Source organism: Macaca mulatta, chromosome 9 (genome assembly GCF_049350105.2).
Source record: "Macaca mulatta isolate MMU2019108-1 chromosome 9, T2T-MMU8v2.0, whole genome shotgun sequence".
In the NCBI taxonomy this organism is placed as follows: domain Eukaryota; kingdom Metazoa; phylum Chordata; class Mammalia; order Primates; family Cercopithecidae; genus Macaca; species Macaca mulatta.
In genome coordinates this window covers 80,103,733-80,347,525 of record NC_133414.1, presented here as the reverse complement: position 1 = coordinate 80,347,525, position 243,793 = coordinate 80,103,733, and the positions used below count along the sequence as shown (strand labels likewise).

The 243,793-nt window shown below is 48.5% G+C and overlaps 3 protein-coding genes, 1 long non-coding RNA gene, 1 other non-coding gene and 3 pseudogenes across 6 annotated transcripts; 4 read left to right on the top strand and 4 right to left on the bottom strand.

Moving 5' to 3' along the window:
- Window positions 1-4,524: 4,524 nt before the first annotated feature.
- LOC144331441 (small ribosomal subunit protein uS8 pseudogene) lies at window positions 4,525-20,684 on the bottom strand (annotated as a pseudogene).
- A 310-nt stretch (window positions 20,685-20,994) lies between these two features.
- Window positions 20,995-106,556, top strand: HK1 (hexokinase 1). Its single transcript, XM_015147490.3, has 18 exons — window positions 20,995-21,133; window positions 47,481-47,643; window positions 62,934-63,082; window positions 67,837-67,956; window positions 71,931-72,026; window positions 72,632-72,731; window positions 72,835-73,018; window positions 80,923-81,078; window positions 83,589-83,822; window positions 87,413-87,717; window positions 89,259-89,407; window positions 89,724-89,843; window positions 91,286-91,381; window positions 94,123-94,222; window positions 96,793-96,976; window positions 99,313-99,468; window positions 103,269-103,502; window positions 105,666-106,556. Exons 1-18 carry the CDS (start codon window positions 21,071-21,073, stop codon window positions 105,808-105,810), a joined length of 2,754 nt encoding a protein of 917 aa, XP_015002976.2. The 5' UTR covers window positions 20,995-21,070; the 3' UTR covers window positions 105,811-106,556.
- A 2,611-nt stretch (window positions 106,557-109,167) lies between these two features.
- TACR2 (tachykinin receptor 2) lies at window positions 109,168-121,202 on the bottom strand. Its single transcript, XM_001110044.5, has 5 exons — window positions 120,211-121,202; window positions 119,250-119,444; window positions 113,309-113,462; window positions 111,762-111,958; window positions 109,168-109,769 (listed from the first exon to the last, which is right to left on the bottom strand). The coding sequence occupies exons 1-5, from the start codon at window positions 120,600-120,602 to the stop codon at window positions 109,511-109,513; spliced, it is 1,197 nt and encodes a 398-aa protein (XP_001110044.1). The 5' UTR covers window positions 120,603-121,202; the 3' UTR covers window positions 109,168-109,510.
- Window positions 121,203-122,935: 1,733 nt separating this feature from the next.
- On the top strand, window positions 122,936-129,549 carry LOC144331156 (uncharacterized). The gene is made up of 2 exons (XR_013398100.1): window positions 122,936-123,070; window positions 129,428-129,549. It is a non-coding gene; the product is annotated as an uncharacterized LOC144331156 (long non-coding RNA).
- A 7,483-nt stretch (window positions 129,550-137,032) lies between these two features.
- On the bottom strand, window positions 137,033-137,737 carry LOC717312 (ATP synthase F(0) complex subunit C1, mitochondrial pseudogene; annotated as a pseudogene).
- Window positions 137,738-155,890: 18,153 nt separating this feature from the next.
- On the top strand, window positions 155,891-210,976 carry TSPAN15 (tetraspanin 15). Of its 2 annotated transcripts, NM_001266979.1 has the most exon segments (8): window positions 155,891-156,110; window positions 188,402-188,587; window positions 189,850-189,924; window positions 199,043-199,138; window positions 201,691-201,807; window positions 207,724-207,771; window positions 209,421-209,537; window positions 210,119-210,976. In NM_001266979.1, coding segments are annotated over 8 exon segments (885 nt in total). In that variant the 5' UTR covers window positions 155,891-156,014; the 3' UTR covers window positions 210,269-210,976.
- On the top strand, window positions 163,386-163,452 carry MIR7200 (microRNA mir-7200). Its single transcript, NR_128389.1, has one exon. It is a non-coding gene; the product is annotated as a microRNA mir-7200 (primary transcript).
- A 16,668-nt stretch (window positions 210,977-227,644) lies between the features above and the next one.
- On the bottom strand, window positions 227,645-228,103 carry LOC100425984 (transmembrane protein 256 pseudogene; annotated as a pseudogene).
- Window positions 228,104-243,793: the final 15,690 nt, after the last annotated feature.

Genomic DNA, 243,793 nt, shown 5'->3' with positions numbered 1-243,793 from the left:
CATTCCCCAAGCGCACACCTTACTGTCTCTTTAAAGTGGCAACAGAGTGGATCTGAGATGGGTTGCTTCATGTGAAGGCGGTGAGGTATAGAATTTATGAATCAATTTGGGAGCAAAGCACAGAAACTCTCAATTTCCCCTGTGTCTGGGGCCATTACCTAGTCCCAGGTGAGGCCCAAAGCTGGGTATGGATTCACCTGGAGCCCCGGAGCTCTGCCCTGCTCCTCATTCCACTGATTGAATGTAGCTATATTCTTGTACTTTTGCAAATAAATAAGACTCGGTCTGCAGCCTCAAAAGACTTAACGACTGAGAAGTGAAGCTCAATATTTTTTACAAAGAGAAAGTTACAACATAGGTGACACATGCTTTAAGAGCCAGGTGAGGGAGTGGTCAACCCCGTCTTCAGTCCAGATAACAAAGGCTGGATAGAGTGATGACATTTGCAGAGAGTCCTGAAGAAGAGGAAAGCACGTGCCAGGCGAGGAAGGGCATTGCAAGCAGAGAGAGCAGCACGTGCCAAAACAGAGCCTGCAAAGAACGGGAAAAAGCTGGGGAGACTGAGAAGGTTGGATGGGGCTGGGATTGGTTGTGCAGTTGAGAAACTCTGACAATGCGGTCTGAAGGATCCTCTAGGCTGAGGAGTCATGTGATTACATTGTTTTCTGTCTGGCAATACCAAGGAGCTTGAGCTGGAGGAAGCCTTGGGCACCCAGGAAACCAGAGAGAGGGTAGGGGGCATAAGTGTAGTGAGACCTCCAGGGTGTGTGCTGTGCAAGATGATCTGCTTCCCAGTGGGAAGAAAGTACAGTTGACCCTGAAGCAATGAAGGGGTTATGAACACTGACCGCCCCCACACCATGCAGTAGAAAATCCGTATATAACTTTTGACTCCCCCAAAACTAAACTACCAAAACTACTGTTGACCAAAAGCCTTATCGATAACATAAAGTCAATGAATAAATATTATGTACATTTTATATACTATATTCTGTATTCTTACAATAAAGTAAGCTAGAGAAAAGAAAATGTTACTAAGAAAATCATAAGGAAGAGAAATAGATTTACAATTCATTAAGTGGGAGTGGATCACCATGAAGGTCTTCATCCTTGTAGTCTTCACTTTGAGCAGGCTGAGGAGGAGGTAGGTAGAGGAGGGGTTGGTCTTGCTGTCTCAGGGGTGGCAGAGGTGGAAGAAGATCCAGGTGGAAGCAAACTCGTGCAGTGCAAACCCTTGGTGTTTGAGGGTCAACTGGATTACAATTCCATTGTTACCAACTTTTTAAAGACAAATCAATGTTGGTGGCCTTGCAGGTACCCAGGCCTCTCACAATGAGGAAGGGTTGATAGTGGCCCCCTCCTTTATTTCCTGGACCATCTTTAGCATATTCTCAAGCATGGCAGCTTTAGAATTGCTTGGTTGAGGCCGGGTGTGGAGGCTCAATCCTGTAATTCCAGCACTTTGGGAGGCCAGGGTGGGCGTATCACCTGAGGTCGGGTGTTTGAGATAAGCCTGGACAACACGGTAAAGCCCCATCTCTACTAAAAATACAAAAAATTAGCCAGATGTGGTGGTGTGCACCTGTAATCCCAACTACTTGGGAGGCTGAGGCACGGGAATCACTTGAACCTGGGAGGTGGAGGTTGCAGTGAGCTGAGATCGTGCCACTGCACTCCAGCTTGGGCCACAGAGTGAGACTCTGTCTAAAAAAAAAAAAAAAAAAAAGGAATTTCTTGGTTGGGTCAGGCACGGTGGCTCACGCCTGTAATCCCAGCACTTTGGGAGGCCGAGGTGGGTGGATCACCTGTGGTCAGGAGTTCCACACCAGCCTGGCCAACACATTGAAACCCCGTCTCTACTAAAAATACAAAAATTACCCAGGTGTGGTGGCGGGCACCTGTAAACCCAGTTACTCAGGAGGCTGAGGCAGGAGAAATGCTTGAACCCAGGACGCAGAGTTTACAGTGAGCTGAGATCACGCCATTGCACTCCAGCCTGGGCAAGAAGAGAGAAACTCCATCTCAAGGAAAAAAAAAAAAGAATTGCTTGGTTGAAGTAGTCTTAATGTATCATGTTATTTGGCTTTAATTAGACTGATCCTCACAAAATAGGCAAGTGGTTTTAAAAGACTTCTGCATAAAAAATGTGGGTTGAGACAGGTGTGGTGACTCACACCTGTAATACCAGTGCTTTAGAAGACCAAGTAGAGAGGATCACTTGAGGCTAGGGGCTTGAGACATCCTCGGCAACATAGCAAGACCTCACCTCCAATAAAATTTTAGGCCGGGTGCGATGGCTCATGTCTGTAATCCAGCACTTTGGGAGGCCGAGAAGGGTGGATCACGAGGTCAGGAGATCGAAACCATCCTGGCTAACACGGTGAAACCCCATCTCTACTAAAAAATACCAAAAAATTAGCCGGGCGTGGTATGGGCACCTGTAGTCCCAGTTACTCGGGAGGCTGAGGCAGGAGAATGGCATGAACCCGGGAGGCGGAGCTTGCAGTGAGTCGAGATTGTGCCACTGCGTTCCAGCCTGGGCAACAGAGTGAGACTCCGTCTCATTAAAAAAAAAAAAAATTTAAAAATTTAGTTGAGCATGCTGATGTGTGCCTGCAATCCCAGCTACCTGAGACGCTGAGGCAGGAGAATTGCTTGAGCCCAAGAGTTTGAGGCTGCAATGAGCTATGATTGCGTCCCTGCACTCCAGCGTGGGTGACAGAGTGAGACCCTGTCTCTTAAAAAGAAAAAAACAGTAAAAGAAACTGGGTTGAAGCTAACACAAATGAACAATGAGAAAATAAGACCGCTGATAATTTTCCTACCCCTGGTACAGACTATTCAGCTACATCATGGGGTTGAAAGAAGACAAAGATCTTACTAGATATAATGACAAATCAGTCAAAACATTAAAAATTAGCAAGGCTATTTAAATTCTGGTTTTACATATGATATTGTTAATGATGAGCTAATCACTATGTGTACAGAGTGCCTTGAGAGAACTAGCTAATGACACTACTAGGCCACCACATTTTAAAATAGTTCATCTTTATATCTCTTTATTTATTTGTGTATTATTATATTTTGGAAACAGAGTCTCACCCTGTTGCCCAGGCTGGAGTGCAGTGACGTGATCTCGGCTCACTGCAACCTCCACCTCCTGGGTTCAAGTGATTCTCCTGCCTCAGCCTCCCGAGTACCTGGGATTACAGGCGTGTACCACCATGCCCGACCTATGTTTTTATTTTATTTTTTAATGAAAGTATAATTTACTACCAGTCAAACACACAAATTCTGTCAGCTTAATAAGTGTGTTGTTGTTGAGACAGGATCTTGCTCTGTCACCCAGACTGGAGTGCAGTGGTGCGATCTTGGCTCACTGCAGCCTACACCCTGTAGGCTCAAGTGACCCTCCCACCTCAGTCTCCCAAGTAGCTGGGACTACAGCCATGTGCCAGCCTGCCCATTTTGTTTGTGTTTTTTTTTTTTGTTTTTTTGTTTTTTTTTGAGACGGAGTCTCACTCTGTTGTCCAGGCTGGAGTGCAATGGCACGATCTCAGCTCCTGCAACCTCTGCCTCCCGGGTTCAAGCGATTCTCCTGACTCAGCCTCCAGAATAGCTGGGATTACAGGCGCACGCCACCAGGCCTGGCTAATTTTTGTATTTTTAGTAGAGACGGGGTTTCACCATGTTGGTCAGGCTGGTCTCGAACTCCTGACCTTGTGATCCCCTGGTCTCAGCCTCCCAAACTGCTGGGATGACAGGTGTGAGCCACCACGCCTGGCTTTGTTTGTGTGTTTTTGAGGTGGAGTCTCATTCTGTTGCCTGGGCTGGAGTACAGTGGCGGCTCACTGCAACCTCCAGCTCCCAGATTCAAGCAATTCTCCTGCCTCACCCTCCCGAGTAGCTGGGATTACAGGTGCCTGCCACTATGCCCAGTAATTTTTTGTATTTTTGGTAGCGATGGGGTTTTACCATGTTGGCTAGACTGGTCTCAAACTCCTGACCTCGTGATTCGCCTGCCTTGACCTCCCAAAGTGCTGGGATTACAGGCCTCAGCCACTGCACCCGGCCTATTTTTAAATTTTTTTTAGTAGAGACAGAGTCTTGCTATGTTGTCCAGGCTAGTCTTGGACTCCTGAGCTCTAGCAATCCACCTGCCTCAGCCTCCCAAAGTGCTTGGATTACAGATGTGAGCCACCATGCCTGGTTGTTTAAGAAGTTTTAACACATGTATACACCTATGTAACCATTGCCCAGTTCAAGATATAGAGCATTTCCATCACCCCCAAAATCCCTTCATGCTCTTTTCCAGTCAATACTTCCCATTTCCTGTCCTGAGAGTATCACTATTCTGACTTCTATCACCAGAGCTTTTCTGTTCTTGAACCTCATGTAAATATAATCATACATATGTACTCTCTTGTGCTTGGTTTTAATATTTTTATGTTGCTTCATATATCAAAAGGTTATTCCTATGTAATTTTTTATGAGGCATTTTATTTGTAAATATGTATAACATCTCTAGAAAAAAAATCCCAGGATTTTCCTTGCTGTGTGTTTTTGTCTTGCTTCTTCACGGTTTATGATGCCAGCTGAAATTGTCAGTACAATGAAACCAAACTGGCCGATGGAAGCAGATTATTCTGCCATTTCTCTAGATCTTTGAGTTGCACATCAAATCTGGGGCTGATCATGCCATACTTGTTTAGACTGCCTGTGAGGTTCACAACGATTTTCCCAGCTCTGTGATCATCAATGATTTCAAATTCGCCCATAAAATCATGCTTCATCATCACAGTGAGAAACCAGACGATGACTTTGGAGCATGGCCTAAGAACCTGGTGTTTGTCTCTCTTTTGGGCATTGTTGATGCTCTTGAGAGCATCAGCCAGGACATTCACATGTACCACTGTGGTGGCATGGAAAGATGGCAAAAACAGCCCTATGTGATTTTGTAGGTAGAAAATCCTAGAATACCCATAAAAACCTATTAGAACTAATGAACAAGTTCAGCAAGGTTGTAGGATACAAGATTAATACACAAAAATCAATTGTAGCCAGGCAATTGAATAAGAGGAAAGAGAACTCACATTTCCTGATTTCAAAACTTATAAAGCAGGCTGGGCGTGGTGGCTCACACTTGTAATCCTAGCACTTTGGGAGGCCGAGGCAGGTGATCACCTGAGGTCAGGAGTTCGTGACCAGCCTTGTCAACATGGTGAAATCCCATCTCTACTAAAAATACAAAAAATTAGCCAGGCGTGGTGGTGGGTGCCTGTAATCCCAGTTACTTGGGGGACTGAGGCAGGAGAATCACTTGAACCTGGGAGGCAGAGGTTGCAGTGAGCTGAGATCACACCACTGCACTCCAGCCTGGGCAACGAGAGCAAAACTCCATCTCAAAACAAAACAAAACAACAACAACAACAACAAAAAACTTATAAAGCTACAGTAATCAAGACAGTGTGATACTAGCATTAGGATAATTATATAGCTGCATGGACTGATATTGAGAGTTCAGAAATAAACCCTTACATTTATGGTATAATAATTTTTGACAAAGATGTGAAAACAATTCAATGGGGAAAGAAAAGCCTTTTCAACAGATGGTGTTAAGACTCTGTCTCTACAAAAAGTAATTTTAAAATTTGCTGAGAGGCCGGGCGCGGTGGCTCACGCCTGTAATCCCAGCACTTTGGAAGGCCGAGGCGGGCGGATCACAAGGTCAGGAGATCGAGACCACGGTGAAACCCCGTCTCTACTAAAAATACAAAAAATTAGCCGGGCGCGGTTGTGGGCGCCTGTAGTCCCAGCTACTCGGGAGGCTGAGGCAGGAGAATGGCGTGAACCCGGGAGGCGGAGCTTGCAGTGAGCCGAGATCGCGCCACTGCACTCCAGCCTGGGCGACAGAGCGAGACTCCGTCTCAAAAAAAAAAAAAAAAAAAAAAAAAAAAAAAAATTTGCTGAGAGTGGTGGCATGCATCTGTGGTCCCAGATACTTGGGAGGCTGAGGTGGGAGGATGACTTGGGCCCTGGAAGGTCAAGGCTGCAGTGAGCTGTAACTGATCCACTCCAGCCTGGGCAAAATGATGGGACCCTGTCTCAAAAAAAAAAAACAACAAAAAAAAACGGTTTGTAGGTTTGATTTGTTTGCTTTGTTTGTTTGTTCTGAGATACTTTTACAGGTAGAATTCTTAGGGTTTGGTAACAGGTTAGATGTGGAGCCCATGGGAGTGGAAGGAGGTCAAGGATGATGACAGATTTTCAGCAGAGGTGATGAGGGGATAGTTCTACCTGAAACACTCTTTTCCTAGATGCTGGCATAGTGTCCCTCATCTTATTCTTGTTTCTGCTCAAATGCCACATCTTCAGAGGGCCTTCCCTGTCCATTCTGTCTAAAATGAAATCCCTACCCTTTATTTGTTCAACCTCTGTATCAGTTAGGATTAGATTTGGCTGGCAGTAACAGAAAACTCCAAAACAGCATTTGGATAAATACATTGGAATTTTGTTTTTCTCTCAAATTTTAGAAATATGGAGGTAATTGTGGGGGGGTGTGCTGATATGGGGCAGCTTGGTGACAAGGATGCTGGTTCTATTCTATTTTGTTGCTTTGTTTTGTATGGGCATCATTCCCAAATTTATCTCTTTTTTTTATTATTAGAATAACACACATGTATCATCTATAATTTCTATGACCACCCAGCCGGTGCACTTTGCCCACTGCCTAGACAGAGCTGATTTATCAAGACAGAGAATTGCAATAGAGAAAGAGTAACTCATGCAGAGCTGGCTGTGTGGGAGACCAGAGTTTTATTATTACTCAAATCAGTTTCCCCAGGACTATTTCTCTATTGCAATTAAATCCATGCACCGTGGGTCAGCAGTGCCCGGCCTGTAGAGACAGTAGCAGAGTCAACCTCCAGTCCAAGAGAAGTAGGCCGCCGCTTGGACTGGCCTCTGGATCTGTCACCAGAGGGAGGTTACTGAACCAGGATTACCCTTATGGCAGGTAGTCATAAGGACAAGCTCCCAAACTTGTAACCACCCAACAGGTTCAGCTTGCCCACTGCCTAGACAGAGCAGATTTATCAACAGGGGAATTGCAATAAAGAAGGAGTAATTCACTCAGCGTCACCTTTGCGGGAGACCGGGGTTTTACTATTACTCAAATCAGTCTCCTCAAGCATTTGGGGATGGGAGTTTTAAGGATAATTTGGTGGGTCGGAAGCAGCTAGCGAGTCAGGAGTGCTGATTGGTTGGGTCAGAGATGAAATCATAGGGAGTTGAAGCTGTCTTGCACTGAGTCAGTTTCTGGCTGGGGGCCACAAGATCAGATGATCCAGTTTATCAATCTGGGGGGTGCCAGCTGATCCATCAAGTGCAGGGTCTGCAAAATATCTCAAGCACTATCTTAGGCTTTACAATAGTGATGTACTCCCCAAGAGCAATTTGGGAGGGTCAGAATCTTGTAGCCTCCAGCTGCATGACTCCTAAACCATAATTTCTAATCTTTTGGCTAATTTGTTAGTCCTTCAAAGGCAGTCTGGTCTCCAGATAAGAAGAGGGTTTGTTTTGGAAAAGGGCTGTTATCATCTTTGTTTTATTTTTATTATTTATTTATTTATTTTCGGGACAGAGTCTTGCTGTATTGCCCAGAATGGAGAGCAGTGGCCCGATCTCGGCTCACTGCAACCTCTGCCTCTGGGATTCAAGCAATTCTCCTGCCTCAGCCTCCCAAGTAGCTGGGATTACAGGTGCCCGCCACCATGCCCAGCTAATTTTTGTATTTTTAGTAGAAACGAGGTTTCACCATGTTGGCCAAGCTGGTCTCGAACTCCTGACCTCAAGTGATCTGCCCGCCTTGGCCTCCCAAAGTGCTAGGATTACAGGTGTGAGTCACGGCACTCAGCCTCATCTTTGTTTTAAACTATAAACTAAGTTCCTCCCAAAGTTAGTTCAGCCTATGCCCAGGAATGATCAAGGACAGCTTGGAGGGTAAAAGCAAGATGGAGTCAGTTGGGTTAGATCTTTCACTGTCTCAGTAATATTTTGCAATGGGGGTTTCATGTTTGTGGGTCAGGAGCTGGGACAAGCTGAGCTAGGTGTCCTGCCTTGGGTCACGTTTTCCTGCTCATGTGGTTGTTTGCGGCGTTGGGTTCCTTGTAGCTGTAGGATTCACATCTTTCTTCTAAGAGGCCTGGAGGCTAGAAGTCCAAAGTCAAGGTGTTGGCAGGCTCATGCTCCCTCTGAATCTTAGAGAAGACCCTCTCTTGCTGGACGCGGTGGCTCACGCCTGTAATCCCAGCAGTTTGGGAGGCCAAGGCGGGCGGATCATGAGGTCAGGAGATTGAGACCATTCTGCTAACATGGTGAAACCCTGTCTCTACTAAAAAATAGAAAACATTAGCCGAGCGTGTGGCAGGCGCCTATAGTCCCAGCTACTCGGGAGGCTGAGGCAGGAGAATGGCGTGAACCTGGGAGGCAGAGCTTGCAGTGAGCCAAGATCGTGCCACTGCACTCCAGCCTGGGCAACAGAGCGAGACTCCATCTAAAAAAAAACAACAAAAAAACAACAAAAAACACCCTCCCTTGCCTCTTCCAGCTTCCAGTGGCTCCAAGCGTTCCTTGGCTTGTGGCAGCATCACTCCCATCCCTGCCTGCATCTTCGTGTGGTCATCTTCTCTGTGTGTGTGTCCCTTCACATGGCGTCCTCCCTGTGTGTCCCAAGGTTACCTCATAATCCAAGATGATTGCGGGATCTCCAGCCATCCAGCCACTCTGCCTGTCCTCCAGTCAGCAGGAAGGAGGAATGGCAAAGAAGCAGGAAAGCCACAGAATAGCCCTGTCTCTTAAGGGAGGCTCCCAGAAGCTACTGAGACACTCTCACTTTCATCTCGACCAGAGCTTGGTCACATGCCTGCATCTGACTGTAGGGGAGGCTGGAAATGGAATCTTTATTCTGGGGGGCCCGAATCACCTAAAAATTGGAGCATGGGTTAGTTTATTAGGACAAAGGGGAAATGGATATTGTGGGATATAGCTGTGTCAGCTGCGCCTGCTTTTTCTCCTAGTGCCTGGCCTAATGTATATTTAATTAGCCATGTTTACCATCTGTCTCTCCCAATCAGAATGTGGGCTGTGTAAAACCAAAGAAGAAAACTGAGGGACAAGTTGAAAAAAAAGAAAAAGAAGCCTGGGTGCGGTGGCTCACGCCTGTAATCCCCACACTTTGGAAGTCTGAGGCGGGCGGATCACCTTAAGTCAGGAGTTTGAGACCAGCCTGGCCAACATGGTGAAACCTTGTCTCTATTAAAAATACAAAAAACTAGCCAGGTGTGGTGGCACACACTGTAATCCCAGCCCCTCGGGAGGTTGAGGGAGGAGAATCGTTTGAACCCGGGAGGCAGAGGTTGCAGTGAGCCGAGATGATGCCACTGCACTTCAGCCTAGATGACAGAGTGAGACTCTGTCTCAAAAAAAAAAAAAAAAAAAAAAAAAAGAAAAAGAAAAGAAAAAAGAAAAAGAAAATGACTGAGGCGAGTCTCAATCAATTTAGAGTTAGTTTTGCCAAGGATGATAATATGCCCAGAAAAAAAAGACATAAGCCGCAGTAGGATCTATGACCCACACTTTTTCCGAAGAGGGTTTGATGACTTCAATATTTAAAGAGGAAAGGGTGAACAGTGCGGGAAAGAGGAAAGGGTAAAAAGGGAAGGGTAGATAAAAGAGGCAAGGGGTTGCATTCCTTTGAGACTTTGATTAGCTTAGTGTTCCCTGAACCCACAGTTTACATGTGAAATGAGGAGGGTGGAGGAACAGTCAGCTATGCATTCATACTCAGTGAATGTGCATTTTTACATAAGTAAAGTAAGCATAGAATAAAGGAAGCAGTCAAATATGCATTTGTCTCAGGTGAGGGAAGGGATGACTTCTAGTCCAGTCCTTGTCCTGTACCTGTAATGATAAGCTGTCAATGTACATTGTTTGGGTGAAATTCAACAGAATTCTTTTTTAGGGTAAAGGAATTTCCTTGTGAGCAAATTGTGAGGGAAGCTCCCTGGGAAGGTATGTGGCCTACCTTTGCAGCTGCCTATGTAGGGCCAAAATGGGAGGTGTTTTGGGTGACTCCGTTCCCAAGCTAAACCCTTCCCTTTGGCATAGGGAGTTTGTTGGATTTTTGTCTTGTTCACCACATTTCCAGTGACTAGGAAAGTGCAGAGCAGATTAGGTGTTTCACAAATATGTGTTGAGCGAATAAATGACAAGGAGGGGAACTGAGAAGAGTAAGTTTAAGGAGAACATGATTGCATTGGAAGATACTGAGTTTTAGGTGCCCGTGGGACATATAAGACTTGATTCTCATAGGCAGCTGGAAATATAATCACGAGCTTGGGAGGGAGATGTGGCTGAAGCCCTTGACAAGAGTGATTCTTTGGGAAGGGCACCGCGAGACAGACCTACAGAAAACAGCGAGAGAGGAGACATACTCAGCCTGCTCAGTGGAATCAACCCAAGCCAGAAGTCTCCACCTCTCCCCCTGGGGGAGGGCAACTTCTTCCATAACCCACTAATAGCCCCTCTGGCCTTGCAGATCTGCCTCTCTGTTTGGTTTGAGAATTCCCCTTATAGAGGGACTCTGCAGAGCCCAGGCCCACTTGCCATGCTTTAGGAATCTAACCACTTGCCATGCTTTAGGAATCTAACCAAGCCATGACTCAGTTTCCTTGGTGCAGGTTCTTGGACCCCTTCACTGGACCTGAGTGAAATAAGAGAAATAGGGACAATATGGTAAAATAAATATTGCATTTTGTCGGAATGACAAGGTGGGCTGGAGACACACTGCCTTGGCTTGGATTCCAGCTTTTCCATTCAGTTGCTGTATGACCTTGGGAAAGTCACTTCATCACCCCGTGATTGAGTTTCCTCATCTATAAAATGGGGATATTACTAGTATCCACCTCATTGGGTTGTTTTAAGGGTCAATCAGTCAACAAATAAGTAAATAATTTAGAACAATTGCGTATAGTAAGTTCTACCTAAGTGCTAGCTAATATTATAAAGCCAAATGTATTTAGCTTACAAAGCAACCATTATTTTTATTTCTCTGTTTTAAGATATCTTTTCTTTTAGGAAAGCGGTCCCCAATCTTTATGGCACTAGGCACTGGTTTCATGGAAGACAATTTTTCCACAGACCCATGTGTGCTGGGGAATGATTTTGGGGTGAAACTGTTCCACCTCAGATCATTAGGCACTAGATTCTCATAAAAAGGGCACAATCTAGATCCTTTGCATGCGCATTTCACAATAGGGTTTGTACTCCTACAAGAATCTAATGGCGCTGCTGATCTGACAGGAGACAGCTGAGGCGGTAATGTTTGCTCACCTGCTGCTCACCTCCTGCTGTGCAGCCCAGTTCCTAACAGGCCACAGACCAGTTGGGGACCCTACTTTAGGAAATTATGATTACGGGAGATGAAAATCATACACCTAAAAAACGTCCTGGTCTAGCATGGTGGCTCATGACTGCTAATTTTAGTACTTTGGAAGGCCAAGTCAGGAGGATTGCTTGAGCCCAGGAGTTTGAGATTGCAGTGAGCTATGATCATACCACTGCACTCTAGCCTAGGTGACAGCAAGACTCTGCCTCTTTTTTTTTTTTTTCTTTTTTTGAGACGGAGTGTCACTCTGTCGCCCAGGCTGGAACACAGTGGTGCGATCTCAGCTCACTGCAAGCTCTGCCTCCCAAGTTCATATCATTCTTCTGCCTCAGCCTCCCGAGTGGCTGGGACTATAGGCGCCTGCCACCACGCCCAGCTAATTTTTTGTAATTTTAGTAGAGACGGTGTCTCACTGTGTTAGCCAGGATGGTCTCCATCTCCTGACTTCGTGATCTGCCTGCCTCGGCCTCCCAAAATGCAGGGATTACAGGAATGAGTCACCGCGCCCAGCCGACTCTGTCTCTTTAAAAAAAAAAAAAAAAAAGGCTGGGCATGGTGGCTCACGCCTGTAATCCCAACACTTTGGGAGGCCAAGGTGGGTGGATCATGAGGTCAGGAGATCAAGACCATCTTGGCTAACATGGTGAGACCCTGTCTCTATTAAAAATACAAAAAATTAGCCAGGAGTGGTGGTACACACCTGTAGTCCCACCTACTTGGGAGGCTGAGGCAGGAGAATTGCTTGAACCCAGGAGGTGGAGGTTGCAGTGAGCTGAGATTGCACCACTGAACTCCAGCCTGGGTCACAGAGCGAGACTCCATCTCAAGAAAAAAAAAAAAAAAAAAAAAACTGGCCAGGCATGGTGGCTCACACCTGTAATCCCAGCACTTTGGGAGGCGAAGGCAGGCAGATCATTTGAGGTCAGGAGTTCGAGAACAGCCTGGCCAACATGGCGAAACTCCCTCTCTACTAAAAACATGAAAATTAGCTGGGTGTGGTGATGGACGCCTCTAATCCCAGCTGCTTGGGAGGCTGAGGCATGAGAATCACTTCATCCCATCAGGCGGAGGTTGCAGTGAGCCGAGATCGTGCCACTGAACTCCAACCTGGGTGACAGAGCCAGACTTTGTCTCAAAAAAAAAAAAAAAAAAAAAAAAATCCTTTCTAAGCAACGTAAAAACTCAGAACCTAATTTTTGTTTATATATTTAATTTGCTGACCCATGTCATCTCAGAGCCTAGGAACCCTGGCTCGATGTCGACATGGACTCTGTGTGAGCATTTTCCAGTATATCTTGGTGCTGTTGATAAAGAGTCAGTCTGTAAAATATTTGAAGAGATTATTCTGAGCTAAATATGAGCAGCCAGTGGCCCATGACACAACCCTCAGGAGATCCTGAGAACATGTGCCCCAAGCGGTCAAGCTACAACTTTGTACATTTTAGAGAGACAATAAAACATCAATCAATACATGTAAGAGGTACATTGGTTGGTTGGGCATGGTGGCTCACGTCTGTAACGCCAGCACTTTGGGAGGCCGCAGCGGGCAGATCACCTGAGGTCAGGAGTTCAAGACCAGCCTGGCCAACATGGAGAAACCCTGTCTCTACTAAAAATACAAAAATTAGCTGGGCATGGTGGCAGACGCCTGTAATCCCAGCTACTTGGGGGGCTGAGGCAGGAGAATCACTTGAACCTGGGAGGCAGAGGTTGCAGTGAGCTGAGATCGTACCACTGCCCTCCAGCCTGGGCGAGAGAGTAAGACTCTGTCTCAAAACAAAAAGTGATAAGGGGTTGTGGAGACCCAGGTTTTATACAGATGAAGCCTCCAGATAGCAAGCTTCAGAGAAAAGATTGTAAATGTTTCTTATTAGACTTAGAGAGTCTGTTCTAGTCTATCAGTCTGAATGTCTGTGTTGATGTTAATGTTGGTCAGATGGGACTGAATTCCAAAAGGGAGGAAGGTATAATGAAGCATGTCTGACTCCCCCATTCCATCACGGCCTGAGCTAGTTTTTCAGGTTAACTTTGGAATGCCCTGGCTGAGAGGAGAGGTTGATTCAGATGATAAGGAGGAGGATGGGTTAGAATTTTATTTGTGGTTTACAATGCTAACTCTAAGGAGAGGATCGAGGACCTTTTCCTGGCCCTGTGAAGGTGGTTGTGTGTGAGTGCTGGGAGAACTATCCCAGGAAACTCAGGGTAACTGTAAGGTGATTTGAGATTGCTCTGGTCCAAAAGATAACGGTTGCCTTCGGGGAAACCATTTGGAGAGCTGGCTGAGATAAGGAGCTAGTCTGAAGCCTGGGAAGGCCTCAACGTTCTGGTTAACCATTCCTCCTCCAGGCTACAATTCTTTTTTTTTTTTTTTTTTTTGAGACAGAGTCTTGCTCTGTTGCCCAGGCTGGAGTGTAGTAGTGCAATCTCAGCTTACTGCAACCTCCACCTCCCGGGTTCAAGCAATTCTCCTGTCTCAGCCTCCCGAGTAGCTGGGACTACAGGCGCAAGCCACCACGCCCAGCTAATTTTTGTTAGTAGAGATGAGGTTTCACCATATTGGCCAGGCTGGTCTTTAACTCCTGACCTCGTGATCCACCTGCCTCGGCCTCCCAAAGTGCTGGGATTACAGGCATGAGCCACCACGCTCAGCCCAGCCTACAGTTCTTTTTGCCTATGACTCTTGTCAGGGTCAGAGGTAATTCAATGAGGATGGGATGTCTAGAAAGGGACAGGGTGGGACTCAGATTTTCTTGGCGCTTCTGAGGAACTTTTACCTTCAAAGGAGAGTAGAAGCCTCTGTAGGGTGAAAGGAAAACTTCCCCTTCCCCCTCTCTGAATTTGCTGAAAAGTCAACAAAAGACAGATTAAGAGAAAAGGCATACACATTTTCTAATATGCATAGAAGAAAACACAGTGATTACCCTAACCCTTCAATGGGGTACAGTAGCTTATATAGCCTTTTATTTTTGAGACAGAGGCTCACTCTGTTGCCCAGGCTGGAGGGCAGTGGCATGAGCTGCAGCCCAGGTTCAAGTGATTCTCCTGTCTCAGCCTCCTGAGTAGCTGGGATTACAGGCTTGCGCCACCACCTAGCTAATGTTTGTATTTTTAGTAGAGAGATGGAGTTTCACCATGTTGGCCAGCCTGGTCTGGAACTCCTGACTTCAAGTGATCCACCCACCTCGGCCTCCCAAAGTGCTGGAATTACAGGCGTGAGCCACCATGCCTGGCCATATGGCCTTTTTTTTTTTTCTTTTTGAAGCTGCTAAGGAGATGGGGAATATGGTAATTCTGTAATTCTACAAGATTTTTCTGGAGAAAGAAGGGATCAGAGAATTGAGATTAACTTGTAAATGGCTCTTTTTGGAAACTGAATCAGCCAGACAGGCATCTAACAGGCATCTTATCCCTCTAGGGGTGGTGACATTCTTCAGTCTTCTTTTCTGCAATAGAGAATCAGATAACGGGAAGGGGAAGGGAAAAAATTGTTCCCCTGGGGCATCCTTCTGGTCTTTTGGTCTTTCCCCTTTGGAGGTGGGGCAGTCTCTTCCAGTGTCGGTTGATCTTTAAGGGTCTTTCACTCAAAATACTCATTACAGAAAGGAGCCATATTTTGGAGTGAATTATGTTGGTTTCCTTCACCTCCTTGGCACAGAAGGTGGGAAATGTGTCCCTGAAGGGTCAGGGCCTCTCTGACTGGAGATGAAAAGGTCAGGGTTGAGTAAGGAGGAACCTGGCAGGGGCCTTTATGATACCTGAGAGGACTAGGGCTTGGATGGAGCAAGAGAGGCACCGTTGGAGCAATATTCAGGTATACGATTTAAGTCTTGCATCCTAGGCATGGCTCTTGCCTCATCCTAATCCTGGCCCTAATAAGGGGAGGCTTTTTGCTGGTAAATTCCAATTATTAGGAGCCAAAAATGTCAATGCCTTACAGTGGCCAGTCAGCAGTGTCAAGCAGTGGGCTGGGTGGGGCCTGGGCTGGCTGGTGCTCCCCTACCCTGTCTAAAGAGGGCAGTGGCTGCTCAGCTCCAGTGTATGCCGGGAAGGAGCTGGCTGAGATAAGGAGCTAGTGCCATGATGATCATGTTGCCACAGGATCAAGTGGGTCCTGTGTGACATCACCTTTAGGTGCCTGAAATCTAGATTTTATTTTATTTATTTATTTTGTAACTTTTTTTTTTTTTTTTTGAGACGGAATTTCGCTCTTGTTGTCCAGGCTGGAGGCCAATGGCACAATCTCAGCTCACTGCAACCTCCCAGGTTCAAGCGATTCTCCTGCCTCAGCCTCCCAAGTAGCTGGGATTACAGGCGCGCACCACCATGCTGAGTAGCTGGGATTACAGGCATGCGCCACCATGCCCGGCTAATTTTATATTTTTAGTAGAGATGGGGTTTCTCCATGTTGGTCAGGCTGGTCTTGAACTCCCGACCTCAGGTGATCTGTCCACCTCAGCCTCCCAAAGTGCTGGGATTACAGGTGTGAGGCCCCGGCCTGAAATCTAGATTTTAAAGTGAGATTTCTTAATTTTTTGTAAAGGGCAGTCACAAATCTATAAAACATCAAGTGGGCCAAATAAGATGTTATTATAGGCCATAGTTTTAGCTTGGCGGTTGCTGATTTACTGACCCTGTTATAATGTTGGAGGTCAGGACTTTGGGCAAATGAAAGAGAAAAGGAGATAGACTGAGAATGTGATTTTACAACTCCAGCCTCTCCAGGGGCTCGGTGGCCAGTGTTTCTGCAGCAGCCTTCTCTCGCAGGAAGTAGAACTGTCTGCAATGCTGATGGAGTCACAGTAACCTTCACCCCACTGAACTTAGGATCTGCAGAGCCACTAAAACCTGGAGCAACCGCCTTCAGCATCCAAGAGAAGCTGCTAAAAGGATTATGGGTCAATTCATTTTAGACATTTCTTCCAGATGTCCCCGTGGAAAGTTAAGGTCTAAATCAGTGGTCCTCATTCCTGGCAGCACCTGAGTTTCACCTAGGGAGCTTTTAGAAAGTGAAACTTGGACTGCAGTTCACATCAGTTCAGTCTCTGGGTGGGGCTTGGACATCAGCATTTGTAGAAGCTCCCTAGGTGGCTTTGGTGCAGTCAGACTGGAAACCACTGATCCAACTAATAGAAATGCTAGGTTGGGATCTCTTCCGGGGCATCTCTTTAGGACAGGCTGTGCATAATAGTCCCATAGTGTCAGGGTTCCAAGATGGTCTAACGGTTTAGGTACTGGTCTTAATTTTTATTTTTTTGCTCTCTTTGAGACCTTAACAAACTCTACAAGGCTGAGCGCAATGGCTCACGCCTATAATCCCAGCACTTTCTTTCTTTCTTTTCTTTTTTTTCTGAGACAGAGTCTCGCTCTGTTGCCCAGGTTGGAGTGCAGTGGCACAATCTTGGCTTACCACAACCTCCACCTCCTGGGTTCAAGCGATTATCTTGCCTAAGCCTCCCGAGTAGCTGGGATTACAGGCTCTCGCCCAGCTAATTTTTGTATTTTTAGTAGAGAATTTAGTAGAGGGGTTTCACTATGTTGGCCAGGCTGGTCTCGAACCCCTGACCTCATGATCCGCCCGCCTCGGTCTCCCAAAGTGCTAGGATTATAGGCGTGAGCCACTGCGCCTGGCCAATTTCAGCACTTTCAGAGGTCAAGGCAAGAGAATGGCTTGAGTCCAGGAGTTCGAGACCAGCCTGGGCAACATGGCAAGACCTCATTTCAATTTAAGAAAAAAACCAAAACACCCAAGCTCTACAACCTTCATATCCTCATTGACTGATTAAGTGCAGATAATGATATTTGTCCTTCTAACCTCACCAGGCTGTTATCAGGAGAAACGAAGCAATAAATGAGAAATTGCTCTGCAAACTGTCGATGTTATGCAAACACTGCTATTCAGCGTGTGCTCCCAGGTGCGGGAGGTACAGCTGTTATCTGTTGGAGATCATTTCTGAAGTAACATTCCTAGTGCCATGGGTCAGATGGGAATTGCTACAGGCATTCCAACTTAGAAAGCAGCCTTTATTGTCTTATAGGCAGGTGCGTTTCCTGGGGTGGCAGTCTGGCACTGGTCCCTCCAACCCCAACTTGTGTAGGAGGTACCACAGTAAATGAGTAGAGAGAGTTCAGGGGACTTGAAGGGAAGTGGAGGGCCATCTGGAGAGGGAGGGAACTAAGGACTCCCTGTGGATTGGGGTCTTCCTGAGGATCCAGGGCGTAACTGTCAAGGAGCCTTAGCAGGGATTTAAGAGCTATGGAACAGCAAAAAGAGGCAAATTATTAAGGAAATTAGTGAAGTCATCGCTGGAACAACAGAGAGGGAACACAGCAGTGCAGCATGGGCCCTGGCCTCAGGAAGCTGTCTGATTGGGGCAGATAGGACCAGCCCCCTAGAAGACAGTCACCCATATCAGTTAGGCAGTCATGACTCAGTGTTACTTATCTGAGGCCCAGGTTGCATGAGGGGTTGGGGGTGGGATGGACAGAGCACTGGCTGGGCATCAGGACTGGGCTGGAGTCCTGGCTCCAAACTGTACCGCAACCTGACACTGGGCAAGATGGCCCACCTGTGGCATCCCAGGTTCCTGCCCTGTAAAGAAGAGTCTGGATGTATATCCAGATGGACTGTGAGCACAGCCTGAGTTTGCCCTGTCGAGGTGCTGAGGCCTGGGAGATTGGGGTGAGTAGCTGTGGTCCAGGGAAGGTGGGCAAGCTGGGCCTTAGATGAGAGGGGATGCTTGGTCAGGCAGAGGTGAGTGGAGAAGGCAGGGCAAGGAAGGGAATATGAGCAGGGAACAAATGGAGTGGACTTGGTGAGGGCAGAGGTGGGTAAGTTGCCTTGTTGTGGCCAGAGTGGGGGAAGAGATAAGTGGGAAAGAGTGGAGTTGATTACAGAAGGCTTCGGAAACCAGGCAGAGATGTTTAAGTTGGCTTTCTCAGGAAGGAGGGGGCCATGAAGGGATTTAGGGAAGGGTCATGACATGATTATGCTGCATTTTAGCAGGATTAATGTGACCTGGTGCCCAGAATGACTTGGATGGCATGAGGTCAGGAGCCGAGGAGGACAGCTAGAAGACTCTTGTAATATTTCTGGCACAGGGAGATGGACTGGGAGTTGGGAGGTGGCAGTAGGTCAGGCCTAGAGACATTTCTCAGGAAATACTGACAGGCCTTGGGGCCTGGTTGCATTCACGGAGTGGGGAGGAATGAGTCACCTTGAGAAGCAGTTTCCCTCTCAAAAGGCCAGGAAAGAGAAAGCAGAGGTAGCTTTTCTGCCTGCAAACAGGACATTTCAGGGTAACTTGGCTCTTCCAAGCATCAGCTTCTCCCCAGCTCCAGCTCAGATAGGAGTTGTAACAAGGGGTTGGGCATGGGTGATGGCACTGGCTGGTGGCTGGGTTAAGGGCCATGTTTTTGATTTTGCATTAAGCTTTAGGCTTATTCAGCCTGCCAAGTGCCAGGCCCTGGGCTTGCGTGGAAGACAAAGCAATTAACAAAACCCAGTCCTCCATCCTCAAGGAGTTTCCAGCCCTATGAGCTTGGCAGATCTGTGGAATTCAAATGAAATGGCAGTTGAGAACAACCATCTTGTTCTCATTTACTCCATTTTGCTTAATGGTCATGTAGGTAGCTCCAAATGTTTGATGTGTGCCAGAAAATCTCTCTCTTCCTGGTTTGTAATTATGATACAGGGCAAATCCAGGTTTTGTCGGGCTTGAAGATTAAATAAATTGGTGCTCTCTATGGAAAATAATTCAAATATAAATATACAAATATCACATTGCTAGGCCCTCCCAGGGCCTAGAAGGGTAGGAATCAAGTGAGAGCCCCTGAAGCTTTAACCGCATTAACTTCTCAGTCAGTTCTATAATACCTACCATTCCTTAAGTGTATATTATGTGCAGGTATTTTGCATACAGTATTACACCACAATCAAGGGGAGGGGAGGTGGGCATTAGAGTCTTCATCTTATGGATGAAGACACAGTTTCAGAGGTGATTCGAGATGCCCCTCTGCATAGGCCCTAAGGCAGGGGGTGGGGACTGTGACCTGGACAGGAAGCTCTGGCCTCAAGACTACATCTAAGCTCCCCCTTTTCTGTGGGTGATGGTGGCTGTCAGGCCCCTGGGATTCCTGAACCTAAGTCATCCTTCCCTTAGATTTGACTGTACCTTTGCTAGGTCTGGTCAAGGGCTAGGTACTCCTGAAGTCAAGAGCTAGGGTAGAGGTTGGGGGTTGGATCTCAGGGCACCATATGGTGCAGACTTGGTTGCAGGAAAGTGACCTATTTAGGCAGAGGGGGCTCTATACTGCTGGGACCGCAGCAAACCTTAGAGGTGAGCACCTGCTTCAAAGACTCACAGATCCAAGCTGTAATCCTAGATCTACAACTTCCTGGCTGTATAAAGTCCAGCAAGACTGAGGCCTCACTGAGCCTCAATTTCCTTACCTGTCCAATCAGAATAGCAACAACTTGTTTGTACATTTGAGCTCATTACATGTCATCTTGTAAGGCAGTAAAGCTCCTGGAGGCTTCCGGAACACAGAAACAATGAAGAATCCTAAAATTGCTGTCCTGGTAGCACCTCTAGGGATTCCTCCCATCCTACCCAACTTCCTTTGGGAAAGTAGAAGACACGGCACCTGGGAGAGGTGGCTGAACCGTGCCCCAAGTTCCAGTGGGCCTGGATGCCCAAGAGCAAGAGGAGGCCCGGAGGATGGGGACAGGACGCGACCTGTGGCTCAAGTCCCGCCCAGAGGGAGTGCGCCCTGAGGGAGAGCCACTGGAGCCGGTGACTCGGGGGCGGGTGCTCTGGGGTGTCGCTTTGGGGTCAGCAATACAAATCTGCCAGTTGGAGATTAGGCCAGGCAGGCCGGGGAGGGGTGATGGACTGTCGCTGAAGACCCAGGTGGGCTGGCACGCTCGGTCTGTGCGAGGCAGGCGCAGGACCCGGGTGCGAGGACTGCGTAACGTCCCGGGCTCCCGCTTCCGCCTGCTTTCCACGCCCACTTCTGCAAGTCCCTTTCGGCACCTACGCGTCCACCGGACGCCTAGGGGCAAGCCCTCATTTCCGAGGAATGGGACCGCCTTCCTGCCCCCGGGGCTGCCAGTCCCTAGACTAGCCCTAGGGGCTTCTCGTCCCGGCCGAGCCGGGCGGTGCCTCCTGCCTGCGCCTCGCACCTCCCCGCCTGGCCCGGCCTACTCGGGCACGGCGCCGCCACGCGTGAAGGCCCGCATCGGCTCCCTACGTGGGGGACGTGAAGAGTGATGTGGAGCATGGGGGGATTTCGCTGCGTCGCCCGCCCCCTTTCCGGCGCGGGAGGGAGCGGCCGCCGCGTCCCAGCTCCCCGGCCCGGACGCCACCGCCCGGCGCTGCAGAGGCGTGCGGCAGCCAATGGGCGTGGAGGAGGTGGGCCGGCTGGCGGCTGTCACCCTCCAGGGGACGGGAGCGCGGAGACCGGGAGCGCGCGAGCTGTCGCCGCGCCCCGGGCCGAGGGGGAGGAGCCGGGGGAGGAGGAGGAGGAGGAGGAGCCGCCGAGCAGCCGCCGGAGGACCACAGCTCGCCAAGGCTGCGGAGGACCGAACGGCCCCACGCCTGCCGCCCCGCGCCCCCGACCGCCAGCATGATCGCCGCGCAGCTCCTGGCCTATTACTTCACGGAGCTGAAGGATGACCAAGTCAAAAAGGTGAGCCCCCGCCCGTGCCGCCGCCGGTCCTGGCCGCAGCCTTGTGTTCCGGCATCCGCTCGCCGCCTCCGCCGCCTCCATCCTCCCTCGCCGGGCCTCCTCTGGGCCAGCATCGAGTTGGACTGCAGGGCGCGAGAAAAGGCTTCGCCTTCGATTCTCCCGGCATTGTCAGTGTCTCTGTGTGTGTGCGTTTTTGGGAGGGGAGTAGACGGGCGGAAGACCCCCGAGACTGGGCTGCCTGCTGCAGTGTCCTTGAAACGGGCCCTGGATGTCAGATAGGCCCCCGGGCTGTGCGGGGAGGTGGCCGGTGGGCCCTTCCGCAGGGCCTGTTTGGGAGGGTCCGAGCGCCGTGGGAGGAGGTGTAATCACGGAGATGCTGGGAAGGTGATCGAGCAGCAGGCGAGGGTGCTGGCCGGAGGCCAGGCCTCCCATATTTGGGGTTCTTGGCGGAGGGTGTCGGGTGCCCCGGAGAAGCTGTCACCAGACTCTCCCAGTTGTTTGAGCTGCTCGTTAATCTGAGGACGAGGTGACCCGCCCGGCTTCCTGGAACGGGGAGGGGCGGCTAGGCCACCGGAAACTTTGCTCATAGGCCTCGTGTCTGGAGCGGCACGTCTGAATGGAATTTTTTATTCTTCTTAAGCTGTAATTTCTAGCCAGCACAGGAGCTTAAATAAGAGACTGGTCATTCGAGTTGGGTGGACGCCTGACGCATATGCTTGTGGCATGCTTGTTCTAGCACTTGGACGCATGCATCCTCCTGTCTTGAGGTGTTGTTGCCTTTGACATCTTAGTGTAAAATACTGTCCGCTGGCAGGTCTTAAAGGTGTATCTGTCCCTTCTGTCAGCTTTGCTACTATATTTTTAAGAAACAGCCTAAGCTGTAGGGAAAGACGCCCATTTTATCAGTGCCAGGTCTGGTCCAGGCTCCAGACCCACTCACCCTGAACGTGGTGACGTTATTGCTGGGGTTAGCTGGGATGGACTCACAAAGTCATCTTGATTTTGGAGTTCAGACAGGTGGAGATCTACAGGTGAAAGGCAGGAGCGACAGGCCTGGATTTTCTGCCGGGCAAGCCATAGGGTGTTCCATCCCCTTCCTGTGCATCTAAGGCGACTCCCTCATCTGGCACCATAGGAAACAGGCCTACTAAGCACAGCAACCATATCAAGGTCACCCCGTGAGTTAGAAGCAGAGCCAGTCGGGGGGATCCAGGTCTCCCAGTTCCTCCACCCAGGAACTTCACCTGGGTCCTCCTGGAGGTCAGCTTCCAGGAGGGAGTGGGTACTGAGAGACGAAGCCCCTGGGGACCCTGCTGTGATCTTGGATCCCATGGTGGGTGGGGACCGGGAGTGAGGTAGGTAGGAGATAGGCTTGGGAATGTCATCTGCCATTGTTCTTTATGGCTTTAAGCAATGACTCTGGGGTTGTCAAACCATAGCATTCAAAACACTTGCTCCTATGGAGCACCCTGGAGCTTCCTTCTGGCCACTGACCAGGGAGCCATGCTTACCGTTGTGTGCGTTTCATGAGTTTTCTCCAGTGGTGTTGTGCATCACTGATGTTCTTCCCATTGAACCAGGGAGACAGTTCTCCCGGCATGGCAAGAAGTGCCCAGAACAGGCCTCCTGAAGCCAAGAGGAGTTCACTATCCTCCTGCACGTGGTGTCCTTTATAGCTCAAGACAGTGGGCTGCTGGACCGGGGGTGTGCCTGGGTGACCTTGTAAACCTCCAACATTCACACCCACCACCACCCACAACAGACTGCTGGCTGTTGGCTGCCGGTGGCCTCCAGCAGCTGAGCTGGGCTGAGGTTTGGACTCCATTCAGTGGGACATGTTTCTCAGACATACAGTGTCTAGGGTGGGCCCAGAGCTCTCCACTCCCGCGGGTGGCTCAATTCACATCTATGGATGCACAGTCTATCTCCTAGGCCCCTTTAGGATTCTCATATTCTTCCCTTCTCTCCCCCTAGAACCTTGCTGGAGGACTGTCTTAAGGCCAAGGTTTCCACCAGATATTATTTGTCAAGGAGATTCTTAAAAACAAGATGTTTGCCTGTCTCTCACCACGGACTTCCTATACTGCTTTCTATAGGGGAGTATGTGGATTCCTGCCAGGGGTCCCCTCATTTTGCATAGTGGACTATGTAGCACAGCCATCTGTGGGTGTGGTTGTGGGTATGATTGCACCACTGCACTCCAGCCTGGGGCTTCTACAGACAGTGATGTAGTGGGTACTTGCTCCAGTGACCTACTCAGCTTTGCCCAAGTGTGCAGATGCTGGGGGACCACATCTGCTCTTCTGGGGCCCAGGACTTCTTAGAGACCAGCTCTTTCCACCTACCACTCACCACAGGAAAGGCTAGGTGAAGGTGTAGGACCCCCTGTTCTTCCTGTGGTGCTGGACTCTGCCTGCCTCCCAGCGGGGACCTGCTGAGGATAGTTTCCCCCAGCGTGGGCAGCCATGATGATTCAGCCCTCCAGCTGTAGGCAGCCTCCGGCACTCTGGAGACAGACCTGGCATCCCTCAGTAACCCTCATCTATCTTCTTGCCCTCAGAACCAGAGGTAGGAGAAGGGAAGGTGGGGACCATGCTAGGGAAGTTTTTGGAATTGCTTAGAATCCAAACATGATCATGAAAAGGGTGTCATTTCTCTCCTCATTGCCTATGAGGCACATCAGTAATTCAACTCCATAAAATTACGTCCTGGGTTGAAACAGTTCAGGTATCTGACTTCCCAGCTCGGAATCCCCTTATCCAGACAGCATCTGCATAAATTGGTTAATGGGTGCTGTTGAAGAGGGTGTCCTGGAATTAGGCTGAGCTAAGCGCAAAACACATATATTCCTTTCACTCTTCTAGTGCCTTTAGGAGGAAAGGGAGGCATATGTGTGCTTGCGAAGGATTCTATTCACCAGAATCCCAGACGTCTGCTAGTTCTGCAGCTAGAGGCTGGGTTCTTTGACCTCTAAGTAACTTTATTTTTTATTTTTTTATTTTAATTTCTTTTTTTGAGATGGAGTCTCGCTCTGTTGCCCAGGCTGAGTGCAGTGGCGCGATCTCGGCTAGCTGCAAGCTCCGCCTCCCGGGTTCATGCCATTCTCCTGCCTCAGCCTCCCGAGTAGCTGGGACTACAGGCGCCCGCCACCACGCCCGGCTAATTTTTTGTATTTTTAGTAGAGACAGGGTTTCACCGTGTTAGCCAGGATGGTCTCCATCTCCTGACCTCGTGATCCGCCCGTCTCAGCCTCCCAAAGTGCTGGGATTATAGGCGTGAGCCACCGCGCCCGGCCCTAAGTAACTTTAAACACGCGTCTCATCTCGCCAGCTTCTTCCATTCGGTTTAGCCATTAGGAGCTTGGAGCAGGGTGAAGGATTGCATAGTGCTCTGTTTGTTTAGAAAGGGAAGATGGGTCCAGGAAGGTCAGAACTTGGCTTCTAAAGAAAGATTAGACTTCCTTTACTCCACGCTTGTCAGAATGGTGAGCAAATGCCAGTGGATTTTCTCTGGGTGAGATCCCCATAACGCTAAGTGATTTCCACTAGTAGGTGAGCAGACAGGTGTGTTTTGTCCAATGGCTGAACTCAGGAGTCCTTGAGTACTTGGCCCAGGAAGACAGGGGAGAGTAGGCTGAGCAATTAAAAGACTGCCCAAGGTACATTCCTTAGAGCCCATGTGTTCCGGCTGCAAAAGCAAGCATTAAAAAAAAAAAAAAAGGACTGATGCGGTGGCTCATATCCTGTAATCTCAGCACTTTCGGAGGCCAAGGCGGGTGGATCACCTGAGGTTGGGAGTTCGAGACCAGCCTGACCAACATGGAGAAACCCCGTCTCCACAAAACTACAAAATTAGCTGGGTGTGGTGGTGCATGCCTGTAATCCCAGCTACTTGGGAGGCCAAGGCAGGAGAATCACTTGAACCTGGGAGGCAGAGGTTGCAGTGAGCTGAGATCAAGATCACGCCATTGCACTCCAGCCTGGGCAACAAGAGCGAAACTCCATCTCAAAAAAAAAAAAAAAAAAGTTCCCATTCATTATTGCTCAGGGGTGAGAGAGGTGAGAGTTAGAAAATTACGAAAAACCTGGCTGGGCGCGGTGACTCATGCCTGTAATCCCAGCACTTTGGGAGGCCGAGGCAGGCAAATCACAAGGTCAGGAGTTCGAGACCAGCCTAATATGGTGAAACGCCATCTTTACTAAAAATACAAAAATTAGCCGGGCGTGGTAGCGTGCGCCTGAAGTCCTAGCTACTCGGGAGGCTGAGGCAGGAGAATCGCTTGAATCCAGGAGGTGGAGCTTGCAGTGAGCCAGGATCATGCCACTGCACTCCAGCCTGGGCAACAGAGCGAGACTCTGTCTCAAAAAAAAAAAAAAAAGAAAAAAGAAAATTATGAAAAATCTGTGGGTTCTTGCAGTGGCAAAGAAAAAAAAGAGAAAATTATGAAAAGTCAGCCTGGGCAACAAAATGAAACCTCATCTTAAAAAAAATTTTTTTTTAGCCTGCTTTGGTGGCATGCACATACCTGTAGTCACAGCTACTCAGGAGGCTGATTGAGCCCAAAAGACTGATCCCAAAACAGTGAGCTGTGATGCTATGATTGTGTCACCGCACTCCAGGCTGGATGATAGAGTGAGACTCTGTCTCAAAAAAAAGAAAAAAAATTATGAGACGTGTCTCATAACCTCTCAATTCTGATGTTGTACAAATATTCAGTGAGAGCTTCTTGGTGAATCTTGACTTTACAATCCCTGCCTCTTCTGCCTTAGATACTCCTAGAGTTTCTCCCAAGAGAAGCCCCATCACTTTATCTGGTTGGATAGTTTGGGAATGTCGTGAAGGAATAAACTGGCAGGCAGGGTGGCTGTGAGGTGCTTTCACATCTGGCCAAGCTGTTCCGTGCCCCCATGCTCCTACTGTTCTCCGGAGAAGACATAGGCAGCTTTCCCTTTACAAGACTGATTTGGCGTGTCTGGGACTGTCTCTGTGTGTGTCTGCAGTCAGGGATTCCTGGCAGACAGATTTAGCCACTGGAATCAGCTCTGAGCATGCCTGAGAAGGTTCAGAGAAGACATGGATAAAGACAGGGAGCTGTATACCTCCGCATCCAGGAATCAGTTGTGGCCAGACTGATGGCACCTGCTTATTGATTTATTTTTATTTTTTTAAAGAGACAGGGTCTTACCATGTTGCCCAGGCTGGTCTTGAACTCCTGGGCTCAGGCAGTCCTCCTGCCTCGGCCTCCGTAAGTGTGCTTATTGAGTTGAAAACCCTGAAGATCAAATCTGATCACAGGAGCTCAATCATTTCTTTAAAAAATGTTTGATTTTTAAATTATGTGCAGAGGACTGTGCAAGGCTGGGGTGACAACTATAAATAAGGCAGAAATGGTCCCTGTTCTCATGGAGCATAAAATATTTGCTGGCTGGGCGTGGTGGCTCATGCCTATAATCCCAGCACTTTGGGAGGCCAAGGCAGGCTGATCATTTGAGGTCAGGAGTTTGAGACCAGCCTGACCAACATGGTGGAACCCCATCTCTACTAAAAATACAAAAAAGGTAGCCAGACGTGGTGGCTCATGCCTGTAGTCCTAGCTTCTCGGGAGGCTGAGGCAGAAGAATCGCTTGAACGTGGGAGGCGGAGGTTGTAGTGAGATGACACTCCAGCCTGGGTGACAAAACGAGACTCCATCTAAAATAATAATAATAATAATAAAACGTATTTGCTGTGTTATATGTGCAAAGCATATGGGCTATGAGGGCCCACAGCGTGGCGTGGTTATACCTTGGGTGGGAAATCCCTAGCCTAGGAACTGCTTACAGCTAGGCTGCGGATGTTAGCTCCTTAAGTGCTTCAGGAAACTGCTCCCATCCCCAGTTCTGGGGCTGTGTTAGTCTGTTTGGAGTAGCAGGACAGGTGCCCACTGCCTTCTGACCTAATAAACCTTAACAACGGGATCTTATGAAACCACTTAATACACACTGGGTTGTGTTCATTTTATTTGCTCTTAAAGAAAAATAGGAAAAAATTTTACAGTTTGATAGGTCTTGATTTCTGGAAATAACACTGACTTCTGGTAAACAGTACACATCAGGGATATTATACTTAGAAACTTTGTAAGGTGGAGTCAAATTAATTGTCACAAAAATGTGTATTTTCTTTCTCTCTTTTTTTTTTCTTTTTAAGACGGAGTCTCGCTCTGTCGCCCAGGCTGGAGTGCAGTGGCTCAATCTCGGCTCACTGCAAGCTCTGCCTCCTGGGTTCATGCCATTCTCCTGCCTCAGCCTCCTGAGTAGCTGTGACTACAGGCGCCCGCCACCGCGCCCGGCTAATTTTTTGTATTTTTAGTAGAGACGGGAGTCTCACCGTGTTTAGCCAGGATGGTCTCGATCTCCTGACCTTGTGATCCGCCCGCCTCAGCCTCCTAAAGTACTGAGATTACAGGCGTGAGCCACCACGTTCGGCCATGTATTTTTTTATTCTTTTTTTTTTTTTTTTTTTTTTGAGATGGAGTTCTGCTGTGTCGCCCAGGCTGGAGTGCAGTGGCACGATCTCGGCTCACCGCAACCTCTGTCTCCTGGGTTTGAGCGATTCTCATGCCGGAGTAGCTGGGGTTACAGGCGCCAGCCACTGCCCCGGCCTGCTTTTTTTTTTTTGTTTTTGTTTTTTGAGATGGAGTCTCACTCTGTAGCCCATGCTGGAGTGCAATGGCATGATCTCAGCACACTGCAACCTCTGCCTCCCGGGTTCAAGTGATTCTCCTGCCTCAGCGCCCTCCACCCTCAAGTAACTGGGATTACAGATGCCTGCCACCATGCCCGGCTAAGTGTTGTATTTTTAGTAGAGACTGGCTTTCACCATGTTGGCCAGGCTGGTTTCGAACTCCTGACCTCAAGTGATCTGCCTGCCTCAGCCTCCCAGAGTGCTGGAATTACAGGCGCCAGCCACTACCCCTGGCCTGCATTTTTTTTTTTTTTTTTTTGAGACGGAGTCTCATTCTGTCGCCCAGGTTGTAGTGCAGTGGCACGATCTCAGCTCACTGCAACCTCTGCCTGCTGAGTTCAAGCAATTCTTCTGCCTCAGCTTCCCTAGTAGCTGGGATTACAGGTGCCGCCACTACGCCCAGCTAATTTTTTGTATTTTTAGTGGAGATGGGGTTTCACCATGTTGGCCAGGCTGGTCTTGAATTCCTGACCTCATGATTCTCCTGCCTCGGCCTCCTGAAGTGTTGGGATTACAGGCGTGAACCACTGTGTCTGGCCACTTTTTTTTTTTTAATGGCTTGTCGTCTCTGGGCATCCTGGAACACTTAGTGAGTGTCATGTCCGGTATGAATTATATATATATATAATTGAGATTACACTATAAATGTTTCTGCACACAACTATACTAACATATGTGTAGGTGTGTGTATGCTTTCATATGCTCTTTCAAAAGCCTCAGCGAGGTTGACGGTACAAGAAGTATTATTCCTGGGCTTCCCAGCAGGGCTCCCTCCCCAGGGCATCCTCCCCATCCTGCTGCCTGCCTTGTGTGTTGCAGACAGAAGGCAAGCAATTTATTCCCCGTTTAGAAACAGAGACTGAAGACCCATCCAGAGGAGATAAAACATTTTTCTAAGGTGGAAAGAAAATCAGGAATAGGATTCAGAGGGCTCTTCTTGCTTCCTCTGTTTCCTTCTTTTAGAAGAAAAACCTGTCCTAGTTGGTTTTAATGCTTTACCTTGGAACCTGTATTTTAATACTGTCACGTTACAAATCAATACATTTGAGTTAATTTTTTATTATGAAATATTTGAGGCACATAAAAGAAGATTGAGGTTTACCTAAACACCTCTGTGTCTGCTACTCAGCTTGAGAAGTTATAGACACAATTACAATTACGTTACAGACATAGTTGAAGCCCTGTCTGCGCCATCTCTGAGACAGTTAGCTGCTTCTTCCTTTGGAGGTGACCTCTGTCCTGAATTTGGTGTTTATCTTTTCATGTATGTTTTTATGCTTTTATTACATATGCATGTGTCTATAAACAGTATATAGTATTGCTTTATAGATACATGGTTTTACCTTTTGTAAATGGTGCTATACTGACCATTTACAAAATGTTTAAGTGTTTAAGCAATATATGGTATTGCTTTGTGTGGTTTTTTTTTTTTTTTTTTTTTGAGACGGAGTCTTGCTCTGTTGCCCAGGCTGGACTGCAGTGGCCGTATCTCAGCTCACTGCAAGCTCCGCCTCCCGGGTTTACGCCATTCTCCTGCCTCAGCCTCCCGAGCAGCTGGGACTACAGGCGCCCGCCACCTCGCCCGGCTAGATTTTTGTATTTTTTAGTAGAGATGGGGTTTCACCGTGTTAGCCAGGATGGTCTCGATCTCCTGACCTCGTGATCCGCCCGTCTCGGCCTCCCAAAGTGCTGGGATTACAGGCTTGAGCCACCGCGCCCGGCCTGCTTTGTGTGGTTTTAAACTCTTTTTTTTTTTTGAGATGGAATGTCATTCTGTTGCCTAGGCTGGAGTGCAGTGGTGTGGTCTCAGCTCACTGCAGCCTCTGCCTCCTGGGTTCAAGCGATCCTCCTGCCTCAGCCTCCTGAGTAGCTGAGATCATACCCGGCTAATTTTTTTGTATTTTTAGTAGAGACGGGGTTTCACCATGTTGGTCAGGCTGGTCTCAAACTTCTGATCTCAAGTGATCTGCCCACCTAGGCCTCTTTCCAAAGTTCTGGGATTATAGGCGTGAGCCACCATACCCAGCCAGTTTTAAACTCTTATAAATGGTGCTATACTGTATGTATCCTTCCACCATTTATTTTCTTTTAGCTCAACATTATATTTTTGAGATTTTACAAATGTTGATCTACGTAACTGTTTCATTAAACTGCTCTGGTTTCTTACAGAGTATAAAAGCTCCACAGTTAATTCATCTATTCTGCTTTTGATGGGCATTTGTGTTTCTAATGTTTCAAGTGACAAACAATGCCTTGGTGAACTTTCTCTAGAACAACTCATTCAGCGCATGCACAAGTTTCTCTAGGCTCTAAACTGTGTACCTAGGGCTGGGATTACCAGGTGGAGAGATGTGTGCATCTTCCCATATACGAGATTCTGCCAAGTTGCCATCTGTGGTCATGCCAGTTCACACTCCCATGGGAAGTATGTGCAGGTTGCCTTTGTTCCACACCAACCCTTGTTATGGTCAAACCTTTGCAAATTTGTAATAGATGAGTTTTAGTCTATTTCCTTCCTCAGTCATTTCCATTCACATCTCAGTATTCGAGCTGTGTTTAAAATTAGCCCATTTCCTGAGTTAACCTTATCAGAGTCCTTGCTTCAGAGTCCCATGGAGTGAAGTTGACAGCTCCACGGACTGCTGCTGCTGAGATATCTGTACTGGGGAGGGAAAGGCTTAGGATGGCTCTCCATCGCCCCTGGTGCTGTCGGGCGACTCCGTTAAACTTTTCTGGGAATTGAAACACACATTTGTGAGCTTTCACTTGCACACACTTCCTCTCTTCTGGGTGGATCCGACCTGGGTAGGGCAGGCTTATCTGTCGCCTAAACATGCCCAGCTCTGCTCAGAGAAAACTCAAGCCAGCGGCCTCTCAGACCGTCTTCCGTAAAAGGAGAGGGTGGCTGTACCCACGTGGCAGGGAAAACTGAACCGTGAAGTCCGCGGCTCAGCCGTTTGCACACAGAAGCTGAGCTGTCCCTGTGCGAGGCAGAAAATGTCGGCTCATGTTCATCTTGAGTCTGTGCCTGATTACAGGCTGCAGACTTGGAGACCTCAAGCGTGCCTTACAGGGAAGGGGACATTCGGTGCCTACTAGGCGCCCAGCTTTTCTTTTTCTTAACAGGGGTCTTATTGAATCATTTCTAGAACTCATATGAAACAAAGCCAACATTCATTGTTGTATTCATTGCCATGTACTATGCTAAAGGCATCGTGAGCCTTTGCTTGGTTCATCCCCACAACGCCTTTGTGAGGTGGATGTGATTTCAGACCGTAAGGCCCTGATAGTGAACGATAGAGCCAGCATTCAGCCTCATCAAGGCTGATGGCAGAGCTCCTGCTTTAATTATTTTCTCAATTGAGTTATAATTCACCTACCATGAAACGCACCATTGTACAGTGTACAATTCAGTGGTTTCTAATACCTTTACAAGGTTGTCCAAGCATCACCACCGTCTAATTCCAGAATATTTTACCACCCTCCGAAAAAACTACCTGTTAGCAGTCACTTCCCATTTCTGCCTCCACCTAGCTTCTGGCAACCACTAATCTACCTTTTTTTTTTTTTTTTTTTTTAATGGATTTGTCTCTTATGGACATTTCATATAAATGGAATAATATAAAATGTGGCCTTTTGTGTCTAGCCTCTTTTACTTAGCATAATGTCTTCAAGGTTCATCCATGTAGTAGCATGTGTCAGCACTTCATTCCTTTTTATTGCTGAATACTATTCCATTGTATTTTTCTACTACATTTTGTTTGTCCATTTGTCAGTTGACAGGCATTTGGACTGCTTCCACTCTTTTTGGCTATTATGAATAATGCTGCTCTGAACATTTGTGTGTGAATATTTTGTATAGACATGCTTGCTTGCTTTCTTCTTCTTTTTTTTTTTTTCAGACGGAGTTTTGCTCTCTCGCCAGGCTGGAGTGCAGTGGCGCAATCTTGGCTCACTGCAACCTCTGCCTCCCGGGTTCAAGTGATTCTCCTGCCTCAGCCTCCCAAGTAGCTGGGACTATAGGCACATGCCACCATGCCCAGCTAATTTTTGTATTTTTAGTAGAGATGGAGTTTCACCATGTTGGCCAGGATGGTCTTGATCTCTTGACCTTATGATCCGCCCGTCTCAGCCTCCCAAAATGCTGGGATTACAGGCGTGAGCCACCGCGCCTGGCCAGACATGCTTTCGTGTCTCTTGGGTGTATATGTAGGAATGGAATTCCTTGGAGAGCCCCTGCTTTTAATCGATTTGAGGAGGAAGGCATTATCTCCATTCAGAAATGAGCAAATGAAGGCCCCCCAGGTGGTGAATTGACTTGCTGATGACCACACAACTCATGAATGACAGGCACAGGAACCCAGTACTGCTGGTCCCCTGAGTCAGAAATCCATGTTCTTTCCACCATTATACCCAACTCTCATTGTGCAGTTTAGGGAAACAGATCAAGGAGGGAAAGACTGGAGTGGGAGAGGGGTGGAATTGGCTTGGGATCCAGGTTCCCTGTCCCCTATTTCCTGCCCCTCCCCAGCACCAGCACGGTCTCTCCTGCCTGTGCCTGCTGCCCCACCCCCAGCCCCATTTGCTTAGTGTTGATGAGCCTCTTCCACTTGGGAAGGAAATGGATCCAGTAAGGTCATTAACAGTGAAATGTTAGGGATTTGCCCTGTTTTTCAAATCTCCCTTTTCATTTGTCTCCTTCCTCCCATTCTTGTTTGCATTTAAAACAGGACCCCCAGGAGGGCAATGCTTAACCTGCATGAAAACTCCCTCAGTGCTCCTTGTGATGCCCACTCTTAGCCTCTGCCTGGGGGTACTGTAAGCAGCTGTCGATTCCATCAGTTGATTGACACATAGGGCTTGTCTTCAGCATGTTATTCACCCAGACCTCATGTCCCTGATATCTCCTGGTGCCTTCTAGGACCCTGTCTGGGTGGGTGTGGTGAGTGAAGTAGGAGACCCAGGCTACTGCTGTGATAAAGACACTGCCTCACATTTACGAAGTTCAGTGTCCTTTATAAAATACTTGATTTAATCAGATGCTTGCTTTAGCTGAATCCTTCCATCAAGCTTGGATGTAGGAATTTCTTCCTGCATCTTACATATGGGGCAGGTGAGGCCCAGGAAGTGGAATTCATGTGATCCTGGTGGCCAGAAAGCAGTACAGCTAGGATGGGGACACAGACCTCCCCAACGCCAGTGGGCAGTTGTTGCTGTGCCTGCAGACCCAGAACTGTGGTCCAGGGCTCCAGACTCCAAAGCCATTGATGGGGTTCAGGGCATACAATCCCCAAATAGTAATATGGCATTTGAGAAAACAGCAGAAGCAGGAAGGTCTTTCACCTTTCCCCTCCCTTCTTCCCTGATGCAGACTCATTCAAGAAGGTGTCTACCCTATACCCAGAAGAAAGGGACATTCTTATCTCTGGAGATACAGAGACACAGAGAAGAATCTGAACAAACAGGGCCTACTAACTTCTCTTCAGTTTATCACTATTAGATCACATCCCCTTTCTCCAGTCACACTTCTTCATGACCATCCACTTCTTCATCAGACCTGACATAGAGAAATATGCAGACTTACCTGTTTTTTTTTTTTTCTTTCTTTCTTTCTTTCTTTTTTTTTTTGAGACAGTTCTCGCTATGTTGCCCAGGCCGGAGTGCAGTGGCGCAATCTCGGCTCACTGCAGCCTCCACCTTCCTGGTTCAAGCATTTCTCCCACCTCGGTCTCCCGAGTAGCTGGGATTACAGGCATGTGTCACCACACCTGGCTAATTTTTGTATTTTTGGTAGAGATGGGGTTTCACTATGTTGACTAGACTGGTCTCAAACTCCTGTCCTCAAGTGATCTGCCCACCTTGGCCTTCCAAAGTGCTGGGATCACAGGCATGAGCCACAACGCCTGGCGAGAGTTACCTGTTTCTTTGTACCTTCATTTCCTTTTGAAGGCTTCTGTGTCACCTAAAAACTTAGATTAATTTGTGTGCCTTGTTCTTGTTACTCTGTCTTTTGTTATAGGGGCCTCAGCCATAAACCTAAAATGGGAAGGAAGGATATTTCTTTTCGGCTACCACGTGTTCTACATTGCAGCGGCCTTCCTCATAGAAACCATCACCCAAGGCTCTGATAATGGAGATGTGTCAGAAATACTAGGGCTGTGTGTCCAGAATAGTAGGCACCAGCCATAGGTGGCTGTTGAGCTCTTAAAATGTGGCAAGTCTGATTTGAGATGTGCTGTGGCATATAAACTCCATACAGGTTTTCAAACATTTCATGTGACACAAAGAATATGAAATAGCCTGGTAATCGTTTTCAATTTTTTTTTTTTTTTTTTTTTTTTGAGACAGAGTCTTGCTCTGTCACCAGGCTGGAGTGCAGTGGCATGATCTTGGCTCACTGCAACCTCCACCTCCCAGGTTCAAGTGATTCTCCTGCCTCAGCCTCCCAAGTAGCTGGGATTACAGGTGTGCACCACCACGCTGAGCTAATTTTTTGTATTTTTGGTAGAGTCGGGGTTTCACCATGTTGGCCAGGCTGGTCTCGAACTCCTGACCTCAAGTGATCCACCTGCCTCGGTCTCCCAAAGTGCTGGGATTACAGGCGTGAGCCACTGCACCTGGCCAATAGTTTTCTAGTATTGGCTGGGCATGGTGGCTCACACCTGTAATCTTGGCACTTTAGGAGGCTGAGGCCAGAGGATCACTTGAGCCCAGGAGCTTGAGATCAGCCTGGGCAATATAGCAGACCTCATCTCTACAAATAATTAACAACATTAGCTGGGCGTGGTGGCACACATCTGTGGTCCCAGCCACTTGGGAGTCTGAGGTGAGAGGATTGCTTGAGCCCAGGAGGTCAAGGCTGCAGTGAGCCCTGATTGACCCACTGCACTCCAGCCTAGGTGATGGAGCAAGACCCTGTCTCAAAAAAAAATTTTTTTTTTTTCTGATATTGATTAGATGTAGAAACAACATTTTGGATATACTGGGTTAAATAAAATACAGTATTTCACTTGGGAGGCTGAGGCAGAAGGACTGCTTTGATTGTTTGAGGCTGCAGTGAGCCCTGATTGCTCCACTGTACTCCATTCTGGGTGACAGAATGAGATTATAAAAAGAAAAAAATTAATTTCATCTGTTCTTTTTAAATGTGGCTACTAGAAAAGTTAACATTGTATATTTGGCTCATATTATCTTCCTGTTGGACAGTGCTCTGCTAGGTGGTGAATTCCATGGCTTAGGAGTTTGCACTCTGCATTTAAAGCAGTGGGTTCCTGTGGATCCTTGGACCTTGGTTTCCTCCTCTGTAAGCTGCAGTTTCCTTATCTGGAATCCATGATCTTGAAACTACCCATCCAGCTTGAGTAGTATTGTGAGGTGACCATCAAGCTCTCTAGACCTCATTTTCTTTCTTTCTTTCTTTCTTTCTTTCTTTCTTTCTTTCTTTCTTTCTTTCTTTCTTTCTTTCTGTCTTTCTGTCTTTCTGTCTTTCTGTCTTTCTTTCTTTCTTTCTTTCTTTCTTTCTTTCTTTCTTTCTTTCTTTCTTTCTTTCTTTCTGTCTTTCTGTCTTTCTGTCTTTCTGTCTTTCTGTCTTTCTTTCTGTCTTTCTTTCTTTCCAGTCTTGCTCTGTCACACAGGCTGAAGTGCACTGGCACAATCTTGACTCACCGCAACCTCTGCTTCCCTGGTTCAGGCGATTCTCATGCCTCAGCCTCTCTAGTAGCTAGGATTACAGGAGCGCTGCACCACACCCAGCTAATTTTTTTTATAGTTTTAGTAGAGATACGGTTTTGCCATGTTGGCCAGACTGATCTTGAACTGGCCAAGTGATCCACCCACCTCAGCCTCTCAAAGTGCTGGGATTACAGGTGTGAGCCACTGTACCCGGCCTCGCCTCTGTTTCATCTGTCAGATGAGGTAAATGATACCTGCCCTGTTCTCTGCCCCCACTTTTCAAATTAGAGAATGGACAAGGAAATACTTGGAAAGTGTACAGAACTGTACAAATGTCAGGTGTTATCATTGTTACTCACCCAGCTTACAGCTGTAGACACCTTGAGTAGCCAGGTGGAGGATGGCCGCTTCCTGGCTAACAGGGTAGGCAGACAACAGGGCCCTGAGCCTGGGCAGGGGTCCCGAGTGCCATTCTGCCTTTGCCTTGGATTGTGTGGGAGCTCCTGGGCCATCTGCATGTCTATGTGCCCTGGCCAAATGGACAGATTAAAATGACACCATGGGTTGCTGAAACGCCATGTTCTGAGGACTCTAAAGTGTCACGGAGCTCCTGTGTATAGTATGTGAGGCCAGAAGGCAGTTTTCATGATTGCTGTTTTACTGATGGAAATACACAAGAGATCGAAGTGACTTGCTCAAGGTCATAGAGGGAGGCAGTGCCCTTGGCCGAGGCCTGAGGTCTTTCGATTTCTAGCTCAGTCCAGTCCCACCACTGCAGTATCTCCAAGCCACGGCGTTGGGGTTTGGTTGTCTGGCAGTGAAAGTAAACCTGTCTGCACTCAGATCCTTTTCTCCCTGTTGTCGGGAGGTGCTGGGACAGTGGGAATTGTGAGACTGGAGGTCCAGAAGCTGGCTGTTTGCTAAGCCATCCACCAGGAGGCTGAGAAGTAAGCCTGTTGTGCCTGCCCTGCCACATTCCAGGGCCGTTCTGTTCCCCCCCGGAGGGAATGGGGGCCTGCTTTATTTTTAGCTAGTTTAGTGTGACAGCCTTATTGTCTTTCTGGGCGAGGACTTGGCCACTTTCACCAGTCAGGAAGCTCCTTTTAGAACCTCCAGGCCCTACTCAGGTTCTCCTAGGAAGAGGAGGCCAAGGGAAGGGGTGCTGAAGTTGGAGTGCTGCTCTGCTTGCTGAGTGGCCTGGGGCATTTGGCTAACTTCACAGCCCTAGGTTCCACCTACCTCATGTGGGGTTCATAATAGCTTCCTTACACATTGTGCAGATTTGGATAGAGGAGGTTAAAGCACCCAGCATGGACCCTGTCCACATTCATTTTGCTAGAACCTCAGTTTCTTCATCAAGAATGGGGATCCCAGCTGGGCGCAGTGGCTAACGCCTGTTATCCCAACACTTAGGGAGGCTGAGGCGGGCGGATCACAAGGTCAAGAGATCAAGATCATCCTGGCCAACATAGTGACACCCTGTCTCTACTTAAAATACAAAAATTAGCTGGGTGTGGTGGCGTGCGCCTGTAGTCCCAGCTACTCAGGAGGTTGAGGCAGGAGAATCGCTTGAACCCAGGAGGCGGAGCTTGCAGTGAGCTGAGATTGGGCCACTGCACTCCAGCCTGGTGACGGAGCGAGACTCTGTCTCAAAAAAGAAAAAATGGGGATCCCATTTTCCTCATGATTTGTTGTACGTAAACAGAGTTCATTGAAACAGAACCAACAGTTTACACATGCTGAGAGACACTATGAACCTGAGAGAAGAGACCGGGCAAGGCTGTGTCCCCAGGATGAGGTTTTTGAGTGCCTGAGGGATGGTTTTGGCTTTGGTGATGATCTCACACAGACCTGTCACTGAGGAGCCCTGCAGTGGAATTGATTATCCCAGACACAGTTCCTCTGGTAGCTTGCAGGTGACTCAGCTTGAATAAGGGAGTGGGAATTCTGATTATCTTTAGGCCCCTCTGTTCCTCTGGGCCCCAGCCATGCAGTGGTGAAGTGGTGAGGGGAAGGCAGGGGTTAGAAGTGCTTGGAACTCTACCTTAGAGGAAAGCCTGAAGTGAGAGGCCGCTGCCGGGGAAGAAGGGCTGGGCCATTCGGGGAAGTCTCGGGGCCTTATCTGAGCCAGCAAACCCTCTGAGACCTCCCTAGGCTAGTGTCACTGGAGGCCTCCCGCCCAGCACAGGAGCCACCCAGCCTGGCCCAGGAGCCACCACGCGGTGCCTCCTAGAGCTCCTGGGCACACAAAGAGCCCAGAGGGCATGGCTCCTGTACCTCTGGCACTCACGGTCTAGCTGGTGGCGTGGACCATGCATGTGTCCCTGCAACGCCCAGGAAAGATACACAACACGAAGTGTCTCCCGGGCAGGTCGACTCCTACATAGTGAACACCTAAGGCCGAGGGGATGCTGAGGAGAGGAGTGGACGGTGTGGGATGGGGTAGATCATGGCATGTGCTCCTGACAAGGTGAGTTGGGAGGTGAGCTTTGGGAGGAAGAAAGAACTGGGGTTGGAGAGGCCCAGGAGGCAGACTGGACAGGGCTCTGCAAGGAAGGACCTTTGAGGTGATGAGCCACTGTCAGGGTGCTGGGTGTTAGTGGTTGCTTTAGGGACCCCACTAGATCAGGGCTGCCTCCCCTCGTGGCCAACTCCCTCCCTGCTCAGAGACCGGCTGCCAAGCACAGAACAGAAACTAGGTTCCCGGCCGCCACCCGCAGTACTGAGGTGGGGCTGGGCCGCCGCAGAAACCATGTGCGGGCAGGAAGAGGAGTCCGGGGCTGCTGGGTGGGCACAGACCATGGTGTGGGCCCAGGGTCTCAGCTTGCTATGGCTGTTGAACTTCCTTCCCAGACTGTGTGAAAGGGGAAGGAGCAGATCGGACAGCTTGTTGTGGCTCTGATCCCAGCTGGAGGGGAGAAGTGGCCTCCTGGAGGTCACACTGGAGTGGCGTGCTTTCTGTAAGGCCGGATAGCCATGCTGTTCTGGAGTGGCTGGAGCTGTGGTGGTGATACCCCCTGTAGTATCGCATCTCCCTCTCCAGGAAGCTCCTGACCCTGGCTCTCCCTGGACTGAGAGGATAGAGCACAGGACCAGGAATCAGGGAGCTTGCGGTCCACACGAGTCTCTGCAAGTATGTCACTCTGGCCAGTTGAGGAACCTCCTGGCCCCTCATTCTTGCCCAGGGCATTGGAAGTGATGGTACCTGTTCTGCTTCTGCAGACAGGATGCTGTAAGGACCAACAGGTAAAAGCACTGTGCAAAGTAGAGAGGCCTTTATAGGTCAAAGTCATAGGAACACACCCACGTGACAGATGGGAAGACTGAGGTGCCCATAGGATGGCAGAGCCAGAAGTCAAATGCAGGTGTCTACATGGCCCCGACTGTGCCCTGTCATTGGACCGGGAGGGGTCCTGAGGAAGTCTTTAGTACCGCTCTGCTAGTTTGAGTCTTAGAGAGTGTCTGCAGGCAATAGGAAGCGGGAAGTTGGTTTTTAAAGAAAAAAGTGTTTATAATATAATTCCATTTTTGTAAAACAAAAAGAACCATCCATCTCTGTATGTATGAGTGTTTGTTTAGGGAGGAAGACAGTCCTAGTACATAAAACTCCATTAGCAGGGATATCTCTGGGGACACTGGGGAAAGAATTAATAATTTTTACTTTTATGCATTTATATGATGTTGGAATATATTTTACAATAAGTATATATTACTGTTACTGCCTTTTTTTTTTTTGAGATGGAGTTTTGCTCTTGTTGCCTAGGTGCAGTGGCGCGATCTTGGCTCACTGCAACCTCCACCTCCTGGGTTCAAGCGATTCTCTTGCCTCAGCCTCCCAAGTAGCTGGGGTTCCAGGCGCCCGCCACCATGCCCGGCTAATTTTGTATTTTTAGTAGAGACGGGGTTTCTCCATGTTGATCAGGCTGGTCTTGAACTTCTGATCTCAGGTGATCCACCTGCCTTGGTCTCCCAAAGTGCGGGGATTACAGGCATGAGCCACTGCGCCTGGCCTGTTATTGTTTCTTTAAAAAAAAAAATGAAACAGTGCAAATGTTTCAGAGCAGTTTTGTCAGAGTTTTTCATTTGCCATTTTTTCAGGCATATTGCCTCCCAGCTTTAGTTTTCTACTAATGGGTCAATAGCATTTGTGGTAGATGCATTTTTTTTTTTTTTTTTGGAGACGAAGTCTCGCCTTGTTGCCCAGGCTGAAGTGCAGTGGCTCAATCTCAGCTCACTGCAACCTTTGCCTCTGGAGTTCAAGTGATTCTCCTGCCTCAGCTTCCGGAGTAGCTGGGATTACAGGCATCTGCCACCACGCTCGGCTAATTTTTTTTGTATTTTTAGTAGAGTTGGGTTTCACCATGTTGGCCAGGCTGGTCTTGAACTCCTGACCTCTCAGGTGATCCACCCGCCTCAGCCTCCCAAAGTGCTGGGATTACGAGCGTGAGCCACCGTGCCCGGCCAGTAGATGCATTTTTCAGGCATTGAGATGAAAGGAGTTAGGGGTACAGGAAATGACACTTGATGCTTACTTTGTTTCTGGCACATTAAAATCCTCCCCATAACCCTCTGAAGTGGAGGATTTATTATCTCCATCTTAAAAGTGAGACTCAGAATGCTGGGCGCGGTGGCTCACACCTGTAATCCCAGCACTTTGGGAGGCCGAGGCGAGCAGATCATGAAGTCAGGGATCAAGACCATCCTGGCTAACATGGTGAAACCCCGTCTCTATTAAAAATACAAAAAATATTAGCCAAGCGTGGTGGCAGGCGCCTGTAGTCCCAGCTACTCGGGAGGCTGAGGCAGGAGAATGGTGTGAACCCGGGAGGTGGAGCTTGCAGTGAGCCGAGAGAGCACCACCGCACTCCAGCCTGGGCGACTGAGCCAGACTCCGTCACAAAAAAAAAAAAAAAAAAAAAGTGAGACTAAGTGAGACTCAGAGAGATTAAGTAACTTGTCCAAAGTAACACAGCTAATAAATAGGATTTGAACCCAGCTGTCTGTCCACAGCCCTGTGTTCTTTCTACCACGTGAGGAAAATGGAAATGCTTAAGGTGAAGCCCCAAGTGGGAGGTTGTGAGCCCTGGAATCTAGACCCAGCTGCCATTTATAAACTCCTCAACTTAGCTTGAATCATGGGTCTGTTTCCTCTCCTAGATAATGGAGATAATGATGTCTTTCCTGCCTACTTCACTGGGCTGTAGTGACAGGAGAAAGGGAACTAGCATTAAAGCACCTGCTTCCTGCCTGGCACTTAGCATCCACAAGCTCATTTCACTTCTTTCTACACAGTTTAAATGGGATAATGTATGTGAAGGTTCTGTGTCTGAAGGGCCAGTGCACATGTGAGCCATTGCTAATCATGATGTTAACAAGCACCCAGGGCTCATTCTCTCTGAGTCAGTGTCCTTAGCAAAGGGAAGTGAATTCTGATGTTGAAATCTCTGTCCTCCCCTAAGCTAACATCTTTCTTAACCCTTCAGGGTGCATGCCATGATTTCTTTTTGTAAGTGGAGCGCCTCTCTTGGAAAGTTCATTTTTTTTTTTTTTTTTTGAGACGGAGTCTCGCTCTGTCGCCCAAGCTGGAGTGCAGTGGCACGATCCTGGCTCACTGCAAGCTCCGCCTCCTGGGTTCACGCCATTCTCCTGCCTCAGCCTCCCGAGTAGCTGGAACTACAGGCGCCCGCCACCGCGCCCGGCTCATTTTTTGTATTTTTTTAGTAGAGACGGGGTTTCACCATGGTCTCGATCTCCTGACCTTGTGATCCGCCCGCCTCGGCCTCCCAAAGTGCTGGGATTACAGGCGTGAGCCACCGCGCCCGGCCGGAAAGTTCATTTTAAAGGCCCGTGTCAGCAGCTTCAGTCACGCCTGCTGTTCTGCATCATTCTCGATCCTCGCAGGAGGGTGGATGAGAGAGGGAGTGAAATTTTCCATGGCTTTGCCCCCTTCCACGGAGTGGGGTGAAAATGGCTGGGATGGTTACCAGTGGTTACTGGTGCCCCCTGCCACGACTGGCCTGTTCACTTGGGCATGCCCAGTCTTGAGTTTGTTTTTTGTGCATGTTCTGTTGGGAGCAGGAGCTGGGGCTGGGGTCGGGCACAGAAATGTGTGTGAGTTGACTGCAGTGCCAGGCCATTGAGTTCTTTCCTTGGCTGGAGGGCTTTGAGCCAGGGAAGCTTGGCGAGGCTGTGTGCTCTCTGCTGATGACATGTCCTCCTGCTCTGCGGGGGTCCAACTTTGGGAGCCGCTGAGAGCTTCAAGGCCCGCTGGGTCCACAAGAAGGAGAATCCAGGACCAGTGTCTGGACAGTGTTTGAGCAGGAGCGCCCGCCCTGTGCAGCCAGCCTGGCTACCCTCATAGGAAGGGCTCTTCCCTCTGGGCAGTGGTGGAGAGGCCCTGGAGGCTGGATGCGGGTTCTCGGCAGCCTCAGGCAAGAGTCTGAGGGACCCCACTGGGTGTCTGATGTCTGGTCTCTGGGACCAGGTGCCTTCCCATTTCCATCCCAGCCTGACCAGAGTCCCACGCACTCATGTCAGGCACCATGTTTGGGAGTGAGCATTTGAGGGCCTGGGTTCCTGTCATGACTCCTGGGAACCTCTGTCTTCTGACAGACATCCGTAGACCCAGGCTTGTAGTGGAAGCAGCTGGAAGAGGTGCTGTGCGGTGTCCTCCCCATCCCCCAAATGGAGGGTGGGTGTTCTTCTGGCACTGACGTTTGACCGGAGCAGTAAAGCAGTGGTGATTTGGAGGCAGCACCTAAGAGAAGGGGACAGGATTATAGAGATGTGTGTGTGTGTGTGTGTGTGTATGTGTGTGTGAGTATGCGTATGAGTACGTGTGTGTATGTGAGTGTGTGTGAGAGTGTGTGTGTGAGAGTGTGTGTGTAGAGAGAGGGAAGAGGGGAAAAGGAAGGAGGAGAGAAAAGATCTGGAGATGCTGTGGAGAGGAGGACAGAAATAGAAAAGTTGAAAGGCCACAGACTTTGGCCAAATCCCCAAAGAGCAAGAGTCAGCCTTTCTTCCTGGGTTTCTGGCAGAGATCTGGAGCAAATGGGCAGGAGTGATTTCTCCGATGCCCATTCTTCCTCCCTCTCTCCTTCTACCCACTGCCCATTCCCAGACTCTTTCTGACGGAGACAGGAGTGGTCCAGTGGAGTGCCAGGAGGGGCTAGTCTGAACGAGGAAGATACGTTTTGCTCAGTGAGGTGCTGGGTTCTCTGGGCCCCTGGAAGTTTTCTGCAGGTGTCTCTTGACATGTGCTTTTCTCCAGTGCCTCCAGGCCACCTAAAGGCCCACAGTCCAGAGGGGCATGTCTGCTGAGTCCTGCACCAGGTGCCTGCCTGACTGGGCAGTGTGCCAGGTACCAGGGAGCTGACTTCTCCCTTGGCAGCCCAGCCCCAGGCCTAGGGTCTTTGCTGGTTCAGTGGCCCCTTCTGATCTCCTGAGGACCAGTGGAAAGAAAGGGCTTCCCTTCACTGTCCTCATTCATGTAAGATCCAGGAGGCCCCGGTTTCAGTTCCAGCCTTGCCTCAACTGTACCCCCCTTTTGGCCCCAGTATTCATGTCTCTTCTGAGAGGGGTTGTACCCCATGATGACTCATGAACCTGAACGAAAGGAGGAAAACCCTCCCTCCATAGCAGCTTGAGGACGAGGCCGTCCTCTGTGTCTGCAGCCTGCTTTTTGATTTGAGCTTCTAAGCTTTGTTTGGGTTCAGCTTGATTGTCCTGAAACGTTGGGGTTTTTGGATCAGTGTCTGTGTGCTGAGCTGCACCTGGAGTTAGAAGGCAGGATAGCTGTGGAGTTATGGAGAGCTGCCTTTTCAAGAAGCTTCTGCTTGTCCAGCTGGAAAACCCCAACAGCTCTACTAGGATCTGCCTTCTGCAGAGCAGGGGACCAGCCTTCCTTAAGGGGCAGGGATGATTGTATGGAGGAGCCTTAGACTTGCAGGTATAAAACCTCACTCCCCCAGCTGTGTGCTTTGAACTAATCACTTAGCTTCTTGGACCCTCAGTTTCTGTGTCTGTAAAATGGGGATTAAGAACATCTCCCTGACAGTTTTGAAGGTTAAATGACATACTGGATCTTGATACACTGATATACTGTAAACCACAAGAGAATTATATAGTATTATTCCAGGACCCAGCATTTTTTGAATTCCTTCTTTGTGTCGAGCAACTGGGTGAGTTCCAAGGTCTATTTAATATGTTTTCTTTCCCTGGGGAACTCACACAGTATCATAGGAGATGGACAACTCCTATGTGGATAATCATGATGTGTGGGGAGTGTGGTCGTTGGGGCATGTCCAAAATGCTGGAGTAGCAATGTGCCTTTTTAAAAATTAAAATTAAAAAAATTTTTTTGAGATGGAGTCTTGCTGCATTGCCCAGGCTGGAGTGCAATGGCGCGATCTTGTCTCACTGCAATCTCCTCCACCTCCTGGGTTCGAGCTATTCTCCTATCTCAGTCTCCTGAGTAGCTGGGATTACAGGCCTGCCCCACCATGCCCAGCTAATTTTTGTATTTTTGGTAGAGACCGGGTTTTACCATGTTGGCCAGGCTGGTCTTGAACTCCTGACCTCAAGTAATCCACTCTCCTCGGCCTCTCAAAGTTCTGGGGTTACAGGCGTTAGCCACTGCTCCCGGCCTAAAATTAAAATTAAAAAATATTTTAGAGGTGCGATCTCACTATGTTGCTCAGGCTGGTCTTGATCTTTTGGATCTAAGCAATCCTCCTGCCTCGGCCTCCCAAAGTGCCAGGATACAGGCGTGAGCCACTGTGCCAGCTAGAAATGTGGCTTTTATTGTATGATCTTGCACTTGCTCCCCCATTCTCCACACAGCAGACACACAACTCTCATCATAGTTGTAATCAGTAAAGCTGTCCCAAGGCTCACTGTGCTGTGGGATCCCGCTTGTATTTGTTTATGTGGCTCATCAGGCCCTGTGTGGTTGAGCTCTGGCCAGTCTTCCCAGGCACACCGTCTGCTCGTTCATCACAAAACCACCCTCCCTCCCCTTTGGCCTTCACACATGCCCTTGCTTGTGCCTGGGAATGCTCTCCAACTTCGCCTCTCCAGGAAGCCATCTCTTCCATGCTTGCACCATGGCTGTCTCTCCCCGCAGACCCAGGGCACTATGATGGCAAGGACTGCTGATGAGTGCCGCCAACCAGAGTAGGGCATGGCTTGTCTCTCCTCCCAAGGGCCATGTTTCTGGCCATTTTCTTTTTCCTTTAAAATATATATATATATGTTTTTTATATATATAAAGAGCCTTTTGTGTGCAAGGCTCCATATATATATGTGTGTGTGTGTATATATATATATATTTTTTTTTGATACTGGATCTCACTTTGTCACCCAAGCTGGGGTGCAGTGGCACGATCATAGCGCCCTGCAACCTCTGCTTCCCCAGCTCAAGCAATCCTCCTGCCTCAGTCTCCTGAGTGGCTGGGACTACAGGGGCGTATCACCACACCTGGCTAATTTTTGTATTTTGTTAGTGATGAGATTTCGCCGTGTTGCCCAGGCTAGTCTCGAACTCCTGGCCTCAAGCAATCTGCCTGCCTTAGCCTCCCAAAGTGTTGGGATTACAGGCGTGAGCCACTGCTCCTGGCCAATTGTTAATTTTTTTTTTTTTTAGAGACAGTCTCACTCTGTCACTTAGGCTGGAGTGCAGTGGTGCAATCATGGCTCAGTGCAGCCTCAACCTCTTGGGCCCAAGTGATCCTCTTGCCTCAGCCTGTAGCTGAGACTACAGGTGTGCATCACCACGCTGGGCTAATTTTTATTTTTTGTAGAGACGGGGTTGTTGCCCAGGCTAGTCTCAAACTCCTGGGCTCAAATGATCCTCCTGCCTTGGCCCTGCAAAATTCTGGGATTACAGGTGTCAGCCTCCATGTCCGGCCTCTTCTGGCAATTTCTATTCTGGCTCTTGGTGGTTTCTGATTGCCCGTCTTTGAGCTGCTTTATTGTAAAGGGAAAAAGGTGGTAGGGCTAGTGGTTAGGAGTTGGGGCAAGGATCATCCTTGGGCGCAGAGAGTGTTGGCAGACACTTTGGGAGGCCTAGATGGGTGGATCACTTCAGGTCAGGAGTTTGAGACCAGCCTGACCAACATGGTGAAACCCTGTCTCTACTAAAAATACAAAAATTAGCACGCCTGTAATCCCAGCCACTCAGGAGGCTGAAGCAGGAGAATCACTTGAACCCGGGAGGTGGAGGTTACAGTGAGCCAAGATTGCGCCACTGCATTCCAGCCTGGGTGACAGAGAGAGACTATGTCAAAAAAAAAAAAAAAACAAAAAAAACCCCGAAAAACAAACAAACAAAAAAAACACCACTGTTAAGGTATTTTCAGCCTTGTGGGGCTGTAAATCTGTCTCCCTATCCACTGGGAGCCTTCTGTGTGCAAGGCTCCATGTGAGGCACTGGGGAGGTCAAGGTGACACGCATGGAAAGCAGAGATCCAGGCCAGACCCTGCCTCCGGGTCAGTGCTGAAAGAGGGGTGATATCCAGCGTGAGGGACTTGGACATCTTCAGGAGGAAGTGACAGTTGATTCGAACTTTGAAGGTTAGGTGAGCTGGGAAGAAAAGGAAGGGCATTTCAGGTAGAGGTGACAGCAGAAGGAGGAGAGCCTGGAGCACCTACCAGGAATGGTAGAGGTGGTTTGGCCGGAGTTCAGAGAGCACAGAGCCACACCTGCAGAGGGTAGGTGCCTTGGCATTGAGGAGGCATTGCCAGGCTTTGGGCAGAGGCATGACTTGATTAGACTGCACTTTAAGAGGCTAATGCTACAGTGTGTAGAAGATGGGTTGGAAGGGAGAGACTGAAGACAAACTGTTACAGTGGATGATCATCAGCAATCCAGGCACACAGAGCAGCAGAAAGAGTGGATGGTGAAACACAAGGACCTTCCTCGGTGAACTCCACAGGGACAGTGCCATCAGGACAGGTGTCTAGCCCAATGCTAGGCACCTAGCTGGTGCCCAGTGAATACTTTTTGGGAGAATAAATGCGAAGATACCATGAAGGATGAACAACTAGTGATAGCCAGTGACAACCCAGGGTGCCTGAGGTTAGGAGCTGGGCAGCTTGAGGAGAACGGGGAACCCAGGAAGAGGAACAGGTTGGGTCAGGCCTGGTGAAGGATGGGAGTAGCCTGACTCGGAGGTACAGGGCCCATGGCCTGGCTCACAGGCCTAGCACATGTGTATGGGAGCCCAGGGCTGTCTCGATACATTGAGGTTGGACTTAAGGTTTCTGCACTCTGGGCCTGCCACCATGTGTTCTCAGAAGAGTCCTAGCCCTTTGGCCGCCATTTCTACCTTTCTAGAAGTCTTGCCCATGGATACCTACCAGTACTACTGTCTCATATTAATAATAATAACTGATGTTTATTGAGCACTTACGGTGTTCCAAGTTCTTCTTACTCATTTGAACTTATCCTATATGTTAGGTCCTATCTATCATCTCAGTTTTTCAGTTGAGGAAACTGAAATTCACACAGCTATTAAGCTGTGGGGCTCGCATTGAACCTAGTTGGCTGGCTCCAGAGCCCTTGTTCGTAGCCTCTCTGTCATTCCCATCCCAGCGAGAGTGAGCCAGCCAGTTCTCATTGAGGGAAGGAGGCTTGAGGTGTTCCTGATACTGGAGGAAACCTGCCTCCATCAAGTACTTGGGGGTTGAAGAGCAGCTTCCATGTCATATTTGAGGTTTGGAAAGGATCTTAGAGATATTGGGTTCATTTTACAGGCCAGGAACTAGGGCTCAGAGCATTTGCAAACCTGCTCTAGGTGACATGGTTGATGGCAGTTGAATGACCTTCCACCATGCAATGTGCCAGCGTGCGTGTTCTGTGCCTGTGGGAGCTGGCCGTCTCAGTGGGTGGGTGCCTCACCCTGCCCTGTCCTCCCCCTCGACCTCACTCTCCTTCCTTCTCATTCTCCTCCAGATTGACAAGTATCTCTATGCCATGCGGCTGTCCGATGAAACTCTCATAGATATCATGACTCGCTTCAAGAAGGAAATGAAGAATGGCCTCTCCCGGGATTTTAATCCAACAGCCACAGTCAAGATGTTGCCAACATTCGTAAGATCCATTCCCGATGGCTCTGGTAAGTCTCTCACCCAGAGATTGAACCCTGAGGGCTAAATGTTCTGTGAAATCTTCCTTCGAACTTCATTTGTTCATACATTTGCTCATTCATTCATTCACCATTCCATCAGTCTGCTCTCCCATCCATCCATCCACCCATCCATCCATCCATCCACCCATCCATCCATCCATCCAATATGTGTCTACTGAGTATCTACCATATGCCAGGCACTGGGGATACCATGGTTGGACAAGGCTGACCTGCTCTCATTGACTTTACTGTCTAGTGGCTTGTGATACTTTAGAAAGTGTAGTGTTTATGGGTCTTGCAGATGCTCTGTGGGTTGCTCTTATGTCTTCAGAACATGAAGAACTCCAGAACAAATGAAGGGTTCATTTTAGGGAAATCTCTCCATCAGGGAATCAAAGCTTTCCTCTCTTCTTACCCCAGATAATAGCAATGGACAGGTGGGTCTCAGACTTAGAGGCAGGGATTCCAGTCCCTCTTTGGACAGATTTCACAGATACAGAATTGAGGCAGCCCCCAAAACAAAGAAATACAAAGGGGAGGTAGAATTGAAAGAAAAATTTTATCCTTTCATTCTGCATCCTGTGGCTCATAGCCTGCAGTGGGGTGCTGGGGTAGGGCTCCGTGAAGATTGTCCGTTTCTCCTCCCCAGAGGAGTGGCATCAGCCACTGCACCTGGCTGAGTGGAGACTGGGAGGCTGCAGTCTGGCCTATTCAGTGGAAGCTGTTCTCCCTGGTGGACCTGCAGTTACTAGTTTGTGGAGGTGAATGCTGTGCTTGCTCCAGCGTGGCGCCCTCACAGGAATCCCCTGTTAGCTGTGTTCTGTGCTCTAGGGTGGGGCTTACCTGCTCTAGGCAGCAGAGGGAGGGAGAGCAGGAGGAAGTCAGGTTGTGAGTACACGCCCAATGAGTACAGCCTTCACACACCCCAGAGATTTCTTCCCCGCCCTGGAGGCTCTTATTTAAACAAGTGATTTGGGGCCTCTTGTATGCAGCCTGCAAAATGGACGCCAGGAAGCTGCAGCTGCTGCAGCTGACGTTCTTGAAAGATGGGCAAGTGGGAGTAGACTGGTTGCAGCAGGAAAAGACCTCTGCTGTCTGCCTGCAGTCATCCTGAATGAGATTTGGGCACTGATAAAGAGGCCGTGTGCTGTTCACTGTGGCCGTGGGTGGGGTCTACTTCATGCTCACATATTAGCATGTGTATCTCTGATGTAAGCCTACTCCACCTCCACCCTTTTGTTTAGATGTTGATTACTAGCACCTACTTTTAGCTTTTTAAGAACTACTGAAGAGATTCTGGTCATCAGAATAAATAGACTGTGGTCTACCCTGGGTGTATTCTCTTGTCTCTGGCCGGAGAAGAAAGAACTTTATATATAGTTCACTCTTGCTTTTTCTCAGACATGGATGTCACCTATAGCCAGGAGCATTGGAACCTTTCCAGGATGAGGAGAGCTCTGTGGCAGAGGCATGACTCCAACTGCTTCCAGCTGAGAGAAGAGGAAAATGGGGGGGGAGGGGAGGGGGTATGGGCAGCGCCCAGGAGAGCACCTGCTTTGGCTTTGCTTGGGAGAGCTCAGAAGGATATCTGATCCCTGGGAGGCACCTGGCCCTGCATGACTGGCTCAGAGCAGACACAGGGGAGGAGACGCTTCGCCTCCTTCCCATTGAGCCCTGCTCTCAAGCCAGGTGACCTATGTCAGCAGGGGTGCTCTCCCTCTCTCCTTCGCAAACTGTTTCCAGGATTGAGGGTCTCAAAGTGTGATCCAAGTGCAATAGAAATCCAGCCGTTTGCCATATTGGCTACTCCTCCAAATAAGGCTCAGAACTCATACTCATTTGTGAAATTTATTTTTCACCCCCTTTTAGAGATTCATGTAAATGGCACCCTCCATTCCAAATATTTATGGGTGGATTCAGTTCATGTGCCCCAGAGCCCACACTTCGCTTGGAATGGTTCCTACAGCCCCGCAAAGACATAGCTGTTGATGCTAAGGACTTGGATCCTCGACCCCCAGTCCACTCCCTGCCCCTTCGTGTCCTGCCGGGCTTCCGGGCTTCCGGGCTTCCGGGCGTCCGTCTTCACCTCCCCCTCCCTCTGGGCTCCTTTATCATCCAAGAATCAGGAGATCCCTGGAGTAATCAGAATTTGGGCCCTCCTAATAGTAAATCCATAGTGCTGTTCCCTTTTCGAAATGTTAATCACTGCTTCAACTGTAGTAATTAGTGACAGAATTAGTGGCAATCCCAAACCTCAGAGGGATAAATTGGTGCTCACCGTGGTGGAGAAATGCCTAAGTGCTGATGTGATTTCCAAGGCAGAGGGAGGAAACAAGCTTTCCTTTCTCACTGACCTCGACCCTGGTCGACTAGACACAGAGTTTCGGAACTCAGCTGACTTTCCAGAAGCATTTCTGAAGACATATCTGATACATACATTCTGAGACCTATCAGCCCATTTTTAATTAGTTTTTTTCTCTTTTGGACATTTTTTTATGGCCAGGTGAGTTTTTTTGTTTTTGATATTTTGTAGAGATAGGGTTTTGCCATGTTGCCCAGACTGGTCTCGAACTCCTAGGCTCAGGCGATCCTCCCACCTCCCAAAGTGCTGGGATTACAGGCATGAACCACTACACCTGGCTTGTTTTTATTTTTATTTTTCAGTTGCTCTTCAGTTATCTGTACATCATTAAAAATCCCCAGAAACCTAAAGTGGCTTTTCGCTGCTGCATATCATTTCTGAGGTAGTGGATGAATGAATAATAAAGAAGGAAACTGTTGAAGCCTTTTAACACTGGTGATTTGGCTAAATAGAATTCCCTCTTCAAAGCTACTGTAGGGAGCAAGGGAAAACATCCCCTTTGCCCTCTGAATGTTGGCTGAAAAATCAGCTCACAAAAGGCAGATTAATAGGAGAAAGGGCATGCACATTTGTTAACATGCATGTGGGAGAATCACAGACTGATTACCCAAGTATCCTGGTGGGGCCCAGATACTTACATTTCCTCTTTCTTGCTGTGTTGCCCAGGCTGGAGTGCAGTGGCACGATCTCGGCTCACTACAAGCTCTGCCTCCCAGGTTCAAGTGATCCTCCTGCCTCAGTCCTCCTAAGTAGCTGGGATTATAGGCACCTGCCACCATGCCCGGCTCATTTTTGTATTTTTAGTAGAGATGGGGTTTTGCCATGTTGGCCAGGCTGGTCTCGAACTCCTGACCTCAGGTGATCCACCTGCCTCAGCCTCCCAAAATACTGGGATTACAAGTGTGAGCCACCGTGACCAGTCACGTTTTCTCTTTTCAGAGGGGAGGCAGGAGACAGGGAACAGTAAATGATTACTAGGGAGAATAAAGGCATCAGGGAACAGAGATTAACCAGTACCGGTTCTCTTTGGAATTGAATAAGAGACAGATTTTTTTTTCTTTTTTTGAGACGGAGTCTTGCTCTGTCGCCCAGGCTGCAGTGTAGTGGCATGATCTCGGCTCACTGCACCCTCCGCCTCCTGGGTTCAAACAATTCTCCTGCTTCAACTTCCTAAGTAGCTGGGATTACAGGCACGCACCACCACGCCAGGCTAATTTTTGTATTTTTAGTAGAGACGAGGTTTCACCATATTGGTCAGGCTGGTCTCAAACTCCTGACCTTGTGATCTGCCCGTCTTGGCCCCTTAAAGTGCTGGGATTACAGGCGTGAGCCACCACGCCTGGTTTAGGAACAGACATCTTTAAAAACGTCCATTCAGGTGTGGTCAGATACTTCAGTTTTCTTTTCTGCAATAGATAATGAGATAACAGGGAGGATAAGGATAAAGTTCTCCCTGGAGGGTCTGTGTGGTCTTTATGTAGATAGGAGACAAGCATTTTCCAGCATCTGTTGATCTTTAAGGGCCTTTAGTTCAAAATATTTATTATACGAGGGAGCCATATTTTGGGGTGAAATATTGGTTTCCCTCACTACCCAGTCTCTTGGGAATTGCTTTCCCTCTGTGCCCAGCCTCCCGCATTCGCGAAGTGTCCTGTTTTTCTCCTTTTCTCATTTATACCTAAGGATATTGTAAGCACTAATTAGAAAGCTTTTGGAGGCTAAATAGGAATCGATATTTCTTGGTTTTGGCTTCATTGTTCCTAGCACAGTCTTTACCCAAAAGAGAAGTTTTTATCCAAAGGAGAAGTAAAAAAAAATATTTTCTGGAAGCTTGGATGTGCCATTATCTTTTTTCACGCAAAACAGAGCCATTTACCGTGTAGTCACGGTTATTTTGGGACCCTAAATATTCATCCTACTGTTTTCCAGTCAACGGAAGGAAAATATTTACCTTCTCTTCTTGCAGCATTTGGGTGGTCTCAGTTTTCTTATATGGAAAGATTGCTGGGTTATCTCAAATGTTCTCTCCATCTGTGAAACCTCCTGAGTGTCTCGTGTTCTCGTCAGGTTTTTGAAGAAGATGTGGAGTTCCCATCATGCAGCTGGATTGTAGATGGGCAGGAATGCCTGTGTATCTCATGTACAGAATTAATTCATTGAGGCTGGGCACGGTGGCTCATGCCTGTAATCCCAGCACTTCGGGAGGCTGAGGCAGGCGGATCACCTGAGGTCAGGAGTTTGAGACTGGCCTGGCCAATATGGCAAAGCCCTGTCTCTACTAAAAATACAAAAATTAGCTGGGCGTGGTGGCCAGTGCCTGTAATCCCAGCTACCAGGGAGGCTGAGGCACGTGAATCACTTGAACCTGGGAGGCGGAGTTGCAGTGAGCCAGAGCCGAGATCATGCCACTGCACTCCAGCCTGGGCAACAGAGACTCTGTCTCAAAAAAAAAAAAAAAAAAAAAAAAAAAAAAAAAGATCAATTCATTGAGCTGGACTCAGGCAGGCATTTCCTGCAGGCAGAGTTTTTGCTTGCCCTGTATTCCAGCATAGGCTGGTACTTGAGACACATCTGTCCTGTGTTTGTTTTCCATTATTTGCTGGTAATAATGGCTGTCATTAGAAAGTGGAGAATTGCCAGTAGCCCTTCGGATGTTTTGTTTAATGACCGTTCTCTGGAGCGGTTCTCCAGGCTTCAGTGGAAATGGGAAATGTGAGGAAAGGTCACAAGTAGGAGGCCCCAGTAGCAGGAAGGAAGGTTTGAGACCAAAGATTGAAAGAGGAAGTTGGGAGAACACCTATTACTGCAGAAAGAGGCTGAGCTTATAGCCAAAGAGAAAGGGAAATAAAAACCTAGAACACTGAATCAGTCTCTGGGTGTGCCACTCCCAAACTGTGTGAACTTGGAGAAGCCATTTAACTTCCGAGCCTCCATTTCCTCATGTGTAAAATGGCCACGGTAATCCCTGCCCCGCCTGCCTCACCAGGCTATCATCAGGATCAAATGAGAGTCTTTGGAAACTGCAAACCACCATGAGTTACGGTGGGTCATCATCATCCTCATCCGTCTTATGATATAATAACTGGCTTTGTAAGAATTCCTTGGAAAAATCTTTCCCAACCAATGGAGCCAGTCCAAGGACCCCACCCAGCAGGCCTGAATGTGTAAGCCGAGCCCCTGCAGGAAGGATGCAGAGTTTTTCAGGATTCGCTGGCATCTCTGTGATGTTACAGGGGAAGGAGGCAGAGAAAAGGGGCAAGCCAAGGTAGGCTGTCTCACCCCCACCCCTGAGCTAGCCACACAAAATGTGGGGGAGACGACGGCAGGCTGCAGCTCCAGTCCCTCAGCAAGGTGGTGACTGGACACGACAGCTCTGAATCAGGGAGCCAACCCGAGGAAAAAGGGACTGATAGGGCCCTTTTGTTATGGAGGGCACGTGGGTATTTGGGGGATTCATTTCCTGACAAAGAATATTGAACTTGGAAACCTTCTGGTTGTAGCTGAAAGAAATCTAACTCAAATTTGTTTAAGAAAAAAAGAGAATTCTAGTTTCCTCTAACTGGGAAGTCTCACTGTGAGTTGACTTCTGTATCTAGGGATTCATCTGTCTCTTACTAGTTCAGTCAGCTCCTTTCCTGTGTGTTGGCTTCCTTCATAGGCCATCTCTCCTCTTACAGGGGTGGGGCCGACCCCTGCAGCCCTAGGCTGAGCCCTCCCCTTATAGCCAGCAATCTCTGTGCAAAGAGCAGGCCTTGCTCCCTGTGGGACCTGGGATGGTCTTGGAGAGGGCTGTGATTGACTGACTTGGGTTATGTGCCCATGCTGAACCAATCATGATGGACAAGATGGGTGACTTGGGACACCCCTGGAGCCCATGCCTGGATCACACATTGGTACCCCTGGAGCTAGAGTGGGGATTCAGCCCTACTTCCAACCTCATAGGCGAAAAATGGAAGAGTAGTTTTCTAAAGAGATGCTAGACATCCAGAAAAGTTTATCAGTTATCCATCATTCCTCAGTGTCTTTTGCCCAACAGGGTATAGGACCAGCACTTTGGGAGGCCAAGGTTGGCGGATCACGAGGTCAAGAGATCGAGACCATCCTGGCCAAAATGGTGAAACCCCGTCTCTACTAAAAATTACAAAAATTAGCTGGGCGTGGTGGCACACGCCTGTAGACCCAGTTACTCGGGAGGCTGAGGCAGGAGAATGGCTTGAACCCGGGAGGTGGAGGTCGCAGTGAACCAAGATTGCATAACTACATTCCAGCCCGGGCAACAGTGTGAGACTCCGTCTCAAAAAAGCAAACAAATAAAAACATGAAATAAATAAATGTTTAGGTGAATATTAAAACAGCAAATTAAGTAAAATATTAAAATAAAAAGTACCGATCATTTCATCTCAGTGTAGTATTTGCTTTTGTGCCCCTTTTTCCTCTATGCACAAGTAGTTTATAGTTGTTTATCAGACTGAGTTTTCACTGTCTTCATTAAAGAATGAAGCAAAATAAAACCAAAGCGGGCCAGGCGCAGTGGCTCACGCCTGTAATCCCAGCACTTTGGGAGGCCAAGGTGGGCAGATCACGAGGTCAGGAGATCTAGACTATCATGGCTAACATGGTGAAACCCCATCTCTACTAGAGACAACAACAACAACAACAACAACAAAAAACCCCAAAAAATTAGCCGGGCATGGTGGCTGGCACCTGTAGTCCCAGCTACTCGGGAGGCCGAGGCAGGAGAATGGCGTGAACCCAGGAGGCGGAGCTTGCAGTGAGCCGAGATTATGGCCACTGCACTCCAGCCTGGGCGACAGAGCGAGACTTCGTCTCAAAATAAATAAATAAATATAAATAAATAAATAAATAAAAGAAACCAAAGCTAGGCCAGGCACAGTGGTTCACACCTGTAATCCCAGCACTTTGGGGGGCCAAGGCGGGTGGATCACCTGAGGTCAGGAGTTCGAGACCAGCCTGGCCAACGTGGCGAAACCTCGTCTCTACTAAAAATACAAAAATGAGCTGGACGTGGTGATGGGCCCCTGTAATCCCAGCTTCTCGGGAGGCTGAGGCAGGAGAATCGCTTGAACCCGGGAGGCGGAGGTTGCGGTGAGCTGAGATCGCGCCACTGCACTCCAGCCTGGGCAACAAGAGTGAGACTCCGTGTCAAAAACAAAAACAAAAAAACCCAAAGCTATAAGGAATCGTGGAAGTTGAAGAACCCCAGAAAAGAAGTGTAGCCATTCCTGATGTGCTGAAGTCTCTCTCTCGCCCCCTCTTTCCCTGGGGATCCTTGTCCCTGAGTTCTGTCCAGGAGGCAGTTTTCATGGTTATACATTATGGTTTCGGATTCAAATGCTGACTCTGCCACTTACTGGTTGTGTGTTTGGACAAGGTATCTAACCCCTCTTTACCTTTACTTGCTCATCTGTAGAGTGGGCGTCATGACAGTACTGACTTCATAGGGTTGCGAGGATTGAAAGTAAAAGGATACGTGTAAGCACTTAGTGATTGGTACAGAAAGACTCAGTGAATGTTAGCTGATGGACGGTCAAATAAAATGTTTCTGATATTCTAGTGACTCACTCACCTGTGAGGAGCCACTTCATACTGAATTCAATTTTTTCAATTTTTTTTGAGACAAAATCTTGCTCTGTTACCCAGGCTGGAGTGCAGTGGCACGATCTCGGCTCACTACAACCTCCGCTTCCTGGGTTCAAGTGATTCTCCTGCCTCAGCCTCCTGAGTAGGTGGGATTACAGGCGCCTGCCACTACGTGTATTTTTAGTAGAGACAGGGTTTCTCCATGTTAGCCAGGCTGGTCTCAAACTCCTGACCTCAAGCGATCCATCCGCCTCAGCCTCCCAAAGTGCTAGGATTACGGGCATGATCCACCGCGCCCGGCCGAATTCAATTTTTTAACCTAGTGGTGGTGTAAATTACTATTGGAGTTAGGACTCCAATGGAAACCCAAAGAAAATTCTGTATTGATTTGAACAATGCCACAAAGTCAGGGTCAGAATTTCCACCAAATCTATGATACCTGCTTCCCAGCATTCTCCCTTGTTCTCTCTCTTTCCTTTGGACCACAAATAATTTAAAACCAGTGGCTTCATGTGATATAGACATATAATGGAATATAATCGGTTCATAAAAAGGAATGAGGTACTGATCCACGCTACAGCATGGATGAGCCTCGAAAACCTTATGCCGGGTGGAAGAAGCCAGACACCAAGGACCTAATATTGTGTGATTCCATTTATATGAAACGTCTGGAATAGGAGCATCTGTAGATCAGAAAGTACATTAGTGGTTGCTGGGAGATAGAGAGGTTGGGAGGAAATGGTGAATGGTTGTTAATGGGTGTGGAATTTCTTTTGGGGTGATGAAAATTTTCTAAAATTAGATAGTGGTGATGGTTGCACAACTCTGTAAATATGCTGAAAACCACTGAATTTTTCACTTTAAAATGGGTAAAAATTGCATGCTGTGTTAATTATATCTCAGTAAAACTGTTATTAAAAAAAACAACCAACTGATATGTGAAATAGTAAGAAGTATACATGTTGGTCTCTGCCCCTAGTCTCTAGCATTTAGCTTCTAAAACCCTTGTAATTTCCTGAGTGATAGAGGTGCTAGGAGAATCTTTGATCCTGGTCCTGACGCAGAGCTCCTAAATCCCTTGGAATTTCCTGGGTGATAGGAGAGTGTCTTTTGTCCCTTGGTGGGCCCCTGGATAGCCTCAGGATGGGGGTGGTTGCCAGGGAAACCAACCATGTGATCAGAGGGTTGCTGTCAACCCCAACCCCCATGCCGCCTCTAGGGAGGGAGAGAGCCTGAAAATAGAGCGAATAAACCAATGGTCGATGATTTAATCAATCACAACTCTGTAATGGTGCTTCTACAGAAACCTGAAACAGGCCAGGTATGATGGCTCACGCCTGTAATCCCAGCATTTTGGGAGGCCCAGGCGGGTGGATCGCTTGAGCCTAAGAGTTTGAGACTAGCTTGGGCAACATGGTGAAACCCTGTCACTACACAAAATACAAAAAAGTTAGCCAGGTGTGGTGGCACATGCTGGTAGTTCCAGCTACTCGGGAGGTTGAGGTGGGAGGATCGCTTGAGCTCTGGAGGTTGAGGCTGCAGTAAGCTGTGATCATGCAACTGCACTGCACTCCAGCCTGGGTGAAAGAGTGAGACCCTGTCTCAAAGAACAAACAAACAAACAAACAAAACCAAAAAAAAAAAAAAAAAGCAAAAAGAAAAAAACCTAAAATGACTGAGTTCTGGTAGCTTCTGGCTAGCTTTGAACACATGGAGGTTCCTGGGTGCCACATCTGGAGAGGGCATGGAAGCTCCTGCTCTTTCTCCCATGCCCCTCCCTGTGCATCTCTTCCATCCAGTTCTTCATCTGTATTTATTGTAATATCCTTTATAGTAAATATGTAAATGTAAGTGGAGTGTTTTTCTGGGTCTGTGAGCTGCTCTAGCAAACTAATGGAACCCAAGAAGGGGGTTGTAGGAACCCCGATTTATAGTGGTGAGCCAGAAGCACAGGCCACAACCTGTGCTTGTGACTGGTGTCTGAATTTGCGGGGGAGGGCAGCCTCGTGTGAACGAGCCCTCAACCTGTGGGATATGATGCTGTCTCCAGGTAGCTAGTGAAAGAATTGAATTGAATTAGAGAGCATGGAGCTGGTGTTCACTGGAGAATTCACTGCAGAATTACTTGCTTGGTGTGTGTGGAAAAACCCACATGCATCCAGGGTCTCAGGTGTGTTCTGTGTTGTGGTGAGTAGAGAAAAGGAAAAACATACTCTGGTTTTTCCTCTGTGTGTATCTCACATGATGGCATAACTGCTTTGTGCTTAATAAACAGCAAGCAGGGGTGCTGTGTTAGTCCGTTTTCATACTGTTACAAAGAACTGCCTAAGACTGGGTAATTTATAAAGGAAAGAAGTTTAGTTGACTCACAGTTCAGCATGGTTGGGGAGGCCTCAGGAAACTTACAATCATGGTGGAAGGAGAAAATGCATCTTCCTCACAGGTGACAGGAAGGAGAAGTGCTGAGCGAAGGGGGAAGAGCTCTTTGTAAAACCATAAGATCTCGTGACAACCCACTCATTATCACAAGAACAGCATGGGGAAACCACCTCCATGATTCAGTTACCTTCACCTGGTCTCTTTCTTGATATGTGGGCATTATGGGGGTTACAACTCAAGATGAGATTTGGGTGGGGACACAAAGCCTAACCATTCAAGGTGCCTTGAATGAATGAATGGACCATCAGTCCCTGTGGCCAGGCAGCTACCAAGCATTTGCTGAGCTGTCCTGGGTGCCAAGGACAGAGAATCCCAAACTGTGGTCTTTCCCTCAAGGAACTTGAGAAAGAAGTTAGGAACAGGCCGGGCGCAGTGGCTCACGCCTGTAATCCCAGCACTTTGGGAGGCCAAGGCAGGTGGATCACCTGAGGTCAGGAGTTTGAGACCAGCCTGACTAACATGGCAAAACCCCATCTCTACTACAGAATACAAAAATTAGCCAGGCACGGTGGTGGGCACCTATAATCCTAGATACGCGAGAGGCTGAGGCAGGAGAATCGCTTGAACCCGGGAGGTAGAGGTTGCAGTGAGCCGAGATCACGCCATCGCACTCCAGCCTGGGCAACAGAGCAAGACTCCCTCTCAAAAAAAAAAAAAAAAAAAAAAAAAGGAACAGTGACATTCAATGTGAGAATTCCTTGGTTTGTTATTTATTTCTTTATACCTTCATTAATTCCACAAGTATTTGCTCAGTTTTTACGTACATTCCAAACACCATTGTAAGTTCCAGAAATGTAGCATTGTCAGGGCTTATAAAGCTGGTTAGAATCAAATACAAAATAAGTCAGCTTTATAAAAGAGAACTCTCTCTGTTAAAAACAGAAAGCAAACCTTATTTTGTGTTAAAAATCAAAAGCTCAGGGGACCCAGAATAGCCAAAGCAATCATGAAAAGAAGAACAAAGTTGAAGGAATTTCACTGCCAATTTCAAATTTTTCAGCAAAGCAACAGTAATCAAGACATGGTGGTACTGTCATGAAGGTGGACATGTAGACTAATGGAACAGAATAGAGAGTTCAGAAATAAATGCATACAGGCTGAGTATGGTGGCTCACGCTTGTAATCCTAGCGCTTTGGGAGGCCGAGGCTGGTGGATCACCTGAGGTCAGGAGTTTGAGACCATCCTGGCCAACATGGTGAAACCCCGTCTCTACTAAAAATACAAAAAAATTAGCCAGATGTGGTGGTACATCCCTGTAATCCTAGCTGCTTGGGAGGCTAAGGCATGAGAATCGCTTGAACCCGGGAGGTGGAGGTTGCAGTGAGCCGAGATCACGCCAGTGCATTCCAGCCTGGGTAACAGAGTGAGACTTCATCTCAAAAAAAAAAAATAAATAAATGCATATATTACGGTCAGTTGATTTTTGACAAGAGTGCTAGGACTATTCAATGAGGGAAAGAATAGTCCTTTCAGCAAATGGTGCTGGGACACTGGATATCCACATGCAAAAGAATGAAGTTTGACCTACACCTCATACCATGTACAAAATTAACTTGAAGTGGATCAAATACCTAAATGTGGGAGCTAAAACTAATAAAACTCTTAGAACAAAATACAGGTGTGAATCTTTGTGACCTTGGATTTGGCAATAGAGTCTTAGCTACAACTCCAAAAGCGCAAACAATAAAAGAAAAAACACATAAAATTGGACTTCGTCAAAATTTAAAACTTGGCCAGGCGTGGTGGCTTATGCGTGTAATCCCAGCACTTTGGGAGGCCAAGCAAGAGGATCACTTGAGCCAGTTTGAGACCAGCCTGGGCAACACAGTGAGACCTTGTCTCCACAAAAAATAAAAAATTAGCCAGGTGTGGTCATATGCCTGTAGTCCCAGCTACTTGGGAGGCTGAGGTTGGAGGATTTCTTGAGTCCAGGAGGTCAAGGGTGCAGTGAGCCATGATTGCACCATTGTACTCCAGCTTGGGCAACAGAGCAAGACCCTGTCTCAAACACAACAACAACAAAAATGAAAATATTTGTCTTCAAAGGATACCATGAAAAAAAGAAAAGACAATCCACAGAATGGGAGAAAATATTTGCCGGTCGTATGTCTGATAAAGGATTTATATCTAGGACATAAAAAAAAAACTTTTACAACTCAACACATAATAAAAGACAAATGAGGCCGGGTGCGGTGGCTCACGCCTGTAATCCTAACACTTTGGGAGGCCAAGGCGGGCGGATCACGAGGTCAGGAGTTCGAATAAATGAACAATAAAATGTATTATATCCATAGAGTGTAACAGTCAGCCATTAAAAGGGATAAAGTCTCATATGCACTATAACATGATGAACCTTAAAAACATTTTGCTGAGTGAAATGAGCCAGTCATACAAGGTCATATACTGTATAATTTCTTTCTTCTTTGTGTTTTTGAGACAGGGTCTCACTCTGTCACCCAGGCTGGCGTGCAGTGGTGTGATCTCAGCCCACTGCAACCTCTGTCTCTTGGGCTCAAGCGATTCTCCTACTTCAGTCTCTGAGTAGCTGGGATTATAGGCACACACCATCATGCCCATCTAATCTTTCTTTGTATTTTTGGTAGAGACAGGGACTCACCATATTACCCAGGTTGGTCTCAAACTCCTGAGCTCAAGTGATCCACCCGCCTCAGCCTCCCAAAGTGCTAGGATTACAGGCATGAGCCACCACGCCTGGCCACTGTATGATTTCATTGATATGAAATGTCCAGAAGAGGTAAATCTATAATAACAGAAAATAGATTAGTGGTTGCCTAGGGATGGAGAAGGATGAGGGGCTTGGGAGGTGATAGTTAAAGGGTACAGAGTTTCTTTTTGAAATAATGAAAATGTTATAAAACGGGCTGTGCAGTTGGTTGCATAAATCCGAATATGCTGAAAACTATTGAATGGTATACTTTAAATGGATGAATTTTATGGTATGTGATTTAAATTTCAATAATACTGTTACATAAGATATAATAATAAAGATATTTGCCTACCTAGGAAGATGAGATACCCCAAAGCAGTCTAGTATTTACTGCCATAGGATTAAGGGCTTGGTGGATCATGGGCTCTGGAAGGCAGGGGTGGCTGTCACCTCTGGCAAGATAGATATTAGGACAGTGGGGATGTCACCTTAGCATCACGAGTGAAACAGATCTGAACTGATTTTTCTGGGAGCATCGTGAGGGTAGCTAATGAGATGAAGGGTACAGAATGTTTGGTTGTGGCTTAATGGTTGGAACTTTGCCCATGGCCACCTGCCTTTGCTGTCTGGTGGTCTCGGTGTACAGTCTTGCTCTCTCCCTGTGAAGCCCACCCCTGTGCTGTACATGTTGCTCCCGAGGGAGGTAACTATAGCAGGCCAGTACTTTGGCCACTGGTACTTTTATGTGACCAAGAGGGAATTCTGTTAAAAGCACCCTCTGGGTGGAAACGACCCAAGAGTCCATCGACAGATGAAAGGAGGATAAACAAAATGTAGTGGATCCATACAATGGAATATTATTCAGTCTTAACAAGGAATGAGGCCGGGCGTGGTGGCTCACGTCTGTAATTCCAGCACTTTGGGAGGCCAAGACGGGTAGATCACCTGAGGTCAGGAGTTAGAGTGGCCAGGCCAACATAGTGAAGCTCTGTCTCTACTAAAAATAAAAAATTTAGCTAGGCATGCTTGCGGATGCCTGTAATCCCAGCTACTTGGGAAGCTGAGGCAGGAGAATCACTTGAACCTGGGAGGCGGAGGTTGCAGTGAGCTGAGATTGCACCTGTGCACTCCAGCCTGGGTAACAAGAGTGAAGCTCTGCCTCAAAAAAAAAAAAAAAAAAAAAAAAAAGAAAAGAAAAAAGGAATGAAATTCTGTTGGGGGCAGGGTGGCTCATACCTGCCTATAGTCCCTGTTACTTGAGAGGCTGAAGTGGGAGGATCTTGGGAGCCCAGGAGCTTGAGACTGCAGTACGCTTTGATCACACCACTATACTCTAGCCCAGGTGACAGAGCGAGACCCTGTCTCTATTAATTTTTTAAAAAAGGGTAAAATTCTTAAAATATGGATGAACCTTGAAAACATTACGCTAAGAGGAATAAGCCGGTCACAAAAAGACAAATAACTGTGATTCTTCTTGTATGAAATATCCAGAATAGGCAAGTTCATAGAGACAGAGAGTAGAATCATGGATGCTGGGGACTGACAGTGAGGGCAAATGGAAGTTATTGCTTAATGGTTATAGAGTTTGTGTTGGGGTGATGAAAAAGTTTTGAAAATAGTGGTGATGGTTGCACAACATTGTGAATGTACTTAATGCTACTGAATTGTGCACCTGAAAATGGTTGCAGTGGTAAATTTTATGCTATGTGTATTTTACCACAATGATAAAACACAACCCTGTGGAGTGAGTGGAGGCCTGGAGTAATTGATGTCAGAGCTGACACGCAGAGACCCAAGGCACTGGGTGGACCTCACATGTAGGGCTTTGTCTCAGTTGAAATGCTGTATGATTTTTTATTTCTGCATAGCAGTGCTGTTTTTGAAATAGGTTAAGAAACTAGAGAAACATGGGGTGGGAATTTGTACTTAATTCAGTACTTCCATTCCCCTATAGTCAGCAGGAAGAGACTGGGATTGCTTGAAGCTATTTCTGTCTAAGGACTCCATGGTAGGATAGGGTTTCTCTTGCCTACTCTGCGTATATGGCAGTGGTTGGATGAAGTTTGCATGATTGCTGCTTTCTGGCTGATAACAGCATGTGGCAGGGGGAGGCAGGCAGGGCCTATGCCCTGCCAGGAAGCGGGCATGGTATGTGGCTTCCCCTTAACATTTGAATCTGATGTGATACCTGTTGTCGCCCTAAACAGAAAAGGGAGATTTCATTGCCCTGGATCTTGGTGGGTCTTCCTTTCGAATTCTGCGGGTGCAAGTGAATCATGAGAAAAACCAGAATGTTCACATGGAGTCCGAGGTTTATGACACCCCAGAGAACATCGTGCACGGCAGTGGAAGCCAGGTGGGTCCCTGCTCCCTCCGGGTCACCCCATTGCACCAGCATCCTCTCGGTTACCTACAGGAACCAGGCCTCAAAGCACTGGCATCCCCAGCCCCTGGAAGAGGCTTGCTGGAAAGAGTCTGTCATAGATGCATATGTAAAAGGACTCCTGGGCAGAGGATGTGACAGCCTGCGTGGGGGCTCTGCTTAAACAGAGGCCCTCTGTCTGGGTAAACTGATGTAGTAGAAGTGGGCTGCTTGGACTTGCAGAGTCTGGGTTTGAGGAGGGAGGTCCCGCAGCTCTGTTGGGTAAATGCACTCATTCCCTATGGATCCTGGGGTCAGTTCCCCAGTGCAGTTTTAGCAGAGCCCCAGGTGAAAATGTCCCTTTTTCCTGGTCATTGGCCTCACCCACTTACTGGAGGCCCAGGCCTTGTAGGGTATAACTATGGCCTTGTCAGGCAGGATTGAGGGCTCACGGCTCTGGGCTTCTTGATACTTGATTTAGAATAGCATTGTTCAAGCCCTTGACACAGAAAGCAGAGGAAGCAGGGAAATCCCAGTCTCCTCCTTTCACACTCCTGTTGGTGCTCCCCACACTGGGCCCCCAGGAAGGGCTGCCCCTCCTCACTGCCCTTCCTCCCTCCCCAAGGGGCTGTGGGCATGCCTATGAAGAGCCTGTTCACTTGCTCCCTCCTGTCTGGGTAGGGGGAGTGGTGGGTCTGTAGCTCGCTGAGGACCCTGTGATCAGGGCTCAGGCAGCCCACTGCAGGTTTTCAGTCATTTCTGGGTCCCTAAGCCCATTGTGGGACAGGGGTGCACTCCTCTTCTCTCCTGTAGGTGTTCTGGCTCCTCCAGTCTGGCTCGTCTCCTGAGTTGTGGCTGCTGTCCAGCATATGTACTCAGAGCTGGCCAAATGTTTGCTTTAAGGAGGGTGTGCTCACCGCAAGGTTCATGACTAGGATCTCCAGGGTACTCTTTTGTTCTGGGGTGGACTTTGAGACGAGACCCAGGAGCCTTCTCCTCTTGACTCTGCTTTGCTCTTAAGTTCCTGTGGGTGGAACCTGGAGCAATCCACCAAGCCTTTTCTTTGTCCAAGAGACAAGGGCTAATCCTGGCTAACCTGCTCCCTGGGGTTTTGGTTCAGAGCCCTTCAGATTATGTCACAGTGAGTGTCACAGTTGACACTGTCACTAGAGCAGGTGAGCCACTTTATAGAAGGCCACCAAAGCTGGGTGCATCACTACTGGATGGCCCTGCCCAAGGGCTCCCCTGCTGCTCCTCTGTTACTGGGCTGCAGAGACTGGCCCATCCATCTGGCGCCTACACAAAGGCTGCCAGCTGGTAGGTCTCTTGACCATGTCCAGTTGGCTGCTGTGTTGCTCCTCCTTGCAGGTGGCTGGCAGCCCAGGGTTTGGCATCCTGCACTTTCTGTTTGGAACCCACACTGGCCTATCACTCTCTGTTTCCCATGGTCCTTGGGTTTAGCTACCTAAGCCTGGCGCATTCACCACTGAGACTCACCCTGTGCTGCAAACATTTCCTGTGTGTTTTGCAAACATTCCCTGTGTGTTTTGGCTTGACCTTTAGGAGCTAGGTTTGTTAATTAAGGGAGTACCCTCACCTTCTTACCACTGCCCCCTTCATCTCTCCCAGCCTCTGTCCCTATCGTCCTCTTTTCTCAGTCCTAGAATCACTTTATTTCCTACTGTCTCTGTTTCTTCCTCTGCTCCTTTTAAGCAGCCTGGAAAGAGGATGATGACAATAATGATGACAATGTAGTACCATTATAGCAAATTCTTTTTTATTTTTATTTTTTAGTTTTTGAGACAGTTTCACTCTTGTTGCCCAGGCTGGAGTGTAGTGGCGAAATCTCGGCTCACCAACTTCCGCCTCCTGGGTTTAAGTGATTCTCCTGCCTCAGCCTCCCGAGTAGCTGGAGTTAGCGTGCACCACCACACCTGGCTAATTTTGTATTTTTAGTAGAGATGGGGTTTCTCCATGTTGGTCACGCTGATCTCAAACTGCCTGCTCAGGTGTGAGCCACCGCACCCAGCCCAGAGCACTTTTAAGCTTTAATAAATTCAGAAGCACAAATGAAACATTCTTAAAATATCACTTACTTAGTTTTGGGACTTTTGAATAATAAATGTTTAAGTTTTTGTATTAGCCATCGTTTGCCGTATTTAATAAGAGTGACTAAGTATTTTTATTTTAAATTATTAAAAGAAAATTTTTTTAAAGATGGGGACTTGCCAGGTTGCCCAGGCAGATCTCAAACTCCTGGACTCAAGCGATCCTCCCACTTCAGCCTCCCAAAGTGCTGGATTGTAGACGTGAGCCACTGCGCCTGACCATAGTCTGTGTATTTTTCAAATAAAGAGTATGTTGTCAGGAAAGAAGAGAAAATAATGTTTTTTTAAGACACTAAAGCTTTGAGTTCAGAGCGGTTAGGTAACTTTTTTTCCTAGTTGATTGCAGACATAGCTTAGCCTAGGGTGGGTCGCTTCCTGCCTCTTTGGGCAGGCTTGTCACCCTGGATCACCAGCATTCCAGAAACAGCCTTTCTTTCTCAATGGAGCACTCTGGGGAGTTGTGTTTGGCGTAGATCCAGGAACTGGTGACAGGTCCCATTCAGGGGAATCCATTTCTGCAGGCTGAGTTCTCCCAGGCGCCTCCCTGCTTCTTCCAGAGGCAGCCTTCCCTCCACCCGGCCTTCTCTTCTGAGTCTGCAGAAGAGTCTGGAGCCTCCGAATGCAGATGGCCTGGGGCGTGAGGAGTAACTTAGTAATGAGTTTATATCAGTCTGCAATGTAGGTCGCAGGAAGCTTAGCCGGCTTCTCTGGGGAGGGTCATGTGTCAACTCAGCCTAAGATGCCAGCTGCTCTGAAGCCTGAGTAGTAGTGACTCAGGGATTGAAGGTCCTACATTAAAATTGACCAGGTTTTCTTTTACTCTGGCAACAAAGTCCGACTTTAGAGCTGGCTTGTGGGGGAATCTGGGGAAAGATGGGAACAGCAGCAGTGACTTCTGGCCCCCTCACGAGGCCCTGCAAGTAAAGGCTTCAGGCAGATGACCTTGCCTGGGAGTTCGGGCTGGGGCCACTTCGTGTGACTATGGTTTGGCTCTTCCAAGACAGCCTTCTTCTGGGGTCCAAAAAGCTCTATGGCTGTGTCACTGCCATGTGTAAGGGAGGTCTAGTGTCATGAGAGTCATGCGAAAGAGACAAGGGGCTAGCTAGGTTGTGGCATGGCTGCCAAAAGTGTGTGTGTGTGTGTGTGTGTGTGTGTGTGTGTGTGTGTGTGTGTATGTGTGTGTATATATATATGCTCAGGTTGGATTACTAGAGGCAGAGAGATAAAGAAGGGAGGTTCTTAGTTCTACTAACCACTCCTCTGGTTAGAACACACAGAGTATTATCTTCTGTTCTGGTTATATTTTGAGACAGGGTCTCACTCTGCTGCCCAGGCTGGAGTGCAGTGGTGTGATCATGGCTCACTGCATCCTTGACCTCCTGGGCTCAGGGGATCCTCTCACCTCAGCCTCCCAAGTAGTTAGGACTACAGGCAAGTGCCACCATGCCTGGCTAATTTTTAAGCTTTTTGTAGAGAGGAGGTCTCACTATGTTGCCCAGGCTGGTGTCAAACTCCTGGGCTCAAGTGATCTTCCTGCCTTGGCCTCCTGAAGTGTTGGGATTACAGACATAAGCCACCATGCCTGGCCCCGGTTATATTTTAGAGATCCAAAAAGATTACCTTAGAGGTGGTGAGCCTCTCCTCATGGGCAGTATTCATGTAGAAGCTAAGGAACCAGTGTTCCAGGCTCTTTCTAGCTAATTCCTAAGATATGTATGCACCTAATAAGTCATAGATAATGTTATAGTGCAGGCAAGCTTAGGTTACAATGCAGGAGATAAGTTGTGATATATTCATACCAAGGAATACTGTGTGGTAATGAGAATGAACAGTTGGCAAAGACACTCAACTCCGTGGATGACTGTCATCCACCTAGTGTTGAGTGAAAGAACACAGATGTCAAAGAGCACACACGGTCTCATTTCCCTTTAGACACACCAGACAAACAGGCAGATGTAATTGAGGGTGATAGACGTCGGGGCAGCTGGCAGTTGCCCTTGGACTGGGTGGTAGCAGTAGTGGGGCATCTTACAGGTGTTTCTCCATCTTGTGTTTCTCCGTCTGGGTGCTGGTTACATGGATGGCTACAGCGAACTCCACACTTAGGATGTGTGTACTTTTTGGGGTATGCATAAGACACTTCGGTAAAAAGTAACATTATGATAGTCTGGATTGTTAAGTCACTCCAGTGGGCTAGAGGCTGTGGAATTGCCCTTGGAGTTTCTGAAATTTTCAGAGAGCATGGCTTCAGGTGGGGCGGGAAGGCCACTCCACCTGGGTGACTGAAGAGACCCGTGACCTGTGCATTATGAAGGCATAGCTGGTTTTCTGTTATTTTTCCATTTTTCTCAGTGCCCAGATGTTGCATATTAGTGACCACTGAAAGGCCAGTTCTGTTTGAAGGCTTTGAATTGCTTCCTAAGAGCTGTACTTGCCCACAAGGCAGCTTTTGAAAAGTGACTCTTCTCTGCATTCACACACAGCATGGCTTTTCAGACAGGGCCACCAGGTCCCATGAGTACAAGCACTTTGGGTAGATGTATTCCTTTCTGTGTGTGTGGGAGGGAATGGTTTATATTTTTCTGTGAAATGCTAAGCCTGCTTTGGGGCCCCCTGACTGCTCTCTCATGTTTCCTTCAGCTTTTTGATCATGTTGCTGAGTGCCTGGGAGATTTCATGGAGAAAAGGAAGATCAAGGACAAAAAGTTACCTGTGGGATTCACATTTTCTTTTCCTTGCCGACAATCCAAAATAGATGAGGTAAGGATGTTCTGGGATTATTGGGCTCTGCAGATGCCCTGGGTTGAAAAAGCTAACAAGCCCTTTTCTCCACAACTTTTCTCTGTTGCTGGCAGAATGGTTTGCATGTCTGGTATTTTTAAAGAAATATTTGCAGAAGTTAGTGTGGTATCATGATATAGTGTTTACTTTTTCACTTACTTTAGTTATTTATGTATTTTTGGAGACAAATCATGGTATTTTTGGCCACCAGGTACACAGAAGCATTTATTAATCTTAAGCAAGCAAAGGAAAATAAAGTAGGTTTAATGGTGGTGGAGAGAGGCGGGAAAGCTCTTTGCCAGAATTGCATGGCATGATGTTTACCTGGAAACTGCCCTGGTTATTGCAAATATGCTCAGAGCCCTGTCCCTCAGGTGCCAGGGCTGCCTCTCCATAGTGGAACTGGTCAGTGGCTCCAGCCCCAGAGATGACCTTGGTGACCTCCGAGGTGACTTGTACCCACCTTCCTGTTTGTCATCTATTTGTTTTTTCATTCATTCATTCATTCATTCATTCATTCATTCATTCAGCAAGGATGGACCCTGACCTACCATATGATAACACTGAACCTCAGCCCTGCAGGAATACAAAATAAATACATGCAGCCTTGTTCTTTTTTTTACATGGAGAGATAGAAACACACACATACCACAAACACAAACCACCCATGATTAAACTTCTAATAATACGAATTCTGGGGTTGAGTGCAGTGGTTCATGCCTGTAATCACAGCACTTTGGGAGGCTGAAGCAGAAGGATCACTTAAGCCCAGGAGTTCAACACCAGCCTGGGCAATCTGTACAAAAAGTTAGCTGTGTGTGTTGGCGTGTGCCTGTAGTCCCAGTGATGTGGGAGAAGCTTGGGAGATTGAGGCTGCTGTGAGCCATGGTTGTGCCACTGCACTCCAGCCTGGGGGACAGAGTGAGACCTTGTCTTTTTTTTTTTTTTGAGACAGTCTCCCTGTCTTGCTCAGGCTGGAGTGCAATGGCACGATCTCGGCTCACTGCAACCTCCACCTCCCACGTTCAAGCCATTCTACTGCCTCAGCCTCCTGAGTAGCTGGGATTACAGGTGTGCACCACCACGCCTGGCTAATTTTGGTATTTTTAATAGAGATGGGGGTTTCACCATGTTGGTCAGGCTGGTCTTGAACTCCTAACCTCATGATCCTCCCACCTCAGCCTCCCAAAGTGCTGTGATTACAGACGTGAACCACCGTGCCCGGCCTGAGACCGTGTCTTAAAAACAAGAAAAAAAAAAAAAAGAATTCTGATATTTAACTATTCAGGGCCCCTCTTTTTGCCCAGGCTGGGGTGCAATGGTGCAATCTCGGTTCACTGCAACCTCCGCCTCCTGGGTTCAAGCGATTTTCCTGCCTTAGCCCCCGTAGTAGCAGGGATTACAGGCGCCCACCACCATGCCTGACTAATTTTTGTATTTTTGGTAGATATGGGGTTTTGCCGTCTTGGCCAGGCTGGTCTCAAACTCCTGACCTTAGGTGATCCGCCCGCCTTGGCCCCTCAAAGTGCTGGGATTACAGGCGTGAGCTGCTGCGCCCGGCCAGGCTCTGTTTTAATACTTCACCGGTAGCGCACATAATCTTCAAGCATCTCTATGAGTTAAGTGCTTATGATTCCTGCTTTACAAATGAGGAAACTGAGTCTCAGAGGGGCTAAGAACCTGTCCAAGGTCACCTAGCCAGGAAGATTCCGTGCTCGTAACTGGTCTACTTTGCTGCAAGATAGTAGCATTTGGGCTCAGGGCACCTTCCACACTTGCAGGGAGCACTCCTGGGTCCCTTTATGCCTTTAGGGTAAGCGCCCTTTCCTGGGCACTGCTTCCTGTGGCTGGAACCCTTACATCTGTATAATTTGTGGAATCAGCAAGAAGGGGCTTGAGAGCCCAGCAGACCAAGATGAGCACAGAGGTTTCCCCAGGGTCAGAGGGCTTATTAATGGCAGGTCTTGGACCAGGGTCCCAGGCCCCACCTCCTATCCAGTGCTCCGCCCACCTCCAACATGTCTAAATGCCTCTGAGATGTTCTGTCTGACCTGTTATGCTTTCAGGAAGCTGTGGCCATGTGTAGAGACTCTTGCTCTGGTTCTGGTACCTGAGAACACCCCTCCAAGGAGTTCAGAGCAGTTTGGCCTCCACCGTGTCCTTCCAAACCCTTTGGCAAGGCCTGTTGTCAGTACAAGCTTCCCTTGGCTTTTGAGAACTGAGACATGAGTCACTCCGCTTCCCCTGTGAGAGGTGGGCCTGGGATGAAGAGACTTTGGTGGACTGTGTTTCACCGTTGTTCACATGTGCTCTCTGCAGCTATTAACTGAGGGCCATCCCTGTGCTGGGCATGAGCTAGGCCCTGGGAGAGAATGGCCAGAGTGTGTTTATTTTGTATTTCTGCAGTGCTGAGGTTAAATGTTACCGTACAGTAGGTCTTATAACAGCAGGTGCAGCTTGTTCCCCATGAAGGCATAGCCTTCCAGGGACAGAAGTGCTGCAGGAGGTGGGAGGCAATGACCTCATGGGCACGAGGGCCTGCAGGGTGGAGCAGACATGCCCGGGAGGGGGCGTTGTGAACAGAGAAGGAGCCAAAGGTTGGGGGCATCCCACCTGCCAACCTTCACCCCCTCCAGAAAATGCTTCTTAGGCTGGGCCAGGGTATTTGCGGTGGTGCCAGTGGAGCACAGTCCCTAAATTTCCCATCCAGAGGCCTGTGCATATTACCCTTTAGGGCTGGCTGAGACCTTCAAGATCGTCCACTTCTAGATCAGCTCCCTGATTCTAGAGGAGCAGAGTGAACCTCAGAAGAGTGAAGGGAACTGCCCAGCAGGAAATGGGCAGAGAGTATGAAATAGGACCAGGTCTCCAGATTGGCCGCCCCACTTTTGTCCCATAACACCTGGTTCTCTGAGGCTTTAGAGGAAGAGGGCTGGTGGAGAGGAGGCAGACAGTGTCCAGGGCTTTTGCAGTTCCTGACTTAGTTGCTACTGAGCAAAGAGCCACTAGTTCTCATCAAGGGCTGCCCTCCCCGGTGCATGCTCCAGTCTGTGTGGCTCCCACCATGAGCTGGGGCAGGGCCCATGTGCTCAGAATCCTATCCCTGAGCTGCTTCTGCAGGCCTGCAGGGCCTGGACCGCGAATCTTCCAAGCCTGCTGCATTTATAGTCACTTGTCCCATTCAGAGTAAAACAGCAAGTATAACAATTATTTTTCTGTTCTCATATCTTTTTAGTTTTTTTTTTTTTTAAAGAAAACAAAAGCAATATGTAAAACTATCAAAGTAAGATAAAATTATGGAATGTTTATCATTGGATGTCTATCCTTGATGTTTCTCCGCTAATAGGCGAAGTGAAATAGGATCATACTGTGTAAATAGGGGAGTCACCACTTACAAATGGAGGTTAAGTCCCAAAGCTGGTGAAGAGGCACAAATCATGTATAGTCCACATCATTCCCTAAGTGTATGGGACCTGGCTCTTAAAAGCTCAGCAGCCAAGACTCATCTTAGCATTTTGTTTCTCTTTCCAGTTTGGCTCTGGCTTTCTTTTCCCAGGGCTGTGGAAGCCAGGGTCTGGTTGGGAAGTGGGGAAGGGGGCCAGGGATTTCTCTTGCTCCTTTTTAAAATAGATCTGGCTGCGCAGTTGGCATCCAGTTAGATTGGCAAGCCATGTGGCATTACTGTCCCCACATCTTCTGGAGTGAGCTGGATATTGTGAGCAGGTTTCTCCCCACCCTATCTTCACCCCCAGAGAAGCACATTGTGTGGATGATCCAGAGATAGAAAGGAGTCTGGGCTCCTCTGGGCCCTTCCCCCAGCCCAGTGTGATCTGGGGGGAGCCACTTGGCCCCTATGGGCCTCTGCTTTATCCCTGACCTGGAGCAATGCCCAGGGCCTTGGGGTACTGGAGGTCTCCCAGCCCTCATCCAGCCCCATCTGTTCTTCTTTGCAGGCCATCCTGATCACCTGGACAAAGCGATTTAAAGCAAGTGGAGTGGAAGGAGCGGATGTGGTCAAGCTGCTTAACAAAGCCATCAAAAAGCGAGGGGTAATTTCTCCTGGGCCCTCTGCCTCAGCCATGCAGGGGTGTGGGGAGCAGGGCTGCATTCTAAAACAGACCAGTGCCCTTCCTGGGGGGCAGTAGTGTCAAAGCCTGAAGACCCAGGCAGGGGAGAGTTGAGGATCCCCAGTGTGGAATGGTGGGGATGGGGATGGTGCAAAGCCCAGCTCTTGGAGGTGCTACCTGAAGGACCCAGGCCTGGAACAGGGGGTTGCCTCCTGACAGGAGTGCTGGGCTATTCAGGGAGTGGGTGTCACAGATGCAGCCTGTTGTACTCAGAACAAGGGCAGAGGAGCCCGCCTTATCCGGGACGTGGACCTCCTGCGGAGGTTTGCAGAGGAATGTAGCTCCAAGAGTAAAATCCTCACTACCCAAAGACTCTTAAGCCGGGTAATTAAGGGAACTATGAGGTTTTCATAACTTAATCACCATGCTGTGATCTAGTTAATTTGAGCACCAGCTGTAATGAAACCAGCACCACTCACAAAAGCAGGGGTTCTGAAAACAGGAGCACTCCTGCCAAGCACTGTTAAGGTGTATGATCTCTGCTTCCATGTGTGAGTGGACAGTGACACCCCATTATCTGTCCCCAGGACTATGATGCCAACATCGTAGCTGTGGTGAATGACACAGTGGGCACCATGATGACCTGTGGCTATGACGACCAGCAGTGTGAAGTTGGCCTGATCATCGGTAACGTATCCCCTTTGTCCATCCATTTGTTCAGCCCATCTTTCCAGGTGGCTCTGCACCCTCCTCGTTGTGTGGTCATAGCTTCTGATCTTGTCCTGCCCAGGTACTGGCACCAATGCTTGCTACATGGAGGAACTGAGGCACATTGATCTGGTGGAAGGAGACGAGGGGAGGATGTGTATCAACACAGAATGGGGAGCCTTTGGAGATGATGGATCATTAGAAGACATCCGGACAGAGTTTGACCGGGAGATTGACCGGGGATCCCTCAACCCTGGAAAACAGCTGTGAGTCCTTAACTTTTGCTTCTAACCACATATGTGACTTAGGGGACATTTAATGAAAGATTTGGGATGGGAGATAAAAAGGGCATAAAGCCAAGTAAGTGATCACAAACAGAAAAGCCTGTCACATTTTTTTTTTTTTTTTTGAGGCGGAGTCTTGCTCTGCCTTGCAATCTCAGCTCACTGCAACCTCCACCTCCCGGGTTCAAGCGATTCTCCTGCTTTAGCCTCTAAGTAGCTGGGATTATAGGCATGCACCACCATGCCTAGCTAATTTTTTGTATTTTTAGTAGAGACGAGTTTCACCATGTTGGCCAGGCTGGCCTCAAACTCCTGACGTCAAGTGATAAACCTGCCTCAGCCTCCCAAAGTGCTGAGATTACAGGCGTGAGCCACCGTGCCCAGCCTAAAGCCCATCAAAATTTGCATTATTTGTTGCTCCTTGTTTGGTGAGATGCACAGCTGTAGAGTCTGTAACTGAAAAGCACTTTTAAAATAATCTTCTCTTTGTTTAATTACACTGTGATTGTGTCCTTGTAAAACATCATGACAATGAAAAGCACAGAAATGAACCCATCCAATGGGGAATGGGGCCAGAGTTGAGCAGGTGCTGGTGGTCGGGGAGGAGATCAAGAGGTGAATGGGAGCCCAGGAGCTCAGTAGCCCCTGAAAAAAAAAAGTCCTCAAATTATCCCCTGTTGCACAAAAATTAGTAATTATGAATGGTTCAAAAATGCTCCCCCAACAAAGCACAGAAACATTAGTGTAAATGTAAGGCTTAAAAAATTTCTCTGTGCTGTAGTCACGAGTGTTGCTGTTTATGGTAAGAGAGGCCACATGGTGTGTGGGGCACCTAAGGGAGATGAGTGTCTGTTCATTCATCACATATTTATTGAGCACTTACTATGTGCTGAGCTCTGTGCTAGGCTCTGAGAATCCAAAACAGCACCTTCCCTCTCAAGTTTTACAATCTAGATGGGGAGGTAGGCCAGACATGCAAATATCTGTTGTGCAGAGGAGTCAGGGTAAGAAGAGTATAAGTAGAAGAGTATAAGTCATATAGACGTTAGGGGGAACGGAGAAGCAACCTTCTTCAATGTGAAGCATGAGTAGACACATCAGAGTTGATAAAGAACATCAGACTTACAGGCAGGTTGTTTTTGGCTGTGGAAAGCTCCTGGCTACAGAGGTAAGAGTGATATTATTCAGGTTAGAGCGGGTATTGCTTTCTCTGAGCCACATATTTCCTGAAGTGCCTGCCCACATTTCTCTGTGATGCTGCCATGCTACTAGCTCTCTCTGATCTACCCAGCTTCCTAGCAGCTTTATCCCAGAGTTGGATGCTGTCAGCCTACAGGGAGATGTTCACTGACTCTGTAGACCTAATAGCCCTTATCCTGATGCTAGAGGGAAGCAGGAGTTTACTACCCATGTTGAAACGCATCACCCAAAAGATCTCAATACTGCAAGCTGGACAGTTGGCCTTTCCACCTGAATTAATGGATTTTCATCAATGGCAAGCTCCCTGCCACTGGAGGTGGCAGCAGCGAATAAACTAGGTTTCTCAGTGAGGGAATTCCCAAGTTCTTACACCCAGAGTTGAGCATCTCCGTTGCAGGCTGAGACTGTGGCACCAGCTTGGTGACAAGGGACCCCAGTTCCAAAGCTCTGACAAAGGTTTTTTTAACCACACACACCCACCCCCATCCTGCCCAGTCCATTGACCTGACCCTACTGCCATCAAGTTATTACTGTGCCTATTTGTATGTTTCACTGAAAAGCCCTGAATATGCTTGATGGCAGTGCTGCCTGTGACACATGGCACGTATACCCTATTGCATCTCTAAAGTTCTCAAATCTCCACATTCCCAAGCGCATGTGACCCCAAAGGGTTTCAGATAAGAGGTTATGTACTTGTAGTTACTATCAGTCACTTAATGAGAAGTCTCTTTTCTTAGAAGTGCAGGTGGGGCATGCCACTTGTGGTAACTGAACAGGTAATGCCCAGGCCCTTTTTCTTGGCCTGAGTTTGGGAACCCTGCATGGCTTGGGTGTAAACTTGGATCTCTCTGCTGTTCATTGATGCATTTCTGAATTTTTCAAAGAGATGAACTGTATCCCAAGGCTAAACTATAAACTGTGTTTATGGTTGGCTTGCAATAAATGTTTTTGGGATGGATGGATGGATGGATGGGTGGTTGATGATGGATGAGAGATGAGTGGGTGGCTAAATGGGGGTACAGATGAGAAAGTGAAAGTCTGGGGCAAAGTCTCTTTTCTAGAATATGTTTCTCAGTTGTATTAGTCCGTTTTCACACTGCCGATAAAGACATACCTGTGACTGGGTAATTTACAAAAGAAGGAGGTTCAATGAACTTACAGTTCCACGTAGCTGGGGAAGCCTCACAATTGTGGAGCCAGTCATGTCTTACATGGATGACAGCAGGCATAGAGAACTTGTGCAGGGGAACTCCTCTTTTAAAACCATCCGATCTCGTGAGACTTTTTCACTATCACTAGAACAGCATGGGAAAGACTTGCTTCCATGTTCAGTTATCTCCCACCGGGTCCCTCCCACTACAACGTGGGAATTCAAGGTGAGATTTGGGTGGGGACACAGCCATACCATGTCACCAGTTTACTGCGTACTGTAGGTCAGGTCTCATTGAGAACAATTCCAAGGAAATGACAAATTCCCAAGTTGCGTCACATATTCCTGGAAATAGGCTGTAAGTTAAAGAGTTTTTTGCCTGAGCAAATTTTTGCTGTGCCCCCAGGCTTCTATCTGAATCTCTCGATCTTCCCTATGTCTTTTTTACATAGAATGCCTAGTTCTTGAAAGTCATTTTATCCTCTTTGTGGCAGGGAATGATGTTTCCTCCATTTGACTGATGGGAAAATTACGACCCTAGAATAGGACAGAGATGGCCCAAGACTTATTGTTGAGGTGTGGTCTGGTGTAGGTTTGGAGATTTTTGCCCTGTTTGACAGTTGGAGGTTTTCAGAGTGAGCTTCCAGAATCTCTTCTCATTGGTAATAAGAGATTTGTTATAAAGAGGCATTTTTTTATCATTTATGGAGAAAAACCATCAGGGAGGATTTAGGGAAGTGATTTTTCATCTCTGAGTACACATTAGAGGTACATAGGGGCCTTTAAAAAAAATACTGATGTCCAGGCATCCTCTCACCAGAGACTCAGTTGGCCTGGGTTGCCCAGTCCTCAGTATTGTAAAAGCTCCTTGGGCGACTCCAATTTTTAACCAGGATTTTTTTTTTTTTTTTTTTTGAGACAGATTCTTGCTCTGTCACCCAGACTGGAGTGCAATGATGCAATCTCAGCTCACTGCAACCTTTGCCTCTCGGGTTCCAAGTGATTCTCCTGCCTCAGCCTACCGAGTAGCTGGGATTACAGGCATGCACCACCACATCCAGCTAATTTTGTATTTTTATAGAGATGGGGTTTCACCATGTTAACCAAACTGGTCTCGAACTCCTGACCTCAGGTGATCCACCCGTCTCGGCCTCCCAAAGTTCTGGGATTACAGACGTGAGCCACCGCGCCCGGCCATTAACCAGGTTTTAAAACCTCAGTGTGTTAGATTTGTGCAAAGGCTCTCAGTGCCCAAGTGGGCTCTAGGCTACCAATAGCTGCTCATTCCATTTGCTTTGATTGAAGTTAGCATTTAACTGAGTACCTGCTGTATACAGTGGACAGGGAGGACATTGTCATCATAGCTCTGTGGCTCCTGCCTTCATTGGTGGTTACTGCATTTGGGAGGCAGCGGAGGAACCTGCTTTGAGTATTCAGGCCCCACCTTGCCCCAGAGTCAGAAGGTCTGTTTCTAAAAGGGATCAGTCTTTTGGCTTCCTTCCTCTCGCCCTTATATTCCAGGCCTTTGATATTCTTGCCACATGCTTGTCTTATACTATGGAGTTAGCCCCACCTTTTATTTCACTTTTAATTCTCCTTCCCCTTTTGTTTCCTTGAGCTTTTTTTTTTTTTTCCTGAGGGTATCGCTCTGTTTCCCAGGCTGGAGTGCAGTGGTGTGATCTTGGCTTACTGTAGCCTTGAACTCCCAGGCTTAGGTGATCCTCCTGCCTCAGCCTCCTGACTAGCTGGGACCACAGGCAGCAGTACCATGCCTGGCTAATTTAACATTTTTTTTTTCTTTTTTTGAGATGGAGTCTCTCTCTGTCGCCCAGGCTGGAGTGCAGTGGCCCAATCTCAGCTCACTGCAAGTTCCACCTCCCAGGTTTACACCATTCTGCTGCCTCAGCCTCCCGAGTAGCTGGAACTACAGGCACCCGCCACCTTGCCCGGCTAGTTTTTTGTATTTTTTAGTAGAGACAGGGTTTCACCGTGTTAGCCAGGATGGTCTCGATCTCCTGACCTCGTGATCTGCCCGTCTCGGCTTCCCAAAATGTTGGGATTACAGGCTTGAGCCACTGCACCCGGCTTAAATTTAAAATTTTTTGTAGAGACTGAATCTCCCTATGTTGCCCAGCTGGTCTCGAACTTCTGGGCTCAGGCAATCCTCCTGCCTCAGCCTCCCAAAGTGCTGGCATTACAGGTGTGAGCTACTGCACCTGGCCTGCTTGGACTTCTTGCTCTTCTGCTCTTGCTCTGTGCTGTGTCTGGAGTCTGGGATCTTGAATCCTTTTCCCCTGTGATTCCTTATCACATCCTTCAAACTGCAGAGCACCCACCCCACACAGCAACACAGCAACAGCAGTGACTGCAACAGCAAACGCTGGTGGTCGGTGGTTGGGAGAGCTCTTTGGCCTGGATGGTGGTTGAGTAACTGCGCGCCTTCAAGTCAGCACCCAGATGCCTTTTCTTTTTGTGGTTCTGCTGCTCCATGGAATCTCTCGGCAGCTCCAATCCTGGTTTGCTTGGCCATGGGCCTCTGTCTCTTTTCTTTCCTTGGGCTTCTAGTTGAAGCAGACCCAGGGTGCTGAGGGCTCCTCATTGGTGTGCAGGTCCTTGCCCATGACTCCTCGTGGTTGATGATGCTTCCCTCCCCCATCTCAGCCCTGCCTGGGCCCGCCGGCAGGCAGAGTGGTTGGAACCCTGCTGCGCTGCCTTTCACTGCCTATCTGTGGTCGTAGGTGTCTGACTGCCGAGATATCTGGGCATTACCTGTTCAGTTATCACAGGTGGCATGCCCTGAGAGGCAGATCATGACTTGCTGGATTTCATTAATTTCACTTGAGCAGATGGGAAGCAGCCTGTTGGAACAGGAGCCGGTCTCCATGAACCTTGGTTTGAACAGAGAGAAGCTCGTGAGAGGTGCTATTTGCTTGTTCTGCTGCTCTAACAGGGCCTTTAGGGACTGGGAAAGGACAGACCGTGGCCATGGGCCTCCCTCTGGAAAAGGGGGTATCACTATCCATGTATGTAATAGGCCGTGTAAAAAAGGGAGCAGATAGTTCTGGGCATCTTCAGAAGGCAGAGTGAAAAGCAGCAGGTAGAGGGTGCCCGGAGGCTGATGTTAGCCCATCCTAAGGGGAATGCCCTTTCTCTCGTCACACTGCCAAACAGGGAAGGCTGCCTAGGGAGGAGAACAGGCAGACAGGCTGGGGTAGGGGTGGTCCTAGGTGGCTGCTAGCATGATAGTGACAGCTAACATTGAATGACACTGTCCATGAGACAGGCAGAAATGCACAGTGGTTAGGAGTACAACCTCTGGTGTTAGATCTAACTGGATTCAAAATGTGGATTTGCCACTTGTTAGCCCTGTCCATGGGTAAGTTATATAACCTTTCTGTGCCTCTGTTTCCTCATCTGTGAAATGGGGATAATTCTTATGTCTCCCTCCTAGGGTTGTAACGAAGATGAAATAAGTTAATACAGATAAAGTGCTGGGAAAAGTGTCAGACACATAGGAAGGGCCACAGGCACTCATTATTTAGCCAGATATTGTCAGATAGTGACCTATATTAACCCATATCCTCCGTATCCTCCATATAACCTTACAGGAAGGCAGTCAGTATCTCCATTGCACAGGTAGGGAGGCCAAGGTGAGTAGCTCAGTAGTGGCTCTGCCAGGGCTCCGCCAGCGCTGTTCCACCCCTGTTCAGGGCTACACAGAGGCTGTTCCCACAGGAGCCTGGGGCGGCACCAGACTCAGAAGGGCACTCTCCTGCCAGGGATCCTCTGCCTGGCCGCAGCCAGGTGGTCCTGTCTGGTTCTGTCAGGAGAAGGAACAATGAGGACTGTGTTTTTAAGGAGGCTCTGTGCCCTGTGCTGATGGTTGAGGGCCGGGTGCTCAGGTCTCGGCAGCATCCTTGGCTCCTGGGTGGCTCTGGTTGGAACAGATTGTTTTGCTGTGTCACAGCCAGCTGTGGGTGTGCCAGCTGGGCTCCCGCAGAGGAGCGGCGGGCTGCTCTGATGTGCGCCCACCTCTTCAATCTGCCCTGCTCAGGGGTTCCTTCTGGCCCCTGGCCAGCCAGGATGCGGGGGCTGAATCTGGCTCACGTATGGCATCGAGCCCTAGTTCTTGCCAGCTCTTGGCTGGGCCTTCAGCAATGCGTGTTGGCTTCTGTCTGTACACCTGGCCGCCTCTCCCCTGCAGCTTTGGGCTCATTCTGTGATTGGCTGGTGCTTGAACGGGGCTGGAGCAGTGGGGTGAGCCGATTGGCTGTCAGTACTCAGAGACCAGCCCTGGAGTTTAGGGTAACATCAGTGGGGGAGGAGTGAGTTCCTCAAAGCAAATTCTTGATCCTTTTGGCCGGAGAAGGAGAAAATCATGCCAGGGAGGTGCCTAACAAATGTCCTGACAGCGGCCCCAAGGGGAGTGGCTGCCTTTCCCTCAGAGAAGCTGTTTACCCTTTCTGAGCTGGGAAATGGGGACAATACTTCCTCGTCACCTCCTATCCACAGGGCTTGGGGTCTCCCATAGGAGTAGAGGTGAAAGGTCTTTGAAAAGTATAGCATACAAGCCGGGTGCTGTAGCTTGCGTCTGGTAGAGTCACTTGAGCCTGTGAGTTCGAAACCAGCCTAGGCAGCATAAGGAGACTCCCCCTCTACAAAAAATTTTAAAAATTATCTGGGCGTGGTGGTCTAGCTACTCAGGAGGCTGAGGTGGGAGGATGGCTTGAGCCTAGCAGGTTGAGGCTGCAAAGTCAAGATTATGCCACCTGCACTCTAGCCTGGGCACAGAGTGAGACCCTGTCTCAAAAAATAAATAAGTAGCCGGGCGCGGTGGCTCACGCCTGTAATCCCAGCACTTTGGGAGGCCGAGGCGGGCGGATCACAAGGTCAGGAGATCGAGACCATGGTGAAACCCCGTCTCTACTAAAAATACAAAAAATTAGCCGGGCGCGGTTGTGGGCGCCTGTAGTCCCAGCTACTCGGGAGGCTGAGGCAGGAGAATGGCGTGAACCCGGGAGGCGGAGCTTGCAGTGAGCCGAGATCGCGCCACTGCACTCCAGCCTGGGCGACAGAGCGAGACTCCGTCTCAAAAAAAAAAAAAAAAAAAAAAAAAAAATAAGTAAATACACACATACATACATACATAAAGATAAAAAATAAAAAGTATAGCATACAGTTTAGGAGGAAATTAAAATATTTTGCACATTTCTATCTGGGGCCTTCTTGACATCTGCAATCTAAATCCGAACGCTCCCCGTGCCTTCAGGCAGCCTTCCCTGCCCGCTCCTGCCTATGGTGTTCTCCTAGTCACAGGCATGGGGTCTGGATACTCCTGCCTTCTCTAGAGTCGTCTTGGCTTCCGATCCCTCTCCCTCTGCTGTTCAGTCACGCAAGAGCATGGTCTTGCCTGCCGCGAGGCTGGGGCCTGGTGAGGGGTGAGTCGGGGCTTCCCATTCCTTTTGTGTCTGTCCCAGCCCTCGTGTGTGGGGCGCAGAGGAAGGCTGACAAGTGCCGGTTTGCCTTTCTCCCGCAGGTTTGAGAAGATGGTCAGTGGCATGTACTTGGGAGAGCTGGTTCGACTGATCCTGGTCAAGATGGCCAAGGAGGGCCTCTTATTTGAAGGGCGGATCACCCCGGAGCTGCTCACCAGAGGGAAGTTTAACACCAGTGATGTGTCAGCCATTGAAAAGTAGGTACCGTCCCCTCAAGGCTTTCTTGGGGTGTTGGGGCAGAGAAGAGCAATTGGTCCCCTGTTACTTCTTGAGTCCAAGTTTGGTGGCTTTTCCTTCAAGAGTGTCATGGCTTTCTGGGTCCTTGTCCCCTCAGTCTTATCTGACCCGTCCTGGGCCAGACTCCCTGCAGGCACTTGTCACGGTTCATTAAAGAATGACATAGTTAGCCTCAAGTGTACAGGTGATTTTCCTGTCTAGCTACAAGAGCAGCTTCCTCTCCTACCCCCATCAGCCTGTCACCCCCACCCTCCACGCACACTCAGGGTAAGATTAGCGTCCGGAAAGCAGACGATTCAAGCAAGGAGCAAGGAGCTGGTGAAGCCTGGAGCCTGGGTTTTTGCAATTGCACCTTTTGGAATTGGACCTTCTCCAGACCTTCTCCAGACTGTGTTGAGGGCACTAAGGGCACCTTAGTAACCTCAAGGTGTTAATTAGGTGCTTCCTGAAAAAAGACTTCCTTGACCAATAGGATTGGGAATATGGCACATTTATCTTCCATTTTACAATGTTATGGTAAAATAAATACAGACTTACAGTAAAACAGAATGAGAAGTATAAAGTATAAAAAGAATACAGATTTATAGTATCATCAACACATTAAAGAAAACCCAGTTTGCTTTGACTGACTTGTCATTTCCCAGACTTCTTTTGTGCTTGAAACCACCCCTTCCCTGCCACTCACAAATTCTTTCAGGGGAAACCTGTTAACAGCCAGAAATGTGCCCTGGCATGCAATTTGAGAAACACTGGTTAACACATGAGACAGGACAGTTAGAAGGAAAGACAGAGCCAGCCAGCAACTAACTGCAGCCCCTTGACATCACACAAGAAACCCGGGATTCTTTGTCTTAACTGTAACTCACAGGCCTTCACGCAGAGAGGGAAGCAGGTGACCCCGATCCCGCTGGCAGTCTGATGTAGTCTGGTGCCTCCAAGTCTAAAGCACTCTTGTCTTGTTGCTGGCCTCCGTGTGCAGAAGGCTGTACTCCTGGTTAAGGAGACTCCTTGTAGCCATGTGAGGCCACCTGGATAAAGATAAGGCTAGCTTTGCTGCCATCTTTGGTGCAAGGAATGCTATTTTATCTCTGCGCAAAGTGGTCATTCCCATTGCTCCCTGTGTGGTCCTAGAAATTTGGATGGAGCCAGTGCTTCATAGCTCTGGCTCCTGGGAGAAGATTTGCATTAGCTCTCTTCGAGGTTAGAGAAGGCAGCTGCTGGAATAGGAAAGGGGTTTATCTGGACCAACTCTTCTGCCATACCCATGTGCTGGAGTTTGTTTGATGATTACTCTCCTTCAGGAACAGTAGGTGCAAAGCCCCGATAATCAGGGAGCCTTGCTCCTGAGTTTCTAGCCGTCTCTTTTCATGAGTCTCCTGGTCAGTGGCTGGGAAGAAAGGGGAGCAGGAGACTCGTGGATTGTCTTGAAAGTCACTGGCCAAGTCAGGAAATGCATTCCTTCCTCTTGGCCTGTTTCTGATATTGACCCAGCTAGCTCAAGGAAGCATGTATATTATAATAAAGGCTATCTCAAACAAACAAACAAAAACTATATAAAACATCCTGCAAGAGCAGATGTTAGAGGCATTCTCTAAAATCAGGAGCAAGACAGTATCGCCAGTTTCTATTTTGGCATTATACTGGAGTCTTAGCCAGTGGGGTTTTTCTTTTTTTTTTTTTTTAAAGAAAAGGTGAGAGATAAAGGTGTGAGAATCAAAAAAGAAGTAAAACTGCCATTATTTGCAAATGGTAAAAGTCTATATGGAATACCCCCAAAATACCTACAGACAAATGAGTAGAATGATGGAAGAGGTTAAAAAGATGTCTGGAGATAAGATACAGAAATCAGTTATATTTCTATCAGCAATAATAAAAATATGTACATACTTTAAAATACTTTTTAAAGAATAATTTTAGATTTACAGGAAAGCTGCAAAGATAGAGTGTATATGTGTTTGTGTGTGTGTGTGTATATATACATGTATGTATACATATATATTTTAAAGACACCATTTACAGTAATAACAAAACTATAAAGTACTTCGGAATGAATCCAACAAAAGATACACAAAACACATATACAGAAAATTACAATTTGGCTGAGAGACATCAAGGAAGGATGTGTAAGCATCCAGGGCAACTCACAGACCTGGAGAGTGGGAGGTTCTCCCGAGCCTCCTGAGCCCTGGGTGGTGGCAGCCATTTCTCCACTTGTTCAGAGGCCACATCGTTTTGCCTCTCCACTTCTCTTCATGGTTCTGGCTTGGCGTAATGCAGGCTGGTACAGTTTTTCCGATTACTACCTGGCATTTCTTATGGAGGAGAACCCTTCCTGGGGCTTTCTCAGGCATTTGACTGTCTTCATCCCATACCACGCACAGGCTTTCCCTTTCTAGCACCTTCGCACCTCAGTGCTTTGCACTGCCTCGTGTGGTCCTCAGTGCATCAGTATTGGCCTCTAACTTCACAGGAATAAGGAAGGCCTCCACAATGCCAAAGAAATCCTGACCCGCCTGGGAGTGGAGCCGTCCGATGATGACTGTGTCTCGGTCCAGCACGTTTGCACCATTGTCTCGTTTCGCTCAGCCAACCTGGTGGCTGCTACACTGGGCGCCATCTTGAACCGCCTGCGTGATAACAAGGGCACACCCAGGCTGCGGACCACGGTTGGTGTCGACGGATCTCTTTACAAGACGCACCCACAGTGAGTCTGCCCTTTGCTCTCATTGGCACTCTGTACCCATTGTGGGTGGGGACCTTCTCCAGAAATCAGACTTTTGTACCCAGTGAACATTTTTCGGCAGACAAGACAATGGTGGTCAGGGGCTGTGGCTCATGCCTGTAATCTCAGCACTTTGAGAGGCCGAGGCAGGAGGAAGGAGTTTGAGAACAGCCTGGGCAACATAGTAAGACCTCATCTCTACAAAAAATAAAAAATAAATAAATAAATAACATGCCTAGTTCTGGGCAGTAAGGTCAGTGTTGCCCATTTGGGAAGGATCGCCCTTAGCCGATCCTTGCTGGTATTGTTTCTGCACTCCGTTGTTACCTTGCCCTGTCAAAAGTCGAGATGGAGATTTCTGTAGCTGTCGGTCCCGCTGGGTGGAGTGTGTCTGTCTCTCGTCCGCATTTCGTCAGGAGGACCTTGGGTCAGAGGTGTGGTACCCACATTCTTGTTTCAGAAGCTGCTGTTAAAACCCCCCAAACCCTCAGACTTTACTTTTTTAAATGGGCAGCTTGTCTGTGGTTGGCCTCTGAGAGCTGGAGCTGTAGGAGCTGTAAGGTGACCCCACTGGCGAGGGGGTGCTTTGTTCCCCACGCAGCCTTCTGGTCTGTCAGTAGCCCCAGCCAGTCCTCATACCGTCTCACCTTAGTTTCAGAAGCCACGTTGTCCTGTGAGAACATGGCTTGTACTTTTTTAAAAGGCTAAAGGTAAATTCTAAGTCATTATCTAACAAGTTTTAATGATAGCCTGTGACATTATTTTTTTGCACAGGACCTCAGAATTGTTTCCCACTGTACATATAAATATAATGTGCATGTGAAGTACTCATGTCAATACTGCACCTTCACACCCAGCTCTGGTGATGGCTCAAAGAATGTCGACTTAAATTGAAATAGTCCTGGCCTGGCATGGCAACTCACACCTGTAATCCCAGCACTTTGGGAGGCTAAGGCAGGTGGATTGCTTGAGCCCAGGAGTTCGAGACCAGCCTGGGCAATGTGGTGAAACCCTGTCTCTACAAAAAAATCATACAAATTATTAGCTGGGTGTCGTGGTGTGCCTATAATCCCAGTTACTTGGAAGGCTGAAGTGGTAGGATCACTTGAGCATGGGGGTGTGGAGGTTGCAGTGACCTGAGATTGTGCCTCTGCACTCCAGCCTGGGGGACAGAGCAAGATCCTGTCTCAAAAGAAAAAAAAAAAAAGAGAGAGAGAGAGAAATAGTTTTGTGTTGCTGAGGCGAAAGGGTTTGAGCCAAGTTAGAGGATGTTATTTGCCAAGGATGTAATTGTATTTTTAAAATATTTTTAAAGTATTTGCAAAATTCTTGATAATGAAACTTTTATTAGCCATTGCTTTCTTTCTTTTTTCTTTGTAATTTCTTGGCTAATTTTTTGGACAAGAAAGCCTAGGGATTTGCAGCATCACATTAGAATTTTTTTAGATTGTAGTAAAATATACATAACATGAAATATATCATCTTAACTTTTTTTTTTTTTGGAGGCAGGGTCTTGCCCTATTGCCCAGGCTGGACTGGAGTGGAGTGGTGTGCTCTCAGCTCACTGCAACCTTAGCCTCCCAGGTTCAAGCAATTCTCCTGCCTCAGCCATGCCACTGCACCAGACTAATTTTTTGTATGTGTTTTTTTAGTAGTGATGAAGTTTCGTCATGCTGGCCAGGCTGGTCTTGAACTCCTGACCTCAAGTGATCCTCGGCCTCCCAAAGTGCTGTCTTAGACATAAGCCATTGTGCCCGGCCCACCTTAACCATGAAGGGTACAGTTCAGTGGTATTAAGTACATTCATACTCTTGTGCAGTAATCCCTATGAGCCAGAACTCTTCTCATCACAGTTTAAAAAATAGCTTTGATTAAATGTTTCTCATTTCAGAAGTAATATTTACTCAGTATAGAAACTTTAACTAGTTCAAAAAGTTATGAAGAAAATAGAAATCATCCTTAATCCCACCCCTTGGAGTTGACTGCTGTTAATATTTTGGGGGAACTGTTTTGCCAGCCTTCTCTATTGACTGCAGACCGCAGACAGAGATAGAACTGAGGAAGTTCTATCTCACTGCTGTCCCAAAGCTGTCTTCTAGACACTGAGAAATCTCCAGACTTTTATGTGGTGAGGGAAAGAGCCAAGTGAAAAAAAGAGTGATTATTTATTGAACCCTTCCTCAGCAGCAGTTACTAATCTGAGCTTTTTAACGAGCTCAGTTAGTTCCCTGCACATCACTGACACCCAGATACTGAGACCCTCATTACTTCAGGGTCAGCTGCTCAAGGTCACCTGAGGTGGAGTGGGTGGAGTTCGCCCTTGTTTTCCCATCTGACTTTTTTTCTTTTTCTTTTTTTTTTTTTTTTGAGACAGAGTCTCGCTCTGCCGCCCAGGCTGGAGTGCAGTGGCGTGATCTTGGCTCACTGCAAGCTCCGCCTCCCGGGTTCATGCCATTCTCCTGCCTCAGCCTCCCGAGTAACTGGGACTACAGGCGCCCGCCACCTCACCCGGCTAGTTTTTTTTGTATTTTTTTAGTAGAGACGGGGTTTCACCGTGTCAGCCAGGATGGTCTCGATCTCCTGACCTCGTGATCCGCCCGTCTCGACCTCCCAAAGTGCTGGGATTACAGGCTTGAGCCACCGCGCCCGGCCTCTTTTTTTTTTTTTTTGAGACAGAGTCTCGCTCTGTTGCCCAGGCTGAAGTGTAGTGGTGTGCTCTCGGCTCACTGCAACCTCCGCCTCCCAGGGTCAAGCAATTCTCTTGCCTCAGACTCCTGAGTAGCTGGAATTACAGGCATCTGTCACCATGCCCAGCTAATTTTTATATTTTTAGTAGAGACAGGGTTTCACCATGTTGGCCAGGCTGGTCTTGAAGTCCTGACCTCAGGTGATCCACCTGCCTTGGCCTCCCAAAGTGCTGGGATTACAGGCATGAGCCATTGCATCTGACTTTTGAACACCGTGCTCTTGACCACTGTGCTGTATTATCTTCTTCATGGTGGAGGGCAAAATGTTTTTAGACCTGGAATTTTTGTGTGTGATACTCATGTAATAATGAGAATCTTCTCTTTTTATGTGTGATTATGAACGATTTCATTTTTCCTTTTTACCTCTCTGCATTTGCTAACTTTTCTACAGTGGATATATATGATTTGTGTGATGAAACAAGCAGGTGCAGAAAATGGAATTAGGCTGGGCACAGTGGCCCATGCCTGTAATCCCAGCACTTGGGAAGCTGAGGCAGGTGAATAGCTTGAACCCAGAAGTTTGAGACCAGCCTGGGCAACATGGTGAAATCCTGTTTCTACTAAAAATACAAAAAAATTAGCCAGGCGTGGCTCCAGCTACTAGGGAGGCTGAGGTGGGAGGATCACCTGAACCTGGGAAGTCGAGGCAGCAGTGAGCTGTGATTGTGCCACTGCATTCCAGCCTGGGCGACAGAGCAAGACCCTGTCTCAAAAAAAGAGGGGGGTGGAAAAAAGAGTTAAAGAGTGGAGAAAGAAAGGGTGGCCAGAGGTCCCCAGTGGATGCTCAGTCCAGCTGTTGTGGCATGTCCCCCCCGCCCCTACAAGGTATTCCCGGCGTTTCCACAAGACTCTGAGGCGCTTGGTGCCGGACTCCGATGTGCGTTTCCTCCTCTCGGAGAGTGGCAGCGGCAAGGGGGCTGCCATGGTGACAGCGGTGGCCTACCGCTTGGCCGAGCAGCACCGGCAAATAGAGGAGACCCTGGCTCATTTCCACCTCACCAAGGACATGCTGCTGGAGGTGAAGAAGAGGATGCGGGCCGAGATGGAGCTGGGGCTGAGGAAGCAGACGCACAACAATGCCGTGGTTAAGATGCTGCCCTCCTTCGTCCGGAGTACCCCTGACGGGACCGGTGAGGGCCTGCTGGGGGCTGACATGCCTGTCCTGCTCCTGCCAGGGACTGAGCCACAGTGGGGGAGGTTGAATTCACCAGTGGATGCCTTTGCACTGGTGATGCATGATTTTGCCAGAGCTAGAAACTTCCTCACACCTGTTTTCCATTTTTATTAACTGATTTGTCATATGTGTGAGTTGCGGCAGTTAAATTTTCCTGGTCAGACCTCCCAGGCAAGTGCTATCTACCTCTAAAACTACAGCCCTGCTCAGAGTAGTGCTCTGAGCTGGGCAAGGTGGCACACGCCTGTCATCCAGCTACTCAAGAGGCTGAGGTGGGAGGACTGCTTGAACCCAGGAATTCAAGACCAGTCCGGGCAACACAGCAAGACCCTGTCTCAAAAAGTATTAAATGAATAAAAAAGAAGTGTTCTTAAAAGCTGGGCAAATCCCACAGCACTGATTAGGTTTTCCCAAAGCCAAGGTAAGCCAGCAGAAGGATAAACACTCAGTGTACCGTTCTTAAATCTCGATAGAGTATGCATGAGACATTCAGGGCCTGGGGAGTTTTGCATTCAGGCAAATGGTAGCACGGAATCCAACCCTTTATGCTAACCTTGGTAGTTTTCACTGAAGCCGATCATTATGGGGAATCTGAAGAGCTTTTCAGGTGGGTCCTTGGAGTAATGAATGTTTGTGACAGGAATGAGTCCTATGTGTAAGTTACCTAATACCACATTATAAGTCATCCTTATACTTAGTGGCTTAAAACAACCACCCTTTATTATTGTTCATGCATCTGTGGGTCAGTTGGACAGTTCTGCTCATCAGGGCCAGGTGCGGCTGACCTCTGCCGGCCTCATTCCTGGATCTGCAGTCAGCTGTTGGGTCAGCTGAGACAGATCTCAGATGCCCTTCCACACATGTCCAGCGGTTGGTTGCTGGCTGGGGTGCGGGGGTCCCTGGCCCTGTGTCTCATCCTTCAGTGGGCCACCTGTCTGTTCAAGTGGTGGCAGTAAGGGCTGCAAGGGAGAGGGGAAGACTTCAAAGCCTCCTGGAAGCCCAGACTGGGGATAGGCTCAGCTTTGCCTCTGCCACACTCTGTTGGCCTGAACAATCCTAGGGCTGGGCTAGATCCCAGGGGAGGAGAAATTGACTCCATCTTTCAGTGGGAAGAACTGCAGTCACATTGCAAAGAAGGATTTTGCACATGCAGGGAAGGGAATGATGTGGCTGTTTTCGCAAATACCCCACACCCTGACATAAATTATTAATTTTTGTAGGAGATTTTCGTTGTTGCAGCCCTGGTGAAGTCTGTGTATTGTGACAGGTGGTTTACTCACATGCTCCCCTCCCAGTGTGGCTCCAAGTCTGTGGTGGTCAGGGATGTAGTGCCCACTCTTCCTCTGAGTCTGTGCTGTGTCCTAAAGGGAGGAGTTGCAGCTTCTCCTCTGTGTTGGCTATGGGATTCTCCCCTTGAAAGTCTGGAGTCTTGGGGTTACTGGCTGCCAAAAGGCACTTAGCTGTTTTTGACATTGTTTATGTTTTTGACTGCAACAGAGAATGGTGACTTCTTGGCCCTGGATCTTGGAGGAACCAATTTCCGTGTGCTGCTGGTGAAAATCCGTAGTGGGAAAAAGAGAACGGTGGAAATGCACAACAAGATCTACGCCATTCCTATTGAAATCATGCAGGGCACTGGGGAAGAGGTGAGATTACAAAACCATAGTGCATATGCACTGCACACACGGCCAGTGGCACCGGCAGTCACGTGATGACCAAAATCCTCCATGGGATGCCCACATGGATTTGTGTCCTTGTGGCCCAGAAGCACCAGATGCTTTTTGCCATGCCTGGCTTGTGACACTCTGGTGACTGACAAGGCTCTGGAAAAGGATGCTCACTCTGCATGTGTGGGGGGTGTGTTTGCATACGTGTGTGTGTGTGTATACACACTTTGGTCCATGTGCACTGATAAAATTAAAACCACAGAGAGCATGGGAGATCCTTTCTTTTCTCCTGCAGCTGTTTGATCACATTGTCTCCTGCATCTCTGACTTCCTGGACTACATGGGGATCAAAGGCCCTAGGATGCCTCTGGGCTTCACGTTCTCATTTCCCTGCCAGCAGACGAGTCTGGACGCGGTGAGTCTCTGTCCTTAGGCCTCAGTGATCAGGCAGCACTGAGTCCCCTGTGGCCCGGGTGGGCTGGCCCTTGAGGCCTTCTCCAGCCTCAGTGTCATTCCTAGGTGACAGTCACAGTCACAGTGGGTTGAGCCAGGCTTTATTTCACAGCCTGCAGGACATACTGGGACTCTTCTCTCTTCTTTTCTCTTTGAAAGCAGTCACCTTTTCTGGGAAACCTTCTGGTCCTCCAGGCAAAAATAGAACCTTGTCCTCTTCTGTGTCCCCTGTTCATTTGATTGTTGCCTTGCTTATAGCACTTCTTACACAGTTAGTTCTTAGTGACAGCGTCTTTTGTTTCTGCTAGTGGTATACTCCGTGAGCAAGGACCTGTATCCCCACACGCCCTAGCACAGTGTCCAATCAGAGGAGATAATAAATGTTTGTTCAATACACGGGATGAATCAGGGTCCAGGATCAGAGCTTGAGCACCTGCTGACTACTGAGTACTGGGCTCAGAGCTGAAGGTTACAGCTCCTGTCCTCTGGAAGGCCACAGTCTAGTGGGGGAGCCGAGTCCCTAACACCAGCGGCTCCAGCTCCATGCAGTCAGGGTTGGGGAGGTGGATTCTGGGCAGAAAGAACCAATGGTGCAGAGTCACGGAGGCAAGACCCAGCCTGTCACGTTGGAAGAGCTGTAGGTAGCTCTGGGTGTCACAGGTAGAGACATAATCAGGCAGGAGTTCTGGAGGTGGGTCTTAGGCCAGGGTTTAAGGCTTAATGAGCAGCCCTAGGAGAGCTAGGTATGGTCACCTGCCTCTGTAAACCAGTTAATCCAGTCACGTCGCTGACTTGGGACTTTTTTCTTCTGAAACTCTTTTAGAGCTCAGGAGTTAGATCTATGAAAACTTGAGGGTTTTTTGTTTGTTTGTTTGTTTGTTTTTAAAGCACTTCACTTAATACCTTCACCTTGGATTCATCACAGTCAACACACACCCAGGGTACTTTTTTCCCCAGGAAGTGTTTTAACTTCAATCCAGTGAAACCTAAAATGTATTTTAGGTAGTCACAGCATTACTAAACTCTTAGGATCCTTTAGTTATAGTGTCAGTAGACTCTTCTGTACAGCTGGTTATGCCAGTGGCAGTACCAGGCTAAGAATCGGGTGGTCTGGGCTCTCCATTATTGAGTGCCGTCTTTGCTGTCTGCTGGGTGAACTTAGACATCACTATTTACCTAATGTACCTCATTTTCTCCATCTGTGAAGTGGGATTATTTCAGACCCCTATGAGGATGGTGAGGAGGGTCTGTCATATTTTATTGGTTTGTCCTCAGATGTTTGAACTCTGTCTCCGATGTTGTGAGCCCTCAGCAGTTGTTGACTCAGGAGGGAGGGTTGGAATTTTGTATTCTCCCCTTCTGGGTTAATTACATAGGACTCTCCTGGTGCTTTTTATGTTTTAGGGAATCTTGATCACGTGGACAAAGGGTTTTAAGGCAACAGACTGCGTGGGCCATGATGTAGCCACCTTACTAAGGGATGCGATAAAAAGGAGAGAGGTAACTATTAAAATAATGTTTTTAAAAATCTTTACTGTTTTAGGGGTTTCTAAAATGTGTGTTTGCCTGTTGTAAAGAATTCAGGCTGGGTGTGGTGGCTCACACCTGTAATCCCAGCACTTTGGGAGGCCGAGGCGGGTGGATCATGAGGTCAGGAGTTTGAGACCAACCTGGCCAATATGGTGAAACCCCGTCTCTACTAAAATTACAAAAATTTGCCAGGTGTGGTGGTGCCACCCGTAGTCCCAGCTACTCGGGAGGCTGAGGCAGAAGAATCGCTTGAACCCAGGAGGAGGTGCAGTGAGCTGAGGTCGTGCCACTGCACTCCAGCCTGGGTGACAGAGCAAGGCTCCATCTCAAAAAAAAAAAAAAAAGAATTCAAACAATACAGAAGCATGTGACCTGGCCAAGAAAAGCTCCCTATTTCCTGACTCCACTGCCCGCAATGAAACAAGGGCTCATAGGTTTATGTTGTTAAAGGATTATTATTATTATTATTTTTAGAAAGGTAAATCATGACTCTCATACAAATTGAAAAAGAGAGAAGCAGCCCCTGACAGGTGGGCACAGCCTGACACTCTCAATTATGCCTTGGTGTTCTCCTGCGGAACACAAACAATTTCACAGAGTCCACAAACAATTACAGAGCGGAAACATCAGACACAGCCGCTCCGTCCGGGACCATGATGGATTTAGACAAGAAAAAGACCAGTCTGTAACCGTAGAATTGCCCCTGGTTCCTGACAATATCCAATCCAGGGCAAAGCCCCAATTCTTTAAACCTTCCCCCAAACCACAACACAGACACAGATCCAAATTACATTTTTTTTTTTTTTTTTAGAACTTTAAAGTTTCCTTTTTTGAGACAGGGTCTTACTCTGTCACCCAGGCTGGAGTGCAGTGGTGCAATCTTGGCTCACTGCAACCTCGGCCTCCCAGGCTCAAGAGATCCTTCCGCTTCAGCCTCCCTAGTAGCTGGGACTACAGGTGGGCATCTACACCCGGCTAATTTTTGTATTTTTGGTAGAGATGGTGTTTTATCATATTGCCCAGGCTGGTCTCCAACTCCTGGGCTCAAGCGATCTGCTCACCTTGGCCTCCCAAAGGGTTGAGGTTTTTAAATAGAGGTGGAGTCTTGCTGTGTTACCCAGGCTGGTTTTGAACTCCTGGGCTCAAGTGATCCTCCTGTCTTACCCTCTCAAAGCGTTGGGATTCCAAGCATGGGCCACCACACCAAGCCACTTTCCGAGATGCCCCCTGGGGTGTGTTCTCCAGTGTTGCAGTGAGTCAGTAAAGCCCGACTTTGTTAGATTACAGGTGTGTTTCTGGTGGTCTTTGGTTGGAGGATGTTGAAAAAATATAAAATGAAAAATTTCCAATATTTAACTCATTAATTAATTAGGGAGTCAGTAAGAGACTGTTTCACATTTTTTTTCTTTTGCCTTTTTTCAAACCCCATTACACTGAGCAAAGTAAGAAATTTAAAAAACAAAACAAAACAAAAACACTTCAAATGACAGTCTAAAGAGCAGACAGATACCTAGGCACTAGGCAGTCAGGGAAGCTGACATGAGTGTCGGAAAGAGGGCTGATTTGTCTGCTGTCTTTTGCAGATAAATAGGAAAAAAAGAAAGAGGGCTGAGTTGCATCTGGAAGGGTATGCTACACAACTTAAAATATTTCATTGAAAATATAGCTGCAGGTTGGGTGCAGTGGCTCACACCTGTAGCCAAGGCAGGAGGAACTTTGGGAGGCCAAGGCAGGAGGAACGCTTGAGCCCAGGAGTTGGAGACCAGCCTGGGTAACGTAGTAAGACCCAGTCTCTACAAGAAATTAAAAAATAAAAAATTAGCCAGTCCATAGTGGTGCACACCTGTGGTCCCACCTACTTGGGAGGCTGAGGTGGGAGGATTACTTGAGCTTAGGAGGTTGAGTCTGCAGTGAGCCATGATTGGGGTAGTGCACTCCAGCCTGGGTGACAGAGCAAGACTCTGTCTCTTAAATTAGAAAGGATACCTGGTGATCTATTTTTGCCTGTTTCACAACTGTTAGTGTTAATTCTTCTATCTTGCTTTTCACGCATATGCCAATACACACACACACACTCTTAAAAAATAGGAATTATACCATTTATATAACATGACAACTTGTTTTTTTGATTTAATATGAAACAGGTATCCTTCCTCATCATTGCATTTAGACCAACCTCTTTCTTTTTCCTGGCTGTGTAGGATTCCAGCATATGTCTGGATTGCGGTTTACATAGCCCATTTGATCTACACTTGGATTGTTTCCTTTTTCTGACTTGCACGTCATGCAGTAAATATCCTTGTATGTGTGCCTTTGTGCACCTGCATGACTATTTCTCAAGGACATATTCTGAGCAATGAGTTTGATATTTTCCGTTTTGCTCTCTGAAAGGCCATAATGCTTTAAACTCCAAAGGGAAGAAGCTATTTGATCATTGCTGCTTGTCTCCCCTATTCTATGATTCACTCTAATAGTATCTGTAAAATGGGTAGAATACTTTCCCTTCCTTAGATCTCATGTTTCAGATATATCCTTAATAGCAGAGGTTTAGTCTGTGAAGGAACATTCATTATGTTTTTGTAGGCTGGTAAGAAAACCATCTAACATGATAACCAGGGGCTCTCTGACTGCAGTGCAGCAGACAGAACCAGCAGCATTCAAGCCAGGCATAATGATCCTGTTCCTAAAGCTGTGTCCCTTTCTTTGCAAAGGAATTTGACCTGGACGTGGTGGCTGTGGTCAACGACACAGTGGGCACCATGATGACCTGTGCTTATGAGGAGCCCACCTGTGAGGTCGGACTCATTGTTGGTGAGTTTCCTGGAAGGTCTCTCCCTGGGGAAGGGAAGGCTGGGCTTTCCCTGTTTTGTGGAGCCTTGGCCCGGCAGCTTGGTCCTCTGTATGGGGTAGTCTTATCTGTCAGTATCGTTTCCTGACCACCTCCAGAGTTCAGGGCTGGATGAAGGCTGCAGAGTCTCCAACGGGGGCCGGGGGTCAGGGTCTCTTTCCTAAGACACCCATAATGCTACACATTGCTTATGATCAGACTGTCATGAACTGAACTCTTGAGGAATGAGGCCCCAAAAGGCTCACGTGGCTTGAGTGGAGACAGGTACCTGGAGCGGGACTGGCAAACATGGCAGCTCTATGGGCCTTGTATGGAGGGGCTCTGGGCAGGTATTGCAGAGGGATGGGGTAGGGAGGGAGTCTGAGGCTGGAAAGGAAGTAGAGAGCACTTCCCATGCTGACCATGCTTAGAGCATGGAAAGGGGCACGATGGTCTTGGGCACCATTTTGCCTTTAGCAGCCACTGTTTGTGCTTGGTCCCAGCCACTGAAGGGGGTTGCAGAGAGGTGGTCACTGCAGCTCGTTGCCTTGTAATCCAAACACATTAGGGGTCTGGGCCTCGAGCACATCGTTCCTGAAGCATATTGATTTGGGCTATGAGGAAACCATTTGTCCTGCTGGTCCTGCTCCTCATGTCAGGGGATGCTGGGAAAGACCCCAGAGAGTTTCTTAGCCAACATCTGCAGACTCTGCCTGGCCAGTGAGCTGTGGCACCCCTGCTACTGGATCAGTTGCTGAGCATCTAGAGCTTGGGAAGAGGCCCCAGCAGGCTGCCTTCCAGGTGCCAGGAAGAATTTTTCATTCATTGTTAAGCCACTTTTCGCTTCTGTTGAAATTAAAAAAAACTAGGGAGCAGCTCTTGGTGAAAGGTTGTTTGGGGCCTGGCTTTCTCCACCCAGCCCCTCCCTTTCTTTCTATGAATGGGCTTAAGTATGAAATGCAAAGCTAGGGGCCCCACCTTCCCTCCTGGGAGGTAGACCCACCTGTTTCCTGGCACCAGGCTCCAGCTACATTTCATAACTACTTCTTTCCTCCATCAGTTGATCTCTTTGCTCAGGACTCACATAGGCAAGATGTATAGTTTCCATGTTTTGACTTTCTTTGCATCTCCCACTCCCATCATCTTCCATTTTTGGAGCTCCTCTTCTCTCAGTTTTAACCTTGGGTGAAAAGGGGGCTGAGAAAACAAAGAACAAATGTCATCCAGCTGTACAGTCTTTGAACTCTACTTAAGTTTCTTCAAAGGGGATGAAAACTACCAAAGCCCTTTTGGTCTGGTCAGGGGGTGTGTCTTGTGTCCTCCTGATGAAGGTTCACCTACATCCCACCCTGGATGGGTGGATGGTGCTCCTGGGTGCATCATTAGCATCATCCTGGGAGCTTGTTAGAGACGCAGGCTCTCAGGTCCCGGCCCAAGCCTCTTGAATCTGGATCTGCTTCTTAGGGTCCCCAGGTGATCCAGGTGCATATTAAAGTATGTGTGTGAAGCACTCTTCCTGGGTTAGTTGATTGGTTTTTAAATGTCCAGTCTATTCAGTGAGACAAGTTCAGTGACCACAAGCTTGGATATCATGGCAATTAAAATTGCTGTGAAAGTTGCAGGATGCTTGCCTTCAGTTTCTTAGCTCCTCTTGGGCTGGAACAGCAGTCTGTGGTCCTTCTATTTTAAGTGACTCTTCTCTAGGGAGTTCAGGAATGGAAGTCAGAGATTCCTGAGCCCCTGGCAAGCATATGCCAGGTTACATGTGTGCGGTGTGTGGGTCCACCCAGAGAAAGGTGTCTTTTTCATAGAAGAATCATCTGATCTTCAGAGGTCTGATACAAAAAGGATGAAAAACCATTGCTTTTGAAAGCCCCCCTTGAAATGCTGAAGACACTGTCCTGCCCTGAACTGTGGGCTTCATCCCAAGATATGTAGGAAAGCTTATTGAGCAGGCATAGTCCATGACCAACCATCCTTGTCAAGAAAAGATAAGTGGGCCTGGGCATGGTGCCTCACGCCTGTAATCACTTTGTGAGGCTGAGGCGAGAGGGTAGCTTGAGCCCTGGAATTTGAGATGAACCTAGGCAACATGGCAAAATCCTATCTCTGCTAAAAATTTAAAAAAGCCAGGCATGGTGGTGGTGCCTGTAGTTCCAGCCACTTGGAAGACTGAGGTGGGAAAATCACTTGAGCCCTGGACTTGGAGGTTGCAGTGAGCCAAGATTGCGCCACTGCACTCCAGCCTGGGTGACAGAGCCAGACACTGTCTTGAAGAAAAGAAAAAGAAAATAAGTGAATATCCATAGTATAATAGAAGATAACCCCCTAATATTTTATACACATACATATAGGCATGTATGTATTGTATAGGCATGTATGTATTGTAGAGGCATGTATGCATATTGTTGTGTGTCTATGTATATATTTTTTCTTCTGGTCTGAATGTTGCCTAAATCTCTACCATTAACGCTCCATCTCTTTGCTATAAAGCACTTGCAAGACCCCCCAAATGCAAGGCCACCACTCCTCACTGCCCCTTTGTGTGTTCCAGGGACTGGCAGCAATGCCTGCTACATGGAGGAGATGAAGAATGTGGAGATGGTGGAGGGAGACCAGGGGCTGATGTGCATCAACATGGAGTGGGGGGCCTTTGGGGACAATGGGCGTCTGGATGATATCAGGACACAGTACGACAGACTGGTGGATGAATATTCCCTAAATGCCGGGAAACAAAGGTAACCCCACCTGGCGGAGAGGGCACCCACAGTTGGGATGGGGGCAGCACTTGGCTGCATTCTGCCACTTGCAGTGGAAGAAGTTTCTAGGAGGAGAGGTGTGAACAGAGGCTTCAAGACTGGACCCCCTGGCTCACTCCTGACCTTGAACTTTTGGACAGCAGAGAACCAGGGAGGACAGACCCCCAACATGGTACAAGATGGCCCGGGGTTGATGCCTGTCTAGGGGCCACCTGTGACTGTTTTTTAGCCTGGAGGATTCTGGCCTTCCGATCCTCTTGCTGTGTTCCTTCCCCATCAGAATAACAAGGGCGTGGGGTGAGGGTGGCTGGGTGGCAGGTTGGGGTGAAGCAGAGGCCCTGTGGCAATTGTACTTCCCTCTGCGAGCCTCCTGCACCACCTAGTGGCCGTGTGGAGCTCTGCAGCTCAGGTCTCAGGGACCATGTCCAAAATGGCAGTGTCTGCCATACTCTGAAATGAGACAAGTGACCCTTTGTCCCAAGCCCCCAGGAATCAGGCCATCCTCTGCCACGGCCAGGATGAGTTGGTCCAAGTTGTCTCCCAGGAGCAGAAAGAAGGGCTGGAGTAGCACCCAACACGAGTCATTCCCTAGCCCCCTCAAGGTTTTTGCTGTTTCTGAATACCACCTATGCTGTTATTTACTTAGTGTTTTTCTTTAAATCAGCTTATACTCCTTTTTTTTTTTTTTTTTTTGAGACGGAGTTTCGCTCTTATTGCCCAGGCTGGAGTGCAGTGGCGTGATCTCGGCTCACCACAACCTCCATCTCCTGGGTTCAAGTGATTCTCCTGCCTCAGCTTCCCCCAGTAGCTGGGATTACAGGCATGCGCCATCACACCCGGCTAATTTTATATTTTTAGTAGAGATGGGGTTTCTCCATGTTGGTCAGGCTGGTCTTGAACTCCCAACCTCAGGTGATCTGCCTGTCTAGGCTTCCCAGAGTGCTGGGATTACAGGCATGAGCCACCGCGCCCGGCACTTATAGTCTTTACTGACATTTAATGAAGGAGGAAAAAGAGGGAGAAACAGTATTACCATAAACAGATGGTAACTATAAAATGAGTATAGTGAAGAACTGTGTTATTCAAGTCCAGCTAGATGCTGTCGCCTACCAAAGGCCCTGAGCTAAAACCCCCTTTGGCCCGGGTGCAGTGGATCATCAAAGTAATCCTAGCACTTTGGGAGGCCAAGGCGGGCGGATTGCTTGAGCTCAGGAGGTTGAGACCACCCTGGGCAGCATAGCGAGACCCCATCTCTACTAAAAATTAGTAACAATAATAACAACAATAATAGTAAGACCCTCTTGGTTAAAAAGGGGGGAATCAGCAAGTGTTGGAAGGGGTTAAAGACATGTCAGCCCCAAACTGGGGTGGTCTTTGTGGTGGAATGAGAAGGACTGGATGGGACTTGGTAGTGGTGTCCACCCCTCTGTGATTCCATTGTGTTTCATGTTCTTCCATGTACCACATGAAATAGGAGGAATCCTGGAGTATCCGAATTCCAGGGGACTCTTCTCAGCTTTGGGACACTGGGCTTGGGCATATGCCATGGAAATTAATCAATCCTTTGTTATTCCTTGAGACCCTTGAGCATGGAGAGGGCAGGAAATTCAAAGTTCCAAGAACAGGTTGACCTCCAGTATGTTGTGGCCACTGAATTCTCCCTTCTGTGTGGCTTTGTCACTCTGCTGTGGGCTTGACCAGTACTCTGGGTATTTGCAAAACCTTTAGAAAAATCTAGGAACTTTCCTCTTTTTTTTGTCTTCTTGTTCCTTTAAGACTTAGCCCAGTCATTTGCTTATTCTGCAGATATTTTTTGGGCACTTTACTGAGGGCCCAGTGCTATGCTATGCTGTGCTGTGCCCTGGGGACTCAGAGCTGAAAAAGGCACACATGCCCTGTCCTCTTGGGGCTGTCACTGCAGCAGTGGTGGTGGGAGGCAGTGAGCTCATGTGTGTTATGAAGGAGGAGAATGGTGAGGTGTGTGGGAACCTGAAACAGGCAGGTAGAACCCAGGATGGAGGAGGAGGACAGGCTCTCAGGGAAGTGCCCTTGGGGCCGAGAGCTAGAAGGTAGCTGAGGAGGGAGACCAGTCTAGCGGGTAGACATGAATGCTGGTGGTGGTGTTTCTGATGTGAGAGAGTGGAGGACTCCCTGGTCCTCCCATGCTGCCTCTGCAGCAGAGCACAGGGATGGGCACTGGCTGTTGGTGATGCGCTTGAGGGGCAGTAAGAGACGCGGAGTGACCTTGAGACCAAGGGCTGACAGTCCTCCTGGCCACTTCCCATAGACACCCCAGGCCCCTCCTCCTGTCTCAGGTATGAGAAGATGATCAGTGGTATGTACCTGGGTGAAATCGTCCGCAACATCTTAATTGACTTCACCAAGAAGGGATTCCTCTTCCGAGGGCAGATCTCAGAGCCGCTGAAGACCCGGGGCATCTTTGAGACCAAGTTTCTCTCTCAGATCGAAAGGTGAGTGGGCAGTGCCTTCCCTGCCAGCACCCACCCTTCAGAGGTCTCCTGGCCAGTGGATTGTGATGGGGGTGGTAGGGACCCTAGGGGACATTGGCCATTTTTTAGGATGTTTTTTCTCCTCTGGAATAGCAGACCCTGGGCATTTGCATAGTGAAATCTTACAATTTTATTATAAATTAATTTCCTTGGCCTGGCGCGGTGGCTCACGCCTGTAATCCCAGCACTTTGGGAGGCTGAGGCAGGTGAATCGCGAGGTCAGGAGATTGAGACCATCCCGGCTAACATGATGAAACCCTGTCTCCACTAAAAATACAAAAAATTAGCCGGGTGTGGTGGCATATCCCTGTAATCCCAGCTACTTGGGAGGCTGAGGCAGGAGACTCGCTTGAACCCAGGAGGTGGAGGTTGCAGTGAACTGAGATCGCGCCACTGCACTCCAGCCTGGCCTGGCAACAGAAGGAGACTCTATCTCAATAAATAAATAAATTACTTACTTTCCTTTTATCCATCCTTTATGTTGGGGCATTATATTGATTTATTTGAAATTATGTGTGTAAGAAGGTTATATGGATTCCATTTCAGATGGTAAAGGTGCACTACACATACTTGAATTGGGGGTGCATAGGGCCCACCCTGGATTTATCTGAAAGGCAGCCTGGGGTTCAGTGCCAGGCCACCTAGGAGCTGATGCCCCTCGGCAAGTTGTTCTACCTTCTTTCTACTTTTCTCCTGTCCAGGGAACGTTTCTTCCTTGCCTTTGCTGTCTTCCAAGGCACACTGTGTGAGAAGGAGGAAAAATGGTCAGAAAAAACAAAAGCAATTGTGCAAATATTGTGTTCTTTTTAGAATGGTCATAATAACCTAATGTAGGCTCTGTGTAGGCTGGGCATGGTGGCTCAAGCCTGTAATCCCAGCCCTTTAGGAGGCTGAGGCGGGTGAATCACTTGAGCTCAGGTGTTCGAGACCAGCCCGGGTAACATGGCAAGACCCTGTTTCTACAAAAAGCACAAAAACTAACTGGGTGTGGTGGCACATTCCTGTCGTCCCAGCTATTTGGGAGGCTGAGGTGGGAGGACGGCTTGAGCCCAGGAGGTGGAGATTGCAGTTAGCTGAGGTTGCACCACTGCACTCCAGCCTGGGCAACAGAGACAGACCCTGTCTCAACAACAACAACAACAAAAAAAAAAAAAAAAAAAAAGAAAAAGAAAAAAAAAGAAAGAAAAGAAAGATATTAAACCTTAAACAAAAAAAACCTAACAAGCCTATACATTGCTCTTACCCAGGCAAAATGGTTTTTAAGTATACAGTTCGGTGGCATTAAGTACATTCACATAGTCGCACAGCTATCACCACCATCCATTTCCGGAACACTTTTCATCTCCTCGGCTGAAGCTCTGTACTCAGCAAACACTAACTCCCCATTCCTCCCTTCCCCCACCCCAGCAACCACCATTCTACTCTCTGTCTTTTTGGATTTGACAACTCTGGATACTTCATATAAATAGAATCATATAGCATTTGTCCTTTGTGACTGGCTTAATTCACTTAGCATAATGTCTTAAGGTTCATCTGTATTGTGGCATGTATTAGAATTTCCTTATTTTTTAATTTTTTTTTTTTTTGAGACGGAGTTTGCTCTTGTTGCCCAGGCTGGAGTGCAATGGCGCAACCTCAGCTCACCATAACCTCTGCCTCCCAGGTTCAAGTGATTCTCCTGCCTCAGCCTCCTGAGTAGCTGGGATTACAGGGGCGTACCACCATGCACATCCGGCACGCCCCACTAGAAATAATTTTGTATTTTTAGTAGAGATGGGGTTTCCTCATGTTGGTCAAGCTGGTCCCAAACTCCCAACCTCAGGTGATCCGTCCGCCTTGGCCTCCCAAAGTGCTGGGATTACAGGCGTGAACCACAGCGCTCGGCCATCATTTCCTTATTTTTAAGGCTGAGTGATATTCCGTCACACACACACTGCATTTTGTTTATTTATTCATCCATCCATGGACACTTGGCTTGCTTCCACCTTTCGGATATTGTGACAAATGTTACTATGAACATGGGTGACCAGTATCTCCTTTAGTCCCTGATTTCAGTTTTTGTGTGTGTGTATGCACCCTAAGTGGAACTGCGGGATCATACGGTAATTCCCCATTGAATTGTTTGAGGAACCACCATGTTGTTTTCCACAGTGGCCATAACATTTTACATTCCCACCGGCAGCCCGTGAAAGTTCTAGTTTCTCCACATCCTCGCCAACACTTGTAATTTTCTGGGTTTTTTGAGAATAGCCATCCTAAGGGGTGTGAAGTGGTGTGGAAAGTCTTTTCAAGCATAATAGCAAAGAAAGAAATCATAAAGAAAAATAGCCAAATATAGCTACATAGCATCTATAAGTAAAAAAAAAAAAAAAAAAAGTAATCAAACTTAAAAGGCAACAGTAAACTGAGGAAGACATTTGTACTGTGTATGACAAGACGCCTAGCAGGGCATGGTGGGCTTTGGCAGGTCTGGTCTACACCTACTCTTCTCCACCGGCTGTGTGCTTTGCGATACTCAATTTCTCCCAGCCTCAGTTGCCTTATCTTTAAAATGGGAATAATCATACATGCATTGGTTGGTTGAGGAGTAAGTAAGGTAATGTATGTAAAATATATGTTACATGATAAGTCCTCCAGGAAACCTGACTGGTCTTCAGTGTACCATCCCAGTCATCATCATCTCTTTCAATTTAATATAAACAAGACAAACATACCAGGAGAAAAGTCTTGAGACATAAGAAGTAGTTTATATGGCCAAAAAACAAACGGGGAAAAAAAAAAGTCATCCTCACTAATAGAGAAGAACATAAATTAAACTATAGTCTTGTGATTATGATGCCACCTTATAAAACTGTCTAAAGTTGTAAAAAATGGTATTTTCCAGTGAGAATAAGTGTGGCCAAATACTCTGCTGAAGAGAGAGTAAATGGATAAAATTTTCTGTAAGGCATCTGGCAATGTGTAGCAAAAGAAATTTAAGATTTATAAACAAACTTTATCAAATTTGTGAGACTGAGCTGCCCAGGCTGGAGTGCAGTGGCACAATCTCAGGTCACTGCAACCTCCGCCTCCTGGGTTCAAGCAATTCTTCTGCCTCAGCCTCCTGAGTAGCTGGGACTACAGGCACACGCCACCATGCCTGGCTAATTTTTTATATTTTAGTAGAGACAGGGTTTCACTGTATTGCCCAGGCTGGTCTCGAACTCCTGAGTTTAGGCAATCTGCCTGCCTCGGCCTCCCAAAGTGCTGGGATTACAGGCGTGAGCCACCGCTCCCAGCCTAAAATGTTTCTTTATAATAGCAGAAAATTGCAATTAACTTGAATTTCTCCGAATGGGCTAAAGAAATCATGGTGCATCCCTAGAAGGAATATTGTGGCAGCTGTTTCCAATCCTGTTCTCAGATAAGGCTGTGGGAAATTGCTTAAGGCATGAAACAGGAAAGAGAAAGAAAATCACGTATCAAGGATAATCCCATTTCGCATATCATGAGAAAGCATACCAGCTAGGAAAAATCAACTGGAAGGAAATATATTAGAATGTTAATAGCATTTTCCTAGATGTTGAGACAGTGGTTTAAATTTTCCAATTTTTATTTTGCTAGATTTGCCAAATTCTCCACAATTTAACATGTAACACTTGCCCTTGACTCTGTTTGTGGATGAGTACAGTGACTGGGGGGGGGCCATCCTTCGGAGGCGGTCCCCAGGCTGCTCTTGTGGGTCCCACTTCATCCAGCCCTCTGGCTTTTGTCCCCTACAGTGACCGATTAGCACTGCTCCAGGTCCGGGCCATCCTCCAGCAGCTGGGTCTGAATAGCACCTGCGATGACAGTATCCTCGTCAAGACCGTGTGTGGGGTGGTGTCCAGGAGGGCCGCGCAGCTGTGTGGCGCAGGCATGGCTGCGGTGGTGGATAAGATCCGAGAGAACAGAGGACTGGACCGTCTGAACGTGACTGTGGGAGTGGACGGGACGCTCTACAAGCTTCATCCGCAGTGAGTGGGCCTTCCAGTTGGGATGTGCAGAGCTTGCTGGGATCCCTTTGGATTAGGGGGTATCGGTGTGGTTCACGCTGGGGAAATTCCCTGCTGGAGCCCAGCCAGCCTAAAGGCTGTGCGTTCAGGAACTGGAGATTATCTGGGACAAGGTAATGAACAGTTTGTAGGGTTTGACTGGGATCCTTAGGGGGAGATATAGAGAAGTGGCTTCACTTGGCCAGCTCACACCAGTGGCATGATGTGACCCTCACTCCACTCCTCCTAGGCCCTGTTAGGTGGGGGCTGGGCAGTGGGAGAGGAGGTGAGGGTGGGCATGGGCTCACTCATAAGCCTGGTGAGCTGTAGCCAGGCCAGAGGCTACGTTGGGTAAGTGCGGAGAGGATATTAAGAAAGGGGAGGAGCCGGGTGCAGTGGTTCACACCTGTAATCCAGCACTTTGGGAGGCCTAGGTGGAGGACTGCTTGAGTTCAGGAGTTTGAGACCAGCCTAGGCCACATAGTGAGACCTTCTCTGTACAAAAAAACTTTGAAAATTAACCGAGGATGGTGGTGAATGCCTGTAGTCCCAGCTACTCGGGAGGCAGAGGCAGGAGGATTGCTTGAGCCTGGGAGGTGGAGATTGCAGTGAGCCCAGATCACGCCACTGTACTCCAGCCTGGGCAACAGAGTAAGACCCTATCTCAAAAAATAAAATGGGAAAGGAGGAGAGCCACTCTCTTGTTCATCTGCTGAATCAGTTTGCTAAGACTTGAAAGGGCGGGAGTGGTTTGGGCCCTAGGCTTCATGGCAGGGAGGGGTAGGGAGTGGCCTCTCTCTTGTCAGGCGTCTGATCCCCCATGCCAGAGAAGGACATGTGATTGCCCTTGCTGTGTGATTGTGATCCACCACATGTCTCAAAGCTTGGCTTTTATGAATAGGGTGACCATATTCTTTATTGTCTACACTAAGGTACTCTTGCCAGTCAGGAGTGCTAATAATTATTACTCTGGGACTGTAGGCAAACTAGGACCATCCCAGATAAATGAGACCACAGTGTCACCCTACTTATAAACAACTTCACCCGACTCAGTGTAGACGTTACCTGCTTACCTCATGGCCGTGGCTTGGGGTGGAACCATCTGTCTTGCTCCATCCTCACCTCTGTCTCTCCTGCTTAATAGCTCTCCTTGCCATCAGCTGAGGCAGCACACAGGAGTGGTTTAGGGCTAGGCTTTGGAGCCACATACTCTTGGATTTAACCCTGGCACTGTCACTTAGAATCTGTGTGCAATTCTTAATCCCTGCAAAATCTCATCTTCCTCATGGGGTGGCAGCCGCTGGCAGGACTAGAAATTAGATCTATAAAGTATGGGGCACCTGGTAGGTCCTCAAACTCCTTGGCTCAAGCTATCCTCCCACCTTGGCCTCCCAAAGTGCTGGCATGAGCCACCACACTTGGCCCACCTAATAGGTCCCCAACCAAGGGCAGTGACTACTTTTGAGAGCCCCAAGCATCTTCAGCCTGACCCTGCCTTTCATTTTCAGCCCAAATTGCAAGTATGTAGATTCAGCCTTTGTTCAGATACTATCTTCACTGGAGGGCTTTGCTGTCTTTGGGAGCCAGGCTGTTGATGGTTGGGGGCTGGGGGTCTCAGGGCTGCAGCTGGAGGTGGGTGATATTCATTCCTGCATAGCCTCCTGAACCGATCCAGTGCTTGGTCCGCTTGGGCCTGCCTTAATGATCCATATCGGCCCCTAACATCCTCCTTGGTTTTGAGGTCCCCTTGGAGCCTCAAGCTCCAATGTGGCTGTGTGTGTTATTCATGTCCTAGCCCTCATAAGCCATACAGAGCAGTTGTGTTTGGATTCGCAGTTGGGCCTCTCTGCCGAAAACTGTGACAATGGGATTGACCGTAGGCCCACTTGCCTCCCAGCCATTCTCAACTGGCCACAGCTGCTTCTAAGCAGCCTCCCTCCCAACTGCGTTCACGCTCCTTATTGTTGGGTTCAGAGTCTGTTTGACTTCCGATGCTTATGCCCCGATAAACCCATCACAAAGTCGAAGAATCCTAAGTTGAATCATCACCAGTCAGGGGGCTGTCTGTGCTTTGGTGTTTTCAGGTAGGCCCAGCATCTCTCATCTTCCTCCAACTACCTTCTCCTGTTTTCTCGTCCTTTTTAGCTTCTCCAGAATCATGCACCAGACGGTGAAGGAACTATCACCAAAATGTAACGTGTCCTTCCTTCTGTCTGAGGATGGCAGCGGCAAGGGAGCCGCCCTCATCACGGCCGTGGGCGTGCGGTTACGCACAGAGGCAAGCAGCTAAGAGCCGGGGATCCCCAGCCTGCTGCCTCTCCAGCACTTCTCTCTTCGAGCAGCGACCCCCTACCCTTCCAGCGAGTTGTGCTGGGAGACGCCGGCGCCGGGGCCCGCCGGCTCGGGGAGGAAAGCAAAATCCAACTAATGGTGTATATTGTAGGGTACAGAATAGAGCGTGTGCTGTTGATAATATCTCTCACCCGGATCCCTCCTCACCTGCCCTGCCACTCTGCATGGTTTGATTTCGACCTGGTCCCCCACGTGTGAAGTGTAGTGGCATCCATTTCTAACGTATGCATTCATCCAACAGAGTTATTTATTGACTGGAGATGGAAAGTCACACCACCTGATGGGCCTTCTGGGCCTCCAAAGCCCATCCTTGGGGTTCCCCCTCCCCGTGTGAAATGTATTATCACCAGCAGACACTGCCAGGCCTCCCCCCTGGGGGCACTGCCTGAAGGCGAGTGTGGGCATAGCATTAGCTGCTTCCTCCCCTCCTGGCACCTATATGGCCTGGCATCGCATCGTGGTGTGTCAATGCCACAAAATCGTGTGTCCGTGGAACCAGTCCTAGCCACGTGTGACAGTCTCGCATTCTGTTTGTCTCGTGGGGGGAGGTGGACAGTCCTGCGGAAATGTGTCTTGTCTCCATTTGGGTAAAAGGAACCAACCAACAAACAATGCCATCACTGGAATTTCCCACCGCTTTGTGAGCCATGTCATATGACCTAGTAAACTTTGTACCGATTCAAAGACCTGAGTGATGCTTAATGGCTGGGGACGGGGGGACAGGTGGAGGAGGGCGCGGTTTCTTGGGATGTGGCAAAGACCAAACATTGGGGGAGTTTTGTGGCCTTCTGGGTGGAGGAGGTTTTTTTTTTTTTGAGATGGAGTCTTGCTGTCACCCAGACTGGAGTGCAATGGCACAATCTCAGCTCACTGCAACCTCTGCCTCCCAAGTTCAAGCGATTCTCCTGCCTCAGCCTCCTGAGTAGTTGGGACCACAGGTGCTCATCCCTACATCCGGCTAATTTTTGTATTTTTAGTAGAGATGGGGTTTTCACCATGTTGGCCAGACTGGTCTCGAACTCCACACCTAAGTGATCTGTGCCTGCCTCGACCTCCTAAAGTGCTGGGATTACAGAACAAGGCCACTTGGCTTCCAGGCTGCTTGGGTTCAGTGAGAGGACCGCAACACTGGTCCCCTCTCTGCCATCCCCACACGGATCCTGCCCTTCATCTTCCTCTCTGCCAACCCCAAGACAAAGGATGAAATGTGCCCTGCCCCACCCCCTCCGCCCCCTCCACCCAAACACAGATGAAATCTTCAAGCAGCCCAGGGTGACTGCACTCTCCCACTCCTGGATCTTTTTTCTTTATTTTTATTTTCTGTAGACAGGGTCTCACTATGTTGCCAGGGCTGGTCTGCAACTCCTGAGCTCAAGCAATCTGCCCGCCTCAGCCTCCCACAGTGCGAGGATTATAGGCATGAGCCATCACTCCCGGCCCATCCCTCCTGGATCTTAGACTGACCCCATCCCTAGGAAACTAACCCTTGTCTGACCCTTTTACTCGCCCTATCCACCCCCACCTCAAGAGATTCCCGGTCCATCCCCAGGCTGCCATTTTGGATTCTCCCCTAGCCTTTGGTGGGTTCCATGTCACTCTGCACCCAAGCACCCTGTCATGTCCCAAGCCACAATTGCGGCTCTAAGTGGCTTTCCACAGGACTGATTGCCAAACCACCTGGTTTGGTGAGATCAGATTCCCTTTATTAGGGGCATGGTGCTGGTGTCTGTGGAGCAGGGATTTTTTGGAGAACACAGGTAGCATTATACCTTCCAGTGTGCGTTGACAATGTTACATGGTTCTTCTGCAGGGGAACCAGGGCGTGGAGGCTGAGTTGGCAAGCAGGAGGAGGTGTGCCCTTGGGATGGGCTGGGCCAGACCTGGAGCTTTCTGGGAGTTAAGACAGTTGCTGCTTTCTGCCCTCCAGCTTCTTGCTGCAGAAGTGGGAGTGGGTGGGAGCTGTGCTGCTGCTTTGTAGGTGGCTTTTGTATAAAATAGTTAAGAGTCATGGCTAACAGCCAGGTGTGGTGGTTCACATCTGTAATCCCACCACTTCAGGAGACAGGCAGGAGGAATGATTGAGCCCAGGAGTTCAAGACCAGCCTGGGCAACATAGCAAGACCCCATATCTACAAAAAAACTTAAAAATTAGCTGGGTGTGGTGGTGTGTACCTGTGGTCCCAGCTACATGGGAGACTGAGGCGGGAGGATCCCCTGAGCCCAGGAGGTTGAGGCTGCAGTGAGCCGTGATGGTGCCACTGCACTCCTGCCTGGGTCTCACAGACAGAGACCCTGTCTCAAAAAAAAAAAAAAAAAAAGTCCTGGCTACCATGTATTGGGCACTTAATCTGGCCTGGCCTGCTAGCTTATAGGCATGACTCCCATCGTTCCTCACAGCATCCCTGTGAAGTAGTGACGATACTGGGCAGAGGTCACAGTGACTTGCCTGAGGGGAGACAGCTGGCTTTTTTGACTCTTAATCACCATCTACCTGGGCTGTATCTTACATCTTAAATACTGAGACAGAGAAGCCCTCCGCTGACTCAGTCACTGGGCTTCGTGAAATAAGAAGTTTCCTCCTTTGTATCCGCATCCTGATGGCGAGTCAGTGTCATGGTTGCATTGCCCACGGATATGTTTTGTTTAGCTTATGCAAAGTTTACAAAAATGTGGGTCAAATTCAACAAATCTGGAAGACTCACATACAAATGTGGATTTATAGCTTCTCTCGAAAGATTTAGGAATATCTAGCAACAGTGGGCTCCCATTACCATGTGGCAACGCTTGTCCAGAGCTGAGTAGTTCCTGTCCCCTTTGAATGCCTATCCTCTCCAGGTTGCCATGGCCCCCACCACTCCCTAATAGCTCAAACTGAGGCTGGAAGTCAGTTGCCTTTTATCATCACATTTCAGCTTTTCTTTTATACATATTCTTGTGTGCCCCAGGAAGGCATTTGAGCTTGCATCTCTTAGATTAGATAAATATCAGCTCACACTGCCTTTTCTGACCCTTACTGGATTCCCTGAAGTGCTCTCTGAGATGGGTGGCTGAGTCCTCTTAGAGTCAGCATCCTTTCTGGAGTTCTAGCCCCATGTTGTCTTTGCCTTGGTGTACTGAAAGATGGGCATGAGCTGAACTTTCAGATCGGTCTTCTCGATTGGCTACTTCTCAAAGGGTGCTACACCTTGTTCCGCAGCCAGACAAGGCTTCAGGGTTCAGCAGGCACCTGTTTTAGTCCATTTGTGTTGCTTTCATGGAATACCCGAGACTAGATGGAATACCCGAGACTAGGTAATTTATAAAGAAAAGAGGTTTATTTGACTCATGATTCTGGTGGCTGGAATATCCAAGATTGGGCAGCTGCATCTGGTGAAGGCCTGAGGCTGCTTCTAGTCATGGTGGAAAGTAGAAGGGAATTGGTTTTGTGCAAAGAGATCACATGGTGAGAGAGGAAGCAAGACAGGGAAACTGAGGACACCAGACTCTTTCTAACAACTTGTTATCTTGGGAACTAGTCCATTCCCACAAGAGTGAGGATTAACTCCAGCTGGAGGGCATTAATCTATTCATAAGAGATCCATCCCCAAGACCCAAACACCTCCCACTAGCCCCTACCTCCCAACACTGCCACATTGGGATCAAATTTCAACATAAGTTTTGGTGGGGACAAGCAAACCATACCCAAACCATAGCCCTGATCCATCCTGGGGACGCCCCGCCTCCCCACAGGTAGCCTCGGCGGGGGCTGCATCCCCAGCCATGAACAAAGTCTCCTTAGTGTGACACCTTTTGACTCTCGTGGAGAGGGAGGGCGTGGGAGTCAGCTCGAGCTTATCTTCCTCGGTGGGTGTGAGCCACGGGCAGCAGCGGAAGGCAAGCCGGAATCCAGAGCGAAACCTGGGGGAGCAAGGGGCACCTTGAGCCAGGGAGGTAGGGGCACAGGAGCTGTGATGTGACTGCCCCACCCCTAGGTAACTGAGTTCCTTCCAGGGGAAAGTCACTGTCTCTCTCCAAGAGCCTCCCACAGCTCAGCTCAGGGGCTCTTGAGAGATGCCTTCGTGGGTGAGTTTGATTTTTGGAAACTGCCAGAGTGTTCTGGAGTGGGGTCTAGTGAATGAAGTGGGTGACTAAGCTGATTTAGGTCATCTGTTATTGCAAACAAACAAAAAAACACCCCAGCATAATTACTAAAAAACCCCACACAAAACCAGCAGATATTCTTGTTTGACTTGTTAACTGGCTTCTAAGGGAGGAGTCAGAACTCCTCCTGCTAAAACACAATGGAAGCTTTGGCAACTTGGGAGAACAAGGATGCTTTTCCCAAGGGGACTGCATTGAAAAACCCACACTTGGAGCCACCAAGTTCTGGTGCATTTGCCTGAAAACAAATAGCTCTCCCCATGGCAGCACTGAATGGGAGTTTAGAGCAAGCACACACAGTGAGTGGAAGAAATCAGACAGCAGAAACGGAACGCCGGCCGCTCAGAGAGGGGAATGATCCAGAAGCGATGTCAGGATCTTGTAGAGCCTGGGGTGTTGTTCAGACGCCCAGGGACTGTATCTCCCTTGGGTAGCAGGAGAGTGATGAACCCACAGAGACAGTGGGCTGGTGGCCCCTCCCTGATGTCGAGTCCCTGTCTCCAGGTTTTCAATCCCACAAGTCTTTAAAAGAGAAATGCGTGGTGTGGGGATAAGATGACAGGCCTTGGAGACATATGGAGTCCTGGCTTTACTGTTTGTTGTATGAGTTTGGGAGCATCTTCCTTTCTGAAGCTCATTTCCTCATCTGTAGAGTGGGGATGACACCTGCTTCTCTCCTATTATCTACTTCCCTCTCAGAAGATAGAGGAGAACCCTTCAGTAAGCATGCAAAAAATCATAGCTCCTTACTTCCTTTTGGCTTTCCCCAGGCGGGTGAAATGTCTGAGCAACAAAGATCCTAATGGCATTACGAGTAGCCTGGCTACCTGGCCAGGGAGGTGACAAAAAACATGAACAAAGAGGTCTGAGGCCAACTTCGCCCACATCATTATCTCACTGAGGTGAGACTGTGTCCACCTCTCACTGCCCCTTACTTATCCCACCTTCAGGGTTTTCTGCAGCTGAAAGGCCTGCTCTGCAGGACTCCTGGGGCTGAGTTCCTGCCTGGCTCCTCACCCCCCACCTCTCCAGGTGCCCCAGAGCTAGTGCAGGCCCCTCTCTAGGACTCATTTCCTCAGAATCACAAGGGCTAGGGAAACCGGATGATGCCAGGAGAGTGAGATTCTGGGGCTCTCCTTCCTGGCTGTCTCTGCCAAGGTCACTTCTCAGCTGCCCTGAAAGCCCCTGGAGGACAAGGCATGCACTGTGACCTTTCCAGGGAGCAGCCTGTCCCACCCCTGTGCTGGCCCCAGCCCCCATCCCTGCTTCCACTGCCAGATGGGTGCCGCTCACTTGGCTCCAGGAAAGCCCTCAGTAGGAAGCTCGTGAAAATACTAGAACAGAAGTCAGTCCCTCCCTCCCGCTACTTGGCTCTTCTTTCCGCCGTCTGTCTGTCCCGCCCCCTCTCTCTGATGCTCCCCTTCCCTCCATCTCTCTGGTCCTCCCTTCTCTCTTCTTCTTACCCCAGACACAGAACCCAGAAGAGCCAGCAGTAACAGACGGTTAGAGCTACAGCCTGGGAGACAGGGTGAGGCTTTGGGGAGGATGGGGGCTCAAGCTAGGCCCAGGCCAGAGGGAGGATTATGCTGGGGCCTGAGTGTGAGGACGGCTTTCTCGTGTAGGCTGGGGGAACAGGGCCACAGGCTCCAGCAGGAAGGAGGGTGGATGCCTGAGCTGTGCAGGGGAGCCCAGCTGGGGCCAGGCAGTGGAGCTCTGAGGGCAGAGGGTGGGATTGGAGTGGGGGCTCACCTGTGGTTGAGGCAGCAGTAGATGATGGGATTGTACATGGTAGAGCTCATGGCCAACCAGAAGAGTGCCAGGTAGACCTGCTGGATGAACTTGTGGCAGTAGATGTCCTCTTGGAAGCTGCCCAGGATGAAGTAGAGGTGGTAGGGCAGCCAGCAGATGGCAAACGTCACCACCACCAGCACCATGGTCTTCACAAACTGGTCCAGGAGAGGCTCAAGTTACTTCTCAGTGCCCAAGTCCCAGCCCCAGCCCTCCAAGGGCAGACGTAAAGCACCCCTTCAGCCTGCCTGGGAATCGCTCCACACTCAGACCCCATTAGCTCTATTACTCAAGCCCCTGAGCACGTGTCGCCCAGACCTTCCTGAGCCCCCAACCTCAGGGACCTTTGCTCAGGCCGGTCCCTCTGCTCACACTGCTATCCTTCCTTTGAAGTCCTCACTCCTTGAAGCCCAGCTCAATGGCCACTTCCTACAAGAGGTGTCTGGGACCCCTTGATTCGCTGCAGCTCCCCCTCCCTGGAGAGTGGCTGAGCTCTCTCTCCTAACCCCATCCCTAGGGGAGCCCTCGTGTCAGCTATGCGTTCCCAGGTCGCCCCCTCTCTGGGATCTGTATGGGCACAGCCCTTCTCTCTGTGGGCTGTGAGGTTCCAACTAGGGACCCCTGCCTCTGCCCACGGGTCAGCTTCCGGACCTCCCCCTCCTCAGAGCCTGGCCCCTGCAGGCACACTCCTGCACCGCTCGGCAGCCCGCATGCCAATTACAAAAGGTCTGGGGGTTCCTGGGCACCCTGATCCTCACGTAGGATCTGGGCTGAGACCCTGAGGGTGGAGCAGATGGAGGCCAGTGCTCCATGAGGGGCACCAGATGGCGCCCATGTGCAGCTGCCTCCCCAAACCACCTGTGAAAGATGCCTACTATTGGGTGAGAAGCCGTGGCTTTGACCTGGCTACATGATGTGGTTAACCCATTACCTCCCCTGTTGCCTGGCAGGAAGGGGGCAAGGACAAGCTTGGACTGGAGGAGGGTGAAGGGGGTCTGGGACACAGAGGGCTACATCAGGACCTTCGGGGGGGCCTTGGATGGCAGAGAGTAGGGGGATACTGGCACTTTGGACAACAATCCGGTCTCCACGACTTCTGAGGTCCGCAGTTCCAGCCTTTGAGGGCTCTCCTGTGACAGTCTAGGCACCTTCTATAGTTCTGTGGGGCTTCTCAAATTCAACATTCTGATTATTCAGTCTAAGATTTTAATATTTTATCATTCTAAGATTCTTGGGGGTATCTGAATTCTATGGGGCTTTAGGAGTCCCTAACTCCCCTAACATTCTGGGAAGTTTCTTTAATTTTGTGTGTGGCCAAAGACCAAAGGGAAATCTGCCCGCCTGGGAGGAATGCGGTCAGGCTCTGGCCCCAGGCTTCGCGCAAAGGCAGCTTCCGCAAGCTTCTCCCGGGCGCCCTCTTGCGGACCGGCCTTGAGACCTCAAGGGCGGCTCCCCAGGGCGGGGCCAGGACCAGCCCCGCCCCCGCCAGGCCCCGCCCCCGCTCCCACCTTCTTCTTGGCCTGCAGGTGGCGCAAGTTGGCACCGTGGGTCTGCTGTCCGGGCACTGCGCGCCTCCAGAGCGTGAGGCCGATGACGCTGTAGGCGACGAACATCACCGCGAGCGGCAGGAAGTAGATGAGGGCGATCACCACGAGGTGGTACCTGCAGGGAGAGCCGGGGGCCTCGGCAGTGGGCGGCCCGGGGACGACGCCGAAGTCGGCCAGTGCCTGGTCCTGGGACCCCGCGGGCACTGTGGAGCCGCCCCTCCGGACCCACCCTGAGCGCCTTCCAGGGACTTGGTTTGATTTAAACAAAAATAAAGGGGACACTGGGTAGCCTGTGTGCCAGGAGACGGCTTCCCCTGCAAAAGGGAAGTAGCCCTGCGTCCTTCCACGTGATAGACACGTGTCAAAAAAAGGAAAAATGAGCGAAACAAATTAAAAAGTAACTTGTTGACAATTTAAAATACCATTAAGCACAAAGGAGGCAGTAAAATTATCCCACTCCCACCACTATTAACATTAACCATTAATATCTGGCATATTTTTTCAAGAATCATATGTATGAATAGTAGTCACCCCTGATGGGAGTTTCACTTTCCCGGGTTTCAGTTACTCCTCTCAACTGCGGATCCGAAATAGGGATGGACAGTACCACGAGATATTTTGAGAGGGAGAGACCTCATTCACAGAAGTTTAATTACAGTATATTGTTATACTTGTTCTGTTTTATTAATAGTTATTGTTAATCTCTTACTGTGCCTAATTTATAAATTAAACTTTATCATAGATACGTTGAGAAAAAAAAAACATAGTATTCATATATATAGAGAGAATTCAGTACTATCTGAAGTTTCAAGCATCCTCTGGGGGTCTTGGAGTGTATCCTACAGTATAGCCATATATGTATATGTATGTGTATATGTATATGTATGTGTACGTGTATGTGTATATGTATGTGTGTGTGTATGTGTATATATATGCGTATGTGTATATATATATAATCTGTATCTGTCTGGATGGATAGAATGACTGGTGTTAATAAGACTCCATCTGTACCAACATCGCTGTGGGGGAATGGGACAGTGGAAAAGCGCCGTATATCACATGCTGCTGTGTCATCTGCTTACGGTCATCAGCATTTGGCTGGGAACCTGTTTGTGTCAGCAAATGCCTTTTCATACCATCTTTGAGGAACTGGTGCAGAGTACCACTGCATGGCTTCCTACTCTGTCCCCAGGGAGGACACTGGGTTGTGTTGAGGCTTTTCATTTCCTTTTGGAAACAGTGTAGGCCAGGCGTGGTGGCTCATGCCTGTAATCCCCAAACTTTGGGAGACCAGGATGGGAAGATTGCTTGAGACCAGGAATTTGAGACCAGCTTTGGCAAGATAGTGAGACCCTATCTCTATAAAAAATTTTAAAAAATTAGCCAGGCGTAGTGGGGCACATCTGTAATTCCAGCTACTCAGGAGGCTGAGGCAACAGGTTCACTTGAGCCCATGAGATCGAGGCTGCAGTGAGCTATGATTGGACCACTGTACCCTAGCCTGGGCAATAGAGTGAGACCCTGTCGGAAAAAAAAAAAAGACAATGTCCCCAGTCCTTAGATCTCTGGTTTATGACACTGCAACCTCTCTCTGATGAGCTGCAGGCTGGGGACTGACTCCCAGGCAGATCTGCAGTGGGAGCCTGTGGAGACAAAAGTGACTCCATCTTGGGTGCCCTCCCCCGTGTTGACTTCTGATGCACTCCAGTCTTGTGAATGCCTTCTGATTTCTACTTTATTTACTGTTCCTAGTGAAAGAACTTGTCAACCTTGATGTTACTCCACAAATCGTGAGCCGTGATGCACATAGCGTTCTTGCCTGTTCTGGAGGGCTGCCTTTCGTTGTCTTGTTGGAGCACTAATACCCTTTCCCTATGGTATCTAAGCGTTGCGTCTGGGGAGTGAGAATGCAGAGCTCCACCTGTCTTGTGGCCATCCAAGATCCTGCTTCTGTCTGTAAATTCCCTCAATAAATCACCCAATACTAACAAACTGGATTTGTTCTGCCTCCTTCTTTGGGTCTCAGCTCCTTTGGCCTTCGGGGATCCCTTTCGTAGAACAGAGTCCTTGGAACATTCCACCAAAGGGGCCTGAGACCCTTGGTCCTGTCATATGACTTTTTCTTTCTTACTGGGAGGACTGAGGTGTTCCCAAACCTCCTGCATCTACCTGCCACGTGCTGGCCTTGCTGGGCCCCTTTCTAGAGGTGCTGCCACCCCAAGGGAAGGGGACCCATGGTGAAACCACCTTTGTAAAATTATAACGGAGGAAATTATGACAGTGAAAGAAATCAGACCTAACTGACTCTGTCTTGCTTCTAACCCTTAAGCTGTCCTTGTTCGTGCCTGGGCGTAGGCTGAACTATCTTTGGGAAGGAATTCAGTTCATAATTTTACTCTGAAACAAAATTGACAACAGCCCTTTCCCGAAAAGACCCCCTACTTGCCTGGGGTCCAATCTGCCTTTCCAGCACTAACAAATTAGCTACAAGAATAGAAATTAATTTAGGGGTCATGCAGCCTCCGGCTCCAAGAGTTTGAACCTCCCCAAATTCCTGGGAGTAACATCACTATAGTAAAACCTAAGATGAGTGCTTGAGATATTTTCCAGACCCTGCACTCGTGGATCAGCTGACACCACCCAGGCCAGCAATCTGACTCAACCAGTTCTGCCATCACACCCAGGAACAGAAGACAGCAAGAAAACCTCATTTCGACATCATATGATTCCATCTCCAACCCGACCAATCAGCATTCTCCATTTGCCAATCCCCTACCTGCCAAATTATCTTTAAAAACTCTGATTCCTGAATGCTAAGGGAGACTGATTTGATTTTGTTTTTGTTTTTGTTTGAGATGGAGTTTTGCTCTTGTTGCCCAGGTTGGAGTGCAGTGGCGGGGTCTGGGCTCACCACAACCTCCACCTCCCAGGTTCAAGTGATCCTCCTGCCTCAGCCTCCCAAGTAGCTGAGATTACAGATGCCTGCCACCACGCCCTGCTAATTTTTGTATTTTTAGTAGAGACAGGGTTTCTCCATGTTGGTCAGGCTAGTCTGGAACTCCTGACCACTGCCTTGGTCTCCCAAAGTGCTGGGATTATAGGCGTGAGCCACCGCACCTGGTCTAATTTGAGTAAATTAAACTCTGGTCTCCTGCACAGCCGGCTCTGCGTGATTACTCTTTCTCCACTGCAATTCCCCTGTCTTGATAAATCAGTTCTGTCTAGGCAGCAGGCAAGGTGAACCCATTGGGTGATTATAAAGGCTCCAGTCAATCTCTCTCCTAAAGTCTTGTGTTTAGAATTCTGCTTGGGTTCTTGTGCAAACATGCCAATTGCAAGAGGTTCAGGCACTCCTAGACTCCCTGATCCTCAAGTAGGCTTTGGGTTGAGAACCCCAGTGTGAAGCAGATAAGAGGGGAGGAAAGGCAATGAAGGCCAGGGCCCATCACCTTACAGAGTGAGGATCAACAGGGCCCCCTGTCTCAGTGTCCAGATAGGGAAACTGAGGCCCAGAGAGGCACAGGCAGTCTGTGTCATATCAGTCTACAGATTTAATGATGACCCAATTTCCCCTTTTCTGAGGGTCAGCACTGTGGGAGTCAGAACAGGGCTCTTGTCCAGCCTCTTGTTTAAAGCATGATCTTAGGCAAGTCAGGGCTTTCCCTCAGCCTCAGTTTCCCCATCTGTAAAAGGAGGAGGCCATCTCTAAGTCCTTCCTTAGCAGGAGCCACACTCCTCTATTGCTTGCTCCCAGGATGTTGTGCAGGACAGGAATTCACCCTGGGCTAGGTCTCCATGCAGAAGGCAGAGGGAGAGAGTCCCAGGGGCCACCTTTTTTTGTTTGTTTTGTTTTGTTTTGTTTTGAGACGGAGTTTTGCTCTTGTTGCCCAGGCTGGAGTGCAATGGTGTGATCTTGGTTCACTGCAACCTCCGCCTCCCGGGTTCAAGCAATTCTCCTGCCTCAGCCTCCCAAGTAGCTGAGGATGGATCACCCGCCATCATGCCCGGCTAATTTTTATATTTTTAATAGAGACGGGGTTTCATCACATTGGCCAGGCTGGTCTTGAACTCCTGACCTCAGGCGATCTGCCCGCCTCGGCCTCCCAAAGGGAGTCTTTTTGTATTTTGATTTTGGGGGTGTGTGCATGTGTTCCTGGAGAGGGCATCTTTAATTTCATCAGATTCCTAATTACACACAGTTACATGAGCCTGTGGGGATGGAGCCCTCATACTAAATCTCTAAATTAGGCTCTCCCCCAAGAAAAACAATAACACATTCTCATACTTAAAACCAGGCTTTCCCCAGATCCTTTCGGAATTTTAAGTAACACCAAAGTATGGCTTTCCTAGCCCGCCCCTGCCTGCCTGTTCTTCCCGGTTGCCAGAATCTGGGTTGGAACTCGCTGTTCCCAGAGAGTTGGCGCGCGCAGTGGTCCTGTATTAAGGTGGAGAAATACCGCCTCCAAGTGGCCGGTGTCAATATGTTCTGCTCTCCACCCTTTCCTGAGCCAGAAATGTATGGAAACTGCTCTCTGTGAGAGGGTGGGGGTGCAGGGAGAGATCAGAGACCCTGGGCAGTTCCCAGGAATGGCTTCTCAGAGGAAGGGCACTTTCCCTAGCCCTGAAACCCACAAAAGCAGCCTTCTCCTGGCAGGTGCTCAGGACAGATGGAGACCAGGCAGGGAGGGTGTTGGAGGAGAGGTGTGTTGCCATGGCTACCTGGCAGCCCTCACCTCAGACCACGCACACCCTCATGCTTGGGGCAGCTGGGACTTTGTGGGAAGGATCTGTCACCTCCAGGTGTGTTTTCATGTGTCCCCTATTTAAACTACCACATGCTGGGTACCAGTTTTGTGCCAGGCAAGGTGCTAAGTAAGGGCTTCACGTACACTATCTCACTGACACTCACAAAGTAAGGTACTACTATGAATCCTCATTTTAGAGAGAGAAAGCCAGAGGTTCAGAGGTTATGTGAGTGTGAGGCATCCCCGGGCCAGGCGGGAGCAGGCCACGTTATGGGCCTGACTGACCGCAGAACCCCAGTCAGTTCTTTAGCCTCTACCAAGCAATGGCTCAGTGCCTGGGGACCCCAGAGACATAATGTGAGATCCTCAGAAACTGAGGCCAGAATGGAGAAAGGACTCACCCAGGGTCACACAGCAGCTGGGCCATACCTGAGTCCCTCTAACCCTGCCCTCCCTGCCTCCAGCCTGTGATGCCCACCTCAGCAGCCTGAAAATGTCCCAGGCTTCATCATGGATGCTTTCTGCCTCAGTCTCCTGCCGCTTTGTGGCCTGAGCATATACAGAGTCTCCCCCAAACACGTGCCTACACATGTCCCTAACATGTGCCCGAGTGCACGCACCTCTACAAACATGCCCACACACTTGCACGTGCATACACCGGCAGAAATGGGTGCCGCGTGTGCATGTGACATGTATAGTCACATACACGTGTGCATGCGTGCATATCCTTATCTAAGGATGCACGGGTGCATATTTGAGTAGCAGAGTGGTGAGGAGATTGGGTCCTGGGCAGGACTGCTTGGATTTGAATCCCTAGCTGGATTTGAATTACTAGCTGTGTGGTTTGGGGCATGTTACTTAGTTTTTCAGTGCCTCAATTTCTTCATCTAAAAAATTGTAATGATAATAATATAATACATACTCCATATTGTTAGGAGAATTAAATGGGTCAACATCTATAAAGTGCTAAGAACAGATCGGCTACATCGTGTGTGTTGTTTACTAAGCATACAGGTATATTTGCATAATCCCATGTACACTCACTCATGTGTACACCTATGCACACACACCACACATGCATGGACATGGATGCATGCACGCACACACACGTGCACACGCACACACAGTTGCCCTCCACAATCCCCCAGAGGCCTTACAGGAGGAGCGTCTTGCCCCCGCTGTCTTCGGGCCAGGCCACCACGCACTTGGTGGCACCCTGATCCATGGTGACGGTGGAGTAGAAGCACTGGGGGGAGGCCAGGGCGAGAGCCACCAGCCAGATGCCAGCAATAACCGCCTTGGTGCCGGGGGCTGAAAGCCGAGGCTGGAAGGGATGGACGATGGCCATGTACCTGTGAGCAGAGGGCAGCATGAGTGGCAGGGGCCCTCCTGTTAGCCCAGCTCCCTTTCCCCTGTCTCCCTCTCTCCCAACCCAGGCCCACGCCCTCTAGCCCTTCCCCGCACTGCTGCCATCTGTCGATGTCATAGTCTCAGCCGACCTGCAGAGAGTCTGCTGGGCTGGTGACTTTCCCGCAGCCACACAGCACACCGATGCCTTGGAACCCCAGCCCAGGTACCCCAGCCCATCATTTCCCTCTGGGCACAGACATGCCCTTGGAGGGCCACAAGAAAGCCACGCTGGAAGCCCATCTCAGGGCAAGACCGAGCATCCAACATTAGCCTGAAGCTCAGCCCTGAGCAGCGTTGGGAAAATAATTGGCCCTATTAGATTGTAATTGCAAGCATTCTCAACATTTTCCCCTTGCGTAATCTATCTGGAATAATAAAAAAAACAGTATAAGACATTTCTTTGGAGTGAAAGAAAGACAACAAAACAAAGAACACTTTAGAAGATCGCTAAAACATCGCCCATTTCCCCTACAGACTTGAACAACCCGTCTAGTGCATCTAGTACAAAGTCCTTCTTTGTGTCTAACCCTCAGTCTACCTTCTTCAGCTCCACAGTCCCCCCGCCTTCCAGATTCATAGTTTTGGACCATGACCAGATTTGGGAGGCCATTCTCTTGGTTCTACCCAAACATGCTGTATGTCAACACCCTTGTCTGAGCCCCAGCTCAGTGAGGAGGCTCCCCCCAGCTTCCCCAAGGCCCCTCTTGCCTGTCGGCAGCAATGGCAGTCATGGAATAGATGCTGACAAACATGGCTGTGATGGGGAAGAGGTTCTGGAAGTAGCAGAAGGCACGGCCGAAGTACCAGATGTTGTGGCTGGCATAGACAAAGTTGAAGGTTGCATTGAAGGCAGCCATGCAGAGGTCGGCCAGCGCCAGATTGACAATGAAGTAGTTGGTGACTGTGCGCATCCTCCGGTGGGCCAGGATGATCCAGATGATGATGGCATTGCCCGTCACGGCCACCAGCACCAGGGCCAGGTAGGCTGTGGCCCACAGTGCCAGCTGCCAGCCGGGCATGGAGAATGCTGTGGTGCCCGTGGTGTTGCTCTCAGGGCCAGATGAGATATTGACTTCAGTCACAATGTCACAGGTCCCCATGGCTGCTTCTGGGTCTGGAACAAAGGGCCTGGCTCCTCGGCTCCTCCCGGATTTGCTATGGAAGAGAACTCCCCTTCAGAGCATGGGTATATGGGGGCAAGGGGAGGAGCAGATGCCAAGCATGGTGACACATCAGGAGAGCCTGGGACCACTCCTAGGTCTCAGGCAAAGATGAGTTGCGCTGAGCACAAAGCCCAGTCCAGAACCATTGTTATTTCAGATTCCATCCTGCTGGCCAGACTTCTCGAATATCTCGTAGAAATACAAAATTCAAATCACAGCGTCAGAGCAGAAAACATCCTTATAAGTCAACCCCTTCGCCGAAGAGATGGAAGACGGAGATTCCAAGAGGGGACGGGACAGCCCAGATCACTCAGGACGTTGGTGACAAGTTAGGGTTCGAACCCAGGTTTCTCGTCACATAATCCAGGAAACCTTCTGGATGAGAGGAATGCACAGCGGGAGTCTCTGGAGTCCACAGGTCAATGGCGCAGCAGCCTCTCTCCAGGCTTTGGGGTGTGAGCCGGACTGGGGGCTGGGTGCTCAGGGCTCTTCCAGCTGCCAGCCCTCACCGCAGCTTCCCTGCCTTTCTCTGGGGCAGGGCCGGCAGGGGGCCTTGGCAGAGGTACTGCCTGCTCACGAGGTGGGGCTTTGGCTCCCACCCCTGGCCCCACCCCCTGCTTGGCCTTGTCTCTTGAAAGATTTAGGACTAGCTGCCGAGGCAGGGAGAGACCTGGGGGAGATGGGGCTGGCACGGAGGGCCCAGCTCTTGGCGGGTGTTGACTTTCACCCCAGGACAGGAGCTACGTTTAAAGAGTGATTCTGAACAGAGAAGGAGTTTGAGCCTGGTTTGATGACTCCAGGCAAGTCTCTTAACCTTTCTGAGCTCTGTCTACCCCATCTGAAAAATATAGGGAAAAATGGTGTGCATCTCATGCTACATTTGTGAATTTTAAATGAGATAATATGCACAAAGTCTATTTAGCACAGGGGTTGGTACATAAAAACTATGATTGGAGTTTCTGGCCCCAAGGGAGGACCCCACAGCTCTGGGCGCTCTAGGAGGAGAAGCAGAACCCGGAGCATTTCCAGCGAGTTCCCAGGTGATACTGATGCTGCTGGAGCCAGCGCCTCACTTTAAGAACCACTGTCTCAGGACAAAGTCAGGGCTCTTCCAGGAACCACAGAAAAGCTGGAGTTTTAATCCCTGAGAAGCTGCTCTAGGTTTGCCCCAAGATACCTGTTCCTGGTCATTGACTGTGTAAACGTGTGTGAAGCTGTGAAGATGTTTCTGAGTGACTGTATGTGCGGCTGACATGTTAAGCTCACACACATGCATGAACCTGTGCACACCTGTGGTGTGTGGACCATGAAGGCAGGGCAGGCTTAGCGGGAGTGGAGGAGGGCATGCTCTTCATTAAAGCAGGGGAGGCCTCTCATTCACCAGCAAACCCTCGCACAGCAGCCTCTGTGCTCCCAAGGCTCTGCCTTGCACGGCCTGGGTTTCTCGTTGGCTGAGCCTTGGCCCCCACACTCCCAGTCAATTTTTTCTTCTCCCTATGTGTCACTTCCCTGACACCCAGCCCCTTGTCTCCCAGGGTGAGTTGGGAAAGTCCTTTAAAGGCCTCTAGTGCTGAAGAGATTGTGCCACCCATGGAATCCAATATAAAAACAACGCTAAACCATAAGTCATGCAACGTAAACATGCTGACACTGAAAGAGCTTCTTTATGGATTTTACTGATTGTGAACTTCTGGGTAAGTTCATCACAATCAACACTGAAATTGTATCTATTGTTTGGTGTCCCTGCTGTGCAGATGTGAGGAGCATGTGCTGGGTCGAATGGGAACCCCATCCTTGCCCTTGGGGAGGGGGTGCTTCCTGGGCCCCTACCCCTCCCGTGGGTGTGTGCCTGTTTCCTCTCTGGAGCGGCCTGTTTGGACTTTGGATCCTAGCAGAAGGGTCTCCGCCTTTGATCTCTGTTGGTGGCAGCAACAGTAGCAGTACTTTAGGGCTTGATTCTGTTTCATGCCCATCTGGCCAGGGTCCTAAAGGGCAGAACGTGTAGAAATAAGAATGGAAGCCCAAGATAGCCTGCTCTCTTTGCTGTCCTCCTGCTCCCAGGCAGCGGGGCTTTGTGAAGCTTCAGGTGCAAACCCAGTGCAGGGCTGGGATGTCTGAGCGCCTGTCACCAGTCACAGAAGCCCAGCAAAGTTCAAGTTCCTTCCTCCCCACAACATTCCACCACTTCCACTGTGTATATAAAGAGGATTATGTTTTGGAACTTGTACATCTGAGTTTTAATTTCCCCCTTAAATTATCTGCTCTTGCAGCTTTCCAACTATGTGCTATGGTTTGAAGTCTCGTGAAAGGGGAAGATGCGGGCCTCCCAGGATGAAGGGGTTCCTGATCAGCTTTGCTGCTTGGCGCTAGCCTTCTGAGTCCATAGCTAGACAGCGATCCCAAAGGTCAGTCCTTATTTTATTTTATTTATTTATTTTTAGATGGAGTCTCTCACTGTCGCCCAGGTTGGAGTGCAATGGCACGATCCTGGCTCACTGTAACCTCTGCCTCCTGGGTTCAAGTGATTCTCCCACCTCAGCCTCCTAAGTAGCTGGGATTACAAGTGCATGCCACTACACCTGGCTAATTTTTGTATTTTTTTAGTAGACATGGGGTTTCACCATGTTGGTCAGGCTGGTTTCAAACTCCTGACCTCAAGTGATCCACCTGCCTCGGCCTCCCAAAGTGCTGGGATTACAGGCGTGAGCCACTGTGCTTGGAAGGCCAGTCCTTTTAAAAGAGAGAGAGAAAAAAATGCCAGGCATGGTGGCTCACGCCTGTAATCCCACACCTGAGCCGATGGTGCCCATTGTGTGTGTCCGGGAAGCAGACCCTGCTGTGTAAGAAACACACCAGCTGTTTCTCAGGGAGCTACCATTTGGGTCAACACTTGGGGCAGATGGGGCAGGAAGCAAGTGTGGCTGAAGCACGACATCGTGCTGTGGTCCAGGCCCACAACAGCCTTGGTAGCCCCATGGGTAATTGGAACTGGAACAGCTTCAGAGTTGCCCTGTGTGGGGCAAAGTTAACCAGGCCTTTATATTTCCACATTGGTCACTGGACATGGGCCACCCCAAGAAAGCATGTGATTGTTGTCAAGGCAGTTGAGGTGAGGCCTGCAGTGGGGGCAGCTAAACATGGTCCTGGGACTGCATGCCTGTCCAGCAGCTTAAAGGGGGCCTGGGAAGCTCAGGGCAATGTCCACCACAGCTAGACAGCAGCCGCTCCTTCAGATGGGCGTGTGCTGGCAACTGTGCCTTGCTGGTTGGTGTAATTGTGACTTCTGGGCTAGAGGCTTAAAGACCAGAGTCGGGAGAGGAATGATCTTCCAGGGAGTTTGAGGAAGAAAAGGATGGAGAGCTGTGGTGTGTGAGAGAAGTGGGCGGGAGAGGAAAGGGGGCTCCAGGAAGCATTGTGGAGGAGGTGTTGCCATCAGCGCCTGGGGAATGCTCTCGGCAGCGGCCTTTCTTTATCTGGGAGGCTGCTCTGGGCCCTGGCTTCAGTGGTCACAGGTAGCATTGCGGGACACTAGCACTGAGGGTCACCCTGTCACCAGGGCAATGCCGGGGGTGCCAGGAGGTGGCCGAAGTGAGAGGAGGACATGGGGTTGGCAAAGGGTCAGCCCCTCGGCTGAAAGGCTCCAGTCCTGCGCCCTGTGGTGGGTCTGACCCTGAGCAGCTGCTCCAATGATCGTCCCAGAGACAGGAGGAAGGGCCACATCTGTATTTGCAGAAGCTCCTGGTGGGGCCACATGAGGACAAGAAGAAGAACACTTTTCATTCTGCTAGATGAATCTGGTTCCATGGACCATCCTTCATTCTGAGACCATGCCTTCCTGCTTTTTGAGTTCTTTCATGAAATGATGGTGATGGCAGATGGTAGTTGTCGATCTGGTTTTGCTTTTTCTTTAAAATTCCTTACTTGGTGAAATAAAAAGTCAGTGACCTGTATGTTTTCCTCAATAGGTTTTTGTTTGTTTGTTTGTTTGTTGTTGTTATTTGTTTGTTTTTGAGTCCCACTGTGTTGCCCAGGCTGGAGTGCAGTGGTGCAATCTTGGCTCACTGTACCCTCCACCTCCCAGGTTCAAGCGATTCTCCTGCCTTAGCCTCCCGAATAGCTGGGATTACAGGCGCCTGCCACCATGCCCAGCTAATTTTCATATTTTCAGTGGAGACGAGGTTTCACTATGTTGGCCAGGCTAGTCTTGAACTCCTGACTTCAGGTGATCTGCCCACCTCAGTCTCCCAAAATGCTGGGATTACAGGCGTGAGCCACCATGCCTGGCCCCTTCAAAGGGTTTTTAATATTATATTGGCCCATGAAATTCAAAGACCCAGAAGCCTCTATCTATTTCCTCATTTAGAGAAGAGGCATGAGGCTGGGCACGGTGGCTCACACCTGCAATCCCAGCACTTTGGGAGGCTGAGGTGGGTGGATCACCTGAAGTCAGGAGTTGGAGACCAGCTGGCCAACATGGCGAAACCCCATCTCTACTAAAAATACAAAAATTCGCCAGGTACAGCAGCAGCAGCCTGTAATCCCAGCTACTCGGGAGGCTGAGGCAGGAGAATCACTTGAACGTGGGAGATGAAGGTTGCAGGGAACCAAGGTGGAGCCACTGCACTCCAGCCTGGGCTACAGATTGAGATTCCATCTTAAAAAAAAAAAACAAAAAGAGGTGTGGGAGCTCCCAAGAGGGGCAGGGCAAGACCTGGTTTCATCCCCAGTGAGGTGGGGCTCACGTCCCCTTGTCCTGCCTTCACTGTTCTGTTGGCCTCCACATCCCGGAGGCCCATCGAAACCACTTCCCTGGTCACCTCGTTGTCACACTGATAGGGGGCAGGGCTTCTCAGATCTTGGATTGCATCTTGTTTGTGTCCAGCGTCTAGGAGTGGCCAGAACATTGTCAGTGTCCTATAAAGGTTGGTTGAATAAAAATGATGAATAAAATGTAAAATACTACACCAGTGAGGGATGGGGAATCTTATGTATATATTATTTATTTTTTATATCTATGTCTATGTGATATAGATATGAAAGTTCTAAGTTAATGGTGGGATTTTGAGTGGGCAGGGCAGTATAATGCCTGACACACTGGCACATAGTAGATGCTCAATAAACATCAAATGAATAAATGAGTAACAAATGATGAGTAAAGTCAAAATTATCACCTTGTTAGGGGTGAATGGGTAGCATTTTTATTTTTATAGGCCCTAAAGCTTAAAGTAAGAGAATATTTCTCCATAAGTCCTGCAGGGATTTTGTAGCAGGACCTCAGAGTCTATAGCACTCCTGGATTTATTTCTCACAGATAGTCCCCTCTTAGTCTATAAACCAGAGGGCCCCAGGCTGGCCCCTTTAGGAAGTGAGCTCTGTGCCCCCTGCCCTTTGGCCTGGGCATCAGTGGCCCAGAATTTGGCACTTCAGCTGGGAGAGGGAGAGTTGGCCTCTGCCAAGAGCACAGGCTGCCGCTGACATCTTCTTTAAACACTGAGACGGTGCTGGGGGTAGCGCCTCACCCTGAAAGCCTGAAGTTTATCTAGCTGGAGAAGAGAGGCGGGAGTGTTTACATCTGCTGTGGTCCTGGTGTACACAGAGATCTTAACACAAAACGTGTTCATTTGTCAACATCGGGCTCCAGCAGAATCTGTCCATCTATGGCAGGTGGAGGAGGAAGTGGGTGAGGCTCGTCTTAGGAGAGGACGCCCTGACACCCACTGGCTGGTTGGGTCACGGGGGAGTCATCCCAGAGCCAGCCTGGATATTGCAGACAGAAGGAACCTGGTGTCTGCTCTGGGTGTTGGCGGATGTGGCAACATGTGCTGTGGCATGGCTGAGGGGAGGACAGAGTTGGCAAAGGGCCTGCCTGCTGAAAGGCTCCAGTCCTGTGTGTTGTGGTGGATCTGTCACTGAGCAGCTGCTCCAAGGCTCAGCCCAGAATTAGGAGAAAGGGTCTCATCTCCTCCTTCAGGAGGCTCCTGGACAAGCTGGGTAGCCAAGACCCAGCCTTGCAGAGAGAACTTACCACACCCTTCTGTCAAATGGATGGTTCGTGAGCTTCAAGCTTCAGAGGAGGGAGGAAGAGGCCTTTAGGGGTGGTGGAGAGTGAGCTTGAGTGGCTCTGGGGGGTCATGAGGGAGGGGACATGGGAATGAGCCCCAATCTTGAGAGAAAGTTCAGAGTAGCCTGGGGGAGCCAAGGGTTCCTTCAGGAGAGTAATGAGAGATGCAGCGAGTATAAATCCTGGTCACAACCCCAGGAGTGCAAGAAAGATTCTCTTTATTCTCTGAAAAGCAACTTGATCTTGACTCTGAGTCCTCATCTCGTTCAGCTGGCAGGGAAATCCAACTTATTACTCCTGGGCTCCCACTTTCCCCCTCCTGGTGCCGTCCATGGTGCCAGGGCATCTGGGGTGCGCCTTTACTGGTCATTAATCTACACGGGTCACTTTGGAGATGCCTGCTGTCCATTTCTGCAGGGTTCTTGAGGAAGGGGGTGGGGACTGTTGTTTCTGAGACAATCCTGGGCCCTGGGAGTTTGGGGCTTAGCTGAGCATTGGGTCCTGAAGGCCCAACTTCCCAGAGCTCCTCTCCTTCCCTCATCTTGGCCATTCCTCTCAGGGTCTTGCTAGCGGGAGGAACTGAACACCCATTTCTCCCGGCCCCACAGTCCTCTCTTCTCCCTGCCCTTTCAGGAAGTCCTGCTTCTGTAAGTAATTCAGCCTCTTCCCCCAAATCCCACCATCCTTCATGCTCTTTCATGATGCCTTTGATAAGACCCAGAACACCGGCAACCAAAAAAACCATTCTGCTTTCCTCCAGGACATGCAGACTTTTCATCTTCAGACCTTACTAAGAAGGGAGAAAAATATTTGCATTCCATCCCTGGAGCATGGCAAAGGAAGGCAGGAAAAACTAAAGCTAGGTTTCCACATTAAAGCTTTGGAATATCCATTTCCTGCCCAGAGATGAGGCTGGAGAGGGAAAGTGAAGGCTGATGGAGAGAACATTGAATGCCGTTTCTGGGGCCCCTTGTCTGAGGCCATCTTATCAGTTCTTCAAGGACCCCTCAGATGCTACCTCCTCGAGGATGCATGTGACCTTTGGGCCAATGACTTTCTTATTTTTTTTTTAATTATAAAATTAGAGACAGGTTCTCCCTGTGTTGCCCAGGCTGATCTTGAACTCCTGGGCTCAAAGTCCTCCTGCCTTGGCCTCCCAAAGTGCTAGGATTACAGGTGTGAGCGCCAGTCCCCAGGTGGCCTTCTTGACCATTGATGTTGCCCCTGGGGTGGTACACTCGGGATAATTTGCAAAACATTTTTTCCCTGCCCATGTCATAGTAGGGGAGCTGACATGAGACCATCCCAGGCTTGGCTGTGTTTGAAATTACAGTTGACTAGTTCTCATGATATCAATTTAGGTTGCTCCAGTTCAGTTCCAGTAAAATGATGTCATAAAGCTGGGGGATTTGGAAGACTCCCTGACCAATGGAATACAGCGATAAAGTAAGGTGTTACATGCCTTCAATTCATGTTGGAATACCATCTAGTCTTTGCCATACTTTGTATAAAATTTTTTCACTCAGCCAAAAATATATCTGGACCCATAGGCTTTTCCTTCTATCCCCACTGGTCCAGGTCACCATTGTAACCAGATTTGCTGCGATAGCCTCCTCACTACCTTTTGCATTCACTCGCTCTCCTCCACTCCATTCTCCATGTCTGCTCACAGTGATCTCTCCAAAAACACAACCTGGCCAGGTACTTCCTGCTTTGAGCTCTTCAAAGACTCATTGTTCTCATGGTTAAGAGGAAATAACCCCACTCCTTCACCAGCTGTGATAGCTCACTCTCCCTCAGGAACCACTTCCCCTTCTTTCCTTTAGAAACAGAACCTCCCTGCCTGTTAGCTGCCCCCTGACTGACCGGCTAAAGTCTGCATTTCCAAGACTCCCTTCCAAGCTACAAGTGGTCACATGATTAAGATCTGACCAATTATATGTGGGCAGAAGTGACACACACACACACACACCACTTCACCGTCTCATCTTTAAAGAGGGAGCTGATGACTCCCCAGTTCCGACTGCTGGGCAATGGCAACAACAGGGGCTTCCATCTTGAATCCACAGAGGGAGGCCATATTGAGGATGGCAGAGCCTGGGCAGGTCCCAGGGCTCTTACGTGAAAAAGAAAAAGGAAACAGGTTGGGCATGGTGGCTCACACCTGTAATCCCAGTATTTTGGGAGGCCGAGGCGGGTGGATTACCTGAGGTCAGGAGTTCAAGACCAGCCTGACCAACATGGAGAAACCCCGTCTCTACTAACAATACAGGCGTGGTAGTGGGCACCTGTAATCCCAGCTACTTGGGAGGCTGAGGCAGGAGAATCGCTTGAACCCAGGAGGTGGTGGTTGCAGTGAGCTGAGATTGAGCCATTGCACTCTAGCCTGGCAACACAGGGAGACCCTGTCTGCCTGTTCTTTGAAACTCAGTCTAAAAAAAAAAAAAAAAACCAAAAAAAGAAAAAAAGGAAACAAAACAAAATAAACTTCTCTCTTGTTTGAGGCACTGCATTTTACATCTTGGGGTCCCTTTATGATGGCATGTAACTCTAAATAATCACTAGCCTTCAAAAATTTCTTTGATGCTTCCACAGGTTAACTATTTTTGTTCTACATTCTAAGAGCATTCCTGTGCTTTTTTCCTTGTTAACATCCTGATCCATCACATGCATTCAAAGTGTGTTCTCCCTACCATACTAGGAAATCCACGAAGCCAGGAATGATGTCAACCTTGATGGCAGCCATATCCTCCCTGTCCTCCACTGTGATTGGCTCAACGATAACTTCTAATTAAATAAATGAAAGGTGCACTGATGAATGAACACACTGGAACAACTTGGATATGATACCATGCATACTTTTTGCTGTAAGTAACAGTAACTTAAACAAATATCTTTCTCACATAACCAGAAGTCTGGAAGTAGGTGATCCCATGAGAAACAGCTCAGTGATTTCGAAAGCTCTTTGGAAACTTTGATTTTTCTTGCCCTTCCCCGCATAGCTGCAAGATGGCTGCAACAGCTGCAACGATCTTGTCCTTATCTAACTGCACTCTCATCCCAGGAAAAGAGCAGGAAGGAAAAGAAGTCTCCTTCTAGGCTTCTCTCTTTTGGTCAGGAGGAAAACCTTCCCCAGGATTCCCCCCAGCAGATGCCCCTCACATCTCATTGGACAGAACTAGGTCACATGACCACCCCAGGCCACATGGGAAGCTGAGAAAGGGAACTTCTTCCTTCTTCAGGACCCAGCAGGAATAAACCAGTTCTAAGAGCCCTTGCCCCTCCTTGCCCAGGTGGTCCCGTTCGGGAAGCCCCAGGGACAATAGGGTATCACGATGTGGTCACGAATGAAAAGCCATGCTTTGTGCTTGATGCTTGCTGGAGGATGTCACATTCTGTCTCTTGAAATTCTCTCCGTTGACACTGGCCCACCCAGCCTTTCCCTTGACTCTGCCGATAAGCTCACTCGTTTCAGTGCAATCAGTGATTGTTATCTCTGTGGTTACAGCGTAGCTACTATTTACTGAGCACCAGCCACATGCCTGGGGACTGAACAAGTTGCATAACCTCTTTGTGCTTCCTTTTCCTCACCTGTAAAATTTGTACTACCTCGTGGGATTGTTATGAGGATTAAATTAGTTAATACAGACAAAGTGCTTACAACAGTACCTGACGCAAAGGGCTAAATAAGCATTTGCTGCTGTGAATTGTTTATATCCTCATTTCACAGATGGAATAAATAACGTGTCCAAGGTCACACAGTCGGGGAAACCAACAGTGAAAGCCTGGTTTCCCTGACTCCAGAGCCCACAGCCTTTCTTCTCTTACCGCCAGACCTTGCTGCATCTGCAAGTTTCTCCTCAGTGTCTCAAATGTGGGATGTCTTGCCACAGACACTATTTACTAATTCATTAATCCACCTCCTCCTGGAAATCTTCCAGGGCACTTGCTCTCTGCCCCTCACTGGTACTGGGAAGGCCCTTCTGGAGAACATGAGGAGCTTCCTCTTGTAGGGCTGGGAATGTCGGTCCTGCCCACTGTTGTGGTCAGCTGCAAAGACACAACGTCATCCTCCAGAGATGCCCAGTCCTGATGAGGACACTGAAAGCCAGGACAGGCACTCCCTCCAGGTCAGACAGCCAAGTACTAGGGCAGCCGCGGCTGGAACTCAGGCCTCCAGGCTCAGTGCCCAGCACCCATTCCCTGTTCTGGGCTTCCTCCCTGTGAGCATTTCACAGAGACAGCGGCTCATCCAAAGGAGACCCTTACTCACAGTAGGGCCAAGAATGGGGCTTGTCTGGGAGATCCTGGCCTAAGCATTAAAGCGGAGACCATGCCTTACTCATCCCTGACCCTCCACTGCCACCCTGGCTCTTAGGTGGCCCAGCCACATCCCCTGCAGAGAGATGCAGACTGTAGCCTGAGTGCAGGAATGCCTGTAATACACAGATAATGACACTAGAGGGCAGCCTCACTGCTTTAATCCTAGTGACCGCAAAGGCTTTTAAGAAGCCTCCACCAGATTGAGGAAGAGGAGGATGATGATGGTGGTGGTGGTGGTGGTGGTGGTCGTGACTGAGACTAGTATGTATTGAGCCAAGATGATTTATCATCTCTAGCCAGCAGGTCTTCTGTGCATACCACGTTCTGCTGTGTCCTGAATCACAGAAAAAGGAACAGTTGCACCGTTACCCAAGTCTGAAACCTGGGCATTGCCATCAGCTTCCTTCTCCCTCCCTCTCTCCACTCTGCCACCTACTCCTGTCCATTCTATATGCTAAATCTTGTCCCATCCCCATCTTTCCAGGCCCACAGTTTGTCCTTCTCCTCCAACTTTCCATTCGATTTACAGAGAGCCAGTCTCCTGCCTCAGGCCCTCATGCAGGCCAGTGGTTCCTGAACTTTGCTGCACATTGGAATTTCCTGGAGCTTCCAAAACTCCAGCTGCCACACATCAGACCAATTAAGTCAGGATGTCTGGGGGTGGGAACCAGGCATTGGTACTTTTTTTTTTTTTTTTTATGAGACAGAGTTTTGCTCTTGCTGCCCAGGCTGGAGTGCAATGGTGTGATCTTGGCTCACCGCAACCTCCGCCTCCCAGGTTCAAGCAATTCTACTGCCTCAGCCTCCCGAGTAGCTGGGATTACAGGCACATACCACCATGCCTGGCTAATTTTGTATTTTTAGTAGAGACGGGGTTTCTCCATGTTGGTCTGGCTGGTCTCGAACTCCTGACCTCAGGTGATCCGCCCGCCTTGGCCTCCCAAAGTGCTGGGATTACAGGCATGAGCCTCTGTGCCCGGCCATGCGTCAGTACTTTTTAAAGCTCCCCGGGTTGTTCCAGTTTGCAGCCAAGTTTAGGCAACACTGTGCGCTCTGTCTGAGACCCTCTTCCACATCCTTTTACCTGGGCAACTCGATAATCAGGCAGGTCTCTAACATTGCTGCCCAACCTGGACAGCACAGAGCCATCGACTGCTCCTCCCCACAGCCACACTTAGCATGCTGCATTGTGACTGCTTCTTCAAACACACGCCTCCCTACCCGTCACTACCAACTGCCCTCCCTCCACGGAGAGAAAGGATTGGGCTCCCTGCTGCATGTGTGTGCAAACACGGGAATGGAACAAATATTTATAAGAACACAAGAAGTGAGTTTTATTATTCTTAGCAATTTTGAATTTTGCCCCAGGTTTTTATTTTTGCAGTGATCTGTTTACAGTGTTTAAAGCACAAAGAGATACATTTTCTTTTCAAATACAGATGTAGATATAAAAGCAGCTGTACTTAATACTCTCAAAGCCACTTTGTTCTATTTTCTACTTGAAATTTCCAAGCTGTGGCTAATCCTTACCCACGGACCCTGACTCTATGGAAAATACCCCCCAATGCTTATGGTATATGGAAAACCAAAACCAAAACAACAATTTTAACCAGGAGGTGCAAGCAGGGGTGGATAGGCTGAGTTAACCCGCAAGTGTCTGTGGCTGGGGGTCCTGCCTGTGCTGGGGTAGGGGTGGGCAGTGGATACAGGGTTTATCTCGAGGGGCTGCAGCCCAGTATTGTCTCCCCTCTAGAGGGTCTATAGGTCAGTGTCCCATTTTACAAAGGAAGAAACCCAGACAAAAGGCTAAATGAATTGTCCAAGATCCTGTTACTAATAAGTAATAGAGGGAAAATTCAAACTTAGCTTTAACTGACTATCTATATTCTTTCTATTATATCAGGATGGGTCAAAGTTCCAGAGCTGGCTGGGTGTGGTGGCTCACGCCTATAATCCTAGCACTTTGGGATGCCGAGGTGCCTGGATCACTTGAGGTCAGGAGTTCAAAACAAGCCCGGCCAACATGGTGAAACCTTGTCTCTACTAAAAATACAAATATTAGACTGACGTGGTGGCCTGCACCTGTAATCCCAGCTACTCGGGAGGCTGAGGCAGGAGAATCCCTTGAACCTGGGAGGTGGAGGGTGCAGTGAGTCGAGATGGTGCCACTGTACTCCAGCCTGGGTGGCAGAGCAAAACTCTCGTCTAAAAAAGAAAAAGAAAAAGAAAAAAAAGTCCGGGCGCAGTGGCTCGCTCCTGTAATCCCAGCACTCTGGGAGGCCGAGACGGGTGGATCACTTGAGGTCAGGAGTTTGAGACCAGCCTGACCAACATGGTGAAACCCCCTCTCTACTAAAAATAAAAATTAGCTGGGCATAGTGGCAGACACCTGTAATCCCAGCTACTCAGGAGGCTGAGGCAGGAGAATTGCTTGAACCCAGGAGGTGGAGGTTGCGGTGAGCCAAGGTTGCGCCACTGCACTCCAGCCTGGGCAACAAGAATGAAACTCTGTCTCAAACCAAAAAAAAAAAAGTAAAAAAGTTCCAGAGCTGCTTTCACTTCACTTTTAAATTTTGCTTAATTTAATCTTTATCAAAGTGATATATTTATATAGTTTAAGAAGTCAAATAATACCATAAGAGTAATAGCAACAGAAAGTGGTCTCCTCTAATACTTCCCTAATCTTGATTCCTGTCCCCAGAGGTAACTGATTTCAATTCTTTTAGTCATTTTTTCTGGAATTTATATCCATATGTCTTAACATAATAACATTATTATTTATTTTTTCTTTAATAGTTAAAAACTTTTTTTTTTTTTTTTTGAAACAGTCTCCTTCTGTCACCCAGGCTGGAATACAGTGACGTGATTATAGCTCACTGCAGCCTTGAACTCTAGGCTCAAGCAATCCTTCTGCCTCAGTCACCTGAGTACCTGAGACTACAGGCATCCGCCACTGCACCCGGCTAATTTTAAAAAATGTTTCGAAGAGATGAGGTCTCAGTATGTTGCCCAGGCTGGTCTCCAATTCGTGGGCTCAAGTGGTCCTCCCACCTCAGCCTCCCAAAGTACTAGGATTATAGGTGTGAGCCACCATGCCTAGCCTTACTTTTTTCTAGTTTTAATGGCTTTCATCAGCATATCCTTCATTTGAAGTCTCTACTTTTCAGAATTTATTAAAATTTCCACTCTAGACAAATACATGATTAATTTTGGTAAACTTTCCATGGGCATATGAAAAGGATGTATATTTTGTATTCATGGCATTAAAAAGCGCGGTGGCTCAAGCCTGTAATCCCAGCACTTTGGGAGGCCGAGATGGGCGGATCACGAGGTCAGGAGATCGAGACCATCCTGGCTAACATGGTGAAACCCCGTCTCTACTAAGAAATACAAAAAATAGCCGGGCGAGGTGGCAGCGCCTGTAGTCCCAGCTACTCGGGAGGCTGAGGCCGGAGAATGGTGTGAACCCGGGAGGCGGAGCTTGCAGTGAGCTGAGATCCGGCCACTGCACTCCAGCCTGGGCTACAGAGCGAGACTCCGTCTCAAAAAAAAAAAAAAAAAAAAAAATTACTATTATTATTATTTTATGAGATGGAGTCTTGCTATGTTGCCGAGGCTGGAGTGTGGTGGTGCAATCTCGGCTCGCTGCAACCTCTGCCTCCCAGGTTCAAGTGATTCTCCTGCCTCAGCCTCCTGAATAGCTGGGACTACAGGCACGCGCCACCATGCCTGGCTAATTTTTGTATTTTTTTAGTAGTGACGGGGTTTCACCATATTGTCCAGGCTGATCTTGAACTCCTGACTTCTCAAACTCTTCACCTCAAGTGATCCGCTCACCTTGGCCTCCCAAAGTGCTGGGATTACAGGTGTGAGCCACTGCACCTGGCCAAAAATTCTAAATGTACCTATTAAACTAAGTTTATTGATTTTATTGCCCAATCCTGTATACATGATTATTGTTTGCTTACTTGATTTATCAAGTTTTGAACATGTATATTAAAATGCCCAACTATATTGTTTTATTAATTTTGTCTGTAGTTCTAGGGATGTTTACCTTATATATTTGGCTGCTGTTGTTTGGCACATAAAGATTTCTGGCTCTTCCAAAGGTTTTTCTTTTTTTCTTTTCTTTTCCTTTTCTTTTATCTTTTCTTTTCCTTTTTTTTAATCTTATCTTTTCTTTCTCTTTTTTTTTTTTTTTTTCTTTTTCTTTTTTTCTAGACAGGGCCTGGCTCTGTCACCCAGGCTGGAGTGCAGTGGCGCCATCTTGGCTCACTGCAACTTCTGCCTCCTGGACTACAGACACACACTGCCACTCCCGGCTGATTTTTGTATTTTTTTTTGTAGAGACAGAGTTTTGCTATGTTGCCCAGGCTGGTCTCAAATGCCTGAGCTCAATCAATCCACCCATCTCGGCTTCCCAAAGTGCTGGGATTACAGGCTTCAGTCACGGCTGCTTTTCCAGAGGTTTTAAAGTTACATAATATACTTCATCCAGTTTCATGCTTTTCTTCTTCTTCTTCTTCTTCTTCTTCTTCTTCTTCTTCTTCTTCTTCTTCTTCTTCTTCTTCTTCTTCTTCTCCTTCTCCTTCTCCTTCTCCTTCTCCTTCTCCTTCTCCTTCTCCTTCTCCTTCTCCTTCTCCTTCTCCTTCTCCTTCTCCTTCTCCTTCTCCTTCTCCTTCTCCTTCTCCTTCTCCTTCTCCTTCTCCTTCTCCTTCTCCTTCTCCTTCTCCTTCTCCTTCTCCTTCTCCTTCTCCTTCTCCTTCTCCTTCTCCTTCTCCTTCTCCTTCTCCTCCTCCTCCTCCTCCTCCTCCTCCTCCTCCTCCTTCTTCTTCTTCTTTTTTTTCTTTTTTTTTTGAGACAGGGTCTCACTCCTAGGCTGGAGTGCAGTGGCGCAGTCACAGCTGACTGCAATCTCCACCTCCTGGGCTCAAGCGATTCTCCTGCTTCAGCTTCCTGAGTAGCTAGGACTACAGGCTCCACCATGCCTGGCTACCTTTTGTATTTTTGGTAGAGACGGGGTTTCACCATGTTGCCCAGATGGTCTCAAACTCCTGGGCTCAAGCAATCCTTCTGCTTTGACCTCGAAATGTGCTAGGATTATGGACCTGAGCCACCATGCATGGCCGTTTTATGCATTTTATCTTGTCACATTGATATTAATGTTGTGATGCTGATTTTTTTTCGTAGGCTGCCTTTGCTTGCTACCTCTTTGCCTATTCCTTTATTTTCAACTTTCCTAGTTCACTTTGTTTTTGGTACATCTTACATTAACCATATATAGCTAGATTCTTTTTCAATGCAACTGACAATCTCTTGAATAGGTGCATAAACCCATTCATATTTGTTGTAGTAACTGAAATATTTTTATTCCTTTCATCATGTTTTACATTTATGCTTTATTTTAGGCAACATGGTTCTTTTCTCTGTATCTCGTTCTTTCCTTTTTTTTCTTGGTCAAATTCTAGAATACCTGCTTTGGAGTTTCTAACCACCTTAATTAAAGTTTTAGTTCTCTAATAATACATAAAATTAAATAGCTACATTTTCCCCAATAAGATATTTTACTTACTTTTTATTTTCCAAGGTAAATAAAATTTTTAGACAGTTTTCTGCCCCCCATTCTCTCCTCTTCTCCACTCAAGGTCCTGGGTTTCACCGATATCATTTAACTTCTTTAGTCCTTGGAGTATTTTTTCATTTTGTTTGCTTTTCTTTTTATTTTTTGAGATGGTGTCTCATTCTGTTGCCCAGGCTGGAGTGCAGTGGCATGATCTCGTCTCAGTGCAGCCTCCGCCTCCTGGGTTCAAGTGATTCTCCTGCCTCAGCCTCCTTAGTAGCTGAGATTACAGGTATGCGCCACCATGCTTGGCTAATTTTGTTTTTTTGTTTTTTTTTAGTAGAGTTAGGGTTTCACCTTGTTGGTCAGGTTGGTCTCAAACTCTTGCCTCGAATGATCCACCTGCCTCAGCCTCCCAAAGTGGTGGGATTACAGGTGTGAACCACCTCGCCTGGCCTGTTAGTTTGTTTTTAGAGAAACATTGTGTTGAATGGTAAAGCTTAGCACACCCCAGCACCAGGAATGGCATGGAGTTGCAGCAACAGGGACAGGCAGGTGATCCCCACAGAGCCTCACATGGCGAAGAGGATGAGGAAGACGACCATCAAACAGAAGAGCCCCATGGCCTCAGACAAGGGAAGCCCAGAATGGCATAGGAGAAGAGCTGCTGCTTGAGAGATGGGTTCTTGGCATAGCCAATGATCAAGCTGCCAAACACAGTTCCAATGCCAGCCCCTGAAACAGCCACACCAACTGTGGCTGCCCTAGCACCAATCAACTTGGCTGCTGTGTCAATGTCTCCAGAGACAACACTGGTCTGGAACTCTTGTTTGGCTCTTGGAGTTGGGGGCTGCTGTAGGAAGGCTGTTTAGATGAATTCTCTGAGCTGTTCAAGAAGGAGGCAGACACAGGCCCTATTAGACACCTGGTACAACAGCAGATCAGAGCTGGAGAAATGAGTACTGCCCCGGTGGTCCATATTTTTTTCAGTCTCCCAGCTTTAGCCCTTGGTCTCAGCTGTCTTGGAGTATTTTTAAATCTGGATTATTTATTCCAAGAATTCTCACTTAAAAACGTATCTATATCTACACACACATACACACACACACACATTTCATACCCAGTCATGTTATCATAATCCATTTAGGTTTTTTCTTTTTTTGTAGAGATGAGGTCTTGGTATGTTGCTCAGGCTGGTCTTGAACTCCTGGGCTCAAGAGATCCTCCCGCTTTGGTCTCCCAAAGTGCTGGGATTATAGGCATGAGCCACCATGCCCAGCCCTAGATTTTTTTAAAATAAATTTTATTGTGTTTATTTAAGATATACATCGTGATATTATGGGATACATATAGATAATAAAAAGGTTACTATTGTGGAGCAAGTTAACATATCCATCATTTCACAGTTACCTTTTTTTTGTTTTTATGGCAAGAACAGCTACATCTACTCATTTAGCATGAATCTCATTGACAGTACAATTTTATTACCTAGAGCCCTAAGTAATAAAATTAGATCTACATTTTATTAGATCTACCTACATTAGATCTCTAGACTTCTTCATCCCTCATGTCTGGTACTCTACTTATGTCTTTCCATTTCTTTCTCCCTGACTCCCAGCTCCTGGTAACCACTGTCTGGTTCTCTATCTTTGTATATTTCAATTTTTAAAAAAGATTCCATATATAAGTGAGATCATGTAATATTTTTATTTCTGTTTGGCTTGTTTCACTTAGTGTAATGTTCTCCAGGTTCATCCGTGTTGTGGCTAATGGCAAGATCTCGTTCCTTTTTAGGGCTGAATATATGTGTTGTATACATGTACCAGTTTCTTTATTCGTTCATCTGTGGACAGACACTTGGACCCATTTGGCTGGGTCCTGAGTTCTTGTCCTGTGTCCAGGAAGAATGAACATGGGAGTGCAGATATCTTTATGAGGTGGTGATTTCACTTCCTTTGTGTATATGCCCAGAAGAGGGATTTCTGAGTCCTATGGTAGCTGTATTAGTCTATTTTCACATTGCTATAAAGAACTACCTGAGACTTGGTAATTTATAAAGAAAAGAGGTTTAGCTTACCCACAGTTCCACAGGCTGTACAGGAAGCATGGCTGGGGAGGCCTCAGGAAACTTACAATCATGGCAGAAGGCAGAGGAAAAGCAAGCACATCCTACATGTCTGGAGAAGGAGGAAGAGAATTAAGGGGAGGTATTACACACTTTTAAACAACCAGGTCTCATGAGAGCTCACTCACTATCACGTGAACAGCAAGGGGAAAACCTGCCCCCATCATCCAATCACCTCCCACCAGGCCCCTCCTCCAATGCTGGGGATTACAATTTGACATGAGATTTGGGAAGGGACACAAATCTAAACCATATCAGTAGCATTCATTTGGATTTAACTACATCTATTGCTCACTACTGTTTTCTCTTTGTCTTCCCCCCATCAGTGGCTCATGTTACGGGATCCTTGAAGGTACCGCTTTGCCAACCGGAAACGTCTGTGGCCAGTGGTGCCTTTGCCTGAGTTTTACTTGCGCCCATTGGGCTCCTTCTATCTACTTGACCTGGCAGGCTGCACTTGAGTCACGCTACTGGCCTGGATCCCATGCCTACCAAGGGTGAGCCAGGCACAGAGCGGTAAAGGGTGCATGAGTGAGTGAGCATGGGGTCTGGCCACTGCACACAGTCAGGCATGCCAGCTGTGGTGGGGTGGGCAGCTCCAGGCGCCAGCATGGGTGCTGGCTCCCTGCAAGGCTGCAAATGGACCAGGCGTACCACAAGTGGCCTCCAATGTGGGCACCTGGGAATGCAGTGGTGCCCAAAAGATTGGGGAATGCCAAGAACCACAGAGCCCCAAACAGGGTGTCACAGCCCTGTGCTGGGGAGCTCCTAGGTCTAGGATCCCCAAAGGGCTGCAGCTCTTCTCTCCTTCTCATGGTCCACAATGTGGCAATCCAGCGGGTGGGTGTGTTTCAGCCCTGTTTGTGTTACAGCTCTTTCAGTCCTGCCATTTGGCTGGGTCCTGAGTTCTTGTCCTGTGTCCAGGAAGAATGAGGCACATGGACAATTGGAGGGTGAGCAAGGTGAAGAGGTGCTTTATCGAGCAATAGTGCAGCTCTCAGGAGACCTAAAGTGGGTAACTCCTTTCTGCAGGCAGGTTGTCCTGACAAGTGCAGCTGTCAGCAGAGAGGAGACCTGGAGTGGGTAGTTCCTATCCACAGGCAGGTTGTCCCGATGTCTCTGTGAGTCTGGTTGAGTCCAGGGTTTTTACAGGCTTCAGAAGGGAGGAAGTGTGTGCTGACTGGTTCATGGGCAGCCATGGGTGGGCCTGGAAAAAACACCCTTAAGTTCTCACTCTGGGCTGTGGACTCTACACAGAACTGACAGCCTGGCCCTATGCTTTAGGACGTCCCTGGCTTGAATGTGAGGCTTCACCAAGGACCTGCCCCTTTCCACCCAAGAGTCTATATGCCTCCTGCCGCCATCTACATGTCATCCGTGGCACCCAAGCAGTTCCTGCCAAGGCCTGGAAGGCTGGCAGGCCCATGCTGAGCCACCCTCAGTCCCACCTCAGCCTCCCTCCCAGGCTTGTTTGTGCCGAGTCAGGAGGGGGCTGAGGCAGCAGGGGGCTGGCATATCAGCACCGTCCCAAGCATGCACACACCCGGTTGGGTCATGAGAGTACCCGGGCTTGGTCACAACCTTGCTCCGTAATTGGAGCAGGCACTGGGGGCAGGAAGAGGCCAGGCTGTGGGAGCAGGCACTTCGAAGCCTGCAGGGCAGGGAGCTTCCTGGGCCCCTGAGAGTACAGGGATGCTTGGGTCTGTAGCTGCGGCTGGGCAGCTGCAGCTGTGCCCAGGATGGCAGGGCTCCCACCCCGCCAACTTGGAAGGAGGTGGGGCTCCCATCTGTTCCTGGCTCCCACCAGCTCCGTGGAGCACGTAGCCCTGGCTGAGCTACAGAGACAGAGTCTCTCTCTCTCTGTAGACCAGGCTGGAGTGCAGTGGTATAATCTTGGCTCACTGCAACTTCCGCCTCTCAGGTTCAAGCGATTCTCCTGCCTCAGCCTCCCGAGTAGCTGGGATTACAGGCACATGCCACCACACCTGGCTAATTTTTGTATTTTGAGTAGAGACAGGGTTTCACCATGTTGGTCATGCTGGTCTTGAACTCCTGACCTCGTGATCCACCTGCCTTGGCCTCCCAAAGTGCTGGGGGTTACAGGCGTAAGCCACCGTGCCTGGCCGCATTTTATAGTTTTAAAAAACCCAGAAAATCTTATTGGAAGCTTATGTCCCATTGGCCAGAACTGTGTCATCCAGCAAGGGGAGCTGATAATGAGTACATTTTACTCTTCCAGTCTCCATAGTGGAGTCAGAGAAGGGAACGGATGGAAATGGGGTTGACTAGCCAGCCAACAGCAGCTGCTACGTTTCTTCATCTTGGATTTCGCCTCCACATCTCTTCTCGTTCCTTTCAGATTCCCACTTCTTTATGTTTTTGCTCTATACTGCAAGACGTCTCTCTCGCAATGTCTTCCGGACCACTGATTCAATTCTTAGCATTTACTGTCTTCTAATGAATTGCTATATTTGAAAGTCATGCATTTTAGTTTGCAAGAATCTTTTTGAGTGTGCTCTGATCACATCTTGAGAGTTCCCATACCCGTTTCCCTCCTTTCTCTTTGGGGTTCTTTTCTGCCTTTCCTACTAGTTCACCTAGGGCTTCCTCCTTCGTGTTACTGAGTCCTCTTAAACAGGTGCAATTTTTCTTTACTTGCTCATGTTTTTTTCCTCTTGGTTCCCCACAGGGACAAGGCTGTTGATATTTCTAGAGTAGGGCAAAACCAGTGAAGTGCTGGAAGATCACGTACTTTGTGTTCTCCTGGGCCCATGGTGAGGGACGGGTCTGGCAAACTGTCACTTCTTCACTCTCTCCTTCCCAGTTGTCCTCAGAATCTCATGGCCATCTGGGATCCATCAGTCAGCTCGTGCAGTTTCCCCTGCTCCACAGAAGTCAGGTGGGTAGGGCAGGCCCCCAAGGGCCACACACAGCCTGCAGCAGAAGCAGCCCCTCCCTGAGAAGAGTTCTGCTGGTGGGGTCATCTCCAGACACCAGAAATTCCCTGCCATCTGATGCTGAAAGGAGGACGTGCCTTCTCTCTGGCCACTGGCCTCTCAGCTCTTGCTCAGGAGACAGAAACCCCAAACCCGTTCTTGTCCTTGGAGATGTCGGGGCTCTCTGGGCTTCAGGTGCACCTCAGGGCTTCCTGATTATGTTACCCAAAGAGTGAGTGAACTGACAGGGTAAGGGAGGTGAGGAACACTGCCATTTAACGCTTCATCATGGAACTTTCAGGATCACTGGAGCCATATTTATATAGGTTTGACTGTTGCTTAATACCTCGATATTTGCTGTAGAAACAGATGTTGTAAATCCAAGTGCATCTTTCCTGTTTGCCAAAATGGGCCCAGCAAGGCTTCTCTGGAAGCATTCTGTCAGCAGTTTGATTCAATTAGATGAGTGCTTTCAAACAGTGGGTTGTGAATAGAGTTCAAACAAAACGATGGTATAGGAAATAAAAGAATGCATCACATGGTAAGGGCGAGTTTGTTTCAGGCTCAGTTGCGTGATTTGTATGCACATTGTGCTATAGTATATCATACATTTCCGGGTAATGTTAAAAACATATGAGCAATGCTAAGCTAGAGGACATTCTGGGGGCAGTTGACGTGACTTCCTGAGAGAATGAAATTGGAGGGAATTTAGATCCGTTACCAAAAGAAGTCTATGACCCCTCTAGCTCCAGCTGACTTTAATTACAAGGTAGCCTCACCGCAGTTACACTGCACTATAACTAAGCACTAAATAGTAGGTGAAACTGAGCACCCACAGTGAATGTTTCAGCAGCCCCTAGCAGTGGTCTTTCCCCAGACCCCCTACTTCTATCCCCCAGGAATTCCGGGCTGACTTGGTTTCTCTGCACTTGTGAAATGCTCAGGGCTGTATGCTCTGGCAGAGTGAGAAACTTTGGGCAAAAAATCTGAGACTGTCTCCTTTTGGGTAAACCTGGGAGAATCCTTCCTGTCTTTTTCTCCACACAGAGTGATTATGATGACCCATGAGAAAGAAAAACAACAGTTTAGTCGACACATGTTGTAACGAAGATTGTATTTTGTTAATGAAGCGCCTTCTGTTTATTCTGAACAAGGCTGAGGGGGATTTGGGTGTGTAAGATAGAAAGTAGGTGCTGCCGCTGAGCTGAGCTCAGTAAACAGGAACGAGGAAGTTAAAATGCCCTGAGGGAAAATAGGAAGTAGGAGAAAGCCAGAAAGTCTGGGAGCAGATAATTGATGCCTCCCGGAGACCCAACAAGATTGTCATCAAATGGTGACTGAATTTCAGGGGAAGCCTGGGGAAGGACAGAATTCTGTGGAATTCAGCAGAAGTCTTCAGCTGCCAGAAGTCTAAGGTGGGGCTGCCGGAGAGTCAGTCCTCATGGTTGAGGGGACAGCTGGCTTCCATGTTTAATGAGCACCTACCTGTGTCCGGCACCCCCCAGGCACCCAGACACCGGGGTGGCATCTGGAAATAAGATGGTTCTTCCCACCCACAGTGCTGACAATCCAGCAAGGAAGGGGGCACTCTCCAAGTAAATCTGCGTGTGGAAAGTGCTCTAATATATGAGGTGGAGGTGCTTAGTCAACCGCAAACTGTAAAATCCACCTTTAAGGGCTGCTGGTGTTCCATAGCAACCAGCACATGGCCAGACACTGTGGTTCGTTGATTGCTGCTCATGAACCAGCAGATCCATGTGTGTTTTTGAATGTAAAAGCCTTCCAGCCTTTCTTCTGCCCACCTTCCTCTATAACCACAGGTTCAAGTCCAGACCCCATTTCAGTGTCCCCTACTACTCTATCCTTGGTACCCTCAGGCTGCCCTGGGAGCACAGCTGACTCCCCTGAGGTTCCCCTCCCCCAGAAGCACCCAACCTTTCCCAGAGCAGCTGCCCTGCCCTCCTGAGTGACAGGTGGAGCTGCTCAGGGCATGATGCCCAGGCACCGGGACATCGAACCTTTTCCAGTATGAGTCAGGCAGGCCTGGTCCAACATCCCATCAGCCAGTGCTCCCCAGCTGCTTCCCCGGAATGCCTGGCTGAACCCCAACAAGGCCAGGCCCTGCAGGCAGATGGCTCTGAGACTCTTCCTCTGTCAAAGCTCTGCAAGATGTCTGGGCGTGGTGGTTCACGGCTGTAATCTCAACACTTTGGGAGTCCAAGGCAGGTGGATCACCTGAGGTCAGGAGTTCGAGACCAGCCCGGCCAACATGGCGAAACCCCGTCTCTACTAAAAATACAAAAGTTAGCCAGGTGTAGTAGTGGGCACCTATAATCCCAGCTACTCGGAAGGCTGAAGCAGGAGAATCGCTGTAGCCCGGGAGGCGGAGGTTGTGGTGAGCTGAGATCGTGCCGCTACTATACTCCAGACTGGGCGACAGACAGAGACTCTGTCCACATCCCCCCCCAACAACAACAACAACAAAAAAAACAAAATAAAACAAAACAAAAAGCTCTGCAAGACCAGCCTGGAGTCTCCTCATCTAGAAGGGCCCCTCTCCTGTGGAGATAAGAGGTGTGAATGGCATTTTCTCAGCCTGTCAGCCACCTGGCATGGGCCACTTAAAAGAATCTCTTAATTGGAAAATGTGCAAAGGATAAAAACAGGAAATTTTCAGAAATGTGTGTCCTCAACCTCACTAATCATCATAGACATGAAAATTAAACAGGATATTTCTCATTTAGAAAACATTTTATTGTGCAATACAGCACATAAATAGAAGAGGACACAAACTTAAATATATAGCCGTGAGCAACACGCCACCCTTTTAGCTTGAGTTTCTCTATCCACTCATGTGGATGTTGGACACAATTATGTCTAAGATCCTCCCAGCTCTGGGACTTCTTGAATCACCACTACTGTCAGTCTTGGTTTACTGCTAATTCTCTCAATGACCTGGGGAAATAGTCTAACCTGTTTTCTCATTTGTAATTGGGCATACAAACAGTTACCCACCCTGCCTCACAGCACTGATTCAGGTGACTCCAAAAAGATTTAAAATTTTTTTGGGAGGTATAATAAGCTATCAAGCAATCCAAAACATTTTGGTGGAGAAAGCCAGCCAGAAGACAGATACCTTACAAGGGTGGATGCCAAGTACAGGGCTAGCCCTGGGCTGTGAGGAAGAGAAGTGGCTCTGGGGGTCTCGGAGGCTTTGCCTCTGAAGGTGAGGGAAGATTTTCCCTCTACTCTCTGAGGGTTTCATATATATATGTATATATGTATACACACACACACACACACACACACACACACACACACACATACTGCCGAAAAATGAACAAGTCCCAAAAGATGCGCAGTTGCACCTGGGGTCCAGGCTGGGAAACTGGTCATACAGGAGAAGAATGGACATCTGCATATATATATATATATTTTTTTTTAGACGGAGTCTTTCACTATTGCCCAGGCTGGAGTGCAGTGGTGCAATCTTGGCCCACTGCAACCTCTGCCTCCCAGGTACAAGCGATTCTTGTGCCTCAGGCTCCAGAGTGAGATTACAGGCACCCACCACAATGCCTGGCTAATTTTTGCATTTTTAGCAGAGGCGAGGTTTCCTCAGGTTGGCCAGGCTGATCTGGAGCTCCTGACCTTAAATGATCTGCCTGTCTCGGCCTCCCAAAGTGCTGGGATTACAGGCGTGAGCCACTGTACCTGGCCTGACATCTGCATGTTTCTATTTGAGGAGAACTCCCTTCCACTTTTTTCTTTTATAAAGGTGTGACCTCATCCTTATGAATGGAGGTACAGTATGTTTTGGGAAATAGTTATTATTATATTGAACTTACTGTTGTGTGTCCTGCCCCACATACCCTCCCCACTACATCATGAAATGGCCCAGCACCCCTATGCTTAGTGACCCACTAGCCTTCCCCAACTCATGCACTGCCATCACCTAAGGGCAGTGCACAATCAGAGCCTGTTGCCTCAGAAAGGCTCACCAGACACAGCAGAACTCTAGTAGGCTCTGCCAGCTCCTGACTGCATTCCCAGCCCTGGGACCCCAGCCTGGAGTGACCATCTCCCATAGCATATACCCACTTGCCAGATTCAGGACCCTCTAGTTTGGTTCTGTCATCTGGCCTAGGCCACTGTCTGCAGAACTTCCCAGATGTCCCCTTCTAAAGGCTGAAGATAGTTCCTCTGTGGGTTCCAAAGGTTTCATACACCTGCTGGTATCACCTCTCTGCTCCCCCTACCATTGCTGGGGATAAAGGCCCAGAAAGCCTGCTGAAGTCTCAGAACTTAAAGAACCTGACTTATGTTCCATTTCCACCCCCAAACACACAGACAGAACCTCAGGGTATGAAGAGCAGTTCCCAGCACACTCAATACCTTTCTTTTTTTTTTTTTTTTTTTTTTTTTTTGAGACGGAGTCTTGCTCTGTCGCCCAGGCTGGGGTGCAGTGGCTGGATCTCAGCTCACTGCAAGCTCCACCTCCCGGGTTTACGCCATTCTCCTGCCTCAGCCTCCTGAGTAGCTGGGACTACAGGCGCCCGCCACCTCGCCCGGCTAGTTTTTTGTATTTTTTAGTAGAGATGGGGTTTCACCGTGTTAGCCAGGATGGTCTCGATCTCCTGACCTCGTGATCCACCCGTCTCGGCCTCCCAAAGTGCTGGGATTACAGGCTTGAGCCACCGCGCCCGGCCAATACCTTTCTACATCACCTCCAATGGCTGCACAGGGCTCACGCATGGCTGTGTCAATCATCCACTAATAGACACTGTGGTTGGTCAGTTAGGTCATCATGAGGCCATCCACTCTCCCCAGCTGGTGGTCAGGAGCAGTCTTTCATCAGGGGATGGCAGGGGACAGGAGGAAGGACAGGAGTTCTGGGATGGGGGCTGCAAGGACAGCTGTTCAGTAGCCAAGGGTAGGAATGGCCCAGGGATGCATGGAGGAGGATCTGGGCAGTCGGCCTTCTGTGGGGGCAGTGGTGGGGGCTGCGGAGAGGAAGCCAGAAGGAGCAGGGCTTTTAGAGGCAGCTCTCCAGGGGACTTCTAAAACAGGAAGCCGCTGGGGTGACCCAGGCCCTTCTGAGTAATGAGCATTTTGCACGTCCTTGGAGGCTGTTGTCCTGAATCCCCTTGGGCCCAAAGTCACTAAAATGTGCCCATCTCCCATGTAGGACCCTAACACGGGTGATCATAGCCTAGTCTGGTTGTTTGACAATCATTGCAGAATAAGTTGTGTAATTTGCAAAGCCAAGCATAAAACATAAATAATCACTGTTGTCTTTAACTTTCCTCTTAAGTATAGAGCATAAAACTTTGAGGAGGTTGCTTTCAACTTCAAAAAAATTAGGAACTAGTGCCATGGGACAGCATTTCCCGAAGTATGTTTCAAGATATGCTAGTTCCTTGAGATGTTAATAGCTGGTGTCTAGGGAAAACGTTGTGTCCTCAAATACAGTTCAGAGAGGCTACATATCCTTCTTTCCTCTTAGAGATACACAATACTGTATCTGTTCTCACTAAAGGCTATGAAGAAGTCCTGCAGTATTTCCTAGACTTATTTAATGGATCCTTTAAAAAAAAAAAAACAACACTTAAAATCTCTTGGAACTACTATTTTGCAGTAACCTGCCTCTCCATGTAAAGCTTCAACTCCAACCAGTATTGAACTGCCAATATTTGAACTGAGTGTATTGTTCCAATTTGCTTTTTAGCCACTTAGTTAAATCATTTTATTCTAATGTAGCTGGGGCTACAACTGCATTGGAGTAAAAAGCATATTGCTTGCTGGGTCAGGGGGCACTTTAACTTTTTTTTTTTTGAGATGGAGTCTCGCTCTGTCGCCCAGGCTGGAGTGCAGTGGCGCGATCTTAGCTCACTGCAACCTCTGCCTCCCGGGTTCAAGCGATTCTCTTGCCTCAGCCTCCTGAGTAGTTGGGACTGCAGGCACCCGCCACCATGCCCAGCTAATTTTTTGTATTTTTAGTAGCGACAGGGTTTCACTGTGTTAGCCAGGATGGTCTCGATCTCCTGACCTTGTGATCAGCCCGCTTTGGCCTCCCAAAGTACTGGGATTACAGACGTAAACCACCGTGCCCGGCCCACTTTAATGGAGAAAAATCAGTTTACTTCTTTGAACTTCAGTTTCCTTATTTGCCAAATTCCATGGGTTGTGAGATTTAAGAGGTAATTATGTGAGAGCCCCCAGCTCAATGCCTGATGCTAAAGAAATAACTAGTAGAGAATGAATATAGGGCCTTGGGAGTTGAAAGACAGGAGTCATGGAAAACCTGGACAACGGTAGTCTTTTTTCTTTTTCTCCTTTCCCTTTTCCTTTCCTTTTTCCTTTCTCTCCTCTCTCCTTTCCTTTCTTTTCCTTTCCTCCTTTCTTTCTCTTTCTTTTTTGAGATGAGGTCTCACTATGTTACTCAGGCTGGTGTCAAACTTCTGGCCTCAAGCAATCCTCCCGCCTCAGCCTCTCAAAGTGTTGGGTTTACAGGCTTGAGCCACTGTGCCCAGTGAAGTCCTTTTTCTTTCTGTCTTTTTTTGTTGTTGTTGTGTGTGTTTTGTTTGTTTTTGTTTTTTTTACTCATCACTCTACTAATGAGGATGAAGTCCCATTTCAAGAATAAATATATAGATTCAAAATTGCAGTATTTCGGGGGAAGAACTAGAGGAATAGTAAAGAAAGGGATGGGTATTTGAGTTCCTTTTTTTTTTAAGTATCTATGAGGCTGGGCGTGACTCACGCCCGTAATCCCAGCACTTTGGGAGGCCGAGGTGGGTTGATCACGAGGTCAGGAGCTCAAGACCAGCCTGGCCAAGGTGGTAAAATGCCATCTGTACTAAAAATACAAAAATTAGCTGGGCGCAGTGGCAGGTGCCTATAATCCCAGCTACTCGGGAGACTGAGGCAGGAGAATCACTTGAGCCCAGATAGCAGAGGTTGCAGTGAGCTGAGATCGTGCCACTGCACTCCAGCCTCAGCGACAGAGCAATACTCCATCTCAAAAAAAAAAAAAAGGATCTATGAATGTAACAGTTAGCTTTTGCTGTAAAACAAATTACCCCAGAATTTAGTGCCTTAGTGCCTTAATACAACAATCATGCATTAGTTCATAATTCTGTGTGTGGACAAACTTGGGCTGGACTCAGCTGGGTGGTTCTGCTGGTCTTGCCTGGATCCACTCACATGGATATAGTCAGCGGTTGGGTTGATGGGCTGGATGGGCTAAGATGGTTTCACTCACATGTCAGGCAGTTGGTGGCTGTCAGCAAGGAGCCATGGCTCTACTTCATGTGGTCTCTCCAGCAGGCTAGCTCAGAAGTGTTCTCATGACAAGCCAAGGCATTTGATTCCTAGGCTTAGAACTCAAACCTCACTTCCATCACATTCTATTGATGAAAACAAGTCAGAAGTGCAGCATAGACTCACAAGGTGGAAAAATAGATTCTACCTCTTGATAGAAGCTGTAAGGAGTTCATGGTCATTTAAAATCTCCCAAATAGAGGTTACTCTTGTGTATTTGGTAGAATGGGAAGAAGTCCATGTGCAAACTCCCTTGCGAATGGTTTCACAACTGCTTGAAGGAATGCCTTCTTCCCTGTGTTTCCTGTACTTGTGTCCTCTGCTCTCGCCCTTCCTCTCTTTCATCCATTCTAATAAGGCTTTCACCCCGATGCTCTGTGGAAAGAGCTCTCATCAGGTCATTGTGACTCACATCTTGCAAAGCAAATGGATGATTTTCTGTGCTGCCCCTACTTGACCTCTCAGGACATAGTGGAAGCCTTGGCGCAGGTTGGAAGGGGAGTTGCCAGGACACGTAATCCTTTCCCACATCTTTTCTCCTTCTCCAAGCATCCCTGTCCCCTCACTGGCCTTATTTTCCTTCTTCCTTACTGACTGTACCTTCTCTGTTGCTGCCTCTCTCATTCTCAATGTAGGAGGGCCCAGGGTCGGCCTTTGTCTCTCTTTTTTCTTCTTGCTATACTTTCTCCCTAGATGACCTCATATAGGCCATAAATGGATCAAATGACTCTCAAATCTATATCATCCAACCCAAACCTCACCTCTGAGCCCCCCAGACAGCTGCACCTGGATTTTGAAAAGACATCTCAAAAAATAAAATAGCCAAATAAAGAAATTGCATTTTTTTAAAAAGCATATGTGCTGCTGAAACAAGCACAAAAGTAATTCCAGTTTTGGGCTAACCTCCCTTGCCACTCTTCTTGATGTCTCTTGCCTTTGTAAGTGACAGCAACATCTACCTAGTTGCTTGAGGCAAAAGAATTTGGGATCATCCTTGGTTTCTCTTTTTCTCACACTCCACACCCAGTGCATCAGTAAGCCCTGCTGGCTCTACCCGTAATGTATATCCCCAATGAAACTGCTTGCCACTATTTCCAGTGCTGTCCTCTTAGTCCAAGTCAAAACCTTCTTGCACTGGGACTGCTGCAATGGCCTCCTAACCAGTCTTCCTCCTCCCTCCCCTTCTGTAGGTTCCCCCAACTCCTGTCCATCCTCCATACAGGAGCCTGCCCAAGCACAAATCAGATTCTGTATCACCTTCCTGCTTAAAACCTACCAATGGCCCTCAGTGAAACTAGAAATAAATCTAAACCATTTTCTAAAGCCACAGGCTCAATGTCTCTGACCTTGCCTCCTTCCACTCTCCCAGGAGCCCATTGCATGAGCCACACAGATCTCTCCAAGGCCTTTCCTGTCTCCTGCCTTTGCACTTGCTGTTTCTTCCACTTAAAAGCTCTACTCTCAGATCTTTAGCAGGGATCCATATCTGAAATTATACTTTTCTGTTTTCCTTTATTTATTTATTTATTTATTTTCAGGCACGGCCTTGCTGTTGCCCAGGCTGGAATGCAGTGTTGCAATCATAGCTCAATGAAGCCTCAAATTCCTGGGCTCAAGCAATCTTCTTGCCAGTGACTCCTGAGTAGATGGAACTGCAGGCATGCACCACTGTGCCCGGACGGTTTAAAACATTTGTTTTTGTAGAGACAGGGTCTCACTTTGTTGCCTAGGCTAGTCTCCAACTCCTGGCCTTAAGCTATCCTCCCACTTCAGCCTCTCAAAGTGCTGGGATTACCAGTGAGCCACTTTGAGGGCTGAAATGATACTTTTCATGTGTCTGTTTTCATGTGTTGCATGTTCCTACAATCCCCCACTCTCCAAGAGAATAGAACAGAAGCTCTTGTGTGTCTTGTTTGCAGTTGTATCCTCAGAGCCTGGGCAGGACTTGACTCATAGGAGAAGCTCGTTGTGCATTGGCTGACTCATCTATTGACTGTGAGAATTACAGCTAAGATTGTTAGAGCTGGAAGAGAAACAGGCCAACCTCATTGTTTCACAGGTGGGGAAACAGAGGCACAGACAGAGTCCTTTGCCCAGTGGCATGAATACAGACATACTCAAGTCAAGTTGGTCATGCATGATTGTTAGCTTCTTTTTCACAAACTGTAATAGCCACTAAAGGCAAGGGTTAGTCATTTCCCCCTAAATCTCACTGCCAAGCTAACATGAAAACAGATCTCAGGACGGATTCTGCTGCCCATACAAATGTCTATAAAACAAACATTTATTAGCAAGTAGCCATAAAATTGGTTCATACAACCTCTTCTGTGAAACTCAAGAAGGCCCAGCTTTCTGTCCTTTTAGGAACTTTTCTACCTTGCAGGAAGGGTCTGCTGGAGGAAAATACAATGTTCTAAAGGCAAGATTCAGTTTGACCGATGGCTGCATTGGAATACTTCGAGACAGAAGCACTCTCAAGCCTTTAGCTCAGTATATTATCCATAAGTGAGAATTAGCAGCTTCCCAAGATTCTTTGACACTGTTTGAACAAGGAATGGGTGGGGCCAAAACTATTTTAGCCAATCTAAATATCTTGAATACTGTTAATTTCTCCAAAGGAGACTCATTTCTAATACCTGTTATGCTAATTAATAAGCCTGGAATTTTACCGCATTCATTATGCTAATTAGAAAGGCCTTGGGGTAGATTGAGATATGGATATTTGCATGGGATACTGAGCGATTGTTCCAGACTCTGCATGCCTCTGAACTCCCAAGTTCATTGACTTGAAGTTGGTAACTTAAAATCAGACATGGTGGAAGTATTTACTTTATGGAAATTGGAATCCCCCACACCAGCCAGTTTTTAAATATTTACCAGTATATCAGTGGATAGCTGAGTAAGTGGCCTCTGGAATGTGGCTTTCTGGTAAGATGTTGGCTGACAACCTTACCCTCATGACTACCTCTGTACCAGTGATGCTTAATTCTGGCTGCACTTTAGAAATTACTTGGGGTAGGCCAGACACAATGGCTCATGTCTGTAATCCTAGCACTTCCGGAGGCTGAGGTGGGCTGATGATTTGAGGTCAGGAGTTCAAGACCAGCCTGACCAACATGGTGAAACCCCGTCTCTACTAAAATACAAAAATTAGCTGGGCGTGGTGGTGGGGGGCTGCAATGTCAGCTACTTGGGAGGCTGAGGGAGAAGAATCACTTGAACTTGGATAGTAGAGGTTGCAGTGAGTCAAGATCATGCCACTGCACTCCAGCCTGGGTGACAGAGCGACACTGCCTCTCAAAAAAATAAAAATAAAAATAAGAAATTACCTGGGGAGTTTAAAAATAATACTGATTACCAGGTTCCTGTTGGTGGGGATTTTGACTTGACTGCAGTGGGGCTTGAATATCAGGATACATTTAAAGCTCACCAGGTGCTTTTCATCTGCAGCTAGGGTTACATTCACACCTGTATGTCACACTATGCCACACATTCTAACAGTTCTACAAAAAAGTAATGGCAAAACCAGGATTTGCACCAGGCCGACTGGCCTCTAGGCCAGAGTTCCTGGCTAAAGAAGGAAAAGTGGGAAACAGATGGCCATTTCTTCTGAGGTCTCAGTGTTTGCAAATATGATTCAGGAGGAGCGCTAATGCTTGGGGCCAGGGTCAGGGTTGCAGGTGGGGAGGCACAATGAAGGAGCCCAGCAGCCGGGGAAAGGCTGTGCCAGCCCCCAAAGAGCTCCAAGGCTCTTTGTAGGGATGGCTCACCTCAAGGTCTTAGGGAGAGCTGAGAGGGCTTGCTAAGAAGCTTGTGTGTCACCAGGGAATATTTGAAAGATGAGAGAAAATGCAGCTGGTTGGAGAGGCCAGAAGGGAAGAATAGAAGTCCAGGGGCAACTAGGAAGGAAACCCGATGGAGGAGGTGTGTGGCAGTTGGGACTGTAGTTTAAATACGGAGAGTGAAAGGGAACTAGGAGGCTAAAGTAGCCTTCCAGGGTATGAAAAGGATTCCAAGCTTCTATGGGTGGGGAAGAGACTAGCACCTCAAATAATGGGTGTGAACTTAGCTCTGCCGGGCTGGATGGAGGCTCTAGCCCTCAAAGAGGAATAAAAAGTTAGTCTTCCTCCTCAAAGGACAGAAAGGACAACTTTTTTTCTTCTTCTTCTTTTGGGACAGAGTTTAGCTCTGTCATCCAGGCTGGAGTGCAGTGGCGCAATCTTGACTCATTGCAACCTCTGCTATCCAGGTTCAAGTGATTCTCCTGCCTCAGCCTCCCGAGTAGCTGGGATTATAGGCACCCATCACCATGCCCGGCTAATTTTTGTATTTTTAGTAGAGCTGGGGTTTCACCACGTTGGTCAGGCTGGTCTTGAGTTCCTGACCTCAAGTGATCCCCCTGCCTTGGCCTCTCTAAGTGTTGGGATGACAGTCATGAGCCACTGTGCCCGGCCAAAATGGACAACTTTTAACCCTATGGTAAGCTGTCTTCTTGGCTCTCAGATAATCATTTGAGGGCAGCTTGCATTCGTCTCTGGTTCTCTTTCCACCTTTTTTTTTCTGTTGTTTTTTTTAAACCAGGATCTGTCTTTGTTGTCCAGGCTTGAGTGCTATAGCACAATCATAGCTCACTGCAGCCTTGATCTTTCGGGCTCCAGAAGCGATACCCCCACCTCAGTCTCCCAAGTACTACAGGCACGAGTCACCATGCTTGGCTAATTTTTTTTGATTTTCAGTGGAGACGAGGTTTGCTACGTTGCTCAGACTGGTCTGAAACTCCTGCACTCAAGCAAACCTCCCACCTTGGCCTCCCAAAATGCTGGGATTACAGGCATGAGCCACTGTGCCTGGCCCTGGTTCTATTTCTCTACCCCACACAAACATCTTCCCAAGGTTTGCTCGTTTTGTACCAGGAAACTGGTTTCCTTTTACCCTTCCAGGCATGGCACTGCCTCCCTCCCACCCCCCAACCTTGCTTTCTTCCTCCTAGGGCAGAGCCCTGGGGGCTAGAGCCAGCCTGGACTCAAGTCTCTGAGACTGTCCTTCTCTGTTGAGTTTGTGTATGCAGGAGCCCTGGGAACCCAGGACTGGGGACTTGTATAAGAGTGTCATTCCTGAAATCACCACCAGGGACCCCACCCAGCACTGCTTGAGCTTATGACCTCTGTGCCATGGATTTAATTACTGAAGGCCACAGCAGGGATTGTCTGGCTCCCAAGTCCCAGGCTGAGCTAGGCTTGGGGAGACAGGAAAGCAACAGTGAGTAAAACTGGGACCATCTAGCATGAGAGACAGGCTCACAGCCACCTCTGGTCCCAGGCTGAGAAAAGGCCAGGTGGGAGGAGGCTGGGTTAGTGGTTGGCTATGTGCAAGAGAGGGAGCTGCCTCCCTCATCTGTAGTTTCTGTTTGTTTGTTTTTTGTTCTTTTGAGACATAGTCTCCCTTTGTCGCCCAGGCCGGAGTGCAGTGGCGGGATGTCGGTTCACTGTAACCTCTGCCTCCTGGGTTCAAGCGATTCTCCTGCTTCAGCCTCCTGAGTAACTGGGACTACAAGCGCGTGCCACTCTACCCGGAGTGCAGTGGCTTGATCTCCGCTCACTGCAAGCTCCGCCCCCTGGGTTCACGCCATTCTCCCGCCTCAGCCTCCCGAGTAGCTGGGATTACAGGCGCCCGCCACTACGCCCGGCTAATTTTTTGTATTTTTAGTAGAGACGGGGTTTCACCGTGTTAACCAGGATGGTCTCGATCTCCTGACCTCATCATCCGCCCGCCTTGGCCTTCCAAAGTGCTGGGATTACAGGCGTGAGCCACAGCGCCCGGCCTCTGCCCGGCTAATTTTTTGTATTTCTTAGTAGTGACGGGGTTTCACCATTTAGCCAGGCTAGTATCGAACTCCTGACCTCAAGTGATCTGCACGCCTTGGCCTCCCAAAGTGTTGGTATTACAGGCCTGAGCCACCGTGCCCGGCCTTGTTTTTGTTTTTGTTTTGGAGAGAGGGTCTCACTGTCTCCCAGGCTGGAGTGCAGTGGCACAATCACGGCTCACTGCAGCCTTGACTTCCCCGACTCAAGCCATCCTCCTGCCTCAGTCTCCCAAGTAGCTGGGACAACAGGCGCACCACCGTGCCTGGCTTTTTATTTATTTTTTAATTATAGAGTCGGGGCTTGGCCATGTTGCCCAGGCTGGTCTTGAACTCCTGGGGCTCAAGCCATTCTCCCGCCTCAGCCTCCTTAAATGCTGGGATTACAGGCGTGAGCCACCGCGCCAGGCCTTCAACCTAATTTGAAGATGGCGTTTCCCGAGAGGAACCCTTCCCAAGGCTCGGTTATCACCTGGCAAAAGAAAGGGACTTCCGAGGTCGTTTGGTGAAGGCCTTCAGCAGATCTGTTTCACGAGCAAACCCCAGACTCCAGCTCCATGGGGGCCTATTGGCCCCACCCTGGTCTACCACACATCCCAAGATGCCGTACTCCGCCTCCCTGAGGCCGAGCAACTCCACTTCCTTATTCCACTCACGTTTGGCACACTCATTTGCACTTTCAACACCTGGGCGATTAATTCCTGCCCTTTTCCCATAGTTTTCCCTCTTGACAACAGAGGAAAGTTCGCATTTCTAAGTACCCCGATTAGGCACGCTCGCTGTCTCCCTAGAGCACCTCTGGGTCACACTCTCCCACGCCCCCCTGCATTAGCACAGGCGTTGCCAGAGTTGCACTCGAGCTATTTGCAAGACCGTCTCCCGGTCCCATCCCTTCTTGGTCCCCTCTAGGGCCCAGGGCAGCAGCTCCGCCCCTGGCCCGCCCCCTCCCAGAGGCTGGGCCGCCGCGGCCTCCCATTGGCCGCCAGGGCTGGCAGGCTTCCCGGCTGGGGCTGTGATTGCCGCGCGCCAGTGTCAGTCCCGGAGAGAACGCCGGTGGCGGGGCTAGTAGCCTGGCAGCCGCAGGTGGGGCCTCGAGCTCTGGCTGAGAGACCAAGCCGGAGAGCCCCGGAGCCCCCGTAACCCGCGCGGGGAGCGCCCAGAATGCCGCGCGGGGACTCAGAGCAGGTGCGCTACTGCGCGCGCTTCTCTTACCTCTGGCTCAAGTTTTCACTTACCATCTACTCCACCGTGTTTTGGGTGAGTGACCCCAGTAGGGCCCCGGGATGGGGGGTGTGGACCACACTCCGACCGCCGCCTCACTAACCCGGGGTTGGGTCCAGACTTAACCGCTCCCGGGAGTGCGCAGGGGAGCGCGCGCGAACTCCTTGTCTTTCTACCCGGGAACCGGAAAATTCTGGCGGCCAGAGCTCAGCCTGAATTTTCAGCCGCCCTCTCGGGAGTGTTAGAGCTGGTTGCCTACCGGCCGAGTGCCACCTGGCTCACCTGTGTGCACCCGGTGGGCGGTTTGCCCGCTGTGCGTCCGCTGGCCGACTGGCTAGGACGAGGTGACCGCGCTGGCCGCACCCACCACGCCTACCCGGTAGGACTGACTTTGCCTCTGCATCGGCCTGTGGAGCTTAAGTAGTTAGGCTTTGCAGTCGGGGTTGGGAGACCTGGATTCCGGGTCTGGTCCCTGCTAATTACTTGCAGATGCCCCTGAGCAAGAAAGACGCTTCCCCGCTGCGTCTTGGTTTCCTCTTTGGTGGATGCGCGTGCCTCCTGCGTGGCGAGGAGGATTCCATCAGACGACGTCTCCTGCACTCCTAGGTGCTCAGTTTCCGCTGTCGCTGGGCTTCACCTCCTCCTCTGCCTTGTTAGGGGACAGGATGGTAGCGGTTAGACATGAACCAAGCTTTGAATTCCGTCGCTCCCAGTGGTCTTTTATTTTACATTTTAATTTTTATTTAAAACATTGCTAATCTCTGTATTGTTCGAATTTTAGTTTGTGCATTTCTGAAATGAGCACTTGCTGAGTGATCTTGGGGAGGTTACTTAATCCTTCTCGGCCATGGTTTCCTCATCTGTAAATGGACACAGTAATTATTTTCAACATGTAGGATGCTCGCGGAGATTAAATGAAATAGGCCGGGTACGGTGCCTAGCTAAGAGCTCAAGAAGTGTGAGACATGATTACTATCATGCGCAGGGAATCTGGACACCTGTGGTGTAAGCTGCCCCAAAATACTGGGTTTCTGTAAGGGTGTCTCAGATTAGGCTGGGCCCTGGTCTAGAGATGAAGATATCTTCCTACAGGCCAGCTCTGCCCCGTCACTCCGGGATCACTCCCTGCCTCCAGTACGCCAGGAGAGCAAACTTGGCCAGGGACCCCAGGGTGGTTACTGACACCCCTTTCCCACCAAACACACACACTCTCCCCTGTTGTCCTCCTTAACCCCTTGCTGGGTCTCTTCTGCTAGCAGGAGCTGCAGGATTTGCCATCAGGACTGGTTTTGCCTGTGACCCCTTTGTGGGTGGGGCCTTGCCTAGTAATCGGAGATCCAGATTCAGCTCTGTTACTGACTTATGGATATCTTAGGCAAGTCACTTCCCTGTTTTGGGCCTCAGAACTGTTCGTTGACTTTTCCATCTATAAAACTAGTCTGAGACCAGTTTCCAATCCAATTCTCTGACTCCAGGTAGTGTGGAAGAGAGATGAGCAGTATGTTTGGGGTGGGAGGGTGGAGCAAGGACCTGTTAGTGGAAGCTCCAGGGAGACAGAAGGTCATATGTGGGATGGGAGTGCGGGTGATTTGAGCTAGAAATCAGCGGTTGCATCAGAATCTACAGATTCTTGTGCCCTGGCATAGGTATTTATTTAAATTTACTTAAGCTTAATTCTAGTAAATTACTTACCAGAATTAAGGTAATTCTAGTGTGCAGTCAGTATTGAAAACTGCTGCCCTAGGTGGTCTCATAGGTCCTTTACGTCCCTAGGATTTCTGTGCCTGCCCCTTGTCTGGCCTGTGAGCCCTTCTCTCTGTAGATCAGAATTGAAAGAGGAGAGCCCAAGATTGATGGATAGGGAGGTAGGAAGATGGGAGTTGTATTTCGGGCTTCACCCTTTCCCCAGATGTATAATTACTAACCAGTCTCTCTACCTCCTCACACTTCCATTTTCTCATCTGTAAAATGAATAAGTGAATCTCTGCCCTGCACCTCACTGAATTATTTTAGGATTAGCAATATGGGGAAAGAGTGACATATGAGCAAAACAAGTGCAGTACAAACATACATCATGCAGTTAAATAAAACCGAACTCTATTTTTTTTTTTTTTTTTGAGATGGAGTCTTGCTCTGTTGCCCAGGCTGGAGTGCAGTGCAGTCTTGCCTCACTGCAAGCTCCGCCTCTTCCCGGGTTGACGCCCTTCTCCTGCCTCAGCTTCCCGAGTAACTGGGACCACAGGCGCTCGCCACCACGTCCGGCTGATTTTTTTTGTATTTTTTAGTTGAGACGGGCTTTCACCGTGTTAGCCAGGATGGTCTCGATCTCCTGACCTCGTGATCCGCCCGCCTCGGCCTCCCAAAGTGCTGGGATTACAGGTGTGAACCACCGCGCCCGGCCCCCGAACTCTAATTTTTAAGGCTTTGCTCTGTCACTGTCCTTTGCAGCTCCCAGAGAAGCCCACTCAATGACCCTTGCCTTGCTTCTCTTGGGCAGGGCGGTTCTCAGAACTTGGACTCCCTCCTCTGCCGACTGAGGTTGCCTTACTAATCCTTAACTCCCATCTGGAGAAGTATTTCTGTTTAAAATCTCCACACCCATGCCAAGAACTCAGCCACCTGCCAGCTCTGCCAGGGCAGCTCCAGGTGCCAGAGTTTGACTGCAGGGCAGGGCCCAGTGTGAGTTAAGTAATTTGTCCTGGACCAGGTTTACTGTTATTTGGAAACCATTTACAGGAAAGCCCATTATCTCTGGGTCCATCTCTGGGGTTGAGGGAAGGGTTACTTGCTTTATAAGTACAAAGTGCTAACAATTTGCATCTGTTTTTAGGTCTAGAGGGTTCATAAGTTTTATGACAGGCTTGTACCTTCTGTAAGACTTTTTGCTTACTTTAAAAATTACTACTGGGGCTGGGCCCAGTGGCTCACACTTGTAATCTCAGCATTTTGGGAGACTGAGGTGGGAGGATCACCTGAGGTCTGGAGTTTGAGACCAGCCTGGCCAACATGGTGAAACCCCATCTCTACTAAAAATACAAAAATTAGCCAGACGTGGTGGCGTGTGCCTGTAATCCCAGTTACTCAGGAGGCTGAAGCATGAGAATTGCTTGAACCCAGGAGGCGGAGGTTGCAGTGAGCTGACATCGTGCCATGGCACTGCAGTTGGGAGACAGAGCAAGACTCGGTCTAAAAATAAAAAAAATTACTATTGGCCAGGTGTTGTGGCTGATGCCTGTAATCCTAGCACTTTGGAAGGCCAAGATGGGCAGATTGCTTGAGCCTGGGAGTTCGAGACCAGCCTGGGTAACATGGTGAAACCCTGTCTCTACTAAAAATAAAAAAATTAGCTGGGCGTGGTGGCATGCACCTGTAATCACAGCTACTTGGGAGGCTGAGGTGGGAGGATCACCTGAGCTCAGGAGATGGAGGTTGAAATGACTTGAGATTGTGCCACTGCATTCCAGCCTGCATGAGACTCTTGCAAAAAAATAAAAAATAAAAAATAAATTACTATTGATGGAAATGCATGGTTTCCATCATGATGGCTTGGTACAAAATTTAGAAGTAGAAAAGGGTAAAACTGGGTGAGGTGTAATCCCAGCACTTTGGGAGGCCGAGGCAGGTGGATCATGAGGTTGAGAGATCAAGAACATCCTGGCCAACATGGCGGAACCCCATCTTTACTAAAAATACAAAAATTAGCTGGTGTGATGGCGCGTGCCTGTAGTTTCAGTTACAGCTAGAGGCTGAGGCGGAGGATCACTTGAACCCGGAAGGTGGAGGTTACAGTGAGCCTAGATAGCGCCATTGCTCTCCAGCCTGGCAACAGAGTGAGACTCCGTCTCAAAAAAAAAAAAAAAAAAAAAAGAGAAAAGGGTAATGGTTAGTGAAGAGCCTCCCCTCCTACTCCTCTCTCCTGGCCTGCCCAGTCCAGAGGGGGCCTTTGTTATCAGTTTCCTGTCACTCTTTTCTGAGCTATCCTAGTCAAAGGATGTCCTAGGCCAAACATATGTATATTTAAAATAAGGTAGCACACTATGCACAAAACTATGTACCACTAGAGTGGAATCTATGCCACATTTATTTAATAGTCCCCAGCTGGGGAACTCTTAGGTTGTTTCCAATGTTCATTCGTTCTTTCTCCTTCTTTCCTTCCTTCCTTCCTTCCTTCCTTCCTTCCTTCCTTCCTTCCTTCCTTCCTTCCTTCTTTCTTTTTCTCTCTTTTTTTTTTTTTTTTTTAACTGAGAACAGTGACACAGTGAGTATCTCTGAATGTGTCATTTTGCATGGGTGTATATGTCTGCGGAGTAATTTCTAGGCGTGGGGTTGTTGAGTTAAGGGGTATGTGAATATATGTTATACATGCAGACACACGCCTGTCATCAGTGTATATAGTTTGATAAGTTTTCACAAAGTGAACACACCTGTACAGTGAGCCCCCAGGTCAACCAGCAGAATGGACAGCGGAAGCCAGATACCCCTCAAGCCCTCTTCTAGGCACTATCTTTTACCTTTGGGGGTGGTCACCACTGGATTATCTAGCAGTATAGAATAGCTTTGCCTGTTTTTGTATGTGTATTTAACATTTTGATGTTATTAAATTGTCCTATATAGAGGTGATACCAATTGTAATATTATTTACTTAATATGCTTATTTAAATTTACTTTTTTTTTTTTTTTTTTTTTGAGACAGAACCTCACTCTTTCACCTAGACTGGAGTACAGTGGTGTGATCTTGGCTCACTGCAGCCTCTGCCTTCCGGGCTCAAGCGATTCTGCTGCTTCAGCTACTCCCAACCTCCAGGTGCGAGTAGCTGGGACTACAGGCACCTACTAACACGCTGGGCTAATTTTTGTATTTTTGATAGAGACGGGGTCCCACCATGTTGACCAGACTGTCTCAAACTTCTGGCCTCAAATGATCCACCAGCCTGGGCCTCCCAAAATGTTGGGATTACAGGCGTGAGCCACTGCGTCCAGCCTAAACTTACTTTTTAAACTTAAATTTCTTTTTCTTTTTTCCCTTTTTTAAATTATATATTTTTTTATTTTCTAGGCACATAGATTCAAGTTGCCCTGAATATACACGCCTTTAAATTTATTTTTAAAAGAAGGTTTTATGTTAGTATTATGAATGAGAAACCAAGACCCCTCATCATAAATAGCAGGTAAAGTTTTAAAGTAAATATAGTACGGGGAAAACAAAACAATGATACTAAATCCTAGCTAGATGTCGTGGGTGCTGAAGGCTGTGACCCTGATGCCCACCCTCTCTGTTCAAAAGGTAGGTTGGCAAGTCCTTGATGCAATCGGAGGGGTTGAAAGGGCATTGAATGAGGAAAGCTCAGTCTGTAAGTCCCTATGAATATGCCCCTAAACCACTTATGGTTATCTGTCCCACACTCAGGGCCCTCTTGTTTTCAGCAGGGAACTTTGGGGCTGCAAAAGAGTGTGTTTGAGGCTCACTTGGCAGAGCTGGCATATACCCCAGGTCTCCGCATCCTCAGGCCAGTGCTCCTTCGCCCTTCCAGTAAGTCATGGAGATGTCTGCGGGAGAAATGAGCTCACACAGAGGCACTTAGAGCCTCCTCTTCCCACCATACAGGGTGAATCATTCTGACACATGCACCCTCAGCGTGTTGGGGACACACCTCTAATTTTAGCACTGCCCACAGGGTATCTTAGAGATCCGCTTACAGGACTGCTTTCCTTGCTGGACTGTGGGCTCCCGGAGGTCAGGATTGTCGCTCATCCATATCCTCCTCTGAATGCTGGCCCTGGGGCCTGCACACACAGTAGGTGCTCAGGAGAGGCTTGTTGCATGATGGTGATTGAGTCCCACTTGTACCTACAAGGCGGGATCCAACGTGGGGCAGAGGCCTGGCTGGGGGTGTAACCCGCAGTGGTCAGGTCTGCTGAGGCCTTGACTTTGCAAAGTGGGCAGGGCTGATCATGGTGCTATGGGCTCCCCTCAGAGCACCAAGCCTATTTCCTTGATAACAGGATAGGACTTTCAAGTGGGTAGAGGTGTCATGGCTGGGGAGTGTTGACTAATCAGGAAGAAAAGGACTTGGTGGGAGTTGGGGGCAAGTAGGGAGGAGCTGAAGGTGGATAGGTCATGGAGGCAGTGAACGCCAGAGGCAATAGAAACTCTTTCTGGGCCTTCTCCAAGGATGAACCTACTTATCAGAGCTTGGCCTGTGATTTCTTACATTTCTTATAGTTTAATGGTTAAGAGTGTGGATTCTGTACCCTGTTGCCTGGGTTCAAATCCCAGCTCTGAGACTTAAAGTTTAAGTGGCCTAGGCATAACTTCCATGCACCTCTCTAAATGGATATTATGTACCTACCTGAGAGTTGCTGAGAAGATTAAATGGATTAATACATCTGAAGAGCTTAGAGCGGTGCCTGGCACATGACGAACACGCCATCAACTACTCACGGATTAGCCGTTCTTTTCCTGCCTTCCTCTCTGGCCTTGCTGCTCAAGAGCCATAGACTAAGAATGAGAAGGGCTGTTAAAGACACCTCTAGTGCAGCCTTTTAAATTTACCGAGGAGAAATCAGAGGCCTGAAGAGAAGTGAGTTGCTTGAAAGCCCACGGCAAGTTAGTGACAGGCCAAGACCAGACCCAGGTTGCCTGACTCCAGTTTCTTCCTCGGGCCCTCATGACCTTTCCAGGCACCGTGTATGTTCCTCCCTGTTGTCAGGGTGACGGTGGAAGATAACCTTTCTGAAAAAGGCCACATCCCTGGCCTCCCAGTGAAGCGCTAGGTGAAGCCAGGCCAAAAAGAAAGCACTTCTCTGGAGACAGTTTCCAGAAGATTTTTTTTTTTTTTTTTTTTTTTTTTTTTGAGACAGAGTCTCGCTCTGTCGCCCAGGCTGGAGTGCAGCAGGACGAGATTTTTACTTTTGAGAAGAGCTTTCTTGTTTTTGTGAAAATAATACATGTGCATAGCTTAAAAAATTAAGCCATTCAGGAAAGTACAATGAAAACAACAAAAGTCCCCTCTGATTCTACCACTGGGATTCAACCACTGTTATGTGTCGGTAAACATCCATCTGGACATCTTGTAAATATATGTAGACATTTTATTTCTTTAATCATTTTTCTTGTTGTGTTTGATTTGTCGGGCAAAGTTCATTTTCTGGCTGTAGATAAGCAATCCAAATACTGAAACTCAAATAGTGAAGATGAAAGTGGAGCAGCCTTCATATTGGAGAAGTGGCCAGCCATGCCTAATGGGCCGTCAGAGATGATCTCACAGCGTCAGACTGGGCTCAGGCCTCGGGCACAGAGAGGTCCTCCCCTCCCCCAGTCTGGCCACAGAGCCTTTAATATCCAGAGAATCAGGCCTGCAGCCCTGCCTGGGGTGTGGAGAACCTTCCAACACCTTCATTTTATAGATGAGCAAACTAAGGCCCTGAGAAATGTCCTTCGCTCTTAGCCTTGACTTTGTACATGGTCTCCTTCCCCACTTTAATAGGGGAATTGCTTTGTGTCATAGGACTGGACCTTGCTGCCTTTGGGTTGGTTCCTGGAGAAGCAGGAATAACCACCTGCCCTCCTGCCCGGAGCCCTTTCTTCCCAGGTGATTCACAATGCCACCGTGGGGTGGGGCTCGCGGTCAACCTGATAAGGGACTGATAATGACATTTCTGTACCAACTGGCTCCCCACAGGGGAAAGATGTTTTCTGGGTAAGTCTGGTCAGAAAACTTTGCGGGGGTAAAAAACAAAACAGACAGACAAACAAAAAAACAAGCTTTCCCAGAGAGAACTTTTAGATGCGAATGGGTTTGACTCGACTTCTTGTTGGAAGGCAGGAGCATTCGGTCTTAACCAGCCGTGCTCTCTGGTTGATTTGTTTGTTCATTAAGTCAACAAATAGTTATTTGATGCCTACTGAGTGCCAGGCGCTGTGATACTGTGATAGGTGTGGGAAACAACTATGAACAAGGCAGGCTTAGTCCAGGCCCTGGAAGACAGACAGAGCAGTAAATAAATATCACTTGGGATAGGTGCTAAGGAGAAAATTAGGAAGCAAGTGGGGAGGGATGGGCGTTTCTACTTTCAATGATGTGGTCAGGGAAAGCCTTTATAAGGAGCTGACATTTCAGCTGAAGCTCAAATAGAGAATAAAGACTTGTCCAGAGAATAAAGACTCTGGACAGCCATACAGACTTGTCCAGAGCATCCCAGGCAGAGAGAGCCTTGAGTGCAGAGTCCCTGAGGCAGGTCGCAAGCATGGCTGCCACAGATGAGGAAGCCCAGGAAGGGCCATGCTGTGGGTGGAGAGGGTAGCAGGGGCCTGGTTGTGTGAAGAGTTTGGGGTTCGAGTGACTGAGAAGCAGGGTTTCATTGTCAGGCCCTGTGGTCTTGCCATCCAGAGACCTAGATCAGGTGTTGGCTATTCTGTGTGACATTGGGTAAAGGACCAGCTCTCTGAGCCTCCAAGATGCCTCCTCTGTGGGTACCCCAGAGGGCGATGGGGAGGATCGTGTGAGATGAGAGGTACAAAAGCACAGGGTCTACTCTAGGGACCCCCGCCCACGGAGGGAGGGAGACTCTAGGGCCCTCCGCCCATGGAGGGAGGGAGAGTCACCTGGGAGTCTTGCATTGCCCAGGGGTAGCTGGGGAGATGATGAGATGAGATGAGATGAGATGAGATGAGATGAGATGAGATGAGGTGATGAGATGAGAACTTCTGGAATCCGTCTTGTCAGAGGAGGCTCCTTTGCCCCTAGGGGTACTCAGCCTGCCTAGAACAGATGGCTGTGGAAGCAGCTCCTCCAGTCAGATGGTGTGACCCCTTGGGCATGCATGTGGTCTTTTCTAGAGGCTGGGCCCCTCCCACCTCTTAGTTTCTTGGCTACCATGGCACACTGTCAGAGGCACTGGGCCACAACAGGCACGCAGGGCCAGGCAGGCTGTCTGAGAAGTGTCCTGCAAGGCTCTGAGAGGTCCTAGCCCTCAGTCAGCATGAGTTGTTTAGCTCCAAGTTAGGCCCCTGAGCCGGTGGAGGTGAGGAAGAGACACCATAGACTTACGGTGTCACCTTCCCCAGCTAGAGGGTCGGCCTGTGAAGGGATGGCAGCCATCTCTGCCTCTGGTGGTATGCCGTGGTAACCCAGGAACTAAGGGGTGGGAAGGGCCCAGTCCCTGGAAAAGACCACATGCATGCCCAAAGGGTCAGACCAACTGGCTGGAGGAGCTGGTTCCATCAAGGGCCAGTCTGAGCTGGGCTGCGTGACTGTGGTGGCCTGACTGCCACATTTTGCTTCATCTCTTTGGATTCTCAGAGTGACCCTCGAGCTGGGCAGGACAGGGAGTCTTGTCGTGTTTTACAGAGGAGTCCTTGGGAGGACTCTGAGGGCTTCACTGGGCAGGGAGGCCTCGCAGAGAGGAGTGGAGATGAGTCTTGGGAGAGGGAGGGCGGGCTACAGAAAGTTTCTTGGGCCTGAGTGTTGAGGTCAGAAATGCCCTCTGGGAAGACCAGGTCTGGAGGCCAAGCAGCGCTGAGGAGGATGAGCACTTCTTGGTTGGCGGGTGAGGAGAATGTCCATGTGACTAGTCATGGAACACTCTCTGCGCCTTGGTTTTCTTGTCTGCTGGGAGGGGATAGCTGTTGTGCTGCCCACAGGGGTGAGGCTTGGATGAGGCAGTGCCCACAGAGCTCTGAGTGGGCATCTGGCTGGGTAACCGTTCATGCAGATGCTGGGAGGAGACGCCATCTGCCGCGTGTCTCGCCACACTTTGCATCATCTCTCTGCATTCTCAGAATGACCCCGTGTGCCTTGTCCCATTTTACAGAGGAGGAGACTGAGGCCTGAGCATGGAAGTAACTTGTGTGAGAACCATCATTTGCATCTGTTCCTGAGACAAGAACCGTTTCACTGTGGGAAAGGTGCCTGTTGGGTTTTAATTTTTTCCAAAAGGGACTTTCTCGCCAAGACATTTTGCATCTGAGCCTGCAGGGAAGCAAATGTTTCCCTGGAGGGTGGAAGGAAAACAGCCTTGGCCCAGACGGGCTTGTTTTTCCCTCCTCAGAGCCCTCCTACTGCCTGGGAGAGCAGGAACCCCCGACTCCTGGGGCTGCTGGAAGTCCCTCTCAGGATGTTGCCTGTGACCTTATATGAGTGACACAGCACCCCCTACCCACCCAGGCTGTTTCCCATCTCCTACCAGAGGGTTGGCCATGCCAGCCTCTCCAGCTGTGCTGGGTGTAGTGTGGGGAGACTGTGGGTGCTTGGGGTCAGGGTGTTCATTTCTGGGCACTCACCGTGTGCCAGGTGCTGGGTGCAGACATGGGCACACTGTGGCTGGTGGTGGGCTGAGGCCAGCCTCTGGCCCGCCCTGTGGCAGATTGGGACCATCTCCTAGGTGCAGTAGGGTGGGGTGTCGGCTGCTGAGACTGCACAGGATTCTGAGACTAGGTCACTTCCCAGAGTCAAAAGACAGTACCTTCTTGGCCAGTGGACCTCGACTTCATGGCTCAAGGCCTCCTACCCTGGGAGGATTTCACAAGGACATGTGTCTACTCCCGACCCGCCCCCATCACCAGAGCTTCTGATTCAGTGGGTCTGGGCTAGGCCCAGGCACCTGTAATTAAAAAAAAAAAAATTATAATTATAATGACAGGGTCTTGCTCTGTCACCCAGAGCAAGTGGTGCAGTCATGATTCACAGCAGCCTTGACCTTCTGGGCTCAAGTGATCCCCCCACCTCAGCCTCCTGAGTAGCTACAACCACAGGCACGTGCCACCATACCTGGCTAATTTTAAAGTTTTGTGTTTTTTTTTTTTGTAGAAACAGGGTCTCACCATGTTGCCCAGACTAGTCTTGAACTCCTGGTCTCAAGTGATCCACCTGCTTCCACCTCCCATAGTGCTGGGATTACGGGCATGAGCCAACGCACCCAGCTTTATCCGTAATATTTTTATTTATTTTTATTTTTTAATTTTATTTTATTTTTGAGACGGAGTCTCACTCTGTCGTCCAGGCTGGAGTGCAATGGCGCGATCTCGTCTCACTGCAAACTCCGCCTCCCAGGTTTACACCATTCTCCTCCCTCAGCCTCCCGAGTAGCTTGGGACTACAGTCACCCGCCACCACAACCAGCTAATTTTTTGTATTTTTAGTATAAACGGGGTTTCACTGTGTTAGCCAGGATGATCTTGATCTTCTGACCTCGTGATCCGCCTGCCTTGGCCTCCCAAAGTGCTGGAATTACAGGCATGAGCCACCGCGCCTGGCCCTACCTATAATTTTTAAACTTCCCTGGGTGATTCTAATCTGCAGCTGGAGGCGAAACCACAGCTCCGGGTGGTATCTCTAAGGGAATTCTGATGGTACTGGCGATTTCCAGGACATCTTTCTCTGTAGGTGAATCCTGAGTGATTTGAGACCTTCTTCTGACCTCTCTTACAATCTGGACAGGTTCTCTGAGCTGGGGAAAGTTAGCAAACACAGTTGGGAGAGGCCCAGAAAGAAAGAGAACACTCTAGCCAGGGGTTTGGGAGAAGAGTAGGGGAAGTCAATAGGGCCCCATGTAGGTGAGGAAGGGTTGGTGGAGGTATGTGGAGACCACCGGCCTGGGAATGTGGGAGACTATGAGAGCTGGCTTCTCCTGCAGGGAACCAGGATGTATGTTGTGGGAGGGAGAGGAGTCTGTGAGTTGTAGAATTTTGCTTTCCTTTTGGTTATCTTCAAAACATTCTTTTATGTGCTCTAAAGACAAGGTTTCTGTGCGGTTACCTTTGTAACCGAATAAGTTTCTATAGAATCAGGCTTGAGTTTTATGAGTCAGGGATTCAGAAACTTGTGGGGTGGCCGGTGATAATTCTTCCTCCTTAAATGATATCTCGAGTTTGAGAAGTCTCGATGCAGGATTATCGTGTTGGAAAGCTGGCTGTGATCTCCAGGTCAGTGACCCCAGTTCTGGCCCCCATAGGAGAGGTGTGGCAGGCGGTGATCTATCCCCACTTCACAGATGGTGAAAGAGGGCCAAACAGGGGAGAGGACGTTGCTTGGGGTCATGGTGGTAAGCTAGGGGCCAGTTAGCAGAAGGATGAGGCCTTGATTTCTCACTCTGACGGGTGAGCTTTGTTGTGGGTTGAGTCGTGGCCTCATTAAAAAGGTATGTTCTTGGCTGGGTGCAGTGGCTCACACCTGTAATCCCAGCACTTTGGGAGGCTGAGGCGGGTGGATCACTTGAGGTCAGGAGTTAGAGCCCAGCCTGGCCAACATGGTGAAGCCCCGTCTCTATTAAAAATGCAAAAATTAGCCGGGCATAGTGACACATGCCTGTAATCCCTGTTACTTGGGAGGATGAGGCAGTATAATTGCTTGAACCTGGGAGGTGGAGGTTGCAGTGAGCCGAGATGGTGATACTGCACTCCAGCTGGGCATCAGAGCAAGACTCCGTCTCAAAAAAAAAAAAAAAAAGTATGAAGGTATGTATGTTTAGGTTCTAAAACCTGTGAATGTAACCTTATTTGGAAAAAAGGTTTTTGCAGATATAATTCAGTTCAAAATCTTGAAATGAAATCATCTTAGGTGACCTGAGTGTGCCCTAAATCCAGTGTCAAGTGTCTTTATAAAAGAAAGGCAGAGGGAGATTTGAGATGGACAGAAGAGGAGGCCATGGGCACACAGAGGGAACTGAGTACATGGCCTTCTGTGAGCAGACGGAGGCAGACAAGCCGAGCAACTCTGGGAGCCACTAAAAGCTGGCGGAGGCAAGAGGGCTTCTCCCCTAGAGCCTCTGGAGGGAGTATGGCTCAGTAGACACCTTGGCCTCTGGCCTCCAGAACGGTGAGAGATTAAACTTCTGTTTTAAGCCACCCCATTTGTGGTCATTTGTTCAGGCAGCCATAGGAAAATGCAAGCCCTTCTGCCTCAGCAGGTGGCCTTACTAGGGAGGGGCCCAACTGAGCAGGGCCCTGAGAACCACCTTCCTTCTGTGGGTTGTGCTCAAAACCAAGGGGGAAGGAGCAGGGCGAGAACAGGGGGGCTGGGGGAGGAGTGAGACTGTGGGTAGTGAGGTTTCTGGCCCCTCCTCAGGCCAGGGGGCCATGCCCTACAGCTGGTTTCTTAGGGCTTCCCCTTTGCAAGGAAAACCTGATGGAAAGAGGTTAAAACTGAGGAAGGTAGATGCGAGCTAGCTCTCGGGAAGGACTTGCCAGTTGTGAAAACAGTTAAATCAAAACTGCTTGCCAAGCTGAGCTGTAAAACATGGGATTCCCTGACAGCTTCAGAACAGGAGCGTCACCCATTGTGTGGGGCAGTTAGGATGTGGCCTGGACTTCCAGTGGGTTGAACTTTGAGGGGCCATAGAGGGCATCTAGTGCTACCCCTTCCTTTCAGAGATAAGGAAACCAAGCCCCAGGCTACCCAGCATGTGCCCCTGGTTCTAAAACTCTGCCAATGGGACAATCTCTAGTGTGCAGGGGGGACAATGGACACTACTCAGTGGTTTCAAACCAGGAGCTTCCTGTCCAGCCAGGGTGTGGGGACAGAGTGCTGACTTGTGACTTCTCACAGAGAAGAGAAGAATGTTCCCTGCCGGGTCAGAACCCAGGCTGAGGGAACCCTGTTCATGTCTCTGGCTTGGTTCTGACTCAGCCTCTGACCTGGGAGGGACCGGGTCACAGGAACAGATGAGCCAGCCCTGTCCCTGTCCCCTTGAGAAGCTGGTGCTCACTGAGTCCTAGCAGCATGCTCCGACAGCTGCAGACGTTCTGTGATCTGGGTGGAGCAAGCAGGCCTGGCCAGAGGCTCCCAGGAGGCTGTGGCAGAGACACTTAGCTTCAGGGTGTTGGGCTCTGGGCTTCCCCTGGGGGTGGCAGTGGCCACTTGGCTTTCCAACCACTAGGCGGGTAGACTCATGTTGAGAGCAGAGACAAGATGAGGGCAGGAGTTGTTCAGGTACCCACAGACCCTGAGATGGAGTGGGGCCTTCTTCTGGCCTGTTTGTTTCTACGGTATCTTCCTTCTCCACTGTGGTCTCCTGGTGCTGGCCTCACATGGAATGAAACTTGACTTTTTTTCAGCCAGGAATTCCCCCACACTCTGTCTAGCTGGGTTGTGCCTTCTGCATCCTCCTAGGTTGTCCTATATTGTCTTTAAAACTAACAGTTAACGAGCTCTTCCTGTGTGCCAGGCTCTGGGCTGAGCTGTTTTCTAGCCATTCTCTCATTTCATCCTCCAGCAGCCTAAGAGACAGCGCTGCTCTTGCCTCATTTGCACTTGGGAAGGAGATGCTCAGAGAGTTAGGTAACTCACTCGTGAGAGCTGGAGGTGGGGTGTGAAGCCTCTCTCTCTCGGCAGACTTACCGCTTCCTTCCTGGCCTAGATGTTTGTTCTTCTTTCTTGGGAGAACTTTTCTTAGAGAGATGGACTTTTTGGGGATGTGTTGTTTGTCCATTGGTTTGGTCATTTAGTCACTCATCAAACATGTTCTAAGCATGAGGGTGTCTCTGATCCTCCCCGAGGCTCTGCGCTTCCAGAAGGCCATCCCGGCTAGATTTGTAACTTTATGTAGAAGTTACAAGACATTGCTAACACAGGGACCGGTATCTCTGCTGGAGTAGCACCAGCTCCCCAGGGCAGGGGCCACAGGCTCTCCTAGGGAGGTGGGCTGGTTGCCACCTTGGGATGGAGGGAGCAAGCTGACCCGAAGTGGCACCGGACGCCAGGGCCCAGGTCCCATTGCCTCTCTGGAGCCGCAGGAAGGCAGAAGTGAGTCCAGCATCACTGTCCTTCAGAAATGCATCCTTAAATTTTTCTTTTTTTGGAGAGGATATGCCAGGGCGTGAGAAGTCTTGTTCCTGATGAGGGAGGGCGGCCTGTGGCGGACAGAGCACTGGCCTGGGAGATGGGAGACCTGGGTCGCAGCTGCTGAGTGAGGGCTAATTTGCGGTGTGACCTGGTGGGAGTGCCAGCCTCTCTCTCAGCCTCAGATTCCCATCTGCAAAATCATGGGGTTGGGCCAGATCAGCGTCCCCCCGCTGATTCCTGGTGGTGCACGAGATGATTGTAGGTGGGCTATGGGGGAACATTTAAACATTTTAATGTACCTCAAACTTGTGATTGTGTAGATCTTGATTAGTTTAGGTCAGGACCGTATTTACTTGAGTAAGAAAAGCCAGTGAGGTTTTATTAAAACATTGAGTTAATAATAATGCAAGTAGCTGGCCAACCTGACCACGTGGAGACGTGATAAGAGAATGGCTGGAGTTTGGGAGACACTGGGAGTTCTCAGTAGTTCCTTCCAGCTCTTTTCTGAGAACGTAGGCAGTGTGGCATCTCCTGGTCAGGTGCAGACACAACACAGTCTGTGTACTGCTGACTGTTAAGGAAGTGCCTTCTCATTATGGTCCGGCATCTTACGTTTACAAAGGAGTTTCGCCACCTCAGAGTCTCCTTCGCGTGACCATTATATTCCCATGTCACAGTGGAGAGGCAGTTGGCGCTCTGAGGGAGATGGTCTGTCCAGCATCACGCAGCTCGTAAGTGGTCCAGCGCCTCCAGCTGGCCTAGGCTCTTTGCTGGGTCGCATCAGCGCCAGCCCTCTGGGAGCCCGTTCCTGACATTTACCTCCTTTCCTGGCTGCCGCTTTCTGCACAGGGTTTCACAGTCATGTTGGCTTGTTGCATGCATCTTCTCTTGTCCTGATATTCTTAAAGCAGAGGAGAAAAGGATTTAAGATGACAAGTGACCCTCCCTCTTCCTTCCCCCAGGCCTCTTCCCCATGCAGTGAGGAGCATGTTCTAAAGCCCTTGGCACCCTGTTTCCTAATAGGTGCACTTGGATGTGTAATAGGCAGGTTCCCATTACAGCCTGTATTTAGCTCCAGGGTAGCAGTTAGTGAAACATCTGGTTTGGGCATTAATTCCAGGCCAGAACAGGCCACCAGACCCAGGCCTCTGGTGAGCTCACCCTTGCCTGTGGCCACTGAGACTTTCCTGATGGCATTGAATCTGGTCTGGAGTTTTAGGCAAAGGAAGACTCAAACCTGTAGTAAATAAACCTCTTCCTTTAGCCTGGTATGGTGGCATGTGCCTGCAGTCCCAGCTACTTGGGAGGCTGAGGCAGGAGGATCGCTTGCGCCCAAGAGGTTGAGGCTGCAGTGAGCTATGATCACACCACTGTACCCCAGCCTGGGCAACAGGGTGAGACCTTGTCTCCTCTAAACAAAACAAAATAAAACAACACATACTCTCTCACACACACCACGTGCGCACACACACACACACAAAAACCTCTTCTTGGAAAACATAGAACTTGCTTGCTATAGACAAGGTAAAAGAATGTTCTTGGATATAGTTATAGCCACAACACCATTGTCATGCCTAAGAAAATACTAAGTTTATGCCAAAGCATACCTAATTGTCCCTAAAACATCTCTCATAGCGCATTAAAAAAAATCAGGACACAGCATCACAGCTTATACATTGCTTTGGGTTTCTTTTTGATAAAAAATGGCCCAGTACATCTGAAACTTGAGGGGTGACCTCTGAGGCCCTGAATGTTATAGGTTCTGGGGTCCTGGTGGGGACTGTCGTGTGTTACTTGCCTACATTGTCCCTGATCCAAGACCTACTGGGGCCAGGTGGTTCCTTTCGTTGCTTAGGGGAAATTCAGAAAGCCAATTAGGAAAGGCTTGCCTGGAAAACTGTCCCCACCCACGAGACTCCAGGCCCCGCCCCCTCCCCCACAGTCTCATTAGTAGAGCTGATCGGTGTCTGGAAGCCAGACCCAAGGCTCCCTGAATCTCCACCCGTAATCACCAGGTGCACACACTGGGCCCTGTGCCAGGCACTGGGGAAAGATGCTCTAAAGGACTGAAAGACCCCCAGCTGGCGGTCCACAGCCTGCCTGGGGAGACCCAATGTGCCCTGGTGTGGCCGGTCATGGCTCTTGGAAAGTTAGTGCACTGATGTGTGGGGCAGCGGCTCTTTGTTCCTTGGTTCTGATGCTTGGGATAGGCTGGGGTAGGGCCGAGAGAGCCCCCTTCTCTCATACCAGACGGGGAGCATTATCAGGCGGCTGGAGTATCCCCTAATCAATACTTCCTGTATCAAGCTGCGATAGGGGAAATGGACTTTTTTTTTTTTTTTTTTTTTTTAAGTTAAACCCACAGAAAAATGGAAGGAAGAATTCAAAGAACATCTGCCCACCTCTGAGTTATCAGTTGTGAACATCTTGTCTTAACAGCTCTCTCTAAATACACCACTTCTTTTTTTTGCCAACCTAGCTACAAGGAGACTGCAATCATTGTGACCCCACTCCTCTAAATACCCCAGCATTCGGCTTCCCAGAAAGGGCATTCTTCCTCACACCACTGCTGTTCATCTGATTTAAAAAAAAAAATTACCATGAAATCAGACTTTTCAGTCCTACATACAGGCCACATTTCTTATGACATTCCTGTGTTGTAAGAAATATGTTTGTTCTTTGTCCCCAGTTCCTGCTGAGAGCTCTTAAAACCTTTGGAATTTCCTGATAAGAATGCCTTTCGTTATTAATAGTGAGCCCATTTCGTCACACCTGAGTTTACGCTGATGAAACGACTTAGGGTAAGGCCCTAGTCGGCCTTAGGATGGGGCGAATCACCAGAAACACCAAATAATTAGAGGGCTGGACAGTTCAGCCTCTCCCATAGGCTGGACAGAAAGGGTGTGGGTGGTGGGGGATGGGAGCTGGAGATTGGGCTCTATGTAAAACTTTTTTTTTTTTTTCCAACTCTCAACCAGTAGAAGAGAAAAACTCTTGAACAATGAGATTAGATGAGCTTCTGGGTTTGGGAACTCACTGAGGTGTTGAGGGGTGGGCGTGGGCCCAGAGTGGGCCTGGGAGCTCCCTGCCCACCTTGCCCAGTGCATCTCCTTCTGGCTGTTCCTGAGTTGTATTATTTGTAATAAACTGGTTAATACAAGTAACCCTGAGTTCTGTGAGCCATTCGTGCAAATTATCAAACTTGGGGAAGGGGTTGTGGGAACCCCTGACTTACAGCCAGACTTTGAGTCCTGGAGTTGTGATTGGCATCTGAAGGTCAGGCAATCTTGTAGACTTTTTTTTTGCGTCGGAGTCTCACTCTGTCGCCCAGGCTGGCCGGAGTGCAGTGGCTTGGTCTTGTCTCACTTCAACCTCTACCTCCCAGGCTCAAGCAATCCTCCCACCTTAGCCTCCCAAGTATTAGGTTGGTGCAAAAGTAATTGCAGTTTTTGCCATTACTTTTAATAATACTATATTTTTTTAAATAGCTGGGACTACAGGTGCACGCCACCACGTTCAGCTAATTTTTGTATTTTTTTGTAGAGATGAGGTTTCGCCATGTTGCCTAGGCTGGTCTCAAACTCCTGAGCTCAAGCAATCTGTCCACCTTGGCCTCCCAGAGTGCTAGGATTGCAGGCATGAGCCACCATGCCCAGCCTAATCTCGTGGGCTTGAGCACGTTAACCTGTGGTATCTGATGCTAACTCCAGGTAAATGGTGTCAGAATTGAATTACATTGTATGACACCCAGCTGGTCTCTCAAGAGAATCAGAACTGGCTGATGGTGTTGGAAAGCACCTCATTCCCCAGATGTCCTTTGTGGCTCATATTTTACCCAATCCAGGATCCAACCAAGGTTTGTACATTACTTCTGGCTCTATATCTCTTTAATCTCCCCCAGCCTAGACTATCTTTGCTTCTTTTGAGTCTTTTGACGCCTCCAGGCCACTTGATCTGTGGAATGTCTGGATTTGCTTCAGAGCTTCACAGCTTCCTCATGATTAGGTCATGCCACACATTTCCTGCAGGAGCATTTCACAGGGGGTGCAGCGGGAAGTACGGAATATCCCATTAGGGGTGTGTGGCCACACTGATGGCCACTTTCCCCACTTTCGTAGTAATACTAAGCCAGATAGCACACACCATGGTTGGCCATCCTGAACTTGACCAGCCCTCTCCATTGCAATGGCACCTTTCCCCATCATGATGAACACATAGGCTGATGTGAAACACTCTGGTGAAAGAACTTTTAAAAGTTAATCTGAATATGAGACTCCCCTGCTTAAATTATTTCAATTATTTCCCTATTCCAGCCTGAAAATACACTGCCTGCTTCTGGACACCCTTCACATGCCCACTGTGGTCCAGGCCACTGTCACCTCACATTGGTCACCACAGTAGCTCCCTGACCGGCCCATCCCACCTCCATCTCCCAGTCCCTTGGCATAGCAGTCCAAGCAACTCATTTAAAGATCACAGCCAGGCGTGGTGGCAAGCACTACTTGGGAGGCTAAGGCGGGAGGATTGCTTGAGCCCAGGAGTTCGAGACCAGCCTGGGCAACATAGCAAGACCCCCGTCTCAATTATTTAAAATAAAACAAGATCACAGTTGCAACAGAGCACTTCTCTGCAAACTTTCAGTGCCTCCCACCCACTCAGAGCAAAAGTCAGTCTTCTCAGTGGCCTCAGAGTTCCTTCCTGATCAGCCCACTGCCTCATCTCCTAGATGCTCCCTCTCCAGCAGCCCCATCCCCCTTGCTGTTTCTTGAAAACACAGGCACATCCCAAGGCCATGGTGCCTGCTTGGATGCTCATTCACATATCCGTGTGGCTTGGTGCCTCCTCTGCTCCAAGTCTTTTCTCAAATGTCACCTTCCCTGGCCACACTGATGGCCACTTTCCCCAGCTTCCCTAGCCTTCTTCCCCGTTTTATCTTTCTTGGTAGCACTTATAACCATAGCATAGTAGATATTATTCTTACATATTTGCCTCTCCCCAAGTAGAATGTGAGCTCCACCAAAGCTGGGATTTTTGTGGTTTTCTTTCATTGCTCTCGTTGCACATCCAGTTCTTAAAATAGTAGCTCCCAAAGTGGGTCTAGGGACCTCTGGGTTCCACTGTCAGGTGCTCTTGCATCTAGAACCACTTTCATAGTAATACTAAGACTCCTATTGTCACTCTCTCGGGAGCATGTGATGGAGCGTCCCAGAGGCACCTGAACACTTGATGTGGCAATGGAGCCGATGAGGAGCAGATCTGAGAATCCAGCTGCCTTCTCAGCAGCCAGACGTTAACATTTACAAACATGCAGAGCCCATGCCACTCTGCTCACTCAGTTTTTGTGTGTTTTTTTGGGGGGATTTTTTAAATTAAAAAAATGCTATTTAACATATAAATCAATATTTCTTTCTTTTTTTCTCTGTCTCTCTCCCTCTCCCTTCTCTCCCTCCCCTCCCTTCTTTCCTCCCCTCCCCTCCTCTCCCCTCCCCTCCCCTCTTTTGACTCTAGTACCCAGGCTGGAGTGCAGTGTTGCAATCACGGCTCACTGCAGTCTTGACCTGAGCTCAGGCCATCCTCCCACCTCAGCCTCCCAAGTAGCTGGGATCACAGAGCCGTGCCACCACACCTGGCTAATTCTTACTTTTTGTAGGGATGAGGTCTCCCTGTGTTGCCCAGGTTGGTCTTGAACTTCTGGACTCAAGTGAACCTTCCACCTCTGCCTCCCAAAGTACTGGGATTACAGGCATGAGCCACTGCTCCGAGCTGTCTCTTGTTATTTCTAAATGAGCTAATAAATATTTAAAATAAGTCTTAGTTTTAATTTATGGTAAATAATTGATGGATATCATCATAAACAAAAGCTCCAGATCTTCAAACATTTTTAAGAATGAAAAGGAGTTTTCAGGTCAAAAACTTTGAGACCCATTGGCTTTAAATAATGCGTGGTGTGCAACAACCACTCAGTCAATAGATGTCATATGAATAAATGGACTTCTTGGCTTAACCCGTGAGACCTGGCCTTGGTGCTGTGGCTTCTGTGAACCTCCCTGTCTGCCTCCCCTTCCCTCGTCCTCTGCCTGTCCTTGATTCCAGCTCTGCTGACCTGACCTGCTGTTCCTGTGGTACCTTCATGGGCATCTGGAACTCCTTAACCCCCTTGTCCACCTTAGGAATTCCTGCTTGTCCATTAAATGGACTCAGTTCAAACATGACCTCCTCCAGGAAGCCTTCCCTGATCTTGCCTTTCTCATTTAGTGTCTCCTTCTCTCCGGCGCCTTTGCACACATGATCCCATCTACCTCAGGGTTTTGATGACTCCCACATGTGTTGATGTGCTGGTAGGTCTCTCACCAGACAGAGCTTCTTGAGGACAGGAACTCATCTGCTTATTCCCAATGTCTGCTACATAAGAGGTGCTTAATGTATGTGGAATCAGTGAGTGCTGCCTTGGAATTCAGAATAGGGACTCCTCCCTCCCTGGAATTAACCCTGGACCAAAGAGGGTCTGAAGGGGAAATGGTTTCTGGCTTCTGACTTGGGTTTTGAAATGTCAGCATTACAACAGCACTACATGGTTACTGGGGAAGAAGTAACATTTACTAAGTGCCTGCTGGGTGCCAGGAGCTTTCGCGTGGCATCTGGCTTCAGGACATTGTGGTTTACTTGGCCATTGTGAACAGGCTTGGGCCCTAACCACTTTCTGTCTGGGTTCCATGAGGAGAGTGTGGTCTGGTAACTAAGCCACCAAACTTCTGTGAACTTCTGGGACATCCTAATGCATTTGCATAGTACGTGCAGACTGTGAAGTTGTTGAGGGCAAAGTTGTGTGTGTTGCTGGATCTTGCCACCATGTCCTGCATGCTGTCCATAAGAAATACCTGGAATTCTCTGTCCAAAGAGCATAGTTAATGCTGTCAATGTCACTACCAGCAAGGGCTTCCCATTGTTGGTTTTATAGATATTCAGAAGTGGAGAGATATCCCTGTAGCAGGGGTGATCCAAGAAGGCTTCCCAGGGGAGGAGGGCATTTTCTTGTTTTTAGACAGAATCTTGCTCTGTCACGCAGGCTGGAGTGCAGTGGCACGATCATGGTTTGCTACAGCCGTGATCTCCTGGGCTCAAGCAATGGGAGGAGGGCTTTGAGCTGAGCTTGGAAGATGGGTATGAGCCCCTTTTGGCTTTATTATTTCCAGGAAACCATGTCCTTTCCGAGGCTGCTATGGGAGGCAGTGCTGGAGGTGTGTGCCTTCATCAGGCTGGGGAGGGAAGGCATTGCTGTCTGCTTTAGGGTTTTACCCTTGCAGAAATGTGACATCCTTGGGCTAGGTGGGAGAGCAGAGGGTAGCCCGTGGGGACGGAGTCAGAGCAGTGTGTGGGGCGAGAGGAGGAGACAGGCCGCCCACAGTCTGCTTATTTGCCAGGATTTGAGGGGAGTTTCCATGGACTCCCGGAGCAGTGGAGCAACCCTGGGGGTTGTCATGCCAACTGGGAAGCTGAGGCTCAGAAAAGGTAAGGGACTTCCCCAAGGTCACAAAGAGTTGGTAGCAGAGCTGGGATTGGAGCCTAGGGTGCCCATGTGACCAGCTGCCCAGTGCTCCTTTCCTTTCCCCTTTGTCCTCTTTGGAGACATGAGCCCTTGAACTGGGGCCCTATGTCTTCATTAAGGCCCTGTGCATTCCAGACACTTGAGATCTGATTGCCGCCTCTGCCTTCTATCCATAGTTCAGGGGCAAAGGGTACAGTTCAGATGTGGGATTCCATGCAAAGGGGGAAAGAATAAACCAAGGGCCACATATGTAAAAAGCAATTTGATGCATTTCTTTTTTATATAGAGAACTACATCTGACATTAAAAACAAGATCCATGAAATAATCATAAGCCTTAGCACTGCCCAAGTTGTGTAGAGATAGTTTATATATGCCCGACTCAGCCAGGTGTCTCCCGGGAGCCGGCAATTCTGACTGAGCCTCACATCCTTGGCTCCTGCTGTTGGAGTTCCCTTCATCTCCGCCCACCTCCTCCCCACGCCTGTTCTCCCCACCGCCTGCTCCTTTTCAGATGGCTCTCCCTCATGGTGGCTTCTCGTCTCGGCAGCCCAGAGGGGTCAGGAGAGTGAGACCACAGGGCACTCCCAGACCCCTTCCCTGGAACTCCTGTTGCCCTCACGTCGGGCCCCATGAGGATAACTTTCAGGCAGTCTCTAGGGAAGACCCTAGGTCAGTGGAGGAACAGGGGATGCATGGAGCAGTTCCCAGACAGGGTGGGCTCCGAAAGGCTGCCAGGACCTTGGACTGGAGGCTGTTGTATAGGACAAAGGCCTCCTGTCATCTCTGTGAGCCCGTGTCTCCTTTCAAAGGGTCTGAGAGAAGGGAGACCTGGGCCATCTTACTCACTCCTGCTGGCGGCGGCCTACAGTTATGAGTGGTGGAGGCTTAGCTGATTGGGTGCTGTGGGCTGCAGAGGGACACGGTCCTGGCCAGAAGGAGGAGGAGGGGTGACCAGCAATGCTTTGACACAGGAATATACCCGTGAGCGGTTACCCTGGGAGGAGGCAAGCCCCACCCCACCCCACCCCACCCAGCTCTTCATTCCTGGGCTCCCTAAGCCCATACCCAGACTTCCAGCCTCCATTCCCCATTCCTACCCCTCAGCTGGAGCTCCAACCCCAGACAGAGGATGCTGCCAGCAGTGGCCTGAGCTGGGGCTTCCTGTCTCGCCACCAGGGCCAGACGTCCAGGGTGCATCCGGGAGCACTGTCTTCTGCTCTGATTGACCTCTAGCTACTCAGTCAGCTGGGTCTGCGGGGGCCTGGCCGGAGGTCCACCCGGGGCTGAGATCTGTGAACAAAATCACCAGACACCATTTCCCATGTACGCTGGGGACACAGCCCTGGGAGGCAGGCTCTGACTCTCTTGGTTCAGACACATGGAAGGTGGGGAGAGAGAGACAGAGAGGTCTGGAGAGTGAGGGAGAAAGAAAAGCAAGGCGAGGAGGGTATTGGGTGGAGATGAAGTCTCTCTTGACTCTCCTTCCCATGGCTGTTTCTGTGGTTCTCCGATTAACCATGAGTCATTCTTATCCTTAAGCCTTGGAAGGCTCTGTTCCAGACTGGGATCATCGCAGAGTTCCTTCTTTGGGCTTACAGGCGTCTGAAGCCATAAACCATTTCTCAGATTTATTCTTCCAGCAGATATATTAGGCCAGTCCCTGTGTTCAGGGAGGGTCCAGTTGCGTGAAGTCAAACTCCGTGCATCCTTCAGAGTCCTTCTCTGGTTTCCCCAGGAGGAAGTAATTGCTCTGCATCTTGTCTCAGAATGCCTTGGTCACTTATTTGTTCTACCGCTTCTACCTGCCTGTCCCCAAACTCTTCCCCCAAACAGCCCAAGGCATGCCACCCCCACTCCCACCCTGTACTTCATTCATTTGTGGTTGTCCTCGATGAGAAATTCCACTCTCTGCCCTGGCTGGATTGAATAACTGGGGTTTGCAAAACTCCCAGCATAGCTCCTTCACAGCCTGGAATGTGCTGTGTGCCTGTGGGAGTCTTAAATCAAATTTCTGCAACTATTGCCAACAGGAGGGGTAGCAAAACAGACTGGTGTGCCCACTTTGCTTCCTAGAGAGGTTTGTTTTCCAAAGGCCATGTTTGTCACCTTTGAACTGATGAACCCAAGACTTTAGATGTCTTTCTCCAGCTCTGCTCAGACACCATGGAAAGCTTGAGGGAGGCAATGAGAACTGTTGTTAAAGAAGCCATAATTGTTTAAAGAAGACATAAAATAAGAAGGGATTATTATTTATTAATATTAATAAAGGGATAATTTACAAATAATAAATATTTATTTACTATTTATTCCATTTAGGAGCAGGAAGACCTGCTAGAGTAGAAATGCCATTTCTCCCCAAACGGATCTATAGATTCATTGTGGTTCCAATCAAAGTTCAGTTCAGTTGATTTTTTTCCTGAGACTTGAGAAGATGATTCTAAAATGTGTATGGAAGATTCGAGATCTAAGAATATCTAGGACACTTCTGAAGAAGACAGGAAGAAGAGACTTGGCCTACCAGATGGCATGATGTGTTGTAAAACTGAAGTTATTACAATAAGGAGGTTTGTTTAGAAACAGACAGAACAACCAATGGAGGAGATAGCCAGAAACAGCCCCAGGCTTATGGAAAACCTTAGAGTATGACAGTGGGGTCATAGCAGATCAGTGGGGACAGAAGGACTGGTTTGATCAATGGTGCTCTGACATTAACAAAAGTAACAAACAAAGTTGGGCATGGTGGTTCACACTTGTAATCCCAGCACTTTGGGAGGCTGAGATGGGAGGATCGCTTGAGCTCAGGAGATCGAGGCTGCAGTGAGCTATGATCACGCCACTGCACTCCAGACCCTGTCTCAAAGGGTCTCAAAAAAAAAAAAAAAAAAAGAGTAACAAAAGAGGCTGTGTCAGAGAATGTCAGGGACCAAGGATTACAATTAACTGGGTTCTCTGTACTTGATGTCCAGTTTTTATGAAGGAAGAAGTCCTGTCCAGAGTCAAGGCAGGATTGACAGCAAAGTACAAGTGACAAAGACAAGTGAATGCGTCTTTGCTGGTGGCGGGAGGCAGCCTCTGCTGCTTTCTCAAGAGCTGGCTTTGATTTGGGGTTGTGGGGGAGCCCCGTTCCTCAAGCATAAGTAGGGCCAGGTCAGTGGGATGGAGGTTCAGTGTCCCCAGAGCTTAGAGTACGGCCTGGTGGTCCTGGAGGTGGGGCTGGTGCTCCCTAGGGGAGACAGAATGGGCCCTATAGCAGTTTGGATTGGGGGCACTGCCAGGACCTCCTATCCTTGGTCTGTTTTGCTTTCCTTACAGGAAAGGGGAGTGGGAAGGCAGGAACCCAGCTGCCCTGGCGATGTAGGAGAGAAGACTGTTTTCTCCTGAGTAAGTTGGTGAACACTTGCTGAGCCTTCCGTAGCTTGTGGCAGGAGGGTTGAAGCATGTGCCTTTTTCTTTTTCTTTGAGACAGAGTGTCACTCCGTCGCTAGGCTGGAGTGCAGTGGCGCGATCTTGGCTCACTGCAACCAACGCCTCCCGGGTTCAAGTGCTTCTCCTGCCTCAGCCTCCCAAGTAGCTGGGACTACAGGTGTGCGCCACCACGCCCAGCTAATTTTTGTATTTTTAGTAGAGGTGGGGTTTCACCACATTGGGCAGGCTGGTCTCGAACTCCTGACCTTGTGATCCACCTGCCTCGGCCTCCCAAAGTGCTGGGATTACAGACGTGAGCCACCGCACCTGGCCACCTTTTTTTATAAGGATGGAGTCTACCTTCAGGAAGGAACCTTGAAGGAGTGGTGAGGGGCAGCACCAGTGAGAGACGCTCTAGACTTGTGCTGTCCAAAATGTGGCCACCAGCTGCTACCTGTGGTTGAATTTAACTTAAAGCAAAATAACATGGAAAGTTCAGTTCCTCAGGCACCAGGGCCCCGTTTCAAGAGCTTGCTAGCCACACGTGGCTCGTGGATACCACACTAGGTGTTGGCATCATCTAGGAAGTTCTTTCAGCACTGCTGCTCTGCTATTGTCGGCTTTGTATTTTGCAAAGGTGTTTCCACCTCTTTCCCCCCAGTTCTTCACAAAAGGCCCGTTTGGTAGCCTTAGTGGCTGGCCAGGCAGATGAGTTTTGGTTGTGAATCCTGACTCTCTCATGGGTTCTGTGCTGCTTAGTCTCTTTGGGCCTAGTCTGTGAAACGAGATTAGTCGTTTCTTGGGTGTTTGAGGGGGTATGTTGATGAAAGGAAATGAGATGATGCAGGTATGACCCCTGACAGGATAGTGGCACAGCATAATCACTATAAGAGCCAATAGGCTTTACTGTTTTACAGGTGAAAAATGAGGCCCACAAGCGGGAGTGACACGGCCAAGGGTACTGAGCTCACCCATGGAGGCCCAGAACTCCTGCCTCCTCTGTTGCCTCTGCTGCTCCCGCCCGCACCCTGCTCTGGGACAGGGGAAGCTGGGGCAGCAGTGTGCAGAGCAGACGACTGTCTGCAGGGTGGGCTTGGCCCGGGGCCAGGCAGGACGGGCCTCGGGGCAGAGGGCCTCAGGAAGGGAGGTGCAGGGTTTCTCTGGGCAGGAGGAGGGGGCCCTGCTAGTCTCACTTTATTCAAAACCTCTCTCAAGCCTTGGAGTGTAGCTCTTCCCCACCCCCTTTCAAGCTAGAAAGTCTGAAAAGCGCTTTGTTTTGGCCCAACATGGAGCCCTGGACCTCGATTGCTCCATGAGACGGTTGCAGAATGAAGTGGTTCTCAGGGCCTTCCAGGAACTGCAGGCTCCGACAGGGGGCTCATCCTGAAGTCCCGCACTCTCCCTCTTCCCTGTCCCTTTCATTCAAATTCCTAGAGCCCTCTTCATCTCTCCTGGCAGGAATGATATTTGCTTCCTGTAAACCAGGGGTTCTTACTTTTTGTGTGCCAGGGACCCTTTGGTTCTCTGGGGAAGCCTGTGGATCGATCCTTTTTCAGGACAAGATACTTAAATGCATAAAATGAAATACACACGGTTACAAAAGAAACCAATTATAGTAGGATACAATTATTAACATTTTATACAACCAAATTTTTGATGTAATAATGTGCAACTTTATCAGTGCATTCACTCACAAGATCTAGCAGTGAGTCGAATACTATCGTAAGTTTGAAGTAATGAGGAATGTAAATGACATTTTAAGATATGAGATTTCTACTGCTGACAAAATTGCAGGTGCTGTTAATATTACTTCAGTTTGTTGCCACATCCCACATGGAAGGGATATTTCAGTTAGAGGTAAACAAAAGTAAAGATGTGGATTTTTCTCCATCTCCAGTTTGAAAGCTCCCTAAATTCCATCCATGGGACCATCAGTTCCAGCCTCTCTTACCCTCCCTTCTCAATAGTCTTCTGGCCCCTTGTGAGCCTACAGAGAGTAATACAGGGCCTGGAACACAATAGAGCCTAGCGTTTGCCTTTTGGGGCTGAAAATGGGCCTTGCAGGTCCTCATTAAGCACAGATTTGCCCCAGCTGTGGTGAGCCAGCCAGGACGGGTGACCAGATGCTTCCTTCAGGAGGCACAGGTGCTGGAATGCCTCACAGAGTCTCCTGCTTCCCAGCAGCTGCCTGGAGCTGGGCCTCTCCCTGCACAGGAGGAAGCAGGGTTCCAGGATGCAGGGCTCAGAGGGGACCTTCAGGCCTGGTTCATGTGGGGCCACAGGGCTCCTCTGCAGCCTGTTGAAGATGCCATGTGGTTCACAAAGCCTGGGCTTTTGGGCTTGGCTGTGGGCTGCCAGCAGCTCGCATTTTCCCTCTTTGGCCCTAAATGGGCATGGCCGTGTGCCCCCCACCCCCAGCCCTGTTTAGCTGAGGCCATCCTGCTTGACAGATGGGCCATTTGCTTCCTGTGCTAGAGCTGAGTGGCCGGCTGCCTAGTGGAAGGCTATAATTAGCAGAGTGGAGCGGATGGGATTGCATGCTGGCATTGACAGATAATTTTATCCTCAGATGGATAAACTGATGTCATCAGAGATGTAAATATCATTTGGAAATTTCAAAGTTCCTGGGAAGGTTTATGCCGGCCTCTCCCCATGCCTGCTGCTCTTGGGGGCACTTGAATGGGGAGGCCAGAGAGGCCTGTGCTGTATGAGGAGCTGCCTGGGAGTTGCCTGCCAGGCTGCTGGGAGGGTTGGGATGGCAGCTCCTTCTGCTAGACCAGGAGAAATAGGGCCTAGGATGGCTTGAGGGAGTCCTTGGTTTACATTTGCTTTGGGAGCTTTTCCCATGGGGTTTATGGTCTGGAAATGTCTCAAGGCTAACTAGCAAGGAAATGGCAATGCTTTATAACAGCAGAGAGTGAGATCAGAGCAAGGGAAGTTTTGTTTTCTGCTGGCAAGGGTGTTCTGGAGTGGGTCCCAGGGCTCTGGGGAGCTTGTAAAAATAGAAGAAGCCACTGACTGCCTTTATGGAGCGGGTTGGGGTCAGTTCTGCTCAGCATTGGGGCCAGTGGCAGCTCCGGTACTTGGGGGATGGTTTCCAAAGCAGAGTACCTTCACTCAGAAGCACAGCCTCAGGCAGGAAGGAGGAATGGGAACAGGCTGGGGGCAGGGGAACGGGGAAGGATGTCAGCTGTCCCCATCCTGCCAAGGAAGAAAAGGATTTTTTTTTTTTTACAACAGGGAACATAGAACTTCCAAAAGTATATTGGGCCAGTTCTGAAAATGTTAAGATATAATAGTTGTGTTGGTTCCACGACAGGGTGAGAATTATGCTTTTTATCAAAATGGAAGATAAAACCCTACCTCTGCCACCCTCAAGTACCCGAGTCCTTGAATATTTTATTTACTCCATGCCTGGGCTCTGAAAACTTCCATGCTCTATGGGGTTCTTATTTAACCATGATTCTCTGCTTTGAGGTGGATGAGCCTCAGGGCTCTTTTATTTGTCCAGGTTGAGTTTAGTGAGTGATTCCTCACAGGTGGAGTCACTGAGGAGGGGGATTGGCCTTTTTTTTTTTTTTTTTTCTTTTCTTCTTCTTTCTCGAGACGGAGTCTTGCTCTGTCACCCAGGCTAGAGTGCAGTGGCGCAATCTTGGCTCACTGCAACTTCCACCTCGCTGGTTCAGGCGATTCTCCTGCCTTAGCCTCCTGAGTAGGTGGGATTACAGGCACGTGCCACCATGCTCGGCTAATTTTTGTATTTTTAGTAGAGATGGGGTTTCGCCATGGTGGCCAGACTGCTCTCGAACTCTTAATCTCAGGTGATCTGCCTACCTCAGCCTCCCAAAGTGCTGGGATTACAGGCATGAGCCACCGTGCCCAATCTGGACTTGGCTTTTTAATGGCTGCTCACCATTGCTCTCCGAGGACCTGGGGTACTTAGGCTGCCCTCGAACAGTGATTTCTCCATGTTCTGAGTTTTGGAGTATGACTGACCGGATAGTCTCTGGTTTACCTTTCTTTACCAAAAGTAAATATTTTCATGGTCTCCATTTTCCTGTAGAGGGTGAGTATGTGTGTATGTGTGTGTGTGTGTGTGTGTGTGTGTCCTGCCTTCTAAGGCCAACTTGTTAGTAAGTGGCTGGTGGCCGAGCTTGTCAGTGTCTTGAGTCCCTCCTGGCCCATGTGTTGGAAAGGCATCCTTCTAGACTGGGGGAAGGGTCTCACTAATCCTGGATTAATTTTCAAGCCAAGGGGAATGGCACTTAGCCTTGAAACATAGCAGCGTACTGGATCCAAATGAGATGGTTTCCTGGTAATCCTCTGTTATCCTGTGTTTCTGCATAAGCTCTGTCTGCTTGTTTGACTTCTGGCTTCCCTGTCAGGCATCAAAGCTTACGAGGAAGCAGTCACTTCCCTTTACTCAGGATTTAGCTCTCTTTAGAAGGAGGTCATGGACATCTACTTGAGGACATGATGATCAGTAAGGAGACCCATGAAGTCAGTTTAAGGCTCAGGCAGCCCTGTGAGTGGCTGGAGGGGCAGCCTCCTCGGTGTTCTGCATGGTGACACTGGGATGGCTATGCTCATGTCACTTCCCACCAACATCTGTCTGTATCATCCCTTCCTTTCCTTGGACCCTAGCTGACAGCACCATGTCACTTACTCTCCCATGCTGCCTTCAGCTTAGTGGAGAAGTCCAGTTATCTGATGACTTGTCCTTGCCCTTTGGAATATGTGGCCCAGAAAGTCAGAATCCTTGGACAGTCAGGGGACTGGGTAGACAGTGCCTGACTTGAATTCAGAGGGTCTGTTGGAAAGCCCAGATCTTGTTCATTCAGCAGATGTTGATCATAAATGCTGATTCTACTTCCTCAGTGTCAGAATGTCTAGGTGCTGGGGATGTCCGAAGCAATTGAAAAACCCCTCCTGGAGCTTATGTTCTAGTGAGGAAGACAAATTTAAAAAAAAAAACAAAAACATAAAAAAACCAACCAGAAATAGTGTAGTATGTTAAATATGGGTAAGTTCTAAGGAGAAAATAAAAAAGAGAAACGAGATCAGGAGTTTCACGGGGAGGAACTTCCCATTTGTAAATAAAGTGGCCCTGAAGGGCCCCCGTTTGCAGGTGGTAACTGAGCAAAGAAGAGAAGGAGGTGGGGGAGTGAGCCATGCAGGTGTCAGGGGAAGAGCATTCCAGGCCGTCAGAACTGTCTGTGCAAAGGCCCTGGGGTGAGCACACATGGCAGTTGACAAGCAACAAGAAGCCTGGGTTTTCCTGGTGGAAAGTTACAGGGTGTTCTGTAACAGCATGTCCACTCTTAGAAAAGTTGAGAGTGAGGGATTCTACTTGCGAATTCCCTCAAAATTCTTCCTGCTTCAACCTTTGGCCTTCTCTGTGGTCATCCTGAAAGTAAATTCTGTGTTATGGTACTGTGTGAAATGTCTGTCACCCTGAGCACTTCTGGAATGTTTTTTGAGTGACCTGCCTGTTTAATACAGGTCACGGCGGCCTCACACTTCCAGGTCTGTAGTGTTTCCACGTTCATTCTCTCACGAAAGCCATGGTGTGAGCAGTGCAGAAATGAATGTCTTCATGCCTGTCTTTCAGATGAGAACACAGAATCACATGGAAATGCCTGTCCAAGGCCAGGGTTAGCAAGTAGCAGAGCTGGGGCTCGAACCCATGTTCTCTGACCCTCCAGCCAGTGGCATTTCCCCTAACCCATCTGTACTCTCCTCTAAAGTGGCATCTCCAGATTGGGTCTGTATTAGTCTGCTAGGGCTGCCATAACATCAAGTACCAGACTGAATGACTTAAACAACAGACATTTATTTTCTCACAGTTCTGGAGGTTAGAAGTCCAAGATCAAGGTGGCAGGGTTTTTGTTTGTTTGTTTGTTTTTTGTTTTTGAGATGGACTCTGACTCTGTCACCCAGGCTGGAGTGCAGTGGCACAATCTCGGCTCACTGCAAGCTCCACCTTTTGGGTTCACGCCATTCTCCTGCCTCAGCCTCCCGAGTAGCTGGGACTACAGGAACCTGCCACTACGCCCGGCTAATTTTTTGTATTTTTAGTAGAGATGGGGTTTCACTGTGTTAGCCAGGATGGTCTCGATCTCCTGACCTCATGATCTGCCCGCCTTGGCCTCCCAAAGTGCTGGGATTACAGGCATGACCCACCGTGCCTGGCCTGCAGGTTTGATTTCTTCTGAGGCTTGTCTCTGACTTGTAGATGCTGCCTTCTCCCTGCGTGTTCACACGGTCTTCCCTCTGTGCATGTCTGTATCATAATCTCTTCCCCTTATAAGGACACCAGTCATATTGGATTAGGGCCACCTTAGTGACCTCATTTTAACTTTAATTAGTTCTTTAAGGACCCTGTCTCCAAATATAGTCACATTTCGAGGTACCGGGGGTTAGGATTTCAATAGAGGAATTTTGGGGAAACAGTTCAGCCACTAACAGGACCCTTTATGTGCCGTAACCTGGGGCAAGCCTCCCACACAGCAGGTACCACAGCCCCAGATGACTGTTTGCTTTGGAAAATCAAGTGACCTTAGTCTCTCTCTCACTCTCTGTTTTCTTGCTGCAGCTGATCGGGGCCCTGGTCCTATCTGTGGGCATCTATGCAGAGGTCGAGCGGCAGAAATATAAAACCCTTGAAAGTGCCTTCCTGGCTCCAGCCATCATCCTCATCCTCCTGGGCGTCGTCATGTTCATGGTCTCCTTCATTGGTGTGCTGGCGTCCCTCCGTGACAACCTGTACCTTCTCCAAGCAGTGAGTGGACCACACCACCCCTCAGCTGGGACTCCCCAGGAGAGCTGCGGCGCCTGCCCCTGTGCCCTTGGGCAGCTCAGTTTCTTTGGTCCCTGCCTCAAACCACCTCCTTTAGAGAGCTCCTTAGATCAGCCCATCTGATCACACTGGCCCAGGAGTGCCCAGGCCACCTCCCCTTCTGCATGTTAAAGCTGATTGGAATACTGCTCTTACTTAAACTCTGTGTTCATCTGGATGCTCAGTTGTGAGTAGGAAAAACCACACTCAAATGAGAGCAAGGAAAGACAAAAAAAGGAGGTGGTGGTGAGTCATTAGCTCATGCAACCAGCAAACCCACACTGGGTCCAGGGGTTTAGATGGCGCCACTGGGCAGGGTTGGGCAATCTCCCCAGCCCTTCCCAGCCGGGGCTGCCCCCTTTGCGGTGGTCGCTGCTGGCCTCAGGCCAGCAGAGTCCTTATGGTTCTAGATTTCAGGGAGTCTTTCCTACCAGCTCTGGCCAAAGTCCCAGGACTCTGGTGGGCCTGGCTTGGGCCATGTGCCCATTCTGGGATGGGGCATGGGGAGTCAATCCTATTTGCATCCCATTATTATGGGGTGAGGGATGACTCCCCAGAGTTGGGGGTAGTGAGTAGGCAGATCCATTCACTCTGCACTTGTGTGTCTCTTGACCACATTGTCTCCCCCTATATGGGAAGCCCCTGCAATCCGCTCTAAACCGGGTTTGGGTGCTACTTGAGGCTGGAAGTTGCTGAAATCAGTTTGGATAATGCCTGCTCTCTAGTAAAGGGCAGAGGTGGGGGTGCATATCCTCTAAGCTTCAGCCATCCCCCTCACCCACTCTGGGGGATCTGGGAGGTCACATCTGAGGGTTCTCTGTGGGGAGCTGGAAATACTGCCCCGGCCTGCCCATTAAGCCTGGCCCAGCCCCTCTGGCTCAGTGGCAGTGAGGTCCAGCTCTCTTATGGTGGTGGGGGAAGGGTGTGCTCTTCCACATAGACCCCCAAGACGAATGGAGGTGACGATCTGGCTGGGACAGCTGAGTCACTCTGCCGCCCTCCGGCTCCAGAGACAGATTTTCCTGGGGCCTGCCTGTCCACGTCCACGTTCTCAGGGGAGGAAGGGGCAGAGGCCTGGGAGCTGATAGGAGCTCCCCTAGGGACGCTTCTCCTTGTGCTTGCTGTTGGAGCAGATGGTGCATCCCCTGTACCCCACACATGCCCTCTGCCCCTCTCCAGGTGAGTCTCTGAATTCTGTTTTCCAGTTCATGTACATCCTTGGGATCTGCCTCATCATGGAGCTCATTGGTGGTGTGGTGGCCTTGACCTTCCGGAACCAGGTGGGCCTGTGGATTTGTGTATCGGCCATGTGTGTACGGAGCACCCACTGTGGGTGCCTTAGGCTGTTAACTAGGGGTGCAGCAGTAAGCAGGGCAGATAACCCCCATGGAGCTTTCATTCTGCTAAAAGAGAATGACAGACACTGAACAAGTAAAGCAGTGACTAAGAAAATGAAGCAGGCTGACATGAGAGTGCCTGGGGAGGAGATGGGAGGACCGTGCTGAAATGGTAAAAGGAGCCAGCCGAGTGAGGTCCCAGCAGAGGGAAGCTGAGCAGAAATGAGCTTAGCATGTGAGCAAAACAGCGTGGAGGCCATGTGGCTGAGGATGGGTGAGGTGGAGAGGGGTGGAAGGTGACGACGAAAGGGCTGGTCAGGCAGGTCACAGAGGTCCTTGTAGGCCATGAGTTAGGAGCTTGGAGTTTTTTCTAGAGGTGGCAGGAGCCTTTGGAGAGTCTTACGTGGGAAGCGATGTGACCCAGTTTATATTTTACCATGGCTGCTGAGTTGGGGAATGGACAGGGAAGAGTTGAAGGTGTACACAGGGGCCCAGCTGGGAGGCTGTGGGGGTCATCCTGGGAATGGGGTAAGATGACTTGGACTGAAGTGGAGGCGGTGGGCCTGGGCTGAAGAGGTGATTTGGTGTGTGTTTTGGAGGCAGTACCGTCAGAGGCTGTTGTGCTGTCGAGAGGAGTGAGGAGAGGGGCAGGTTGACAGGGTGATGCCTGGCATCCTGACCCTGGCAGGGTTTGCAGAATCAGGGCGCCTTAGAGCCAGAAAGGTTCTCATGGCTCCCGGCTCTGGCTCCTTCAGGCAGGATGTATGCACTTCATACTAGCTGTGCCACCTTGGGTGAATTGCTTGGCCTCATGGATTATTAGGGGACACCTAGCTCACAGATCTGATGAGAGAATGCATGTGAAGGACTGGGCATGGTTCTGGCACATAGTGGTCAAGTCCCCACAAGAAGCTGGTGGTGGAGCAGGGCTGACTCCAACCCAGGACTCTGTCTTTCCTCCCATAATCTTCTTCCTTTGTCCTCATCCTGCATTGCTGCCATAGGTGGGGCTCGAGGAGCAGGGCATGTTTGTAGAAACCCCATTCTCTGTGTCCACTGCCTGGCCTGCACCCCTCCCTGCCCCAGATAGCTTGGTCCTGGTGCAGCTGGACAGTCGCTGCTGGGACATGCATTAGGGCTATGAGCCAAGTTATCTTTTTTTAAAAAAAATTGTTTATTTATTTTTTTGAGGCAGGGTCTCACTCTGTCACCCAGGCTGGAGCAGTGGTGCGATCATCGCTCACTGCAGCCTCGAACCCCTGGGCTCAAGTGATCCTCCGGCCTTAGCCTCCAAAGTAGCTGGGACTACAGTCATGCACCCCTGTGCCCAGCCAAATTATCTTTGTTGTCAGCAGTTGCTTTTAAGGCAGCAGGTGCTGTCCCACAGCCCGCGTTGTGCAGACCTCTCAGATGGCCCAGGGTCTGGCCCTGTGAAAATGTTCATGGGAGTGTGATTCCAGCTCGGGTGGGAGCAGGGACCACACTAGTTCTGCTGGGACCTCCTGCAGTGGGACCTAACCACAGGCACGTCTGCACACCTGGAATCCAGGGGCCTTACTGTCTTATGAGCCCCAGGAAAGGGGCTTTATTCCATTTGCCCATGAGACTGCTTCTCCCTTTTCCTCTTTTCTACCTGCCCCTCCCTTTGCCTCTTTTCTACTTATCAGAGCCTCTCTTCTGAGCTGGCAGATCCAGCATGCTGGTTCACTTTCCAGCAGACTTGAGGGGAGAGAGCTTTATTCCATTTGCCCATGGGGCTGCCTCTTTGTGCAGGCAGCAGAGCTCCTGGCCAGCCTGCGGCTTTCCAGGGGCTACTGGTTAGTGCTTTCCCGGCTGGAGCCCAGGTCCAGTTTGTGGCCAACTAAACAGACTGCTGGATAGAAGGAGGAATCTCCACTAGCCCCTGACCCCAGACAAGGTTTCTGCTGCTAGGCATGGCTTGATGGTCAGACTGGAGCGGCTTCTCCACCCATACAGGGGCAAGTGGCCATCCCATCAATGGAGTCATGGAGGCACACAGAAGTTAAGAATTCCCCCGAGAGCACACAGCAAGGCAGAGGCGCCTCAGGAATGCTTCCCAGTCCTGTCTTGCTACGTGCCCCATCCCTGTCTCTCTTTTCTACTTGTCAGAGCCTCTCCTCTGAGCTGGCAGATCCAGGATGCTGGTTCACTTTTCAGCAGCTGTGAGGGGAGAGATCTTTATTCCATTTGACCATGGGGCTGCCTCTCTGTACAGCCAGCAGAGCTCCCGGCCGGCCTGCGGCTTTCCAGGGACTATGGGTTAGCGCTTTCCTGGCTGGAGCCCATGTCCAGTTTGTGGTCAGCAGCATGCATGGCCTTCATAAACCATCCTTCCATGATGGGCAGCAGTTCTAGTTTCTAGCGCACTGCTGCAAAGGCCATTTGATTTGTCATTTTCCGGTGCCCTGTAGGTCAACAGAACATCACCTCCTTCTTTCAAGTGATGGAGCTGGGCTGAGGTGAAGGCCTTGGCCGGCAGAACGTCCAGGGGCCCTTCAGTGCTCACAGCTTAGGTTTCCGTGGGCCTGAGGTCAGGCCTGATGGTTTCCCGTCGTCCCCAGACCTTGCAGGTGTGGTAGCCTGTGAAGGGTGCTCCTTCCCCTTGGGTGGTGTCGCCTCATGGGGAGGGCCTTGGTATGCAGCCCAGGAAGGGTCCTCACTGACGCCTCTCCGCTGTTTGGAGGCTCAGGCCATGATTCATCATCTTGAAAACTTAAAAAATGAGATACAAAATTATAAATGCAGTAAGATCTCTACAATGAAAAAAAAATAGGTCTAGAAAAAGACTTAAAGGAATGGAAATATCAGCATGTGAACTCATATTTCCTCTGAGGGATGAGACTAGGGTGATTTTTCTCCTCCCTTTTATATTTTTCCCTAGCTCTCAATTTTTTTTTTTTAAATTATCAAGGGGAAAATATCACAAAAAGAAAAATAATATCCCTTCCAACTCTAATGTGATATGATTTTGTAAAACAGGAGTCAGGCCAGTGGTGGAGATGGGGAAGGAGTGGCCTGGCTGTTGATGATGGTAGGAAGGGCAGTGTAAGATGGAGAAAAAGGTGAGGAGCAATCAAGGTCAACCTCCAGGAGGAGGTGATTTCCCAATTCCATTTTTCCTTGATCAAGAGGATTTCTCTGAGCCACAACGTAACAAGTTCAGTCTCCAGTGCCATGGGCCCTGTTAACTCTGAGTTATGACAAATCAGAACAAGTCATTAGGCTAAGGATTACATGTTGGGTTCTCAGCGAGGTGCACAGACCACAGCCACAGCCAGGCATTGAAAGCTAAACAGACTCCTGGATATAAGAAGGAAACTCCCCCAGCCTTTGACCCCAGGCAAGATTTCTGCTGCTAGGCGTGGCCTGACAGTCGGACTGGAGCCGCTTCTCCACTCATACAGGGGCGAGTGGCCATGCGCTGGGGAGCCGGGCACAGAGCAGGCCTTAGGAGCAGGAGAAGTATGATACCCTGACCCCAGCCAGGGGCCAGAGGAGGACCTGAGTGACTTCCCCAGCTGTCTGGGTCTCAGCCCTCTTGATACTTGCTCTTGTCCCAGCTTGTTCTGGGACTTCTTGTGAGGGTGTCAGGTGTCAGAGGTGGGCAGCTCCTCATGTTCCCAGCCAGGTGCAGCTGAGCATGGACACCTGGAGGGTCCGGGCAGTAGCGGGTGTGTCTATATCCCCATCCCAGGCCTCCTCTCTCTACCACCATGGTAGGATCAGTGGACACTGTGGTCCTACCTGACACTGTGGTCAGGGAACAGTGGGGAGCACCAGCCTGCCTATTTTATCATGGCACTGGCACAAGCTGGCTCTGGGCACAACCTTGAGGTCAGAGGCAGGAGAAAGTAGGTGGCACCATGGCTGTCTTGGCCAACACCTGAATATATACAGTTGTCCCTTGGTGTCTGAGGGGGATTGGTTCCAGGACATGCCCCGTCACCAAAGGATACCCAAATCCACGCATGCTCAAGTCCTTTACATAAAATGGTGTAGTACTTGAATATAACCTACACGCATCCTTCCGTAAGTCACTCCTAGATTACTTGCAAATACCTAATACAGGACCGGGCATGGTGGCTCACGCCTATAATCCCAGCACCTTGGGAGGCCAAGGCAGGCGGATCATTTGAGGTTAGGAGTTCGAGACCAGCCTGGCCAACATAGTGAAGCTCTGTCTCTAGAAAAAATACAAAAAGTAGTTGGGTGTGGTGGTGGGCACCTGTAATGCCAGCTACTAGGGAGGCTGAGGCAGGAGGATCGCTTCAACCCGGGAGGCAGAGGCTGCGGTGAGCCATGATCACGCTACTGCACTCCATCCAGCCTGGGTGACAGAGCGAGATTCCGTCTCAAACAAAAAACAAAACAAAACAACCAAATACCTAATACAGTATAAATGCTGTGTAGATAGTTGCTTATGCTGTATTGTTCTTTAATTTGTATTATTTTTTTTACTGTTGTGTTGTTATTTTTTATTTTTCCTTTTCCCAAATATTTTCCATCCACTGTTACTTGAATCTGCGGGTACAGAACCCGTGGATGTGGAGGGCCGGCTGTGTGTCTTTCCCACCTACAGCAGAGCTGTTGGCCGTCCAGAAGTAGAGTGCTCCTCGCTGGTCTGGCCAGGCTCCCCAACAGGTGTGCCCCACTGTGGACAGCCGTCGGGGAGTGAGGCTGGAGCCCCCAGTCCCAAGGACACTGAAACATAACCCTCCCCCACCATGGAGATGAGCCTGTGACCCCGGCCAGGCTCTGAGGGAGGGTCTGGCAGATGCTCACTCCACACACCCCTTCCTGCATTCTCTTTTCTTCTGGCTCCCTGGGTTCTCTTCCATTCCTGGTTGTCACATTAGGCTTCTATCGGGACTGGAGCAGAGGCTAGGGTCCAGGGGCAATGAGGACAAGTCCCCATTCTAGAGGGACTGGGGAAAGGCTGAGATGATGGCTTGGCTCCAGGCGCAAATGAAGGAAGAAAATCCTGGGCCAAGCACCTCTCCTCCAAGTGTTTGTTTTGTTTTTGAGACAGAGTCTTGCTGTGTCACCCAGACTGGAGTGCAGTGGTGCAATCACAGCTTATTGCAGCCTCAGCTCCTAGGCTCAAGCGGTCCTCCCACCTTAGCCTCCTGAGTAGTCGGGACTACAGGTATATGCCACCATGCCTGGATAATTAATTGTGTGTGTGTGTGTGTGTGTGGTGTGTGTGTGTGTGTGTGTGCAGATGAGGTCTCACCATGTTGCCCAGGTTGGTCTCGAACTCCTGGACTCAAGTGATCCTCCTGCCTTGGCATCCCAAAGTACTGGGATTATAGGCAGGGACCACCGTGACCAGCTCCTCCTCCAAGTTTGAGAGCTAGGCCCGCACTAGACCAGCAGCAGGGCCTTCCCAGCCTCAGGTCTCAGGTTGACATGGAAGTGGTGTTAGCCAGAGGCAGCCTAGGGGAGCCCTAGCCTGCTCCCTCCCCAGAGGGGGTCTTAGTCCTATGCAGGCAGCTGGCCTGGTAGGAGACTCCAGCAGCCGCCCCTTCCACTCCTTTTCCTACCCCTCTGTCCTCTGTGCTGGAGGAGCTGCCGCCACATGCCTCACCCGCTTCAGTTCCTCATTCATTTAAAAACCCTGAGAGAGGGGTGATGTGGAGGCTTCAGATAAAAACTAGGTTTAAAAGACAAAGCTAGAAAGGACAGTTCTTCATAGCTTTCTTTGGTGCTTTAAACAACATGCTTTCAAACTTTGTGGCCTTTGATGTTTGCTTACTCTTTGCTTAATTTAGCTTGGTTTTCTAGTCCTCACTGGAACTGCTCCTGCTGGCATGGCCTGGTTTGGAGGGGGATGGGGTGGGGGCAGTGGCACTGCGTATGTTGGGCATCTGAGAAGGGCAGAGGAAGCTAGAATTCTCTCTTCCCTGTCCTCTGAGTGGCTCCCCTGGTCTCTCAGAGCATTACCAGTACTGTTAACGTGGGCATAAGCACTTTCCAGTTAACAAACTGCACAGCCAGCTTGCCTCATGGGATCTTCTCACACACACCCCCCACCCCACCATCGCCCCTCACAACACAGGAACCATCTCAGTGTCCTCCTCGTCTCCCTGGTACACATACACACGAGCACACAAATACAAGTAGTGCACACTTGCAAGAGCCAGCACGCCTCAAATTGCTCCCTGATGGGTGTTCGGGGCAGCTGCTGTCCATGAAGCCCAGGGACATCTGTTGCTCCTGCAGGGCCCCCCTTCCCCCAAAAACTGGGCTCAGCTTACCAGATGGAAGGCCTAGTTTTTTGAGGCCCCTCTCGAAGTCCGAACCTTGGAAAGTGCCCAGGAGCCGGGATGGTTTGGGGATGGTTTGGAGAGGCAGGCTGTGGCTGTTCACCAGAGATGCAGAGCCTTTCCCCACAGCCACAGAGCAGCCTCTACTCTGCCACTTCCCTTCCTTCCTGCCCTGGGCTTCCCACCTTCATCACACCCTGTTGGCAGCCCTGGGAGAATCCAAACAGCACAGTGGCCAGTGGGGGTGCTGTAAGTGGGCCAGTGGGCCCAGGTAGGTGCAGAGGACATGGTGTCCAGGACTGTGTCTGTGGTGCCTCGAGAGTAAGGGCAAGCCGCCTGGGAGGAACCTCCCCACGTGTGGCCTTAGGCAAGGCCCTGACCCTGGTGGCACCCCAAGAGTACGTAGCTCAGCCAAGCGTGTCGTTCAATGCTGTAAGCTCATTCCCCTGCCCCACCCTGGATGGTAGACTGGCCCCACCCTGGTGTCCTGTTTTTTAGGCACCCGCAACCACACCCTAGCCAGCTGGCTTGTCCCTTCATCACCCAGAGGAGCAGGCACCCAAGGATGAAAAAGCTTCGTGAGCTGGGGGCCTCTGGGAGGGTGGGCCCGGGGCCAGGAGAATCCTTGTTCTGCTCAGGCTGCTCGGCTGGAAGGCAATGCTCCCACCCAACTTCTGCCCTGGGGGTCAGTGCCAGGCCCGCGAAGGGCCATGGGTTGGTGAGTTGACAGCCATTCACAGGAGCCTGCATCTCCTCTTTTCTCTTGGGGCTGACTCCAGTCTTCTGCAGTCCCAGGCCTGCTCCAGAGCTGCGTTTATCATCAGCAGAGGACTTTCCTTCTGGCTACGAAGGCCAGTTTCCCCGAGCCCATCTCCTTTTTTTTTTTTTTTTTTTTTTTTGAGATGAAGTCTCGCTGTGTTACTCAGGCTGGAGTGCAGTGGTGCCATCGTGGCTCACTGCAGCCTCTGCCTCCCAGGTTCAAGCGATTCTCCTGCCTCAGCCTCCCAAGTAGCTGGGACTACAGGCGCATGCCACCATGCCCCGCTAATTTTTGTATTTTTAGTAGATATGGGATTTCATCACATTGGTCAGGCTGGTCTCGAACTCCTGACCTCAGGTGATCTGCCCACCTCGGCCTTCCAAAGTGCTGGGATTACAGGTGTGAGCCACTGCGCCAGGCCTCGATCTCCTTCTTTACCTTGACTTTGAGCAGAGTGAGGCTCAGGGAGGAGGTGGGTGCTACAGTCTTTGTTCCTCTTTTCCTGATCCTGGAGATAATTTTGGGAGATGGCTCCAAACCTGAAACTTGGTTTCTTAGCAAGTTTGTCAGACTGGGAGTTTGACACCCTGGTCCCAGCGGCTCTCTGCCAGTGGCGAGCTGGACGACCTTGGACTAGCCATATCGCTCTATGGGCTGCAGGGTGTTTGTGAGAGTGGGGCTGGCCAGGACTCGTCCCTCAGAGGCTGCCTCCATCGCAGTCAGTTTTTTGAATAAGAGTTGGGGCCTCGGTTTCCCATGGGATTTGTTTTCCGCCACCGACATGTGGGTGCGAAGTAGTACCATAGAGCATTCGTCTCCTTGAAAAACAGACAAATCTTGAATAATAACACCAGGACCTACGATGTGCCTGGTGTCCTGCTAAACACCGTCACAGCTTTTGTTTATTTAAATCTCACAACATTGCTATGAGGCAGAGAGTGTTTTCCTCCTGATTTTTCAGGTGAGCAAACAGAGGCTCAGAAGTTACAAGAAGTAGCGGAGGCCCGGGTGGCTGTGGGGACCGTGTCCTTGATTATGAGGCTTGACAGCCCCTCTGGGACTTGGTTTTTGATCCTCAGAGCTGGAAGTTACCTTAAAGATAGGCCTACGGGTTTGGCTCACAGTGGAGAAGCTGAGGCCCAGAGAGGAGAAGTAAGCCATGATGGGGCCTGGAACCAGGATCGTGTTGTCCCAGCGTACGCTGTGGTGCCACCCCCGGGAATTGTCTGGCTCTTCATGCCGGCACCGCAGCCGAGAATGCCCCCTTTGTCCCCAGTCTCTGCTGATACTCGACCTCCGTGCTCTGAAAGCTGCAATTGTTACAGTGAGCTGGATTGCCCCTGCTCCTGCCCCCGCCCCTTCCCACTGTGGGGCCCTTTGTGCTCCTGGGTCTCAGCACAACAGCCAGGCTGTTGATCCAGAAAGTGCAGCGTGACTGGGAGAGGGCGGCCTGCCATGTTCCTCCTGGCAGGGATTGTCCCAGCCCCAGCCGAGGGGGACTGAGCGCTGCAGTGATGAAGAGAGCGGTCCATGTGAGGGAGGTCAGGAGAACTGAATTCCAGTCCTGGCAATACTCCACCCAGCCTGCTCTGTGACCTCACTCCCTCCCCAAGTCTCGGTCTCCTCATCTGTAAAACAAGAGGCTGGATAGTGGAGGAGTGTGGAGAGGCGCTCTGGAGGGCAAAGGGAAGATTCCAGTGTGGGCCCATCCCCGGGCGGTAGAAAGAACACTGGGCCTGGGACCAGGACAGCCAGGTCTCAGCTCAGGCATGGTGGCATCAGAGCTGTGTGTCCCCAAGCACAGCCCCAGCCTCTCAGGGCCTGGGCTGTCTGGTCTGTAAAGGGAGTGGAGTGAATTACTCCTGCTGGGACATAGCACAGGGACTCAGGCATCAGGTGAACACTGGAGGCACCAGCACATGGCATTCTCTACCCATCCAGGCTTCCGGGGAACCTTGAGTTGGACTCCAGGAGTGTGTGGTTCTTTTTCTTTGTAATTTCTCCTTTTGAATAGACCATTGCCTTCCTTAACGACAACATTCGAAGAGGAATTGAGAACTACTATGACGATCTGGACTTCAAAAACATCATGGACTTTGTTCAGAAAAAGGTGAGCCAGGTGCTTTGGGGTAGAGATGCGCCTCCCGTGCCCATAGCCCCCCATTCAGGCCCCTGCTCAAGAAGATGGGGTGAGGGGCCAGGTGACTTATCCATTCCCAAAGCAGGTGACTGGCCAGGTTGGGAGGCAAGGGTGAGCATGGATGGTCCACCAAGGATGGGGAAGCCAGGACCCAACCTTCTCAGCCAGTCCTCTGCCCACATTCCTGGCCCAAAACCTTGTCACCCTTCTGTCCCTCTCCAGTTACACTGGCTTCCTATCCCCCACCCCCAAATACAAAGTCAGGCGTCACTACAAGCAACCTTGTGGGGTCCTAGGGTACCACCCTCCAATGGGCAAGGATCCTCCTTCCTTGAGGGTGAGCAACCTCGAGGGGAGAAACCTCCCCCAGTCCAAAGCCCCCTCTGCCAAGTCTCTTCAGTGACAACTCACTCCTTGTCAAGTGAAAGACAGCCCTGATTGGGAGAAAGCTCTTCACTGATTTCAGTTTCCCCCAAATATGGGACACTGAACCAGACTCCTCTCTTACTTCCATGACACTTCTTGAATGTGATGATGATCCTGTTCCTTTTGGGAGACCATCTCTCCCCTCTAGGTCCACCCAAATCTGTTGGTGCAATACTACTACTAATAATAGCAGTGGTAGGGCCAGCCACTGTCCTGGGTGGCTTTTGCATATCAACTTCACTTGGTCCTGAGCCTCAGCTTCCTCACCTGCATAAGGGGAATAATGACAGGAAGTTCTTGGGGTGTCGTCATGAGGATTGCCTTGACTTAATTTAGGAGACGTGCTTAGAACGGTGCCAGGCACAGGGTGAGACCACAGCGCCAGCCGCGGGGATCATTGGTATGTTCTCCTGGGTGAGGACAAGCAGAGTGAGGGCCGCAGGACCACTCAGCCGGGGCAGCACTTCCTGGGACATAATCTTGGGGGCCTCAGCTGGCCTGGGCCCCTGTGCCAGCCCTCAGTGGGGACCAGCCTCTCCCCACACGCAGGGCCACTTGCTGTGGCCGCACCCTTGGCCCAGACCTTGTCTTCAGTCACAACAGGTGCAGCCTCTGGAAGGCCTTTTCCTGCCAGGGATGTGCCTGCCAGCTTGGGCCGGGAGAGCTGACTTCTGCTCCGGGTGGAGTGAGATGTTTTTATTGGAACCAGCCTTTAGCTGGCTTGGGGATTTCATGTCTCCTGGGGTGAGGTAGGAGGTGATTAATGCTGAATGAACACTTGCTTGGTGCCAGGCCCAGTTCTGAGTGCTTCATGCATGGCACTATGTGTAATCATAGCTCAGCTGTGCAGAGCTGCCATCTTTATTCTTGCTTTACAGACAACTCTCTGAGGCTCAGAGAGGCTGACCAACTTGCCTGAGGTTGCACAGCAGGGAGTGGTGGTCTGAGGATTTGACCTTGGGTCTGTTCCATTGCAAAGCAAATGCCCTTTGAACTGCATTGCAGAAAGACACTTCCAGGTCCCGAAACCTGATGGCTTAAGGGGCACTGTGGGGACTCTGAAGGGTATCTGGCTACCAGGACATGTACCACAGCCCTGGTTGAGCCCTCCAGTCCCAGCTCCCTGCTTCAGCTGGCTGGCAAAGCTTTGCATGGTCCAGCCTGTGCTGCCCTCTCAGCCTTATGCTCTGCGCTCTCTCTGTTCCAGGCTTGCTGGCCTCCACACCTGTTGCTGAAATACAAGCTTGTTTCTGTGTGGGGCCTTTGCATGAGTCGGCTGGCTTCTTCCTGTTTCCGTGTTTCAGAGGAAATATCCTCTCTATAGAGAGCCCTTTTGTGACCTTCCAACCTAGAGCCGCCCCTCCCCAATCTTCCCCTGTTTCTCCATTTCCGGGGTGCACAGCACCTTTCCATCCAGTGCTCACTCTGTCTCTCCACTGGAATGTGTTCCACCTAAGCAGGGGCTGCGTTGCTTTTGCTCACCCTGTCTCTCCAGTGCCCAGGACAATGCCCGGCACATACCAGCCATCAGGAGGATTACCAACTACTTCCTACAGGAGCAGGGAGGGGAGGCAGGGAGGGTTTGGCTAAGGGGAGAGTCCCAGGCAGATTGTGAGGTTCGGGTGCTCTCCTTGCTAAGGGCAGGGCCAGCTAAGCTGGACAGGGTGGCTCCTAGGGCAGGTGCGAAGGTCAGTTGAGGTGCAGGGACTTTCACAGAGTCATGCTTGGTCTCTGGGACTTCAAGGGCCATCTTTTCCAGCCCAGCACCTGCACTTGGGGACACGAAGATGAAGAAGGTAGAGGCCAGTTGTCAAGGAAGCCCCTTTCCTCCCAGTGTCTAGTCACTATCCTGATATTCCATCAAGAGGCAGCCCAGCCTTGGCTTCCATACCTCTCCAATGACAGGGGGTTCACTACCCTGTAGGCAGCCATGTCACACTTTGACAGCTCTGACTTGAAAGTGTACAGCCTCTCCCTGCACCAGGGTGACCCACATCATGAACTGCGTCCATCTTCTGGCAGGGCCCTTTCCTGTTGTGGGAGCAGGGCCCGGGTGATGACGGCAGCTCCTTTTTCCTGCTTGCTTCCCTCCTTAGTTCAAGTGCTGTGGCGGGGAGGACTACCGAGACTGGAGCAAGAACCAGTACCATGACTGCAGTGCCCCTGGACCCCTGGCCTGTGGGGTGCCCTACACCTGCTGCATCAGGAACACGGTAGACACTGTTCCTGTAGGGGGTGGGGGGCTGTCGGGGACCCCAAATGGTACAACTCTTGTTTCTCTCCCCAAGTTGAAGATGGGTGGTGTGGGTGGATGGCGGGGAAGTAGGAGTTGGTGGCAGAGCGGAGGCTTTCCTGATTCTCAAGGGCTCCTGAAAGTGGAGCTTCTGGGGGTTGGGGGTGGGGAGGCCATATCTTTCTTAGTGCTGTTGGTTAACATCTATTGAGCACCTACCTTGTGCAGGCCTGCTCTGGGCACTTTGGTGGTATTTACTCATTTAGTATTCACAACCCTGTGAGGTACGTACTGTTATTTTACCCACTTTACAGATGAGGAAATTGAGGCACCCAAAGGCTGGGTGTCTTGCCCAAGGTTGGCAGGGCTGGGATGAAGTGCAGGCAGCTGTTATCTGAGCTACACTCTGGAGAACTGTGCAGGCCAGGTGAGGGCAGCAGGGAGAGGCACCCAGGCCAGGGGAGCTTAGCGGGGAAGAGCTGGCTCTGCAGTGTTAGTGGAGCCTGGTAGGACCTGCACCTTGGACATCTCTATTAGTCTTTAGCCTTGAGGTCCTGGTGATCAGCAGCAGCAGAGTGCTTGGAAGGGGGTCTGATGACGTAAATGCCAGCCTCTTCCTCTCCCCAGCACAATCCTCTCGGCTCTGTCACCTTGGTCATTTGGGATGATGTCCTGTGTAGTCAGCGCTTAAGTGAAAGTCTTCATCAGTCCTTGTGTTTGACAAATGTGTCCAGAAACTGTTTCAGGATTGGAACGAGGTGGAGAGCTTTGCAATTACTCATGGGCCAGATAATCATGGAAAGTTTCTCTCCTGACATCCCCACCATTCTGTGCCCACTGCCAGATTCTGTAAACTGAGCAGCTGCGGGTGGGGGCCTCGCCCATGAGTCAGAGAGCCAGTGCCAAGTGCACTAGCTCTAAAAAAGGCTGGGCCAGGAGGGAAACTTTGTTTGGAAATGTTAGCTGCCATTTTAGGGTAGTTCTCTGGGAAGGGGGTTGCTGAGGAGGAGCAGAGTTTCCAGAGAGGCCTGCATGGGGCGATCCTGAGCCTCGTCACCCAGGGCAGCTGCATCTGAATACCTAAGCTGAGATGTGAAAGCCGAAGTTGTATTCATTCATTCATTCAACACATTTTGGCTGAGGACCTACTCTATGCTAGACACATTTCCAGGTTCTGGGGGTGTAGCAAACAAAGTCTCTGCCTGCGTGGAGGTGACATCCTACTGGAGAAAACTGACAAAATAAGTAAAAGATAGTTAGAGGGTCATAAATGCTAAGGAGAAAAAGAAAGTAGGGCATAGAGGATTGCAGTTTGGGATACTGAGAAAGGTGAGATCTGGGTGAAGCTCTGAAGAAAGCGAGGAAGGTGTCTGGGGGAGGGGCATTCCTGGCAGCAAGAACAGCTGTGCCAAGGCCCCGGGTGGGAATCACCCCAGGGCGTTTGAGAAATGCACGGAGTGGCTGGAGCACAGGGAGTTACAGGGGAGGATGGTAGGAGTGGAGTCAGGGAGGAGTGACGGGGCCATACAGGGCTGCATGGAAGAGCGGCACTCTGACTTGGTTTCACAAGAATCAGCCTGGCTGTTGTGAGGGACATGCTAGATGAAGGGATAGAGTTAGGGGCTGATACGCAGTGATCCAGGGGTCACAGGTCATCTTGTCCAGGAAGGTGCTCTTGGATCAGCACCTGTGGCAGCGGGAACCAGAAGCGGGACGGGGCAATGAAGGGAGCTGAGCAGTGATGCAGCCTCAGCTCAGTTCGGCTGGAGGCCTCAGCCACATCTACAAGGACAGCCCTTCAGAGTTGTCCCCTACTGGGATGAGGGGGCCAGGCCTTCACACTCCCACCCACATTGACCAGGCATTGCATGAGTCCAGTGGTCCACCCAAGAAGGGACTTGCTGGCTCTGTTCAGCCAAGAACAGACTAATACACCAAGAGCAAAGAGAGGGATTGATTGATAATAAGGAATTGGCTTGTATAATTATGGAGGCGGGCAAGTTCCAAGATCTGCAGGGTGAGTGGGCAGGCCAGAGACCCAGGAGAGCTGAGGGTGGAGCTCCCATTCAAAGGCCGATCAGGCTCCAAACCTAGGAACAGCCAGTGTTTCAGTTCACGCCCGAAGGTAGCCAAGCAGGGAGAAATCTCTTATGGTCACAGAGGAGAGGGCAGTCTTCTGTTCAGGCCTTCACTGATCAGATGAGACCTCTCCCCCTTGGGCAGGGCCATCTGCTTTACTTAGTCTGCTGATTTAAACATTAGCCTCATGCAGAAACATCCCCGCAGAGACACCCAGGATAATGTCTGGCCAAATATCTGGGCATCCCATGGCCCGGTCACGTTGACATATAAAATTAACGATCACATGAAGTAGTTACTGCAGGGGGCTGACAGCTAAGGGCTGCCCGCAGCATCCCTGCACCAGGCAGGAGAAGACAGATGCTTGGAGCTGGGTGGTGGTGGTGGTGTTGGAAGTGGTGACATTCTGGCTGCATTTTGCAAGTAAGCCTACAGGATTTGCTGGCATAGCAGATGTGGGCGATGAGTGAAAGAGAGAAATCAAGGAGGATACCCAGGTTTTGGTCTGAGCCACAGGAAAGATGGGGCTGCCACTGCCTGAGAGGGGAGGATTGAAAGGAGGCAGGAGGCGACCAGGAGCTCAGTGTGGACATGGGGGGCTTGAGAGCCTGTTCAGCATCCCAGCAGGGATGTCAAAGATGTGGTTGGATATAGGAGTCTGGAGTTCTGGGGACGACTAGGCTGGGGGTATAAACACGGACACCGTCTGCAGAGAGGGTAGAATCTGAAGACAGCATCTGAATGAGAGCACCGAGGTAGGGAGGAGCCTTCCCCTGGCTGGGGTTATCTGACCCTGTGTTACACATGACCATTGATTCTCCCTGTGCCACCACACCTGGATGATTTTCTCTAAATGTGAAACAGGGCATTCCCTTCCTCCATAGAACTGGTTGATTTGTGTCTAAATCTATTTATTTTACACTATACCATTCAACCTAGGATTTGAACAAGTACACAGGAAATATGTAGTGTAAAAAACTAAAATAACATTAAAAATCAGGACTGTGGAAATTGTATTCTCAGATAGGAGGCCTAGATGGTGGAGAAAAATATAAAATCCTGCTATCTAAGCCTCAGGGCCTCGTGGACTCACTGAAAAGGAGCTGAGCCTCATTTCTGGTGGCTTGGAGCAGGGCTTCCCCACCTCCAGGCCATGAACCAGTACCGGTCAGTGACTTGTTAGGAACCAGGTCTCACAACAGGAGGTGAGCAGAGGGTGGGGGAGCATTACCGCTTGAGCTCCACCTCCTGTCACATTGGCAGTGGCACTAGGAGCATGAACCCTATTGTAAACTGTGCATGCAAGGGACCTAGATTGCGTGCTCCTTATGAGAATCAAACTAATGCCTGATGATCTGAGGTGGAATGGTTTCATCCTGAAACCATCTTCCCCCACCCCTCCGCACCCCATCCTGTGGAAAAATTGTTTCCCTTGAAACCAGTCTCTGGTGCCAGAAAGGTTGGAGGCCGCTAGCTTAGAGTTTCCTGGCAGCCAAAAGGAAAAGGGAGACATGGTCTGTTACATTGTTACTGTTCAGCAGAACATACCAGTTCTTCAGGAAAAGTAACTTTTTCTCTAACACTCAGCTTTAAAAGAAATGTCTTAAATGAGCTTCCAATAGAGGATTTGAGCCATAGAAGTTCACATAGGGCTGTAAAATCTGGTTATACCAGGATATATCCCTGGGAGCTGTTGGTGCAGAGGGCAGCGTGCTTCTACATTAAATGGCTCCAGACTGCTGTGCCTGCTGAGCTCTTAGGACAAATTTTCACGAACCTCCCCTTCTTTGTTGTTGGCTACCCCTTAGGGGCCTGTCGTGAAGGCCCCCCTCCCTGTCCCATTAGCTGCTCAGTCTGCTCAGGGTGAGAGGATGCACACATGAACGTTGCTGTGATCTTCTAGCTGCCCAGGAGTCCCCTTTCTGACTTCCTGTCCTGTGGCCCTGTGCAGGATGGAAGAGGCTGCTGGACCCTGGTCTTGGGGCCTGTGAACTTCAGCAGAGCCTCTTGCAGAATATCGATTCTGTGGTCAGGCAGGTAAACCCAGGCAGGCTTTACTTTTGGAAAGACTATGGATGCATCCCCTGGCAGGGCGAGGTGAGTCCCCCCTGGGCCTGGAGAAGGGTTCTGGGCTCTGGCACCAGAGAGGCCTATGCCAGTCGCCTGTCTGCTAAGAGACTTATCACCCCCGGGTCACCAGGGCTGGCCCAGTGAAGTCACTCTTGTCACCTCCTTACGTACCATGCAGCTTACCTATTTGTTATGTTCATTATCTCCCTTTCTGCAGCGTAAGTTCCATGAAGGCAGGGACTTTGTCTTGTTGTTCAAGACTTTTGTATTTCAAGTGACTAGAACTGGGATTGGCATGCAATAGGTGCTCAGTTAATATTTGTTCAATGAACGAATGAATGATGAACCAACGAGATGGAAAGCATTCACTCCCATCATGTGCCCGTGCACCTGCTCTCCAGGCCTGACCCTCTCCATTGGGGTCGTGTTTATGGCCTGGAAGGGCCAAAAACACTGGCTGGAACTGAGGCTACCTGGAGAACCAGCTAGACCGAGGGAAGTTATCTTGCCTGCACATCAAGCCCTGACATTTAGATTGACCTAGATGACAGGAGCCCAACCCTCTTTCTTGGAAGGAGAGAAGACACCCTCCCTTACCTTTCCAAGGGCTGGAATTATGAACAAATCACACCTGCCAGCGTTCCTGTGCTTCTCCATGTGTCCGGCCCTGTGATAAACACTTTACATGTGCATCTCACTTTATGTCCAGAACAGCCCTAGGAGGTGGGGTTCTGTGATCATCACAGCCTATTCATTCATTCATTCATTCATTCGCTCAGTTAACAAATATGTATTAAGTACCTCTGCATGCCGGTTCCTTGGCAGCCCACCTAAGGTTGGTCACAGCTCCTAAGTGGCAGAGCAGGATCTGGACCCAGGAAATGTAACACCAGAGGGTACACTGGGGGCTCTGCTGTTGACTCCCTGAGTCATCACTGGCACCTGCGGCATCCATCCCCCACGGCAGTGTTCACTTAGATGTAGAGCAGCAGGGCTGGTGGGGGTCACGGGCTGGACCAGGGAGTCTCACTCTCTTCCCTGGTGGTTGGAGAAGGAGACCCTGGAGGGCACAGGTGGTGATGGGAGGTGCCCGCGGCAGCCTGTGAGTTAGGGCTTGCCTGGGGAGGGGTTTGACGAGGTCTAGGGCGTGACCACAGCTTTCCCTATGCCTGAATTAATCAGTAGTTGGGAAATCTGGAGAGCACCTCTCTTCCCAAGAAGGAAGTTTTGGCAGCCCTCTCCGCTGGTGGAGCAGTGGTCTATGGAACAGGGAAGCGTGGCCAGGAGCCCTGGCCTGGACTTCAGGTAAACCACAGCTGACCCTGTGCCAGCTGTGGTCTGAGGTTTTCCTCCCCAGGAGCCAGTGGTACAGGAACAGCCCCACCCCGACTTCTGAGATGGTGCATTACCATGTGAGCAAAGCGGTGCTCTGGGGCGGTCATGGCCCGGGAGCCTGGGCAGCACGCCTTTCTCTGGGGTCCTGATCTGCTGCTCGTGGAGGGGTGGTTCTCCCTTGTAAAAGTCATGGAACCTGCGTTCCTACAGTTTTTTCACGGGGCATTTCTCAGAAGAGGAGGTGGTTATGATGGAGACTCAAGCCAGACTGCCTGGGTCGGAATCTCAGCTCCATCCCTGCTGGACAGTGCAACTCTGTGCTTCAGTTTTCATCTGTAAAATGGGTAGGATAATAGTGCCTTTTTGTGTTAGAACCGTTATAAATATTAGCTATTATACATTTCCATTTCAGACAGAAGTTGTCAACACCATGTGTGGCTACAAAACTATCGACAAGGAGGTAATGTCTTTGAAACGCCTTTCCCTGGAAATGTTGCTCTTCCTGTTCCACCCTGGGGTGATTGGAGGGGTTTATTGAGGTCGGGGTCCTGGCCACTGAGATTTTCCAACATTCCTGGCTGTGACCCAGAGCCAGGGCTGCTGGGGTTTTCCACCCCCACCCAGACACAGAAGGGCTCAAGGAACCAAGAATTCCCCCAGGCTGGGAGATGCCGCCTGTCGGGGTTTACCAAGCACCTACTGTGGGCTGGGCCACATGAAGCCACCACGGCCCTTCCTGGTACCCGCAGTGTGCTGTGCGCTCAGCCATGCTCAGTACCAGCTTGCCTCTGCCCCTGGGGCCACCTGGGACCCAGGAGTCCTAGAGGATGGTATCCCCCTCTGGGGGCTGCCCCTGGGTCAGCTTCCTGGGCAACACTCCTGGTCTAGGAGAGAAGCAGGGGTGGTGCTGAGAAGGGACCTAAAAGGAATGGTGACCTGACATGCAGAGCAGTGGCTTTCAAAGTGGGGTCCCCAGTCCAGCAGCAACAGCATCCCCTGGGAATGTGAGAAATGCACATTCTTGGGATGGGGCTAGTGGCTGATTCTGACACATGTTTGAGAGCCATAGAACAGCAGTGGTTCTCAACCCGTCAGAACCAATGGCCATTTTAATAACAAACAGTGGTAATGTCCTATGTATTATCCCCAAGTGAAATTCACAGATAACCTGCCTACATGCCCGATTCCAAAACAATTAACATAATGATCTGAGATAAAGTAGAAATGAAATACAGCAATTTACAGCTCTTTAACATAGTTCATCATGTAAGTGCTTAGGCAGTGAGGGGTGCAGGAGAAGATACAATGTAGTCAGGTGTCTGCACTGATGTGAGGCATCCCTGAGGCTGCAGTAGCTACAGGGCAGCTGATAGTAGGCATTGTGTTGGTGACTCACATACCATGGGCATAATTTTTGCCATTGGCATGGGCATGGTTTTTAAAAATGGTGAACAATTCTTGATAAAGTTCTGAATTAAATAATGTATAATCATTCCTTAGTTTACCTAGTAGTAGTTCTGGAAAATTCATGGTATATTAAAACCAATGCAGAAATGCTTTTTTTCCCCCCCCCAAGAGACAGACAGGGTCTCACTGTTGCCTAGGCTGGCCTCAAACTCCTAGGCTCAGGCAGTCCTCCCAACTGAGCGTCCATAGTAGCTGGGACTGCAGGCACATGCCACCATGCCCAGCTCTGCTTTGTTTTTTATATGTACCTAGAGTGGGGCTGTTGGCTTGGATAATTATAGACAGGCTTTCCATGTATGGAAAACATCCGTGAGGCTTTTCATGCAGGGATATCTGAGAAACACGCAAGCAGGGCAGTTGTTTGTGGAGTAGGATTACCCTGAGCTCTGCAGTCCCTCAGCCCCCAACCTCGATTGCTGGGGCAACCAAAAGTGCCACCACGGTGTCCCCAGTCCTCTCTAGAGAACAGTACTGTCCATTAAGAACCAGAATCTAGGGCCACCTTCTCATGCTGCATATGGGAAACTGAGGATCACAGCGGTTGAGGGACTAGCCTGGACCTTGTGTAAATGGCAGAGTCGGGGCTGTGGCTCTTGCCAGCCCAGGTGCTCTTCTGCGCTGACCCAGCTCCTTCCCATGCAGCGCTTCAGCGTGCAGGATGTCATCTACGTGCGGGGCTGCACCAACGCCGTGATCATCTGGTTCATGGACAACTACACCATCATGGCGGGCATCCTTCTGGGCATCCTGCTCCCCCAGGTGGGCCGGCTGTGGGTTCAGAGAAAGTGTGGCCTGGTGATTGCAGAAGGGCAGAGAAGGTGCAGAGCGGGAGAGCGAAGGGGCTTTTTCCGTAGAAGTCCAGGACTTGCCCAGGGAGGGCTGCACGGCTGGAAGGAGGGGCGAATGGCAATAGCAGTGGTGGCAAAGCTCTTCCAAGTGCTGCGCAGGCACTGCTGCTTCACTTCTTTTTGTGAGGGAGGCACTATTACGATGCCCATTTCACAGAGGAGGAAACTGAGGAGCCACAAGCTTCAGTGGCTTGCCAAGATCCCCTAGATAGTGTATAACAGAGCTGGGGTGGAGGCAGAAATCCCAGAAGGGAGGGGCCCTTGCTGATCGGGCACAGCGAGGAACTCTGGGATTTCCTGGGAGAGGGAAAGGGGGCCCAGCTTCTTGGGCAGTGTGGGTGCTGGGAGAAGTCTCTGCTGTGGGTGTTGCCCAGGTCACACAGGGCCATGAGGGCTTGGGACTGGCTGCTTGGATTTCTGGGAGCCGGGAGCTGCAGGGAGGGCTGCCCTGATGCCCAGCAGGCCCTCACCAGCCCTGCCCCTTCTTCTCAGTTCCTGGGGGTGCTGCTGACGCTGCTGTACATCACCCGGGTGGAGGACATCATCATGGAGCACTCTGTCACTGATGGGCTCCTGGGACCCCGTGCCAAGGCCAGCGTGGAGGCGGTGGGCACGGGATGCTGTTTGTGCTACCCCAATTAGGGCCCAGCCTGCGATGGCAGCTCCAGCAAGGACCGTCTGGGATAGCACCTCTCAGTCAACATCATGGGGCTGGACAGGGCTGCGGCCCCTCTGCCCATACTCAGTACTGACCAAAGCCAGGGCTGTGTGTGCCTGTGTGTGGGTCCCACGGCTGCTGCCTCCCCAGGGGGCGGAGCCTGGGCCTCCCCTAAGAGGCTTCCCCCAGGCAGCTCCAGAATCTGTGCCTGCCTGGGGCCTGGGGAACAAGGCCCTCCTTTCTCCAGGCCTGGGCCACCGGGGAGGGAGAGCCTGGGGCTCCACTCAGGGCCCATTTCATCTCTGGCAGTGCCTTGGCCGGTGGTATTCAAGGCAGTTTTGTAGCACTTGTAATCGGGGAGAGGGAGTGTGCCTCTCTGGCAGGAGGGAAGGGCATCTGGGGAAGGGCAGAAGGGAAGGAGGGAAGGAGGGAAGGGCTGTCTCCACAGCCACGCCCATGACCAGGTTGGCCTCTTCTCAGCCTCCCAGGTGCCTTGAGCCCTCTTTTGCGAGGGCGGCTGCTTCCTTGAGCCTAGTTTTTTATGTGATTTTTGTAACATTCATTTTTTTGTACAGATAACAGGAGTTTCTGACTAATCAAAGCTGGTATTTCCCCGCATGTCTTATTCTTGCCCTCCCCCCAACCACTTTGTTAATCAAACAATAAAAATATGATTTATTTTTATTTATTTATTTATTTGCCTTTCCTGTGTGCTGTTTTGTTGGGGCGGGGTAAGGAAGGCTGCAATCTGGATTTGGAAACCTCTTGTGGATGCGAGGATGAAGAGGGAGCATGGGATGAAGATTTGGTATAGCTTGGGACATAGGCGGAGGTGGTGGTGGGGGGAAGCCACAGGGCCAGAGGTGACCACGCCTGTTTTACCGAGAACCGAGGGAAAGAGCCTGGGCCAGGTATAGCATGAGACTCCACCTCCAGGAAATGGGGTGAACGGGGTACCAGGGAAGCGGAGTTGCCCACAGGTCCACTTACAGCTCTCCCTGCAGCCCTCAGTGTGCCCAGTGGCTGCCGCGCAACGCATGCAGAGCGTGGTGTCCGTCGACCCCTGCTGGAGATGCCGGGACTTGCGTGAATCAGTCCACCCAAACCTTCCGGCCCCAAGACATGGGATCTAGATTTTTTGTGAGGCTCTTAGTAGCCAGGGCAATAGAAATAAAGTAGCAAGAGGCCAGGCGCGGTGGCTCACATCTGTAACCCCAGCACTTTGGGAGGCCGAGGTAGGCCAATCACGACGTCAGGTGTTCGAGACCAGCCTGACCAACATAGTGAACCCCATCTCTGCTAAAAATACAAAAATTAGCTGGGCATGGTGGTGCACGCCTGTAGTCCCAGGTACTCAGGAGGCTGAGGCAGAAGAATCGCTTGAACCTGGGAGGTGGAGGTTGTGGTGAGCCGAGATCCCGCCACCGCACTCCAGCCTGGGCAACAGAGCAAGACTGTCTCAAAAAAAAAAAAAAAAAAAAAAAAAAAGACAAATAAAGCAGCAAGAGCCCCAAACGTCCAAACGTGAAGAACTCTAACGGTGGGAACCGTCTATACACCCAGAAGTCAAGTGGTCAGATGCTTGGTCTGCCATGTGTACCAACCCCATGTGTAAGAAGGGGCAGGAGGAGGGTTTTTAAAAGTATGCAATAACACAGCAATAACAAACACACCATAGAGCATACTTTGCCAGGAACAATATTAACTCTAATCCTCACGACTAGGGTAATTCTTATCTCCATTTTTTTAGTGGGAAAATTGGGCACAGGGCAGTTAAGTAACTTGCCCAGGCAGGTAGCTGGTAAGTGACAAAGCCATGACTTGAGCCCAGGTAGCATCTCTTGAGCCATTCAGCCCCTCTGCTGTACTGCCTCTGTTGCCTCCTCTGCACACACGGTACTAGGCGTGCAAAACCAGTGGAGGCTGCAGCTGCCTCTGAAGCTCTGTCCCGGGGATATTCACTGTAGCCACTGCTGCAGCCTCTGTCTTGTCCCAGTTTGACCTAATGAACACAAGGACAGGTCAAGCTCTGTGTCTGGCTGGAGGACTTGTAGTCCTGGAGACTCTGGCTGTTCTGAGAACCCCTTTTGTGCCCAGAGGGGAGACGGCAGCTGCCTTTAGGGGCAGCAGGATGGCAGGGGCACTGTGGGAGATGGGCTGCTCCGAATCGCTTATCCAAGGTCACCTTACCTGGAACCCGGAACCTGGACCCCCTGTCTTCCCTCTTTCCAGCACCACTCACAGACACCCCTCTACCTCACACTGCTTCTGTGGCCAGCTGCTTCGGTGGACCATCACTGGTGCCACAGATGGCTAAGCTCCAGCAGACACTCATCTCCTCTTTTCCAAACCTTGGTCACTCACCTCTCAAGAAATGGAAGCATAAATATCTTCTTTTTTTGAGAAGTGTGTGTTAATATCCTTTGCCCACTTTTTGATGGGGTCGTTTGATTTTTTTTTTTTTGGTAAATTTAAATTCCTTTAAATTCTGGATATTAGCTTTTTGTAAGATGGATAGATTGCAAAAATTTTCTCCCACTCTGTAGGTTGTCTGTTCACTCTTATGATAGTTTCTTTTGCTGTGCAGAAGCTCTTTAGTTTAATTAGATCCCATTTGTCCGTTTTGGCATTTGTTGCCATTGCTTTTAGTGTTTTAGTCATGAAGTCTTTGCCCATGCCTATGTCCTGAATGGTATTGCCTAGGTTTTCTTCTAGGGTTTTTATGGTTTTAGGTCTTACATTTAAATCTTTAATCCATCTTGAGTTAATTTTTGTATAAGGTGTAAGGAAGGGGTCCAGTTTTGGTTTTCTGCATATGGCTAGCCAGTTTTCACTACACCATTTATTAAATATTAAAGAGGGAATCCTTTCCCCATTGCAGGTTTGCCAAAGATCAGATATTATAGATGTGTGGTGTTATTTCTGAGGCCTCTGTTCTATTTCATTGGTCTATATATCTGTTTTGGTACCAGTACCATGCTGTTTTGGTTACTGTAGCCTTGTAGTATAGTTTGAAGTCAGGTAGCGTGATGTCTCCAGGTTTGTTTTTTTTTTTGCTGAGGGTTGTCTTGGCTGTATGGGCTCTTTTTTGGTTCCACATGAAATTTAAAGTAGTTTTTTCTAATTCTGTGAAGAAAGTCAGTGGTAGCTTGATGGGGATAGCATTGAATCTATAAATTACTTTGGGCAGTATGGCCATTTTCATGATATTGATTCTTCCTATCCATGAGCATGGAATGTTTTTCAATTTCTTTGTGTCTTCTCTTATTTCCTTGAGCAGTGGTTTGTAGTTCTCCTTGAAGAGGTCTTTGACATCCCTTGTAAGTTGTATTCCTAGGTATTTTATTCTCTTTGTAGCAATTGTGAATGGGAGTTCACTCATGATTTGGCTCTCTGTTATTGGTGTATAAGAATGCTTGTGATTTTTGCACATTGATTTTGTATTCTGAGACTTTGCTGAAGTTGCTTACCAGCTTAAGGAGATTTTGGGCTGAGATGATGGAGTTTTCTAAATATACAATCATGTCATCTGCAAACAGAGACAATTTGACTTCCTCTTTTCCTCTTTGAATACCCTTTATTTCTTTCTCTTGCCTGATTGCCCTGGCCAGAACTTCCAATACTATGTTGAATAGGAATGGTGAGAGAGGGCATCCTTGTGCTGGTTTTCAAAAGGAATACTTCCAGCTTTTGCCCATTCAGTATGATATTGGCTGTGGGTTTGTCATAAACAGGTCTTATTATTTTGAGATACATTCCATTAATACCTAGTTTATTGAGAGTTTTTAGCATGAAGGGCTGTTGAATTTTATTGAAGGCCTTTTCTGCATCTATTGAGATAATCATGTGGTTTTTGTCTTTGGTTCTGTTTACGTGATGGATTATGTTTATTGATTTGCATATATTGAACCAGCCTTGCATCCCAAGGATGAAGCGAACTTGATCGTGGTGGATAAGCTTTTTGATGTGCTGCTGGATTCAGTTTGCCATTATTTTATTGAGAATTTTCACATTGATGTTCATCAGGGATATTAGCCTGAAATTTTCTTTTTTTGTTGTCTCTCTGCCAGGTTTTGGTATCAGGATGATGCTGGCCTCATAAAATGAGTTAGGGAAGAGTCCCTCTTTATCTATTGATTGGAATAGTTTCAGAAGGAATGGTACCAGCTCCTCTTTGTACCTCTGGTAGATTTGACTGTGAATCTGTTTGGTCCTGGGCTTTTTTTGGTTGGTAGGCTATTAATTACTGCCTCAGTTTCAGAACTTGTTATTGGTCTATTCAGGGATTCGACTTCTTCTTGGTTTAGTCATAGGGAGGGTGTATGTGTCCAGGAATTTATCCATTTCTTCTATATTTTCTAGTTTATTTGCCCAGAGGTGTTTATAGTATTCTCTGAAGGTAGTTTGTCTTTTTGTGGGATCAGTGGTGCTATCCCCTTTATCATTTTTTTATTGTGTCTATTTGATTTTTTCTCTTTTTTTCTTTTTTAGTCTTGCTAGTAGTCTTATCTATTTTGTTAATCTTTTCAAAACACCAGCTCTTGTATTCATTGATGTTTTGAAGGGTTTTTTGTGTCTCTATCTCCTTCAGATCTGCTCTGATCTTAGTTATTTCTTGTCTTCTGCTAGCTTTTGAATTTGTTTGCTCTTGCTTCTCTAGTTCTTTTAATTGTGACGTTAAAGTGTCGATTTTAGATCTTTCCCGCTTTCTCTTGTGGGCATTTAGTGCTATAAATTTCCCTTTAAACACTGCTTTTGCTGTGTCCCAGAGACTCTGGTACGTTGTGTCTTTGTTCTCATTGGTTTCAAAGAACCTATTTATTTCTACCTTAATTTCATTATTTACCCAGTAGTCATTCAGGAGCAGGTTTTTCAGTTTCCATGTAGTTGTGCAGTTTTGAGTGAGTTTCTTAATCCTGAGTTCTAATTTGATTGCACTGTGGTCTGAGAGACTGTTTGTTATGATATGAACAGACACTTCTCAAAAGAAGACATTTATGCGGCCAACAAACATATGAGAAAAAGCTCATCATTCGTCATTAGAGAAATGCAAATCAAAACCATAATGAGATACCATCTCACGCTAGTTAGAATGGCAATCATAAAAATGTCAGGAAACAACAGATGCTGGAGAGGATGTGGAGAAATAGGAATGGTTTTACACAGTTGGTGGGAGTGTAAATTAGTTCAACCATAGTGGAAGATGATGTGGCGATTCCTCAAGGATCTAGAACCAGAAATACCATTTGACCCAGCAATCCCATTACTGGGTATATACCCAAAGGATTATAAATCATTCTACTATAAAGACACATGCAGACGTATGTTTATTGCAGCACTATTCACAATAGCAAAGACTTGGAACCAACCCAAATGCCCATCAATGATAGACTGGATAAAATAAATGTGGCACATATATACCATGGAACACTATGCAGCCATAAAAAGGGATGAGTTCATGTTCTTTGCAGGGACATGGATGAAGCTGGAAACCATCATTCTTGGCAAACTGACACAGGAACAGAAAACCAAACACCGCTTGTTCTCACTCGTAAGTGGGAGTTGAACAGTGAGAACACATGGACACAGGGAGGGAAAGATCACACACTGGGGCCTTTCAGAGGGTGGGGGGCAAGGGGAAGGATAGCATTAGAGGAAATACCTAATGTATACGATGGGTTGATGGGTGCAGCAAACCACCGTGGCACATGTATACCTATGTAACAAACCTGCATGTTCTGCACGTGTATGCCAGAACTTAAAGTACAATAATAAAGAAAGAAAGAAAAAAAGAAATGGATGGAAGCAGAGTACCAGGAGAGGGCTTTGTCCATCCTGTGGTTGGGGACTTCCTGGCCATGACACCCTTTTGTGCTTCAAAGCCAATGGCATTATCTTGGCCTCTTGTCTCACAAGGATGGAAGAATGATCCATAAACGATTCCTTTCCCACACCATGACACACATAGAAAATAATAATATTTGTGCAGCCTACATCATTTGTGAAGTTGGGGAGATTTTGGGCTTTGCTTTTCGATTTATTATATAATTATTTTTTATAAGATGCATTAAGGAAGACTGATTTTGTATAAAAATGTCCAATACAATATTCTTGAAATATATTTTTAACAATTTATGGAGGTATACGGGATATAAAATAAACTGCATGTATTTAAACTGACAAATGTGTCAGTGAAACCATTACCACAGTTAAGATAATGAACACATCCATCACTCTAAAAAATGTCCTCTTGTCCCTTTGTAATCTGTTTATTATAACCCTTCCCGCCACCCACACCCTATGCTCAAGCAACTAGAGCTCTGCTTTCTGTCTTTATAAATTACTTGGTATTTTCTAAAATGTTATATAAGTGGACTCATACAGCATGCACTCTTTCTGTCTGGCTTCTTTCACTCAGTAATCATTTTAAGATTCATTCATTTTGTAGCATATATCAGAAGTTCATTTCTTTTTTTTTTTTTTTTTGAGACGGAGTCTGGCTCTGTCGCCTAGGCTGGGGCGCAGTGGTGTGATCTCCACTCACTGCAAGCTCCGCCTCCCGGGTTCACGCCATTCTCCTGCCTCAGCCTCCCGTGTAGCTGGGACTAGAGGCGCCCACTACTGCACCCGGCTAATTTTTGTATTTTTAGTAGAGACGGGGTTTCACCGTGTTAGCCAGGATGGTCTCGATCACCTGACCTCGTGATCTGCCCATCTCGGCCTCCCAAAGTGAGCAGTATACTGTTATATGGATATACCATGGTTTATTTATCTATTCACCTACTGATGGACATTTGTGTTTCTAGTTTTTGGTTGTTACAAATAAAGCTGCTATGAACACTTGTGCATGTGTCTTTATAAAAACACGTACTTTCATTTCTCTTGGGTAAATATCTAGAAGTAGAATGGCTGGATTATATGTAACTATATGTTTAGCTTTTTAAGAAAGTGCCAAACTATTTTCCAAAGCGGTTGCACAATTTGCACCAGCAGTGTATGAGAGTTCTGGTTTCCCTACATTCTTGCCAGCAGTTGGTATGGCCAGTTTTTCTTAGTCATACTAATGGGTGTGTGGTGATATTTTACTGTGGTTTTGATTTGCATTTCCTTAATAATCATGTTGAGTGCTTTTCTTAGACATATTTGTCATCCACATAATTTCTTTGCTGAAATGTCTTTCGAAATATTTTCTTAAAAAATTAGATTGTTTTTGTATTATTGAATTTTGACAACACTTTGTATATTCTGGATACAGGTCCTTGATTAGTTGTATGATTGAAAAATTTCAATCTGTGGCTTTTCTTGTTCTCTCTCTCTCTCTCTCTCCTTCATGTAGAGATTGGGTCTCACTGTGTTGCCCCAGCTGCTCTTGAACTCCTGGGTTCAGGATCTTCCCACCTAAGCCTTCTGAAGTGCTGGGATTACAGGCATGAGCCACTGTGCTCTGTGGTGTGTCTTTTCAGTCTCCTAATGGTGTTTTCCAAAAAGCAGGAGTTTTTAACTTGCTGAACTCCAATTTATCAATGTTTTCTTTCATGCATGATGCTTTTGGTGTCATAGCTAAGAAATGTTTGCCTAAACCAAGGTCACAAACGTTTTCTCCTACATTTTCTTTTAGAAGTTTTATAGTTATGTTACAATTATGTAAAGCTCTTACATTTAAGTCAAGGATTCATTTTGAGTTAATTTTCTAATATGCTACAAAGTATGCATCAAAGTTAATCTGTTTTGTACATGCATATCCAATTGTTCCAGCACCACCTGTTGAAAGCAGAGGTGAATTTCCACTGAATTGCCTTGGCACCTTTGTTGAAAAACAATTGACCATATATGTGTAGGTTTACTTCTGGATTTTTCACTACGTTTTGGTCAGTGTTGCATAGCAAATGTTGGAGCAGACATCCTTGACTTCGTCCTGATCTTAGGGGGAAAGTGTTCAGTCTTTCATCATTAAGTATAATGTTAGATGTAGGTTTTTCATGGATATTCTTTATCCAGGTTTACTAAGTTCTCTTGTATTTCTAGTTTACTGAACATTTTTGTTGGGACTAGATGTTGGGTTTTGTCGAATGCCTTTTCTGCATATTTTAAAATTTGCGAATATGGTGAATTTCATTGATTTTCACATGCTGAATTCCTAGAATAAGCCCCATTCAGTGATGATGAAGTACCCTTTTAATACATTGTTGGATTTGGTTTGTTAAAATTTTGTTTAGAGTTTTTGCACCTTTGTTTAGGAGGATTGTTTTCTTGTAAAATCTTTGTTTCGTTTTGGTATCAAAAGTCATGCTGGCTTCATAGCATTAGCTGGGAAATATTCCTTTCTTTTCAATTTTCTGGAAGAGTTTGTAGAGTTGGTGGTATTTCTTCTTTAAAAGTTTGATAAAATTCACTGGTGAAGCTACCTGGAAAATCTTCTTTGTAGAAAGATTTTAAACTATAAATCTAATTTCTTTAATTGATATAAGATTACTTATTTCTTCTTGAGAGCTTTGGTAGTTTTGTCCTTCAAAGAATTTGATAATTTCATCTAAGCTGTCAAACTTATTGACATAAAGTTGTTCATAACACTCCCTTATTATTCTAGAACCTGTAGTGATTTCATCTCTCTTATTCCTGGATATTGGCAATTTGTCTTTTTGTCTCTTTTCCCTAATTAGTCTGAGTGGGGTTTATGGATTTTAAAGATTTTCTCAAAGGGCCAGCTGGACCATTCTCATGAGCATATAAATAGGCTGTTAGTATTCCCATCTTAAACAAGCACACAGACAAGCAAAGTCTCCTGGTGATTTCTCCTCTCCAGCCCCTGCCCTGTCTCTCTTTCCCTTCACAGCAACTGCTTTGAAAGAGGGTCTGTCCTCTCTGTTTCTGGTTCCTCTTCTCCCATCATTCTTGGACGTCCCTAATTAGACTCTTGTCCCACTCACCCCAAATTGCTCTCATCAACATCACCAGTGACCGCTGCATTGCCAGGTCCTATGTCCCTGTGGCATTACTCAGCTCCTTGGCTTGTCTGCCACATGTGGCCAGTTGATCATTCTCTCCTCCTTGAAATGCCTTCTTGTTTTTCCTCCAAGACACCAACCTAACCTAGTTTTTCTCTTACTTCTGAGGCCCCCTCTTATGAGTCTCAATTGTTGATTTCGCTTTCCCAACCTCAGCATTTGAGGGCCTCATCTGTCTTTTCTATCCACAGTCCCTGGTTGACCTCCTCCAGCCTGGAATTCGAGGTCCTATCCACCACTCTAGCCTCAGCCCTGGGTCCCTGCTCTAGTCAGCAGGTCACCAGGGCTGACTCGGTTCATTCGTAGTTCACACGATTCCATCTGTCCTCTCACAGGAAGATCTAGCTCCCAACACTTTCACATCCTCCCCCGCCTTCCCATCTCCTCTGAGGCTCATTTCAATTTTGTGTGTGGAGGGACTTCTTTTATGACAACCCATTTTGCAGGAGAGAAAGATAAAGGTCAGACTAGCTTAGTAAGTTGCAGGCCAAGAGGCCCTGCCAGCAATCCCAGAGCCTGGCTCCTTCCAAGCTCTTGCCTTGCCTACCACCTTCCTGGGGCCTGAGAAGCACCTGGAAATATTATGGGGCCACTGGCTCTGGCACAAGGTCCTGGCTTTCTATAGCTTGTGACACCTTGGAGGGAGCCTGATTTGCAGTCCTGAGAGCCCAGGCAGAAGGCACAAGTGTTCCTAGCAAGAAAATGAGCAGTTGACTTGGGGGCATGTGGTCGCTAGGTGGCGCAGCTGACCCACTGCTTGGCACCCAGCACTCAGCAACTCCACCCTCTCCACTCCCTAGAGCCTGGGCACCTGCTTGGGTGGCAGCAGGAGTCTGCCTTCCACCCCGTACCCCAAAAAGAGCAGACCACAAGGTGAGGGGACCTAAAATACTATAGGTCCTGATTATAGTAGGCGCTCAATAAATAATTGTTGACTAAAAGAGTGATCATTTTGTGAAGCTGGGATAGATGAGACTTTCCTACTCCCATTTCATAGGCTGGGAAACTCCCATTTCATAGGCCAGATACTAACAATAGGGGTAGCAACCAAGGTTACTGTTATTGGCTCTCATTCGGTCACTATGTACCAGGCATTTGCTTAGCACATTTCATTCTTCATCCCATTTAGTCATCACAGCAAAAAGGCAGGGCCTTTATGATTTGCATTTGGCAAGTAAGGACATAGAGGCTTAGAGATCAGCTGACTTATTCAGGTCATACAGTTAGTGGAATAAATGGAAGAACCAGGATTTGAACTACTCTGCCTGCATCTGAGTAGCTGAGCAGGATCAGGGCCCCCTGTTGGCCCAGTGCTGCCTCCTTCCCCCACCAATAGGATCTGAGGTGAAGTCTCCCAGCAGTGCCTCCACCTGGGCATCATGTGGCCACCAGAGGGAGGCCTCCGTCTTTAGACAGCTGCAGAGGGCCCTGGACTGAGGCTGGGGAGGGTGGCCATGACTTAGATGCCAGAATGAGAAGTGGGAGTGCTAGGGCTCTGGAGGGCAGGTTCTTCGTCTGCAAAAGCAAGAGGATGATCCCCAGTTGGTCGGGTCTCTGTGAGGAGGACATGGGATCATGCATGGAAAGTTCTTAGCTTCCGCAAGGGCTCAGCACCCACCCCTCCCCCAGCACTTGCCCTTGCACTGAACAGGCTATAGTAACAGGTCATGATAATAAACCGCAATCACAGGTATCCATTTCACTGATTTGTTTGTGTATGGTCAGTCTCCCCCACTGGGGCGTGGGATCGTGACCTGCTTTCTGCTCTGCTGTCTCCCGAGAGATGAGGCTGCGGTGCCTGAGACATAAGGGGTGCTGACTAAGCAGGTGCCAACCCAGGGAACAGAAGTGGCCTGGCACTGTGGCCCCTGCACTGTCTGGGCCCCCAGGACTCAGTGGGCTCACTGGATCCCATGTGTGAGCCCCAGAGGGCCAGGCTCAGTGTGCTGGACTCCTTATAGGCTGTGGTCAAACCTTTGTCCCTCTCTGGCCTCTACCTTTTCCTCTCCAGAAGGGGCATCTAAGGCTTTCCAGGTGTAATGGCTCAGGGAGTGGCTGTGCCAGATGTACGAGTGCCTTGTCACCTTGCTGGTGGCTGCACTGTCCCTTCCTCTCACTGCTCCTGTGTCTTCTCCTCCATCTGCCAAAGTCAGCATGCCAGGGCTGCCCCCAGTCCCAATATCCAGTGGAAACACCCGGAGAAATCACACAAATAGAAAATATCCACATCAAGCTTGAGAAGCTAAGCCTGCGCTTGAGGCAGTACTTGGAGCAGTTCTAGCAGAAGCCCACACCGACACCATCAGCAAGGAGCTGCCGGGGGCTCGGCCTCCTGAAGGGGGATTTTATGACTGGCCTTAGCTGCCCTCCTGAGTCTGTCAAGGGCTCCACTGGGGAACCTCTGGGCAAGTCGGTGGAGGGCCCCTCAGCATCATCTGGGCCTTACTGGCAGCAAAAGTGGGTCTCAGAAACCAAGTCCCATGAGAGAAGCCACCTGGACAGAGAGTGGGCAGTGAGAGCAGGACACAGGTTCCACCACAGAGCAGCAGAGACACCCAGAGGCTCCTGGCCCATGGTGCCTGGGGGATCAGAAGGACTCATACCCGGAAGGGGAATGGGCCTGTGGAAAATGTTACCTTGGCCAGGACCCGGCTGGCACCACATACCCCAATATCCCTGCCTTGGCTCTGTGAGGAGGGCTCTGCCAGGGTTTGAGGGGCCTGCGTGGGAGCCAGGGCAACCCATGCATCCAAGGGCCTGTGGAAATAACTCTCCGTTAGAGGAGCCACCAGGAGGAAAACTGGGCCCATAGGAAAGGGGGCAGTTACAGGGAAAGGAGAACAAGAGGGCGAGGATTGCGTCTTACGATCACTGTAGCTCCTGCACCTCCCAAGACACGTAGTAGGTGCTCAATAAGTCTTTGTTGACTGGACACACAACTCGGAGTACAACCTTCCTCAACTGAACATTGTATTGGCAAAGACAGAATATGTGTACTTCAGGCTCTATGTAAGGTGCAAGAGAGTACTTCTATTAGATAAGAGCAATCCGTGGTAGGAGACAGTGATAAAAAATACAGTAACTGACTTCAATTTGCATTGAACGCAACAAATAGCAGACCTGAAAATGTAAAAATCAAATGCAAGATATCAAAGGGCCAGATGGAGAAATGTGCAAAGGATGCAAAGGAAAAGGTTATGGACAGCGCATCACTGAAAACACACAAGGACAAGGGTCACGGAAGTCTCACCCGAGTGCCTGCCATACCCTCCCTCTACCAACACCCCCACCACCCTAGAATAAAGGAAACAGAGGAACAAATAGAAGTTGTTAAAGAAGTAAACTCTTGATTTTTTTTTTTCCTTTTTTTGAGACAGAATCTCACTCTGTCACTCAGGCTGGAGTGCAGTGATATGATCTCGGCTCACTGCAATCTCCACCTTGTGGGTTCAAGCAATTATTTTGCCTCAGCCTCCTGAGTAGCTAGGACTACAGGCACGCGCCACCACGCCCAGCTAATTTTTGTATTTTTAGTAGAGATGAGGTTTCACCATATTGGCCAGGCTGGTCTCGAACTCCTGACCTTGTGATTCACCTGTCTTGGCCTCCCAAACTGCTGGGATTACAGGCGTGAGCCACCACGCCCAGCCATAAACTCTTGATTTTAAAAAGTAAAAGAACTCGTAAAACTAACAATGTGCAACTCCTATGGGGCAGTCCTTCCCAATGTCTTCAATACTTATAGAGAAACAATATCTATGAGTTCCCTGGGTAAAGGGAGGAGGCACCCAGGCCCTGGGCTTGGGGGATTAGAAACTCAACTACCTGTGGCCCACTCACTGCCCGCAGATGAGCCCTAGAGACACTCACATAGGTGCTCTAGGAGACCGTCACGAGGGTGCCTGTTGCAGCACTGTTTGTAATAGTGAAAAATGGGAGGACTGTGGTATGTTCCCGTGTGGAATATTATACAGCACTTTAAATGAAGGAACTAAAATTCCATGTATCCATGCTCAAGAACACAATGCTGAGGAGATAAGCTAGTTGCATAATGATACATAGGGCTGGGCGCTGTGGCCCATGCCTGTAATCCCAGCACTTTAGGAGGCTGAGGCAGGTGGATTGCTTAAGCCCAGGAGCTTAAGCCCAGTCTGGGCAATGGGAGACCCTGTCTCTACAAATAATAATAATAAAAAAACTAGCTGGCCATGGTGGGCTGCGACTTTAGTCCCATGTACTTGGGAGGTTGAGGTGGGAGGATCTCCTGAGCCCAGGAAGTCAAGGCTGTAGTGAGCTGTGATCGCACTATCGTACTCCAGCCTAGGTGACAGGGAGACCCTGTCTCAAAAAAAAAAAAAAAAAAAAAAAAAAAAAAAAAAATATATATATATATATATATATATATATATATATATAGCTTCTGCATGTCTGTAAGAAGAAAAGTAAAAAAAAACTGGAAAGAGATATATCAAATTCATGAGACTCTCTAAGGGGAAAAGGAAATGCGCCTGTGGATCAAATGATATTCGACTTTGTAGGAACAGCTTTATTTATTTTCTTTAAAAATCAGAAGCAAAAATGTTCAAATGTGAATATTTGTTCATTTGGGATATCCATAGATGGAAATGTATGTTATTCTCAGTAGCTTTCTCTACTTTTTGGTGATTTTTAAAAAATTGTGCTAAATATATTAATACATAACATAAAATTTACCATTGTAACCTTTTCTTTTTTTTTTTTTTTTTGAGACGGAGTCTCCCTCTGTCGCCCAGGCTGGAGTGCAGTGGCCGGATCTCAGCTCACTGCAAGCTCCGCCTCCCGGGTTTACGCCGTTCTCCTGCCTCAGCCTCCCGAGTAGCTGGGACTACAGGCGCCCGCCACCTCGCCCGGCTAGTTTTTTTGTATTTTTTAGTAGAGACGGGATTTCACCGTGTTAGCCGGGATCATCTCTCGATCTCCTGGCCTCGTGATCCGCCCGTCTCGGCCTCCCAAAGTGCTGGGATTACAGGCTTGAGCCACCGCGCCCGGCCAAACCTTTTCTTTTTGAGAGTTTTGCTCTGGTTGCCCAGGCTGGAGTGCAATGGCGCAATCTCGGCTCACCGCAACCTCTGCCTCCTGGGTTCAAGTGGTTCTCCTGCCTCAGCCTCCCAAGTAGCTGGGATTACAAGCGTGCGCCACCACACCTGGCTAATTTTGTATTTTTAGTAGAGATGGGGTTTCTCTGTGTTGGTCAGGCTGGTCTTGAATTCCTGACCTCAGGTGATCTGCCCGCTTTGGCCTCCCAAAGTGCTGGGATTATACGCATAAGCCACTGCCCCCAGCCCCATTTTAACAATTTTTAAGTGTACAATCCAGTGCCATTTAGTGTATTCACCATGTAGTGCAACCATTGCCCCTATACATTTCCGTAACATTGTCTTCATCATAAACGGAAGCTCTGTACCCATTAAGCCATACATCCCCACTTCCCTCTCCCTCAGTCCTTGTAATCTCTATTCTATTTTCTGTCTCTATGATTTTGCCTCTTCTAGGCTCCACACAAGAATGGAATCATATGATATTTGTCCTTTTATGCCTGGCTTATTTCACTTAGCATAATGTTTTCAAGATTCACCCATGTTATAGCATGTGTCAGAATTTCATTACTTTTTATGGCTGAAGAATATTTCTGGATGGGTTGGTGGCTCACACCTGTAATCTCAGCACTTTCAGAGGCAGAAGCAGGTCATTTGAGCCCAGGAGTTTGAGACTGGCCTGGGCAACATAGGGAGACCCCCATCTCTACAAAAAATACAAAAATTAGCCAGGCATGGTGGCACATGCCTGTAGTCCTAGCTACTCCAGAGGCTGAGGTGGGAGGATCACTTGAACCCGGGAGGTGGAGGTTGTAGTGAGCCGAGACTGCACCACTGCACTCCTGCCTAGGCAATAGAGCAAGACCTTGTCTCAAAAAAAAAAAAAAAAAAAAAAAATTCCATTGTATGCATATACCACATTATGTTTATCCATTTATCTATTGATGAACATTTGGGTTATTTCTACATTTTGGTCATTATGAACAATGCTGCCATGAACGTTGATATACAAATACCTGTTTGAGTTTCCACTTTTGATTCTTTTTGGGAGTATATATCTAGAAGTGGAGGTGCTGGTCATATGGTAATTCTATCTTTAGCTTTTTGAAGAACTGCTGAGCTGTTTTCCACAGTGGTTGCACTGTTTTACATTTGTACCCACAATGCCTAAGAATTCCAGTTTCTTCACACCCGTGCCAACACCTGTTATTTTCCGTTTTTTTTTTTTTTTTTTTGACAATAGCTGTGATAGGTAATTTCATGTGTCAACCTGACTGGGCTGAAGGCTGCCCAGATAGCTGATAAAACACTATTTCTGAGCATGTCTGTGAGTTTGTCGCAGAAGAGATTAGCATTTGAATCAGTAGACTGAGTAAAGAAGATCTCCTTCCTCAATGTGGGCAGGCATCATCCAATTCTTTGAGTGCCTGAATAAAACAAAAAGGCAGAGGAGATAAGGCGTGGTGGCTCACGCCTGTAATCCCAGCACTTTGGGAGGCTGAGGCGGGCAGACCATGCGAGGTCAGGAGCTTAAGACCAGCCTGGCGAACATGGCGAAACCCTGTCTCTACTGAAAATACAAAAATTAGCCAGGCGTGGTTGCAGTGAGCCGAGATCACACCACTGCACTCCGGCCTGGGCAACAGAGCAAGACTTTGTGTCAAAATAAATAAATAATAAATAAATAAATAATAAATAAATAAATAAATAAATAAATAAAGCAGAGAAAGGGCAAATTCGTTTTCCCTGCTTGAGCTGAGACATCATCTTTTTCTGCACCTGGACATTGGTGCTCCCAGTTCTTGGCCTTTAAGACTTAGAGCAGGACTTACAACATTAGCTCCCTGCTTCTCAGGCCTTCAGACTCAGACTGAATTACATCACCAGCTTTCTGGTTCTTCAGCTTGCAGATGGCAGACTGGGGACTTCTTGGCCTCCATAATGACATGAACCAATTCCTGTAATAGATCTCCTTTAATGTATATCTCTCTATATGTTATTGGTTCTGTTTCTCTAGAGAACCCTTATACAACAGCCAGCCTAATGGATGTGAAGTGGTATCTCCTAGTTTTGATTTGCATTTCTCTAATGACTTCATGATGTTGAGCATCTTTTCATGTGCTTATTGGCCATTTGTATATCTTCTTTGGAGAAAAGCTAATTTGGGGCCAGGCATGGTGGTTCACACCTATAATCCCAGCACTTTGAGGGGCTGAGGTGAGCAAATAGTTTGAACCTAGGAGTTTGAAATCAGCTGGACAAATGGCAAAACCCTGTCTCTACTAAAAATACAAAAAAAATTAGCTGGGTGTGGTGGCAATGCCTGTCATCCTGGCTACTGGGGAGGCTGAGGTAGGAGGATCACTTGAGCCTGGGGAGGTCAAGGCTGCAGTGAGCAGTGAGCGCAGTGGCACGATCCTGCAACAGTACTCCAGCCTGGGCAACAGAGCAAGACCCTGTCTTAAAAAAAAAAAAAAAAAGTAAATTTAAGTCTTTTGTCCATTTTTGAACCAGATTGCTTTTTTTTTTTTAATTGTAGGAGTGCTTTACATATTCTAGGTATCAGTCACTTATCAGTTTTATCAGGAGTCTCCAACCCCCAGGCTACGGACAGGTACTGGTCTGTGGCCTATTAGGAACCAGGCCGCACAGCAGGAGGTGAGCAGCGGGTGAGCGAGCATTTCCACCTGAGCTCTGCCTCCTGTCAGATCAGTGGTGGCATTTGATTCTCACAGGAATGCAAACCCTATTGTGAGCTGTGCATTCAAGAGATCTAGGTTGCATGCTCCTTATGAGACTCTAATGCCTGTTTCATCCCGAAACCATCACCCTCCACCCCGCCCCCATTCATGGAAAAATTGTCTTCCATGAAACTGGTCCCTGGTGCCATAAAGGGTGGGGACCGCTGAGATATATGATTGGCAGATATTTTCTCCCATTCTGCAGGTTGTCTTTTCATTTGCTTGATAGTGTCCTATCACAAAATTTAAAACAAAAGTTTTAAATTTTGATGAAGTCCAATTTATCTATTTTTTTTTTGGTCACCTGTGCTTTTGATGTCATATCCCAGAAACCATCACCAAATCCAATGTCAGGAAGCTTTTCTCCTGTGTTTTCGTCTAAGAGTTTTATAGTTTTAGCTCTTACATTTAGGTCTTTGATCCATTTTGAGTTTTGTGTATATCCAATTTTTGTATATGGGGTGAGGCAATGGTTCTTCGCATGTGGATATCCAGTTTTCCCACCATTTATTTAAAAGACTGTCCTTTTTCTGTTGAATGGTCTTGGCACCGTTTTGTTTTGTTTGTTTGTTATTTGCCTTTCCCTTTTAATCCTTTTTCTGCTCCAACTCTCAAAAAATTGCCCCAAAAATCCCAGTAATGAAACAAAAGGGAACTCAAAGAGCCAAAGCAAACCAGCCCAAGAGTAGCAGACTCCCTCCCACAGGGAACAAAGTCTGGATGCTGGGGTCTCCACCCCAAGCCTGGTAGTAAAAGACGTAAAGAATAAGGTCGTTCTGGAGGCTAGCAGTAACCCAGCCCAGAGGGGCTTTCTGCAAGAGGGCACCCCTAACAGGGCCAGACTGTGTAAGAAGTGGTACTTGTTGGCCTTGTCAAAGAGCTCCTTCCCACAGGCATGTGGGAATTGGGTGTCATGTATCTGATAGGAAGCCAAGCCAAAGGCCCCAGCACTGGACGAGGAACTCACGCCAGTGGAAAGCTGCTCCTGGCCCAGCCATGGCTGTGGATCGTCAGACGCTGGATGAACAAACATCCTTGACACCCTTTTGGAAACTCATTATCCATAAAAATAAGTATTATTTCTGGGCTCTGTACTTTAGTCAGTTGGTCTGTATATCTGTCCTTAGGCCAATACCAAATGGTTTTGATTACTGTAGTTTTGTAGTAAGTTTTGAAATTAGGAAGTATGAGCCGTCCAACTTTATTCCTCTTTGCCCAGATTGGATTGGCTATTTGGGGTCCTTTTTCTATACTTTTAGACTTGTCAAAAGAAAGGGGATGGGGTGAATGTGTAGACTCAGGATTCACTCTGTATTCAGCAAAAATTTAAAGAAGGAAATCTACAACTAGATATATATTGACAAATATTTTAACATAAACATCTCTGTTTTATGACGTTTCAGAGATAAAGAATTATCTCAGAATATAAGCAGAAAATAAAGGTTACACCCAAATTAACAAAATTAGTGTGGCCTTCAGTCCTGATGGTTCAGTATTAGGAGATTTAGTTTTAGTGTATCCATAGATCAAATCCGGCTGGGCACGGTGGCTCACACCTGTAATCGCAACACTTTGTGAGGCTGAGGCAGGTAGATCACTGGAGGCCAATAGTTCAAGACCAGCCTGGCTAACATGGTGAAATCCTGTCTCTACTAACAATACAAAAATTACCTGGGCGTGGTGACGTGCCTGAAATCCCAGCTACTCAGGAGGCTGAGGAATGAGAATTGCTTGAGCCCAGGAGGTGGAGGTTGCAGTGAGCTGAGATTGCACCATTGCACTGCAACTTGGGTGACATAGTGAGACTCTGTCTAAAAAAAAAAAAAAAAAAGAAAAGAAAAAAAATCAAATGCAATACCCATTTCTAGAAAAACTCCTTCTTCGTGAAGAACACAAAACACCCATAAGTCCATATGTGCCAAACTGTGCCGCAGTTAAGTAAGCACAATAACATATTTTAAAGCTACAAACAGAACTTACAAAGTAGATAAAAAAAAAAAAAAGAAAACTACAATCATAGTGGGTAATGTAAACATAAATTTCAGAATTCCACAATTCAGTAGACAAAAAAAAAAAAAAACCAAACACACACACACACACAAGGAAATTGGGGGTTGAATAATTAAAATAACAAGATTATATATATATATATGCATTTTTTTTTTGATATGAAGTCTCACTCTTGTCACCCAGGCTGGAGTGCAATGGCGCAATCTTGACTCACAGCAACCTCCGCCTCCTGGGTTCAAGTTATTCTCCTGCTTCAGCCTCCCAAGTAGCTGAGATTACAGGCGCCTGCCACCACACCCCACTAATTTTTGTGTTTTTAGTAGAGACAGGGTTTCACCATGTTGTCCAGGCTGGTCTCAAACTCCTAACCTCAGGCGACCCACCTGCCTCAGCCTCCCAAAGTGCTGGGATTACAGGCGTGAGCCATGGCGCCCGGCCTATATGCATCTTTTTTTAAAAGGGACAAGTCTAGCTCTGTTGTCCAGGCTGGTCATGAAGTCCTGGCCTCAAGTGATCGTCCTACCTCAGCCTCCCAAAGTGCTGGGATTATAGGCGTGAATAAACACTATTAAATAACCTCTGAATTTTTAGAGTTCATAAAATGTGAAATTTAAAATTATCAAAAGGAGAGCAAATTATATAAAACTTACAGGATGCATTTAAAACTCTTCACAAGAGAAAATATATAGATATAAAGATTTTTATTATTTAGAATAAAAGACTTAAACCAGACTCACGCCTGTAATCCCAGTACTTTGGTGCAACTGAGGTGAGAGATTGCTTGAGCTCAGGAGTTCAAGATCAGCCTTGGCAACATAGCAAGACCCTCATCTCTTTAAAAAAAGTAAAAAAGAAGAAGACTTTAAACCAAGTTAATTAAGTATTCAACCTGGCCAGGCACAGTGGCTCACGCCTGTAATCCCAGTACTTTGGGAGGCCGAGACCAGCAGATCACCTGAGGCCAGGAGTTCGAGACCAGCCTGGCCAACATGGTGAAACCCTGTCTCTACTAAAAATACAAAAATTAGCCAGGCATGGTGGCAGGCCCCTGTAATCCCAGCTACCCAGAAGGCTGAGACAGGAGACTAACTTGAACCTGGGAGGCAGAGGCTGCAGTGAGCTGAGATTGCACCACTGCACTCCATCCTGGGCAACAGAGCAAGACTCTGTCTCAAAAAAAAAAAAAAAAAGTATTCAACCTAAGATAAAGATACACAGATGATTAACACTGATGAACAATATTAAGCTCCTATCTGATGTATCTGAAGAAAAGAATAATAATAAAAGGAATAAAATAGACAAGACAATTAAGGAATATCTAAAAGATAAACATTGAAATAAATAAGTAAAAAGAAATATTGGTGAAAAAATTTAATAAAGCAAAACTGTATCTTCTATAAAAGATAAAACATTCGCCCCAGACAAGCCTGGATAAGATTGAAAGAGTAGAAAAGAAGCTAAAATATACAATATTAGGAAGAAGAGATATGATATAACCACAGATATGGAAGAGATGAAAAGAATTATAGGTGAGTATAATGTGCAATTCTATAACAGTAAGTATGTTATAGAACAGTAAGTAACTACTTACTTCTATAACAGTAAGTAGTTTTGAAAAAACTAGAGAAGTGAATCATTTTCTAGAAGACTATGTTACCAAAACTAATTTTAAAAAATCTCAAATAGGTCTATAACCATATACAAGATTAAAATGTGATTAAAAATCTATGACTTTGTACAATTCAATAATAAAAAGAAAAATAACTCAATTAAAAATTGGGCAAAGAACCTGAAAAGATATTTTCCCAAGGAAGATAAACAAATTGCCAGATTGTCAACATCATCAGAGAAATGCAAATTAAAACCACGATGAAATGCCACTTCACATCCACTAGGATGGCTAGAATGAAAAAGCCAGATAGCTGGGCACCATGGCTCATGCCTGTAATCCCAGCACTTTCGGAGGTCGAGGTAGGCAAATGGCCTGTGCCCAGGAGTTCAAGACCAGCAAGGCAATATAGTGAGACTCTGTCTCTACAAAAATAAAAATTAGCCTGGCATAGTCATGTGTGCCTGTAGTCCCCACTACTCAGAAGGCTGAGATGGGAGGATTGTTGGAGCCTGGGAGGTTGAGGCTGCTGTGAGCCATGATTATATCACTGCACCATCTGGGTTACAGAGTGAGACCCTGTCTCAAAAAAGAAAAAACAAAAGCCAGATTATAACAAGCATTGGTGAGAATATGGAGAAATTGGAACCTTTGTATATTGCAGTTGGGAATGTAAAATAGCGCAGCCACTCTGAAAAACAGTCTGGCAGTTACTCATATGATTAAATATAGAGTTTCCATATGACACAGCAATTTTATTCCTAGGTATATGCCTAAGAGAAACGAAAACATATGTTCACAGAAAAATTTGTATACAAATGTTTATGGCAACATTATTCATGGTGGTCAAAAACCAGAAACAACCCAAATGTTCATCAATGAACAAATGGATAAATAAGTTGTGTTATGTCCATACAATGGAATGTTATTTGGCCATAAACGGTGCTGAAATTCTAATACATGCTAGAGCATTGGATGAACCTTTAAACAGGGGTGTTCAAACCTTTGGCTTCCCTAGGCCACATTGGAAGAAGAAGAATTGTCTTGGGCCACACATAAAATACACTAACATTAGTGATAGCTGATGAGCTAAAAAATTTAAGAAAGTTGGCCGGGCACGGTGGCTCACGCTTGTAATCCCAGCACTTTGGGAGGCCGAGAGAGGTGGATCGCCTGAGGTCGGGAGTTTGAGACTAGCCTAACCAACATGGAGAAACCCCGTCTCTATTAAATATACAAAATTAGCCGGGTGTGGTGGTGCATGCCTCTAATCCCAGCTACTTGGGAGGCTGAGGTAGGAGAATCACTTGAACCCAGGAGGCGGAGGTTGTAGTGAGCCGAGATCATACCGTTGGACTCTAGCCTGGAACAACAGCGAAACTCTGTCTCAAAAAAAAAAATTTAAAGTTTAGGAATTTGTGTTGGGCCACATTTAAAGCCATCCTGGGCCACATGCAACCTTTTATCCATGGGTCAGACAAGCTTGCTTTAGGACATTACGCTAAATGGAATAACCCAATTGTAAAAGACCACAGAACTATGTGTTTAGATTCATATGAAATGTGTAGCATAAGAGTTTATGGAGACAGAAAGTAGATTCATGATTGCTTGGGACTGCGTGTGGGGGTAGGAAAATTAGGGGGTGACGCTAAAGGATATGGAGCTGCTTTTTGAGGTGATGAAAATGTTGTAATTTACTTTGATGATAGTTGTATATATCTGAATATACTAAAAACCATTGTGTTGTGGGATCTTTGGGGTGTCACTTTTCTGGCTGGAAACCTGTGTGGCCAGTGGTGCCTTTGCCCAAGTTTCGCTTGGGCTCACTTGGCCTGGCACACTGCACTCACGCTATCTGCCTGGATTCCATGCCTGTCAAGGGCAAATCAGGTGTGGAGCAGCGAGGAGTATGTGAGCGAGCATGGGGTCCGGCCACTGTGCACAGTTGGACACACTGGCTGCTGCCGCAGGGCAGGCAGCTCCAGGTGCTGTCTTTCTGTAATGCTGCGGCTGGACCAGGTACACTGCAAGCAGCTTCCCTGGCTGGCATTAGGGAATGCAGTGTCACCTGGAAGCTTGGAGACACTAGGCACTGCAGGACCCCAAAGAGAGTTACACAGCTCTGACTGGGGAACTGCCAGGTCTGGGGTCCCCCAAGGGCAGCAACTCTTCTCTCCTCTTCGCCCACAACATGGTCATGGGCAAGGGGCCCAGCCTGTTGGTGTTACAGTTTCAGCCCTGTTGGTGTTATAGCTCTTTTAGGGAGGCAGCTCTTCTCTCCTCTTCACCCACAACATGGCAGGCAAGGGGCCTGCCTTGTTGGTGTTACAGTTTCAGCCCTGTTGGTGTTACAGCTCTTTTAGCCCCACCATTCAGTGGGTCTCAAGTTCTTGTCCTGTGACCAGGAAGAATGAAATATGCAGACAAGTGGAGGACGAGCAAGGTGAAGAGGAGCTTTACTGAGCAATGGAACAGCTCACAGAAGGCCCACAGAGGATAGCTACTTTCTGCAGGCGGGGTTTCCTGATGATGGTGCCCTGATGAGAGTGTTGAGCCGCTAGCAGAGAGGAGACCCTGGAGTGGACCACCCCTCTCTGCAGCTGGTCACCTGGACCATCTCATGCTCAGCTCTGGCTGAGCCTGGGGCTTTTATGGGCCTCAGAGGGGAGGAAGTACATGCTGATTTGTCCATGGGCAGTGATGGGCAGGCCTGGAAAAGGCACCAGAAGTTCCCACTCCAGTCGGTGGGACTGGCAACCCAGCCCCCAGCTTTCAGACCCTCCCTAGCCTGAAGGTGGGGCCTCACGGGGAATCCACCCCTTTCTGCCCAGGAATCTGTCTGCTGTTCATAGTGCCCTGGGTCTGCCAGACTTTTCTCCAAGATTGGAGTGGGTGCCAACAGCAGGGAGAAGCCAGGCAGTGGGAGCAGGAACTTCTGAGCCTGCAAAGGAAGGGGGGCCTTCCTGGGTTCCCAAGAGTACAGTGATACCTGAGTCTGCATCCACTATTTGGGTGGCTGCAGTGGCACCTGGAGAGCTCCCACCCCAACTCAGAAGGGGCAGGGCTCCCACTTGTTTTTGGCTTCCACTGGCTCCATGGAGGTGCAACTCCATGGCATGTCCCTGCTGCAGCCGGTGTGATGGCAGCTGGCCCAGCCATCTGAAGTGGCCACTGCCATCAATTGCACAGTACATTTTAAATAGGTGAATTGTATGGCATATGAATTATATCTCAATTAAACTGTTAGAAAATCCACGACTTAGAAATGTATCAAGTCTGGATGATTTTACAGTTGACTGTAGTATTAATAAGGTAATGCTAACTTCTGTAACTTCCCTCCTTATATCTCAGGGGCTTAGCACAATGGAAGTTTACTTTGTACTCACATAAAGACCAAAACAATGTTTCTCATTGTTAGGTGACAATCTCCCAATTGTATTTCAAGATTCCATGTTACTTCCATCCTATGTGTCTACTTTCTTTATTTTTTAAATAAGTTTACCTTATTTCAATCATTTTTGGGGAACAGGTGGTTTTTGGTTACATGGATTAATTCTTTAGTGATTTCTCAGATTTTTGTGTACCCTTCATACAAGCAGTGTACACTGTACCCAATGTGTTGTCTTTTATTCCTCACCACTCCCACCCTTACCCAGCAAGTCCCCAAAGTTCATTATCATTCTTATGCCTTTGCATCCTCATAGCTTAGCTCCCACTTTTAAGTGAGAACACACAGCATTTCATTTTCCTTTCCTGAGTTATTTCACTTAGAATAATGGTCTCCAACTCCATCCAGGTTGCTGCAAATGCCATTATTTCATTCTTTTTTATGGAGGAGTAATATTCCATGGTGTGTGTTTATATATATGTATATCACATTTTCTTTATCCACTCATTGGTAGATGGATGTCTACTATCTTTAACAGGTGGTTCCAAGGTCATTGCAAAAGAAGGTGTAAGGAGGATGGAAAATTGAAGGTTCCTGTGCCCCAGGTCTGGAAAGGATCTGCTTCTGCCCTGTTCAATTAGCCAGAACTCAGTCACATGGTACCCTAACAACAAGCAAAGCTGAGAACTGTAGTCTAGTGTGGGCCCAGGAGATAGAAGAAATGCCGAGTCCTTATCAAATTTTAACAAATGGAAACTTTGTTATTCTTATTATTCCAGATGGTTGAAAAACATTGCTAGACACTTTATAAAGCAAACATGACCTTAACAAAATCTGATGAATAAGTTCCCAGAACGTTATAGACCTAAAGTCTGTAAAATGGCCTAAAAAATTATAGACCAATTTCACTTAAGAATATAGATGTGGCTGGGTGTGGTGGCTCACGCCTGTAATCCCAGCAGTTTGGGAGTTGGAGGCAGGTGGATCATTTGAGGTCAGGAGTTCGAGAGCAGCCTGGCCAACACAGTGAGACTCCATCTCTACTAAAAATATGAAAATTAGCCAGGGGTGGTGGTGCGTGCCTGTAATCCCAGCTATTTGGGAGGCTGAGGCTGACAATGAAAATCTCTTGAGCCTGGGAGGCAGAGGTTGCAGTGCCCAGCCTAGGCGACAGAGTGAGACTCTCTCTCTCTCTCTCTCTCTCTCTCTCTATATATATATATATATGCAAACATTCTCAGTGCACACAATTTAAAAGTAGGAAATCTGTCAACATAAATGAAGGATACTTTAAAGACAAAGATCACATAATTCTGTCAATAAATGCTAAAAATACTACTTACAAAATTCCAAAGTGATCTCTTCTAACAACTCTAACATAGGAATACGAAGATTATAACTAGACATGATTAAGGCTGGGGTTGGAATAAAAACTGCTCGAAACAGGAAAAATAAAGATGAAGTAAAGAGCTGATCTAGGTAAAAATGGGGCAAGGGAAACAGAACTAGGAAATCTGAGCAAGCAAGCCACTATATTTTTAACACTATATAAACACAACAGAAGAGACTTATGTAGTCATAGAAAATATCTTGACTATTCCTTTTTCTTTTTTTTTTTTTTTTGAGACGGAGTCTAGCTCTGTTGCCCAGGCTGGAGTGCAATGGCTGGATCTCAGCTCACTGCAAGCCCCGCCTCCCGGGTTCACGCCATTCTCCTGCCTCAGCCTCCCGAGTAGCTGGGAATACAGGCGCCCGCCACCTCGCCCGGCTAATTTTTTTTGTATTTTAGTAGAGACGGGGTTTCACCGTGTTAGCCAGGATGGTCTCGATCTCCTGAACTCGTGATCCGCCCGTCTCGGCCTCCCAAAGTGCTGGGATTACAGGCTTGAGCCACCGCGCCCGGCCGACTATTCCTTTTTCTAAAAGTTCAGGAAAACTAATTTCACATAAAAATAAACAGGAAATACTGAGGTCAAATCTTATTCAAAAGTATTATAGGCTGGGTGCGGTGGCTCATGCCTGTAATACCAGCACTTTGGGAGGCCAAGGCGATTGGATCTCTTGAGCACAGCAGTTTGAGACCAGCCTGGGCAACATGGCAAAACTCCGTCTCTACTAAAAATACAAAAACTACCTGTGCGTGGTGGTGGGTGCCTGTAGTCCCAGGTACTCAGGAGGCTGAGGTGGGAGGATCACCTGAGTCTGGGAGGTCAAGTCTGTGGTGAGACGTGATTGTGCCACTGCACTCCAGCCTGGGTGACACAGTGAGACTGTCTCAAAAAACAAACAACCCCAAAGTATTGTAAGAAAAAAGAGAATAAGGAGGAGGAGAATATTACTACAGAAAGATATACCTGCACAAAAAGTCAATAAATGTGATACACTGCATAAGCAGAATTAAAAACAAAAATCACACGATTATCTCAATAGATGCAGAAAAAGCATTCAACAAAATCCAGCGTCACTTTACAATTAAAACTCTCAACAAAATCGGCATACAAGGGACTTACCTCAATGTAACAAAAGCCATCTATGAAAAACCAAGAACTCAATCTCTTTTACAATAGCTGCAAACAAACAAACAAACAAACAAAACAACTTAGGAATATTAACCAAGGAGGTGAAAGACCTCTACAAGGAAAACTAAAAAACACTGCTGAAAGAAATCATAGATGACACAAACAAATAGAAACACATCCCATGCTCATGGATGGGCAGAATCAATATTGTGAAAATCACCATACTGCCAGAAGCAATCTACAAATTCAATGCAGCTCCCCTCAAAATACCACCATCATTCTTCACAGTTAGAAAAAGCAATTCTAAAATTGTTTTTAGAATTGTTTTTAGAATGTGGAACCAAAAAAGAGCCCACATAGCCAAAGCAAGACTAAGCAAAAAGCACATATCTGGAGGCATCACACTACCTGATTTCAAACTATACTATAAGGCCGTAGTCACCAAAACAGCATGGTGCTTGTATAAAAATAGGCACATACACCAATGGAACAGAATAGAGAACCCAGAAATAAACCCAGATACGTACAGCCAACTGATATTTGACAAAGCAAATAAAAACATAAAGTGGGGAAAGGACATCCTTTTCAACGAATGGTGCTGGGATAATTGGCAAGCCACATGTAGGAGAATGAAACTGGATCTTCATCTCTCACCTTATACAAAAATCAACTCAAGATGGATTAAGGATTTAAATCTAAGACTTGAAACTATAAAAATTCTAGAAGATAACATTGGACAAACCCTTATAGACACTGGCTTAGGCAAGGATTTCATGACCAAGAACCTAAAAGTCAATGCAAAACCAAAGATAAATAGCTGGGACTTAATTAAACTAAAGAGCTTTTGCACAGCAAAGGAACAGGCAACAGAGTAAACAGACAACCCACAGAGTGGGAGAAAATCTTCATAATCTATACATCTGACAAAGGACTAATATCCAGAATCTACAATGAACTCAAACAAAGCATCAAGAATAAAACAAACAATCCCATCAAAAAGTGGCCTAACGACATGAATAAGTTCTCAAAAGAAGGTATACAAATGCCCAACAAACATATGAGAAAATGCTCAACGTCACCAACAATCAGGGAAATGCAAATCAAATCGCAATGCGATACCACCTTAGTCCTGCAAGAATGGCCATAATCAAAAAATAGAAAAAACAGTAGATGCTGGTGTGGATGTGGTGATCAGGGAACACTCCTCCACTGCTGGTGGGAATGTAAACTAGTACAACCACTATGGAAAACAGTGTGGAGATTCCTTAAAGAACTAAAAGTAGAACTACCATTTGATCCAGCAATCCCACTACTGGGTATCTATGCAGAGGAAAAATAGTCATTGTACGAAAAAGATACTTGCTGATGCATGTTTATAGCAACACAATTTGCAATTGCAATTGTGAATCATGGAACCAACTCGAATGCCCATCAATCAATGAGTGGATAAAGAAACTGTGACATACATATATATATATATATATATCTCCTATATATATATATGCGATGCCTAAGCCATCATATATGTATGTGATATATATATAGGATATATATGTGATATACATATACATATATATATATATATATATATGATGGAATACTACTCAGCCACTAAAAGGAATGAGTTAATGGCATTCACAGCAACCTGAATGAGATTGGAGACTATTATTCTAAGTGAAGTAACTCAGGAATGGAAACCCAAATGTCGTTTGTTCTCACTGACATGTGGGAGCCAAGCTATGAGGACACAAAGGCATAAGAATGATACAATGGGCTTTGGTGGCTTGCGGGGAAGGGAGGGAGCGGGCAAGGGATAAAAGATTACAAATAGGGTGCAGTGTATACTGCTGGGGTGATGGGTGCACCAAAATCTCACAAATCACCACCAAAGAACTTACTCATGTAACAAAACACAATCCATACCCCAATAACCTATGGAAAAATAAAAAATATAGAAAAAAGAAAATCAAACCCAAGGAGGGGGTCATGGGAACTCCAATTTATAGTCAACTGGTCAGAAGCACAGGTAAAACAACCTAGGGCTTGTGATTGGCATCAAAAGTGGGGAGCAGTCTTTGCATACCGAGTGCTCAACCTGTGTTATCTGATGCTGTATCAAGGTAGACAGTGTCAGAATTGAATTAGTGGACACCCAGATGGCATCTGCTGCAGAATTGATTGCTTTTTTGGTGTTTTGGGAAAACCCACAGACATTTGGTCATAGATGTATTCTGTATTAAATGTGGCATGACAGCAGAGGAAAAACAGTTTGTGTTTTCCACACAGTACTCTAGGAAAATTACTAGGCTTTGAAGAAAAAGAAAAATTCTCTGGTCATCTAGGCAAAAAAAACCCCTTAAGTTAGAAGGGAAAGAAAATTGGACTATTATCATACTTTTAGGCAGTAATACTTCATGCCAGAAGAAAATGGAGTAACATATTTAAGATCTTCAGTGAAAGAAAGTGTAAAGCAAGGATTTTATATACAGCAAAGCTGACTTTTAAGTACAAAAGCAGAGACAAACTGTTACCAACATGTACGAGCTCAGGAAACGTTGTTTCCATTGCCCCTTCCTGTGGAATCTACTAGAGGAGCTTCAGACAACCAGAAAGAGTAGTGAGACACCAGCGTAAAGAATCATGGTGAATGTTGACATATAAATACTTGTAGAATGTAATGGTTATATGATCTGATTGTGTAATTATGGTACAATCCCCCAAAATAATGGGGGCACAAGGAGAAGGAAAGAGCTTATCAAAAATATTTTAAAACATTTTCAGGAATCATATTGGTGGTGATAGTATTAGTATGACTACTCTGATACTGTTGTGTGTACAATGTGGAATAAAGCAAATGAGTGTTTATGAGATTTCTAGTCAGTTGATCCTCTGTGTATTGATAACCAGAACTCTTGGCATGGAAGAAAGAAGATACAGATCTAATATAGTAGAGGTTAAATAAAAACTCTATAATATAATATTGGGCCAGATGTAAAATATGGGCTCATGCCTATAATCCCTGCACTTTGGGAGGCTGAGGTGGGAGGATTGTCTGAGGCCAGGAGTTTGAGACCAGCCTGGGCAACATAGTGAGACCCTGTATCTAAAAAAAAAAAAAAAAAAAAAAAGGCAGGGTATGGTGGTACACACCTGTGGTCCTAGCTGCTTGGGAGGCTGAGTGTTGGAGGATTGCTTGGGCTCAGGGGTTCGAGGCTGCAGTGAGCTGTGTTCATGCCAGTGCATTCCAGGTTGGGTGACAGGGTGAGATTCTGTCTCAGAAAACAAACAGCAAAACTCCAAATTCTAATATTGAATTTGAATTGGAAAACCCAGTATGAACTGTTGAGGTATTTTATCTTAAAATATTTATATATTTTATTTCTATTTTCTAGTTCTGTTGATCAAAAACATCTGGGCATAATGACCACCCAAATGCAGTGAGCATTCCTACGACCCAGATTATAGCACTGAAATACCCTTTCCTATGAAAAATAAACCAGGATTTTAGAGAGATACTGTGAGGTGAATCTGGAATATCTTGTCATACTGGATAGAGAGGAACTTCTTAAGCCACAAAGGTTGTGTCAAAAGGACCCAGGAGTCAACTTGAAGAGGCTTCCAGTAGCCAAAATGGGACAATGTGAGCTTCAGTGAGGAAAATAATTATAATGGACTGAAATCTATCAAATGCTTAACCCATGAGTTCATAATTATACTAAAAAAATAAAACCCACAAACCAATTTGTCTTTTTTGGAGGGTGACAGAGAAGAAATACGTTGTCTTAGATCCTGGTAATTAAAGGGAAAGAATCAAGCATTTATGCCACTTCTGTTATATGAATGGTACCATGGAGTAACCAAATAATAAACACCTTATAAAATCATTCTAGCTAAGAAATAGAATATCTGGTGTGATTTGAAGGTTTTCACCTCCAGTGTCTAGGGCCAGCTTTCTGCCCCTGGCACCCACACCCAATTCCCAGAGGCTATGGTTCCATTTATTTCTATGCATCCTGGCCCTCACTCTCATCTGATACATGCCCTTACATTCAGGAGATGCTCATAAATCCTCCCTAGAGTGATGTGAACCCAGTCCAGAGTGAGGCTTGGTAGATGTATGGCTTTGCGGGATAGAGAGCCTGCTCGCTGTCCATCCCTCATCTCAAAGAAGAGCTGCAGAGATTTTTCTCCCAACTCTCTCCCACTGTCCCAGGGGTTGTGGGGGCAAATCCTGTGCCTGTTTCTAAAACCCAGACCCAAAGGAGTTCAGAAATGGCAGGGATGGAGCATCTTCAAACTTGAACCTACTTAGAAGGAGGGAAGGCCAGAGGTCACTTAGTTCATCCCATTGCCACCAATTCATGTACAGGATTGAGGAAGCCACCTTTTTGGGAATAAAAATGTTTGACATCCTGTCATCAAGCCCTGGGCCAGGGGGACTCAGTGAACAGGTTCTATTTGACATTTGACTGTAACCTATTCCTTCCTGACTCCAGCCCCAGATCAATTGCTACCTCAATTATAAAAATTCTTGCCCCTGACCGCAGAAGAGTGAATTAGAGCATGTGAATGACTCCATGGGAGCCATCTCAAGGTTCTGATCCAGCATCTGACCAGCATTATATTGTCATGTAAGAGTCATGCATGCTCACTGACCATTCCTTCAGATAGTATTTTTTGGCCATCTACCAGGTACCGGACACTATGCTAGGCATTGAGATACAGACAGATGAAGAAATGGTGCCTGTCCCCAAGGATTTCATAGCCTACTGGGGTAAAGAGATGGTACAGTGGGTGTATTCGTCTGCTAGGGCTGCCATTTCAAAATATCAGATTGGGGTCTTAAACAACAAACGTTTATTTTCTCCCACTTTTGGAGACTGGAAGTCTCGGGGTTGGTTTCTCCTGAGGTCTCTATCCTTGGCTTACAAACAGCCACCATCTTGCTGTACACACCATCTCTGTACACACCCATTCCTGGTGTCTCTCTCTTCTTACAAGAACACCAGTCCTGGCCAGGTGTGGTGGCTCGCGCCTGTAATCTCAACACATTGAGAGGACGAGGTGGGTGGATGACTTGAGGTCAGGAGTTTGAGACCAGCCTGACCAACATGGCGAAACTCCATCTCTACTAAAAATACAAAATTAGCCAGGCGTGGTGGCAACACCTGTGATCCCAGCTACTTGGGAGGCTGAGGCACGAGAATCACTTGAATCCAGGAAGCAGAAGTTACAGTGAGCCAAGATCGTGCCACTGCACTCCAGCCTTGGCAAGAAGAATGAAACTACATCTTGGGAAACAAAACAAAACAAAACAAAACACCAGTCCTATTTGATTAGGGCCCCACCCTTATGACCTCATTTAACCCTAATTACTCCTTAAAGGCCCTGTCTCCAAATACAGTCACATTAGGGATTAGGGTTTCAACATATTAATTTGTTGCGGTGGGGAGTGGTAGTTGGGAATTCAATCCTTAACAGTGGGTTTTAAGAATTATAATAAAGTCAGGACCAGGCTGCAGGGCAAGAGCACCAACAGAGACTCAGATAACACATGCCTAAATAGTTAGGGGTTATAAATCAAGCTATCAAACTTGCAATATTCTCCTACCTACTCAAAGATGCCTTCATAAAGACCTGAGACTGGCTCCAGGTCCCAGCTCCCAGCCCAAGGCCACCTCACTTCTTTTTCCACTTCTAGTTCCTCTCCATTGAGGAGCCCTGAATGCATGTACGTGGAGGCCCCAGCTTGCATGTCCAGTCTGTTTCCACCTTCCCCAAAGAACTGTCCCTCAAGCCTGGGGGAGTACACATTGGTCAAGCAGTCTGTCTTCTGAAGAATGGACCCAGGGAAGAGATCCACAGAGGCCCTGGAAATGGGCAGGGAATTCTGGGACCATGGGTACCCAAGTGTGTCATGTAGAGAAGAGACAGACTCCCAGTGGGCACGTCCCTTAGGTCCAGGGCTTCTTGTCCTGAAGGGAGATGTTCAGCCAGAAGAAGACATGGGGAAGGGGCTTTGTTACCAACGAGGGCTGTCTTGAATAAAGGCATGGATGTATTGTAGTGGGGCAGAGAGGGGCATCTTAGGAAAATTCATCAAAAAGGGACCCCAGACCCACGAGTGGGCAGTTTTCATGGGGGAGTAGCCCTGCAGTGTTGCAAACACTGAAGGTGTGAGAAGCAGCACAGTACATTCAGGACTCTGCAGCGACCATGACATAGGCGTAAGAAGAGAGCCTGGGATGAGCTGGAGCTCTGGGTGGGGCTAAGTCACGCCATGGAGCTTGGACATGAGAAGAATAGGAGCTGCCAATGAGTGTTGGAGCAGGAGAGAGGCTTGGTCAGGCCTGTGTTGTCCATCCCTCTGCTAGCTGTCAGGAGATAGTTAGAGAAGGGCAAAGCAGGAGGCGGAGAGACCAGTGGGAGTGTATTCCCATCCTAGGGCTGCTGTAACAAAGCACAGCTGCTCCTCTACTTACCATAAAGCCACACCCCTGTGAACCCATGGTAAGTTAAAAATATTGGAAGCTAAAGAGGCATGGAATATGCCTAACCTACCGAACATCATAGCTTAGCCTACCCTATCTTAAACGTGCTCAGAACACTTACATTAGCCCACTGCTGGGTAAAATCATCCGGCAACACAGTACACTGCAGAGACTCTGTTGTTCACCCTCATGACCATGTGGCTGACTGGGAGCTGGGCTGCAGCATCGTGGAAGGACCCTGTCTGAGAGGTGAGGACCCTTCCTCCCAAGTATGGCACTGCGTATGGCTGGCCTGGGAAAAGATAAAAATATAATATTTGAAGTATGATTTCTACTGAATGTGCATTGCATTTGCAACATCGTAAAGTTGAAAAATCATTAAGTGAAATATCATAAGTCAGGGACCATCTGTGCTGAAAACTGGGTGGCTTAGAACAACAGAAACTGATCATCTCACAATTATGGAGGCCTGAAGTCTGAGATCAAGGTGTCAGCAGGGCCAGGCTCCCTTGTTCCGGCCCTCTCTCCTAGGTTCTGGTAGTTGGCTTGTGGCAGCAGAAATCTATAATCTTCACATGGCATTTTCCCTTTTTATAAGGACACCAGTCGTCTTGGATTAGAGGCCTGTCCTGCTCCACAATGACCTCATCCTAACTCATTACATCTGCAAT

What these genes read in the sequence shown, in the direction of transcription:
- HK1 (XM_015147490.3), top strand. Translation starts at nt 21,071, where the DNA reads ATGATCGCCGCGCAGCTCCTGGCCTATTACTTCACGGAGCTGAAGGAT. An exon ending in TGAAGTTGGCCTGATCATCG is followed by an intron (nt 72,732 to 72,834) that starts GTAACGTATCCC and finishes TGTCCTGCCCAG; the next exon opens with GTACTGGCACCAATGCTTGC. An exon ending in CTCAACCCTGGAAAACAGCT is followed by an intron (nt 73,019 to 80,922) that starts GTGAGTCCTTAA and finishes TTTCTCCCGCAG; the next exon opens with GTTTGAGAAGATGGTCAGTG.
- TACR2 (XM_001110044.5), bottom strand. Translation starts at nt 120,602, where the DNA reads ATGGGGACCTGTGACATTGTGACTGAAGTCAATATCTCATCTGGCCCT. An exon ending in ACTGCCATTGCTGCCGACAG is followed by an intron (nt 119,445 to 120,210) that starts GCAAGAGGGGCC and finishes CTCTGCTCACAG; the next exon opens with GTACATGGCCATCGTCCATC. An exon ending in ACCTGCAGGCCAAGAAGAAG is followed by an intron (nt 111,959 to 113,308) that starts GTGGGAGCGGGG and finishes CTCCTGGACCAG; the next exon opens with TTTGTGAAGACCATGGTGCT.
- TSPAN15 (XM_077945322.1), top strand. Translation starts at nt 156,015, where the DNA reads ATGCCGCGCGGGGACTCAGAGCAGGTGCGCTACTGCGCGCGCTTCTCT. An exon ending in TCTACTCCACCGTGTTTTGG is followed by an intron (nt 156,111 to 199,042) that starts GTGAGTGACCCC and finishes CCTTTTGAATAG; the next exon opens with ACCATTGCCTTCCTTAACGA. An exon ending in TGGACTTTGTTCAGAAAAAG is followed by an intron (nt 199,139 to 201,690) that starts GTGAGCCAGGTG and finishes TTCCCTCCTTAG; the next exon opens with TTCAAGTGCTGTGGCGGGGA.